Source organism: Platichthys flesus, chromosome 11 (assembly GCF_949316205.1).
Source record: "Platichthys flesus chromosome 11, fPlaFle2.1, whole genome shotgun sequence".
In the NCBI taxonomy this organism is placed as follows: Eukaryota; Metazoa; Chordata; class Actinopteri; order Pleuronectiformes; family Pleuronectidae; genus Platichthys; species Platichthys flesus.
In genome coordinates this window covers 19,184,574-19,461,733 of record NC_084955.1, presented here as the reverse complement: position 1 = coordinate 19,461,733, position 277,160 = coordinate 19,184,574, and the positions used below count along the sequence as shown (strand labels likewise).

General features: G+C 42.0%; 30 protein-coding genes and 1 pseudogene across 41 annotated transcripts; 13 read left to right on the top strand and 18 right to left on the bottom strand.

Annotated features, from left to right (window-relative positions):
- Positions 1-8,417: 8,417 nt before the first annotated feature.
- LOC133964473 (trypsinogen-like protein 3) lies at positions 8,418-11,770 on the bottom strand. The gene is given in 6 exon segments (XM_062398568.1): positions 8,418-8,712; positions 8,923-9,059; positions 10,386-10,568; positions 10,571-10,629; positions 11,459-11,600; positions 11,685-11,770. Coding segments are annotated over 6 exon segments (759 nt in total). The 5' UTR covers positions 11,722-11,770; the 3' UTR covers positions 8,418-8,511.
- A 1,843-nt stretch (positions 11,771-13,613) lies between these two features.
- apoc2 (apolipoprotein C-II) lies at positions 13,614-14,882 on the bottom strand. Of its 2 annotated transcripts, none has more exons than XM_062398566.1 (4): positions 14,786-14,882; positions 14,463-14,522; positions 14,211-14,373; positions 13,614-14,123 (listed from the first exon to the last, which is right to left on the bottom strand). In XM_062398566.1, exons 2-4 carry the CDS (start codon positions 14,506-14,508, stop codon positions 14,033-14,035), a joined length of 300 nt encoding a protein of 99 aa, XP_062254550.1. In that variant the 5' UTR covers positions 14,509-14,522; positions 14,786-14,882; the 3' UTR covers positions 13,614-14,032. The 2 variants fall into 2 exon arrangements, with proteins under 2 accessions (XP_062254550.1, XP_062254549.1); XM_062398565.1 differs by having other exon boundaries at positions 14,782-14,848.
- Positions 14,883-17,025: 2,143 nt separating this feature from the next.
- apoa2 (apolipoprotein A-II) lies at positions 17,026-18,599 on the bottom strand. Of its 2 annotated transcripts, XM_062399737.1 has the most exons (4): positions 18,445-18,599; positions 18,195-18,239; positions 17,688-17,919; positions 17,026-17,469 (listed from the first exon to the last, which is right to left on the bottom strand). In XM_062399737.1, the coding sequence occupies exons 2-4, from the start codon at positions 18,235-18,237 to the stop codon at positions 17,313-17,315; spliced, it is 432 nt and encodes a 143-aa protein (XP_062255721.1). In that variant the 5' UTR covers positions 18,238-18,239; positions 18,445-18,599; the 3' UTR covers positions 17,026-17,312. The 2 variants fall into 2 exon arrangements, with proteins under 2 accessions (XP_062255721.1, XP_062255722.1); XM_062399738.1 differs by lacking the exon at positions 18,445-18,599 and having other exon boundaries at positions 18,195-18,244.
- An 898-nt stretch (positions 18,600-19,497) lies between these two features.
- On the bottom strand, positions 19,498-20,382 carry apoc4 (apolipoprotein C-IV). The gene is made up of 4 exons (XM_062399740.1): positions 20,274-20,382; positions 20,065-20,110; positions 19,895-19,979; positions 19,498-19,733 (listed from the first exon to the last, which is right to left on the bottom strand). The coding sequence occupies exons 2-4, from the start codon at positions 20,108-20,110 to the stop codon at positions 19,532-19,534; spliced, it is 333 nt and encodes a 110-aa protein (XP_062255724.1). The 5' UTR covers positions 20,274-20,382; the 3' UTR covers positions 19,498-19,531.
- A 2,752-nt stretch (positions 20,383-23,134) lies between these two features.
- On the bottom strand, positions 23,135-24,367 carry apoc1 (apolipoprotein C-I). Its single transcript, XM_062399741.1, has 4 exons — positions 24,183-24,367; positions 23,762-23,831; positions 23,538-23,673; positions 23,135-23,435 (listed from the first exon to the last, which is right to left on the bottom strand). The coding sequence occupies exons 2-4, from the start codon at positions 23,814-23,816 to the stop codon at positions 23,387-23,389; spliced, it is 240 nt and encodes a 79-aa protein (XP_062255725.1). The 5' UTR covers positions 23,817-23,831; positions 24,183-24,367; the 3' UTR covers positions 23,135-23,386.
- Positions 24,368-28,304: 3,937 nt separating this feature from the next.
- Positions 28,305-30,414, bottom strand: apoeb (apolipoprotein Eb). Its single transcript, XM_062398938.1, has 5 exons — positions 30,332-30,414; positions 30,153-30,214; positions 29,907-30,060; positions 29,450-29,737; positions 28,305-29,360 (listed from the first exon to the last, which is right to left on the bottom strand). Exons 2-5 carry the CDS (start codon positions 30,193-30,195, stop codon positions 29,015-29,017), a joined length of 831 nt encoding a protein of 276 aa, XP_062254922.1. The 5' UTR covers positions 30,196-30,214; positions 30,332-30,414; the 3' UTR covers positions 28,305-29,014.
- Positions 30,415-37,869: 7,455 nt separating this feature from the next.
- Positions 37,870-39,283, bottom strand: LOC133964928 (apolipoprotein A-I-like). 2 transcript variants are annotated; one of them, XM_062399259.1, is made up of 4 exons: positions 39,180-39,283; positions 39,044-39,097; positions 38,756-38,906; positions 37,870-38,641 (listed from the first exon to the last, which is right to left on the bottom strand). In XM_062399259.1, exons 2-4 carry the CDS (start codon positions 39,081-39,083, stop codon positions 38,065-38,067), a joined length of 768 nt encoding a protein of 255 aa, XP_062255243.1. In that variant the 5' UTR covers positions 39,084-39,097; positions 39,180-39,283; the 3' UTR covers positions 37,870-38,064. The 2 variants fall into 2 exon arrangements, with proteins under 2 accessions (XP_062255243.1, XP_062255244.1); XM_062399260.1 differs by having other exon boundaries at positions 39,044-39,094; positions 39,180-39,273.
- Positions 39,284-42,144: 2,861 nt separating this feature from the next.
- On the top strand, positions 42,145-43,670 carry LOC133964927 (apolipoprotein A-IV-like). Its single transcript, XM_062399257.1, has 4 exons — positions 42,145-42,290; positions 42,393-42,444; positions 42,586-42,736; positions 42,836-43,670. Exons 2-4 carry the CDS (start codon positions 42,405-42,407, stop codon positions 43,410-43,412), a joined length of 768 nt encoding a protein of 255 aa, XP_062255241.1. The 5' UTR covers positions 42,145-42,290; positions 42,393-42,404; the 3' UTR covers positions 43,413-43,670.
- Positions 43,671-47,091: 3,421 nt separating this feature from the next.
- LOC133964369 (meprin A subunit beta-like) lies at positions 47,092-52,415 on the top strand. 2 transcript variants are annotated; one of them, XM_062398401.1, is made up of 17 exons: positions 47,092-47,133; positions 47,417-47,476; positions 47,563-47,590; positions 47,802-47,849; positions 48,147-48,184; positions 48,280-48,358; positions 48,470-48,587; positions 49,121-49,299; positions 49,384-49,602; positions 49,688-49,840; positions 49,962-50,012; positions 50,149-50,361; positions 50,614-51,066; positions 51,171-51,356; positions 51,551-51,665; positions 51,814-51,870; positions 52,202-52,415. In XM_062398401.1, exons 1-17 carry the CDS (start codon positions 47,107-47,109, stop codon positions 52,278-52,280), a joined length of 2,103 nt encoding a protein of 700 aa, XP_062254385.1. In that variant the 5' UTR covers positions 47,092-47,106; the 3' UTR covers positions 52,281-52,415. The 2 variants fall into 2 exon arrangements, with proteins under 2 accessions (XP_062254385.1, XP_062254384.1); XM_062398400.1 differs by having other exon boundaries at positions 47,092-47,139.
- A 3,664-nt stretch (positions 52,416-56,079) lies between these two features.
- LOC133965134 (meprin A subunit beta-like) lies at positions 56,080-62,205 on the top strand. Its single transcript, XM_062399541.1, has 10 exons — positions 56,080-56,204; positions 57,276-57,451; positions 57,711-57,929; positions 59,386-59,553; positions 59,714-59,944; positions 60,027-60,470; positions 60,596-60,769; positions 60,898-61,003; positions 61,114-61,188; positions 61,777-62,205. The coding sequence occupies exons 1-10, from the start codon at positions 56,080-56,082 to the stop codon at positions 61,853-61,855; spliced, it is 1,797 nt and encodes a 598-aa protein (XP_062255525.1). The 3' UTR covers positions 61,856-62,205.
- A 3,259-nt stretch (positions 62,206-65,464) lies between these two features.
- LOC133964770 (meprin A subunit beta-like) lies at positions 65,465-76,329 on the top strand. Its single transcript, XM_062399010.1, has 11 exons — positions 65,465-65,518; positions 66,091-66,175; positions 66,486-66,603; positions 67,461-67,636; positions 67,896-68,114; positions 73,705-73,872; positions 74,017-74,247; positions 74,328-74,771; positions 74,873-75,046; positions 75,175-75,280; positions 75,846-76,329. Exons 1-11 carry the CDS (start codon positions 65,465-65,467, stop codon positions 75,922-75,924), a joined length of 1,854 nt encoding a protein of 617 aa, XP_062254994.1. The 3' UTR covers positions 75,925-76,329.
- Positions 76,330-77,473: 1,144 nt separating this feature from the next.
- On the bottom strand, positions 77,474-81,577 carry tomm40 (translocase of outer mitochondrial membrane 40 homolog (yeast)). 3 transcript variants are annotated; one of them, XM_062399863.1, is made up of 9 exons: positions 81,465-81,577; positions 80,168-80,409; positions 79,826-79,986; positions 79,375-79,476; positions 79,154-79,259; positions 78,828-78,950; positions 78,509-78,585; positions 78,141-78,243; positions 77,474-78,054 (listed from the first exon to the last, which is right to left on the bottom strand). In XM_062399863.1, exons 2-9 carry the CDS (start codon positions 80,388-80,390, stop codon positions 77,915-77,917), a joined length of 1,035 nt encoding a protein of 344 aa, XP_062255847.1. In that variant the 5' UTR covers positions 80,391-80,409; positions 81,465-81,577; the 3' UTR covers positions 77,474-77,914. The 3 variants fall into 3 exon arrangements, with proteins under 3 accessions (XP_062255847.1, XP_062255846.1, XP_062255848.1); XM_062399862.1 differs by lacking the exon at positions 81,465-81,577 and adding an exon at positions 81,193-81,439; XM_062399864.1 differs by lacking the exon at positions 81,465-81,577 and adding an exon at positions 81,009-81,148.
- Positions 81,578-83,157: 1,580 nt separating this feature from the next.
- Positions 83,158-91,146, bottom strand: ddx61 (DEAD (Asp-Glu-Ala-Asp) box helicase 61). Its single transcript, XM_062399345.1, has 13 exons — positions 90,949-91,146; positions 89,280-90,135; positions 88,871-88,934; positions 88,590-88,694; positions 88,107-88,236; positions 87,588-87,734; positions 87,362-87,456; positions 87,134-87,256; positions 86,918-87,046; positions 86,399-86,579; positions 86,040-86,141; positions 85,697-85,912; positions 83,158-85,127 (listed from the first exon to the last, which is right to left on the bottom strand). Exons 2-12 carry the CDS (start codon positions 89,456-89,458, stop codon positions 85,704-85,706), a joined length of 1,464 nt encoding a protein of 487 aa, XP_062255329.1. The 5' UTR covers positions 89,459-90,135; positions 90,949-91,146; the 3' UTR covers positions 83,158-85,127; positions 85,697-85,703.
- Positions 91,147-92,351: 1,205 nt separating this feature from the next.
- Positions 92,352-109,686, bottom strand: bcl3 (BCL3 transcription coactivator). Of its 2 annotated transcripts, none has more exons than XM_062399343.1 (9): positions 108,869-109,686; positions 107,978-108,098; positions 100,744-100,852; positions 96,020-96,221; positions 94,353-94,441; positions 94,180-94,257; positions 93,667-93,834; positions 93,060-93,153; positions 92,352-92,968 (listed from the first exon to the last, which is right to left on the bottom strand). In XM_062399343.1, exons 1-9 carry the CDS (start codon positions 109,356-109,358, stop codon positions 92,850-92,852), a joined length of 1,470 nt encoding a protein of 489 aa, XP_062255327.1. In that variant the 5' UTR covers positions 109,359-109,686; the 3' UTR covers positions 92,352-92,849. The 2 variants fall into 2 exon arrangements, with proteins under 2 accessions (XP_062255327.1, XP_062255328.1); XM_062399344.1 differs by having other exon boundaries at positions 107,978-108,068.
- Positions 109,687-112,710: 3,024 nt separating this feature from the next.
- cblc (Cbl proto-oncogene C, E3 ubiquitin protein ligase) lies at positions 112,711-122,710 on the top strand. Of its 2 annotated transcripts, XM_062399333.1 has the most exons (15): positions 112,712-112,847; positions 113,044-113,258; positions 113,383-113,739; positions 116,680-116,826; positions 116,903-117,059; positions 117,778-117,899; positions 118,192-118,329; positions 118,425-118,512; positions 118,664-118,795; positions 120,425-120,604; positions 120,774-120,935; positions 121,059-121,114; positions 121,523-121,606; positions 121,732-121,787; positions 122,170-122,710. In XM_062399333.1, exons 3-15 carry the CDS (start codon positions 113,387-113,389, stop codon positions 122,301-122,303), a joined length of 1,809 nt encoding a protein of 602 aa, XP_062255317.1. In that variant the 5' UTR covers positions 112,712-112,847; positions 113,044-113,258; positions 113,383-113,386; the 3' UTR covers positions 122,304-122,710. The 2 variants fall into 2 exon arrangements, with proteins under 2 accessions (XP_062255318.1, XP_062255317.1); XM_062399334.1 differs by having other exon boundaries at positions 112,711-112,847; positions 113,044-113,739; positions 120,428-120,604.
- Positions 122,711-122,912: 202 nt separating this feature from the next.
- On the bottom strand, positions 122,913-124,799 carry LOC133964981 (trypsin). Its single transcript, XM_062399337.1, has 6 exons — positions 124,690-124,799; positions 124,302-124,458; positions 123,910-124,008; positions 123,659-123,822; positions 123,321-123,460; positions 122,913-123,237 (listed from the first exon to the last, which is right to left on the bottom strand). The coding sequence occupies exons 1-6, from the start codon at positions 124,787-124,789 to the stop codon at positions 123,085-123,087; spliced, it is 813 nt and encodes a 270-aa protein (XP_062255321.1). The 5' UTR covers positions 124,790-124,799; the 3' UTR covers positions 122,913-123,084.
- A 1,036-nt stretch (positions 124,800-125,835) lies between these two features.
- LOC133964982 (trypsin-2-like) lies at positions 125,836-127,483 on the top strand. Its single transcript, XM_062399338.1, has 5 exons — positions 125,836-125,945; positions 126,032-126,185; positions 126,260-126,519; positions 126,809-126,945; positions 127,155-127,483. Exons 1-5 carry the CDS (start codon positions 125,906-125,908, stop codon positions 127,305-127,307), a joined length of 744 nt encoding a protein of 247 aa, XP_062255322.1. The 5' UTR covers positions 125,836-125,905; the 3' UTR covers positions 127,308-127,483.
- An 8,855-nt stretch (positions 127,484-136,338) lies between these two features.
- Positions 136,339-137,720, bottom strand: LOC133964979 (trypsin-1-like). The gene is made up of 6 exons (XM_062399335.1): positions 137,570-137,720; positions 137,319-137,469; positions 136,978-137,228; positions 136,769-136,905; positions 136,577-136,678; positions 136,339-136,488 (listed from the first exon to the last, which is right to left on the bottom strand). Exons 1-6 carry the CDS (start codon positions 137,703-137,705, stop codon positions 136,441-136,443), a joined length of 825 nt encoding a protein of 274 aa, XP_062255319.1. The 5' UTR covers positions 137,706-137,720; the 3' UTR covers positions 136,339-136,440.
- A 1,490-nt stretch (positions 137,721-139,210) lies between these two features.
- On the bottom strand, positions 139,211-140,563 carry LOC133964980 (trypsin-1). The gene is made up of 6 exons (XM_062399336.1): positions 140,454-140,563; positions 140,204-140,354; positions 139,844-140,094; positions 139,635-139,771; positions 139,443-139,544; positions 139,211-139,360 (listed from the first exon to the last, which is right to left on the bottom strand). Exons 1-6 carry the CDS (start codon positions 140,491-140,493, stop codon positions 139,313-139,315), a joined length of 729 nt encoding a protein of 242 aa, XP_062255320.1. The 5' UTR covers positions 140,494-140,563; the 3' UTR covers positions 139,211-139,312.
- A 2,849-nt stretch (positions 140,564-143,412) lies between these two features.
- On the bottom strand, positions 143,413-144,834 carry LOC133964985 (trypsin-1-like). The gene is made up of 6 exons (XM_062399341.1): positions 144,729-144,834; positions 144,481-144,631; positions 144,119-144,369; positions 143,888-144,021; positions 143,675-143,776; positions 143,413-143,592 (listed from the first exon to the last, which is right to left on the bottom strand). Exons 1-6 carry the CDS (start codon positions 144,766-144,768, stop codon positions 143,545-143,547), a joined length of 726 nt encoding a protein of 241 aa, XP_062255325.1. The 5' UTR covers positions 144,769-144,834; the 3' UTR covers positions 143,413-143,544.
- An 835-nt stretch (positions 144,835-145,669) lies between these two features.
- On the top strand, positions 145,670-151,557 carry LOC133964769 (serine protease 30-like). The gene is made up of 13 exons (XM_062399009.1): positions 145,670-145,764; positions 145,861-146,011; positions 146,119-146,369; positions 146,467-146,600; positions 146,711-146,812; positions 146,895-146,931; positions 148,231-148,237; positions 150,185-150,267; positions 150,365-150,515; positions 150,623-150,873; positions 150,971-151,104; positions 151,215-151,316; positions 151,397-151,557. Exons 1-13 carry the CDS (start codon positions 145,725-145,727, stop codon positions 151,442-151,444), a joined length of 1,491 nt encoding a protein of 496 aa, XP_062254993.1. The 5' UTR covers positions 145,670-145,724; the 3' UTR covers positions 151,445-151,557.
- Positions 151,558-154,474: 2,917 nt separating this feature from the next.
- Positions 154,475-155,841, top strand: LOC133964984 (trypsin-1-like). The gene is made up of 6 exons (XM_062399340.1): positions 154,475-154,578; positions 154,661-154,811; positions 154,920-155,170; positions 155,268-155,401; positions 155,510-155,611; positions 155,694-155,841. The coding sequence occupies exons 1-6, from the start codon at positions 154,539-154,541 to the stop codon at positions 155,739-155,741; spliced, it is 726 nt and encodes a 241-aa protein (XP_062255324.1). The 5' UTR covers positions 154,475-154,538; the 3' UTR covers positions 155,742-155,841.
- Positions 155,842-158,008: 2,167 nt separating this feature from the next.
- LOC133964986 (trypsin-1-like) lies at positions 158,009-159,369 on the top strand. The gene is made up of 6 exons (XM_062399342.1): positions 158,009-158,079; positions 158,177-158,327; positions 158,438-158,688; positions 158,786-158,919; positions 159,029-159,130; positions 159,211-159,369. Exons 1-6 carry the CDS (start codon positions 158,040-158,042, stop codon positions 159,256-159,258), a joined length of 726 nt encoding a protein of 241 aa, XP_062255326.1. The 5' UTR covers positions 158,009-158,039; the 3' UTR covers positions 159,259-159,369.
- A 1,787-nt stretch (positions 159,370-161,156) lies between these two features.
- LOC133964689 (trypsin-1-like) lies at positions 161,157-162,504 on the top strand. Its single transcript, XM_062398914.1, has 6 exons — positions 161,157-161,214; positions 161,312-161,462; positions 161,573-161,823; positions 161,921-162,054; positions 162,164-162,265; positions 162,346-162,504. Exons 1-6 carry the CDS (start codon positions 161,178-161,180, stop codon positions 162,391-162,393), a joined length of 723 nt encoding a protein of 240 aa, XP_062254898.1. The 5' UTR covers positions 161,157-161,177; the 3' UTR covers positions 162,394-162,504.
- Positions 162,505-164,287: 1,783 nt separating this feature from the next.
- LOC133964690 (trypsin-1-like) lies at positions 164,288-165,611 on the top strand. The gene is made up of 6 exons (XM_062398915.1): positions 164,288-164,349; positions 164,447-164,597; positions 164,705-164,955; positions 165,053-165,186; positions 165,297-165,398; positions 165,481-165,611. Exons 1-6 carry the CDS (start codon positions 164,310-164,312, stop codon positions 165,526-165,528), a joined length of 726 nt encoding a protein of 241 aa, XP_062254899.1. The 5' UTR covers positions 164,288-164,309; the 3' UTR covers positions 165,529-165,611.
- Positions 165,612-166,577: 966 nt separating this feature from the next.
- On the top strand, positions 166,578-167,902 carry LOC133965125 (trypsin-1-like; annotated as a pseudogene).
- Positions 167,903-168,466: 564 nt separating this feature from the next.
- mrpl17 (mitochondrial ribosomal protein L17) lies at positions 168,467-170,527 on the top strand. The gene is made up of 3 exons (XM_062399532.1): positions 168,467-168,863; positions 169,886-169,954; positions 170,055-170,527. Exons 1-3 carry the CDS (start codon positions 168,690-168,692, stop codon positions 170,307-170,309), a joined length of 498 nt encoding a protein of 165 aa, XP_062255516.1. The 5' UTR covers positions 168,467-168,689; the 3' UTR covers positions 170,310-170,527.
- Positions 170,528-172,349: 1,822 nt separating this feature from the next.
- On the bottom strand, positions 172,350-208,481 carry tmem145 (transmembrane protein 145). The gene is made up of 15 exons (XM_062399962.1): positions 208,302-208,481; positions 195,975-196,049; positions 195,414-195,491; positions 193,820-193,909; positions 192,712-192,813; positions 186,144-186,228; positions 185,598-185,669; positions 184,499-184,567; positions 183,815-183,895; positions 183,308-183,386; positions 181,309-181,402; positions 179,187-179,359; positions 178,410-178,530; positions 177,858-178,046; positions 172,350-175,422 (listed from the first exon to the last, which is right to left on the bottom strand). The coding sequence occupies exons 1-15, from the start codon at positions 208,407-208,409 to the stop codon at positions 175,195-175,197; spliced, it is 1,644 nt and encodes a 547-aa protein (XP_062255946.1). The 5' UTR covers positions 208,410-208,481; the 3' UTR covers positions 172,350-175,194.
- Positions 208,482-210,314: 1,833 nt separating this feature from the next.
- lipeb (lipase, hormone-sensitive b) lies at positions 210,315-236,703 on the bottom strand. 2 transcript variants are annotated; one of them, XM_062399916.1, is made up of 13 exons: positions 236,566-236,703; positions 227,541-227,782; positions 226,394-226,678; positions 225,626-225,716; positions 224,357-224,502; positions 223,777-223,962; positions 222,758-222,910; positions 219,844-219,988; positions 218,573-218,800; positions 217,465-217,650; positions 215,940-216,121; positions 214,978-215,244; positions 210,315-214,357 (listed from the first exon to the last, which is right to left on the bottom strand). In XM_062399916.1, the coding sequence occupies exons 1-13, from the start codon at positions 236,651-236,653 to the stop codon at positions 213,953-213,955; spliced, it is 2,604 nt and encodes an 867-aa protein (XP_062255900.1). In that variant the 5' UTR covers positions 236,654-236,703; the 3' UTR covers positions 210,315-213,952. The 2 variants fall into 2 exon arrangements, with proteins under 2 accessions (XP_062255900.1, XP_062255901.1); XM_062399917.1 differs by lacking the exon at positions 236,566-236,703 and adding an exon at positions 232,163-235,739.
- Positions 236,704-237,214: 511 nt separating this feature from the next.
- Positions 237,215-240,411, bottom strand: cd79a (CD79a molecule, immunoglobulin-associated alpha). Its single transcript, XM_062400058.1, has 5 exons — positions 240,276-240,411; positions 239,580-239,912; positions 238,643-238,758; positions 238,353-238,415; positions 237,215-238,153 (listed from the first exon to the last, which is right to left on the bottom strand). Exons 1-5 carry the CDS (start codon positions 240,313-240,315, stop codon positions 238,028-238,030), a joined length of 678 nt encoding a protein of 225 aa, XP_062256042.1. The 5' UTR covers positions 240,316-240,411; the 3' UTR covers positions 237,215-238,027.
- Positions 240,412-240,696: 285 nt separating this feature from the next.
- arhgef1b (Rho guanine nucleotide exchange factor (GEF) 1b) lies at positions 240,697-266,883 on the bottom strand. 3 transcript variants are annotated; one of them, XM_062399891.1, is made up of 31 exons: positions 266,779-266,882; positions 262,519-262,602; positions 262,274-262,387; positions 261,285-261,383; positions 260,177-260,219; positions 259,931-260,036; positions 259,094-259,234; positions 256,807-256,836; positions 255,897-256,008; positions 255,638-255,713; positions 255,384-255,413; positions 254,764-254,964; positions 254,097-254,247; positions 252,163-252,321; positions 250,638-250,828; positions 250,403-250,549; positions 249,988-250,070; positions 249,544-249,669; positions 249,287-249,401; positions 248,530-248,630; positions 248,281-248,355; positions 248,120-248,195; positions 247,349-247,516; positions 247,166-247,253; positions 246,966-247,073; positions 246,777-246,829; positions 246,523-246,666; positions 246,278-246,400; positions 245,224-245,408; positions 244,700-244,804; positions 240,697-243,861 (listed from the first exon to the last, which is right to left on the bottom strand). In XM_062399891.1, exons 1-30 carry the CDS (start codon positions 266,803-266,805, stop codon positions 244,733-244,735), a joined length of 3,228 nt encoding a protein of 1,075 aa, XP_062255875.1. In that variant the 5' UTR covers positions 266,806-266,882; the 3' UTR covers positions 240,697-243,861; positions 244,700-244,732. The 3 variants fall into 3 exon arrangements, with proteins under 3 accessions (XP_062255875.1, XP_062255876.1, XP_062255877.1); XM_062399892.1 differs by lacking the exon at positions 255,384-255,413 and having other exon boundaries at positions 266,779-266,883; XM_062399893.1 differs by lacking the exon at positions 252,163-252,321 and having other exon boundaries at positions 266,779-266,875.
- Positions 266,884-277,160: the final 10,277 nt, after the last annotated feature.

Below are 277,160 nucleotides of genomic sequence, written 5' to 3'. Positions count from 1 at the left end.
ACACACACACACACACACACACACACACGCTGTGAACAGTATCTGTTTCCCTTGTGTGTTGTAACAGCACTAGCAGTGACAGTGAGAGCAACTTAGGGCATCCCAAGAGTACACCGGATAATTACTATCATATGCTCCATTGCCTTACTAATGGAGCTTTGCCATTGCATCCCATTCTGTCCTCCTTTTTTCCTTCCCTCGCTTCCCTCCGTCTGTCGGAAATAAACACAATCTCGTGTGTAGCCCTTGTTGGGTTCAAAGAGGGCGCGAGTGTTTATTCCCTCTTTTCCATTTTCAATCTCCCCTTTTCACCTCGGCTTCTATTTGGTTCTACTCATTCACTCCCATGACCTTCCCCACTTCCTTTGCCTTAATGGAAAAAAAAAGCAAAGAGCGACCCGGTGATGAGCGCGCTCGGTTTATTCCAGAGCCAGAGGGGCCTCATCAAGCTGCTCTGGTAATCGAAAGCACGACAAGGTGTTTAGACGCCGACAGCTGCTGTGGCGGCGAGTCTACCTGTGTCAAGGTTTCTCTTCTCAGGTGTGTGTTTGTGTAGATGTGTAGGTGTGTGTATGTGTGTGTGTGTGTGTGTAAGTAAGTAAGTAAGAAGCCCTGGTGTTTCTCTCCGCTGCATCCTTATCTGCTTATCAGACCTGTCCACTTTATTCGATAACAGGACAGAGATCTGCACAGCTTCTCTCACACATACACACACATACACACACACACACATACACACACATACACACACACAAACACACACACAAAGCATTTCTTTTTTCAAAGTTTGTATGTATATATATTTTACCTTCAACAAGGAGGTGATGTTTTCACCCCCCTCCCTTCTTTGGTTGGTTTGTTTGTTTGTTTGTTTGTAAACAAGGTTACCCCAAAACTAACGGACAGATTTCTACGAAACTAGTTTGGACGGTTACATTGAATGTGAAGATTCGGATCAGGGGGCAGATCCATGATTTAGTTTTCGTTTCTTATTAAAATTGTGTGATTGGACATTTTGCCACATTTGTATTGAATTCTCAGAGCGTGATTGATGGATCTTGATGACAGAATAGTCTGGCATGGTGAGGAGACTGATATCTGTGAGTGTGTGCATTTTTGGTGCAGATCCAAATTTAAAAAAAAGGATCTACATGGGGATATGAATGTGGTTTGCTGAGCCTTGGCGGAGGTATGCCCTCTACTCAAACCAAATCAAATGTCATCCTCTGTCCTAAACTCTTGACAAATGTGAAGGAAAACAACCAAAACAAATCGTTTAAACAGAGATCAAAAAAACTTATCGGCCCCCCCCAACACCCCCAGCACAGACTGGGACCTGCTGAGTTCCATTCTGGTGTTTTAGATACTTTACAGATGCTCTTCTACTGTAACTGTGCATGTCACTGTAAATTATTTACTTCTAAACACTCCAGCAGCTCCCCCCCCCCCCCCCCTTCCTGCACCGCCTGGCTGTGTCTGTCTGTCTTTTACCAAACTGCTGTTTCCATTTATCAAGCTTCATATAAAGTATAGATGTGCTGTGTGTTTCTCCTGTGCCCACTGACCACAACTCCCAGATTCCTCCAGTACAGACACTCTACCTGCCTCAACCTGACTGTTCCCAGAGAACTGTCAGTCTGGTGCTCGGGTCACGACCTGTCCTGTAGGTGAAAAAAGCTGTGTGAGCTTCTTTTCTGAGCCACCGGCTGCAGGGTAAGGGGCAGGGCGGGTGGGGCTTACATTCCTTACTAATTGTACGTGCACTCTCCATCGCTCCCTCCCCTCAGTGTGTGTGTGTGAGTGTGTGTGTGTTGTTATGCTTCATGGTGCAGAATAGTTTGGAAAATTGTTGCCAAGACGTTAGTTTGTGAAGTCGACCTTTGCCACTGAGGGGTCAGCCCCGGGGTCAGGTTTTATGTTTCAAAGGTTTGCTGTTGCGCTACAGTAAAGGAGCAGGAGTCAGGGGTTACATGGGCCGATGGTTGCCCAGCTGTGACTCTATTCCAATGGCCTCTCCCTCTATAAACATGCACTGTATCAAAAAATAAGCTATGAAACATATCAGTATTAGTTTTTCTACATTTCCCTTTCGGCGAAAGAGAAGTATGTTGATTGAATCTATGCCCAGCTCATCAAAGATTTCCCACTTTCGGATTCAGCCCTCAGAGGAACTGGTCTCTCTCCAAATAGGCTCAAAAGAAAAGGATTTTCTCCACAGCCTTACCGACAGAAAATAGACACATAAACTTTTCTCACCTATAGAATTAAATGTACAACACAAACACGTGAGGTTCATTTAAAGGCCGTTCAGCCTCAGATGTTGAAAATAGATGTTTTGGAGTTGGATCCATCTGAAATATCAAGAAGAAAATATCACAGTCGCTCAAGTGATTTGCTTTGTGTCTATTTTGTCAGACATGGTTTCTTCTTTTCAGTTTCTTTCCAACAGCAAGGAGCAGCTGCCAAATCCTCATAATGCTGCTCAGGATCTCCATGTTTGTTTATCAGAACTCCAGTGTGGGTTTCCTCCAGTGAGGCAGGGGAGTGGATTTATTTTTGGAAGAACTAAGTATTAACAAAACAGAACATCAATCCAAAAGGGAGCCATCTCATAGGTGAGACCTGCTCCATCGTGTTAGATGTAAGACGTTTTGCAGCTGCTTAAAACTCTACAATTATAAGTTACTGTAAACTATTTACTCCCCAAACACGCAACCATCCTGATGGCTCATTTGCATCATTTCAGAGAAACCATTCTACTCATTTCACAGGCTGGTCCCTGTGCAGAGAAGATGTTTAATTGAACAGCTCTTTTCCTTTTAAAGATAACAATCTTCAAGTGGCTCCTAGATGTGAGAGGAGGATCTCGCAAAACCATTTATTATTTATGTCTCTCAGGCCCGAAGCGGGAAAACTCGGCTGCGACAGGACAAGAGAGATGAAATAAAGTGACCGGCCAGCCGCTCACCTTTTGTTAACTCTCTGAGGAGTATCACTGTCTGAGGCCTTTTCTGTATTCTGTGCAGGACTTTTCTTCCTCTGCAGGCCGGGAGTTTCCAGGTTCCAGGTGATATATGAGTCCACTTCTCTCCCCGGTGTGACAGGCCTATCTGCGAGGCCCGGCTTATGCTCAGGGGAGTTTGTCAGGCTTACCTTGTGTTAGCGGCGGGACATCTCTTTCTGCTCGGGGTCGTGTCTGTGGCACAGTGTGTGTGTGTGTGTGTGTGTGTGTGCGTGCATGAGCGTACATACGTTGTTCCATATTGCATGTTCACTGTAGACATTAACCGCGGTGGTATCTGTGTTTGCAGGATCACTAGAAGTTATTTTTCCTTCTCCCTAAAGAAAAGTGTGCCCCCGAGTAAAGCATTCTTCACACACACACACACACACTCACACACACACACACACAGACACACACACAGACACACACAAACACACACACACACAGGTTTACTTGCAGGAAACAACACGTTCCGGTATGCTGCCGCAGGGATTACAGGTCTTTCAGAAGAAGAACGATACGTCGGGGGGGGGGGGGGGGGGGAAATGACAGCGTAGAGAGGGAGGGTTGAAGCGGTGTGTATCCATGGCGACGGCGGCAGTCCATGGTTTTTAGAGAAGTGTGCGATGATTGCAAGGAACGGCAAATGGATTCCCTGTGGGGTTTACCTCTTTGTAGATGTGCCCCCTTTCTGAGACAACCATTACTGAAAATGTGTGTGTGTGTGTGTGTGCTAGAATGCGTGTATGAATGTTTGTGAGTGTGTGTGTGCTTGTGTGGTTCGGGGGGGTGGGGGGGGTACATTTAGAGAGTGTGTGTTTGATCTACCTCAACACAACACTATCAATACTAATGCATTACCAGAGCACATGTGTGTGATCTCCTCCTTTTACGTTTGATACATCCAAACATTTGAGATTGCTTGATGCGGCTCCATTACTGTATGTGTGTAATTATACACAAACTCAAACACACACACAGCCAAATATACACGCACATCAATATGGCTGCTTATTGCTTTTTGTTTGTTTGTTCTCTTTCTCTCTGCTCTTCACTTCAATGATTCGCTCCCGGATCATAAAAGAGGGCAGAGACCGGAAAGGTAAACAATTTGTAGATTTTTGTATATAGATTTTTGTCAGCCACCCTATATCAGGTTTTCTGAGCAGGATCATTTTGATGATTATAATAAAAGTAAGTTTGCTTGTACTCGGTTCTGTTGCACTGGTTTTATCTTGTAAAAAATCGAGTTATTGACTCTGAAATGAATGTGCAGGTCCTGTTGGCAAGAGACAAGAATTTGGGGCCAGAGGCTGGTTTGAGTCCCTAGATAGACAAATCACATTCGGCGGCCCAAAAGTAAACATACTTTGTAGAGAGCAGGGTGTGGGGGGGTCAGAACACATTGACCGAAATCCATTGGTAACTCTTAATAGAGAATAGCCAAAATTCAGCCTGGCACTAAAAAAGTATAACTAGTTTCATACTTTAGATTTTGTTATACGGTATATACAGTGCACACAATTGGAACACAACTGTGTTCACCCTATGTGTGCATCATGGGTTTCAATACACTTACTAAGCAGCAAGTGCACGTGCTCATTTAAATTCACAGCAATTTAAAAAATGAATGCATAATGTAGTCGTCCCCCCCCCCGCTCGATCTCTGGAGTCTGGAAGGTTTTGTGCGTCAGGTTTGCATTGTGCGTCAGGCAAGAGCGAACTCACTGCTCCACTGTATGAACAACACAGCAGGGTGTGGGAGAGAAGCAGAGTAAAACAAAATGAGGGATGGTGTGTGTGTGTGCGTGTGTGTCTGTATGTGTGTGTGTGTTCTCACATAGCCACCGTATTCATTATCCCATGAGACGCCACATTATCACCATCCACACACACACAAACTAAACACATGTATAAACAAAACAGGATTTTATTCACTAATTCGCTTACTCACCACCACTCAGACACAACTCACACCTTTACACACACCGCATCCCACACATGCATGCACACAGACACACACACACACACAGACACACACTCACATACGGATGCCTCTCACTGTGCTCTTGTAGCTATTAGGTTAGTATCATTAAAGCTCTTCAGGCTAATTATCCCCCCTGATGAGCCACAGGTCTCTATGGGGGAGATCCAGCGTGATTGACTTGGCCTGCACTATTCACAATGAGCCATTCGCCTAAACAACAACACACACACACAAGTATGGTACTGTACAAACACACACACACACACACACACTGGCTTGTGCTAATGTAAGCCATCTCGCCATATTCATTTACATCCTCGTGAAAAGACCTGTCAGCTATTAGGAGGAAAGAGTGTATGATGGAGGCGTGAGTGTGAGCGCGTGCGTGTGTTTGTCACTTTTCCTCTCTCATGAGCCAGGTGCCACAGGGGAATGCTGGGAATGCAAGCCGCTGATGAGTGATGGCGACAGTTTGCCCCGAGAAACGGAGCGATGGAGTGAGATAGAAGGAAGGAGGTAGAGCGGGGGGGGGGGGGGCTGATGCCTTGCGTTTACTCTTCAGATATTGCACCAACCGCTGATAAGCACTGTCACACCCGAGGAGAAGGATTTCCTCCCGTGGATCATCACTCATTTTAATTCCCTCATTAATCAGCTCATGCCGCGGCGTTTGGGCAATTTGAGGGTGATACTTGTTTTTCCGTGCGGGCTGAGCGACGCACGCCTGAGTCATGAATCCCGGGAGAGACAGAAAGAGGAAGGGAGGACGTTTTGGAAATTGAGAAAAAAATAATTTAAACTGTCTTAAAAACAAGGAGCGAAGTTGGAGGGAGAGGAGCAATGGTTAACTATTAACAAATGTTAGCATATCACAGCCGACTGAGAGATATCTGTAAAGGTGCGCGTGTTTATCTGAAGGGGAGAAACAACAGAAACGGAAGCAGGGCGGCTCTGTTAAATGTTTTTGGTGGCAGAATAATCGCTCTCAGCACCAAGGTCGTCTTATCTCTGCAGCTTCTGATTGTGCTGGTCTGTTCAAACCTTAGTGGGAGCTGAGGAGGGTGCGTCTGACCTCCGCTGGCCAAAACACATTGTGCTACCTTGAATACAATCTGTGTTTCCAGAGAAAGAGAGAATATTACATTTCGATAGAAAAACAAAGCTGTAATATACTTTTTACACGTGCACTTTTTTTGAAGGATAGCCGACAGCACGCCGCTAGGGAGGCTCTGGTCTTCATGGCTGTGTTCCTTCAGTCATTTGACCTTTTTGGTCCAGGCCCACATATCACAACAGCTATTGGACGGATTGTGTTGAAACCTTGTCCGAAGCTTTATGGTCCTCAGACACTGATGCCTAGTGAGTTTGAGGATCTCCTGACTTTTCCTCTGGCACGGCTGTGGCGCTGACATTTACATTTGTTTTAGTGAAATGTCCGGACAGTTGTTGGAAGTGCTGCCGTGACATTTGGTCGTTATATCCAAGGAGCCCAGAGGATGAACTTGAATCACTTTACTGATCCTTTCACGAGGGCCACTACGTCCAGGACTTTGGTTGATGAACAAACATCTGCAATGCTGATGACAGATCAACGGTTGGCAAACATTATAACTGTCAACCTGTTAGCACTTGTCATTGTGAACATAGCATTTGTGTGTCTCTGTAAGTTGGGCCCTGTGATACACATGGTGACCTCCTCCGGGTGTGTTGGCTTTGTTTGGCTCTAGTTTCGCCCCACTGCCCTGGATGATGGAGGATGGATGGATGGATGATGGTGGATGACATGTTAGCATGCTGACAGTAGCATTGAGCTCAAAGCCCCTTTGTGCCACAGTACTGCCTCGCAGTACACAGTTGGTAATGAGGCCTTAAACTCTGTTCTCTGGGAACTTCAAAGCACGTTGCTCCATCACCTCTCCACTGTTTATCACTGTTTAACTTCATGGAATGGTGCGCACGTGTTTCAGCTGCAGGGGAAATAAAAAGATGAGCCCCGGCTATAAATTGAAATAAGAAATGAGCTGTGATGTCTGCAGAAGCACGTAAGATAACTCCCAGAGTGCTGGTGGAAATGACCACGGACGCTTCATATGTCTTAAGCAGACTGATAAACCAGGGGAGGCGTCACACCGGGAGGTAGATCACATTCAACTCACCACAACAAACTGCATATAATTTAGGATTAAGTCCACAAAGAGGCAGTACAATACTCCCACAGGATTTCAGGCTTGTTGCGTTTGGTATCTTGCCTCAGGGAACAAGTGAAGTTTCTATTGTATCTGTTACAAAAGCCAACAATTACAGACACAATAGCTGTTAAATAGATATCAGCCAAATCCCCCCCGAATTGTAAACAATGACTCTCCAAATTGAAAAAAAAAACAACAACGACAACACAAACAGCAGCTCCTAAAACCCACAGCAATTAATATCACACTGTGGCATCGCAGTCACCAGAGTCAGCCCCTCGGTTTGTCCTCTGACTCCCGCTGGGGTGGGAGAGGGAGCAGGGGAGAGGGGGTGAGGAATGGGAGAGAAATGCTGAGAACATATGGCAGGGTCGCCCCTATATCTGCAACTGCACGGGTGATTATGGACACAGCTGTCAGTCACTTTGCATGGAAGTGTGTCTGTGTGTGCACATGTGTGTAGGTGATTTGGGGAGTGTGTGTGTGTGTGTGTGTGTGTGTGTGTGTGTGCGACCCACTCCTCTGTTCCACTGTTCCTTTGTGTCTCTGTGTTGTTCCGTTTGATCCACGTGTTTATGGCTAGAACACATTTTTTGCAGACGTATTGATGAGTTCACATTAAACCATGTACAACACTTTAGGATTTACATCACCTGTCCACACAGTCATGAGCAGAGCTGTTCTTTCTCTCTCTCCTCTCACACAAGCACGTCTTGTTTATTTATGATTGGGCTTTACCTCCATCTAGTGGGCATTTACGTTATTGCTGCACGACTGGAATCTGGGCAATTTTTGCATTGTGCCATATTCCAGTGCAGAGTCCACGATCAGGCTCATTCTGTGGATTTCTATGTCACGACTGAAATCCACTGAAATGGCCACCATGCTTTTGAAAACTACCATTAGTACTGAGTTTAAGACCCTTCACGGGTCGTTAATCCAATTTATTATTTAGAAACAGCTGATCGGAGGATGTTGTCCTCCAGGAGGAGACAGCCACAAGATTTAGAGGTGTTGGTGTTCAACATGTGGAACAAACAAATGTCCCCTGTCACGTCTAATTCCCTCCCAGTGTCACCCACACAGCCGCGCATGTGGAGCTATGATGTAGTGGGAAGGAATCAGAGCCAATTAGCAGCAGCTATTAGCCAGCTGTGGAATGGGTTTACTAAGGCAAATGAGGAAAAAGGAGCAATCAGAGTTAAGGGTGCAGAAAAATCATGAATAAAACATGAACAACATTTTATTTTATTTTATTTTTATTGTGTGCGTAGGATATATATGGCATTCCGATTTTTTTTTAGTTTTACTGGAAGGGTGAACTGGAAGAGTTAGTCCCTGCCGCCTTGTGTAGTGGTCGAAACAGTGGTCGGCAGGATCGGTGGGTGGTGGGCCATCACTTGGTGGATCCAGCCATTGTACCGGCAGATCTTGGAGTAGACACTCGGGTCAGCTGGGTCTCTGCAGCCATGGCTGAACCACTGCACCCCCTGCAGCTGGCCTCCGCACACCATCACACTGCCGCCATTATCCTGAAGGGACAAGGGGGGGGGGGGGGGGGGGAATGAGCTACTCTGTTGTGACGGTTTATGGAAAATGGCTTTAAACAAGTGAGTTAAAATGAAAAGAGTGATACACAGGAGGAAGACTGGGGAACGAGAGACAGAGTATTTAAAACTGCAGACAAGTGAACACATGCACGTATATATATTTTTTCTTCTTGGGGTTGTGTATATTCTCACCATGCAGTTATCTGTGTCTGCTTGACCAGCGCAGACCATGCCCAGGCTCCAGTACAGGTACTCAGGGAAAGTGTTCACACACGTGTGATCATCCACCACCGGCACGGTGATACACTTCAGACGCTGCTGAGGCTCGTCTGTTTCGTGGAGAAGGATGAAGGTGAGTCATTTGCCCTGATTCTTTCAAACTAAGTACTTCAAATCGCGCTGGTGAGTCATCTGAATATATAACATCAATACAATTTAGGTGTCGGGATATATCCACCACCATTACTCATCAACCTGCCCCCCCTCGCTCCCTTTGCCTTGCCTTCAGCGGGTCTGCGGATTAGTTTCCATTTTTATGCAGTGCCACCACTGGCACCGGTGCATAAGGTCGAACCCTTAAATAAACACCATTTTCAAGGTCTTCCGCTTTCAATTAGTCTCAATCACTGACTGGGCATTTTGGCAGGCAATTAGAAACTCCTCTGATTACAGAAAGCCTTTTTTAAACTCATTATTAAAAAAGAGTGTTCATGCCTTGTTAGCGCTGCGGTGACCAGAATGTTGATGAGCCGCCGATCAGAATCCAACGTTTCCCGGGAATCGTGATGAAACTATGAGAGTAACAGAGCTTCGATTTGTGTCTTTCCAGTTCATGACGAATGCTCTTAAGAGGTCGATGCTACTTGTTCCAAGGACGTCAATCTGGGTAAGTGTTTGAAGAGGACACGTGGCCCCAATGAGAGCAAGCATTTAAACAGGGAAGGTTTCACGTATCAAGAATTCCGTAGTTATTTTTAATATTTCAGTTGCAAAGACGTTAAGGTTATTCTAAAGGTCATAAGAGGGCATGTGCCAGGCCAAGGAATAGTCCTGTTAACAAACCCCCTGGAAAAACAAACAAAAAATGGGGGGTTTAAACGTAGTATTTTTTTACGGATTACATAATCATGATTCAGTTAGCTTATCCTTAGCAAAGCTAACCGCCTGCAACATGGTTCCAGATTCATAATTTCCTCCTAAAAATAATACTGTTCAGATTTCCATGGATCTTTGTGTGAGCACAGCAGTGACAAGGTACACACTGTATCTCACCCACCTGCAGAGAAATGCCCCTCTGACATCTGCATGTCCAATAAAAACCCTGCATAGCATTAAAACCGCAGGGAACCACAGAACTAATTAATCCAGTAATTAAATGTAATAGAAAGGTATAAAGTGAATGAGTTTATTTTGTCAAAGTATCCAACTATTGATTTAAAGCAGTTCTCAAGGGGGAAGGTTTGTTTGCAGTAGAAACCAGGAGCCTTCAGCTGAGATCTCACAGGGAAGCTGGAGTTCAACTCTTTGTAGGACAGGTAATATTTGAGGACTGGATTAGGGAACACTGGTTTATCTTGTAATTGCACTGGAGTCTAATGTGGAAACAAGCTAATGAGGTGCTAAAGCCACAGTATAGCTCTTGTGAATTCACTTACCGTGATTGGGCCTGGTGGAGCCCCAGCCGCTCACAGAGCAGATCTCCCCGGGCTGCGGGCAGCGGCTGGGCAACGGGACCGGCTGGACGTGCTGGTTGAACTGGGCCGGCCGGGCCAGACGCACCATGGTGAGGCTGTGGAGGGGCGAGCGGTACGGGCTGTGACGGATCACCTCGGCGACGTGGATGTTCCTTCCTCCAGCGTCACATCGTGGTCTCCCAGGGTTGCAATGGACCCGTGGGCTCTGGGATGAGAGGAGGTGATTTATAGAGATCTCTGAGGCCTCAGGCAGAGACTGGCCCAGGACTAAGGAACTGTAAATCTTCATCAGACGAGAACAAAAGGCTAATTGGTGATATTTATTTAGCAAGTTCAATTTTGCAGTTGTTCTGTTAACAGTGTCCAGTCTTATTAACACTAAGAACCACCTCATTTAACATCTCAACACAAAGACTCATCCCACGACTCCCTGACTGACTCCTCTGCTGGCTCCAGGCCGATTATCATGTTATATTTTGCTGTTATTTATTAAAGTGCACTAGGACGTGTGCAGTGCTTCGTGAATCACTCGCGAGAGGGAAACAAAAAACACACAAAAATGTTCTGCTTTTTTAATCTCGTCAGGAGAATTGTGCGAGACACAGCCGGAGCTGGAGGCTGAAGGTCACGAAGGAAACACGCTGCAGCAATTGCATTAAACGTCAAGAAAAAATATGCTTGATTTAAATAATACATGGTTGGAATTTAGCAAAGTGGAATATATCCAGCACTTCAGTCGGGTTTCAAATAAGCCCGCATGGGATTTAACTGCGGATATTGGGAGGAAATTGGATGCACGTTAAACTGAAGCGCGGCTATTAAGGAGGAAACCTTTTTGAACCACTATTTACATTTTGCCTCGTAAAAAATTGCCAAATCAAATTTAGTTATAAAGCACATTTAAAAACAACCGGAGTCGACCGAAGTGCTGTACAATGAAAATAAAATGAATAAGAGAAGATAAAAATAAAATCTCCCTAGAAAGATCAGTTGCATTGAGTTGTTATTTGGCGTTAACAGCCACCAGTACTCACGTGGGTGCACAGGCATGGGAGGTCACTATCCACCACTGGTCGATGAGAGCTCCGCTGCAGGACATTCTCCCATCGTGCAGGTGAACCTGCCAGGGTCTGGAGTGAGGCGGGCACTCCTTGTGTTCCCCCAGGGGAGACGCTCCTGTAACACGATGAGAAGACACTGAAACCAGAAGAACTTTCTAATGTCGATTATTGAATATTCAATGTGGTAAAGAGTATCTACCTGCCAGCCCCAAAGCGAGCACCAGGAGAAGATTCATTCTGTGCCTCTGTTGTTCTGTAACTGATGACTTGTTTGATCGGTCGCGTCTTTATACCTGCAAACTGTTTTCAGGTCAGTGGGAGGAACTTGCTACTTTATTACCTGACAGCTTCATTTCCAGTTTGGCTGTAACCATTGCGATAAACTGAGGGATTTCAACAGGTCCACGATCAGCTCTGGAGACACACCCTGTTTCCTGTGACCTTTTTATTCTTGTCCTGAGATATGATGGTATATGAATTTTACATTTATGAGGCTTATGAGATTTCAGTGTTTGTGCTTTGGGGAAGTTTATGTTGTTTTCATAGAGACCTGCTGTGCACAGCTTCTGTGGGGCTCCATTAAAACCCCTTTTATGGTCAGTCTGTGTGAAACCCTCACTCTACAATAGACAATTATCTCACGGATGAATACACACTGCGGCTTCTGAAGCAATACGAAAACTAGTAATGAAAAAGATAAAGAGTGGAGATATGAATCACGCTGCTGGGAAGTTCTCATTAAGTTAATGTTTTACGACAGTGTTAATACATTTGTTAATATTTCACCATGACGCAGTTTTAAAAAGGGCTGTTTCAAAATGTCACAGATTACACAACTCTGAATGTTCCTGTTTGAAGACGGCTATGATTGGAAAAATGTCTTATCATATATATATGGTTTCTAAATCCATGGTAGAGCAAGTTGTGGCTCTCAGGTTTGAAAACAACTGGTTGAATGTGTCCCTGATGGTTTGATCTCTGGACACTTGGGATTAAAAAGGCATTTTGGTGTCAAATTAATAGTTTTGTTGACTGAAAATAGACAAAAAGCCTTATTGGATTTTGGTGGTCAAGAGTCAAGGGTCAAAGGTCACAGTCAATCTGATGTCATAAAACACATTTTTGGCTATAATTCAAGAATCAGCTATCATGTATCAAGTTGGATGAATAATGAAGTTATGACATTTTACATTCAAAAGGGTCAAAGGTCAATTTCACAGCGACATCAAGATGCACTGTAAAAATATGTGTCGTTTTATTTATCATCTCAATCGACCGTGTTTCCTGAAACTTATAGATATATAGAGTGTAAGTGAAAAGTACCTAAAAAAAATGTACTCTGTTAAATTAAGTTGCTGTGACAAATCTAAAACCATTAGAATATAGAAATCCAGGCAGTGGAGAGTTTAATAATATAAATGTTAGAATCCAGTTAGTTGAATAAAGTCAGATCAGATCTGTCAGATTTCCTCCCTGCTCCCAACAATGTAGAAAATGTGTAAATCTTCAGTTGTGCAGATTAAACTGGTGTCAAACCAGATCGGTACATTGTTATTAGTTGAAAGAAAACTTGAGCAATTAAATCTGCTAGATGAATGCAGTTTGAACAGAGCTGCAGAAACATGGTCCTGCATGTTTCATTTCTCTTCATGAGTACACATAGATAATATTCTTTTAGAAGTATTGGAATATCATGGTGCTTAAAACGCATGCAGATGTTTGTCCTATGGCTCTCAGACACAGTACACATCATTTGTTCAGCTACACGCAGTGATACTTGAAAGCAAATCCTTTGTTTGTGTCGGCTGCAGCTTCTGAAGAGGCCACACGTTGCAGATCTGTGCATTAATTAGAAATCAGAGCTTGTCAGAATCCACAAAACAAACTTCACACAGTCTTTGTGTTTGTGTTGTTCATCTCTGTCGGTGTTCTCTGCAGTTCTCTTTTCATCCATCATTGATTGAGACGTGGGGCCTGTGTCCGGGGCGCTGCCTCAGCCCCGTGGAAGAGTCTGACGCCTCATCGCAGATTCACACAGATGAAAACACGTGAACATTTGACACAAACAGGAGAACAACTGACTCCATCGATCGCATAATGAAAGTATCATTAACCTGCCAGACACCAGTTTGTTTGTATAAATATGTTTATTTCAAGATAAGATACAAATAGTTTTAATTCATTCAGAGGTGGAACTATGAGGACACAAATTCACCAGTAGGTGGCGTTAGATCACAGCGTTTTTTGCATTTTGCTCGTTCTGACACCCCCGTGGAGAAATCCACGAGGAGATGCTGCTTCTTTTTCTTCTGCTTGCAAAGTTGTTCTCCCCATTTTCCTCCGTGCAAGCGTTAAGGTGTTTATTCAATACAGTCTTCATTTTGTGGCCGTTGTCTTTTTCCTGGGTACGTTGATGGTGAAGATGCTGTTTGAGGTTGGGATGTTCGGGTGAAGTGAGATTAGAGGCAGAGGTCAGATTGTCAAACGACGCTGTAGCCTCTCTCCTCGAGCTTTTAAAGTTTCAGTCGCTGGAAATCATTTGTTTTTTTACTGCGGGGCGTAGAAGAAGTGGTAGATCTGGTCATGAGCTATGTTGGCGTAGGTGCTCACAACCGTGGAAGTATCCAAGTAAATATTCCTGCAGGTTGCACACAGAGAAAGACGAGTTTAAAATGTGAATCTACACTTCAATTTTCATGTATTTTGCATTTGGGAAATCTCTTACTTTGCCTTCTCCTCCAGCTTCAGGCCCCTGATGCTCTCCAGGTATCCACTGGCCGTGCTGACGGTGTCCTGGTAGAGGGACTTGACTTTGTCGGTGATCTTGGTCAGAGTCCCCGCCTGCTCCTCCTCTTCGGTCTGCCTCGTCACACGGAAGCCTTCAGCACCTGAGAGAGAGAACAAACCACAATAAATAAGTCAAAGTCAAATGGAAAACCAACATTTCTGTATCGATTTCAAACTGGAAATCACTTACTGAGAGCGAGGAGCGCGACGAGCACGGCAACGAGCAGCAGCTTCATCTTGTCACTTGGATCTGTGAGGACAGAGAACAGTAACATTCAGGGCTCAACTCTTTTCATCCACTAGGGTGGGATGTTGTCCCAGGGTTTGATATATATTTGTGTTGATATTCCCTGTTCTGATCTTTTTCCTCCTCCACGAAAACATCAAAACCTTTTCTGACCTTAAACCTCAAACCCATCAACCCTCTTTGAGCTCTATCTCTCCTCGTGCACCAGATTCACACGTTGTAAGACGTTAAAACCCTGAAAGTGAAGTGGAAGTGTCCGTACTCACTCTATTCCTCTCCAGAAACGAAGCTGAGGCCCTGTTGGCTCGAGCCATTTATATAGGAGAGTAAATGGGTTGACTTGTCGCTCCCGGAGCCAAAGTGCACTGTGTGGGAGATAAACCTGCTCTGTTGTAAGGTTTGTGTTTGCAGGACCATGTGTCACATTGTGTCTTGATAAAGAAACAGCATCAAAGGGGGATTTAGACGTCGTCAGGAGTCAGAAGTTTAATCTGGTTTCATTTGTATGAGGAGAGGGATTGAGCGGGGGGACGGGGGGGGGGGGGTATTTCAAATACACTGTGATCGATGTTGTTTCTCCATTGATTGCGTCAGTAGTTCATTAATGTAGCACACTCATTAACCTTGCCCAGGTCACAAGCCTACAGAAGGAGGTCCTTGCATAACCGAAGGTGGTGCGTTCGTGTCCGAGTCCTGATAAGATGGCTCCAGGTCTAGAGGGTGTTGAACACGTCATCCGGGCTAATCCAGGTTATGACACATTAAGGCCAGTTAGATAAGATTCGTCGTGCCACAGCTGGAAGGAAGCTACTTGTCCTGTTTCTCTTTCAGTCTTCCTGGGATATTGTACATATAACAATTATTAACAATAAGAGTATTGGGGATATCTCTTGCAGATTCAGTACCTTTTTTTAATCACCTTTTGTAAAAAAAAACATTTTTACAGACATGCCTTTACGTGATTACATCTTTTTATTTTGTTATTTTGTTTATTTTTATTTGTAATTATTTGCTTTTATGTAATGTCATCTTCGTTTTTACAGTTTTCCTATTCCTTTACTTGGAAACTGATTTAATGAGATCCTGTCTTCTTTTAATCATTATGAAATAGTTGCTGAAATCGCCTCTGATTATCATATAGAAGTAGTGAGTACTTTGTCAACCCTGGTTTTACGAGCTGTTGTATAAATAGAGCTACTAGTATTAGTGGTGGTAGTAGTTATTGTTGTAATTTTGTGTATTATATCCCTTTCCAAAGAAATACTTTTTATTTACTTTCCTAAAACAGTTTGTTCACTGTTTGTTTGTTCAACCCTGAGGTTTTGTTTGTTTATTGATGATAAATATTTGTCTCTTTAGTTAATAAGTACTAATGTTGTTGTTCTTTCCGGGGAAGAGTGAAGGTAATCACAAAGTCCCAAAATCAAAAGTCCCTTTTATTTAACCCACTGAATCAGAGATCACATTGAAATCACAACATTGTTAGGATGTGTTGGTCTGTGACTGGTTGACATCTTTTCAATGACACTTTTACCGACTCAGCAGAAGTCTATGAACTTCACAGCTCGCTGCGTAGGTGACGGCTCGGTCCGAAGTCTTTTTGATGAGTAATTTTCTGTGGCGAGGCGACATGTCCCCCAGAGTCCTGAGTAAACATCCCCTCAGCCGGTCACGTGATCCTGCCTCACATGGCGTATTGCCTGTGACCCCAGAACTCGGGTCTGCCTTGGGACAGCTGTGGTCCGAGTCCCAGTCCGAGCTCGCGGTTTGGATTCAATCCAGATGATTCAGTGCTGTGACGGGTGTTATTGTAAAGGTGATGATTGAACTAGGTAAAGCCGTCGGTGCTTAAACAGTTTGATACATTATCCCATCAGCCCCGGGCTCTTTGTGTCACGGACCCTGTCACTACACAGACGGGGTATTTGCATCTTTAATCAAACTGAAGCGATGCAATCAGTAGAATGTGGGAAATGAGGCAGACATTAAAAAGAAGTGGTGCTCTTGCAACCTGCCACCGTTTCAAATGATCTGCCCACAGGGAAATAAATCTCTTGCCACTCAACATAGGAAATGCTTCAGTGAGTTTTGTTTCAATGAAATCACTGGAACAGCGCTGAGAAGTTATTAAACTGTCTGCAGCACCCTCCTTCCTAATGAATAACCCTTCTGGAAGAATAGTTGTTCTCTTTGACACATAAGTGATTTTCTAGGATTTAATATAGCAACATTCCAAAAAATATAATTGGTAAACATACGAGTCAGCTTCGTGTGATATCATCTGTAATTAGGTGTCTTTGTCACTGACAGTGTAAAGCACTCATTTTAAGTTTTAATTACATTTTTTATTTGATCTCATAAACAGTTGTTGGAGTTTCTGTTGCTTAACTGAAATGTATGTTTAGAATTATAAACCATTATATGATAGAGCACTACTGGTGGAGCCCTGAACAACTTCAGGTGAGAGTAAACCTTCAGCCTCATGAGGGAAAAAGCACATTTCAAATAGTTTCCAGTTCTTTTTATTGAACACATTCACCCATATACATACACAATCACACACTTTTGGTTAGTGTATCAAACACAAAATACTGTACATGCACAATTTGCAAAGGCGTTGGTTTGCCCTGTTTTAGCCTCTGCACGATTTGGCACTGATACTGATTTTTTTGAAAGAGACCAATGAATGTATTTGCATTGTGCATTGCTCTTCTCAGCCTAAACTGGTGAAGTTTCTATTCGCTATGATCTACTACAGGTCGCTGACTGGCGGCTTTTTCAAGTCGGTCGTCTTTATTCAGCGGGCATGACCAGGTCCAGGTAGGCCTTGATGTGGTCGATGACGTCGCTCAAGTACTGGCCGACCTGGGGACGCATGTACTCCTCGTACACGCCCAGCGCCGATGTGCGGGCCTTGTCTACCAGGGGTCCTGCCTCCTCAACGAGGCCACTGTGCAGAACACGGAGAACACAGGGTTAAAGAAATCTCTTTACAACTCAGTACCCTACTGTGTTATATAATCAGAAGAAATTGTGAATTAATATCAGTAACGATACAGTCAGTAAGTTCATTTGCAGTTGAAATTGACACACTCCTTATAATTGGCGGTTGCAAATAATTCCCTGAAACTAACAGTGTGTGTGTGTGTGGGGGGGGGGGGCACTTACTGGCCAACCTTGACGACGGCCTGGTACGCGGGCTTGGCCTGAATATCATCCACGTAGGTCTTGGCGCTCTGTCCACGCTCGCTTTCACTGATTTTTGCCGCCAGAGGAGCAGCAGCCTCCTGGATCTTGCCGTAGGCGTGCATCAACCTCCTGATGAACATGGTTCTCATCGCATCGTACTTGTCGATAAGCTCCTGCGATGGTGCGGGAACCTCACACAGGCACGTGGAGACTGGAATGAAACAGGATGATACGATTGACACGTCAAAACCAATGAAGATCTGATGAGAATGTGTTCATTTGATAGAGCGAGCTATGTTAATTGCAGCTGGTTTGGGGTTCGGTGTGATTCTGCCTTTGAGGCCAATTTTTTTTTCTATCTTGCAGGTCACCCCCAGAGAAAGTAAGAAGTAAGTTATTGCAACAAATAGGAATAATGAAACATGAGCAACAAAGCTTCTACATTCAGTCAATTGCATCAAAAGTAAAAATCCAACTCTGTCTTACCCTGCAGGGCCAGGATCAGCGCCAAGACGTATTTTGCATTCATGTCTGAAACGAAAGAAAAAAGAAATGTTCAAAATCAAACTCTTCTTCTTTTGAATCCATATCAATTTCCATAATTGAGAATTTTACCCTCAGAGGATAATAAAAAGAAAGTTGATGAGGCTGCAGAAGGCAAAAACTGTGAACTTTAAATGTTTAGCAAAAATAGATATTTCAGTGAACTGTGTTCAGAAGTGGAGAGAGAGGTTACCTGCTGCTGGGTTTGGACGTACAGATCCAGGACGTGACAGTCTTCTCTGAAAGCGAGTTGTCTGTAACTGGGAACTCACATCTGGACAGGATGATATAGGGGGGGACCGCAAACAAACGTCATCTGATGAGCAGACACCCACACACAGACACACACACACACACACACTCACGCACACACATGAGCATGTTCATGCACACACATACACCCACACACACTTTCACCTAAACAAAGTCCAGTGTACATGATATTCACTTTAAATACTGTATGTGGAAATATGACTTGGTGGTTATGCAATGTTTGTAAGTTTATCTGTTTTTCGTGTGGCGGTGCACTTGGAGACCGCCTGATACTGGAGAGGTGTCACAGTGCACGCATGAAATCACCGTCATGTCTCTGAGGGCAAAAGAAAAATAATTAACGTTTTCAAAAACCTGCCGTGCTGCTGAAATTGAAGATAAAGTTGATTAGATTAACTGTCGCTAGTCACTGTATAACGTCGACTCCAATCAGAGTCAAATGGTCAGCAGGTCAATCAACCAGGACCCGTCTAGACTCACAGTGCTGAACCCTAAGCAATGCATGCTGGGATTTCAATTCTAACCTTTCACCCACATACCCTTGAGACCGACTTAGTGACCTACAGTGATATATCATCTGCACCATTATGGTTTTAATTGTCTTTTGTTTCTCTCTCTTTCTTTTACCGTAATATCTCACTCTCCCTTCACTGTAATTCTACATTTCATTTAGCAGAGCTGAACCTTAGCAGCCACAGCCACAAGAGAGGAGATGAATGAATCACCAAAATCAATAAGACCAAAGGTCAGCGAAACGTCACTCTGCAAACTGTGCTGTTTCAATTGGGCTCTGCAAAAAATGCTTGAAAATTATACATTTACATTTGTATTTAAAAATGTATTTTCCTTCAGAAAAGCTGCTTTCATGTAAAGTTTTATTATAAACTGATTCCTCCTGTATTTGACACAACGGGTAGAGCCCAGTGAAAACCTTGAGCCAGGATCTGTTCAGGAACCACAGACAAGACACTCGTGCCAAGAAAAAAACTTTATTGTGAGCTTTTCCTTTACATTAGATCGGTTGCATTAGTGGATCTGAATGGCATGAAGCTGTCTAAGCGTGTCTGGATCTTCTCCCACATGGAGCTTCTGGCATTAGAGGCCCACTCAGCATAGCTGTGGGTCACAGGCTGGATGTGGTCTTCATAGTAAGCGCCAAAGAAGCCCACTGCTGTCGCCCCGTAGGCCTGGACTTCAGCTTTTGCCTCCCTGCGAGAAGCACAAGTACACAGATGAGTAATAAGATACACACACACACACACATTATCAATCGATGTGTCCAAAAACTACATTTCTAGTGGTTCTGATAACCGCCAATCATTGACAGAGAGGTCCAGCGTGCACACAGACGGTGAGCTGTCAGAAAGTACCTGGCCTTCTCCACCAGCCTCTGCAGTATCCCCGGGGAGTCGGGTGGTTCTGGGGCGAGCGTTTGGGCCGACAGTGGCTCGCACGCTGCAGAGGAGGAAGAAAAGATGAAGCTGGGAACAAGCACGACCCTAAAGGAACTGAGACCGAAGACATTTTGTAAAAGCCTCACCTTGCATCAGTAAGACGAGACCGAACACGAGCACCCCTGTACGCATCTACCACGGAGACGAGATGTGGTCATTGCAGAAATCATTTTATGAATTTTCACTCGATCAACAACAACATAATCACAACAAAATCACAGATTGCAAAGTAAAATGTAACCAGGGATTAACAACACAGCAAACACAGGCAGAGGAGGAACAATGCCGATTTTACCTTTTCCTCAGACTCTGGTCAGCAGAGGTTTAAACTAAAACCGTGTTATCAAGACACTTTATTTGTATTAGGTGATCCAGTGCACATTGGTCCTGAGCAGGTGACCACTCCAGTTTGTTCTTGTCTTGGTTTCATCATATTGTTTTATCGACATAAAACTAAGAGGTATCACTGCAACAGCTCTTTGGAAGTTACAAAGCAACGCAAAGTTTCCGACTTACCTATGAGTTTGTCTCCAGCTATTGTGTCTTTTTTAATAAAATTATCCAGGTTTTTTAAGTGCAATTCAATCACCATTCACGTCACATGGGCGCTACAAATTAGGTTTTGAGGTTTAAACCATTGATTATAATTATGATTATGTGTTATGATCTTACAATGTTGGAAAGACACGTTGCTTTTTAAAATCTGCACAAACCTAAAATCTTGAAATCTCTTCAAGATCAACCGAGTTCATTCACTGTCCTGACGCCCATTGGTCCAGATACCTCAGCCCATTTGGCGGATGCTGTTATGTATCCAGGCCAGTCAAAGTCTCTGTTCCTGCAGGAGAGATATCAGTGTTGGTGGAGACTGGAGGGAGGAGGGGGTCACTTAGATAAACAGTTTCAGCCAAGCCAAGCAGTTCTGTGACCAGAGTCCACCACAGGATCAATTTAATCTTGTCACTACTCAGGCTCTGTGCCGGCTGCGCGTTCTGATCAGAGCGATGAAGTGGACGCAGCTGTCTCAACACACGGGATCAACCTTTTTCATTGTTATCAAATGGTGTGCCGGGGTTTGAACATCTGATCAGAGTGCGTGTGCGTGTGTGAGACCCTGACACGAGCCTCCCATCACGCATCAAAACAGCCATATTTGTTATAATACACATTCAGTTTCCCCTTTATTAGGTACATCCAGCCAAAACTAATGTAGCTAAGAGTCCTGCAGTAAATTCTGCCTTCATGATATTCAGGTGGATTCAGCTTTAGGTACTGTCTGTAATTTGAATTGTATTGTATCGTATGGGCCTTCCTGATTAAATTGTATAAGAAACACATGCCGGTATAAAGCACCAATTAGAGTCTGATATTAGCATCTATTTACACGACTTGTAAATTAGACTGCATCTGTGTATATGCATTTAGTTTTTACAAATTTGAATGTGACATGAGGGTTATTTTAGCCAATATTCATAATTATATGTTTTTGCTTGCTATATAATGGATATTTCTACTTCAAATTCATCACAACAAAGAAAAAAAAACTAAATACATGAATAAATCACGTGATGACAGAAAACCGAGATCTTGTAGAACCATCATTAAAGTGTCATTGAAGCCAAAAGTAAACAATATGACTCTCACGTTTTCAGTTTTCATTTGGCCACTCAGTGAGATCTTAAAGAAGGATTCATTGCAGACGTTTCTCTGTGTCACACTGGGTCCGGTTCAGCTTCCTGAGGAGGTGAATCTTCCTCCACCTCCAACAGCTGAAGCACAATCTTTTCATGACAGGTTCAGTGAACATCTGTACTAATGAAACTGCTGAAAGGGCAACGGAGACGTCGAGCTGGACTCTTCTGCGACACCTCATTGGGATCGAAGTGAAAGTGATCTTTAGCTGATTTCAGCCCAGACAGTGAGCGGCCTGTGACCTGTGTGCACCAGCCTCTGACCTCCCTCGCTCTGTTCTCTTAACCGTAGTTGATTTCAGTGAACTGGGACGACCGATGGATTATTAACTCAGCATAAACAGTGACTTTAGCCCGGGAGTTGTGAAATGCCTGAAAAGCAGCCATGTTGGCACTTGCCCTTTGCTACCAGCTATTGAAACAAACTTTTATCACGATATTATCTTTTAGACGCTGCTGGCAATTCTTCAATTAGGTGATCGGCTTCGGAGGTCTTTCATTATTGAGCCTGGGATTAAACTCATTATTTGAAGTACTTTCCATCACAGGTTGATGGGTTGGTGTCTAAATCTAACTTCTTGGATTGACACAGTTTCATCCACATATCTTCAAAGTGCTGTTAAGTTTTAGAACGAGCCACTAAATGTGTTCTCTTACTGTCCTCCTCTAAAATACTAATTTCCATAAAAAATATATAGGGCTGCTTAGGATCATTTCTAATTACTATGGAAATGAACACAACCGGATAATCCAAAGACACAACGTGAGTAGTTTTGTTGCCCCATGAAGCACAATTAGATACTTGTGAGTTTAAATGTAACATTAAAATGATCATACACACAGGATTTCACTGTTCAGGACATTTGTCGTGTGAAATGATACGTGAGAGGACTTCGGAAATTTGTCTGTTATTCATTTTCCATTTGATGATACCAGGCTGAGAAAACAAGCAAAGAAACGAACATTATGAGTGAATCTAAAATCGTGTTTAATCGGTTAATTAATGAAAATAAACCTTCAATAGTGATCCATTACTTTAAGAATAAACATGTTCAAAGTGAGGAAATACAACACAAATACCTCTGCATTTAATTTGCAGTTTATGAAACCTGATACATTAAAAATAAAGAATTGGTAATTGAGCTCGCGTAATGTATCTCTCAACTAAAAAAACGAAGATAATGCTTGACTTGACGGGTAAATAATTGTTATAATAAATAATGTATATATATCACAGCACCTTTATAGACAATCAAGAACACATGATAACATATCATAAGGAAACACAGGAATAACTGTGTGGCCCATTTCTAATTTTCACTGGCTCTGAATACAAAACTACAGAAAACCATGTGTATTTCTGAATTTATTTTAAATTTCAGAGCTCTGCAATATATATTTAAATATGGTCATGCAAGTTGTTAACATGCAGGGGGTTTATAAAAGAAATACAGAGGACATACAGTTTAGAGACCAGAATTGTTCATTTATTCATATCAAACAACATATATGCTTCCAAGCATTAAATTGAGCAATTTCATATTTTCTTTACAGGATAAATATTAATGTTATCACCGAACACCTTTTATTTTAATTGGTGGTACCATTCACGTTGCTTCTGGTCAAGAGGGTGATGTGAGTGATATGTGAGTGTCCATCGTGAAGATGTGTGTTTGTGTTGGGGGGGGGGGGGGGGGACACCATCTCTTCATCTACTTCACTGAAACGAGTCCTTGATCTGCTGCATCCTCTCCTCGAACCAGCCGCTGAGGACATCAAGATAAAAAAACACATAAGTCAAAGTTGAACATGCGGGACATTTGTGCAAATGTGCGGGTTTTTTCCTGCGGGTGCTCACGCGCACATACCGGGTTTTGACTGCCGCCTCGCTGTTGTGAATAGTTTCAAAGGTGGACCTGGCCTTCTCAGCCATGGTCTGGCCCAGCTCGGACATCTTCTCCCCAAATCTGGAGAACTTGTCTTCCATGGTGTCCTCCTGAGCCTCTGCGGGTGACCGACACACGTTAAGGTTATTCACAGGAAACTCGTAGCAGTGACAGGTTTGTATTTACGGCGGACCTGTATATCTCACCTGTGTAGGCGACGAAGGCCATCATCAGCACGGCAACTGCGAGGAAGAGTTTCATCTTGGCTGCGAGGGTCTGAGGAGCAAGGCACAGAGACAGGTTGTGGTTGAAAGGACGTTTTTCACGTGGCAGAGGCAATCACATATAAACACGTTCTCTTTAAAAGTAGCGCCGCGGTACGTCAGCACCACGGAGGGGGGGGACAGCTCCCTTTTTACGCACGATCCTCTCTTCCTAAAAACGCGATCAATTTACCTCCAAAAGCTCGATTCTCATAGAATTCTGGGCTTGACTTTGATAACTTACTTGAAGAGAGGAATCAGTTAATGATAACTGAGCTTATTCGGATGTTCTAATAAAATAAACCAACAGTCCAAACTTCTCCACCTCGGGGAGGAGTTCAGATTTAAAAAATGTGGAACTTACCTGTTTCTTCGGTCTCAGAAGGGGAATCAATCGGGAATGTGTGAGCGGCTATGTGAGTCGCTTTTATAATCCTGCTCGACCCCGGCAGAGTGACGCAAAAACGGTGGATTTTAAGTCAACACGTACACGTGGTTACCTTGACGAGCCACTGCCCCTTTTATTGATCAGCGCCTCCGTTAACTGCATTAAAAGATAGTGATTATGATAAAGAAACTCTGCACAATGAGTCCTGTGTTCTGCACGAGCGTGTCAGAGGCTGCGCAGGGAGGGGTGGGGGTGGGGGGGGTAGGTGTCAGTCACATATTTGAAAACAAGAGGTGGAGAGTTGTTCATTTCAAAATCAGAAATGTGTCCACATAGCTCACATCTAGTAGCAAAAATAAATCTAAGAACACAATCAAGTTATGATCTATCTTTGAGCAGATGCCAGCTGTGTGGTTATGTCAGGGGATGTGGTTCCTTCAGGGGTCAGAGTGTCATAAAGGTGTAGGTAGATAAGGTGAGACGTGCTGCTGGAGGAACATAGGTCAGTATTGATAGTGTCATTATTACCAGTGTAGACCTCAGCTGTCCTTTGAACCTGACGTGTTGGACAAGACTCATGTGTCTAACAGGCATGTGTATAGTGATCGAGGGTTTTAGATTAAGAAGTCGGACTTAAGTCGTGAATCATTCCGCAAAAGGATCATTATTACATATTCAAAAGGCTGACTATAAATAAAAACGTGATTTTTGAGTTTCTTTCTTCTTCATCTCTTGTTTTTACCCCAACGTCCTTTTCATACTGATATTTTATTGTGACTAATTGTATAACTTTCAGTGGATGGAGATGTATTATAATCCCTTGACTGAGTGAAAAATGTTGATGTTATTCTTTAAAAGTTATTGATTTCAAAATGTGGGGTATTTTAAGTAGTAATACAGAAATATTTTTGGAAAAATTAGCAATATTATTGTACATGCATTGAAATTAAAGAAATTGTAGATTTTGGTCAAGGTTGAGCAAATTTGAGGGCTTTGATATCTTTTTATGTTTAATGTTGTCATGCGTATTTTGTGTGAGCCATTTTAAAATAGAAAACTAGAAGTTTCCCTCTAATAACCCCTTATAATATAAAAAAAGTATAATAGATGTCTGAATTGTTTGAATTGTTAAATTAAACATTAAATGGGACTGAAAATCACAAGAACCTCAGATTTTACAGCATTACTACTAATTATTTAATATACGATTCATTTTCACAATCTCTGCTAAATCTTGCATAATGCATTCTGCGTGATGGGGTAGAAGTCGTAGCCTGCAGACTGAAGCAGACTTCTTTAGAATATCGTCCCTTTCTTTTTTTTTATTAAATGCCCGACTTAGAATCCCATTGCCTCATTTATGTCTCTCTTATCCAGACCTTCCCTTTCTTAATAGGGAAGTAAATCAGACAAATCCAAATGTGGCCCATGGTGTAAGTTAGCATGCAAGACAAAACCGTAAAGTGTGTGAACTGAAGTTACCCCCTCATTAAAAACTGTGACCTGAGTAAGAGCCAGGAAGTCTGTCCCTTATAGTTAAAAGGCTTCACCGCCACTTAACACATCTACTTTCACACCAGGCACTCTGCAAAAGACCAATTGCACATTTATTGCCGATCATTTGAGCTATAAGATGCTAATGCTACGTTGAATGGCCTCCGCTTGCGTCAAATCAGCTTTCACATGCCTTCACTCTCACACAATGCCTCAGGAAGACTAAATCTCCATTACTTTTGTGATGAAGTGGCCAGTAGGTTTATGTATGAGCTTGTGCTTGCGTGCATATAATCTCCTCTTGAATAATTGAAGGAGGCACAGGGCGTGAAAGTGCATGTCTTGCGTGCTCCCAATTTGCAATAACAAGCTTACAAAAAAGCTGTTTTTGTGTTTGGCTGAAGGCCCCTGCAGAGCCTGGTGTTGTGTGCCAACTCTGAATGGGAGGGAGAGGAAGGAGAGAGGAGCGGGGGCTGTAATGGGGGGGTAAAATCTCTGCAGGGGTGTTATCAGAGGGGTTACTAGCAGTCACGGGCTTGCTAGCACCTGATAAATTGCTGGGAGTTTGTTTTTTTGTTGTTGCTGGGCAGTGCTCAGGTTTCAGACACCCTATAAGAACAGACGGAGCAGAAGTGCTGAAACGGCAGGATGCTTGTGGTTTTCCTGTTTTTACCGTTCGCGTCTGGTCCTCGCGAAACAGCGGACAGTCGAGCGAAGGAGTTCCACTTGTCTGAGTTTCAAAACAATCTCTGGTTCCTGACAGGAATGATTTCATAGGGCACAAACACCTCTGTCACCATGTTAGTCATTCTTTCACTTTACATGCGATGCCCTTTAACACAGAGAGAAATGGTAAACATGTTTTGTTGTGAGACCGAAAGGTTGTTTTGTACAGATGAGTAATTGCACAACTTCCACAGAAATGCAGGCCATGGTGGATGGTTTGTTTTCACATGGTGCTTTACTGGTTTGCCACTTAAAGCGCATTTAGCCATGAACACATTCATACAGTGCATGGGCAGCACTGTTTTTGGCAGCTGTCGAGCAATTTGAGGTTCAGTATCTTGCCTGAGGATCGAACCGCCTTCCTTTTATGTTACACAATAGCTGCATGTAATTTAAAGCCATAAAATTGTATTTCTTGAGAATGTTCTCCCTATTTCTAAGAGCTCATAATAAAAAGTACAACATCAAATGTAGTGAATAAGGGGGAAAAAATGGATTCACCCTATGGTCAATAGCATTAAGTGGTACATGTCTTCTGCCCCTCGGTGACCCTGACCCCTTTATTTAGAAAATCTTTATTTTCAAAGTGTACTTGTCTCTCTACATTTCTTCAAATCATTAAATGTAACTTTTTGCTGCTCTTTTTCATTCACGGAGGCTGTGCAGCTTTATTTTCTGACACAGTTTGCTCAGTTTCCCATAAATGAAAACACAGCTGCAGCACGGATTCAAGTGGAGGGGTCAGGGAAGAGGAGCGGAGATGAACGAGGGACAAATGGTGTCCTCTGCTGGCCTCGGCTCCGCACTTCAAAGCAAAAAGCCTGCTGAGTTTGATCAGTGGAGCTTTGAATGCAAGAGGGACTTCTCTGAGTTCAGGACAATGGGGACCATATTCATCCCCTGAGGCCAGAGGCATGTCCAGATGTGAGGAAAGCTGAAAATCGTAATCTTCTTTTGCATTTCAAGGCACTGAAACAGGATTGTGATCATGTTGTACTTGGTTCTGGTATGTTTAAAAAAAAACTTCAGTAATATGAAACCTAAATTCAGAAACACATAACTTTAGGGTATGGTTTTTATTTGCCTTCATTTCCTGAGGGGATGACATGCAACAGATTGCCAGAAACAAACAATGCAGTTTCATGAAATGCATCTTTACCAGCAGGCCAATAGCAATATATGTGTGTGATGGCTTGTTATTGACATGCTTGTGCAAATATGTGTATAAAAGGGCACTGATGCATGTTGTGTTACTTTTGCCAAGCTGAGCGAAAGGCATTGAGCAAGGTCACCATTGCGTTGATCCAGTCTGGGGCACACTGTGTTCCAAAATGCCTGCTGTGATCAATTGAAAGGAATCTGTGAGCAGATCTTAACAAGTCTGGACTAGAAAAATAGATGGGCGGGGGGGGGGGGGCTGCCTCGGGGAGACTGTGAGAGCGGGAGATGCTTGGGGTGGATTACAGACACAAGGAGGGGAGAAGAATTCACCTTTTTTAATTATAGTTGAATCATCTGTGAGTAAACAGCAGCAGTAGGCAAAGAGTTTGGCAAAGAAGTGGAATAGGCCTCTGTGTGTCAGGAGGTGGATGAAAAGTGACCAATGGCTTCAGATAAATTCTCTTATATAATGAGCTTAGGTAGCCTTATGCAACAGCTACTAACTATAACGACAAGCGGGGTAAATCTGCAACCTTGTTATTAAGGCAGTTGTAGGTTGCCCGAAATAAAGAAAGATATTTTTTGATGTAAAAGCCTGTGAAACTTTTTCTTCTGAGAGTAAATGTGTCAGTTTTATTCTAACATATATATCTGAATCTCATCTTTTTAAAACACAATTATAAATGTTCATTTTCAAAGAAGAGGAGGAGACAGAGATTGTTTTCCAGGTTCTTTATTCACTCAGCACTGTTCAGCACAGTCCAGCCACAGGCCGTGTGCAGTTAGTGAGCAGCTTTGAGGACACATGTGAAACATTGGGGACACTGAAGACACAGACTGGTAGCATTACACTCAAACTCAGTGTGAGCGACAACAATACAACAGCCCGGTAGAGGGGTTACTTTAGTGGTTCAGTCTCAGCTCCAGAATAATTACACATGACTGCCTGTTCCCAGATTATTTTCACTTTGACATTTCAGTGCATTTATTTTGGTTTGAGTTTCCTGCCCGTGAGGCTCAAACTCAGCAGTTGTTCTTTTGCAACCAAAGGAAATCTACGAAATACATTGTAAAATTTCAGGGGGAGGGGGGGAGTTCATTCAATGTAGAAAAAGCAAAGCATATTACAAATATTTGTCTGTTTGTGCATGAGAGGCTGCTATTTACTGTGGTGCACGTGTTCGGGCGAAAGGGGGTCGATAGGAGAAGAGAGGGTTAGGAGCAAGGAGGTTCATCTGATGCCCTCCTCATCCTCCCTCCTTCCTCTCGTCAACCTCCTAACCCCTGAACAGCAGAGCGCCCAAAATGAAGACATCAACACAATCACCTCTTTCCACTGACCCTTATCTGTGTTTTACTCATTTTCTCCTTCTACTAACATAAACCATCTACAACCCTTCAAAAAAAGAACCCTAAAGAGTCTTTCTTTAAGCAGAGGCGGTCTCCTTGACCTTATCCATGATGGTCTCGATGTGTTCACGGATCTTGGTGGCGTAGGGGGCGATCAGCTCAGACAGCTCTTCGATCTTGCCCTCCAGGGAGGTGCGCAGCTCCTCGGCGGTGGCCTCCAGCTGGGTCTTGAGCTCCCCAGCCTGGGACTCCAGTTGAACGCCCAGACCGTCAGCCTGGCTCTGCAGCAAGGTGGAGATGTCGCTCAGCCTCTTGCTGGCGGAGTCGCTGGCCTGCTGCACGTAGGGCTGGACCTGTTCCTTCACACTGTCGAGGTTCTGGGTGCCGCGGGACTGGAGCTCTCCCAGGTAGGTGGCCACGGTGCTGGTGGTGGAGAAGGAGATCATTTTTAGTTTCACATCAAGGACAAAAGGAAAAAATTAAGAATAAGACAGAGGGACTGCTGCACTTACTTGCGGATCTCCTGGGTGTCCTTGTTCAGGCGCTTCTTCAGCTTGTTGGTGTAGAGGCCGATACGGCCGCGAACATCGTCGGAGTTCTGCTCCACCATGCTCTTGAGCTCACCCAGATACTCTGTGCTGCGGTCCTTGGCGTCGAGCATGTCCTTCTGCAGTTTGGTGGCCAGAAGCTGCATGTCCTGAGACAGCTGACCGGTGGACATGTCAGTGTAGGGGCTCAGCTTAGTCTGGATTTCATCTCTGTAGGTTGAGAGCTCTGCCATGGTGTCAGTGATCAGAGTGCTAGAAAAGAGGAGAACAGGATGGTCACAATTGTGCTTTGCAAGTATCAGGGGGCCAGTTAGGATAAAAATTAATGAACTGGGAAGAGGAAGACAGAGACCTGATAAGAACGGAGCACTTCAAGGTAGAACCACCAGCAGATAATTATAAACAAGTCAAATGAACTTACTCTAGCTCCCTGCTGAGCTGAGAGGCCTTGAGGTTGTCCACGAATCCATCAGCGTTAGTGTTCAGCTCAGAGATGGACGTCCAGAAACGCTCCACAGTGTCCTCCCATGCGTTTGGGGTGGCATCAGCCTGGCGCACAACACGGGCATTGCAGCCTATTGTGGACAAACATAAGAAAACACACATAAATAACCTAGAACAGAAGAAAATGATATGCTGCTGATACATAAACAATCAAAACACTTACCGGTGATAACGGCCAGAGCAAGGATCAGAGCTACAGACGTCATGGTTGCTGGACAGATTCACCTGTGGAAAAGAAAGGTAAAACCAGATGAAGTGGACTGAGAGAAAAGTTGACCATGTAAACAAAGTCACACCTCAATCACATTCAGAAGTTTCAGTTTTCATTCTGCTCTCACTCACCTGAGGGGTTGAGTTCTCCGTACTCCCTGAGCAGAGACTGAGGGCTTTTATACAGTCCCAGGGGATGGGGGGGGAGAAGAGGAAGGGGTGGGTGGAGGGAGGGGTGGGCGGAGGGAGGTAGGGAGGGGTGGGTGGAGTGAATGCTGGCGCTCGCTCACGTGGAGATGATGATTTGTGTGCTGAGTATAATCCTGTTTCCTTTGCACACACGTCGTGCCACCAACACTGCGACCGAAGTTTGAAGGGTTGATTGAGCAACTTGCTGCCACAAGAATAAACGGGGTCAAAGTTTCATGTCCAGTCACAGACTGGTGATGAACGTCATGTTTATTTTGTTGTTCTTCCTTATTGGTTCCACAGATATTGATTTTTTTGCATTAAATTCACATATCACTTGTCAATTCCAGAGGTTTTGTTGAGAAGTTTTCTCAAGACAGCTCAGTTCATCATGTTGTATTTCTTGTATCAGTAGAGGATGAAAGATTAAAAAGATGCCCTAGGATGTTGAAATATAAAATTATCTGTAGAATGTAAGTAGAGTCATTCTGTAAATGGATAGAGATAAATTATATATAAATCATATAAAAGTAACTCAGTGTAATTTATGTCCATGTTATGTTATCATAAAGATGAATTACTGTGTAAAGAGGAATTGTTTATAATGAGTTGGTGGAGCTGAAGCTGTTGTGTAACTTTTAATTGAGTTTGATGTGGTATTGCAGATTGGGCAATTTCAAGAATTTAAATGTAAGTTTTCGTTTTTTTATATTTGCATTTGTTTTCAATAGATTTTCTTGTGTCTTTTACCTTGCTCATGGTGGTAACAGACATTTAAATTCCTCCTCTGCCTTTTGTTTTCACAGGTTTTGTTTATAACGACCGAAGCTCCTTGAGGCTTTTTCTCAGATTGTTATCAGCAGTGATCTAATCTGAATATAAATCCCCCCGGCACCAGGAAGTAATTTAGGTTGCTTCACATGCATTTCAGACCATCACATTTGCATTTCATTGCATTTGCATCTGATCATCCCCGGCAGATAAACAGCCCCCAACGCATTGGGGCACCTTTGCATCTCAATCACATTATCCTATAGTCCAAATGCCTCTTCAGTAGTCCATCGATATGCTGCTCACTTGAGACACATAATGTTGCATGAAAAAGAGCTTTAAATGACTAGTGAGTACATGAAGTACAAATAATGTGTCCGCAGCACAAATGGGGCATGTTGGGGCATGGGGATACACGCCAGTCCAACTTAGTTAAAAGATTTATAGGTAAAAAAAAAGAGAACATGAAAGATTGCATAACCTGTAAAAAAAAAAAACAGAACAAAGTAAGTGAATTATCCAGGAGTTACAAGTCGGTAAAAACAAGATATTTCTGTTTTTATGTTGTAAAAGAAATCTGAGAAATCTCCATGATTTTGAAACTGGCACAGAAGAGGGGAAGTTTGACTGTAAACTGCGGCCAACAAATATTTGCTTAAAGTCAGACCACTGCTGTCATGAGCACTAGTGGATATTTAGATCGGACCCACATCTCCATCACAGACCTGTGATAATGACTGAGGTTTCAATACATTGGTAAGAGACAAAGGTCGATAGGGCAGAAGTTTTCTACTCTGATTCATGAGTGAATACTACTGTGAATAAAACTATTGATTATTGCTACTAATGTAACATATTAATAAGAGCCTTTCATTGATAGGTTTTTACTTCACTTTTTATATCTTTTATCTTTCATATATTTTTATTCAAAAATGTTTATGTCAAAATCAATGCTACTTTGTATAAATATTGGAAAAAAGTGAGTAAATAAGAAGTAAACAGTGAGTAAATATATACTGGTTTTCTATTTTTTATTGCTTTTCCTATGTATGTTGTATTTATTGCGTTTTATGTTTCTATGTTCATTGTAAGCTCAAATAACCAGAGCAAATTCCTTGTAGGTGTAAACCTACTTGGCAATAGAATACTTCTGATTCTGATTCTGATTCTGATTCTTCTGTAATATTTTAATGGAAGGAGCAAAAAGCTTAGTTGGTATTTGGTTGCTCTCGCCTGAATAAACTCCACAATTCAACAAATGACAGACAAAGGTTGAGGATGCTCGCCACAAGCCATGATATAAATTAGTGTGTGGTTTTATTTTCTCATTGGCTATGATTAAAAGTTTTTTTTCTTGCTATCAACTTCAACTCTGAGTCCTTCACTGACCATGTGGAACGACCTTCGTCCTTTAGCACTTAGCCTCTACGTTGTCAGGCCGGCAGTTTTCTATGTCCTGTCATTTTTTGCAACAGAAATGCAACTTTACACGAGAACAAAGTGTGAACGGGCACGACTTGGTAATTAGTGTGAGGACGTGATAACACTAGTGCGTGATAACTCTGAGAGGTCAGCTCACAGATGAGATTAGGACACAGTGCCAGATTGTCCAGCTGGTTTGTAACTGTGAAACAAGCTGGTTCTTTGATGTGTTTTAACAATGAGATGAAACAGTTTTTTAAATGTTGAAGTGTAACTTTTCTGTGGAAAACCTTTGATCTCGGTACACCACAACAATAATGTGTCACTTCGGGAGTTCCAATGATGATGAAACACTCAGTCGAGTGCAAACCCCGAACAGACCCCGTAAACATTTAAACTCACTAGATCTTCCCTGGTGTTCATTAGGATCCATGGACTATTCTCTGAGAAATCTGTGAAAAGGTTGAGAACCACCCGATGTGTGTGTGTGTGTGTGTGTGTGGATCTGCTTCAAATATGTTAATTCCCTGACCCAGGCCACATCATTCAACTTTGGCTGAAAGCTGTCCAGTAGTTTTTGTGTAATCCCATTAACAAACCACTAGCAAAATATCCTCATGTTGACACTTCAGATTTTGTACACATTAATCAATACGCCTTTTGTTTATTAAGTTGATAGAAGCATGTACTTGCAGCACAACCATGTAGATTCATTTTCAGTGACCTCGACCAGAGTGACCGACCAGCAACACATGTGAGGAGAGAGATCTCACACTCGACCTCATAAACCAACACTGTGACCAGGACAGAGAGAGACAGGAGGCAGGAAAGGGAAACAGAGGGACTGGAGTAATGTGAGGTAATACAGTAAAACATCTGACACAGCCATAAACTACAGTCGCTTCTCCTTTTGCACCACAACAACAGAGGCAATGTCCAACGTCTATCAGGACAGATTGTGTGAGAGGGCATCTTTCCATGGTTTGAACCACAGTAACCCAGACGGGACTCTGTTGTTCTCTGGGAGCTGGTGTGAAGAATTTGTTTAAACCTGCAGGATCTCACCCCTCAGACCATTAAAACATCTGTGTGGGTGAGTCGGCCGGGTTACTGCCGTTGACGTCTGTTGGCTCAGAGCTGTTTGAACTGGCTGTTTGAACTGGCTGCTTGACTTTAGAAATGACTGTTTTCCCTGCAGCATATCCTCCATCCTCTGGGCCTGAGTCAGAGTCAGCTGATGGAGATTGGTGCTTACAGAGCCCAGAAATCAGCTGATCGAGCCACTGTTCTCCTGAGCTGGTGGCACCATGTCTCTGTGATAAAGGAGTCCTGAGTCTGACTCACGTAGCAGTGACATGCTCAGGGTGAAGTGACGAGCTGGTGGTGAACTTATCCTTGGAGGCGAAAGGAGATAAGCCTGGTGTCTAAAGGTGTTAAAGCCATGCAGAAACTACTGCAAATGTCCGTCTGTGAGCTGCAAATCTGGAGTTTGCAGCTCACCTGCGCTCTGTAGCAGCAGCAGCAGCAGTGACTTCAGCATGAGCGATTTTATTTCATCACACTGACATGAGAGTGGTGTCAATCATAACATGTAAAGCCTGCAGGCGTTTCCCCAAACGTCTACTTTCTCTAACGGCTCTGAATACCAGAGGAAACAGACGATTATAGCTGTTACGTGTCATATCAAAAACCTCGACATTTTAAAGGCAGACTCTTGATCTTGGCAATCTGCTCCATCAATTACACGCTTTAATAAATCAAAAATGTCACGAGATGGATAGTACATGGCTCTGCCTTTTCCATTTTGCCCATTTGCTATCTGGTAGTATTTAGTTTTAAGGATCTATCAGTGTAGTTTGATTTTAATCGTGGAAGATCCAGTGAGTAGGATTCAGCAGATCGACTCGCAGAGATGTAAAATTATTAATTACCTGAGAATTCTTGAATAAAATATATGTTTTTTTAATGAAAATGACTGCTATCCATGCAAATACACCTGAAAAAACACATGTTAGGCTATTCGCAGATGCATGTTGATGTATCCACGTAGCAGAATGTCCACCCTGCAGTCGGTTGAAGAAAGTGTTATCAACGAGGAACAACTCGACATGCGATATAATAAACTTAGAAGAAAATCATTTTGATTTATGTAAATAAACATGATACACAATAGATACACAAATAATAACAAAAAGGAGGATCCCACTGACCCAAACATTAGTTTCCCTGAAGATATTATTATGGATTTGAATGACAGTGATAAAAAAGTAAACAATAATGCACCCAGAGCGTAATAGCTGTGGATGGATTGAACACATCTACTGTGTAAGAGTAAAAGGAAAAGAGTATAACAAACTGCTTGCTCAGTAATAACTTAGAACTCAGAAGTTGTACAATACAGGAAATTGTTCCAATCTGTACAAGCAGCAGAAAATGAAAAAGCCATTCATGTCATTCTCAGATATAAGAAATTTGTCAGCAAAAGAACTCCCACTTTGAGAACTAGGCACCAACAATGTCTATGCTGCTATTAGGCTGTTACAAGTAAATAAAAATCTAACTTGAGTTACAAGGTCAAAAAAATAAAATCAATGCCCACAGAGCGACTGACAAAAAGAGAGGACAGAGCGTTTTCCAGCAAAGCCACTTGGTGATTTAATAAACTATACCTGTCACTATTTTCTTTAACTAAATGGTCGACGTAACAGTTTCACTTGTGCAGCAGCAGCTATGAAACAAAGGTTCCACTGACATAAGCTGCTGGTGACTAAATAGATCAATGTCCACATGCGTCAATCTGACTTTTCACATCTCTGTTAAGAATAAAACTGAAACAAATCAAATAGGTCAAAAAACGCCTCACACTGTCCAGCTGAAGACAGTGAACCTGAGCAGCCTCATTGTGTCACTGCTTCCTCTCACTGAAGCCTGAAACATGCTTCTGCGACTGCGTCTGCGTCTTTTCACGCCGCTGTGGCGCAAGACTCGTTTTCATTCATGCTTCCCCAACCGTTGCGCGTCTTACAAAGCAATTCCGCGCCAGAACACTAGGCGGAGTAATGCTTTTTGTCGAGACGACCTTAGAGACGCCTTCTTTCTTCTTCGTCGATTATTTATTTACATAGCCACTGCGGCTCCTCGTAGCCTTTTTCTGGCGGACAAATCCGCCAGTCAGTGACAGGTTATACAAGTGATCATACCATCGGATATCTTCTGCCAAGTGCTCTTCTATTTGGTCCATATTCGTTCTTCTAAATCTTCCGTGATTTCTGCCGGTATTATGGGGCATGAAACCGGAAATGCAGCTCCAGAAGGGATGTAGCGCAGACCAATCACAGCCTTGCGGGCTGAGTGAGCTTGCGGAGCTTTGCCGTAAATTTTAGAAAAGGGGGTCGACACCCGTCAGCACGTAAGGAGGGATACATAAGCACGTAAGGGACCCGGAAGGGCTCTTGCGCTTACGGGCCCGTGAAAACGCAGAAGCATGTTTCAGGCTTGAGAATGGGAATGGGTCTTTTTTTTTTTTTTATCCCTGAGGATCTTCTGATGAAAAGATTCCCTCTGTGAATATTTCATAGGATTGTTCCCATGTCCAGTCACGTTTAAATGTAGGTATTTTATAATAGTTGAATATTGTGTATTAACGAAATGTTATAAACGAGGAACAACTAGAGCGAAAAGCACGACAAGGGAGGTTATTTTTTCTTGAACCAAAGACACGGTGGAAGTGTTACTGACAATAAGGATTAGAAACACTTGTTGCGCTCAATGTGGCAGTCGTGTTGTGACTTTAAAAAACCCAAATCAGGAAGTGAAAGTGTGAGTTTGCGTCACTGAAACCAGACGGTCCAGACTAACACAGTCACGGAGGTTTCAAACTAAAACTGGGCCAGACGCTTTTCTCTGTTTTAGAGAAAATTTGGAGTAAACACCAGATGTAAAAGTAGCAAAAGTGATGTATTCAGATGAGTTAGAATGAGCCCTTCATATACATCTCTAATACCAAGTGTAGGGCATGTTGCACCGCCATTGCGTTTCCCTTTTCTCATTTTAACTGGAGGTTACTCTGCAGATCCCCAGTGTTTTCTCCGGAGGATGTGCATGTGTGAATGCAGCTGTTCGACTGAGACCCTCCGGATTATCTTTGGACTTTCTCCACCTCGTCTCTTAGTTTAAAGTCCAAAGGAAGTCGAGTGGAGTTATGTGAGGAGAGTGATCATTTGATCTCCGCGGTAGAATTAATACGTTACTTCCTGTCTCTGTCGGACTTTGCCCGCAGGTCATGTCTGAAAACGGCTCTACAAAATTGGGATGTGAGATTAGGCTTATTCAGTGGGTTGCAATACACATTTCCACCTTTAGAGGCCACTCATTCCAACACAGCATTTTCCAACCACTAGTCAAAAAAGTTTTAGACAAAGCAACACATTAAAACCAGGAAAAAAGAACAGAACCCAGTGTAACTCACCTAGAAATCATTTACAGTATATTAACACATCTGAAAAGGTACTAAGATGTTTTACTATACAACCTGTACAATCTTTAATCTTCTCCTTTTTACATTTTTTTATTTATTTAATCAGACAAAAGGAGAAATGGGAGCTGCGTGTGTGTTTGGAGGGTTAATGGTGTGCGAAGCCTGTGGCAGCTGGGGGCAGAACAGAGGAATGTTGTTTGCCCCTGGATAAGGCAGCGTGGGAGCGATCTGACAGCAGGGATGGAGGCACAAAAGGAAAACTTAAAAACAAGGTGGAAGCCTGATGTGTTTATGAACCTCCAGACCTGCAGAGACAGACCTGGACATGCCCTGGTCGAAACCCACAGCTGAAACCTAACAGGAGCACCGGGGGGATAGGGAGATTTTGCAATCAGATACAGAACAAACAGAAAGATTTATTCCTCAGGTTTTTGTAGAGCTCATATAGAAAGTTTTAAAACCGACTGGACCCTGTTGCAGATATAAGCAGCTTAATCTCTTCAATGGAGTGACTCTACTTGTTCACCAGGGGGCACTCACTCCTATCAGAGAGTATATTTGTCCAGTAAAGTGTGAAGTGAAGTCCAGGACCGTCACGGTTTCTTGTGTTATCATATGTGGAATTTCCTCCGGAATTGCCCATAAGTTGGTAGTGATGTGTTATTGTTTCAGTCAATGTTATCAATTCCTTCATTTAATATTTTGATTTGAAAGATATTTTGACATAAGAAGCAAACAGCACCTGAAATCATATCACCAGTCAATAATAACTTCTTTCTGGATTCATAAATAAAACAGCCGACATGCAATCTTATGTTGGGCTTTCACTTTATTTGCATTATAAAGGGAGATGACACTGTGTGGTCACAGACCAGCACTCAATATTTACAATTTATTTATTTGTAATACTGTAAAAATATCTATAGACCTCTTCAGATTTCAAAACAGGTGAGTTTATACTGTCATATTTCTATACAAGGTGAATGTTCTGGATTCAATTTCTGCTTTAGTTGGCTTTGACAAAGGAGTTGAAGAGGGAGGTGAGACGAGCCTGGAGGTCCTGGGTGTAAGGGTCCAGCTTCTCCCTCAGCCCATCGACGTAGGGGGTGGCCAGCTCTTTCACCTGCTGGGCTCTCTGGGTCAGCTCGCTCTGCACCTGCACGGTCATCGGGGCCACGCGCTCCTTGAAGTCCTGCAGGTGCAGGTCCACCTTCTGCTTCAGGTCTTCAGTGTAGGGCCCCAGCTGAGTCTGCAGGTCCTTCACGCTCTGCTCCAGGTTGGTCTTCAGCTCCTCGCTCTTCTGGGTCAGGGTGGTCCTCAGGGCCTCGGTGTCCACGGAGTCTGCGTAGGGGGCCAGCTCCTGCTTGAGCTGCTCCACTCTCTGCTGGATCTTGGCCTTGACGTCCTCGGTGTAGGGCTCCAGCTTCTCCCTGACAGTGCCCAGCTCGGTGATCACACGCTCTCTCAGCACGTCGGCCTCCTCGGTGACTTTGGTGATCATGTCCAGGGCTGAAGGGGGAAGCTGCTCCTGGAGGCTCAGGGCGTATGTGTTGGCGAGTTCGGAACTTTCCGTCAGACGGGCACTGGACAGAAAAGTGAGATTGAGATTAAGTCAAAATCATAGGAATATTGAATCTCAGTTACCAGCATCCAGTGTATTTCATGTCACATATGGTCACACATTTTGTATGGCGTACCTGACTTCCTGTCCAAACTGAGTCTTCCTGATCATCTGCAGGGTGTCTTCAGCTGTCTCGGTGGCTTTGGCAACATAGTCCCAGAAAGAGTCAACCATCACTTCCATCTGTGGCTTGGGTGCATCAGCGTAGAAGAGGTTGGCATGACAGCCTGTTCAGAGAAGACACGATTAGTTTTAGTGACTCCTCAGCGAGCCTTGCAGTTCTTTATCATGCAGTTGGTATTTTTCACAATCTAAAATTCACTTACTAAAAAAACACAATGCATTATGTTTCCATCATACTCACCGCTGAAGACAGCAAGGACGAGCACTACAAGGACCTTCATGGTTCTTAGACCTTCTGACAAAACAAATAACAGAGAGTTAAGTCACCGCAACAATCAGCAGGCGGCAAGACAGCTCGCGTTATTTCCCCAGCTCACCTGAGTTTTGCGAGTGTATCTGCAAATCCACCAGGCAATGCTTGTGTCCAGCTGGTGAAGTCCAGCAGCTTTTATAGCAAGCCAGGAAGGAATGATCCCAAAGTCCAGGTGCTAGTGCCTTGCTGTCACCCTGACTCACCCTGTCCTCACTGATACCTTTCGCCAGAGAATCCATACACACACACACACACACACCCATATATTGTTATTGCATTGAACACACACAAACACACACACACACACATGCACAAGTTCATAACCCAAAGTCTGCAGCTTCATATGTCAGTGATTGTCCGGCATATGCAATTATTGTTATTTATAGTTATGCCTATCCATGCATCCCTTTATGGCCTTACATGATGCAAAGACCTGAAAGTGTGATTCAGCAGAGTTAGAGTGACAAAATCCAAACGTTTCACCTCAAACAAACCCTGTCCTCACAGGATAGTTCACATCTGGAATCACTGAGCTGTTAACTTTTCTCTGCCACTGATAAATCTCTGCAGAGACGTGCAAAATCTCTTTCTTTCATTTCTTTGATGCCCAGCTTTGATTAGATATGAGGCTGGTGTTTTATTGTCTCTAATATCGGGAGATTTTTGTGGCATTAATTTATGGCTCTGGTGTCTGCGTCACGCCAACGTTTCAGTAATCTCGGTGTATCACAAGGAGCAAAGGTCAGCAGAGTCGACACCGTCATCCTTTGAAGGAAGAAGTGGCCGCGGTTTCACAGGGGACTCAGCCATTCCTTCCTTTGCCTTTTAAGAGATCCTCCAAATTGTCTGAGACTTGAAACTGGAACATTTCAGTGAGAAGTCCTTCATCTTATTCTGAGGTTCCTTCATACAAGTGGGCTCAGCTTTATATCTATCTTTCTCCTGCTCCATTTTATATAGAGAAAGGGTTTGTGAACTTTGCTATGAACTAGGTGCTCCTATTGTTCCTCTCAGTGATCCGTAGTAGTTTGAAGAGCAAAGCTGTTTTCAGAACACCACTATACTAACATGAAACAACTACATCGTTGATGAATGGTGATATAACCAGGACTTTGTATACAGTGAAGGAAACACGCTTCCAGTCAAAGCTGACGACGATTGGCCATAAATGGAACAAACTTTAAAACTGAAATAACAAATTCATCATTATTGTTTACAAATCACAAATGACATGCGATATAATAAACTTAGAATAAAATCATTTTGATTTATGTAAATAAACATGATACACAATAGATACACAAATAATAACAAAAAGGAGGATCCCACTGACCCAAACATTAGTTTCCCTGAAGATATTATTATGGATTTGAATGACAGTGATAAAAAAGTTAACAATAATACACCCAGAGCGTAATAGCTGTGGATGGATTGAACACATCTACTGTGTAAGAGTAAAAGGAAAAGAATATAACAAACTGCTTGCTCAGTAATAAGAACTCAGAAGTTGTACAATACAGGAAATTGTTCCAATCTGTACAAGTAGCAGAAAGTGAAAAAGCCATTCATGTCAGACTCAGATATAAGAAATTTGTCAGCAAAAGAACTCCCACTTTGAGAACTAGGCACCAACAATGTCTTTGCTGCTATTAGGCTGTTACAAGTAAATAAAATCTAACTTGAATTACAAGGTCAAAAAAATAAAATCAATGCCCACAGAGCGACTGTCAAAAAGAGAGGACAGAGCGTTTTCCAGCAAAGCCACTTGGTGATTTAATAAACTATACCTGTCGCTATTTTCTTTAACTAAATGGTCGACGTAACAGTTTCACTTGTGCAGCAGCAGCTATGAAACAAAGGTTCCACTGACTCAAGCTGCTGGTGACTAAATAGATCAATGTCCACATGCGTCAATCTGACTTTTCACATCTCTGTTAAGAATAAAACTGAAACAAATCAAATAGGTCAAAAAATGCCTCACACCGTCCAGCTGAAGACAGTGAACCTGAGCAGCCTCATTGTGTCACTGCTTCCTCTCACTGAGAATGGGAATGGGTCTTTTTTTTTTTTTATCCCTGAGGATCTTTTGATGAAAAGAAAAAAGTAAAAAATTACCTTGCAATCTGCTCAATCCCTGTGGGAATATTTCATAGGATTGTTCCCATGTCCAGTAACGTTTAAATTTAGGTATTTTCTAATAGTTGAATATTTTGTAAAAGAGGAAACCCTTATTACCTCTGACATCACTTTGTGTAGTCAGTCAATGAGAGAGTTTAGTTAGTTAGTTAGTTAGTTAGTAAGTTAAGGACATTGTTTGACTCAAAGAATAATTTATGGACCATAATGAAAACCATCTGACATGTTAGACTTGGAGAATGGTGATGATCAATGAGTGCAATTTGGTGGAGATTCAAATATAAATCTGAATCAAGTTTATCTAAATTTGGTGTCATGAGGTGACTGTTGGTCATTGGCGGAGGTTTACCCATTATTAAATCTTTTCAAGCCTTTTAGAACATCATCATCCTCGAACAGTGAGATGTCTCCATCTCACTGTTCCAATATTTGGGCCTGTGTCAACAGTGTCAGAGAAATACAATGACACTGGAAAAATATTGTAGTTCTGACCCTGACTCCATTACTGTTTGGCACTTGGCACAAATACCTTCTGGTAAAATGTAAAGTTGATAATCTGTGTGATAGTATTTCCTTCTTTCTTTTCAATCCCAAAAGTTTTTGATTCACGTTGCCGGACCCTAAAACAAAGTCCAGCAACGTAAGAATTCCAGGATTATCTGGTCTTATCTCCCGGCTGTTAGCAATGAACTACGTGGATAGTTTATCACAATGCTTTCTGGAAAGGGGGTCAGAGGAGAACATCGGCAACATTCCTTTTGAGTGTAAGTCTTGTTGTTGTGACATATCTACAATGCATATAACTTCTGTGCGGTGTAAAGATTGTGTCTGTGGGTCGTAGGCTCATGAGTCATGTGATTGTAGTCATGCAGGAGAGGCGGCAGATGCAGGAAGAGAGCCGTCGTGACAACATGGCAGGAACTCCTGGACTTTGGGCTCTTGACTACAACTGTCACCTGGCCTCAGTATATATACACGGAAGCTCCCTCGCACACTCGCAAACCCGCTAATCCCCGAGAGATACACAAGCCACACGCAGGTGAGAGTTAGACAACATTTCAAAACAAAACTTCAGGGGGGAAATATGAAAGTTTTGACTTTTGTTAGTGCAGCCTAAAACTACATTGTTGTTGTTTTTCAGGAAGACACAGTCATGAAGGCGTTTGTGGTAATAGCCATTGCTGTGCTGTCTGGTAAGTTGAGCTTTTACCTTTTCAGTTTTTTTTAATAAAGCAAAGTCAAAGATGATGTTGTATTGCTTGTTGAGAAAAACTAAATAAACTGATTTAACTGATAAAATCTTCACTAATCTCCAACTGATCTCCTCTGAACAGGCTGTCATGCCAACCTCTTCTATGCTGATGAGCCCAAGCCCCAGATGGAAGTGCTGATTGATTCTTTCTGGGACTACATTGCGAAGGCCACCCAGACAGCAGATGACACCCTGGACATGATCAGGAAGTCTGAGTTTGGACAGGAAGTCAAGTAAGTCATACGAGTGCTACTGGACCACGATGACTAGGCCGATACGTGTTGGTTATACACAGTTTTTGTGTTGGTCTCACCTTTACTTTTGTCTCCCAGTGCCCGCCTGGCAGATAGCGCCGACCTCGCCAGCACCTATGCAGTCACTCTGCAGGAGCAGCTTCCCCCTGCAGCCCAGAGCCTGATGACCAAGATCTCCACAGAGGCTGATGTGCTGAGAAACGTGTTGACCAAGGAGCTGGGCACTGTCAGGGAGAAGCTGGAGCCCTACACCGAGGACATGAAGGCCCAGATCCAGCAGAGAGTGGAGCAGCTCAAGCAGGAGGTCGTCCCCTACGCAGACTCCCTGGACTCCGAGGCCCTGAGGACCACCCTGACCCAGAAGAGCGAGGAGCTGAAGACCAGCCTGGAGCAGAGCGTGAAGGACCTGCAGGCTCAGCTGGGGCCCTACACCGACGACCTGAAGAAGAAGGTGGACCAGCACCTGCAGGAATTCCAGGATAGCGTGGCCCCGATGACAGAGAAAGTCCAGGTTGAGCTCAGTCAAAGAGCCAACTCCGTGAAGAAAATGGTGGCCCCCTATGCTGAGGACCTGAGAGGAAAGCTTGACCCCTACGCCCAGGACCTCCAAGCCCAGCTCATGTCCTTCTACCAGTCCTTTGTCAATGCCAACTGAGTCATCCTCCATCGTCACCCTGCATCATAGTGAACAAGATGCCGGCCTTGTGTGGTCTACCTCTGTTTGAAGCATGTAATAATTTAAATATCCGAACTGTACTGTAAAACAAATTAAACATAATATTTATTGCTAATTGCAATATTTGCAAAGCAGACATCTGTATATACCTTGTTTTTATTGTGCATTATGTAGTTGGAAACTGTAATTTCTTTGTCTGAAAGATATGAAAGAATAAATAGATTGATCTGAAAGAAACTAATTGTCTGATCATTACTTTATTCATGATCTTTTACAGAGTAGGTCTCTAATCGTTACATCCAATACAAACATTTCTATTTTACTCTCACTTCACAATCAATCGTGGCACACGTGCTGTTATTCTCTCTATTCCCAGAAAGCATCTTGGTATTTCAATGTAATTTGCCAGGTCTCAACATGTCCTGGCTCCTGGTACACTTTTGATTCCCCAAAACTTTTCTGAGAGGTTGGCTACTTCTCTTATTCTCGTACTTGTCATCACTTGCCAGGAAACCTCACCTTCCTGGTGTCAACGTTGAGCCTGCTTTGAGAAATGACCAATGTTATGTGAGAGAGGCAACACACTTCAGGCATGGGTTTATCCCATTTGAGCACACAAAACAAAAGCATGTGTTTCAAGCACCTCAGAATTTTTCTACAATGGAAAACAAGAATTGTGCAACATCTAACTATTGCACAACAGAAAGTCTTATCCTTCCCCTACATTCAGAGTGCCAGCATCCAACGTGGAGGGTCAGAGTCTACTGACAACTCACACGCACACACACTCACACACTCTAACACACTCTCTCACTCTCACTCTCACACACACACACACACACACACACACACACAAGAACACACACAAATATACAGATTTACCCAGCTTTCCATTATTAGGGCCATTAACCAGGACCTCACAAATGTAATTTTAATGATTAATTATCCATGAGGTAAGCTGGTCCTGATAAGTTCGATGTTTCTGCCGGAAAAGGTTTTTAGGAAATCAGTGAAAATGTAAAAAAAACTTTTAAAGAAAGGAATAAAAAACCTTGATCCCCTGGTTATCCAGTTCTATGCCAAATTGTTGGTTCTTGGCCCATTTCCCATTGTCCCACCAGGTTTCAAGGAAATCAGTACAGTGATTTTCAGGTCCTGAAAACATAACCTCCTTGGTGGAAGTAAGAATACATTTGGGTATTTTTTAGATACCCTACAAGTGAAGCGGTAGAATATAAACAATATTTCGGTTTTTTTGACAGAGAACATAACTTTAACAGTATAACAGATTCTCCACAGAACAAAATCATTTCACGAGATTCCAAAGTTACTGAGAATTTGTTGGGCATAAGTTTGTTCTCTTTGTTCTCTTTCTTGAATAGAATTCAGTTTGCCTTTGATTAAACTACAGCCATTTTAAAGTGCTACATCCACTGGGGAGCAAACAGCTGAAAATCGTTGACTTTGCAAATGCAAATCTGATGTGACATTGTCCTGTGTCGGCCTGTTTAGCACTTATGTGGCCACTCGTTGCCTCTCATTATCAGTCAAAAGAACCAGAAGGCATCGTTAAGGCCTCGATCCCAACGGCCACGTCCTAAACTGAAGGCTAGACGGTTGTCTGTCCCTTTCACACTCCACACACTCAGAGGAGGGAGCTGTCGTGTCAGGCATGCAAGCTGCTTTGAACAAGACACATCATGCCATATTCACCATAGTGATAAATAGAGATTTAGTGTTGTTTTGATGTAGATAGGAGGTTGTTACTGCTGTTGCTGCCGGTTAGATTAGCAGATCAGAGCCTGTTGGCAACAGAAGATAACAGTCTCCTTCTGTCAATGGGTCATTGTGATGCTCCCCGGCTGTGAGGTTTGTCCCACCTGGTTGTCCCCTGTGGACTTTGGGACAGTTCACCCAGAACATAGTTGAAATGTCCTTTGATCAACAGCTCGAGTGAATAAAAAACAATGTGATTATAGGGTAATGTCTGTTGGAGACTGATTGCGTGGGACTGCAAAGGGAAAACTTTTCCATGAGAGGATGAGGACCAGAGGTGACGGGGCCTTTTCTTTCAGGGCTCCGACTCTTTGGAACGATCTCCCTGAGACACTCTGTCTGCAAACTCATTATCTGCTAATTCAATCATTTCCTGAGGTTTTATTTGATCTTGTTTTCTCGTAACTTGTTTTTTATTTCATCTTCACTCTATTGCTGTGCGATCCTTCAAATTCTTGCCTATTGTTTTTCCGTAAATTTTTCATATTTCATCATCTTGTAAATGTGTTTTGAAAGATGCTCTACAAATAACGTTTATTTTCAAAGTTTATTATATGGCCAATACTCACACTATTACTGTACTTCTTTGAGGTACTTGAATTGTATTTAAGCACTATGCTACTTTGATGTACTCATCTAGATTTTAAAGGGACGTTTTTTTACTTTTCACTTTCATTTATACAACATTTAATGCACTGCTTTTTTTACACACTGAATACATCAGATTAAAGTAAATCCGAACTTACAGTACATATGCACATGGTAATGCATCAACACTAATACCACTTATAATAATAATTACAACAATGATAGGTAACAATTACAATTTTGCAGCTTTAACGGGCATAAATGGAAAATGTTGTGAGAACAAACGTCATTGTCCCCTGAGACGATAGAAGAGGCAACACTGCCACCCAGTGACAGAGCCATGTAAGTGCTTCAGTGTGAAAGAAAAATCTCAGGGCTCCATTGAGATGTTAAAGGTTCAATGGGATCTATAGGAAGAAATTTAATACAGAATAATCCTTTTGATGTTTTCACTAGTGTAGCTCATCTAAATTGTACGGAATGGGCCCTTTATAGTAAATGCTTTGTATCTATATCTGGAAAAAAGCTGACAAAACCGGATAAGCAGTGGTCCAACCTCCAGGTAAATTCCTGACATGTTAAAGGTAAAAACACAACTGGTTCTGTTTAGGTTACATGTTCACGAAAGATTTCTGTATTTGAGTTTTTATCCATAGTGGTTAGAGCCGGGTTCAAACATAATATATTAACAAATGTTTTATTTTTTTTGCACAAGGTAAACATAGCAAATAAAATAAATTAACATTTATTTGTACCCTCATGGTTGATCGCACAAAGTCGCTTTGGACAAAAGTGTCAGCTAAATGAAATGTAACGTAATGACATGTGGAGTCTGTGCAAACGTGGGAGAGTGTACTCAAGCTGAACGTTGCTGAAAGGAACAGGTCAGAGAGGTCCAGGTTTATAGACTCATTATTCAGGTCGTGGCCGAAACAACGCAACATTAGCGACAGTGGAAAAGTGTCAAAAGGAAGGGATGAGAAACATGTTGGTGAGGCTGAAGGAGGGAGACTGGATATGGGCTGAGGACAGGTTGATTTTTATCTTGAATAATAGTATTACACTGGCCTGCAGCAGAGGCTTCTGTGAGACACCAAACAACGAGGAAGTAAAAAAAGCCAAAGTCAACAACAAATCTTGTCCAATATGACATTTAGTGAAAAATTTGCCCTGTAAGGTCTCTTAAATTGTAACTTCTCTGTTAATCTGTAGTTAACAGTTCAATGTCCACAGATCAGCAGACCTTTAGATTTGTACACTTTAAGAACACACAGCTTTTTGTCTCGGATCCATTTCGGGCCGGAGAGGGATGCGTGCACTTGACGTCTCCACTGATGTAAGTGTAAGTGTGTTCTTGTATTTCCTGTTTTCTGTTTGACAGTTTAACACGAAACTGAGATGACAGGTGTCTCCTGTGAAGCGTTGTAAAGTCTGGTATTTTTTTTTTCTTTTTCTGCCAGACACCAGTGCATAGTACTGATTACTGCTTACCCTCTTTTTGTTCTCTCTATTACACTTATGTAACAAAGCAAGATGTTGAAAAGACGAATAGCAAATTATCTTTAACAACTCTATCTTTGATCAATCTATCATTTTGCTGTTTTCCCTTTTCCAAACAGAAAATGTACGTTTTCACATCTCTACTGGTGGTTTTGTTTTTGCAGCAGTCATCCACCTCGGTAGGTTTTGTACATTTAAAGCATTCATCTGGTTGGACAACACTGCCGCTGCGATCCATCTCACTTTTGTGTGCATGCGTCCACAGCCCATTTCAACTGCAGCAGCGGCTGGAGGTGATGTGATGACGGCAGCCCTCGTCGCTCATAATAACTGATGACCTCAATCACCATTTTATATGAAGTCAATTGATTTTAATGAGCACATAAAGACTCATCCAGCTGAGATCATGTGGAGTGACACAATCATAATCATTTTTGGAATTACTAATTTCATTCGTGCGGAAACGTTTTTCTTTTATCTCATGTTGTTTTGTTTTTTTAACAGATTGGAATGGGAATGAAGAAGAACCAGACATTGTTGAGATAAATAGAGGTGTGTTAATGATAAAAAAAATGGTACAATCCTGGATTATACAAATGTCTAGAATGACTGGATCTATAAAGTATATCGTGTTGACTTGTGCTCTTACATAACCAAAATGTTTCCAACAACAAACCCTGAGAAATCCCAAAATGTAATCTTATTGGTCGCCTTTTAATTAGTCTTAATTGTCTTTTGTCATAGTTTTGATTGAGAGACCCATAGTGGACAAAGTTAGAAATGCCTGAATCAAACTGTGACTTTTGGCCATGTGGATTAAAAAATAACAATAAACCTTCTACCTTTCAGATCTGAATCTACGTGATGGAGACATACAAGTGATGACTGTGAGCATCTCAACTGTCTCACTGTTTGTGAGTGTCAAAAACACGCCCAATACTTTTTGTGTGATCACTCATGTTCTTCCTCTTGCATTTCAAAGGGCCGTGACAGGAACATTGTACTGGGAGAGCAGTGGAGATGGGAGATACCGGTCCCATATGTGCTGGATGAGAGCCTCGGTGCGACTGAGGAATCGTCTTTGTTTTCGTTGAGCCGTTATGAAAACAAACTGATTTACGTGCTGGTATATAACTCTGCACCTCTGTCTGTTTGCTTTCCCTGAAACACAGACCTGAATGCCAGAGGGGTTGTTCTACGGGCGTTTGAGCAAATACGGCTGAAAACATGCATCGACTTCAAACCCTGGGAAGACGAACCAAACTACATCGTGGTCATCAAAGACGAGGGGTGCTTCATTATATCGTGGTTTATTGTGACATAGAAGGCTCAGTCTGAAGTCTTGGTTTTGTCAGTGTTATTTTTTTCTCGACGAGGATATCTGCGTCAACCAAAGATTTATGATGTGATGTCTAATCAAATGTAAAGCCAAAGAATCTCATACGCCCTCTAGTGGCTGGCTGCAGTAGAGGTTATAGACCCTGCCTACTCCATGTTAGTGGATGGGATATGGACCAAACTAAAAGTCCACATTAAGCAAATTTTTCTTTAGAAGATAGTTGCCGTCATATAAGGCACATTCAAGTGTGAATTATTACGCTAAGTTTAGTTTGAATTAGTTTAAGGCCGACTCATGATTGCTGGAGCATATGTGCCAGCACAACACCGATACCATCGCTCTATCCCCCAACAGTGGCACCAAATGAGGATTAAGGAGGCTTTCATTTTCTTTAGACTTTTGGAAATAAAGGGGCTAATTCCCCAACTGTCAAACTATTAACTTAACTTAATTATCTGCCTTTTTGCCAATGTTCTGTCCATAGATGTTGGTCATATGTCGGGAATCAACGTCAAGGCAACCAAAGTCTCTCTATTGGAGAATGGTGTGATAACCTCGCCATTGTGGAGCACGAGTTCCTTCATGCATTGGGCTTCTGGCATGAACAGTCAAGATATGACAGAGATGAGTACATCACCATAGTCTGGGAAAACGTGGAAGAAGGTTTGTTTACCTTTTAGCTGAATGTATCATTCGTATGTTTGTATGCAAAAGGGAAAGAAAACATATTTTCCACGTTTTGCTCAGGAAAGGAACACAATTTCTTGAAACACAGTGCAAATCATACAACCACATTCGGAACGCTGTATGATTACGCCTCTGTGATGCACTATGGGAAAGATGCCTTCTCGAATGGCAATGGGTCCACCATCATCGCTAATCAACCAGAGTACCAAGACGTTATTGGTCAGCGTCTAGAAATGAGCTCCAATGATGTACGGAAACTCCAAAAGCTTTACAACTGCAGTAAGTATGTTACTACACAAAGTTATCTAATTGTGTTATTCGCAATGACGCAGATGATGACAAACTTGTGTTTTTGTGTTCGCAGCATCTTCCGTCACCTTTCTGATGTCGTGCAGCTTTGAGGACGAGAGGGTGTGTGATGTGATTGTTTGTGGCGCTGGAAACACAAGCTGGGAGAGAGTCGACAGCACAATCGCCGGGCCGTTCTCCGACCACACCAGCCTGAGTGCACATGGAGGTATGAACCCACAGGACCTCAGCTCCTTTTCATCCGTTCATCTTTAATCGCTCAGCAGCTGTGCGTTATGGCCTTGGCTGCTACTAAATATACAACACTTGCCTTTTGACTATGTTTACAGACAATCAAACAAAGTCTTCTCATGAAAACAGCACAACAACAAGTGAAAGAGGTGAGTTTCACACGATTCTTCAACAGCCAGGCTGGAGCTATGAGTCAGAATTTTCAACATTATTTTTGCCCACAAATGTTTTACCTACATTGCTGCCAACTGCACGAGGACCACTTCAGTGCTTAATTGTGTGTAGGTGGAGGCTCCTTCATGCACTCCAGCACATCTTATGGAAAAGAGGGGGACGGCGCCAAAATGCAGAGCAGGAGAATGAATCCAAGGAGGCCACTTCAGTGTCTCCAGTTTTTCTATTTTCACAGTGGCAGTGACAGAGACCAGCTCAACATCTGGATCAGAGAGTACGACAGGGATGCTGAGGAAAGCACCTATTTAATGGGACAGATCACAGGTCAAATGACACGTCATGCACTTCGGTATTCATTAAACATGGTCATTTGAAAGCGGGTATTGAAAAGTAGGACCGGATTTTCAAGATATACATGTGCCCAAAGTAAATCCGCTCCTTAACATGACAAAAAAATCCAATGTACCTTAACTAGTGTGGTTTAAAGCCTTTCCAGTGGGAGCAGAACTTTGCATGTGCACTTACTGCATTCCACAGTTATATAAATCATTCTGTATGTCCATCATGCTTCTCCAGGTCCACCAACATCCCACTGGCAGCTCCATCACATCCCTATCAATGCCACCAGGCCCTTCCAGGTGGAGTTCGAGGTTCGTAAAGGAGCAGGGAACTCTTCTGGGGGCTTTTCGGTCGATGACGTCAACCTGTTTGAAGCCGAGTGTCCACATCATGTCTGGCACATTCCCAACTTTGACCACTTTCTGAGTGACAGCAGCATCGGCACAAGCTTACTGAGCCCACGCTTCTTAACCAGACAGGGCTACGGCCTCCAGCTCCTGCTGTATCGCAACTCCGACCACTTCGGCGTTTTCTTTCGGCTGGTGTCCACAGATCACGACGAGCGGCTCCAGTGGCCGTGTGCGGGGAGACAGATGACCGCCTCACTGCTGGACCAGAGTCCCCACGTCCAGCAGCGGATGTCGAAGCAAATAAGCATCACAACCAATTCAGAGAGAACGTTCAGTGGAGGTGACTGGGAGGCACTGATATTAGACAAACAAAAATGCAATGAATAATTGTGCTGTATGTCTGTGTTTATTGAGAGTTCATAATATGTGTTTTTTCACATCAAGATAATGGAGAGACGTTTCAATACTGGGATAACCCCAGGGAGGTGGGGCATCTCATCAACGACACCAACGGAGAGTCGTACTATGCTGGTCCGAACCTCGGCTACAGGTCTTTCCTGTCTTCCAATGCATTTTGGTCAGGGAACTTTATAAAAGGAGGCAGTGTCTTCATTCTCCTCAACTTTGATGGTACGTGGTTTATGCATCTCCATGTTCACTGAACCTTAAGTTCATGGTGCTGATGTTTTTAAGACTGCTCCACTACATTGGATTGATGCATAACTAGGAACCATTTAACTCCAGCAGGAAAGTCCATCAGCAACAGACTGTGCGTTAAAACGTGTTTTATTATGACTTTATATATTAAAAACTTTTATTTACAGATCTATCAAAACTGCGACAGAATGGCTGGGACCTCCCTCAGCCTCAGATATGGTCGAACTTGACCCTCGTGACTCTGATGCAGACAGACGATAAGGGAGGCTGCTTAAACCAACAGTAAGAGATGCAGCCAACAAGGAAAATAACAAATACAGTGTGTTGAAAGATATGATCTCATGTACTGAGTCATTGGAGATGGAATACCAAAGGATGTGAAAATGCCTGTTTAACCAAACCAGTAATAACCCCCTACCTCTTCTGACAGGATGGGAAACAGTGCAACAACTCTCGTTCCTTCTTATACATCATCATCTGCAGTCAGGTACAATGATCTTTGTGTCACTGGCAGCTTCTTCACAGTCTTTACTTAGATCCTTAAATAATAAAATGTAATTTAGATATTATGGAAAACAACATATCACAGGCAAAATCACAAATATATAAAATTTGAAATAATAACCTCATGATTATGGTCAGTTAGTCAACAACTCAATCTTATTGTTTCAGCCATGTTCATATGACAATTTAACTATGTTCTTAATTGTTTCTAAACATTAATAGCAATGCACTTCAGATTTGAACTTAAATCAATGCAATTATAGTTTTACTTTAACTTACAATTCTCTGTTGTAACCACCATGTTGTCTCCCCAGTCTTCCCACAGGAACCATGATTCCCATGGTGACAGCCTCACTGGCCCTGATGGCAGGAACTCTCCGCTTGACACCCTGAAAATGTCAGCTTTTTACTTTTTAGCGAAATAAGTACATAATTGGTATATAACAAGATTTTACTCAACAGTACAGGAAAGTGTGCGTGCATTTTTATTTCATACCATCAATTTGCCAATAAACTACTTTTACAGGAGCAGGCCCTGGCTGTTTTATTTTTTTTTAACCATGTGGAATTCTAGGACATTTTTGGATTGAGGTGTTTCAAAAGAGCTTTTATTATTTGATGATTGAAAGTTTGTAAGTTATACAATTACACGTTTCTCTCTTATAATAATAAAATTGATTTAATTGTAATAGGTTTATCATCCTGCTGGAGGCGGAAGAGCAACTTCATGAAAGATCAAGTTCATCTTGAAACAGCTTTGCTCTCACAGAAGCCAGACTAACAAGTTGCGGGACATTGTGTTCTCAGCTCTCCTAACCCCCAAGGCCAACTACACATTCTTCCAGTGTAAGGTTTTACCAGGGGTATACATTTCAGATTATCATGTGAGCAGGCAAACTTTTAATCATTTGCGCTGAACATTTCAGAACAATGACACATCAAAAATGGTTGGTCCTATGGCAGAAATTACTCCAAGGTGGGGGGGGGGGGGGGACAATGATCATAGCGAAGGGGGAAATTGAGCCCTCCCAGGGTAAATTGTGCCATGAACGTCTGCACCAACATTTATGGAAGTCCATTCATTAGTTAGGCCTATTGAGACACTTCAGCATGAACCCAAAACTGGTAGGACGGCTGACGTTAGTATCCCTCGGGCTGTGCTGCGAAGATTGCTGAGAAGGTCTTCAGACATTTACGAAGATTACATGTTCTTTTGACACGCAGGAGATCTGTTGTGAAGATTCTTTCACGGTCAAACAATACTTTTGAAATGTGGCTGGTTTGGTTTGACAGGGTCTTGAACCTTTCAGTTTGCCCAACAGTCTCAACCACTTATTACCTGTCACACTGACATTTAGCGTCTTATATCACCCATCACACCCTCATTTTCTGGAAAACAAGCAAATTAATCCTGGATCCAACATTTGTTTTGCAACAGAATAATTATCAGCCTGTAGTTGAGCAGAATAAACTGATAGATACAAAACAGGGTCAACTGGTGGAGGAACTTGTGACAAAAGTGCAATGAGTGAAATTTGTTAATCACAGAAGACATTTAAGACTCCGCTAAGAATCGTCAATTGAGGGAGATAGAAAAAATATTTTAAAACTGATCGTTTTGATACATCAAATTTTTTTTCAGTTTGATGTTCACGTGACTTCTGCTCTCTTTATTTGTTATTTCAGGAGCACCCCTTAATAGGTGAGACTGTTTATGTAATGATATGAGTCTAAAATGTTTTTTTTTGTAAGTGACATTAAACACACTTCAGAATAGCGGCTACAGGCTTGAGTAGGTCAGTCACCTGTGAAGACCATCATCATTTACCCCTGAACCAGCGTGGAGAAATGCGCTTCCTGTGGGAACAGTCAGGCGGCTGCTCGCACGAGAATTTGCACCTCCACCTAAGGTGTGTCCCTGACGCACACCCTGCGGTGTTAGACTGCGGGTAGAGGCAAAGATGAATCAAAGAAGGATTATATTACCAGTTGCACAATTAAGAAAGCGCTGCAAAGTAGAGGAGGAGAATAAAGAACAATACAGAGGTATGAATCAACCCGATTGTGGACATCATTAATGTTTATTTTTGTCGACATGACATGATATGCTGTCAGTACAGCTGATTTCAGACTCTTTTTATATTTTTATTATATATTTTTATTATTTTGATATAGCTTACAATTTTGTCTGCCTGTGTGAGCATCTGTATACAGTCCAAAGGTTCTTGGGAATGCATGACAATTTGAGTGTGTATGTTTGGGGGCGCCAACATTGCCAGAGCCGGCCCTGCACCTTTCAGTCAGAGGGAATTCACGATAAATCTGTTTTTACTTCCCAAATATATTCTCACTTTCTACTGAAGCGAATGAGTTTCTCCAAGCGTTGGGCTTCTATCATGAACAATCAAGATATGACATACATCATCTGAGAGAAATTTTCGATCATCCCCTTTGCTCGCACTGCTGCTGCAGCATCCACCTGTAGACTCCAACGGGGGTTTACAAGTATTTGCTCATCACTCCCATCATTCCTGTGTTATCAATTGGGGGAGTGATTAAGTTGGAGCCTAGAAGCCAAACACTAATCCTGTTCTACTGATGCAATAAAGGTTTGAACGTTAGTTGTCTGACTGAAATGTAATCACTCAGCAAGTTTCATCAATTAACAGGCAGCTAATGTCGTGCTGCAATGGAAATTATTAAAAAGAGACGAGAGATCAAACCAAAATATCAAAAACCTTAGATAGTCAGAAGTGGTTTAGTGTTTAGTATAACTTTCAGCGTAATTTGGAAAAACTGAAACAAGATATCCACCTGACCTGCCTGAGAGTTGCATGACCACAAATTTTTCCTTCATAGCCTTCACACCCAAACAGCAACTAGTCAACAGACAATGCATGCATGAAATTCTCTGAAAACCTGATTTGCCAGAAGGTCGTCGTCTGCACTTAAAAGCTGGTAGTTGCAGCCCGGAGCCTCTGTACAGCTGAAGGCAGGGTGGCAGCAGGTAAACATCAGTGCCCTTTTCTATCCTATTTCACTGCAAGTTAAACTAACAATTCACTTACACATATTGTAGCTATATTGCATTACCGTTCAGTATTTTGAAGTTGTTTTCATAGTCCACCATCATCTCTGTGTTACTTAAGTGTGGTCCAAGAAACACTGCAAGGATGAAAGTCTTCATTTTCCTTGTGCTGGGCTTGGTCGTTTCTTCTGCAGACAGAGTAAGACTTTACTCATTGTTCAACTGCTTCACTGTAGAATTGACTTGAAATGCAACTGAAACGTTTCATGTGGACCAGATGCCTGATGTTGTATTTACAAACAAACAGTTGATGAGTTTAAACATTCTCTTTTTTTTCAGGATGAACTAGAAATAATAGACATTGAGGGTAATTTACATTATTTCTACTTAATCTTTTAATTTTTTTTTAAATAATTTAAATTTAATAAGTGACAATTTTCACTTTACAAAGCAGCATCTCACATTTCTCTCTCCCTCTCTCTCTTTGTAGATGTTGGTCAACCAAAGGACATTACGGAAATAAACAGGGGTAAATTTAAACATCTTCTCGTCATTTAATAAACACTGTTGGGATATTTGTCGACTTGACTTCATGGGGGACAGTGTCGGTAACTACTAGAAGTGATTTTTCTATTGAAATATCAATTTTTGTCTCCTGTCTCATCTTAGCATCAAATTTACCTGATGATATTGTGGAGGTGAGTTGAGAATTTTTAATAAAATTATTCTAAGAGTGATAAATGTGTATGTATTCATCTTGTGTGACACTCAAAATATTTCAGGCACCAAACGTCCAAAGGAGCTCCATTAATGATGACGACTATCTTTGGGAATCCCCAGTCCCATATGTTTTGGGAAATGACCTTGGTAAATATAAAATTATCTTGCATGATAACCCTGAATTTTATGTTATATAGGACTTCACCTACGACATGTGTTCTCTAGATTGATGAAGTATATAACATGTTTGTACACCAGGTGGTAGCCAGCAGTTTAGTAAGCATCATTAGCGGGAGGCTGTTGCCACATCGTAACCACATTTCACTAGAAAGAAAACCAGAAAGAGACTGAGTCTTTCAGAGTAATGCATTTCAGCAAGTGTAGCTCAATCCTGATTTATTTCATCATCTTTGGATTTGACTTGTGACACGATTCCCTCGAACGATGGAAGAGATCAATGCTAAAGGAGTGATCCTGAGGGCCCTCGACGAGTACAGGCTCAAGTCATGCATCGACTTCAGACCAAGGAACGGAGAATACTATTACATCTCCGTCAGAAAGTTAAACGGGTATGTATTATGTTTTTTTCCTGACACTTTTGATAGTAAAGGGGAGTTTTATTGTAACCAAAGTTAGTGTTCACTGTTATTTGCCGAGGGCCCTATCTTATACCTGGTGGAAATTAAAGGGAAAGCCCTCACAAGTGTCTTTGCTAGTTTCAGAGTGATGCAGTTGTCATTTTCCAATTCAGCACATACATTGCTTAAATGGCAAATGCACTGATGTCTAAGTACCCATCGCCGTAATTGGTCGCCGTTGACTAACAAAATACCTGATCTGAAGTAAATGACCTGGAGTTTCCCAGTTTTTTGTAAAGGATCAGAAGAAGGATTCAGGAGAAGGGTTCAAGGAAGCGTTGTCTCTACCTACCTGGTAGATTGTCCATTGAAATGGCTATCCACCTTGGCCTTTAAAACATGCACCTGTGGCATCAGCCTATTTACATGCACCGTGGCTATGTCAGCACATATTGCTGATTTTTCACATATTGGTGTTTTTTAAATAAAAGTGAAATACTGCGGCACTGACTTTAGACCACAGTGTCTTTAGTCAACCTGTTCTGTCATACAGTAACAATGCCACTGTCCACATCTAAATTGAAAACCACCACACAGGTGCTGATACTGAAAAGTGTGACATTGTTTCATTGGCCCTTCTAAAGTGGTGGTCAGAAACTCCACAGGGAACCTTTAGTAAGTCACCTTTGGGCTTTTGGAAATCACAATGACCTTTTCCCGCTTGCTGACTTTTAATGAATGAATGATTCACAGGAAATATCAACGAGAAATTGACTGCTTCATTTATCAATTAGTATACTATAACTTCTGTAACTTTTTGACTGTGTCATTTTTATTTGCTCATTTATCTAATACTCTCATTCAAAAGGAAAATTAATTAACTAAGATGAATTATATTTGAATATTTTAACACTTTGTACTCAGATATCAGTCATTCTATCCCCAGTTAAATCAATTTAGTCTTTAAGGCACTACATTGATTGAATTTAAAATCATGACGGTAGTGTAGTAGTCAATGTATTTATTTAATTATACAAACTGATAAGTCTTTCTCTCTTTTAGATGCTTCTCATATGTTGGAAGTATATTTAGTGGACAGGAACTCTCCATCGGGAGATTTTGTGATTCAATGTCCATTGTTCAACATGAGTTTCTCCACGCTCTTGGCTTCTTCCATGAACAAAGCCGCTATGACCGAGATGATCATGTAAAGATTCTGTTTGAGAACGTCGAAAAAGGTTTTCTATTTCTTGCATTCTTGCTCTTTATATTCAGTGATTTATCTTAAATATATTACAGTTGTTAAGCTGCATAAGGGTCCTAGTGTATAACAAATGTACTAATCAATGAATTAACTAATCCATGGATCAAATTGTTTTCTCTAATATTGAATTAGTGAGTTCATCTCAACCACCCATTCTGCTCTTTATGTTTTCAATATGATATATTGTTATTAATGAATTTGAACATTCAATTTGCTTTTTATATGTTATTTAGGTTTTGAGAACAACTTTCAGAGAGTTAATAAGACAGACAGCACGGTTTCGGGACTCCCATATGACTACAACTCAGTGATGCACTATGGCTCTGGAGCATTCTCCAATGGAAACGGGTCTACAATTGTCACCAAAGATCCAAACTTCCAGAATGTGATTGGTCAAAGACTGCAAATGAGTCCAATCGATGTTAAGGAGCTGAACCGCCGCTACAAATGCAGTAAGAGCTTGGTGTTAAAGTAACTACCAGATGTTTTGGGAATGTGTGTTTCATGACTAAACTCTGTGAAATAATAGGCCTAAAATACAAAATCCTCTTTTATCCACAAGAGAACTTGTTGACACTTTTACTTATATCTGAAAATGTAATTATACTATTTCTTATCCTGCTTATGCCTTTTTCTTGAAATAAGTTGCCAAACTAAGTTATCAATTTGACAATTATCACTTCCCTAGTTGAAGTTTGAAGCAGGTTTTGGCAACTTAGATGAAATAAAATGTACTTTTAATTTTATGGTGTTTGCTACCTGCCAAACCACAAGCAATTGTTATTCATTTGTATATTAACTATTTATTGGCTGTGACTAGTAATTATCTCGGTGCTCCACTGGATCAACTGTTTCGACCCAAGATAGACAAGACATTTCTGCCAATATGTATGATAGGATAACAATGCCGATGGAGTGGTGGGTAAAGTGTTTGAGACCACAACACACTCCTGGAGTTTCATGGGCAAACAGTGTTGCAGCCAAATTCAGAACCAGGTTCATGTATGCACAGGTCCCTCAGAACACCGCACACGAGAGCCCAAGGTCACGCGTGGGGTGCACGTTCGTGTGGCTACGTCCACAAACTTAGCCACTTTAAGTGGCTTAAAACTTGCGGACACTAGGATGAAAGCACACCAGCAGTGTTTTTATCTGTTGTTTTATTAGGTCTGAAGAAGCGACCACAATGTACCTCAGTTGTAAAGGATTCCGCTGCAAAACTGGACTCAAAACCGTCTCTCACCCCTCCATCGGCAAAATAGTGAATGGATGAGGAAATTTTCATTTTTCAGTGAACTATTCCTTGGGGTCTGACGTCAGTGTCATGCTGCACGCATAAGCAGTTACGTGTCATATTATAGCCACAGAACACAGTACAGTACATAGCTGTGAATAAGGCAGAGATTGTGAGGCAGAACGAGTTCCAGGTTCCTAAAGGGGACCTGTATAATCTCATGCAGTTGTTGTTCATGCAACAGAAAAGGTGTTTCGAGATAATCAAACAATGAAAATGTATCATAATATAATGCACATCAAAATAAACCATTATCTGCTTTACGCACACTGTTCACTTTTGATATCAACTTATCTTCCATTCAATTTTGTTTGTATAGCAGCAAATAACAATGTACATTATTTCAAGGCACTTTACATAGTCAGGTTGAGAACTTAAAACTTACAGAGAAACCCAACAGTTCCCACAATGAGCCTTTCAATCAGCACTTTGAAGACTGAAACAACTCCCCTTTAACAGGAAGTAACCTCTGACAGAACCAGAGTCATTTTGAATTCAATACAGTTGAAGTAACTGGTGAACGGCTATGTTTGGGATGAGTGGAGAGAAGACACTTATTCCCCCCAAAGTCAGAACATAGTCTTAAATGCTTTGTTCTTGGTTCACCTCAACAGAGTCAACCACTGCATTTCACATGTTCTGCAGCTTCTCTAATGGAAACATGTGTGGAATGAACACCTGCTCAAACAGTGACAATGACAGTGGCTGGGAAATGGTAAAACAAGCACAAGGGGGGCCTGAAACGGACCACTCCACTCTACCCACTGCCAGCAGTAAGAATGGTAAGAGTTCAACATTTTCTAAATCAACATATTTTTTGTATTCTCTTCTTTCAAGTAGGACGAACAGCTTTCATGAAAGTATTGTAACTTAAGCATCATATATATGATATACTTAAATTATACATCATATTTTAATTATGTTTGTACAACAACATTCTAGGTACAGAAGAAGGTTATTTCATGCATGCTAGCACAGCAAGCGGTGAGGAAGGTAAAACCTCACGGCTGGAGACCAAGATGATGGAGCCAACCAGAGAGTGTCATGTCCAGTGTCTCCAGTTCTATTATTACCACAGTGGGGACGAGTCAGACATACTGAACATCTGGATCAGAGAGTTTGACGATCAATACGACTCTGAGGGAACTCGGCGCCTCATGGGACAGATCACTGGTAATGACAGACTGTGTTATTATCAGTCTCATCTAAATGGTATGCAAGACACTGATGGACTGTGACATTTCCTTCCCTCCAGGTCCCCAAACATCTCACTGGCGCATCCATCATGTTTCCCTGGATGCCACCAAGCACTTCCAGGTTGAGTTTGAGGCTCGTACAGGAGCAGGGAACTCTTCAGGCGGTTTCTCAATTGATGACATTAATCTGTCCGAGATCGAGTGTCCACATGGGTCCTTGCAGATAGATAATTATATGGAGAATGACAACAAAACATCCATCATCTACAGCCCACGGCAGTACACCATAGACGGCTATGCCTACAGTATATCAGTGCAGTTTAAGGGATTTTATTTGTCACTGTTTATGCAAATGTTGTCAGGCGAAAATGATGAGAAGCTGCAGTGGCCTTGCTTACAAAGGCAAATTACTCTACGAATGCTGGATCAGACAACAAACTTACAGCTGCACATGTCAGCTGAAAGAAGTTTCACCTCTAGCCCAAATGACGTCAACAACTTTGGTAAACTGAAGAAAACCTGAACAATTCCTTCTAAAAAAACTATGCAATCCCCACCTCTGCACGTGATATGCCAGTGTTTCCTCCCTGGCCATGTATATTTATTCTTCTATCCTTCTTGGAAACAGGTTTAAGTCCATGGGACAATCCTCGTAAGAATGGAACTGAATTCGTTGATGAGAATAATCAGACTGCCTTTGCCGGACCATTGATGGGCTACACAACTTTTGCATATCGTGATCTAATTCAATCCAGAAACTACGTCAAGGGAGACAGTTTGATTATAACCTTCAGCTTCCAAGGCAAGTTGATTTAAATCGTTTTCTCAGCTTGGAATTTTACACCAAACATATTTGAAGCATTTAAATCAATTTAACATCGAGTGGAAGTTTTGTTGCATGCTGTTACTAAAATATTTAATTTTTTCTAGATCTCAATCCCTTGATAAATGAGAGTGCTTTACCATGTCCTGAGCTGGCACCAGTGAAGATTGCACATCCTCCCATCGATCTGGATAGTGGCCCATGTGTACCACGGTAGGACATTGAGTACATTTTCAGCACCGAATTATCTCCTCATTTAATCGATTAAAGAAAGCTGTGAAATTTGTAAGACGCCTTTGAAATCATGCAATGTCTTTTTACAGGATCACCCCCGTCACACCTCCTCCTACAACAAAGCCTCCTAGAACGATGCCTCCTAAAACAACTGATGACAAAAGGTATTTAGATATACTAACAAATGTTATACTTGATGAACAGTGAACTTGTCGGGTTCTGTGAAAGGTTCAATGAGTAGAATTTAGTGACGTCTAGTGGTGACGTGTCACGATGCAGCTGAACACAACTCACTTCAGCTTCCCCTTCAAAACATGAAAGAGAACCTGTGGTAGCCTTTAGTTGTCATAAAACTCAAACAGTGTTTAGTTTGTCCAGTCTGGGCAACTGTACAAAAACTTTGCTGCCTCCGTAGAGAGGGAACCGCTCCCAATTAATTATAAAGTGTTTTAAGATAATGGGCCCATTCTAGGGTCAATTAGGGAATCTAGGGAAATTATTAAATTTAGATGAAACACACCAGTGAAAACATCACCAGGATTATTTGATATTCAATTACTGTCAATAGATCCCTTTTATTGCACAGTATACCTTTAAGCAAGGAAATTAAATAAACTCTTAAAATAAGGGAAGAACCAGAATAAGAGTATAGTTGGAATTTGTCATGTGCTAGCTTCTGCAGCAAATCAATTGTCACTGTTAAATCCAGCACATATTATTTTAATTAATTTAATATTTTCTTTCTGTTAAAGCATCTTTGGCTTCTCTCCTGCAATGGTGGCTTCTCCTGTCCTCACCCTGCTGCTCGCACTGATGCTTTCAATGCCATGATGGACAGGACCAGCAATTTGCCTTGATTTCTTATCCAAGAAAAGGCTGTACTGGGAGACACTGGTCAGGGGATACATAGTTCATTCAGACCAGAGCCTTGCTCTTGTGTCATCAACAATTGAGAATTGAAGAAATGCCTCCAATAAAAAAAAAATTGCATTGTGTGGTGGGATCGTATATACTTTTGTTAGTTTTGCATACCGATGATCATTTATTGATTATTCTTGAAAATATGTTAAGTGGTTTGTGGGATATCATGTAATACTATATTTCTTTAGGGATAAAACACACACCATAAACACACATACTTTAAGATTACTATTGATGTACTGATGTATACATGTTATTGATTAAAAATACAAATTGTGTTGTTTAAGAATCTCTTTACTTAAATAAAGATGTGGGGGTTATGGAGACTTAGTCCTGGCTCTCGATTCTTTGGAGGAATCCACCTCTATTTCTGACTTGAATGAATACAACTATAGTTTACTTTTACTTACAATTCCCTGATGGCAGGAGCCCTGCGCTTGACACCCTGGAAATGTCAGCTTTTCACTTTGTAGCAAAATAAGTACATAATTGGTATATAACAAGATTTTACTCAACAGTACGGGAAGGTATGCGTGCATTTTTTATTTCATACAATAATTTTGCCAATAAACTACTTTTACAGGAGCAGGCCCTGGCTGTTTAGTTTTCAAACAGGTGAAATTCTAGCACATTTTTTGATTGAGGTGTTTCAAAAGAGCTTTTATTATTTTATGATTTGTGTAGCATACTTACAATGTTTATAAACTTGTCATGGGAAGAAAGTTTGTAATTAATACAATTACATGTTTCTCTCTTATAAAAATAACATTGATATCATTGTAATGGGTTCATCGCATCCTGCTGGAGGCGGAAGAGCAACTCATAAAAGATCAAGTTCATCTTGAAACAGCTTTGCTCTCACAGAAGCCTGACTAACAAGTTACGGGACATTGTGTTCTCAGCTCTCCTAACCCCCAAGGGCAACTACACATTCTTCCAGTGTAAGGTTTTACCAGGTATACATTTCAGATCATGATGTGAGCAGGCAAACTTTTAATCATTTGCGCTGAACAAATGTTATAAATCCAGCAGAAAGTTATGGTTCTGAAGGTATTTCTACATTCTGACCAGTATAATGCAAAGCAGAAGTGTATTTTTTTTTTTTGTGTGTGTCATTTCAGAACATTGACACATTGCACGAAGATTGCTGAGAATGTTGCAAGAGATTTACGGGAATTACAATTTCTTTTTACAAGCAGGAGATGTTTTATGAAGATTCTTTCACAGTCTAGCACTATTTTTGAAATGTGGCTGCTTTGGTTTGAAAGGGGCTTAAACCTTTCACTGTTCTCAACAGTCTCAACCACTTATTACCTGTCATACTGACATTTACCGTCTTGTATCACACCCTAGCTTTCTGGCAAACAAGCTAATTAATCCTGGGTCCAACATTTGTTTTGCAACAGAATAATTATCAGCCTGTAGTTGAGCAGAATAAACTGATAGATACAAAACAGGGTCAACTGGTGAAGGAACTTGTGACAAAAGTGCAACTAGTGAAATTTGTAAATCACAGAAGACATTTAAGAATTCACTAAGAATCGTCAATTAAGGGAGATAGAAAAAATATTTTAGAACTGACAGTTTTGACACATCAAATTTATTTCTCACTGTATTTGGGATCATGTATATCCGCATAATTGTCTTGCTGAGCATATTTCATGTTTCCATGGTAAGAACATTCATATTTATTTCATATTTGTCTTTGAATTTACTGCAGTTTGATTTTCACGTGACTTCGACTCTCTTTATTTCTTATTTCAGGAGCACCCAGTAATAGGTGAGACTGTTTATGTAATGAAATGAGTCTAAAATGTTTTATATTGTAATTGATATTTAACAAACTTCAGAACAGCCGCTACAGGCTTGAGTAGGTAAGTCACCTGTGAAGACCATCATCATTTACCTCTGAACCAGCGTGGAGAAATGCGCTTCCTGTGTGAACAGTCAGGCGGCTGCCCGCACGAGAATTTGCACCTCCACCGCAGGGTGTGTCCCTGACGCACACCCTGCGGTGTTAGACTGTAGTTAGAGTCAAAGATGAATCAAAGAAGGATTAAATTATCAGGTGCACAATTCAAAAAGCGCTGCACAGTAGAGGAGGAGCAGAAAGAACTGTAATTTCTCATCTTTGATCAGTGTGTGGGTATTAGGAGGTTAAAGTGAAGCCTCAAGACTCTTTAACTTTAATACATCTAAAAGGAAATCTAAAATCAACTTTGTAACATAGTCTATTCATTTATTGATTCTTGAATTATTTGTAAATAAATGCATTAATGCGTGGGTTTTTTTGCCAATTTTTATTAATTCATAAAATGATTTCTTACCATTTCCTTACCACTTGGGCTCTTCTATGGAACTCAGTGTGTCACTTATAGGGATCATTTCATACTCCCTCCCTTAGCTGTGTTCAGGTTCTGCATGGAATGAATCCAAGGTTTGTCTCAGACAAAATATCTTTCAGTTCATGGACTATTTTTAGAGCAGTTTTTATTGAAAACTAATCTTCAGTTTCCTTGTAAGAAACTTGTGGGACTTGTTTCTCGTAAGAGGTGTCTGCTAATTAAAGCAAATAATTCAGAAAGACACCATGCCACAGCAGCAGGATCACAGCCAGTCTCCCCCCACCACTGAAAGCTTAAGAGCTCCTGCAGTGTCCTGCAGAGTGAATGAACCTGCTGCCTGCGGCGCCTCACTCCCCCTCTGATTCCCAGTGTTTCCCTGCCGGTGCAATCAGCCCGATTGATTAACATGGGTGCGTAAGGAGGCGCACAGCTTTTCGAGGCGCTTTGCGGTGCCTCTGCCTCCGTTGTATCCCCGGGGCTAGAGGACAATGGTGTGACGTTACTGCATTGGTTAAAGTGTGTATTATGTCATGATAAATCAGCCTCATGTGGCGCCCTCTCTGCATTTTGCGCCCTAGGCAACTGCCTATGTCACCTATGCAGTAAATGTTTGATGTAAGTTGTCTGACTGAAATATAATCACTCAGCAAGTTTAATCAATTAAGAGGCAGCTAATGTCGTGCTGCAATGAAAATAATTAAAAAGAGACGAGAGATCAAACCAAAATATCAAAAACTAAGATGTGGTTTAGTGTTAAGTTTAAGTTAAGTTTAACTTTCAGTGTAAGTTGGAAAAACTGACACAAGATATCAACCTGACCTACGTGCAAGTTGCATGACAAACATTTTTGTCTTCATAGCCTTGACACCCAAACAGCAATTAGTGCATGCATGCATTAAATTCCCTGAAAACCTGTTTTGTTTTGCCAGGCGGCCGTCATCTCCTCTTAAAAGCTGGAAGTTGCAGCCCGGAGCCTCTGTACAGCTGAGGGCAGGGTGGCAGCAGGTTAACATCAGTGCCCTTTTCTATCCTATTACAATGCAAATTAAACTAACAATTCACTTACACATATTGTAGCTATATTGCATTACCTTTCAGTATTTTGAAGTTGTTTTCACGGTCTACCATCTTCTCAGTTGTTTGACTTAAGTGTGGTCCAAGAAACACTGCAAGGATGAAAGTCTTCATTTTCCTTGTGCTGGGCTTGGCCGTTTCTTCTGCGGACACAGTAAGACTTTACTCATTGTTCAACTGCTTTACTGTAGAATTGACTTGAAATGCAACTGAAACGTTTCATGTGGACCAGATGCCTGATGTTGTATTTACAAACAAACAGTTGATGAGTTTAAACATTCTCTTTTTTTTCAGGATGAACTAGAAATAATAGACGTTGAGGGTAATTTACATTATTTCTACTATTTTTTTGAAATAATTAAAATTTAATAAGTGACAATTTTCACTTTACAAAGCAGCATCTCACATTTCTCTCTCCCTCTCTCTCTTTGTAGAAGTTGGTCAACCAAAGGACATTACGAAAATAAACAGGGGTAAATTTAAACATCTTCTCGTCATTTAATGAACACTGTTGGGATATTTGTCGACTTGACTTCATGGGGGACAGTGTCGGTAACTACTAGTAGTGATTTTTCTATTGAAATATCAATTATTGTCTCCTGTCTCATCTTAGCATCAAATTTACCTGATGATATTGTGGAGGTGAGTTGAGCATTTTTAACAAAATTATTCTAAGAGTGATAAATGTGTATGTATTCATCTTGTGTGACACTCAAAATATTTCAGGCACCAAACGTCCAAAGGAGCTCCATTAATGATGACGACTATCTTTGGGAATCCCCAGTCCCATATGTTTTGGGAAATGACCTTGGTAAATATAAAATTATCTTGCATGTTAACCCTGAATTTTATGTTATATAGGACTTCACCTACGACATGTGTTCTCTAGATTGATGTTATGAAGTATATAACATGTTTGTACACCAGGTGGTAGCCAGCAGTTTAGTAAGCATCATTAGTGGGAGGCTGTTGCCACATCGTAACCACATATCACTAGAAAGAAAACCAAAAAGAGACTAAGTCTTTCAGAGTAATGCACTTCAGCAAGTGTACCTAAATCTAGATTTATTTCATCATCTCTTGGATTTGACTTGTGACACGATTCCCTTGAACAATGGAAGAGATCAATGCTAAAGGAGTGATCCTGAGGGCCCTCGACGAGTACAGGCTCAAGTCATGCATTGACTTCAGACCAAGGAACGAAGAATACTATTACATCTCCGTCAGAAAGTTAAACGGGTATGTATTATGTTTTTTTCCTGACACTTTTGATAGTCAATAACATAATTTATCATACAAAAATTTTATATAACATTGCTATCTTGAAAACAATATCGCTGTTGACTAACAAAAAACCTGATCTGAAGTAAATGACCTGGAGTTTCCCAGTTTTTGTCAAGGATTCAGAAGAAGGGTTCAGGGGAGCATAGTCCTTAACTACCTGGTAGATTTGCCCTTGTAATGGCTATCCACCTTGGCCTTTAAAACATGCACCTATGGCATCAGCCTATTTACATGCAATGTGGCTATGTCTGCACATATTGTTGATGTGTTCTTGAAATAAAAGTTTGATACTGTGGTACTGACTTTAGACCACTGGTTCTTTAGTCAACCTGTTCTGTCATACGTAAACAACGCCCCTGTCCACATCACCATTCTGACCACCTCATTTAGTGGTGGTCAGAAGCTCCACAGGGAACCTTAAGTAAGCCACCTTACTTAACCTTAAGTAAATCACAAAGACCTTTTCCCGCTTGCTGACAATTAATGAATTAATGATTCATAGGAAATATCACAGAGAGATTAACTGCCTCATATATCAAATTATTATACTAAAACTTCTGTGACTTTGTGACTTGGAAATGGTAATATGTTCATTTATCTAATGCTCTAATCCAAAAGGACAATTCATTATCTAGGATTAATTATATTTGAATATATTAACACTTTGTACTCAGATATCAGTCATTCTATCCCCAGTTAAATCAATTTAGTCTTTAAGGCACTACATTGATTGAATTTAAAATCATGACGGTAGTGTAGTAGTCAATGTATTTGTTTAATTATACAAACTGATAAGTCTTTCTCTCTTTTAGATGCTTCTCATATGTTGGAAGGACATTTAGTGGACAGGAACTCTCCATCGGGAGATTTTGTGATTCAATCGCCACTGTTCAACATGAGTTTCTCCACGCTCTTGGCTTCTTCCATGAACAAAGCCGCTATGACCGAGATGATCATGTAAAGATTCTGTTTGAGAACGTCGAAAAAGGTTTTCTATTTCTTGCATTCTTGCTCTTTATATTCAGTGATTTATCTTAAATATATTACAGTTGTTAAGCTGCATAAGGGTCCTAGTGTATAACAAATGTACTAATCAATGAATTAACTAATCCATGGATCAAATTGTTTTCTCTAATAATGAATTAGTGAGTTCATCTCAACCACCCATGCTGCTCTTTATGTTTTCAATATGATATATTGTTATTAATGAATTTGAAGATTCAATTTGCTTTTTATATGTTATTTAGGTTTTGAGAACAACTTTCAGAAAGTTAATAAGACAGACAGCACGGTTTCGGGACTCCCATATGACTACAACTCAGTGATGCACTATGGCTCTGGAGCATTCTCCAATGGAAACGGGTCTACAATTGTCACCAAAGATCCAAACTTCCAGAATGTGATTGGTCAAAGACTGCAAATGAGTCCAATCGATGTTAAGGAGCTGAACCGCCGCTACAAATGCAGTAAGAGCTTGGTGTTAAAGTTACTACCAGATGTTTTGGGAATGTGTGTTTCAATGACTAAACTCTGTGAAATAATACGCCTAAAATACAAACTCCTCTTTCATCCACAAGAGTACTTGTTGACACTTTTACTTATATCTGAAAATGTAATCATCCTATTTTTATCCTTTTTATCCTTTTTTCTTGAAATATGTTGCAAAACTAAATTATCAATTTGACCATTATCACTTCCCTGGTTGAAGTTTGAAGCAGGTTTTGGCAACTACAATGAAATAAAATGTACTTTTTTCCTTCATTGTGGTTGCTACCTGCCCCACCATAAGCAATTGTTATTCATTTGTATATCAACTATTTCATGGCTGTGACTAGTAATTCTCTTAGTGCTCCACTGGATAAACTGATTGGACCCAAGATAGACAAGACATTTCTGCCAATGTGTATGATAGGATTACGATGCAGATGGAGTGGTGGGGCCACAACACACTCCTGGAGTTTCAGGGGTAAACATTGTTCACTTATAATTCACTTACACATATTGTAGCCAATACGGAAGTGTAAAAAGCTGCAGTTCACTGGGTGGCCACTGGCCGCTACGCCTGGCTTTAAGAGGGCGTCAATGGGAGTCAATCCCCATTGACTCCCATGTTAAAAAAACAGACTTTAGAGCGGATTAAATCTGTTTACAGCATGGTTTTACATTTGGTATTAGTCTCAATCGCAAGGTTCTTCCTTCATGACACCTCTGAGCGGGTTGAATTTTTTTCCTAACTCCCTCGTTTAGGCGATATAGAGGTTTGAAATTATGAGTAATTTCACGTGATGTCACAGTCAGTGCGCCGACTGCAGATCCTAGCCTCTTGCCTGCTCTGGTTCACTTGAGCTAACAGGCGAATCCCCGTCAGTGAACACTACCTGAGACTGTGGAGAGGCTTCAACTTACATATCGAATGAATAAACGGTTTGATGTTACATTACATTACATTTCATTTAGCTGACGCTTTTATCCAAAGCGACTTACAATAAGTGCAATCAAACCCGAGGGTACATACCAAGGATGACAAGAATCAAGAAAGTACAATTTCTACAAAATAAAGCAAAACTACAAAGTGCTATAAGTAAGTGGCATTTAAGTGCTACTAAAGTGTTAGTTTCAAAAGTTTTTTTTTTTTTTTTATTCAAGGTAAAGTCGGAAGAGGTATGTTTTTAGTTTTCGGCGGAAGATGTCTAAACTTTCTGATTACCGGATGTCAATGGGGAGCTCATTCCACCATTTAGGAGCCAGGACGGCAAACAGTCGTGTTTTTGATGAGTGTTTAGCTCGCAGTGAGGTAGCATAGAGCCGATTAGCCGAAGCAGAGCAGAGTGAACGGGGTGGGGTGTAAAGTTTGACCATGTCCTGGATGTAGACTGGACTGGATCCATTCACAGCATGGTATGCAAGTACTAGTGTTTTGAACCGGATGCGAGCAGCCACTGGTTACCAGTGAAGGGAGCGGAGGAGAGTAGTGTGAGTAGTGTGAGTGAATTTAGGTTGGTTAAAAACCAGTCGAGCTGCTGCATTCTGGATGAGTTGCAAAGGTCGGATGTCGGATGTTCCGCATGTTCTCCTGACAGACAAGCTAAAGACGTCTGCGCTCCCGTTTCTCTGGTGAGTAAAGTTTAGTATTTTATTTATTTATGTGTTAGTAGTGATTCGCGGGTACCTGTTCCTGGCTAGCTAGCTTAGCTCCGCTAGCCCGCAGGCAAGATTCCAGCAGTAATGGCGATGCTAAAGGAACCGTACGGGAGTTATTACCGACACACAGTGACATGAACCGACATGAGCTTGTCCACCCAGCAGAGAGAAGTGTTAGAGTTTGATGATGAAGCGAGCCCGGCTCCCCGGCTAGCATTAGCTCACGAGCTAACGCGGCCATAGAGAGACTTCCTATATGGGCATGGTGTGACTATGACGTTTATTTTCGGTCGTAATCCCATTCGACGCACTCAAGGGTATCGTTTCTGACATAGAGGAACCACAACAAATCGCGGGAGTTGTTTTTTTCCAGAGTTTTTGGGACGGTAGACATGGCAGATACCGAAATTAACGTGTAGAAGTACTACAAAAGTGGAATTTTCCTATTCTGTGAGGCGCCGTGGACAATGACCTCCCCCCCCGGAAAAAAAATTTGAGGCGAGCCGCACACACCTAGCCTCCGGCAGCGTGGAGAGGAGGGCGACGGGGCGACTGCTCCCCCAGCCACGGCACATGTCCAGCAGTTTAACCACAAATATCAATGAACATCAGCCAATGATATCGGTGAACGTCAAGTTTAGTAGCGATGTGCAGATGTCGGTAAACGAGGCGAATATCGGCCGATAAATCGGTGCAACACTAGATATTAGATAATTTCCCACTGCACACCTGGCGATCTCTCACGGCACACTGGTTGAAAATTACTGACATAGAGAAACTGAGGCTGATGTCCATCATCTAGCTGAAATGATTATGATCTAATGAACTTTGAAGTAATAAACTTTTATTTTTACCATGTACAAGTCTGTTAAGGAGTTAACCTGGCACATGTATGACTTAACACATCTGTGTATTTGTGTTGAATGTTCCTCTAGGATGTTCAACATGAGACACAACTGGAATCAAACCAGACTGAACACTGAGTTATCACTTCAACACTGACTCCAGGTACAGACCTGTTTTCATTACTTACAAACAATCAAAGCAAAGTATTGCACATAATACATAATGTATTAAATAATATTTGCAATACTTTTTACTGCACATTCATTTTCTTTCTAGTGCACAGTTTAATCCAAAATCCAAAAGCACATTCAAATATAAAAATACATAGTTGAATGTCCACAGAAAATAAGGGTACAAACTATATTTATAAGTAACACTTCCTCTACAATAATGCCATAGTTTTATGTTTCCTATCACTTTATTAGGCACGGACGAGCCTGAAGAACACAGCTGTGCTGACCATGTTCTGTCTCTTATAGCAAAGAAGAAAAATAAAACACTGGATTCTTATCTAAAGTGTATAAAATCAGAAAGTAAAAGATAAACATTGTTCTAATAAGTGTCAATTTTTTAACCAACCATAACGAATATAGAAATTAACTCTATTATCCATGACACTTAGCAATGAGCTAGCTCTAAGTAGTTGCAGGCCGTCTTTAGTTAAGGGAGGAAAACATGAAGTGTTGTGCAGATGAAGCTGGTGAAGGTCGTCCTCGTGTTGACCAGCCTGAAGCTGCCGATCTCCATCATGTTGCTGCTGAGGATATCAGGTACTGCAATGCTTCATCTAATTAAAAGAAGAAACTCACTATCAAATAATGATTTGTGTTGTGTATGTTCTAGCAAAGACTGGTTAATACAGTTTATTATGTGTTCAGCACGTGGAAGCACATCAGATTTCGGACAGAACCGATGTACTTGGCTCTGGGTTTGTACCCTCATGGTGAAATGCACATATTTTAAGTCGCTTTGGATAAAAGTACTGAAAGAAATAAACATTTTACAAATAAATAAATGTCTTTCTACCTCATCTGTAATATTGAAGGTGATAATCTCCCACAGAGCTGTTGATAACAGTCCACGTCGTCTCTCCACTTCCCTCAGTGTGAAAACATAATTATATAATTAATATGTGAACTGATTACAACACTGGTGTGTGGAGATTATAATCATATCTAAACTGTCTAATTCACTCTAAAATTCCATAACAGGCTAAATAAACGAGGTGCGATAGTAATGGTGGATATACCAGCTGTACCAGAATATTTGTGAAACAAGGTTACTTACCTCTAGTTCATGGTAAAGATTGCGACCAGCCTGAGCACCTACAGTGCAGCGATAGCCAGCTAGCACCGGCAGTTAGCATGTCTCAGTTAGCCTAGCGCGGTAGCCTGAGCTAACCAGGAAACGTAGAGCTCTGCTGGCGTCACTCAGCTGTGAGTCTTCACTCACGCTCCTCGTCTTTGCCCATTGATTGGTTAGCCAGGAACTAGTAGGAGTCCGCACCGGCATTATGGCGCCGGGGGAACACCTCCTACTAGCCTCAATCTCACTCTGCAGAAAACAACGGGTGACGTCACGGACCCGCCGTCCATTTATATATTATAGTCTATGGTATGTACGGTAGGGTGACCAGACGTCCTCTTTTTCCCGGACATGTCCTCTTTTCGAGACCTAAAAAATGCGTCCGGCAGGGATTCCAAAAACGTCCGGTATTTTGCCTCATCGCATATTTGTGTTTCTGGGTCTTTCACATAGCCTACTAGTTATTTCGGCCTTCCAAGTTCTGGAAATGGTACCACCCTTACGTTCCACCTTCTTGCGCGAGCTGACTGTAGAGAGAGTATGTCATTGGGCGACCGATCTCAGGGTTGCCAGAGCCACGATAATTATCCTCCAAATATGACTATTTTGAGCCTTTGGAACGTTACTTTGCCATTTCCAATCTGGCAACATTGAGTACCTTGCCGCTTCCACTCCGTGCGCTGTTTACAACGCACCATGGTCATGGTGCGGCATGCTATACACTACACCTCCCCACGCCAACAACCCGCGACGAAGTGTCCTCATTTTTACAAACTCAAATCTGGTCATCCTAATGTACGGGTACCTCAGAACACCGCGCACGAGAGCCAAAGTGCATGCGTGGGGTGCACGTTCCTGTGGCTACGTCCACTAGCTTAGCCACTTCCAGTGGACTTTTAGGCTTAAAACTTGGGGACATTTGAATGACAGCACACCAGCAGTGTTTTCTTCTGTTGTTTTATTAGGTCTGAAGAAGTTGTCACAAAGTTCTTCAGTTGTATTGATTTCGGCTGCAACACTGGACTCAAACCCTTCCCTCACCCTTCCATCAGCTTAATAGTGAATGGAAAAAAAAAAGAGTGAATTTTCATTTTTCAGTGAACCATCCTTTGGGGTCTGACGTTAGTGTCATGCTGTACGAATATGCAGTTACTTGTCAGATTATAACCACAGAACACAGTACATAGCTGTGTATGAGGCAGAGATTGTGAGGCCGAGCGTGTTCCAGGTTCCTAAAGGGGACCTTTATAATCTAATGAAGTGGTTTTCAGATAATCAAACAATGAAAATGAGATCACTTTTGATCTCATCATTTATTACTTGATCTAATCACTTATCTCCCATCAATTTTGTTTGTATAGCAACAAATAACAATGTACATTATCTCAAGGCACTCTACATAGTGAGGTTGAGAAATTAAAACCCAACACTTCCCACAATGAGCCTTTCAATCAACACTTTGGAGGCTAAAAAAACTCCCCTTTAACAGGAAGTAACCTCTGACAGAACCCGAGTCATTGTGAACGGCCATGTTTGGGATGAGTGGAGAAACAAAGGAGAAGAGAGGAGAGTTCGGTGGAAAGGAGGGGAAGCACCAGGAATGGTTGTGAAACCATCATATTTAAGCTCTGCATGTCAGACTGGCTTTAATGATGATGCTGGAGTCAAACATGCAGGATGAGAGGGAGAGAAGACTTGAATACACTTATTCCCCCCAAGTCAGAACATAGTCTTAAATGCTTTGTTCTTCGTTCACCTCAACAGATTCAACCACTGCATTTCACATGTTCTGCAGCTTCTCTAATGGAAACATGTGTGGAATGAACACCTGCTCAAACAGTGACAATGACAGTGGCTGGGAAATGGTAAAACAAGCACAAGGTGGGCCTGAAATGGACCGCTCCACTCTACCCACTGCCAGCAGTAAGAATGGTAAGAGTTCAACATTTTCTAAATCTACATGTTTTTTGTATTCTCTTCTTTCAAGTAGAGCGAACATCTTTCATGAAAGTATTGTAATGTAAACATCATATATATGATTTACTTAAATTATATATTTAATTATTAACATTCTAGGTACAGAAGAAGGTTATTTCATGCATGCTAGCACAGCAAGCGGTGAGGAAGGTAAAACCTCACGGCTGGAGACCAAGATGATGGAGCCAACCAGAGAGTGTCATGTCCAGTGTCTCCAGTTCTATTATTACCACAGTGGGGACGAGTCAGACATATTGAACATCTGGATCAGAGAGTTTGACGATCAATTCGACTCTGAGGGAACCCGCCGCCTCATGGGACAGATCACTGGTAATGACAGTGTGTTATTATCAGTCTCATCTAAATGGTATGCAAGACACTGATGGACTGTGACATTTCCTTCCCTCCAGGTCCTCAAACATCTCACTGGCATATCCATCATATTTCCCTGAATGCCACCAAGCACTTCCAGGTGGAGTTTGAGGCTCGTACAGGAGCAGGGAACTCTTCAGGCGGTTTCTCAATTGATGACATCAATCTGTCCGAGATCGAATGTCCACATGGAACCTTGCAGATAGATAATTATATGGAGAGCAACAACAATAAATCTACAATCTACAGCCCACGGCAGTACACCGTAGACGGCTATGCCTACCGTATAGCAGTGCAGTTTAAGGGATTTTATTTGTCACTGTTTATGCAAATGTTGTCAGGCGAAAATGATGAGAAGCTGCAGTGGCCTTGCTTACAAAGGCAAATTACTCTACGAATGCTGGATCAGACAACAAACTTACAGCTGCACATGTCAGGTGAAATAAGTTTCACCTCTAGCCCAAATGACGTCAACAACTTTGGTAAACTGAAGAAAACGAAGCAGTCACCACCTTAGCATGTGATATGCCAGTGTTTCCTCCCTGGCCATGTATATTTATTCTTCTATCCTTCTTGGAAACAGGTTTAAGTCCATGGGACAATCCTCGTAAGAATGGAACTGAATTTGTTGATGAGAATGATCAGACTGCCTTTGCCGGACCATTGATGGGCTACACAACTTTTGCATATCGTGATCTAATTCAATCCAGAAACTACGTCAAGGGAGACAGTTTGATTATAACCTTCAGCTTCCAAGGCAAGTTGATTTAAATCGTTTTCTCAGCTTGGAATTTTACACCAAACATATTTGAGGCATTTAAATCAATTTAACATTGAGTTGAAGTTTTGTTGCATGCTGTTACTAAAATATTTAATTTTTTCTAGATCTCAATCCCTTGATAAATGAAAGTGCTTTACCATGTCCTGAGCTGGCACCAGTGAAGATTGCACATCCTCCCATGGATCTGGATGGTGGCCCATGTGTACCACGGTAGGACATTGAGTACATTTTCACCACTGAATTATCTCCTCATTTAAACATTTTAAAGAAAGTTTTAAAATATATACTCACAAATGTTACACTTGTTGAACAGTGAACTTGTAAAAGCTTCATTTGATGCTGCTTAGGGACTTACAGAAAGGAGTCTGTCTGGGTCTGTTAAAGGTTCAGTTAGTAGAATTTAGTGACGTCTAGTGGTGACGGGTCACGATGCAGCTGAACACCACTCACTTCAGCTTCCCCTTCCAAACATGAAAGAGAACCTGTGGTAGCCTTCAGTTGTCATAAAAACTCGAACAGTGTTTAGTTTGTCCAGTTTGTACAAAAAAAGGGACAAAAACTTTGTGGCCCCCTCAGAGAGGGACCCGCTCCCAATGTAAATACAAATTACTTTCAATAGATCCCTTTAACCTAAATCGCACAGTGAACCTTTAAGCAAGGAAATTAAATTGTAAAAAAAAACAATTAATATGCTAGCTTCAGCAGCGAATCAATTGTCACTGTTAAATCCAGCACATATTATTTTAATGAATTAATTCTTTTCTTTCTGTTAAAGCATCTTTGGCTTCTCTCCTGCAATGGTGGCTTCTCCTGTCCTCACCCTGCTGCTCGCACTGATGCTTTCAATGCCATGATGGACAGGACCAGCATTTTGCCTTGATTGCTTATTCACAAAAAAGGCTGTACTGGGAGACACTGGTCAGGGATACATAGTTCATTCAGACCAGAGCCTTGCTCTTGTGTCATAAACAAGTGAGAATTGAAGAAATGCCTCCAATAAAACCAAATTACATTGTGTGGTGGGATCGTATACTTAAGTTATTTTTTTATGCAAATTATAATTTATGGATTATTCTTGAAAATATTTTAAGTGGTTTTTGGGATATCATGTAATACTATATTTCTTTAAAGATAAAAATTAGAACATATACACAAATACTATAAGCATACTTTTGAAATACTGATGGATACATGTTATTGATTAAAGATTGTGTCGTTTAAAAATGTCTTTACTTTAATAAAGATGTGGTGGTAATGGAGGCTTGGTCCTGGCTCTTGACTCTTGGGAGGAATTTACCTCTATTTCTGAGCTGGATGTTATTATAATTAAGAAATCCCAACTTAATAAAATACAGATAAGAGAAGTCATCTGCTATGCTATGGGTCATGTTATCAAACTAAATCTATGACAATAATGGCACTCGGGAACACACGTACCTCCGCCAAGGCCGAGCAGTCCCCTTCAATCAAGGCACACCAAATCTCACACAATCATAGATAAACCTTTTTCATCAAGCTCAATAAATTGAGCTTGTTCTTATTTATTTTGCAATATTACCATTTATTTATGATTCAGGATTAATGCAACTGAATAAGCTGTAGATACTGCCTCAAAACTCATTGTTTGCAAAGCTTAATGCATTCACTTACACTTTTGCAATATATATAATATTATAAGCAAACAACCTTTAAATTAGCTGTTGCTCGACTGGTAGACTTTTAGGAAAATTATGAGTTCACCCTTCAATTGACAGAAAAACATAACTCATGGAAATCAGGTCCCCCCCATTTGAATAAGTACTGTTCAGGTCTGATTCACAGAAGCCGCAGCTCCTATCAACGCCACTAATACTACTGTAATTGTTTCAACTGTATTTCACACCTCCTGCACACTTACCTGCTAAGTAATACAAACCTTGTAAATCATCAAAGCTGGCCACAGGTTATCTCACTAACAGAAGTGATTGTTTTCTGCCACAGGGGGGCAGCAGAAACAAGCTGTAAAAATAATCTATTAGTGCTGTAAAGAGCTGATATGGACATGTGAAGATCAGTCGCTTTTTTGTACATTCAGGAGATAAGATTAAAATGAATTTTGAGACATGGTTGAAGCTGTCTGATGAATAGAGGTCCTACTCTATTAACTTTTAGATTTTTGGTCTCTGGCTGTTTGTGCTGAAATGGATGGCAACAGGTGCTATGTCTTCGGTTCACTACTTCCAGAGCACCTCCACACTAAAAGCACAAAAAATATTGATTATAGCAACTTTAAACTTTGGTAATTTGAAGCTTCAGCTTGTGTTATTGGCTGCACTGCCCAATACTGTGTACAAGGAAATTACTTTTTAATCTCTCTTAAAGTCGACAAGTGTGTCACTGCTGCGTAAGTGGACAGTGGACATATTATTTTATACATTTATATTTACATTTATTTAAGTGCGTCCCTGCTTTGCAGCCAGTCCTGGTAATAAATAACATCTTTTTTTTTACAAAAAGTAGTCACATTTATTTCAATCCATCATTATTATCATCATATATTATAGCTAACCACTTACTTTGATTTTCACATCACATGTTCTCATGCATCACCTGATGTCCTCTGATGTACATCTCTCTAGCTTCTGGGTACATCCAATACACCATAAAGGAAAGACATTTGTGCTACAGCATGTAGGCATGGCTTGGTCAGTCCTGGCTCCTTGGTCTTTGTCTCTCTGTCTGCCCAAGAAATCAGTTGTAAGAGAGTCTCTGAATCCAATTTCTAAAACTTAGTGCAGGTTCCTGTGTGTCTCTGTTTCGGTCCAAGCAGTGGCCCGCGGGATGCATCGGAAAGACCCTGCACCTCTAGCCAATGGTGACACCAAAACCACACTGAAACTTGTTCTTGCGATGGTTAAGGAAAGCCCCAAGGGCCAGGGTGAGAGGGAGTGGCAACAGTTTCTTTTCAAGGGTTGCCCCTACCACCCAATTACTGTCAACTGTACCTGTGGAAATAAATGGAAAAGTGTAAAAATCTAAGAGGTTCAGAGTGACTGATATGACTATTGAAAGGCAGATATACTGAATCTACCTTTAAAGAGGAAGTTAGCTTTGGGAACGTCCAGCTGATAGCCGAAGGATGTTGTTGTTTCTTGCATCCTTGTGCTGGCTTCGAATTCAACTCCTATCTGCAGCTGTATTGGGAAGCAGAAGTTAAAAGCTAAGTTCACTATTTTGAAGACTTTACCCTACTCCTGTCGGTATTGAAAGAATCCTTGGTCCATATACTTATTTATCCCGTCCTTGTCTTAAGGAGATGCCAGTTAAGACAAGTGGAATAAAATGCACAGGCTTCGTTCGATGCAAAAAATAAATTCTATTCAAATTTAGCCAATATAATGCTAAGACAGGCCATGACACACAAATACAACCACACACACTTTGCCTGAAAGTAGGTACCTGATCATTGGCTTTGTGATAGTATGTAGCATGAGCACCTGCACCTCCCAGCGTCAAAGTAGCAATGAAGTTGTCACCTGAGGATGGAAAAAAAGAGCTGAACATCTCTCACACAGATAAAAAAACAACCAGATGGAATTAGGCCCCATTTTACTTATCCAACTCCCGATCTTACAGTAAACTTGCAACAGTGAGTTATTTGGAAACAAGAGGGTTAACATTTCATTAAAACACCAAGAAATAAAGACAGCAAAAGATTTAAATGTAGCATCAAGAGGTCCTACAGTGCTTGGTTAACTAATTTAAGGGTAGATTTTACCTGTGTATCTGCCCAATAGGGAAGTGACGGTCCCCTCTTCCCCTGGCCGTCTGTGGTACACGAGCTCACCACCCAGAGCCAGCGCTGGTGTGATAGACTGGAGATAGTGAGCAACCAAAATGCCTGAAGGAAAAAGGAGCTTGCATTATATTTACGAAAATATATTTGTTTTTCCTCTTTTAAACTTTTTCTAAAACATCATTAAGTAGCAATTTTGCATATGAGCTGTATTTAAATGTGTCACTAGAGCCATCTATTAGTTTATATTATGAATAAGTGACATATGACACAAAACCTCCACTACTGTTTTAAAGTAACGATCATACCAGATCCAACAAGTACGTCTGGATTTCCAAGCGTCACAGCAGAAGTGAAGTGTTCACCACGATACTCCAGGTCACATTGCCAATTCACAAACTTCTGCTGCTGAGTCTGCAACAATTGAAAAGGAAAAAACTTCAGAGACCAATATGACAATGTTAGGAAATGTAACATGCTGAAAATAGACCACACTCTGTAATGCCGTTACCTCTACAAGTCTACATACCTGGATGGCTATTTTGGAGCGTACAGCACTTGTGAGCTGGTGGATGACCTGGGCATTAAGACTACCAGTATTGTCCATGTCACCGACCATAACAGGGAACGACTAGAGGGAAGAAAATATACCATTGTGAGCTTTACACTGATGTGGAAGCCATTTGAAACCTTGAAAGAGTTTTGAGCCTTAGTCTGTTAAGTTTTAATGTGTTTTACCCAGATGAAGACATATCAGGTCAAGAAATCATTTTGAATAACTAACTAGCCAAAAGGGCTTAAATGATGAGTATATATTTTTGTATTTATTTATTTGTGGAGCGAACAAGCAACATAAAAATGTAGACAACATTAGACAACATAAGATGAAATACTGAAAACTTGATCAGGTAGATTGAAAAACAAAATTTCCTAATGCCAACATTTATCAAGTGGGGTGTAATGGGGGAACTAATGATTACCTCTGCTGGTCCCATCTGTTTACTGCCTACGTAGGTGGAACCAAATCGATAACCAGAATCACCCTGGGTACTGAGGGTAATAGTGTGGCTGACCTGGAAGTGGTTACTCAGGCCCTTGTTGACCAATAACCGCACCCCTTCCATCTGCATGGGGTATACCTCTAAAACAGAAGAAAAATAAGGACAATCAGATATCGGACCCGCATGACCATGACAATAATGACACTGTTTTAACAACACCATGATCTTTTCTCTTAAAAGCTGAACAAATGTGACGAACAAATACATCGGCCACACACTACCTGATGCATTTGTTACAAAATCATAAGCTGATTTTCTAACCTTTACATTTGCGGTGGCACTCCTCATATGTGCCCGGGTTTGGGAGTGGGGAATCTGCATCCGATGTCTGCTGGCCAGATCCAGATGACGGTGGGACGGAAGACACTGAGGGCATGGAAAACCCTGGGGGGACCGACACCAATCCAGGGACCCCCTGACCAGCTCCAGCTGCAGCTGCAACTGGAGCTGGACTGGGGGAGGCGGCAGCCAACACACTGCCCATACTCTGATGCTATAACAGACTGAACCAGAGAGAGACAGGGGATGAAAGACATATCTAATTAACTGATTATATCTGTCAGTGAATTTGTGATTAATGCGTCTTTTATCATGTCGGACTAAAACATGGTCTTTGACAGCTCATGTAAACTCAGCTGGAATGCTTTAGATTATTTTTATGTTTGGTGTTAGAAGTTGCTTTAAGAACTTTAAGCAAGTGTCTCCGCTCCCAGCAGGATAATGACGAACCTGATGTGAATTGTAGTGACCTGAGCACGTCAGGTGTCCCCTAATACTGAGATACTTATGATATACTTGAACCTTTTGCTATGGCTGCCTCCATGGGAGCTACTGTATGACAATAGTTTTACCCTGTAGACAGATATGTGTTAGAAATAAACGCTCATTCATGTAAGAACAACCTGTAACTGTAAATAGAAGATCAGCCATTCTCATCACACAACCCAGGTCCATGTTTTCTTGATCAAGATCAGTGTAGTGGAACCACAGATCGGGGGGAGCTGATGATTAAAATAATCCCCCTGAGCAAAGGATAATCAACTACACATACACAACTTAAGTACAGTGAGATTGAACAAACAGGAAATTGCAAAGTCCTCACACACTCAATGCCGCTGGACACTCTTGACTCTGCAGCTATCACCAACCTGGCTAAGCTAACGAGAGAGATCTGCCCTCCAGTACATAAGACTGGTAGTAGCTGAGGCCCAAATAACTACAGACTGTCAACACACACAATGATGTTGGATCACAAAACATTGTGGAAGCTACATATACAAATCCACCTGCAGCCTCCAGTTCGCAGCATACACCACTTTTGGGGATAAGCTGTCAGCCAGCAAAACTACCCGGCGGCCACATTTATCCTGAGTAGGCTAATGCAGGTTAGCAGGGTCGGTTGGCTAGCTAGCTAGCTGGCTCGGTAGCCATGCGGTGGCAACCACCGGAGCTGTTCTTCTAAATGTGCAGGACGCCGTGGTGCGGAGAAGAACTGAACCACACGAACGGCCCCGGTCTCATAAAGGTACCGGTGCGTTTCGGTGGTTTGGCTACTCACGCTAACGGTCTGCGGTCCAGCGGGGAGTTCAACGCCGGTAAAGTTCACGGCAACGTCCGTGACGGTAATTGACTAGTTCCCACCCATTTCCGGTGCCTCGCGCATTGATTGGCGAATCCACACACCGCTCCAGCTGCTATTGGCTGAAAAAACGCAGTTAGACACGCCTCACCCCCCCTACGTGACGTATGACGCGTCTCATTCGCTCAGCGTTGGTTTTCACTCAACCTCCAACTGAATGACATTCCAAGGGTAATAACAATAACTTTATTTACAGAGCAAATTGAATCTATATATTGAAAAAACACGAAGTACTTTGCAAGGGTGGCAAAATCAAACAAACAGGTAATTAAACACGAGCACAAAAAATAATTGAGGAATCACAAATATTAAGACAAAATTCATTTTAGGGAACTGTAAAATAGATCAAAGTAAAACAATTCGAATTCATGTCGAATCAGGAAAGGCTCTCCGATAAAGGTACGTTTTAAAAATCCCTCACTGGTGGTCACTAACGTCCGCTTGCTGCATCAACTGGTGGTAGACATTAATTAGTGCGGTAGAACATACAAGGGGTGTTTTCCATCTTGTCCTATGTGCTAAAAAAGGGGTTTTTTAATTTAAATTAACATTGTACATTTCCACCTTACAAGTCAGTAACCAGTCAGATTTACCTTCAGCCTCCACATACCCTCAAGTTCGGCCTGTATCATTAAGTACAAGGCCAGAACACTTGATGACGCTGAGGTGCACAGCTGAAGTTATGTCCCCAACATCCGCTGGTGGCAGATAACACCTGCAAACATCTGGCATTTGTTAACCTAGATTGTGCAAAGGACCTTCAAACATCCAACAGATATTCAAACTCTTGGCCTACATTGTAAATTAAAGGTTCAGTGTGTAGAATTTAGTGAGCTCTAGTTGAGATGTCAAATGTTGCAGCTGAATGCCCCTCACCTCACGATCACCTTACGCCGGAGGATCTCAATGTGTGTGACGGCCCGTGCCAGCTTTCTTCTGGGCTATAAAAGTTAAATTGCTGTCACACCAGACGCCAGGGTTCTTTGCAGCAGGTTAGATCGGATCCAACAACAGACCATGGATCATTTTACAAGTACTGTGCATCGGCATCCTGTGGATTTTTAATTAAAGATTTGTGCTTCACAATGACAACAGCTGTATGATATACAAGTGTTAAGATAATTTAGTTTAAAACAAGACAGTCTCAGACAGCAGTAACATGGAGTTAGCTGGATAAGAATTTTGTTAAATACATTGCCTGACCTCAAACTTTAGATGTGATTGAGGGCAGATAGGAATTTTATACCGACTGGTGCTGTAGTTTAATTGCTTCTTCCAGACCGAGTCCTACAGAAGTTTCAGTCTCTTTAGGTTTGGATTCATTTCTATCTGCAAGGAAGAATTCACTTTGGAGCATCGATGATCCCACCAACAATCCCTTGTGCTTAGGAGTCCTGAGACAGATGGTATGGAGTCAGTCTGGGATTATGTGGAGGGACAGAAGACACTAAATCCACAAACTGGAAAGTTCTGCATAATGCACGGAAAACTACTTTTAAATTTGATATAACACTCTACTCCCCTTTAGGGCCTAAAATTGGCCATATCAGATCCAAAAACAATTAGAGACCAAGCGTAGACAGAACATAATAAAAACAACAGAAACAGGACATGTCAGTCAGTCAGACTTTATTTCTTTTCAGGAGATGGCACTGACATTAAAGTCATGTCGCTGCATAACAAAACATCTGGTCATCAGGTAACGAAAGTATTCATTCTCCACAATGCACTGATCGGACAAAATGGTCATATTCTTGAAAGCACTCCAAAAAAAAATTCTCAATTTTTGTTTTCTGTCACATGAACAGTATTGACTCAAGTGTTGCCTGCACATTGGCTAAATAACTGAGGGAAAATCTATCAAGAGCACTGCCAGACAGAGAAAGTTTAAGCCAATAGCTACTGCAATGCTTTGGAAAAATGAGTCAGTCCCTCCCCTGCTGATGCTTGGTACTACAATGGCCAGCCAAAGATGCAACATGCAAGGGTGCTGGAAAATGAGATGCTATAAATCAAAGGTTGTAATTTTTCAGACAAGAGCAGCTCAAGTTGGTCTTATCTGCTATAAATCCTTTCAAATCCTACTTTTAATAGGTGATAAACTAGCAAGGAACTGTTTTATCAACAATAAAAAGCCGGGGACAAGAAAAGGGGCAGAGTAGAAGTTTGACAAGGCACTTTGTAGGGGAGAATGGACATAAAGAAAGAAGACGGAACATGTTGGTCGTACTCAAAATGTTTGCTTAGGCGCATCATCCGGTCATGTTTATTACTGAGTCCTAAAAACAAGCTTCCGTGCTATGGCTTTGAAAAGAACGGGAGATTATTTACAATTAAGTATTGACTAATTGTCACTATAGGCCTGTGCTTTTACAAAATGCTCTACAATGTCACAGACATTACAAAGTTATCTCTCAATACCATATTTCAGGAGTAAACATCTGAATATAAAAGCAAGAGCACCACAGCTGCCCTCTTTGAAACATCCTTTGCAACAAAGTGTTCAATTTGGCATCTGAAGCTGTTGATATTTAAACTTAAGTAATTGTAATCTCTTCTTCGGTTCCCTTTTAAAAGGATGTTACCCCAGTTAAACCAAGGATGTGTCTTATTTTACAGCTGCATTCCCAAGACTCAAATTAAGTTGGTGAAAACAAATTGGAATGAGCGCCCAAGTTACAAAAATAACCACATTAAATGGCCAGAATATAAGATTTAACTGCTTTTTAATACAAGTGTCCTTTCAGACCTTCACATGACAGAATCTCGATGCATAAAAGCATGTGGACATGTTCAAATATTTAGAGGTTCAGACCAAACATAACAATGGGGGGGAAAAAAAAACTTAATCCAGGTGACTGTGGAATGATGGTTGGTGCTGTTCTCCTGTGATTTGCCAACATGTGCATCCCTTCATGGCCACAGTCTACCCATCTTCTGATTCGCTACTTCCAACAGGACAACATCCTGCTGATGGGTCTTCTCCAATGGCCTCTACAGGCTAAAAAGTTAACTTTCTGTGTAGGAGGACCTTTAATATGAGCTGACCAATCTGCAGCAACTGCGTGATGCCATCATGTCACCATGAGGTAGTCTCTTTTAGGAATGTTTCCAGCACCTGGTCGAAATGACTCAAAAATGGAATTGTTTCTGCTGTGGTACAGTGGATCTGATAAAATGGCTTTAAGTGCAGTCTTTCTTGAAACCATATGCTCAAAAGGCACATCATAGCAAAGTGAAGTTAAACTGTACAGGGGAGATGCCGCCAAAATTCTAGACTGTCAGTTCACCTTTGGTTTCATATTCAGTCTTAAAGAAAAGGACAAAAAAAAATTGTTGATAAGGGTATCTAAGAGTGTCTGTACAGTGACTGTCTTTGGCAGTGTGGCAGAAAGTTAAAGTGGCAGTTTTCGGAGGGGGGGGGAGAGAGAGCAATTCACCTGCATGTGCACTGACAGGACTGGAGTTAGCTTTGAACTCAAATTAGAAACGAAAAGAAATATTGACTTGACCATTTTGATTGCAAAGTGGGAAATAAAAACCTTCACCTAGGTCTTGTGAATGCCAGGTGCCTCGTTTCTCCTGAAAAACAAAAACACAATAGCCAGGTGAGAAATTCTGATGGAAACAACGTGAACAAACTACATCAGCAAACCCGCAGAGCTGACAGCTGGCTGTGTGCGCTGATCAGCTCTGCACAAATCTATGTTGACTGCGGCGCCGGTGGAGGACAACCCTTAAGCCTCCCTCCTTTAAATCCTGTAAAACTTCAGTTAATCTTGTTGGAGGAGGATACTATCCAGTAGCAAGGTGGCTCGAACTTGCTCCAGTCGAATTCAAGTGTTGTACTAAACCTGTGTGATTATTCAACCATTTAAAAACATAGAATACACATTCACCTACACTTTGCTTGACTGTAAGGCCACTAAATCAATACATCAACTGAGAACATCAAGCTGGGCAGTGAAAAACAAGACAGCCTCCACTCATGATTGGCCACACATGAAAACCCAGCACGCACACAGGGCTTTGCATTAACCTTCTACATCTTTTGTGTAGACAGACAAATTAAAATGGAGCTGTAGTGTGACCTGTGTTGAAAAAGTGTGAAGATTAATAAATCTCGTTTCTCTTTGTTTATTAAAACTGACCTTGGATTCAGGCTTCTCCCAGTTCGTTGTGTTTGCCTTTCCCATCACCGTCATCATCTGGGTCAATGGAGTGAAACTCTGCCACATACAGGCTCTTATCAATGCAGCTGGGGATGGGCTTGATGTCGGTGACTAGTTGATCCTCTATTGTTTTCAGGTTGTTGCGGTCGTCTATGGTAATGAGGTTGATGGCCAGACCCAAGTGACCAAAACGCCCTGAGAGAGAAAACGCAGTACATGCATCACATTGTGTTACTAACTGAACCAACGTGTCACATTTTATTAACTATAAACAAAACCTTTTGTTTAGACCATGAGAATCTATCAATAGCTTCATATTCACCTGATCGGCCGATGCGGTGCAGGTAGGTTTCTGCATTTTTGGGGAAGTCAAAGTTGATGACCACGTTTACTGCCTGGATGTCAATTCCCCGAGTGAAAAGGTCTACAAGGAAAGAAGTGTTAAGGTCATCCTGCTACACATTACAATCAGAACCAGGGTTTATTGCCAAGTAGATTTACATGTATGATCAATTCGCTGTGGTGTTTTTGGCAAGCATAACTATAAAAACATTAAATGCTAGAAAAGGATTGTGCAACGTGGTGTAAAGAATAGGGAAGGATTGTACAGTATGAGCAGTAAGGTATTTACAATTAATAATGTAAACGTCCACTTTAAATGTCAAAGCTCTCTTCACTTACCTGTGCAGACCAAGTTTCTGCACAGTCCATTCCTGAAGTCATGGAACACACGGTTCCTGTACTCCTGCATCATCTTTGCATGAATGTAGAAGCATGAATAGCCCAGCTGGGTGATCTTCTTAGCCAGAAGCTCAACCCTTTGGACGGAGTTACAGAAGATGATCGACTGATTGATCTGAAGCTGAAATACAACAAACATATTCAAGTTTTTAAATTAGTGAAGAAATAAACGTGAATGATTTTTTTTATAATCTATACTCCGTCTCAGATATCCGGTGGCCCAACCTTAGCCACGGTTTCTGAAATGGGTGGCACTAACCATGCAGGTCATTGCCTCAGTGTATGTGACTTTTCACATACCTGTTTTTTAAATTAAAATCTGAATAAAAGAAACAATATAATTGCCGTAATCACAAAAAAAAAATACACAATTATAAAACAACCATATACCAGTGCCTCAATAAACTACAATGAAAATTGTATCAGAACCTCTTGGTATGGGATGTACTGAACACTCACCTTAGAGAAAAGCGTGTTGAGACAGTGGACCTTTTGTCTTTCTGTCACATAGGCATAGTACTGGGTGATGCCCTTCAGGGTGAGCTCCTCCATCAGGTTGATCTCGTAAGGCTTCTGCAGGTGTTTGTTCTGGACAAGAAATGTACAGTGTATTGTGAAAAGTAAACAACATATTTGAATTAAACCTTTTAGGAGAGGTGCTGTTTAAGTTCTCACCATGAATGTTTGCACACTGCACGGGAAAGTGGCAGAGTAAAGCAGGATCTGACGGCTCTTTGGCAAGAAGCTGATAATATCTTCAATCAGGACAACAAAGTCCTGGGACAGCAACTTATCAGCCTGGAAGAAGCCACATTTTAAGAAACAGTCAAAAAGTGGTCTGCGGTTCAGGAACTTAGTCAACAGCATTGAGAAGTGAATTCAGGAATAGAGAGCTAGACTCACCTCGTCCATCACCATCATTTGAAGTTTATCCACGACGGCCACACCTTTCTTTATCAAGTCTAGGATCCTGCCTGGTGTAGCGATCACAACGTGCACTAATTTGATCAGAGGAGACAAAGTCATCATGTGAACGTGACAAGATAAAACCAAACCATGAATATAATATACAAAATGTTTCAAAGATTTTTTTTTTTATCGTATTGAATATTAACGGCAGGAAAACTACCTGTCTCCTCAAGACGCATGATGTCATCCCTCAAGTTGGTGCCACCCGTGGTAGCCATGACCTTGACCCCTCCCAGGTGCTTGCTTAGCTGAATGCTGATCTGGCTCATCTGGAGGGCCAACTCTCTTGTTGGCACCATGACCATGGCTGGATTGAGACAAAAATGGCAAGGGCTGATGAAATGCAAGGGTGGATGAGATGCATGGAGAAATTGAAATGAAGTGATGTCATAATAGATAAAAATGTCTTCATATATTTAGACCAATAACCCCAGATAAATCTGTCAATAGTAGAATAGAGCAGTGATCACGGTTTTGCAGACATTTTCTGTGAGCAACCGAATAGGACACTGACTAAAGCTAACGCTTTCCTTGCAATAGTTGATCGTTAAATATTATAGAAAATATTCACTGCCCTTTAATTTTACAAAAAAAAAAAAAACAGCCATCAAAGTCGAGACCTTCATAGGTTTTTATCTGTCACATATGAGCACCATCAGACGGGGTCAGAAGAACTCACCCTGGATGTGACTCTTCCTCAGGTCTATCCTCTCCAGCATTGGGATGAGGTAGGCGCCGCTTTTTCCTGTTCCATTCTTGGCCCGAGCCAAAATATCTCTGCCTGACAAAGCGATGGGAATGCTTTCCTCCTTTTGGCAGACAGACAAAACTCAATCAGTACAATTGGTAAGGTTCACAGGACGTGGTTTTTTTTTTGCACAATTTGTGCAACAGGTAAAGACATCTCTAAATACTCAAAAATATTTCTCGTTGTCAGTTTTTCTGGATTTTAACTAGTACATCCGGTGAAAAAGAAGAAAAAAAAAAAAAAATGTAGTACACAGTCACCTATTCAAGACAAACGTTAACTGGATAATCTAAAGTTTCAAACATTAACTGAACATACAAAGCAATGTTTCATATTTTTTTGTAAGCAGTATCAAAATCAAGCTCAGTTTAGATTAACAACAGGTTCAAAGTTAGTTGAAATTGCTTCATCTACCTGGATAGGGGAGGGTTTCTCCCATCCCATCTCAAAGATTCCCATCAGCAGTTCCCGCTTTAGGCAGTAGTCTTCAAATTCATTTCCCTTAGTTGATGTCACATCCTGGGAGAAACAGAGCAGTTTAACAGGGGGCAGAGGTTGAAGTAGCAGCTTTAGAAGCCAACATTCCGGCACTGAGTCTCAAACATTTGGAATTCAAAAGAAAAGTGCTGCAGAGTTATGAACAGTGAATCTGAACAATAACGTCCATTTGTTATCTATGAGCTGTTACACCTTACCGAAGTTCTCATCCTGGTGTCTTTTGGGGGAAGCTCCAGGCACCTCTTCCAGTCATCCCCAAACCTAAGTGTGAGAAATTGCAGTCAAACGTAAGTGAACAAAATAACAGACGTACTTCAGAGGCCTCGGAAAAAAGCATAACAGAACAATTAGCCATTTATACATTTTTAGGGCAATATATTCCCAAATATAAATGCTAAGTCTTCCTGTCGCTAGAGATGGAATCCAGACATTTTGACAAATTAGCTACTGTTGTGAAACCTGGAATGTTTTCTTTATACGAGCTAATGTATATACTTTAATGAAATGCTTGTTGGCAATACAAGATGGAAAGCTACACAAGAGGATCAGCTTAATTCTTTAAAAAAAAAAATATGGAATCAAGAGTATGTAGAGACAGTATCTTACTTGATGCCCCCACTGCTCTGAGGAATGCCAGTCCTTTTCATCGGGTCACTGGACTGTTGGGCAGCTGCAAGCAGTCCTGATTGTTGTCCTGGTGGCCTTGTCTGTCCTCTGAATTGCCCATTGGCTGCTTTGTTCAATCCCATCATCGTTGCAGGGTTTGCGGTTCTTGCTGTAGCCATGGTTTTGATTTTCCTCAGTGTGTAAAATGTAAATTTGTCTCTATTTCACTGTGTGTTGCTTAATGCACCCGTGTGTAAAAAAAAAGGAGGAAAAAGTAAAAGCTGGAAAAAAATTAAAAGTTTTTCTTGTATCTTCTCAATTCAAAAGAATGTTCTGTGTACACAATCTGACATTCAGACCTCTTGTAAAGAAGTATGCGTAAGAATTATGTCTATTTACAAGACAACTCTCCAAAAAAGGGAGAAATTAACATTCATAAGAATAAATAAATCAAATACGTGACCAAAACATAAACCCTATTTTTCTTTCAAAATGTTTTTTCCCTCAGAGTATTCTTATCCCTGCTGTAATGAAAATGCTTAACTTTATTTGTAATTCGTGTGTCTTGGCATTTTAAGTCCAAGTGCTGTGTTTATACATTCACAAAAGGTCAATATGAAAGTACGACCTTGTTTGTCACGTCTCAAACGTATATGATTGGCTCCTTTGACATCAAGAGGTTTTCACAAGTGTTCACTGGAGCTTAATACTGGCTCAAAAAGTCACTCCAGGCACTCTTTTCTTGAACATCGAGAGGCCGCTGTGGTTTTCTTGTCCTCGTTTCCTTTAATTGTGCAGAAACAGCGGAGGTGGCAATCTGCTGAGAATTGCCGATCGACAGGAAAATCCAGGTTACCTGTCAGGGCAACGAACAATGGTGGGTGGTCAATTTTGTACTTGAAAAGCGAGCAACCACAACTTGCGCTATTCAAAACATATCGGAAGTTCAACAACAAACATTTCAGGAGTGAGCACGTCTGTTTTTACACAGTCAATACACATACAACGTCACGTTTAATAAATCTAGAACATCCCAACACTGCCCTTGAAGAGGGAACTGGTGATAACCCTAGAAAAGTAATGCAAGGTAAGAACAAACCACGTGGTGGATATGAAGCAGCTAGTAGCTTGGTTTTCACGTTAAACCTCTGGTTAACAACTTAGCCACTGCGGCTTTGTTGTGATGCTAACGACGCAAGCTAACCCGAAGCTAACTTAACAAACTAGCGAGCTAATAACCAACCGACTAACCGAGTTTAAAAATCGAAATTAGTTGGCCACTGGGTATGAAACCGATACACCTAAAGCAGACCACTGAGCTGTTGTACCATGCAACTCGTATCCCGCTTCCAATCCACTGATTAGGGCAGATTTGTCTTGTAAGAGGTTAAGTAGCAGCGTTAAAACTTTAAGAGTAGCAACGTGGCTTTAACAGTGCAGCTAACATGCTAACGCTAGGTCTTCCTGTTCCCGTTTAAGAGCGCGGCTGCCATTTAAAATTTCCCAAGAGAACAGGGGACATGCGAGCGAGGGGAACCTGCATCTCCTACGACTTCTCAGCTCCAGCCTGTTGCTTCGAAACTTTTATTCGACCCGACCTAAACTAAGTTACCGTAGCTAAGTTAGCTTAGCCGCCGCTAATCGATACGCTCGAGAAATGCGCCTTTACCCCGTCGGAGAACGATGATAGCTTCACTTTGCCCCAGTCACCCGAGGTCTCCTCGGCGGCGTCGGTGATCAGCGATGTGTCCGCGGTTTGGTTAAGTTTCACAAACAACTCGTAGTTTGGCGAAATCCAGTCTTTTGTCTCTGCTTTCAGGATATCGACAATTCAACATGGCCGCGCTCGATTTGTGGGCGGGTTGTTTGCCACAAATGAAACTGCGGCGGACCAATCACAGGCCTGCTTTCAAACCCGCACAAAACAGTGTCACTGAGAGACAAGATGACAAAAGCAGGCGGGGGACAATCAGTCCCCGAGGGAGAAGGACTCCATTGACCACTAACACGTTTTATTACTGTATCTGCATTTGTCCATTAATGCGCTGTGATCTGAAACTAGCTTTAATTGCTTCTTTTTATTTTCCTTTCTTAATTGTTTCCCAATGTTTGCGTCAATTTTTGACTGGTAAACCACCTTGTAACAGCGGTGTTATACAACTTAAGTCTTTTATTATTGTCATTTCATATTTAGCTTTTAAATGTATATTTCTGTTTGGCTTCTTGTTAAAGTATTTGTATTGTCAGTATCTCCATTGGCACATTGACCGTTTACAGTGACAGCTTTGTAGTAGTTCTGGGGGTGAGACTTTCATCTCAGTGCAGTTAACTTATTCTTGACTCATTTTGACCTTTCATTATTCTTATGTTCTTGTTTTTGACTCTTTTGTATGCCCTCTGAGTCAATAAAGTATCAATCTATTGATCTATCTATCTATCTGACTAATGTACCACCAATAAGAGCATATCAAATATAGCAATATATATCCAACTAATCTATGTCGGATATTGAAAACAAATGTAAAAACAATGAACAAAAGTCTTTGACAAACTTATTTTACAATTCAATACACATGCAATTACTTTTTGGAATCGCTTCAAGGATTGTATATTGTGTAAATCTTGTCTTATCTTAGTGTTCGCTTTAACCGTAGAGAAATTAAAATAAAAAGCACATTTTAAATAGGAGAATAATAACCTTGACTTCATTGTTAACTCAATTCTATAGGGTAAAGTTACATCCACAAACGTAACATACAAGTGTTATGATTTCACAGGAATTATCTCTGAATTTAAATAATATTAAGTTCAATAGTTAAAAAAAGTGTTGAAATGTACAATTAACTTTTTAATAAGCAAAAGGAAACCGTTTCCCTCCTTTTTCTTTCCTTTTCTCTTTCTCTTGTAATACTGTTTAATATAATCTTTAGACATAATCTTTGCATGTACTGTTTTATTTTTACATGTTATAACTTTGTATATAGTTAATATTTATTCCTCCACGTCTGTTCATTTAACAGCACTGTCACTTCAAATATATGAATACATTTGTTAAAAAAGACAAAAAGTGAATGTGATGGACAGATTTTATATAAAAAAATATCTACAACCTTTGTGATAAAACAACATACACACCTAAAGGCACATATGCACGCAGACATAAAAAGTACAGCGGGCAAAATTGCAGAAATAAAGGGTGGACTGTGCAATATTTGTCAAGTAACATCGTTGAGCCGATCAATAGGATTTAAAACTTCAAATAAAAGATCTTCAGCAGTCTAAAGGTGAGCAGTTCTCTCACTGTCAATAGGAGAGTGTTCACTACAGCAGACGGATGAGATGTCCCCCCCCATCAAGGCCGAGGAAGAGACTCGAGTTATGATAGTCTCTTGCCATGAAGTCCAGGAGAAGAGGTCTGGTTTGTGGGGAAGTCACATTTCACGTGCTGATCAGTCTTCGCGTTCGGCTGCACGTTTCCCCGGCTCTGTCCTCTCGGGAACTGAAGTCTGATTGCGTATTTGTTCGGCTACGTAGAGGTAGTTGCAAGTTGCTGTGGGACATAACTTTGAGCTAGCATAATGGAAATAAAGGCAGAGATGGAGTCTTTGGCGAGTGGGATGTTCTACGATGAGGCGTGTGGGGCCTACTCGAAGGCGAACACCCCCGACTCTGGCTTGGAGACGGGGACCCTTGAAGGAGAGGCAGAGGACACATATTAAATTCTTCTGTTTCACTGATTTATGAGGGTCCTGAAGCGAGTAACTGCGTGCGTGCCCTCACCATTTTCCGACAAGTGGCTCCCATGCGGCGACACCGACACAGAGTGCTGATCTCTCATGAGCTTGGAGCCTCTCCCTCGTAACACATCTGCGATCTGGAAAACATTTGAAGTTTGTTACACCCTTGTGTGCATGACCTACGGTGAGGGTCTCAGTGATCTACTAAAATGGCACTTGAGTTAACAGAAGTATAACACTGGTGGGAAGTAAAACAAAAATCTGTGCACTGTTCAAGTCTTGCCTCTAGAGGGAAGAATACACACATTAACTTGGCATATTTGGATGTAATCATCTCTTCCTGTGCCCTCCTGACCAGAGCTGAGTCAAGTAGAGTTTGAAATTGATTACATTTGTGGTTGAGATAACTAAAGTACAAACAAAATGGATGGGATTTTCCCGTCATGAGGTAACAGTGAGAGATTGAAAGTTTCAACATTTTCAAGGAAGTTGTTGACTCCTAATCTGGTAACCTCATTCGGGGATTCACTGCTTTCTGAATTTTCCCGGAGCAGCGACTCGCAATCATAAAAGAGCTGAAAACAGATAACACCGTAAGAATGGATTATCAGAGTGTTATGCATATTCTCCTCTTTCGTGTCCTCACTCACTTTCTTGTTCCTGGCCACCATCACCGCTGTGTCGTTGTGGTAGTTCTTGAGGCTGCTGTCGGCTCCGCTCTTCAGCAGCAGCCGCACCGTGTCCACCTGGCCGCGGCCACAGGCGCCGTGCAGGGCCGTGTTCCCACTGTATGACTGGCCGTTGACATCACAGCCGCTCTGCCACAGAAAAACAGAAGAGGGTTACAGGGATGTGATTCACAAAGGAAACCACCTACATATACGGCTGAGCAAAGAAAGTGAAATAAAAGATAGAGCCATGGAGAAAAGATTATTTTGTCCATATGAGACATCTTTAAACTTTGTGTTCTATTTATCTTTTCTGTCCATGTGCGACGTGTCTTGAAGCCCTGTGAATGAACCTATGAGACATTCTTGAAGGTCTTTTATGACAGCTAGAAAATAAAATAAATGATGAAGTGTGTATGCAGTGGATGAACTGGAACCTGACTGATCAAATACAGCTGAGTCACAACCCTTCGTCTCCCCACACACCCTCATTACCTCAATGAGGAAGTGGACCATGTCTGCGTTATTGTGCTCGACTGCGTGCATGAGAGGACTCTGGCCACTTTTGATGTCCTGATAAGAAAGAAAAACACCACGGGGGAAAAAAGTCAGTGAACACCAAGGCGGTAAATGTGATATTTGTGAAACTAGGTCATAGCTGAACTCACCATTGCATTGATGTCGCTTCCTGCGTCCAGCAGCATTCTGGCTAAATCCTTGTGGCCCCGCAGCACAGCCAGATGAAGGGGGCTCAGACCTGAGAACAAACAGTACCGGAGTTTTACACTGAGCAAACACACAAGTTCATGACATACTGTGTTCATACACATCCTGTATATTCACACACACACATGTTTGCCCAACAAAAAGGGCAAATAAGTAGTTACAAAAACCTTAAAGAATTGAACATGACAAGTGAAGGATAATACATTGAAACACACATTTAATGTATGTAACTTTCCGCCACTGGGGGTCCTCTATATTAAAACAGTAAAATAAGGCCTAGTTTGATGACATTGTGAAGCAGCGTGGGAACACGGGATTTGTTGTTTTCACCACGTCTGCAACTCAGGCGCATGTTACGTTCACAGATAGGTAATGTATTAAAGTTTTATTCACTTTACGCAGCAAAGGACAACAAATAATCGCGATCCATTACGAGCGGCCAATACAAACAGTGGAAGGGAAAAAACACCCGACTTGCTAACTGTGTGTTTTCCCTTCATCATATGTCGTTTGTTGCGGAAGTTGCAGCAGAGTTGGAAAAATCCATGTGTAAAGGGCATATGACTCAATTGAAAGGTACACATTTTGTAATGTAAGTAAACAAGTCAACAACATTAATTATATAGGTCCAGTTGTCTATAGACATTTAAATGAAGAATTGTGACGTATTATATCTTTAAATGATAGTGACATGATGGGAGAAGCCGAGGGTTTTTATCGATAAGCAGAAGACTCAGTTCTTTGTCGTATTAGAAGCCATTTTTCATCATTATTCTTTGGATTCAAACCAGGATTGTCAATGAGGAGAAGTTTTGGAGAGACATGAGAAAATGCTATTAAGAATCTTATTATTATCAATGGACATAATTGCTTAAATCAAGTCTTGCCTGGGCCTGAACTCTCTGACTGTTAATGAAAGAAGGAAGAGTTTGCTGTTCACTTGACGTAGTCTTGTGTTATTATTATTTCTGATCCCTACATACTAACTTAGCACCTGAGTTATTGAAATTACATATAACATTACATTAAGAGTAAGAGGAGCCTGTCTATCTTGGGGGCTTTCCTCCATCATCAAGACGTGGATGTGCAGGTTTCTTTGCCGCTACCTGGCAGACGTTACTGTGGCCAACTGACACGATGAAACTTAACTGACTCCAAACCACAGAGGGAGCAAAAGTCCTCTTTCTTATCTGCTTGCACCCAAAACATCCAACCCTACCCTTCTGAACAAGGGTTCATGTGCGTCATATCCCTGAATGAACTCACATTCACTGACAGAGGAGATGTACTCTATGCAGTAACCACTATTTTATCATGGATGTAAATATCATAGCTACTAGTTTTGTTATAGAACTTTGGTTATTAAAGTGTGAAATTGCCCATTTCCCTGCTTGTCTGCTTAGTGTAAAGTGCTATATTATGGGTGTCTGTATGGTGAAAGGTGAACTGATGATGATGCTTAAAACCTATTTCCATTTATTTGACACCCAATTATTCAATTAGTCATAGGAAAATCAATGAAGAGGAAATTGTTTTGAACAATCTTAAGCCTTAATCAGGTTCAATCGCTTAATGAGAGGAGCTAAGAGCCGATCTTACCACAACTCACCCTCATAATTTCTGATCTCCAAGCACACGGGGGACGAGGCGCGAGAGAGCACCACAGAGAGACAATCACGCTGGTTGTATTCACAGCAGAGGTGGAGTGCTGTTTGGCCGTTACGGTCCAAGGCCGTGGGGTCGGCTCCCGCCTTCAGCAAAACATCCACTATCTCTGCCTGCTGGGTGATCACTGCCAGGTGAAGAGGAGTCTGGAACAAGAGCGGAAAGGACACTTCAGACAAAGCAGAGAACTTCATCTCCATGACCATAAAAAGCAATAAACAGCCTCTCAAAGTCGTTTTCATTTTTCACACTGCGGCGCACACTGGATGGTATTCAGGGAGCGTGAACCCCTGACTGACGCTGAACAATACGCCCTCTCTCTACCGTCTTCATTGAAATCATTCCTCCCTTGCAATCTGATATTAATAGCTTTTGTCTCTGTGTAGATGCCACTGTTTTTTGTAACAGTATTAGTGTCAATGTAAACTATAAACTGTCAGAGTGGAAATCCCAGATCCTCACTGCTACCAAATGCAATAATTTGCTCCACTGCCCTCGGCCTTTTTTTGTTGACAATCTCCAAGTTAAAACTCCATCAAAGGAATGCACTGAGAGTTTTGGAAATAGATTTGTTTGCTCTCTGGTGAGTATAATGCTATAATGAGACAATAAGCTTAGCTAGACTGAAGCAGCAACTGAAAACTACAAAACACACATTGTTTTTTTCTTTAAAATAATCCTGATTTACCAGGTTAAACACATTGGAATAATAGCACTATGTATGATTAAAGCAACTTATGTCAAGAAAAGGCAATAATAGATCCAGCTGGCTTTCAAATAACATCTTCTTTGTGAAGAAGAGAGTGAAAAAAATTATAAACATATTTTCACAACTTATTGCATGTTACTTTTTACTTTTATAATTAGAATTCAATAAACCAGAGACAAACTATTTGTCAACATAGCGCTGTGTCTGCCAGCGCCTCTTAAACTCACAAATTAACACAACGTTTCTTTGATTCGTACATAAACTGAAGTGAAGATTTCATGGGGGAAGTACAAAATACCAGTAAGCATAGATGGAGGAAGAGTGTGATTAATTCGGGTAAAGGCTTCCTTCTGGTAAAGGCTTCCTTTCTTACCTGTTGTACAGGTTAAAGGTCAGAGACTCATTAAAACAATGCCCGAAAGTACAGCCAACGCCTAAAATAAATAAACAAGGAACCAAATCCGTTTAGATTATGAAATGAATTAAGACACAGGTTCACACATGTTATGGGCCTTTTCCCGCATCTATACTCACACGCCTCACTCACACACGCTTATCATAGTTGTCAACAATTTACAGCGCACATAAGATGTGTGTCACAGATGAAACCTTTGCCCTGTGTATCAAAGAACAATAGCTGCAGCACGAGACTGTGGTTCATTTCAAATGAGGACGAACCCGTTCTTGGACACAACGACTATAAGGGGAAATACACATGTTTCCTGGGTGCTTGCCTGGATGAATGATGAAGCACTGATTTAAATCACTTGAGCAATCTAGGATGTTCCTTTGGGTGAGGTCAGCGTGTATCATCCTGTTGATAATTGAATCACCTCTGGTCGGGGGCAGCGCTGCAGCAGGTTGCTTTTCATTTCCGAAATACATTTGTTGGGTCATAAAGGAAGTTTTCTTTAACCTGAAGTTTTTAGCTGCTATTCGCGTTAGACAATAATATCAGGAATCAGGAACAGATTGCTGTTCTAGGTTTCACTTTTACTGTTTCGCGTGTGTGTGTGTGTGTGTATCTGTGTGCGTGTGTGTGTGTGTGTGCATGTGTGTGTGCATGCTGGGGGTTTGTTCCAGTAAAGACTATTTAAAAAAAGTAGTCAGGCAGTGGAATTCCGTCAGTGTTCAGCTCCATTTTCCCTGAATCCTGTGAGTCACATACATGTTTACTGATAGGACAACACACACACAAACACACGCACATGCACACACACACACAAACATACGTGTGCACTCCCCTTTGAAATGTTGCATCCATGAAACTCCCTTCAGTGTTAAAAAAAATAACTAAAAGTAGCTACAACACTATTTTATAGAGCATGAATAAATTCTTGTAGTAGTTTCCTCTTGTATCGCCTCCAGAACTACCTTCCACACTAACGCCTTTTAAGGCCTTTTAAAACAGACCTCTCAAAGTTGGCAAGGTCTAGCCGTGGCTTCCTGTAAAGGATTTCAAAGTGACTAAAACAAAAATCCAGCAAAGATAAGAGGAAGGGCGGGAAGAGAGCAAAGCGGTGGTAGGGTGGAGAAATGGAGGAATGAGGAAGAAGCGGAAGCGTCAGAGGGGAGTATACTGGGGAAAGACAGGATAACAGGGGGAAAATCCCTTCTCTTTCCCTCGCGTCTGTCCTCTCACACACATTCCTGCAAAATGAGCAGAGCGACATGAATGTGGAGAGAAAATGAGAGGAGAAGAAAAGAGAAGAGACGAGAGGAGGCTTCCGGGTATAGCTCCGGGGTTGCAGGCAGGGACAAACACAAAGAAAGGTGGACGGGAATAGATAAATACTTTTTTTTGCAGTGAACCCTTGGGGGTAAAGCCTCTCCTGCTGCACAAGAAAATAGCACACGCTCTTACGTCAGCAATGTTGACGGTTGCACTGATAGCATCAGTCGGTTGATCTGTTACGATTAAGAACCCAGAACTCTCTTAAGATCTATGCACTGACGGATATGAAAAGAGAAAAAAAGCATGGCAGTGACGGATAGAGAGACACAGCGAGCGAGCGAGAGAGAGAGAGAGAGAGAGAGAGAGACAGAGAGACAGAGAGACAGAGAGAGAGAGAGATGTGGAGGAAGGGAAAGTCCCTTGAAACTACCGTCAGAACCTCAGCTCAAGGTATGTTGAGAAACACCCTAGAGCAAGGGGAAGGGGGGGGGGGGGTGGTTGTCATGTGACTTCTCAGAACGAGGATAGTGAAGAGCCAGCACGCGCAGATGTGTCACTCATGAACACACACTCCATCAAAGGCAAACACGCTAAGAAAACAAATACAATTGCATTCCATCAACAAGCACATAAACAACAAGAAAGAATGAATATGAATTTAAATGACTCTGTATGTACAAAGTTTGGCAACTTATAGCAATGTCACAGAAGAAGCTACAGATTATCTAGTGCATTGTAGAAGCGCTTCAGTGGATGTGGTTAATCTCAAGCCCATGATCATCTTTAGTGTGGGTGGCCCCAGGGGGCGGGGGGGGGGGGGTTGTTCAGGTCCCAAACCCCACTGGTTTCACTGCCACACACTCCACCATCAGCTGTGTAGCAATACATCCACGACTAGTGTGTGTTTGTGCAGCTGAACCAATGGCAGATCAAGTGTGGGAGTATCAAACAGCTGAGCTCATATACCGTCATAGTATTTCAAATCGAGTGCTGCACTATTGTTGAGTTACGCTACTGATAGTAACACTCTGTCAAAAAGTTCCATAAGCCGACCACAGAAACTCAGGACCTGTCATCGATATTGGAAAAGAGGTATTTTGATTCCGCTTCATGTTTTGGGAACTTGGCCGCTGCCAGAAAATGTGCTCGGGTCCCTGTGACAAAATAAGAAAAGGTTTTACAAAGTAGAAAGTTCCCTGCATGGCCTCGTTTTAGTAAGTGCATTCTTTATGCATCCTCTTGTTCAGTTCAAAACCACACAATCTGGTAGGCAAATGACTCTGATAGGACCTCTGCCTGAAAATCTCCCTTTTTGGTTCTAACTGCATATAGCTGTTATGTGTGAAAAGAGAGTTTATGTGTGTGCGTGAGTGCGTGCGTGTCTGAGAAACAGGATATCGCAAAACCCATACCGACAGGCCTCATGCTCTGAGGAAAGACAACAACCAACGATACCACCAGCGTTATTTCTGGTAAGCAGGGCCGCGGTGTCCTGTGTGGTGTGAAACCCCAGCCTTGAGAAATAACTTCTGCACGGCTCAGGTGATTTCTCTGCTGCAGGATGAAAGAGAGAAACGCTGGCAGACTGCAGAGGACGAGTGTGAGGACTAGGTGGAGTCAACAGAGGGGAGGAGAATATGGAAGCGTGGGCTTAAGGCCAGCGGCTGGGACAGCCCTGGATTGGGAAACTCTCGGGCCAATCCCTTGTATACACACTTCAGTCAAGTATGCCTCAGCTAATCCCTCACGTTGAGGTTACTGTGTACATAAGGGCACAGTATGTGATGTCATTATCACCTCAGTGAAGGCTCATTAGGTCCATAAATGTCATCTTAAATAGCCAGCAACAAATATAACCTGGAATGCAATCCAGAATGCCATCCACGTCTTTACTTTATCTTCGGATCATATGTTTTCAGTTAAGGTCAAGCCACAGGTGACGGGTGAGGAGTCACACTTTGCACGATGGGATCTGGGCTCTCTTGACAAATAATGGTGCATTCTATATGCACCAACCCTGAAAAATCCCTGTAGAGATAATAAGCACTAGAAAACCATACAAACAATAAAAAGAGAACCCTGGGAATCACTTGCGGTCCTTCCCAGCATGAGCATGCCAATAACAGGTGGAAGGGTGAATTCCACCTAATAACCATAAACCGTCCATGATGAGTATGCAATAACAGCGTGCAAGACGAGGAGGAAATCAAGACACTTCCTCTTTCACTCTTTTCCATAACATGGCTATGGTGTTTGTGTGTGTGTGTGTGCACATATGTTTTACCTGACGGAGATTGTTGTAGATATCGAGGCCTCTGCGAGCCCACAGCAGCAGGTGGATCAGTGTACAGACGATGGCCAGCTCCCCCTGCACCACAGCTATATGGAGAGCTCTAAGAAGAAAAACAAAAAATAACACTTGAAGAACTTTACACTTAGAGCTGGAACAGAAATGACTTTAGACGAGTCACAGTTTTCCTGACATTCTGTGTCAGGAAAACACAACTATGATGATGTGTTTCTTCATCATAGTTATAGCATAGTTCAAGCCAGTCTCTGTGTGTGTCTGTTACACCCAGTGAGCTGCATCATGACAGCAGAGGTGGTCAAATATTCAGTTTGACCTTTTCGGAAATATATTATAGTAGTAACAGTAATAATAATTTTAAATTCTATAGCAAGATGTCAAATCCCAGAAACGCCAGATCCTAGTCTCGTGGGAATCCATTAACCATGAGAGTACAAGTTACATTAGCCTGTATCTCATAGATGATCGCGTCAGGTTGTGGTTATACAGAGGTTAAATGCCAGAGTATTACTACAGCTTTAACCGCTAACATTAAAATATTTCTAATATTATTGCACCTAACATGTATATACATCCGTGTTAACATCACACAACTTAAATGTGTGCATACAAGCCCCATACGGTTTATTTTTAAACCAAAACTCTTATTTTTAACATATTTTGTATTATTATTTATGTATTTATATTTGTTCATATTTGTAACATTCTCTGTTGTTCGTTGCATGATTGCTTCTATTGTTGTGAAATGACAATAAAACTAGTTTAATTAAAATTTTGAGGTGCCGTTGGTAGGTGGTCAGCTTTGGAATGAGCAAGCCAACTTTAAACAGACTTACTATATTTGTTTTCCCTAAAATGGCCTGAAAAACATTTGCTTCAGGGCCTCAAAGGTAAACCTGTCTATGTAATCAGAGCAGCAAATTCCAATTGATCAAAAATGATCAGACGGTTGTAGCGAGGTGCTCCACAGGTGCCAGACTTGACTCACATGTCGTCTTATCACACCCTTATCAAGACTAAAGGGGAAACCAACATCTGTGGTCTCAACATGAAGCGATAGAACAAACTGAGGCCAAAGTTTAGGACAGGGAAGAGCAGGAAACTGCGGTGGGGGGGGGGGGGGAGAAACACTACGGCAGTTCTCACAATTTTTTTTTTTTTGTTCTTTCTCATGCTGTCAGAAGAAGCAGCTTCCAGTAACAGCCAGACTGGTTTTATGTCACTTCCTGTTGCTGGTAACAATGGCAGCACTCTTTCTCCTCTATCTGTGCTGTGAAATCCAGCCATTAAGCCCTATGGGTTTTTGACAGGGGGCTTTCTGTAGGTTTACTGAATCAGCTTCATCCAACAGAGACAGCGTTATCAGAAAAACGGTATAACTGAGCGACAGGATGCAAGGACGCTTCTTGAGAATGAGTTGAAAATACCCCTGCATAGAGTCTGAGTTCTCACAATGACAAAAGCACTTGCACCACTTCCCTTCGGCTTGTGTCCCACTGACACAGAGTCATTAAGAAATAATGATTTCCTGCCAGAAACCATTTCAATTAAAAACCTCTGAGTAAACAACAGCCACCTAAAGAAATATATGATACTAATGTCCATACAAAATGTTAACATCTCATCAAAAATGCTGTGTTCTATGGAACTAGCTTCATACCTTATTGTTGTTTTGCTTCAGGCTGTTACAGTATCACTTTACTCTAATAACCTCTTCCTATACCACATAAAAGCATCTCACATAATGTGTGTATTCCTTACGAATCGTCTTTGACAACTTACAGGGGGAGGCGTGTGTGAACAGAATTATACCTGTGTTATATTAAACTGAGAGATTGAGCAGGTGCCAACACACGCTCAGTGGTGGCAGAAAAAAAGAAAGACACTATCTATGTCTGTGTATATAATTAAACAGTAATACAACGTGCGGAAAAAAAAGAAATGTGATTTGAGAGACGACTGTATGTGCATGTGTATATGCGTGCGTGAATGCAAACACAGTCATGAGGATCAGCTCTACAGCAGAAAGGTTAGATGTGGCAGTGCAAGAGGGTAGGACCTGCAACTGCAATAAAGAATCAGATGATTTGCTCCTGACATCACAGCAAAAAGCAGAACAGTTGGTCCCTGTTCCTGTAACTGAGCTCATCACAGTGAGCAAAAGTGTATCGACAGAAATCCTGCTCCCGTTTACTGTACATACAAGCAGCTGCCCACCAAGAAAAGTGTCTGGAGAGGTGATAATAATATGCTCTGACGAACAGAAGCCAAATGTCAGCTGCAGTTTGACATCGTGAAAAACAACTGAATCCGAGCTCATGAACTCTCGAGGCATTAGACTTTGTTATCAGCATATGACATCATATCGCCATGAAGTGGCTTTGCATCTGCATCTCCTCTACTCTCCTTTTTTTTAATCAGCATCCATCTCTCTCCTTTTCTCTTAAGATGAAACTGTACTGTTTCTAGTTCCTGGAAGTGGGGCAGACCACAGCCCCAGATAACCTCAGGCACAGCGGCACTGACGCAGGCAGGAGTCCACGAGCTCGCCGCATTAACACACTCAGCCCCAGTGCAAGCGCGTGTTTGTGTGTGAGAGAAAACACAGACTGCAAACAGAGAAAAGAGAGAGAAGACAGCGTACTTGTGGTATCCTGTTTGGTATGGGGGGGGGGAAAGGACACTGTACGATGGGACCGAGATCCCTACATGTCCTGTGGTCTGTGGAGCGGCTGTGCGACGGGGCGATGTGTCGATGCGTGTGTGCGAATAGTAAACAAAAGAGAAGCGGACACACACCACAGTCCACTTATCAAGAGAGGACAGCTTAGGTCCCCTTGTGAAGTCTTTACTCGAAGAACGATGCGACTTCCAGACTTTGCTGAGGTGAAGGAATATGGTGCAATTATAACAAAATCGATCACAATGCATTTGGTAGGTATACTCTCAGTGGAAAGAATGTATGTGTAGTCCATATGTAGATAATATATAAAGACGACTGGCGCGTGTTGTGCCAAAATATACCGGATACAGTACTAGCCATTTTGTACAGTTTACATAATTTAGAGTTTGTAAAAAAAAAATCGGACTTACTGGAAAAGTTTATTTAACGTAAAGCAGCGTTCATTACCTATAGGGCAGCCGGCCACAAGGGGGCAACCAAGATTTTTTGGTTTCACTTTTGGGGAGCTGTCATGTCGTCCATCTTTATTAAAGACTAAGGTGTAGTTGAGTTGATATTAATGCTAAGACAAACTCTGAACATACACAGAAAACATCACATCAGCAATGTCCACGACTCAGGCTCATACACCCAGCCAGCAATCTCATAAATAGTTTTAACTTGGATTAATGCCGGTACAATCTGAAATATCACCAGAACTCTATGTATTGCTATGACATTTGCCCCAGATAGGCATGGTTCCCAGAGGATGAATCCTACCGACAGAAGGGATCACCTAACCTTTCATCTAGCAACACCAGCAGGTGGCCTTTTCACTCAACCGGCGAAATATCTGAACATCTACTGGGTGGATGGGCAGAAAACGTTGTGAAGCCATTCATGGTCCCAGATGTGACCTTGTGACCTCCTGACCCTTTTTCTCTAGCGCCACCGTGGAGGTGACATTTGTGGTTTTAAGTTAAATGTCTCCAAAACAATTGAATGCATTGCCATGGAATGTATTAAACACATTAATATCCCACGCAGGATGAATTCAAATCATACTTCCTTGACTTTTTATTATTTTATTGACTTTACCGTCAAACTCTGCAGAACTTGATGCTAAGTAAATGTGTATATACTATAAGATGGTGTACGTGCAAAACACAACCATCTAAAACTCAGCATTATGGAACGATTCTTATCCTGTTGCCACACAAAGGTTAGCATTTACTTCATGTGTTTGCGTGTGTGTGTCTGTGTGTGTGTGTGTGTGTGTGTGTGTGTGGTTGTGCCCTTTAGTGTTATTTTTGGTTTCCTCTCAGAGACAAATGTGTAAATCTGGCTTAGTGCAGAATCCAAATACTGTCTAAGGTTTTGGTACATGCCAGTTCTAACATTATCTTGGTCTGCAAGGTGTTTGTATTAAGTGTTTGCAAACTCTGCATAAAATCCCATGGCCGCATGTAAATCCACTGACTGACGGGAAACCTGTGCAGTTGTTTGAAGGAGCTTAAAGATGAAAAAAACACACACAGGCTGCACATGAGATGCACACATGAAGTAATTATGGAGAAGCAAGTGGCACAACAGAAAAAGCAGAGAGAGATGAAGCAGATAGAAAGAAAGCGGTAAATGAGGAAGTAAGAAGCGGATGTTTGGTTTTTTTGAGCCCATTCATTTAAAAACACAGAGAAGAAAAGAGATGCAGACACCTGAGAAAAACCACAAACACTTTTTTAAAAGTGAGCATTCACTGGTTTTCCCGAAACTAAGGTGCTCAGAGGCGCTGAGAACAGACAATGCACTGACATTGACGTAAGAGACAGCGCCTTTCACCATCACTCATTATACATACATGCACACGCACACACACACACACACACTCACACACACACACACTAACACACTCATATACATACAGTGTGAGAGGGGACAGGGGGCTGAGAGTGTTTCTGTCTGCAGAATTCACACAAAGATTCAAACAACCACAAAGCAATAAGATAACGCACAACCTAGAGAGGTCGCAGCCTCATTACAGAGCAGCAAGATTTTTGAGAAGTCACACCACTGCACCTCTGTTGCATTGTGTGAATGTGAAGATAATAATCATGATAATAAACGTAGTTTCTAAAGCAACTCACAAGGAGTTAAAAGGATCTTCACAGGCAAATCATAGAAATGTAGAGCAAACTCAGCAATGCAACAAATCAGACAATAAAACATTAAAATAAAGATATATTTAAAAAAACTATAAAAATGCCAGTGTAACGTTGAGACAAAACCATAAAAGGAGACCTCCCATTGGATGTTGGGACATGTGACAGTGTTTGATTATCCGAGGGCTCACAACTTCTGAAATATAAAAGGGAGCCGAAACCATGAAGTGATTTTAAAGTGAATCTGCTTCATTAAGGGAAGGTGAAGAATGAACTCCAGTCGTCTTTTTTCTGCCTGAATCTAAAGATAATATTCATTGCAGTTATTGTTCCTGCCATGCAAATGTTTTCTACATATTTGTAAGAGTGGCAGCAATTTATTAAGCAGGTGAACCTGAAAAATGAAATGAAGGTTGGCTAAACATCTATATTCGTGCACATTTGAAACTAATGCTCTTGCCACTTTGTGTCAGCAGCAGACATGTCACAGTGGTACCCTGAAGTAAATATAACACGAGACACTAAGCGGCTGTGCTATGTCACAGGACTTAATGTCTCTGTTTGATGTTGGTCATCACGAGTTTGTTTTCAATGCATGAAAAATGATGCAAATTATCCTTCTACACCGCAACATCAAAGCTCCATCTGATTCTTTGACCTGCTACATTTTCAGTCACATGACTCTGTGTGAGGGACGATCGATGCATGTGTATAGTGTGTGTGTGTGGGTGAGTGTGCGCCCTTGTGTCAGTTTGTCGTTTCAGTTAGTGCGTAGGCGGGTGTTGAACCTTTAGACAAAGTAAAGTAACCATGCGTTAAAGTTTAATATTTGCATTCACGTGGTCTCAACAGCTCCGTCCTGCGTTCAGTATCCTCATCCCCCTCTGAACACCCTGAGAGACAAGTCAACTGAAAATTATAATTCACACGTGCACGCAATAGATAATATCTGATAACTCAACTTTCCAGTTTAATGTGTCAGATCAAAGTCTCCATCGCTGCTTTGTGAATCATTCCTGATCTACACTAAACCAGTTTCCCAAAAGGAAATGAAACCACAGAAAAGGCTTGCATTGAGCAAGAGAAGGGTCAGTGACTATAACTGTTCGATATCATGACAGAGGCGCTGAGATGATATAATCTTTGACGTCTCGTATACCACATCTTGGTTGTGCAAAGCGAGAGCCTTTATGTATTTAAGAGGTCAGGCCGGAGTTGTTTGAGTCCATCCCGGTGAGTCACATGCTTTGACTTGTTATTTTATGTGACCATTCCACTTTCACTTTGGTTTCCACGTAAAACAAACAAGTATCAAGCCTGCAGGGAGCAGAAGTTGAAATGTCTGACACTGGCTGGTAAGCAGCTATAAAACCTCAGAGGTCTCTTTTCGACATCCAGTTTTTAACATTTTACAGGGGGAAGACCTGAGGTGTAATATTAAAATGATCTTTAACTTCCTCAGTTTTAATGTCCTGCTACATGCTGGCTCACTGTAGTTATTTACCAGGACACTTGAATATCGTAATCATGAATCACACTCGATGCTGCAGAAAAAGGCCTAGTTTAGTTTATAGAGAGATACACCTGCAAACCCACATAAACTATGTATGGAAACTTTATGATTGAAGATTTGACAGAACCCTACAAGAAAGAATACTGTGATTCTTACCTTCACCAAAGAGGTTAGGTTATTCCCCCCTGTCCGTCTATTTGTAGGTTAGAATAAACCAAAACTACAGGATGGATTAACATGAAACCTTTTGGAACGATGCGGTATTGAGTCAGGGAGGAACCAAATATATTTTGGATCAGGGAGATATATATATATTTTTTTCACATTCTTGGAGAATAAATCATGGATCGTGATGAAAATAACCAGACATGTTTAGGGGACTGATATTCCGCGACTGCAATTATAGATCCAAACAAAAAAATGAAGGGACTGCTTGGCCTTTGAGGTCTAATTTTATTTCATATTGTCATAATTTGTAACTTTAATTGAGTGTAACGTTTATGCTGGGGTTAAGAAGTGACGAGTCATCAGTTCCTAGAAGTTAGGAATATTTTATATATCAAACTTCAAATCATTATTCTCAGCCTCATCATGTACAGTTAATCACAAGTTTAAGATCTCGGCCTGTACAGGCAGAGATGAGAGGTGAGTCTGCTCTGTCTCAACACAATGTATCACAATGACTCTGCTGGGTCTCACAGAAAGCTCATGAATAACCACAAACTCAGAAAGGTGATGAATGGTAATAATCTGTTAAATTCACTGCATGGGACTTAGATATCTGATGGATGGATGATGCACCTCAATCATGACACATATGTTGGACCGACGACCAAGTTTTCAACCGAAGCCACTTTTGAAAAATTATGAACATACGTGTCTCCATCCTCATCTTGATGTGTAGCCAGAGCGATGCCAGCCAGCAGGTTTTCTGTCTGGTAAGCCAGAGGGTGGCTGGCCTCCAGTACTGTGGGTACATAGAACATTGGGTAAGGACCTGTACATGGAAGGAAAGAGAGAGAGAGAGAGAGAGAGAGAGAGAGAGAGAGATGTAAGGCAGTAGGCACAGAGGAAACAGAAACAGAATAAGCAGCATGCTGATACACAGACCATGAAACGGCTGACGTTGTAACAAGTTATTTTTTTCTAATAAGGAAGGGTTCAGCCCTTTATGTTGGCTTAGGTCTGCAAACGGTTCACTTGGTTAACTGGCTCAGTTACTCTCAGGAGGCCTGAGTGAAGAGGTGGAGCTGGAGAAGATGCTGACTGGACACTTTTTCATTGATTCAGCTATAGCTGCTGGATAGTATCAGTTGAGAGTGTGATGCTTTTTCCATCAGCTTTCAACATCGTGGCCAAAAATAAAAAATGTGCTGGAGAGGAAGGTGTACTGTATGGGCTGCTATCGCACGAGTCAACCCATCAGCAGCAGTCCAGTCAAACCACTAATCCATTCTGTGTCTCTCGGTTTAATGAAACCTAAACTGTGACTCCAATGCCCGTGTATTTACAACACATCCTAATTTTGTTTCTAAAGACAACACGAATGTCAACATCAAATGATCCCAGAAATCACTGCAAATATTAAATGTGCAGCAACAGTTGGTGGTTGATACGAGTACGCATGGAATAAAAACTACTAAATGAATATTTTCAAAATACGAGGTGCTTGCAAAAAAAATGAAACTTTGAAAGCAAACAATAAGAAACAGTTAAAACAGATGTTGTGCTGCTGTGTCCTACACGCATGGATGTAGAAGTACTCACTGTAACGAATCGGATGCAAAAGGCGCATGGGGTATCCCTCTGCGCTCTGCCCCGGTTCTTCACTCGCTGCTGCGACGACTCGGTTTTCATTCAAATGACCGGTCAAACTCTCCCGAAAAACCAAGTCCACGTCCTCCACAGTGGAGACGCGCTCTCCGCTCTCTGCAGGAGCCGGTGACCGGGTCTGGGTCTCCGGCTCCACTTGAATCGGTCGTTTCCTAAAAGGAAGTTTGGAGGGATTGTCCGCTGGTCGTTTGCGAGCAGCTCCGGGTTCTGAGCTTCTGCCGGTCGTGTGGCAGCGCGTTTCCAAACTGCTTGTCCCCGTGCACGCAGGTGGAGCGGGCGAGCGTCCCTGCTGGCACGTCCTCTGCAGTCCGCAGTCCGGAGTCCGGGACCCGGCGCCCCCGCGCTCTCTGTTGGTGGTGCGCAGATCCAGCGGCGCGGCAGCAACCGACCGGTGGTCACCGTTCATGGTCATGATCCTCGGCATCAACCGGTGGTGAAGTGATCAGGGTGCGAAGAAGGAGTCTCAGGTGTGCTCGGCTGGAGAGACGCCCAGTGACAGTTATGGGATCAGTCCATCCAGAGTGGCACAGCGGTGCGCAATTCCCTGCTCCATGAAACCAAATGCTCAAACCATCACTCTGTTTCCTTTCCTGTCACTGGTGTGTTCAAATCCACTGATTCACCATGGGCTTCGGTTTTCTTTCGAAGAAGAGCCAATGGCAGTTTGGTGCAGATTGCGCGTGTCCTGTAACGCACCTATGGTAACATCTGCAGGTAGAGATCTGCAGCTGCGCTCATCACCGCGACGCTGTGACTTTAAACCGAAACGAAGTCACTGCGGCTCTTTAATTAATGCTGAGTGAGGCAGGAAAAGAGAAAGCACCGATTTGAATTCATCATAATCTCTGCGTTTCCGACTTCTCTGACATTTGACTGTTTTTCAAAAACACATGCACTGAATTTCTCAAGAATTTAAGGAGGAGATGTGGATCGATGCCGTTCTCAGCTCGGGTGCTTTGTGCAGAATGGGTCTAAATGTGGGTGACTGTTTTGTTTGGCTGCTAAACATCAACTGCGTTTTATGAACGTTTTACTTCTTGACATCAACATATGAAGTCACAGTGGATTTGTTCAGAGGGTTCTCTTTATTTCAACGTGTGCTTTGCTTTGTACAGCAATGATGTTGATAGGATTTAAAAGTGTTCAATTACATTTGGTGCCATCCTCAGACTTAAAGACAACTAAGATCATACAGCATGAACACAAAGGCAAAAGTTTAGATTCATTTCAAAGTATTAATTGGACAACTTTAATGTCTTTTGCAGGAAAAACATGGCTCCACTAATCAAAGCTGCCCCATTTATGTAAAGTGTGGCCCCATGGCAGTAGCAATTAAGCAAAAGTGACTTTTACAACACGACATCTTCAGAATTGTATTGTTGTGTCATTACAACCGTGCATTTTACGCTGGTTAATATTACATATTACATAATATAAATATTTTAAAAGTGTAAGAAACGTTTTGATGTTTTCTGTTCTTCGTGATGAAGTCAAGGGATCTAAAAGTTATTCTGATTCTGTTTCAAACTCTAAACTCCTTTTAATCATATGTGCTCATGTGTGAACTCACAACATAGTAAGTAAACAAAATGTTTACATGCAGGATGTTTATCAGCCTGTTGTCCTGAGGATGAAGATTTTGCATGTTGCACTACATCAGATGCTCTTGTCTCGATTAGATCACTAATTAGCTGATCTGTTTTCTCGGGTTGATGTGTCACTGCAGAATAAAGGGACAATTCAGAGAGATGCCATGTCACAATCCTGCATGTTGCAATCTTACCTGATCACGATAATACAATAGATGAAGCTGCATGCACAAGCTTGCACGTACACTCACACACACAAATCACACCTCCTCTCCTTGACTTGAATCACATCCTTCTCCACCCTCAGAACAGGCTCTGGTTACCTGGGTCAATTTGGGACTTTCCTCTTTCCACTGAAGTGTGGAGCGGGGCAACGGAAAGTAAAGCCTGGGTGTCTAAAGTCCCCAAAACACCCTGACACGACACAAACATACTGTGCAGCTGTCAGGGCACTCAACCATCATTGTCTCCTCTGGGGTAAAGTATCATTGTGGGTGAATAACACGAGCCAACCCACTTTACAGCCACATCCTGAACATCGGACAGAGCTCGCTGCAGAGTGATGAGAGGCTGAGGTTTAATGATCCATAAGTAGATATAATTATATAAACAGAAAAGATGATCACACTGACCTTTAACATTTTCAGGCAGTGCTGGATGATGAGAGAAGTCATCAGTGGCCCAATTGAGGTCTGTCCAGTGCAACACAATGAACTGAGGCCCCCTTGTGCCAAAAGAGCAAAGGTGCAGGAGAACTCTCAAAGAAATAATCAATTTAAACTCATCACATTTAGACACAAAGTAAAAGTACATCTACTTGTACAACTACTCCTGCTACATCATAAGAAACCCGATCTAACAATAGGTCTTATCAAAGAAGACATGATCTTCAGTGAATTTAAATGCACAGATGATGATCATTAGATTGCAGTGAGGACTCTAAACTGGATCAGCAGAGTCATAGTCAGTGTCTCCCTCTCGTGCTTGGCGTGTTTCTCATTTTAATGGAGCAGATTGTGTGGTTTGCAATAAAAAAAGTCGCTCCAGAACAGTTCTAAAAACTTCCTGGGGAAGTGTGGCGATTATAAACGACAAAACTCGAAATATCGAAGTAGCTCATAAAATATTACATTAGTTATTATGTTTTCATTAATTAGGGTTATATTACCATTATTCTGTATAACAAAGTATTTATTCATAAATGCAACTCATTTATTTAGACTGCAGCAGTTGACAATGCTAAACTGTTGGAAGTGGAAGTGAAGTAAACAGAATGTCAATAGTTCTGCATTAACAGAAATATTAGGGTTGTTCATGTAATGTTTGATTTGGTTGTTTGACCAAAATATCCCAAAGTTGCTGGTTTCATCTTCTAAAATGTTTTTTGTTGTGTTTTGTTTCATCATGAAAGTGTAGCCACTATAATTGAATTTGGTTAGCAGGTTAGTGTTCAAACATGACATGCTAAATAAAACCAAACACAAAGCAAAGTTGAGGCTGGGACAAATATCATCTTATTTGAGGTGTAAATCATTAACCAAGATTTGGGACAAATGTAACTTTTGTCCTGATGACGGCGCTAAAGTGCAGAAATCACCAGTGAGGTTATTTTCATGCTGAGGGGAGGTGAATGTGCGTATTCAACTTCCCAGTAATCCCCCCAACACTTTTGGCTGCAAACCCCAAGCATCATCCGTGTAGGAGCTGTGGAGGGAAAGTCAGGTTATCACCAGAGTAATTACTGGGAACCACCAATACATGAATCTAATTCCAGGCAATGATACTACTTCAGTATGGACAAGTTGACAGGTTGACATTAAACAGTCTTAATGCCGCCGGCTGAAAATAACATGCAACGTCTCATTTCAGCTTCAGATGAAAAGCCAACTCAATCTATTGAATTACCCAGCATACACTGCTCCCTGCTGGCAGATTGCTGAGTCTTTTTATAGAAGCTCTTTCAGTTGATGACCTTTGACCTTTTCCTTTTATTTCCCTGTCTGTCGAAACGCAGTCTACCTGTCTGTTACTCAGGCCTCACAGCTTATTACTTTCATTCTCAGTGGATGTTTAGTTTATAGTCCACACCTCTGTCCCCCCTCCTCCTCCCTCCTTCTCTCTCTCTCTCTCTCTCTCTCTCTCTCTCTTTCTCGCTCTCTCTCTCTCTCTGGGTGCCGGTCTGAGAAATAGAGCAAAGCAGCAAACCTGTTTATCTGCCTGAAACCAGGAAACCAATAAAACGTTGCAAGGGGGTAGAGGAGAGAGAGACGGAGAAGAAACAGCAGCGTTTGAGGCCATGACAGAGAAGGTGTTTCCACTGCTTTGTGAGTACATGAACCTGAGATGGGGTGTTGCTGTGACACATGCATGCATGTTACTGGGAGGGTTAGGGCTGTGTTATTATGGGCAAGAGAGGCTGATTGTGTGGAGTTAGGAGGGTGGAGCGAGTGAGGAGAAAAAGGAGTGGGATGACAAAAGTTGAAACTGTTTCTTTGTTGTCGTCCATTCCTCTGTTGTTAGTTCACTCGTTCTCATAGTCGCAGTGTGACAGAGCTTGAGGAGGGTGAAGGGACAAAGAGTGGACCTTCTCATCTTTGAATGCTGCCTCTGCACACGTCCATCGCTGCCTACTGTGATGTTGTTGGGTTATCATGCTACGGATGAAGGACGGCTGCTGTTTGAGGACGCTAAGATGTGAGCTTCTCAGATGAAGCAGACAACTGACAGAAATCATTGTAAGTTACCTCAGACATTCAGACACTGAGAGCTTCCTCTCCTCTCAGCACAGTAGTCGGCTCACGCACAAGGACATACAGGTATTTAAAGTAGTTCATGGTTCACTTCACTCACACACAACAGCGACATGACGGCAGCAGCAGGTTCAAGCTCCCAGCTCCCAACAAGCGAGGACCGACAGCTGGTGGACAAGGCCCTCAGGAGACTGGACAAGCTCCAAGAGCTGTGCACGAACCCCCGCCTGGGCCTGAGGAAAAGTCCGCCGTACCTGCCCGACCTGGTATCTGAGACGACAGCGCTGCTCACGCGGGTTTGGGGGCCCTACAAAGGGTCCAAGGCCGCAGGCGGACAGACGCCCCGGGGAGACGAGGCCGTCTACCTGAGGCTCCATGTCAGAAACCTGCTGGATAAGACAGACAGGGCCGTGCTGCTGTTCAAAGAAGGACGGGAAAGGATATTTGAGGAGACATCGAGTCACAGGTGAGAGCGCTCCTGGCTCATGGCTACACATTCAGACACATACAAGGAAACCAAATATTAGAGTCGGTTTGGAAATATTTGGTTCCTTATTTCCTTTCTGGAAATTCTTCTTTCCAAAATGCAATCCGCCGATATCTAACATGAAAAAATATCGATACAAATCATTTGCTTCATTCATTCATCCGTTCATTCATAATCGTGGTCCACTCTCATTTTTTTTTAACAACAAATTGGCAGCCATGTCTGCATGGGCAGTCATGTGGCAAATCTACAATGCGTTATGTAAAATGGGGTTTAGATGTCCGGGAAAATTTTGTAAATATTCAATTTGAGTCTAATTTTAAATATCCTGCTGTAAATGTCTTCTTTCTGAGGCTCGGCTGCCGGAGCTCAGCCTGTTGTATAAAAAGTTGACTGTTGTAAATGAAAATGAAAAAATTGGTTAAAGACTGAATAATTGTGTGTCATACAAACTCCAAAGAACCTTTCTACTAACATTATTCTTAATATAGTTCGTTTTCTGCCACATTTTTAAGATATGATCTCGGATTTATCTGCCGCAAGTTTGCCGAGTTTGAAATAAATTTTATAATTGTTGCTCACAGCAAGTAAAATATATATCTATATATATCTATATATATAGATATATATATATATCTATATATATCTATATATATGTAAATCAATAATGTCATAACTGTGTCTCTGTCAGTGGATTTTTGACACCCCACACAGATCTGATATAAACTGTTTGAATCAATTATCCATCACGCTTTTGAAGGTTTTCTTAATCTAGTTTTTTAATCCTTTGTGTATCATAGTTGAAATTTCTCTTTGCACTCAACCTTTGTAAAAGACAGATAAAGAATTTTTCAGTTCTAAAAGAGGACGCCGGCCCGTCAATATTAATGTAGAATGGTTCGACCAGGGCCGTTCAACTAATGTTCTTTAGGAGAATAAGAACCAAAAGTAATCTTCAAATCTTAAAGATAAAAAGTCACGTCTGAAAAACTTGGCCGTTGTTTTACAGTTCTTTACTCCCCAAGACAGTAAACAATAATTATGACCACTTTCTGTAGCTAAAATGGAAGTTTTGGAGAAGCTGTATCGAGTCACTTTTTAGTTTTAGTGTTTGGGCCGTGATCCTGTTGGGACTAATAATGAGTATGGAACTAGAGCCAAACCCATGTCTTTGTGATGCTAATGTGGGGAAAGTACAAACAACAGCAGCAGTATTTCATCTGAAGGGGAGCAGCTCAGGAGAGATTGTCTTGTATATGTCTATCAATCTATCTATCCATCCATCCATCCATCTATATATCGCTTTTGTCACATATTTCCTTCCAGCTGAAACTATCAGAAAAGCAATAACAAAAGATTAATTTATCATCTTGAAGGTTACTCTGCACACGTAAGAGAACAGATGGCCCCCTTCAGTGCAGCCATGTCTGCATGGGCAGTCATGTGGCAAATCTACAATGCGTTATGTAAAATGGGGTTTAGATGTCCGGGAAAATTGTGTAAATATTCAATTTTAGTCTAATTTTAAATATCCTGCTGTAAATGTCTTCTTTCTGAGGCTCGGATGCTGGAGCTCAGCCTGTTGTATAAAACGTTGACTGTTGGAAAGTGGAAAACAAAAATCGCCCCTTAATAAGTGGACTTTCTGCTCGGCTTTGATGTGAGGCTAAAAACAGAAGTGTGATCCGACTGATGGCGGAGGCGTCACATCTGACAGAGGAAGGTTTAGCAGCTGGAAGACTTTTGCAAAGATACTATGTTTCAAAGATACTGGTGAGCTGAACAATGGATGAAACACACATATTTGTCAACGCATCAGTCAATCACATTCTTTATTGTGCAGGAATAAAAGAAGCAAAACCACACGGTAGAAATACTGTAATTATTCAAAGATAGTATGAATTTTTTTTTTTAAATGTCTCACCAGAGTGGGATATTAATAAATACAGAACACAAGTAATTCTGTACATCCTCACTTTAATGTATGACAGAATAACATAATCTCATAGTTTTTTTAAGGAAAATAAGCTTCTATAGTTGGAGAAAAAAGGTGTAAAAGTATAAAATGTTCCCTCTGAAATCCTCAAAATACTTGAGCTACCTCAAGTGTGAGTAAAACACTTGACTGAAGATACTTCATCTGATCGCAGCAATTTTCCAGAACGCAGGCTCAGCTCTGCAGACCCAAAAGTTTTGTCATTGACAAATATTTGATGAGTGAATATCCTAAACCTCTCTATTGCAATTCTACTTTTTTGTTAAATGCACAGTGAGTTCTCTGACGCAGGAGTGATTGGAATGTTGGAACAGAAACATAGTGTTACATGTGCAGATCAGTCACGACTCTAGATAGCTTAAAATTAAGTGTGTAAATGAGCACAGAAATAGAACTGAGCCTAATAGACACTGGTCTGAGCTGACACACTGGCCAGTGGAACATTTTGTGGTGACGAGCGTTCAGCACAGAGCATCCTGTCTGAGAGCGGGTGTGGAAAGTATTGTCTCTGCTTTCTCAACTGAAAGGATATAATATTGAATCTTCCAAGTATTTCCGTCTCCTCTAAAACACACAGACTTATTTAAATTTGTCACAGTAATAGAATGCAAATTTTATTATGATTTCAATCAAAAATTATATTTTACTATAAAATCTTTAAAAAATTATATTTTGAATGCAAATAATGTGAATTCTGGGATAAATAAACCACAGAGACATTGTGCTTCAAGGTATGATCATATTTCACTACACGTTACTTATCCTTTGAATTTAAAAACAATTGTAGAACATATGTAAGATGACGTGGACTTTCCAGCACAGGGTGACAGTGTGTGGGATGTGGGATATTACTTTTATTTCCATGGCCACTGTCTATTTCTATTTGGCAGCGAAACTGAAAGTCTGCTGTGTCTCATTCCCAGGAGAGACTTGACCAAACTGTCTCTGCTGTTCAGTCACATGCTGTGGGAGATGAGGGCCATGTTTCCAGATGGATCATTTCAGGGTGACACCTACAGGTTGACCAAGTCAGAGGCCGAGAAGTTTTGGTGGCACTCGTGTGGCAACAAGTGAGTTTGTAAAATCGTCAGTCATTTATTTCTTGCATTTTCTGTGTGCAAACAACAACTCCATGTATTCTGGCAGGTGTGTGGTTCCGTGGAACATCTTTAAAGAGCAGCTGCGGAGTGTGCATATGTTTGAGGAAGGGATGGAGTCCATGGCACTCAAATCAACCATCGATCTCACCTGTAATGACCACATCTCTGTGTTTGAGTTTGACATCTTCACCAGACTCTTTCAGGTGAGCTCAACAATTCATGTATAAAAAAGGTATGAATTGAATATTTAAATACAAGAAATGTGATACAAGTAATACGAAACTACCAGCAGCAGCAGGTTTGCGTATCTCAGCCTAAAGACTAGAAACAACAGGAAACCACTAGCCATAACAAAATCAATATATACCAGCACTGTGAAAGCTCAGGTCACTCATTATTTGCATGATCCAAAAATGAGTTTGTCATTTCCTCCTGTAATGGGGTTAAATGTCAGACTATTTGTTGGTTGCTTACACTGCAGAGCAGTCTCCACTTCCTCCAAATATCCAGAAATGAAACTGCAATCTTGCAGAAAAAGGGCATTTGAAGTCTGCTGTAGTGACGCCCTGTCAATAGGCCCACGCAACCAATCATGAGCCTTTTGACCGTCATGTCGTCCATCTTTATTTACGGCCTCAGGTTGCTACCCTCATAACAAGCATGAATATGTTAAATTCATTCAACCCGTATTTTAAACTGTGAATACATTGAGGTAAGAAATAATCAACAATATAGCAGAAAATAAAACATTCCAAGTCACCAAGAAAAGCAGCTTGAGATGAAAATAAAGAAGAGATAAAATATGTCTTCTTCCCTAACCAAGCTATCTGTCTGTAGCTTTGTTAAGATTAGTTTAAAAAAAAAACAAATGAGCATATTTCCCAAACTATTCTCTCATCCTGAGTATCTTCTCCCTTACAGCCCTGGAAGTCACTTTTAAGGAACTGGAACCAATTAGCAGTGACTCATCCAGGCTACATGGCTTTCCTCACCTACGACCAGGTTGTAGCTCGTCTGGAGCACTACCTGCACAGGCCCGGAAGGTATGGACCTGTTGATCTACATTATTTACACTGTCGGGGTTTGATGGGTACTTGAGTAACGTCACATCTGGAAACTGATCCCAGTCGTGACAAATTTGGTCCTTAAAGTAAAAGAACCACTGCAGCAAACTTTCAAGCAGATAGATTTTTCACAGTACATACAAAATCAAATGATTACAAAATAGAAGTAAATACTGAGAGTATTTGTAAAGGGATATTCTAGCAACTTATGCGTGAACTGGAGCTTCTTAATGTTTAGGTCTTGCAATTAACAAGGATCTTTCTCTCTCAGCTATATCTTCAGACTAAGCTGCACAAGAATGGGCCAGTGGGCTATTGGTCATGTGACCACTGAGGGCAGCATCGTCCAGACCATCCCAGAGAACACACCTCTCTACCTGGCTCTCATCGAAGGCTTCAATGAGAGCAGGTCAGAAACATGTGCACAATGATCTCTGAATTATTCTCCTTTTGTCTTTGTGTTTTCTCTCAATGCATAGTGTGTGTGTGTGTGTGTACCTGCAGCTACCTGTACCCTGATGGCCGTGATGTGAACCCCGACCTGACTGCCTTGTGTGAACCTTGCCAGAGGAGCAAAGTCATAGTCACAGAAGTAAGCGGATGCACTTTGAACATCTTTATCAGCGTCACCGTGGAGTGCCCGCAGCATCTTGAAGCTGCACCAAGACAAAACAAAGATCATATCCTGAGATATCGTTTCCTCTCATCACTTTCTGCCTCTTGTTTGACTAACCACCCGACAGGAGCAGTACGAGCTTTACTGTGACATCGGCAGCACCTTCCAGTTGTGTAAGATCTGTGCAGAGAAGGATAAGGACACTCGTATTCAGCCCTGTGGGCATCTCCTGTGCCAACCCTGCCTCACAGGCTGGCAGGTATGAAACCCACTGTCACTCTTACACAAGCTGTTCTTCAGCTACTGTTACTGCACAGTTTTTAGTTTAGTGGAGTGAAAGAGTCTGGGATGAAGAAATACTCTAATGTTTGTATGTGAAAACCCTGTAGGCTGATGAAGCTGGTTATTTAAGTATGCTCGGTGTTTAACGAAGCGTGTGAGTGATTCCGTTGCCTTGCAAAAATAATCTTAAATAATCAAAGCTGCTTTTACGAGTTTTAAATGTGACTTAGTTAAAATAGTGAGCCACATTTACATTCCTTTACACAAAGACTAGTCACTGAATGGCCTTAATTTAGTGTGTAAGATTGTGTTATATATAGAATTGCTGAAAACACACTTTTGTCTGGGAAGAATGCTCAGTATAAAAAAAAGAAGTGCAAAAATAGCCACACATTTAAAAATGAATTCATTAGTCATCAGGGGAAAAAACACATTTAAGAAATATCCAATATATGAAACTGGTACCACCCCACTTCCTGCTTCTGCTTTTGACTTTGAAGACATGCACTCAGAAAGCTGCCGGCACATTACAGCCACGTGCTCGACCACCGTTTCCTTCAGTCGACCATCCAGTGGCCTCGGATATATTCAGGAGGTATTTATGTTTCTCCAAAGGTTCAGAGCACTGTGTCCTGACATTTGGCTGAGGACTTCCTGTGTGAGCTGCAGGCTCACATCCTCTTTTAACCGTGTCGGGCACATTCACCCTGCTAAAAAGTGAATGTCAGTGAGTGTGAGAGGCACTAAATGCTTTGCTGACAATCATCCAATGGACAGCCAAGAAAAGTTCACCCACATCAAATTCAATGACCTGCCTTAGTGTTACCTATTTTAAAGGATTTAACAGACCCTTCACAAAACACCCACATTTCGTCATATAAACTCAACAGGGTCACCATTTACACACTAAGTCCAGAGCACATGACACTGCTTGGCTCACCTTGAGGCCACGTGCACAGGAGTGATCATGAAAGAGACTCACCGGTTCTCCATGAACCTTTAAGTGGCTGCGGTGCCCTCACCTTGCCTGAGCAAATTACAATGGGTCCTAATGTCCCCCCCCCCATGAAAGGAGAGATAGCAGAGACTTGGATTATAAAGTAAAGCAAATTTAAAGCTGAGGAACAGAAGCTTTATTCCAGGATTTTTAAAACCAGTGCGGTAGACACAGTTAAAAATGTTTGAATCGGGTCACATACCAGTTGTCCAAACTGCAGCTATATCAAAGTGTAAAATAAAGAGATAATGTAAGAGGCAGGGAGCAATCTGGAAAAACAGCTCAGACAAACTGCATCTGAAGAGAATCACAAACTATCCAATGATTTGAGCAACAAAAAGACAAAGAGTAACAGAGCAATACAAATATATAAATTGTTCAATTCACTTTTATCTGGTTTAGATTTGTACAAAGCCACAATCGACTCTGTCTGTCGAACGTGATATGTTCCACCCTCTTCATCATTCAGTAAACTGTACACCCTTCTTGTTTTAAGACAAGTGTGAATATTCCACTACACACAGTTTACAAGGCCTGAGGCAACACACAATCAAGGGTCTAAAGTGTTTCCATGACCCGGTCTGTCTCCTGTCATAAATTACTATCCAGCAGAAGTCAGTGGGCAACACGTGTCCATACTGTCGCTGCGTCATCAGAGGGACTGAGTCCATTCTCGTCGAGCCCTACGTGGGAGGCAGGGGTCATGTCCAGGAGGAGGAGGAGGAGGAAGAGGAGGAGGACCATGAGGATATTGAACTTGTGGTAAAAGAAATGGCTGCCTTGAGGAAGGTGTGTGAATATGTTTCTGTCAGTTTGGTCAAATTGTATCTTCATCCAACCTCCTAGTTTCCTCCCGTCTCCACTAAGTCATGTCCTACAATGTCCTACAATGAAGAAGAAACAAAACGTAGAGCAGTAACACTCACTGGCCGCCTGCTTCACTTTGTCTCTCTCATAGCAACAGCTCTCAAGTTTGGATTACCAGGTGCCCAGCTCCCTCCTCTGTGCTCCACCTCTGCCCCCTAAAAACAGCAAGACCCCCCTCCACTCCTCCCATCCCACCAACCAGCCCCAACCACCAGAAGCCAACGTGCTGACCAAGTACTCCCACTCCGGTCCAGTAAGTTCCATGATAATTCTTCGAGCGTCTCAGAAATGTTCATTCGTGCTCAGACTTGGCGAGCTGTGGCGTGAATGTGTGTAGTGGTAGCTGGTGCCTGACATGTTTCCTTGTCCCGAGCAGGCTCAGGGAGTCAGTGAGGCATGGAGGAGACGCAAACAACAAGCAAACGTCAACAGGTGACACGCTGTTCCTCTTGTTTCCATGTGCACAAGGAGGAGGTTAAACATTGACCTGATTCTGAGACTTACCAGATGATGATCTCTACATTCTAATTTGATTTATAGTGAACATGTGGAAGTCTATATTGTCTATGTGGTGACTCTGCAGTTGAGTGCTTTTTAAGGGTTATGGGTGCGTTTTATATTGTTTATGTTTTAAAGCATTGTACTTTTATTTTGTGATTTGTGAACATACTAAGGAAATTATAAAATTTGTTTTAAAAAAGTAACTTGGCATCAAATTGTGGACTGTGCCACTAAGTTTCGTACTGTTGTTCAAAAGTACTTCAATTTATTTGAGAAATTCTGAAATATAAGGTCTGATCAGTTATTAAATAAAAACACTGTTGCGTGCTTTCCACTAAGGACTCAGAGGGAGGAGCCAAACAGCAGTGAGGACGATGACTCCGGCGGAGTGAGGTTGCCTAGGCCACACCCACTCTCCCACAGGTTATTGACAGCAGTCTCCATGGCTGCTGTAAACCAGTATTTTCCACCTGAGCCTGTTTTGACTTTTAATGCTCATCAGTAAACCCGATCAAGTTGATTCCATGTCGGCTCATGTTGTTTTTCAGCGTTGAGCTACCTACAGAAGGGAAGACGTCTTCTTCATCCCAGCGAGATGTCCATAGTAAGTTATTAGCTTCATGTGCAGTGGTCCCATCATACACGTGAACTGGAATTATGCTTTTTCAATGTATCTTGCTGACTAGGATCCTAATAGCCTTACCAGTATCCAATAACAGCTCGATTCTTGCAATTATTGCTGTGCAGTGGGACGGGTACTGATATTGTTTGTTACACCTCTAAAGTGCCTACTTGACAACTTATAATGAAATGCAATATGAGAGTAGCTGTAATTGCTTTTTTTTATCTCACTTTAAATTGAAATGTGAGGATGTTACAGCAGAGCCAGAGAGTCTTAAAATTCTGGAATACAACTATATCAATATTTCCTCTGTCTTTGACACCTTGTGTGATTTGGAAAAACATCTGTTTGTGTTTGTGTGTAGGTGATGCCGCATGGCTCGGCCCCTCCCACCCAGTCAAAGAGAGACGAAGACGTAAAGGGAGGGAGGAAAGGAGAATCAATCCAAGAAAGGATCAATTAGGTCTGGGTGAGGTGACGAGAACAATGTCATCCTGACAAAGACTCTGTAAATGAAGAAATGAAGGAATCCTCCTTCAGCCTCAGTTGGAATAGTTTTTTGTGTCATGTTTATCTGTAAATGAGTGTGTGTGTGTGAGTGCGGCGTGTGTGTGAGTGCGTGTGAGTGCGTGTGTGTTTGTGTCTGAGTGTGTGTGTGTGTGTGTGTGTGTGTACCACTGACAGAAACCTTGTCCACTGAGGCCTCCTGCTGTTTAATAATCTCACTGCCATTATCTCCACAGTAGGTTCAGCACCGATTCATAAATATAGTCACACAATCCTCTCGTTTTCATAATTAAAGTATTTTCAGAGCCACAATCCAATAATAAAAACTAATGAAAGGCTTGATATTGGAAAATGTAATTATCTGAACAAAAGAAAGGGAGCAATCAAGAGTCAACATGTGAAACAATAGAAATATGCTACCTCATCTTTTAAACTTTGAATCTATGGTGTTCATCTTCTTCTATTTATGAAAGTAACTAAAGGTCTAAATCAATCTTAAAAATTAAAAACAAATAAACCTGTAACTGACACATACTTGAGCTTCCATGTGGTTTCATTTTTTTAGTTTTTGTTGCTTTGAAATGAAAATATGAACAGAAATGACGGTGAACACATACCCAATGGTTTTATTGTGTTTTTGTATGTTTCGACACATGTGTGCTGAGTCTGGATTTGTGAGGGGGAAACGTCAGAGGAGACAAGTCACGAGAGAAAGAGAAGGAAAGGAAAAGAAAAGAAAATGGAAGAAGCGAGGACAGAACACGTTCTTTCTTCAGGGGTAGGCCGCCAGGGTTCTTTCAATCCAGCCCAGGAACTCGCACAGCTTGACGTAGACGCCGGGGTAGTTAGGTTGGGCACATCCCTGACCCCATGACACCAGGCCGTAGACTTCTCCACGGCACACCAGAGGGCTGCCGGAGTCACCCTGACAAACGGTGGAGATACACAATGAGGGATTCTCCTGCACACACAGAGATTTGAGTCCAGAACAACTTTGGTGAAACTCACGTTGCACGCATCTCTGCTTCCATCCATGAACCCGGCACACACCATCCTGGGTGAGATCATATCAGGATAGGACTTCATACATTGCTCCTCATCAATTATGGGCACGTCCATGCACTGCAGCAGTGTTGGCATGTACACCGCTACATTTGACAGGATATACTCATTAGTCAACAAATCACACACGAAAACCAGTTCACTACTTAAATGTAAATGTTCTTAATTGCTTTCCACTAGGGAATCTGAGCCGGTGACAGAATCAATCTCTTAAAAGCAACACAGACGACATTATTTGTCAGTCAGATTGTATTTTATAATTAAAATCACAATTAGAAACGAACCGTCTCCATCCCGGGCAGTGTTCCCCCAGCCAGACACAGAGCAGGGGGTCCCCGCCACTGGACAGCTTGTTGGCAGTGGGATGGGTGCGACTGCGTCGGTCACCTCCACAGGATGGTAGAGCTTGATCAGCATGATGTCAAAATCCAGAGTCTGGTAGTCATAACTGCACACGGAGAGAAATGCATAAAAAGGATCATTAAGTCATGCAGAAATCAAAAGAAAAGGCCGGGTGGTTAAGTTCCTCACTCACTCAGGATGCCAGATGATGGTGTCGGTCTTCATGAGCTGCTCCGTGCCCTCAAACTTTCGCAGGTCATGTTCTCCCAGCATGACCTGCATGGCGTAGGGACTGGAACGAGAGGTCAAATATGTGGGGGCCGAAAACGCTTCTGTGCATAATGTATCTTATAATTCTACATCAATTTAATTTCCTCTTTTGCTAATAATATTCTGCACACGTGCTCCTGAACTGATAAATCATTAGTGTTCCACCTATGAATGTGTTGGTTGTACCTCAAAGGGGAAAATGCAGAAAGAAAAAATCAAGCAAAACAAGCCGTGAATTTGAAAAAAATAAATGGCAACAAGAGAAAACCATACATGTCGTGATAGGGATAGGATTCTCCAGCGGTGGATGCTTACTTGTACCAACAGTGGGCAACAGACAGCACCCACTGGTTGTTGATGAGCACCCCGCCGCAGAAGTGGTAGCCATAGTTGAGGGAGGCCATGAAAGGACGGGAGTGAGCAGCACACTCGTGTCCACCAATGATTCGTCCATCCTCACGGGGAACTGCCACTGTAACACACAGACGCAGACAGACACACACGGACACACACAGACACACACACAATGGATGAAACCAAGAGCGGCATGACAGAGATTCATGTTTCAAAGTCATTATCCACAATTTACCATCCTACTTTTTAAAATGTTTGACATGAGTAAAGAAATATGCAGGTGTGCATGTGTGTGTGTGTGTGTTTATTTGCGTGCATGCGTCTTAGTGAATGTGTGTATTCGTGTTACCAGCAGCCCCGACCATCAGCAGCAGAGCCAGCAGTCTCATTGTGTCTGTTGAATGATCAGAAGACACTCGGACACACCCTGGCTGACATTTATATCCCATCAGCCCTAATGCACTCAACCTTACCCACTCCCCCCCCCCCACCCCCCACTCCACACACCCGCCACCTCCCTCTTTCCGTCGACCACATCTGTGGCCTGACACTCTCCTGTGCTTATCGCCTGGCACCGGGCATCTACCCAGATCTGCTCTCTTATCACGCTCCTGCATTTTCTTGTTTGCCCATATCCGCCCCCTGACAGCTTCACCCCCCTGCGGTTATGTCATCTGTGCCCCTCATTTACGAGTGTGGCAGAAGGTCTCTCCGATATCACGATACCCGTGTACGCTTCTCTCTGGGTTGTTTGATATAGAACAAGATTCGTACGGGTGCTGTTAGTTGACTCCACTTTTGGCTGCCCTTGAACATGGTCAGGTGATAAGGGAGGTGAGAAAGAGCTCATCTGGTGTCTCAGAGGCAGGAAAACGACAAGCTGTTTTTTGCTTTTCTGCAGTGGCATAGAAGTTACATGACTTTAGAGCTCCCAATACATGAGGTATAATTCATTCTGCTGTACAGAATGAAAAACTGGTTGTAACAGTTAACAAAAAAAATAAAAAGATGGACTTAAATCTGTCAGAAGTAAATAAAAGATATTGATTTAAATATAGGATGCTAAAGAAAAATACGTTGTCAGATAATTTAAATAAGAGGAATAATTGCCTGGTGACATCCCTTACCTGCATTTACATTTACTATATGGGTTATTATCTCTGATCATTAAAGATCCTCTATGTACTTTTATTTCATAGGGCAAGTGTACAATTACCTCTTAAAAGCATATTATATGATTCCAGTGATTTTCTTACAATTAGGAGCCTCTCTCATATATTAAAGTGACAAATGGAAAAAATCTCAAGGCCAAAAACATTTGAGATGTTGCTCAAACATCAGCAGATTAACTTGGCACATAGGAAGACGAGTTTATTTCACGTGGGCAGGAGAGAAAAGAGATTTGCAGGTGGGTGGGAGGAATTGGGTGGAGGGATAAAGGTGAGGGGAGTCTAAAGGAGGGGGGGAGGCACGGAAAGTCACAGATGGGTTAAAGTATAAATGCAGTGAGAAACAGAGACTTCACGTCCAGTCTGGTTCGTAGGAAGGCTCGAGGCAGCCACAAGATGATTGGCCTGATTGTTCTCGCGCTCCTGGGAGCTGCAGGTAAAGCTCAGCTGAAGGTCTTAGAATAAAACATGAAATTGAAATCTGTCACACATGAGGTGTTTTACATTTTCTTCACACCACAGCTGCAGCCCCTATGGACGACAAGATAGTAGGCGGCTACGAGTGCACACACCATTCCCAACCCTGGCAGGTGTCTCTCAACATCGGCTACCATTACTGTGGCGGCTCCCTCATCAACGACCGCTGGATCGCCTCCGCTGCACACTGCTGGCAAAAGTTTGTGTCACACTCATGCGTTCATGCTGTTCTCACGAGAATTTCAAGGTCTCAACATTTGCCGTCTCTTTCAGCCCCTACTCCCAGATCGCAGTCTTGGGCGACCACCACATCTGGCTGAACGAGGGCACGGAGCAGTACATGTCGGTGGACGCCATCTATTGGCACGAGAACTACGACTACACCACCCTGGACTTTGACATCATGCTGATGAGGTTGGCTCACCCCGCCACCATCACCCAATACGTCAGGCCCGTCGCCCTGCCCAAAGCCTGCCCCGCGGCCGGGGACATGTGCACGGTGTCCGGATGGGGTAACATCTACACTGATCAAGGTGACCTGATGTTATTCATCTCTGATTCTTACACACGGCACAGAAATGTAAAAAATTATTACACACAGGCCTTCAATTAAAAGTAATTGTAGAAAAAGACAAAAGATGTCTAGAACCATTTGTTTTAAATTGATACGATTCATGTGTTTTGGGTTCATAGCTCTGACAAGAGCGCAGATGGGAGGGGGTGGATGTATCGTGGCACTGTGGCCTGCTCTTGCTCTTCCGGGATTACCAACCCCAGCTTTAACTCCAACATTTGTCTTTCTTTTTCTGCCCTCACCTGCAGTGTTCAACCCATTCAACCTCCAGTGTGTGAAAGTCCCCATTATGTCCCAGAAGGACTGTGAAGGCTCCTACCCCGGCAAGATCAGCGACCGCATGGTTTGTGCTGGATACCTGGAGGGCGGCAAGGACTCTTGCCAGGTATGAAATTGAATGGTCAGGCAGAACGACTATATGTATACTTGGAATTACATATTAGATTGAATCTTCTTATTCTTCCGCTTGTGTCAGGGTGACTCAATTACACAGCACATTAAATTAGGCTGTGGACGTGGAGAGTAAAAAACAATTGAGCATGCTGATGTGATGATGGGAGAAATAACCTCCATTTCCTCCCTCCCCCTGCTCAGGGGGACTCTGGTGGCCCTCTGGTGTGCAATGGCGAGCTGCATGGTATCGTCTCCTGGGGCCAGGGCTGCGCTCAGCCCAACTTCCCGGGCGTTTACACCAAAGTCTGCTCTCTGTTGCCCTGGATCAACAACATTCTCAGCACATACAGCTAGACTGTGATCTGTCATCACAGAACTACATGAGAGAGGGGAACCAGTGAAGGAGACAGGAGGTGGTGGTGGGTGGTGTCAGAGGGGAGAGCAGCTGAGAGAAGCAACAGAGAGAGAGAGAGAGAGAGAGAGAAATTTGTTCCGTCAGGGCACAGTCAATAAAACCTTCCATTTTATAATGCATCACTGTGTTTATTTCTGTTGACAATACTGTTACTACTTTTAATACACATGCTCCCAGGCAACTATATTACTGTCTAAGACATTTCTGAATACCTCATTTCAAATCATTGGTAAGACTGTAAAAATAGACATACCCCATAGTCAGATAATAAGAGCGTATGTCCATCTGCGCATCCATTATCTAGAATACATGGAGCTGGAGCCAATCCCAACTGACATTGGTCGAGATATGTCAGACAAACACCTAAAACGTTAGTTCTCAAAAGAAAGAGAGTAGAAGAAAAGTATAACTTGAAGAAATGATGCAGGCAAAGCTCAAAGTCTGTCCCTTGTTTGACCGAGCGCCTGACGATGTCATTGAGACCCAAACACAAACACACAGGCTGTCACACGGTGCTGTCACACAGTCACACACACAGTGCCACTCAAACACACAGCAAAAACCTTTATGTCTTTTGATTTGAAATAATGAAATTCTCCGACCTGAGTTAATTTTGAGTCTTTATAATAATAAGCTCTGCAGAGTTAATACAACAAGCACGGGTCCTCAAAATGGAACTGGCGCAAGTTCCCAAAAGCCAGAACTTATACAACGAAGCCTTTCATAAGGCATAATATAAAAAAAGAAGACATGAATGACATGAGATCATCATCTGTGTCTTTTCTGCTTTGTCCGTCCGTCCGCGGTACGAGTTGGAAGAAAAACCTCACCAAATCAGGGTTCCATTCTGTCAGGTAGACAGTATCACAGCAGTGAGACACCTAGTCAGGGGGATTTCCACAACCTCAGAAACTGGTCAGTGGAATTTTCCTCCACAGTCTCAACAAGGAAACAAATGTCACGCTCACCACCACTGCTCTGTTTTCTTGTCAAGCTGAAGCTGTTGGTTGAAAAGCCGCCATCGGTCACACTCAAATCACTGCACATATCTTTCCTGACACTTTCAGGGACCGTCTGAAATCCGCCACTGGACAGAATCATCTCTCTCTTTGCGAAACACCTGTAGCTCTGTCCAGTTAAACGGCCTCTGCCTCTGCATCTGCCTCATCATCATCATCATCATCATCATCATCATCATCATCTTCATCATCATCATCATCATCATCATCACTGAGACTTGGTGACTGAAAGAGATGATGATGAAATGCGAAATGGAAAATTGAAAGTCCCCTTATAAAGGTGATTTTTGCACATGCATTTATCAGGAATTTATTAATAATTCAAATGCAGGAAAATTTAATATAATTATTAATGTCCAGCAACCGCAGCAGATGTCCATCTTGTAACAAGACTTCTGCTGTATTAGACAGAGATAAACCTGCAGAACATCCACAGGAACTTCAAGCTACATGACAAGTTTAACCATTTAATTACCAGTAAAGACGGTTAAACAATAAAAAAGTCTGTGAAATAAGTTGTTTGTTCCGGCTGGAGGAATTAGTCTCTGAATTGTTTTCTCTAGTTAAATCAAGAGCAACAGAGGAGAGACGTGCAATAGTTTGAAAACAAAAATTGATATACAGGAGTATCATGACCAGACAAACTAAAAAATGTTTTTAGGTGCAATTGGAAAAACGCAACAGGAAGCCTGCTTTTTAGCATTTATTTGCCATTTTGGCCATATTCCACATTTTCGCTTTGAGGTACTTGTAGCAGGGCTTTCATCAGATCAACTTGAGATGAGTGTCATCACAAGAAGATCGAGATACAAAGTTATTAAAAGATCAATTTTCCGTCACACTGTGTGACCGTGGCGTGGCATCAAAGTTTGATTACATGCCATTGAGTCTGGGCTCATCTCATCTAATGTCCCTAATAAGTTTCCTTGTAGACTTTTGTAACGGAAGCAGCAACTGGAACGCAAACTCGGATATTATTTAATTATATATTTGTATTAATTGAATTTTTATTTATTGATATTGTGGATTTAACTTAAATGTCTTGTGTTTGAGTTGTATTTCATGAATATTTATTTAAAATAAAGTTAATGTGTGACTGCACACTTTCATCTTCGGAATCTTTGCCTTTTTTGAAACAAATATTATGTATTGGACATATTTTACTCATATTCATCAAAAACAAAATCCATATTATTCAGTTTCTTATGCAGATTTGTGACTATTCTCTCAAACAAAATGTTTATTTTGACAATAAGTTTGTTGATTGATGCTTTAAACCATCGCTTCTCTGACTTCGATACAGCGATATTCTGGGTATTAACCCAGCTTTATCAGATTCTCACCAGTCTTTACCTCAGATTCAGACCTGGATTTGTTGTTTAAAGAGTAAATATCACGTTATCTTCATCAGTAGTGAGAATGCACTTTCATCGTGTCATGACGGAGGTCGAGGGGTCAAAAGCTCATTTAGTTTTATAAGATCTAAAATATAATTATGAAGAGTTTTAAAGCTTTAGAATAAAACATTGAGTCGGTGTGACGTGGCTGAAATGAGTTTTCAGGTGATCTGAAATTAATTCAAGATAAGACACGATTAGATAAAAGTTTATTGATCCACACAATACCTGTTGGGATTGGGGCATAGGAACTGAGATTTTTGTGACCCTAACTTCAGACCTAGGGGTACCCACAATGCCTCGCGATCACCGGCAAGCTGGGAGAGGTACCCACAAATGTAGTATTTGCTCCATTAATATGGTTGAATATAATATCTTAGTTTGATATCATTTCAATGTGTTATGGTAATTTTCCAACAGCCTTAAAACAAAAGGTTGCGATGCGCTAACTTTAGCGATCTTTTTTTTCCCTCACGATTATACCTAGTGTCACATCGCTTGAGCCCTCTTGGAAGCCTCATGATGCACTTGATTGAATAACAGCAAGGAACTGACCCTAAGTGCTCCGCTAATAACAAAGCATGTTGTCTACAGAACTCTGCAGCCTGATGCACTGAGCTGTTAATTCATTTTTTTTAATTGTCACTTTAGTAACTTCAAACCATATCATTGGTTTATATAAGATCTCAAACATTTTTATTACAATAACAAAACTTTTGACTCGTCTGTTTACAACGACCACTACTGACGTGGCAGGTTTCTTGAAGGGCAGTCCCAATTTGTAGAGGAAGATTCCAACCACCACAGGGCGAAGGATTGAATTGGGATTAGGCCGAACCAAGGTGTTGTCGGAAGAGATGTGTTTACAGCCTGCGCAGAAGATGTGTTGACTTTCTGGTGTTCTGATGTTGATTAGGACAATGACATCAACAGACTTCTGGCCGTCCCCGGCTGCGCCTGCTGTTCGGGTGGGTGCGAGATTTTGAAGCATCTCACGGGAAGTAGATTGGAAGTCTCCATGTTTCTTCTGCAGGTTGTCAGAGGTTGTGGAGGGATGGACTAAAATTCTGCCGCTCCTGCAATTTTACTTGATTGATCTTGGCTTCTGTGAGCTCCAAACTGTACTTCTTACTTTTGGCCCTCTCTGTTTTAAGAGCATAGGCCAAATGAACGGTTTTCATCTTTTGTTTTTCAAGAGAGGCAGTGTTACTAATTCTCTCCTCCAAGACAGCCCTCTGTATCTGCTCCTGACGTAGGGTGTCTTTGAGCTGGTCCTGTTTCATCTTGCTCTCTGACTGTTGTGTCCTGAGCTCATCGACTATATATTGGAGCTTGATGGCTTGATTCTTCAAGAGGACATGATCTTTCTGTGCCAGGAGTTCTTCACTCCGCCGAGAGTGAGCTCTGTCTCTCTGAACTAATAGGTCATATTTGGCCTCCATGGCCTCTAACTTACCCGTGATATGCTTGTTCTCCATCCTGCATGTTTCCTTGTCATACATCAGTTCCTCTGTGTCTGCTGGGCCTCTCTTTAGCCTCTGTAATTTCGGATATAATCGCAAGAGCCTTGCTTTCTCCTTCTTCGCTTGTTCCTCCAGTTTACCTTCTAGCCTCTTGTTCTCAGAAGCCAGCTCTTGGTTTTCAACAAGGATGGCTTGATTCTTAATGATTATATCATCTTTCTGCGACATAGTTTCTTTATATTTTGCTTCTATGGCCTCTAATTTACCCTTGATGTCGTTGCTCTGCAGGCTTAGTGTTTCGATTTCATGCATCAGTGACTCTCTATCCGCTGGGCCTCTCTTTAGCCTCGCTAATTTCTTATTTAGTTGCAAGAACCGAGCTTTCTCCTTCTTCACTTGTTCCTCAAGTCTGCTGCAAGCTTTTGTGTCTTCCTGGTGCTGCTGTACAGCATCCTTCTGTTCATCTTGTAGCCTTTTGTTCTCAGAGACAACTTCTTCAATCTCCATCTTCACATTGTCCAGTTTAGCGTTGTAGTCCTGGTCCTTGATTATGGCAGCTTCACGAGCAAGGCGTATATTGTTTTGAGCATCCTCAAGTTCACCTTGTACCCTCTTGCTCTTGGAAGCCAGGTGATGATTTTCCTCAGTAAGATCGTCCAGATCACGCTGCTTGGAGATGTCGGCCACATGTCTCTCACGTAAAGCCTCGGCAAGTTCACTTCGTAGCTTTTCGTTCTCAGAAGCCAACTGTTCGTTTTCATTGGTCAGATTGTCCAGTTTGTCTGCATCCTTCTGCTGCTGGATTAGGGCATCTTCAATTTGGGCTTTTTTTCTTTCACTGTTTGCCAGATGTGCTGTTAACTCATCGACCGAATGTCGGAGCTCAACAATGATAGCTTGATCTTTAAAGATAATATTATCTTTCCGTGACACTGTTTCTTTAAATTTAGCTTCCATGGCCTCTAATTTACCCGTGATATCATTGGTCCGCTGGCTCAGGGTTTCCTTGTCATACATCAGTGCCTCTCTATCCGCTGGGTCTTTCTTTAGCCTATCTGATGTATTATTTACTGGCAAGAACCAGACTTCCTCCTTCTTCACTTGCTCCTCAAGTCTGCTGCAAGCCTCTCTGTCCTCGTGGTGCTGCTTTCGGGCAAGCGCTTTCTCATGAAGGGCATCTTCATATGTGCTTCTTGGCGTCTTGTTCTCAGAAGCCATCTGTTGATCTTCATGATGCTGTTGGTCTTCCCCTGACCTGCTATCAGCCCTTTCTGCCTTCATGTGCTCAATTGTTGCTTCCCGACTGGATGTTTGAGCTTGCTCTTGATTCAAAGAGAGAGTTGTTGGGAGAGCTTCTTTTTCTTTTCGCTCCTTCTTCAGGTAATTTTCCAATTGAGATCGATCTCTCTTTACAATGTTCGCGTTCACTTCAAGAGCAGTTCTGGCTCCTCCTTCTTTCAGGAGGTCTTTTTGGAGATCAATGTTCCTTGACAGCTTAGATGTAATGACCTGTGAAATATAAAACTATTATTAGTGTTTTTTTCATTCATGGTCATTCTTGAAGAAGATTAGTTAAATTAGCATATTTATCAAATCATTAACATGTTGATTTTACTCGTCTGCTTGTATAGCTGAACAAACTCGACAAAATGACAGGGTTGAATGCACTTATGGTAAATTGCTTTGGATAAAAGCGTCAGCTAGAGGAAAGGTAATATAATGTAATGTAAACATTCCAACTCGACAGATTTACAGGTAAATGATACAGACTACACGGAATTACTGAAATTTAGTTAATGATTGAAATTGAGTCAATAATATATTAAACTAACTTAAAAGAGCTATCTTTTTTGTAACTGAAGACACAAACTTACCTCGTCATTGTCCTTCATAATGTCCTGAATACTAGAGTCTGGCGAGCTCATCGGAGACTGAAACGTAAACTAATTGTGAGTTTGTTGTTCATTCTTGAAGAATATTTGTAAGGTTGTATATTTATTAAACCATTAACATGTCTATTTTACTTGTGTGCTTGTGTAGCTGAACAAACTTGACAAAATTACAGGTAAATGATACAGACAACACAGAATTATTGAATTTGAATGAATAATACATTGAATGCAATGAGAAGAGTTACACGTATAAGGAAAACTGATTGTTATTGACAAAAGATGATAATTTTCTCATGAATTACTTGTTAAATGAATTAATAAATAATTCACATTTACATGGTCTTCACCGTTGTGTAGGAATTGTTGAATCTTTTTGTATCTGATGTCAAAGACTTACCTCCTCGAAGTCAGAGGGATAGTCACATTCCTGCATAGTTTCCCCCTCAAGTTCCTCTGGGATCTCCTCATCAAGTTCATCTTGAGTCTCCTCAAGTTCCTCTGGGATCTCCTCATCAAGTTCATCTTGAGTCTCCTCAAGATCCTCTGGGATCTCCTCATCAAGTTCATCTTTATTATCCTCAAGTTCCTCTGGGATCTCCTCCTCAAGTTCATCTTCAGACTCATCAAGTTCCTCTTGAATCTCCTCCTCATGTTCCTCTTCAGTCTCCTGAAGTTCATCTTCAGTCTCAAGAGGACAGTCTGGCGAGCTGAACGGAGACTGAAACGTAAACTAATTGTGAGTTTGTTGTTCATTCTTGAAGAATATTTGTAAAGTTGTTTATTTATTAAATCATTAACATGTCTATTTTACTCGTGTGCTTGTGTAGCTGAACAAACATGACAAAATTAAAGGTTAATGATACAGACAACACAGAATTATTGAATTTGTATAAATAATACTTTGAATGCAATGAGAAGAGTTACACGTATGAGGAAAACTGATTGTTATTGACAAAAGATAATAATTTGCTCATGAATTATTTGATAAATGAATTAATAAATAATTCACATATACATGTTCTTCACTGTTGTGTAGGAATTGTTGAATCTTTTGTATCTGATGTCAAAGACTTACCTCCTCGAAGTCAGAGGGATAGTCACATTCCTGCATAGTTTCCCCCTCAAGTTCCTCTGGGATCTCCTCCTCAAGTTCATCTTTATTCTCCTCAAGTTCCTCTGGGATGTCCTCCTCAAGTTCATCTTCAGAATCATCAAGTTCCTCTTGAATCTCCTCCTCATGTTCCTCTTCAGTCTCCTCAAGTTCATCTTCAGTCTCAAGAGGAGAATCTGGCGAGCTCAATGGAGACTGAAACATAAACTAATTGTGAGTTTGTTGTTCATTCTTGAAGAATATTTGTAAAGTTGTATATTTATCAAATCATTAACATGTCTATTTTACTCCTTTGTGTCTGATGTCACAGACTTACCTCCTTGAAGTCAAAGAGATGGTCACATTCCTGCAAAGTTTCCCCCTCAAGTTCCTCTGGGATCTCCTCGTCAAGTTCATCTTTATTCTCCTCAAGTTTCTCTTCAATCTCCTCCTCATGTTCCTCTTCAGTCTCCTCATGTTCCTCTTCAGTCTCCTCAAGTTCATCTTCAGTCTCAAGAGGAGAGTCTGGCGAGCTCAGCGGAGACTGAAACGTAAACTAATTGTGACTTTGTTGTTCATTCTTGAAGAATATTTGTAAAGTTGTATATTTATTAAATCATTAATATGTCTATTTTACTCGTCTGCTTGTGTAGCTGAACAAATTTGACAAAATTACAGGTAAATGATACAGACAACATAGAATCGTTGAATTTGAATGAATAATACATTGAATGCAATGAGAAGAGTTACACATCTAAGGAAAACTGATTGTTATTGACAAAAGATAATAATTTGCTCATGAATTATTTGATAAATGAATTAATAAATAATTCACATTTACATGTTCTTCACTGTTGGGTAGGAATTGTTGAATCTTTTTGTATCTGATGTCAAAGACTTACCTCCTCGAAGTCAGAGGGATAGTCACATTCCTGCAATGTTTCCCCCTCAAATTCCTCTGGGATCTCCTCCTCAAGTTCATCTTGAGTTTCCCCCTCAAGTTCCTCTGGGATCTCCTCCTCAAGTTCATCTTGAGTCTCCTCCTCATGTTCCTCGTCAGTCTCCTTCTCAATTCCCTTCATGATATCCTGAAGAGGAGAGTCTGGCGGGCTCAGCGAAGACTGAATCGTTTGTTCTTCAGTCATGTTCATTCTTGAAGAATACTTCTTAAGTAGTAAACTGACTGTTATTAAAGAAAGATAATAATTTGCTCATTAATTATTTGTTTTATAAACTATTTCATAATTTAAACATTTTCTGATTGTTGTCATTTCAAGTCTAAAGTCTGTAGGTGTATATTTTAGTATCTGAAGAAACACATTTACCTCTGCAAGGTCCGAGTGATAGTCAGATTTCCGAAAAGGTCTCTTATCAGTTGCCTTCTCAGTGTCCTGAAGAATATAGCTTCTGAATTTATGCAAAGTCACCACTGTAGATTTGCATGTGTCTTCTGAAGATTCCTCAGGTTTTAGTGTGGACAAGACACTGTTTTTATCAACTACTACAGTTTGCAAGGTGCTTTAAACCTCTACAGTGTGTTTTCATCCTTTTATGCTGTTGGCTCTCTGATGTCTATTATATAAAAGAATATGTCTATTATGTGACAGAATGTATAGTCATTTCATTAATGTGTATGTGCCTCTGTATGTGTAAGGAGTTTGCCTTTGATTGTTGATTCATAAAAAGTTTATTTTGGAACCAGTTTTGCAATGTCAGCTGTTCTGAGAGGCCGATGTTTGCTGGAAAAAATTATAAAACAATATTTTATAAATGGAAAGGGTTGACACCCCTTGCATATTTTCTTCCTTAATATAATTTATTCCAGGTTATTGGATAACATATTTAGAAAACTGTTTCTGGGTTTGGTTTTTATTTGTTATATTAACTTTGCTGTTGAGTTATGTGATGTTTGTCAATAATTCTTGAGAATTATAATGGAAAGAGACTTAAAAACCTCATACATTAAACGCCAGGTCATACATTTCCTGTACTTTTCCAATGATAGTAAGTCTTAATTATTTTTTCAAAGGAACCAGACAATCATCTCTAACTTCAGTGTTTTTTAAATAATTTCCTCTGTGAAATTATGGCACAAAACAAGACTCAATATTTTGCTTTGAAAGATTTTATTTGTCAAAGTGTCCAGTGCAAAAGATGGAGCATGAACAGCAAATGATGTTGAGCTGCTCGACTGAACTTTTCTTCAATCACTTAGTAGCTGGCCATGGTGGACTCCAGCCAGTCGTTGAAGAGGCAGACCTGAAGAAGAAGAAGAAGAAGAATCAGAGTTAGATCAGTTCATCAGTGTCTCACTGTGGATCAAATATCTTTCTCTTTGGATAGTTACCTTGGCGTAGACACCAGGATTACCCATCTCAGCGCATCCGTAGCCCCAGGACACAACACCCTGCAGCTCACCGTTGCACACGACGGGGCCACCGGAGTCACCCTGACACAAGCGGAAGATTAAGAGGATTCAGTTTAATATGTAATTCCAAGAAAACATTTAGTCGTTCTGTCTGACCATTATATTTCCCACCTGGCAAGAGTCCTTTCCTCCCTCCAGGTATCCAGCGCAGAACATGGCATCGGTGATCATGCCAGGGTAGGCGTTGTTACAGTCGCTGAAAGACAGGATGGGGATGTCCAGGCACTGCAGCAAGTCCCTGTTATCGGCTGGAGAACAAGACAGATTTAGAAGGAGTTGCGCTGCAGACATTGAGAGAACAATGCAGGAATATTACTCACTGGAGCTCATGGTGTTGCCCCATCCAGAGACTTTGCACATGGTGCCAGCGGGGGCACAGCTGCTGGGCAGAGCCACAGTCTTCACGTACTGGTTGAGGGTGGCGGGCTTGCTCAGCTTGATCAGCATGATGTCGTTGTCGATGTTCCAGGAGTTGTAGTTGGGGTGACGGATGACACGGGAGGAGCTGATGAACTGCTCGGTTCCCTCACTGACCCTGATGTGGTGCTCGCCCATACGCACCTCCACACGGCTGTAAAGGAGAGAGAGGGTTGTTTTTATCTTGACTTTCATGATGCTGTTTAAACACAATGATTCCTGCATGAAAAACTTTGAAACTTACGACTTGTAGCAGTGAGCAGCAGACACAACCCAGTTCTCGTTGACCAGGGAGCCTCCACAGAAGTGGTAGCCAGAATTCAGAGACACCTGATGGGCCTGGGAATAAGGCGTGCACTCATACCCTCCGACGATCTTGTCGTCCTCCAAGGCAACTGAAAACACATGAGGGGCAACATAAACCTGTTAACTTCTGTTCTTACTATAATGAGAAGAATTGGCTTCTATTAGAAAGCAAGTCAATTGGACACTCACAAGCAGCTCCGATGAGCAGAACGAAGACCAGAGACCTCATGGTTGCTGTGTGATCGAGTTGATGACAGGACTTCACCAAGATCCTGGGTTTATATCCACAGGCAGGTGAGCTGCCCCGCTCTCTGGCAATTCTCATTGGTCGGTGATGAGCCAATCCCTGCAGCGGGATTTTTGGGGTCAAGTGAATGATTTCCAGATTTACTTAGAAATAAAACACTGCATTAAAAAAGTAAGAATATCTTTCTTGTCAGCAAATTGATGTCGTTCTAATCCTTAACCATGCAGTGGTTCAATTCTTCATATATGTGTTGCATTATATCAAAAAAGAATCACCGTATGATATATGTCATCTAAACAATGTTTTAGTTTGAGCCTGTTTTTGGTTGCGTTATCACTGATGACTAACAACTATCACAGCGTTGTTAAATATTATCTAATACTATGTGACTTTTTTTTTTAGACCACATGTGATGTGTTTCCTTCACTCGTCAGTCAGAGCTTATTCATTTTCTTAGAGATTAAATTTAGAGATCGACTACATTTTAATCGATTGAATTATTCTTCTGAGATGGCAGAATTCAAGTCTCTGGTACATACGCCCATAATTAAACATCCACTGACTTGTAGATAGAATAATAACAGTATTGACTGAAAGTGTTTTATGGCTTAACCCTGAGACATATCTTAAATGAGAGAAATACGAGTACAAATACTAACACTGAGATAAGCAAATAAAGAAAGGAAAAGACCCATTTACCCTGTCTCTCCATTGTCTTGGGGGGGGCTTCAACCAAGAAACTGTTATAATTCGATTTGCTATTAAGAGCAGAGTTCTAAATGCGGTAATCAAGTCCCTGTCCGTCACAATATCAGGGAGTCTACCTAATGAATATAGTTCAGGATCTAAAGCAAAGTAAATAACCAAAATCTGTTCGATCTCTTTTTGAACATTCGTCCAGAAATCCAGGAGCTTTGGACCGTCCAAGGAAATATACAGTCTCCAACCGACCCACAGCCCCTTATACAGACTGTTCATGATTAACATCCAACGTTCACCTGAAACTTGACGGGAAGTATATGTTTTTAAACAAGTAGCATTTAATGAAGGCATCACATCAGAATATTATATTTGAGATACATTTTTAATTCTTTAAAAATATCTCTTGGATCCAGGTTTGCAACATCAACTGTTCTGAGAGGCACTAAGTTTACAACAGTTATTTCATTGACATCAGGGTTTGTAACGCCTCTTTTATATTTCCCTCTTTTACATCAGTTGTTCAAGATTATTGGCTTATTACAAAACATGTTAACGTGTAAAACTGTTCCTGGGTTGGGTTTTTATTTGTTATATTAACTTTGCTAATGAGTTTTGTAATGCATGTCAATAATTCTACAAACATATAATATAAGGAGACTTAACAACACCAGGTCAAACATTTCCTGTACTTTGCTGATGATAGTAAGTCTTTATTGTAGTTTTTTTAATGAAACAGACATTAATCTCTTACTTCAGTGTGTTTGACTCTTAATTGCAATGACTTACAACACACTTTTCACAAGTATATGTTCAACAACTATTTTCTGAAGAACATTTAAGAATTTCCTCTGTGAAATTATTGCACAAAACAAGTCTCAATATTTTGCTTTGAAAGATTTTATTTGTCAAAGTGTCCAGTGCAAAAGATGGAGCATGAACAGCAAATGATGTTGAGCTGCTCGACTGAACTTTTCTTCAATCACTTAGTAGCTGGCCATGGTGGACTCCAGCCAGTCGTTGAAGAGGCAGACCTGAAGAAGAAGAAGAATCAGAGTTACATCAGTTCATCAGTGTCTCACTGTGGATTAAATATCTTTCTCTTTGGACAGTTACCTTGGCGTAGACACCAGGATTACCCATCTCAGCGCATCCGTAGCCCCAGGACACAACACCCTGCAGCTCACCGTTGCACACGACGGGGCCACCGGAGTCACCCTGACACAAGCGGAAGATTAAGAGGATTCAGTTTAATATGTAATTCCAAGAAAACATTTAGTCGTTCTGTCTGACCATTATATTTCCCACCTGGCAAGAGTCCTTTCCTCCCTCCAGGTATCCAGCGCAGAACATGGCATCAGTGATCATGCCAGGGTAGGCGTTGTTACAGTCGCTGAAAGACAGGATGGGGATGTCCAGGCACTGCAGCTTGTCGCCGTTAGCGCCTGGAGAACAAGACAGATTTAGAAGGAGTTGCGCTGCAGACATTGAGAGAATAATGCAGGAATATTACTCACTGGAGCTCATGGTGTTGCCCCATCCAGAGACTTTGCACATGGTGCCAGCGGGGGCACAGCTGGTGGGCAGAGCCACAGTCTTCACGTACTGGTTGAGGGTGGCGGGCTTGCTCAGCTTGATGAGCATGATGTCGTTGTCGATGTTCCAGGAGTTGTAGTTGGGGTGACGGATGACACGGGAGGAGCTGATGAACTGCTCGGTTCCCTCACTGACCCTGATGTGGTGCTCGCCCATACGCACCTCCACACGGCTGTAAAGGAGAGAGAGGGTTGTTTTTATCTTGACTTTCATGATGCTGTTTAAACACAATGATTCCTGCATGAAAAACGTTGTCTTCATAGCATCAAGGAGAAACTTACGACTTGTAGCAGTGAGCAGCAGACACAACCCAGTTCTCGTTGACCAGGGAGCCTCCACAGAAGTGGTAGCCAGAGTTCAGAGACACCTGATGGGCCTGGGAATAAGGCGTGCACTCATATCCTCCGACGATCTTGTCATCCTCCAAGGCAACTGAAAACACATGTTGGCAAAGTAAACATATTAACTTCTGTTCTTACTATAATGAGAAGAATTGGCTTCTATTAGAAAGCAAGTCAATTGGACACTCACAAGCAGCTCCGATGAGCAGAACGAAGACCAGAGACCTCATGGTTGCTGTGTGATTGAGTTGATGACAGGACTTCACCAAGATCCTGAGTTTATATCCACAGGCAGGTGAGCTGCCCTGCTCTGTGGCAATCCTCATTGGTCGGTGAGGAGCCAATCCCTGCTGCTGGATGTTGGGGTCAAGTGAATGATTTCCAGGATTACTTAAAAATAAAACACTGCATTAAAACAGTAAGAATGGATTTCTTCTAGGGATGCACCGATATGGAAATTCTTGGCCGATACCGATGTTTTAAACAACAATCTAGCCAATAGCCGATATCTCTATTTGTTTATAGTGTTTTTGTTGTTATTCATTCACCCTTTTGTGCCAGGATAATAATTAAATCATTATTTAAAAAACACTTTTTAAAATGATTTCAGTCCTTTATCACTCTTATCATTGAATGAGCACAAATTCAGTCAGATTTATGAAACAATCTGGAGTTTAACTCAACTTTATTGAAAGGAGACATGTTTTGCCCATTTTACCACAAGGTTATATGGTTCCTTAGGGTCTTAATGAAATGTCTGTAACACATTTCGGTCAAAGTACCACAAGGATCATTTAAAACTGCACCCTTTTTACCCTGTATAAAACAGCCCTCCTCAGATTGACCTGTTTTGAGGTGGTTTGAGTGTACAACCACCTAGGGATATAATCTGGATGCCAGATTGGCATCCTGCAGAAAACATACCAATGAGCATCGGCCAATGCTATCGGTGAAAGTCAAGTTTATTACTGATGCGTCGATGGCAGTAAACGAGGCAAACATCAGCCTCTACCGCTGTACGGCAGATACATCGGTGCACCACTAATTTCTTGTCTGGGCAATATATGTCGTTCTAATCCCTAACCATGTAGTAGTTAAATTCTACATGTATATGTTGCATGATACAAAAATTAATCATCACGTGATATGTGTGTTTTACTTTGAGCCTGTTTTGGGTCGTGCTATCACTGATTTTCTTTTATTGTCATAGCGCCATTAAATATTCTGTAATAATTCTTCGGTTGGAGCACGTGATTTGTTTCATTCAGTCACCAGTCAGAGTTTATTCATGCTCTCAGAGATTAGATTTAGATATCGATTACATTTTGACAGGAACGTCGACAGAGGAATTGATCTTTTCAGTACGCTGGACATTAATTTAACTCATAATCATTCTAAAGAAAATGTGCTTCATGCCCATGTGCTGCTCAGGGTCTCAGGCCCTGAGCTGCCACACAGTTGTTCTACTTCTTGACATCTCAAAGAATAATGTTTGTTTCTTAATCTGCTTCGTTTTTCCATAAACTGCTATCACTCTATTTCTCTTGCTTTGGTAAATGTTTTGAATCCAGCACCTGCTGTTAAGAAGTTCCTGTGTTCAGATTGTGCAGGGCACTCGAGGACACTACTAAATTTAGATGTGTATGGACACAGTATTACACAGCTGGATGCTTCTCAGGACCGGTTATCTGGAAACCAAATACAGACACGAAGGCTGAGGCTGCCGTGCGAGAGGAAAAAAATGTCAATGCATCATACAAGGTAGAGAGCAAAGGTGAGGGAACAATAGCAATAACATGGTTTAAAATATATGATGTTACAAGTAAAAATATTCAACTTCACTGTAAAGCTGTGATGGTCTTAATGGTTTTGTTGTGGGACAATATATAACATCATCATTCTTATGCGCTTTGCACAACTCCAACTAATGAGCCAAATAACTGACTGAAAAGAGCTGTGACACACAAATTCACAACTTAGGTTCATAATTGCATTCATATATTGACTGTGGTAATGTTTTTATCATTTATCATTTATCGTACTTGTCATTATTAGTCAATATACTGATCGTATGCACTCTAGTTATGTTTACTTATGTTATATTTAAGAACCTTATTTCAAACTTTTTTCGCCTGTATCTTTATTTTATTATACTGTGGTCGAGTTTTAGACTTACACATTTAAATTGAAGATCTTTGCAACAGGCACAATTCTATTTGAGCATGAGTTTTGTTATTTTATTGTGCTTGCACGATGATAATAAAGGTCTCGGATTTTGAATAGTTAAAGTGAATTTGGGACACATTGTTCACGTCATCATGAAACTGTTTTACAGCTCAAGGACTCCGTGTGGAAGTAGGGTCGACAGACATCAAATCTGTTTTCAGGTCAAACAAAAACAGTTAAAGGTTCAGTGTTTAGAATCTAGTGCCATCTAGTGGTGAAGTTGCGTGTTGCAGCTAAATACCCCTCACCCTCCTCTTCCAAACATGAAAGAGAACCTGAGATAACCTTCAGTTGTGTATCTTGTAGTAGTTTGATTCGTTGCTGTGTTTGAGTTCAGTTCTTTATGTTTTTGTGCAGGCTGTAATCATCCAGGCATCATGACCTTGACTTGGTCCTGCAATGAAAGTCAATGTCAATTCGACACCTTCACTGGTTTTGTGAATGTTCTTGTTGATTTATTTATCTTTGTAACTTCTCTGTTGTGGTGCTGATTGCTCCGTTTCAATGGCTTCACTTGATTTGAGTCTCTCTAGTTAATGGGTAGTTGTCAAAATTCATTATGTTTGACAATGTTTCAGGTCATTTTGATGAAAATCAATAGAAAGTATAAATTTAACCAAACTTTAGTGTTATAAGCATTTTGATCATATACTGTTTGTCTTGAAGGAAAAACCTTGAATCTTATTATTAACTTATTTATTTAGTGTTTCATTCTAAACTGTTGTGTGAGAGAGTTGTGTCATGACAAAGTTTGTTACTTGAACATTTTATTAGTCAACATACAGAAGTTGTGGTGGATCCAACATAAACCTTCTTTTTACTGAATTTCCATGAAGGCGTGAACAGTTAAAGACAATGTTGAAAAATCGCAGCAAATTTTAAAATATTTTGCACCATGATGTGGAAAGAAATGAATTGGAACATTATTTGAAAGTCGATGTTTAGAACTTTATTGATTCAGAAGCTGAAAGGCTGCACATTGTTCACAAATATACATCAATGATGGAGTTAGAACGATGGAAGAAAGGCAGCGGAGTACGATCACAGGATCAGATTTAATAGCTGCTCATGGTGCTCGTCAGCCAGTCGTTGAAGAGGCAGACCTGTGAATGAGGAAGAATCAGAGTTAGATCAGTTCATCAGTGTCTCACTGTAGATTAAATCTTTCTCTCTTTGGAAAGTTACCTTGGCGTAGACACCAGGATTACCCCTCTCAGCACATCCGTAGCCCCAGGACACAACACCCTGCAGCTCACCGTTGCACACGACGGGGCCACCGGAGTCACCCTGGGAGAGAGAAAATTAAAAAACAGTTTTAAAACGATTTCAATGAACAATGCAACTGACATGCAGTGATGTAGCAAAAACATGTCTGCAGGTTTCCTTTTTCTTACACACCTGACAAGAGTCCTTTCCTCCCTCCAGGTATCCAGCGCAGAACATGGCATCAGTGATCATGCCAGGGTAGGAGTTATCACAGTCCCTGAAAGACAGGATGGGGAGATCCAGGCACTGCAGCCTGTTACTGTCGGCTGCAGGAGGGGAAACAAAGTATTAGAGAAAAGGTTTTCCAGAGATATCCCATACAAATCTGGACCTCAGAGCAGTTACTCTGCAGATGCAACTCACTGGAGCTCATGGTGTCTCCCCATCCAGAGACGGTGCACATGGTGCCAGCGGGGGCACAGCTGGTGGGCAGAGCCACAGCCTTCACGTTCTTGTTGAGGGTGGCGGGCTTGCTCAGCTTGATGAGCATGATGTCGTTGTTGATGTTGTAGGAGCTGTAGTTGGGGTGACGGATGACACGGGCGGAGCTGATGAACTGCTCGGTTCCCTCATTGACCCTGAGGTTGTGCTCGCCCATACGCACCTCCACACGGCTGCACAAGTGAGAGAGAGGAGGGTTTTACATGTGAACTTCATGATGCTGTGTAAACACAATGATTCGCAAGCAAAAAAAATTGTTCTCATAACATCAAGAAGAGACGTACGACTTGTAGCAGTGAGCAGCAGACACAACCCAGTTCTCGTTGACCAGGGAGCCTCCACAGAAGTGGTAGCCAGAGTTCAGAGACACCTGATGGGCCTGGGAATGAGGCGTGCACTCATACCCTCCGACGATCTTGTCGTCCTCCAAGGCAACTGAAAACACCAGAGAGACCAAAAGGTCAGAAACCAAGAGAATGTTTCTCTTTAGAATATATAAAACTTTACATGGAAGCAGAAAGACACAACTCACAAGCAGCTCCGATGAGCAGAACGAAGACAAGAGACATCATGGTTGCTGTATGATCCTGTTGATGAGAGAACTTCACCTGGAACCTGGTTTAAATAGAAAGGAAGCTCTGCCCTTTACCTGCTGGACACACCTCTACCATTACTCTCCACCAATCAGGGACCTGGACTGAATTTTCTGCTTATTGGAAAAGCAAATATTGTGTAAAGTGTGGGATGGTCTGTTCTGTCACACTCTGTTCACTAGATTGTATCATCTACAAAACCTTTTCAAAGTCGTCCATGAAAGGAAAACATGTGTTTTATAGTTAAAACAATTCTCTAAGTAATGAAAGTTGTTCAATTCTGTGACTCTTCCTGAACTTCATACTCCAGGTGATGTTGCTTCAGAGCAATCTGTACATCTATGTTTAGCACAGTATGTATTCAGTGACCTTTAACCTCGGCATGTGAAGACATGGCTGCAGCTCTGCAGATGGTCCGGTTCACAACCACAGCTGCTGAATATGGATTTTACAGGAGGACCAAGCCACGTGTTGTTCAAAACTGCTGACTCCAGAGACAAAGACACCAATGAATGAAATTACACCTGTAGTATGCTGGAAATAATTTGTTATAGGACTTCTCAGTTTTGATAACAAGCAAGTCCAAAAATGTCCTGCTGCTTTTGAGATTGATTCCTCTCATGTAATATAAATACCAAAATAAAAACAACGTCCACAGAATTGTTTCACCTTTATAAAACACATGTTTTCCTTTCATGGACGACTCTGAAAAGGTTTTGTAGATGATACAATCTAATGTACGGAGTGTGACAGAACAGACCATCCCACACTTTACACAATATTTGCTTTTCCAACCCGCAGAATTATCAGTCCAGGTCCCTGATTGGTGGAGAGTAATGGTAGAGGTGTGTCCAGCAGGTAAAGGGCAGAACTTCCTTTCTATTTAAACCAGGTTCCAGGTGAAGTTCTCTCATCAACAGGATCACACAGCAACCATGATGTCTCTTGTCTTCGTTCTGCTCATCGGAGCTGCTTGTGAGTTGTGTCTTCTGCTTCCATGTAAAGTTTTAAATATTCTAAAGAGAAATATTCTCTTGGTTTCTGACCTTTTGGTCTCTCTGGTGTTTTCAGTTGCCTTGGAGGAGGACAAGATCGTCGGAGGGTATGAGTGCACGCCTCATTCCCAGGCCCATCAGGTGTCTCTGAACTCTGGCTACCACTTCTGTGGAGGCTCCCTGGTCAACGAGAACTGGGTTGTGTCTGCTGCTCACTGCTATAAGTCGTACGTCTCTTCTTGATGTTATGAAGACAACGTTTTACATGCGAATCATTGTGTTTACACAGCATCATGAAATTCACATGTAAAACCCTCCTCTCTCAACTGTGCAGCCGTGTGGAGGTGCGTATGGGCGAGCACAACCTCAGGGTCAATGAGGGAACCGAGCAGTTCATCAGCTCCGCCCGTGTCATCCGTCACCCCAACTACAGCTCCTACAACATCAACAACGACATCATGCTCATCAAGCTGAGCAAGCCCGCCACCCTCAACAAGAATGTGAAGGCTGTGGCTCTGCCCACCAGCTGTGCCCCCGCTGGCACCATGTGCACCGTCTCTGGATGGGGAGACACCATGAGCTCCAGTGAGTAGCATCTGCAGAGTAACTGCTCTAAGGTCCAGATTTGTATGGGATAACTCTGGAAAACCTTTTCTCTAATACTTTGTTTCCCATCCTGCAGCCGACAGTAACAGGCTGCAGTGCCTGGATCTCCCCATCCTGTCTTTCAGGGACTGTGATAACTCCTACCCTGGCATGATCACCGATGCCATGTTCTGCGCTGGATACCTGGAGGGAGGAAAGGACTCTTGCCAGGTGTGTAAGAAGAAGGAAACCTGCAGACATGTTTTTCCTACACCACTGCATGTCAGTTGCATTGTTCATTGAAATCGTTTTAAAACTCATTTTAATTTTCTCTCTCCCAGGGTGACTCCGGTGGCCCCGTCGTTTGCAACGGTGAGTTGCAGGGTGTTGTGTCCTGGGGCTACGGATGTGCTGAGAGGGGTAATCCTGGTGTCTACGCCAAGGTAACTATCCACAGAGAAACATATTTAATCCACAGTGAGACACTGATGAACTGATCTAACTCTGATTCTTCCTCATTCACAGGTCTGCCTCTTCAACGACTGGCTGACGAGCACCATGAGCAGCTATTAAATCTGATCCTGTGATCGTACTGCGCTGCCTTTCTTCCATCATTCTAACTCCAACATTGATGTATATTTGTGAACAATGTGCCGTATTTGAGCATCTGAATCAATAAAGTCCTGAACATCGACTCACATAATGTTCCTTTTCATTTCTTTCCACATCATGGTGCACAATATTTTAAAATGTGCTGGGATTTTTCAACAAGATCTTTAACTGTTCACAACTTCTCTGAAATGCAGTAAAAACAAGTTTCATCTTGGATCCACCACAACTACTGTATGTAGTACTTTGCCATGACACAACTATTTTTGACAGTTTGATTCATACAGTTTAGAATGAAACACTTTAATAAATAAGTTAATAATAAGACTCAAGGTATTTTCTTCTAGATAAACAGTATGTGACAAACATGCTTATAACACTTTAGTGTGGTTTAAATTATGCTTCTATTGATTTTCATCAAAATGACCTGAAACATTGTCAAACATAATGAAGTTTGCAAACAACCCATTAACTAGAGAGACTCAAATCAAGTGAAGCCAATTGATTCAGAGCAAAAAACACCACAACAGAGAAGTTACAAAGATAAATAGAACAAGCACATCCACAATATATAATAAAAGCACTGTTGTATTAATAATGCTGGGAGAGTAAAAATTGTCAGAAGTCATTTTCACATTATATAAATATCTGAACATATAGACCTACATGCAGAGATAGGCAAAAATACATAAAAATGAATCTTGATACAAAATACAAAATACTGGTGCCAGAAAATGTAAAATACAATACATGTATTTTGTGTTTAAAATATAGGAAATACATTTTACGGATTTTCCGTTTTCTCACAATTTGGTATAGTAGAGCATTGAGGTTTGGGCTATATAATGTACACAATGCTCTGGTGAACCCCACAAAAAGGAAGAACAGTCACAGAATGTCAGTGTAACTAGGCAGAGCTATTAAAAGACAACAACTTGACAGCCCATAAACTTTGGTTTTCTGTCAACAATAAATATTCATCACACATGAATAGCATCACACATTGGGTCTATGTATACTATAAAAGCAAAATATACAATTAAAACCAGTTGTACACAGGGAAATAGCTTAAATAAATTACTGTCTATCAAGTTCTGGACAGAAAAATGAATACAAATAAAAGGTAAATAGTAAATCAATAGAAAAGTGAACAGGTAACTTAACAAGTGAGTAGGTAGCCTACTTACTTTTCTTTTACTATACCTTGTCCAGTGTCATGGTAGCCTACTTATTTCTCTCTTACATTGGCCAGTGGCATGGTAGGCCACATAGTTCTATATTACAGTGTAAAGTGTCTCATACAGGATCACACTGACATCTTTATGACATAATTATTCTCCATTTTGGTTCTTGAGACCCAACCACTGGGTAGCCAGTTTAGTTGCCTTTAAGAACAACTAACTTTGAAAATATTTCTGTTGTTAACCTCCGTCTGTACAGATGGAATATTATTCCTGCAAACGAGAACAGTCTCTCAACCGGAGCTGAAGAGAGGAGGGATGTGTTAAATCAAACAAAAAGGAGCTTGATAAGTGGTTACTGCTAAAGAGAAAGCAGGTCTTTTCTGGTGTCCTCCAAAAAAACGAAGGGTCTCTAACTCAGCTTTCCTGTGGCTTGTGATCTCCTGTCTTTCCTGGACTTGAGTTTCTTCAGCTGAGAAAAAAAAGAAGTTATCTTGCTCATCATCTTGGAGGTTGGAGGAAGTCTTTTCACTCTCTGCCACCAGGCCAAGATCTTCAGCTGAGTGGATAATAAACTGTTGGATTTGCCTCCTTTCCCTGATAATCGAGGTGGTAGCCAGTGCATTTTGAAGAATGGGTGAACTCTTGAATTGTTTTTTGATTAGTTGAGAAAGTATTTTGAGTATTTCAAGTATAAAATGACTCCACTCTAAATTATTTTGTTACAAATTACGTTAGATTTTTTTATCGGCCCTATCAAGTACAAATTACAAAGTACTCAAAGTAATTGAAACACGTATTTATACAAGTAATAGAAGTACTGCCCATCTCTGCCTACATGTATATAGTTTCATTCACAAGACCAGAGCTAGGGAAAGTGTCCAACTGACATTGACTTTCATTGCAAGACAGAGTCGAGGTCATGATGACTGTATGATTACAGCCTGTACAAAAACATATAGAACTGAACTCAAACATAGCAACAAATCAAACTACAACAACATACACAGTTTTAAACTGTATTTTTATTACAGAACTGAGCAGAATCATTCAAAAAGAGATTCTGTAAAACGACAAAATATCCTTTGGTAGACTTTTGAAATTGGTATGAGAACAGTAATGTTTTTTTACCCCCAATGAGCACTATTCAAAAGTTTTGATTGATGAGCAACATCAGGGGTGGGGCTTCATCTGTGGCTTTAGATAAAGCACCCAATAAAAAGCAAGTATGGAGCAATCTTTGGCCTTTTATCCACCATTAGTCAAACATGAGAGCTCTGGTGTCTGTGCTGCTCATAGGAGCTGTGTGTCAGTCTGGACCACTGAACACTTAGAGGTAGTGTCAGAATAAACTTTCTATGGGATAGGTTCTGCCTAGTAACAAGTCAAATCTATCTTAAGTGGCCAATTTTTTTTTGTCTTTTTTGACAAATATGAGTCTCAAAACCATCAGGACATTCGGACTTGCTGGTTATCGAAACTGAGAAGTCCTATAACAAATTATTTCTAGCGTAATACAGGTGTTATTTCATGCATTGGTGTTTTTTGTCTCTGGAGACAGCAGTTTTGAACAACACGTGGCTTGGTCCTCCTGTAAAATCCATAATCAGCAGCTGTGGTTGTGAACCGGACCATCTGCAGAGCTGCAGCCATGTCTTCACATGCCGAGGTTAAAGGTCACTGAATACATACTGTGCTAAACATAGATGTACAGATTGCTCTGAAGCAACATCACCTGGAGTATGAAGTTCAGGAAGAGTCACAGAATTGAACAACTTCTCATTACTTAGAGAATTGTTTCAACTCGTAAAACACGTGTTTTCCTTTCATGGACGACTCTGAAAAGGTTTTGTAGATGATACAATCTAATGTACAGAGTGTGACAGAACAGACCATCCCACACTTTACACAATATTTGCTTTTCCAACACGTAGAAACTTCAGTCCAGGACCCTGATTGGTGGAGAGTAATGGTAGAGGTGTGTCCAGCAGGTAAAGGGCAGAGCTTCCTTTCTATTTAAACCAGGTTCCAGGTGAAGTTCTCTCATCAACAGGATCATACAGCAACCATGATGTCTCTTGTCTTCGTTCTGCTCATCGGAGCTGCTTGTGAGTTGTGTCTTTCTGCTTCCATGTAAAGTTTTAAATATTCAAAAGAGAAATATTCTGTTGGTTTCTGACCTTTTGGTCTCTCTGGTGTTTTCAGTTGCCTTGGAGGACGACAAGATCGTCGGAGGGTATGAGTGCACGCCTCATTCCCAGGCCCATCAGGTGTCTCTGAACTCTGGCTACCACTTCTGTGGAGGCTCCCTGGTCAACGAGAACTGGGTTGTGTCTGCTGCTCACTGCTACAAGTCGTACGTCTCTTCTTGATGTCATGAAGACAACGTTTTACATAAGAATCATTATTTTTACATAGCATCATGAATCTCATATGTAAAACCCTCCTCTCTCTCCTGTGCAGCCGTGTGGAGGTGCGTATGGGCGAGCACAACCTCAGGGTCAATGAGGGAACCGAGCAGTTCATCAGCTCCGCCCGTGTCATCCGTCACCCCAACTACAGCTCCTACAACATCAACAACGACATCATGCTCATCAAGCTGAGCAAGCCCGCCACCCTCAACAAGAACGTGAAGGCTGTGGCTCTGCCCACCAGCTGTGCCCCCGCTGGCACCATGTGCACCGTCTCTGGATGGGGAGACACCATGAGCTCCAGTGAGTTGCATCTGCAGAGTAACTGCTCTGAGGTCCAGATTTGTATGGGATAACTCTGGAAAACCTTTTCTCTAATACTTTGTTTCCCCTCCTGCAGCCGACAGTAACAGGCTGCAGTGCCTGGATCTCCCCATCCTGTCTTTCAGGGACTGTGATAACTCCTACCCTGGCATGATCACCGATGCCATGTTCTGCGCTGGATACCTGGAGGGAGGAAAGGACTCTTGCCAGGTGTGTAAGAAGAAGGAAACCTGCAGACATGTTTTTCCTACACCACTGCATGTCAGTTGCATTGTTCATTGAAATTGTTTTAAAACTCATTTTAATTTTCTCTCTCCCAGGGTGACTCCGGTGGCCCCGTCGTGTGCAACGGTGAGCTGCAGGGTGTTGTGTCCTGGGGCTACGGATGTGCTGAGAGGGGTAATCCTGGTGTCTACGCCAAGGTAACTATCCACAGAGAGATATCTAATCCACAGTGAGACACTGATGAATAGATGTAACTCTGATTCTTCCTCATTCACAGGTCTGCCTCTTCAACGACTGGCTGACGAGCACCATGAGCAGCTATTAAATCTGATCCTGTGATCGTACTCCGCTGCCTTTCTTCCATCGTTCTAACTCCAACATTGATGTATATTTGTGAACAATGTGCCGTATTTGAATCAATAAAGTCCTGAACATCGACTTTTGTATAATGTTCCTTTTAATTTCTTTCCATATCATGGTGCACAATATTTTAAAATGTGCATGGGATTTTTCAACAAGATCTTCAACTGTTCACGCCTTCATGGAAATTCAGTAAAAAGAAGGTTTATTTTGGATCCACCACAACTACTGTATGTTGACAAATAAAATGTTCAAGTCACAAACTTTGTCATGACACAAATATCTTAGACAGTTTGATACATGCAACAGTTCAGAATGAAACACTAAATAAATAAGTTAAACATAAGAACAGAGGTTTTTTCTTCTAAATAAACAGTATATTACAAACAAGCTTATAACATTCTAGTGTGGTTTAAATTATGCTTCAATTGATTTTCATCAAAATGACCTGAAACATTGTCAAACATAATGAAGTTTGCACAAAGCAAACAAAACCACAACAGAGAAGTTACAAAGATTAATAGATCAACAAGAACATACCCTATATATAGTAAAAGCATTGTTGGATTAATAATGATGGGAGAGTAAATATTGTCAGAAATCATTTTCACATTATATAAATATCTCAATATATAAACCTCCATGTATATAGTTTCATTCACAATATCAGTGCCAGTGAAAGTGTCCAACTGACATTGACTTTTATTGCAGGACAGAGTCAATGTCATGATGCCTGGATCATTACAGCCTGTACAAAAACATATAGAACTGAACTCAAACACAGCAACGAATCAAACTACAACAACATACAGTTTTAAACTGTATTTTTATTACAGAACTGAGCAGAATCTTTCAAAGGAAGACTCTGTTTTCCCTAATATGCCCTATTCAAGGGATTTGATTGATGTGCAACAACAGGCGTTGGGTTCAATCAGTTGCTTTAGATAAATCACCCAATAAAAAGCAATATGGAGCAATCTTTGTATTTTTATCCACCATTAGTCAAACATGAGAGTTCTGGTGTTTGTGCTGCTCGTTGTCAGGCCTGGACTGAAATGAGTGCTCGAGGTAAATGAGGTAATAGGATTACACGTACCAGCACACTTTATTGAATTCAGATCCTCTATGAAGAGTGAAAAAAGATTGGGCTATGAAAAACTCACTTAATATATCTAAGACCTGGCAAGAATAACTCGGGGAAAGAAAAACTCTAATATATTCAAAACACACACTAGAAAAAAAAAGAGGTTTAAAACATAAATCGCTCCCGAAGGATGACAAACCAAAGGCTAAATTAGATTTTCTCCAGTTTCATTAGAAATAATATATCACGTAGCCAGGATTTGAAGGAAGGTGGCTGGGAAGATTTCAATAAGAGAAGAATTTTTCTACGTGCAATCAAGGACGCAAAAGCTATAACATTTTCCTGCAGGGATGTGGTTACAAGTTCATCAGGATGCATCCCAAAAATAGCTATCTGTGGTGAAGGACTAACAGGTATACCTAGGATGACAGAGATACATTTAAAAACTGATTGCCAGTAATTTAACAACTTGGAGCATGTCCAGAACATATGTGTCAGATTGCATGGCGTCTGAGAGCATATGTCACAAGTTTCAGATGTCTTGTCTGTGTAAAGTTTGAAGAGTTTGTCTTTGCTATAGTGCAGCCTGAAAAGTACTTTAAATTGGATAACAGGAAGTCTGGCACAGGTAGAAGAGGAGTTAACAGCTTTCAATGCCTTTTTCCATAGAGCATCGTAAATGCTTATCTGGAGTTCAGTTTCCCAGCCGGTCCTGCTTTTATTCACAAATGAATCGTTTATGGTTGATAAGAGATTATAGAGATATGAAACATTGCCCTTAGGCAACGACTTAGCCTGGAGTACCAGATCCATGCCGCTGAGGGGTGGGGCTTGTGGAAACTGAGAAGAGTAGGTTAGAATATACTTTCTATGGGATAGGTTCTGCTTAGTAACAAGTGTGATCTTTATTTGTTAATTATGCCCAAAGTACACTCTGAATTTGGTAAGCACTGTTTTAAGTTCGCTGCACCTGCTGCTTGGAATGCACTGCAAAAAACTCTAAAGTTAAAGGAGCTCATGAACCTTGAAACTTTGAAGACTCGTGTGAGAGAAATTGGAGCGGCTTCATACCGCACTTGTTCTTGTTTTGGTGGGAATCCGGAGCTTTAGATCTGCTGCCTTATCTTAAGGGAACAGGGAACTTATCTTATTTGATCTGTGTTATGTGATTTTTGTGTGTCTTGTGACTGTTGACATGTTTTGTATGCTGCTATGTGGCCAGGCTTCCCTTGGAAAAGAGGTCATTGTATCTCAACGGGACCGACCTGGTTAAATAAAGGAAAATAAATAAAATAAAAAAATCTGTTGTTTTTGTCTTGATATCTATATTACATGACAAAAATGAGTCTCAAAAGCATCAGGACATTCAGACTTGCTGGTTATCAAAACTGAGAAGTCCAGTAACAAATTATTTCCAGCATACTACAGGTGTAATTTCATGCATTGGTGATTTTTGTCTCTGGAGACAGAAGTTTTGAACAACACGTGGCTTGGTCCTCCTGTAAAATCCATATTCAGCAGCTGTGGTTGTGAACCGGACCATCTGCAGAGCTGCAGCCATGTCTTCACATGGTGAGGTTAAAGGTCACTGAAAACATACTGTGCTAAACATAGATGTACAGATTGCTCTGCGGCAACATCACCTGGAGTATGAAGTTCAGGAAGAGTCACAGAATTGAACAACTTCTCATTACTTAGAGAATTGTTTCAACTATAAAACACATGTTTTCCTTTCATGGACGACTCTGAAAAGGTTTTGTAGATGATACAATCTAATGAACAGAGTGTGACAGAACAGACCATCCCACAATTTACACAATATTTGCTTTTCCAATATGCAGAAACTTCAGTCCAGGTCCCTGATTGGTGGAGAGTAATGTTAGAGGTGTGTCCAGCAGGTAAAGGGCAGAGCTTCCTTTCTATTTAAACCAGGTTCCAGGTGAAGTTCTCTCATCAACAGGATCATACAGCAACCATGATGTCTCTTGTCTTCGTTCTGCTCATCGGAGCTGCTTGTGAGTTTTGTCTTTCTGCTTCCATGTAAAGTTTTAAATATTCTCTTGGTTTCTGACCTTTTGGTCTCTCTGGTGTTTTCAGTTGCCTTGGAGGACGACAAGATCGTCGGAGGGTATGAGTGCACGCCTCATTCCCAGGCCCATCAGGTGTCTCTGAACTCTGGCTACCACTTCTGTGGAGGCTCCCTGGTCAACGAGAACTGGGTTGTGTCTGCTGCTCACTGCTACAAGTCGTACGTCTCTTCTTGATGTCATGAAGACAATGTTTTTAAATGCTAATCATTGTGTTTACACAGCATCATGAAATTCACATGTAAAACCCTCCTCTCTCAACTGTGCAGCCGTGTGGAGGTGCGTATGGGCGAGCACAACCTCAGGGTCAATGAGGGAACCGAGCAGTTCATCAGGTCCGCCCGTGTCATCCGTCACCCCAACTACAGCTCCTACAACATCAACAACGACATCATGCTCATCAAGCTGAGCAAGCCCGCCACCCTCAACAAGAACGTGAAGGCTGTGGCTCTGCCCACCAGCTGTGCCCCCGCTGGCACCATGTGCACCGTCTCTGGATGGGGAGACACCATGAGCTCCAGTGAGTAACATCTGCAGAGTAACTGCTCTGAGGTCCAGATTTGTATGGGATAACTCTGGAAAACCTTTTCTCTAATACTTTGTTTCCCCTCCTGCAGCCGACAGTAACAGGCTGCAGTGCCTGGATCTCCCCATCCTGTCTTTCAGGGACTGTGATAACTCCTACCCTGGCATGATCACCGATGCCATGTTCTGCGCTGGATACCTGGAGGGAGGAAAGGACTCTTGCCAGGTGTGTAACAAGAAGGAAACCTGCAGACATGTTTTTCCTACACCACTGCATGTCAGTTGCATTGTTCATTGAAATTGATTAAAACTGTTTTTTAATTCTCTCTCCCAGGGTGACTCCGGTGGCCCCGTCGTGTGCAACGGTGAGCTGCAGGGTGTTGTGTCCTGGGGCTACGGATGTGCTGAGAGGGGTAATCCTGGTGTCTACGCCAAGGTAACTTTCCAAAGAGAGAAAGATTTAATCCACAGTGAGACACTGATGAACTGATGTAACTCTGATTCTTCCTCATTCACAGGTCTGCCTCTTCAACGACTGGCTGACGAGCACCATGAGCAGCTATTAAATCTGATCCTGTGATCGTACTCCGCTGCCTTTCTTCCATCGTTCTAACTCCAACATTGATGTATATTTGTGAACAATGTGCCGCATTGGAGCATCTGAATCAATAAAGTTTTAAACATCGACTTTCAAATAATGTTCCTCTTCTTTTCTTTCAACATCATGGTGCACAATATTTTTAAATATACTGGGATTTTTCAACAAGACCTTAAACTGTTCACGGCTTCAAGGAAATTCAGTAAAAAGAAGGTTTATCTTGGATTCAACACAACTACTTTATGTTGACAAATAAAATGTTCAAGTCACAAACTTTGTTATGACATAAGTATGTTAGAAATCTTTATTCCTACAACAGTTTGGAATGAAACACTAAATAAATAAGTTAATAATAAGACTGAAGAATTTTCCTTCTAGATAAACAGTATATGATCTAAAAGCTTATAACACTATATTGTGGTTTAAATTATGCTTTCTATTGATTTTCATCAAAATGACCTGAAACATTGTCAAACATAACGAAGTTTGCAAACAACCCATTAACTAGAGAGACTCAAATCAAGTGAAGCCAATTGATACAGAGCAAATAACTCCACAACAGAAATGTTACAAAGAATAATAGATTAACAAGAACATACAAAATAAATAATAAAAGCACTGTTGCATTAATAATGCTGGGAAAGTAAAAATTGTCAGAAATCATTTTCATATTATATAAATATCTGAACATATAGACCTACATGTATGTGGTTTCATTCACAATACCAATGCCTGTGAAAGTGTCAAACTGACATTGACTTTCATTGCAGGACAGAGTAGAGGTCATTATGCCTGGCACTGTTGTGCAAGTTCACACCTCTCATGAACTAGTTCAAAGTTCAGTTCATACAAGTAAACATGAATAGTTCACGTTCATAGTTCACCATTTAAATTCTGAACTAGTTCATAGTTCAGTTCATTTCATAGTTTTAAGGTGAAAAGTGAGAATGAAAGACTTAACTTGTTAAAGAAAACCGTATCCATCACTACCCCTTGCCTTTACTGTCGGAATCTTTATCAGACAGAGTGTAAAAATCCCTCAGATAATAATAAGGAGCATCGGATCTAGGGTGTAGTTGCTGAGTCTCTGCTTTCTCTTGCAATCTGTATATGAGACAGAGAGCTGTTGTGTTGCAGGTATGGCCTACCCCTTTAAGGAAAGTTTGTAGTGTGTGACGTAGTGCACCTGGGTATTGTGGGAAAAGATGCTAAAAGTGTATGTATAAATGTCCTCCTCCTTATTCACAGAGCGGTCCGGACGGCTGGTTACTGGCCAGACAGCGAGCCAAGATAACCAGTGACAAGGGCGGCTCCTGGTACAGGCGACACAGAGACTGATTTATCATGACTTGACACATTCAATGTAAAACAATACATTAACCTCACACCATCATCCTCTAACTCCGGGTACGCACCTGATATAGAAGAGCTGCAAAAAGCGGCCAGCCTCCTTTCCTCGCCCATGTTAAATACGTGGGCTGTTTGCACCGGCAGTGTAGTGACGAGAACAACTACAGCTTCTTAGAGGGAATGTTAGAATAAACTTTCTATGGGATAGGTTCTGCCTAGTAACAAGTCTAATCAGTCTTATGTTGTTAATGTCTATGATATTTATATCACAAGACAGAAATGAGTCTCAAAAGCATCAGGACATTTAGGACTTGCTGGTTATCAATACTGAGAAGTCCTATAACAAATCATTATTGGCGTAGTTCATGTGTTTAGTTTCTTTCATTGGTGTTTTTTGTCTCTGGAGTCAGCAGTTTTGAACAACACGTGGCTTGGTCCTCCTGTAAAATCCATAATCAGCAGCTGTGGTTGTGAACCGGACCATCTGCAGAGCTGCAGCCATGTCTTCACATACCGAGGTTAAAGGTCACTGAATACATACTGTGTTAAACATAGATGTACAGATTGCTCTGCAGCAACATCACCTGGAGTATGAAGTTCAGGAAGAGTCACGGAATTTAACAACTTTCATTACTTAGAGAATTGTTTCAACTATAAAACACATATTTTCCTTTCATGGACGACTCTGAAAAGGTTTTGTAGATGATACAATCTAATGTACAGAGTGTGACAGAACAGACCATCCCACACTTTACACAATATTTGCTTTTCCAACACGCAGAAATTTCAGTCAAGGACCCTGATTGGCGGAGAGAAATGGTTGGAGGTGTGTCCAGCAGGTAAAGGGCAGAACTTCCTTTCTATTTAAACCAGGTTCCAGGTGAAGTTCTCTCATCAACAGGATCATACAGCAACCATGATGTCTCTTGTCTTCATTCTGCTCATCGGAGCTGCTTGTGAGTTGTGTCTTTCTGCTTCCATGTAAAGTTTTATATATTCTAAAGAGAAATATTCTCTTGGTTTCTGACCTTTTGGTCTCTCTGGTGTTTTCAGTTGCCTTGGAGGATGACAAGATCGTCGGAGGGTATGAGTGCACGCCTCATTCCCAGGCCCATCAGGTGTCTCTGAACTCTGGCTACCACTTCTGTGGAGGCTCCCTGGTCAACGAGAACTGGGTTGTGTCTGCTGCTCACTGCTACAAGTCGTACGTCTCTTCTTGTTGTTATGAGGACAACATTTTTACATGCAAATCATTGTGTTTACACAGCATCATGAAATTCACATGTAAAACCCTCCTCTCTCTCACTTGTGCAGCCGTGTCGAGGTGCGTATGGGCGAGCACAACCTCAGGGTCAATGAGGGAACCGAGCAGTTCATCAGCTCCGCCCGTGTCATCCGTCACCCCAACTACAGCTCCTACAACATCAACAACGACATCATGCTCATCAAGCTGAGCAAGCCCGCCACCCTCAACAAGAACGTGAAGGCTGTGGCTCTGCCCACCAGCTGTGCCCCCGCTGGCACCATGTGCACCGTCTCTGGATGGGGAGACACCATGAGCTCCAGTGAGTAACATCTGCAGAGTAACTGCTCTGAGGTCCAGATTTGTATGGGATAACTCTGGAAAACCTTTTCTCTAATACTTTGTTTCCCCTCCTGCAGCCGACAGTAACAGGCTGCAGTGCCTGGATCTCCCCATCCTGTCTTTCAGGGACTGTGATAACTCCTACCCTGGCATGATCACCGATGCCATGTTCTGCGCTGGATACCTGGAGGGAGGAAAGGACTCTTGCCAGGTGTGTAACAAGAAGGAAACCTGCAGACATGTTTTTCCTACACCACTGCATGTCAGTTGCATTGTTCATTGAAATTATTTTAAAACTATTTAAATTTTCTTTCTCCCAGGGTGACTCCGGTGGCCCCGTCGTGTGCAACGGTGAGCTGCAGGGTGTTGTGTCCTGGGGCTACGGATGTGCTGAGAGGGGTAATCCTGGTGTCTACGCCAAGGTAACTATCCACAGAGAGATATTTAGTCCACAGTGAGACACTGATGAACTGATCTAACTCTGATTCTTCCTCATTCACAGGTCTGCCTCTTCAACGACTGGCTGACGAGCACCATGAGCAGCTATTAAATCTGATCCTGTGATCGTACTCCACTGTCTTTCTTCCATCGTTCTAACTCCAACATTGATGTTTATTTTTGAACAATGTGCCGTATTTGAATCAATAAAGTCCTGAACATCAACTTTCAAATAATGTTCCTTTTGATTTCTTTCCACATCACGGTGCACACTATTTTAAAATGTGCTGGGATTTTTCAACAAGATCTTTAACTGTTCACGCCTTCATGGAAATTCAGTAAAAACAAGGTTTATCTTGGATCCACCACAACTAATGTATGTTGACAAATAAAATGTTCAAGTCACAAACTTCTCCATGACAGAACTCTCTAAGACAGTTGGATTCACACAACAGTTTAGAATGAAACACTTATTAAATAAGTTTATATTAAGACTGAAGGTTTTTCCTTCTAAATAAACAGTATGTGACAAAAATGCTTATAACACTATAGTGTGGTTTAAATTATGCTTTCTATTGATTTTCATCAAAATAACTTGAAACATCGTCAAACATAATGAAGTTTGCAAACAACCCATTAACTAGAGAGACTCAAATCAAGTGAAACCAATTGATATGGAGCAAACAACACCACAACAGAACTGTTACAAAAATTAATAGATCAACAAGAACATCCACAATATATAATTAAAGCAATGTTGTATAAATAATGCTGGGAGAGGAAACACTTTCAGAAATCGTTCTCACATTTTGTAAATATCTGAACATATAGCCAGTGAAAGTGTCCAGCTGACATTGAATTTCATTGCAAGACAGAGTCAAGGTCATGATGCCTTGGTGATTACAGCCTGTACAAAAACATATAGAACTGAACTCAAACCCAGCAACGAATCAAACTACAACAACATACAGTTTTAAACTGTATTTTTATTACGGAACTGAGCAGAATCCTTCAAAAAGAGACTCTGTAAAATATTCTTCAGTAAAAAAAAATTATTGGTAAGATAAGAGTGAACGATTTGTTTTCATGATGAGCCCTATTAAAAGGTTTTGATTGGTCAGCATCACCAGGGGTGGGGCTTAATTCGATGGCTTTAGCCAAAGCACCCAATAAAAAACAAGTATGTAGCTATCTTTGGCATGTTATCCACCATTAGTCAAACATGAGAGCTCTGGTGTATGTGCTGCTCGTAGGAGCAGTGTGTCAGTCTGGACCACTCAACGTTTAGAGGTAGTGTCAGAATATACTTTCTATGGGATAGGTTCTTTCTAGTAACAAGTGTAATCAGTCTCATGTTGTTAATGTCTATGATACTTATATTACATGACAGAAATGAGTCTCAAAAGCATCAGGACATTTAGGACTTGCTGGTTATTGAAACTGAGGAGTCCTATAAAAATCATTATTGGCGTAGTTCATGTGTTTAGTTTCATCCATTGGTGTTTTTTGTCTCTGGAGTCAGCGGTTTTGAACGACACGTGGCTTGGTCCTCCTGTAAAATCCATAATCAGGAGCTGTGGTTGTGAACCGGACCATCTGCAGAGCTGCAGCCATGTCTTCACATGGTGAGGTTAAAGGTCACTGAAAACATACTGTGTTAAACATAGATGTACAGATTGCTCTGCGGCAACATCACCTGGAGTATGAAGTTCAGGAAGAGTCACGGAATTTAACAACTTTCATTACTTAGAGAATTGTTTCAACTATAAAACACATATTTTCCTTTCATGGACGACTGTGAAAAGGTTTTGTAGATGATACAATCTAATGTACAGAGTGTGACAGAACAGACCATCCCACAATTTACACAATATTTGCTTTTCCAACACGCAGAAATTTCAGTCAAGGACCCTGATTGGCGGAGAGTAATGGTTGGAGGTGTGTCCAACAGGTAAAGGGCAGAGCTTTCTTTCTATTTAAACCAGGTTCCAGGTGAAGTTCTCTCATCAACAGGATCATACAGCAACCATCATGTCTCTTGTCTTCGTTCTGCTCATCGGAGCTGCTTGTGAGTTGTGTCTTTCTGCTTCCATGTAAAGTTTTAAATATTCTAAAGAGAAATATTCTCTTGGTTTCTGACCTTTTGGTCTCTCTGGTGTTTTCAGTTGCCTTGGAGGACGACAAGATCGTCGGAGGGTATGAGTGCACGCCTCATTCCCAGGCCCATCAGGTGTCTCTGAACTCTGGCTACCACTTCTGTGGAGGCTCCCTGGTCAACGAGAACTGGGTTGTGTCTGCTGCTCACTGCTACAAGTCGTACGTCTCTTCTTGTTGTTATGAAGACAACGTTTTTACATGCAAATCATTGTGTTTACACAGCATCATGAAATTCACATGTAAAACCCTCCTCTCTCTCACTTGTGCAGCCGTGTCGAGGTGCGTATGGGCGAGCACAACCTCAGGGTCAATGAGGGAACCGAGCAGTTCATCAGCTCCGCCCGTGTCATCCGTCACCCCAACTACAGCTCCTACAACATCAACAACGACATCATGCTCATCAAGCTGAGCAAGCCCGCCACCCTCAACAAGAACGTGAAGGCTGTGGCTCTGCCCACCAGCTGTGCCCCCGCTGGCACCATGTGCACCGTCTCTGGATGGGGAGACACCATGAGCTCCAGTGAGTAACATCTACAGAGTAACTGCTCTGAGGTCCAGATTTGTATGGGATAACTCTGGAAAACCTTTTCTCTAATACTTTGTTTCCCCTCCTGCAGCCGACAGTAACAGGCTGCAGTGCCTGGATCTCCCCATCCTGTCTTTCAGGGACTGTGATAACTCCTACCCTGGCATGATCACCGATGCCATGTTCTGCGCTGGATACCTGGAGGGAGGAAAGGACTCTTGCCAGGTGTGTAACAAGAAGGAAACCTGCAGACATGTTTTTCCTACACCACTGCATGTCAGTTGCATTGTTCATTGAAATTATTTTAAAACTATTTAAATTTTCTTTCTCCCAGGGTGACTCCGGTGGCCCCGTCGTGTGCAACGGTGAGCTGCAGGGTGTTGTGTCCTGGGGCTACGGATGTGCTGAGAGGGGTAATCCTGGTGTCTACGCCAAGGTAACTATCCACAGAGAGATATTTAGTCCACAGTGAGACACTGATGAATTGATCTAACTCTGATTCTTCCTCATTCACAGGTCTGCCTCTTCAACGACTGGCTGACGAGCACCATGAGCAGCTATTAAATCTGATCCTGTGATCGTACTCCGCTGCCTTTCTTCCATCGTTCTAACTCCAACATTGATGTTTATTTTTGAACAATGTGCCGTATTTGAATCAATAAAGTCCTGAACATCAACTTTCAAATAATGTTCCTTTTGATTTCTTTCCACATCACGGTGCACACTATTTTAAAATGTGCTGGGATTTTTCAACAAGATCTTTAACTGTTCACGCCTTCATGGAAATTCAGTAAAAACAAGGTTTATCTTGGATCCACCACAACTAATGTATGTTGACAAATAAAATGTTCAAGTCACAAACTTCTCCATGACAGAACTCTCTAAGACAGTTGGATTCACACAACAGTTTAGAATGAAACACTTATTAAATAAGTTGATATTAAGACTGAAGGTTTTTCCTTCTAAATAAACAGTATGTGACAAAAATGCTTATAACACTATAGTGTGATTTAAATTATGCTTTCTATTGATTTTCATCAAAATAACTTGAAACATCGTCAAACATAATGAAGTTTGCAAACAACCCATTAACTAGAGAGACTCAAATCAAGTGAAACCAATTGATATGGAGCAAACAACACCACAACAGAACTGTTACAAATATTAATAGATCAACAAGAACATCCACAATATATAATTAAAGCAATGTTGTATAAATAATGCTGGGAGAGGAAACATTTTCAGAAATCGATCTCACATTTTGTAAATATCTGAACATATAGCCAGTGAAAGTGTCCAGCTGACATTGAATTTCATTGCAAGACAGAGTCAAGGTCATGATGCCTTGATGATTACAGCCTGTACAAAAACATATAGAACTGAACTCAAACCCAGCAACGAATCAAACTACAACAACATACAGTTTTAAACTGTATTTTTATTACAGAACTGAGCAGAATCCTTCAAAAAGAGACTCTGTAAAATATTCTTCAGTAAAAAAAAATTATTGGTAAGATAAGAGTGAACGATTTGTTTTCATGATGAGCCCTATTAAAAGGTTTTGATTGGTCAGCATCACCAGGGGTGGGGCTTAATTCGATGGCTTTAGCTAAAGCACCCAATAAAAAACAAGTATGTAGCTATCTTTGGCATGTTATCCACCATTAGTCAAACATGAGAGCTCTGGTGTCTGTGCTGCTCGTAGGAGCTGTGTGTCAGTCTGGACCACTCAACGTTTAGAGGTAGTGTCAGAATATACTTTCTATGGGATAGGTTCTTTCTAGTAACAAGTGTAATCAGTCTCATGTTGTTAATGTCTATGATAATTATATTACATGACAGAAATGAGTCTCAAAAGCATCAGGACATTTAGGACTTGCTGGTTATCGAAACTGAGAAGTCCTATAAAAATCATTATTGGCGTAGTTCATGTGTTTAGTTTCATCCATTGGTGTTTTTTGTCTCTGGAGTCAGCAGTTTTGAACAACACGTGGCTTGGTCCTCCTGTAAAATCCATATTCAGCAGCTGTGGTTGTGAACCGGACCATCTGCAGAGCTGCAGCCATGGCTTCACATGCCGAGGATAAAGGTCACTGAATACATATGGTGCTAAACATAGATGTACAGATTGCTCTGAAGCAACATCACCTGGAGTATGAAGTTCAAGAAGAGTCACGGAATTGAACAACTTCTCATTACTTAGAGAATTGTTTCAACTATAAAACACATATTTTCCTTTCATGGACGACTCTGAAAAGGTTTTGTAGATGATACAATCTAATGTACAGAGTGTGACAGAACAGACCATCCCACAATTTACACAATATTTGCTTTTCCAACAAGCAGATTAATCAGTCCAGGTCCCTGATTGGTGGAGAGTAATGGTAGAGGTGTGTCCAGCAGGAAAAGGGCAGAGCTTCCTTTCTATTTAAACCAGGTTCCAGGTGAAGTTCTCTCATCAACAGGATCATACAGCAACCATGAGGTCTCTTGTCTTCGTTCTGCTCATCGGAGCTGCTTGTGAGTTGTGTCTTTCTGCTTCCATGTAAAGTTTTATATATTCTAAAGAGAAATATTCTCTTGGTTTCTGACCTTTTGGTCTCTCTGGTGTTTTCAGTTGCCTTGGAGGACGACAAGATCGTCGGAGGGTATGAGTGCACGCCTCATTCCCAGGCCCATCAGGTGTCTCTGAACTCTGGCTACCACTTCTGTGGAGGCTCCCTGGTCAACGAGAACTGGGTTGTGTCTGCTGCTCACTGCTACAAGTCGTACGTCTCTTCTTGATGTTATGAGGACAATTTTTTGCTTGCGAATCATTGTGTTTACACAGCATCATGAAATTCACATGTAAAACCCTCCTCTCTCTCTTGTGTAGCCGCGTTGAGGTGCGTATGGGCGAGCACAACCTCAGGGTCAATGAGGGAACCGAGCAGTTCATCAGCTCCGCCCGTGTCATCCGTCACCCCAACTACAGCTCCTACAACATCAACAACGACATCATGCTCATCAAGCTGAGCAAGCCCGCCACCCTCAACAAGAACGTGAAGGCTGTGGCTCTGCCCACCAGCTGTGCCCCCGCTGGCACCATGTGCACCGTCTCTGGATGGGGAGACACCATGAGCTCCAGTGAGTTGCATCTGCAGAGTAACTGCTCTGAGGTCCAGATTTGTATGGGATAACTCTGGAAAACCTTTTCTCTAATACTTTGTTTCCCCTCCTGCAGCCGACAGTAACAGGCTGCAGTGCCTGGATCTCCCCATCCTGTCTTTCAGGGACTGTGATAACTCCTACCCTGGCATGATCACCGATGCCATGTTCTGCGCTGGATACCTGGAGGGAGGAAGGGACTCTTGCCAGGTGTGTAACAAGAAGGAAACCTGCAGACATGTTTTTCCTACACCACTGCATGTCAGTTGCATTGTTCATTGAAATCGTTTTAAAACTCATTTTAATTTTCTCTCTCCCAGGGTGACTCCGGTGGCCCCGTCGTGTGCAACGGTGAGCTGCAGGGTGTTGTGTCCTGGGGCTACGGATGTGCTGAGAGGGGTAATCCTGGTGTCTACGCCAAGGTAATTATCCAAAGAGAGAAATATTTAATCTACAGTGAGACACTGATGAACTGATCTAACTCTGATTCTTCCTCATTCACAGGTCTGCCTCTTCAACGACTGGCTGACGAGCACCATGAGCAGCTATTAAATCTGATCCTGTCATCGTACTGCGCTGCCTTTCTTCCATCGTTCTAACTCCATCATTGATGTATATTTGTGAACAATGTGCAGCCTTTGAGCATCTGAGTCCTAAACATCCACTTTCAAATAATGTTCCTATTCATTTCTTTCGACATCTTTAAAAAAATATGTTTTTAAACTGTTTACGACTTCTCGGAATTACAGTAAAAAGAAGGTTTATCTTGGATCCACCACAACTACTGTATGTTGACAAATAAAATGTTCAAGTCAAAAACTTTGTCATGACACAACTCTCTTAGACAGTTTGATTCATACAACAGTTTAGAAAGAAACACTTAATAAATAAGTTGATGATAAAACTCAAGGTTCTTCCATCTAGACAAACCTTATGTGACACAATTGCTTATAACACTATAGTTTGGTTTAAATGATTCTTTCTATCGATTTTCATCAAAATGACCTGAAACATTGTCAAACATAATGAAATTTGAAAACAACCCATTAACTAGAGAGACTCAAATCAAGTGAAGCCAATTGATATGGAGCAAACAACACCACAACAGAGAAATTGCAAAGATTAATTGATAAACAAGAACATACACAATATATAATAAACTAAAGAACCGTTTATATAGGTCTATAAATGTCTGTTCACTATAATAGAGCCAGTGAGACCGTCTGTGAGAAAGTGTCCATCTGACATTTAATTGCAGGACAGAGTCGAGGTCATGATGCCTTGATGATTACAGCCTGTACAAAAACATATAGAACCGAACTCAAACACAGCAAAGAGTCAAACTACAACAACATACACAGTTTTAAACTTTATTTTTATCACAGAACTGAGCTGAATCCTTCAAAAAGAGAAAATACTTTTTGTAGATTTCTTTAATTGATACAAGAAGATTAAATATTTTTCCCCCCATTAGCACTTTTTGAGGGCTTTGATTGGTCGGCAGCACCAGGGGTCGGGCTGAATCGGTGGCTTTAGATAAAAAACTCTATAAAAAGCAAAAATGGAGCAAACTTTGGCATTTTATCCACCATTTGTCAAACATGAGAGCTCTGGTGTTTGTGCTGCTGGTAGGAGCTGTGTGTCAGTCTGGACCACTCAATGTTTAGAGATAAAGTCAGAATATACTTTCTATGGGATAGGTTCTGCCAAAGAGACAACAAATCTGTTACATGACCCTAGAAACGTTGCTTTAAATGATACCACAGAGGCAAAGAAGAAACTATTTATTTGATATCTTCTACGGATTTCATTAAAGGTCAAGACAATAAACGTATGCGTCTGTTTTTTCAGTTGCCACTGACGATGACAAATATTGTTGGAGGGCTTGAGTGCACGCCTCATTCCCAGCCCCATCAGGTGTCTCTGAACTCCGGCCCCACCTCTATGGAGGCTCCCTGGTCAACGAGAACTGGGTGGTGTCTGCCGCTCACTGCTTCAAACCGTGGGTGCTCTGCAAACATCACAGACGACACTTCTCACACAATCAAAGCCTTTTGTTCCCTCATCCACAGCTTCTGCTTCTCTTCCAGCAAAATGGACACTGCCTCGGTGATCACAACCGCTGGCTCATGGATGGCAATGAGCAGATCATCCCCGCTACGCATGTGATTCCTCATCCTGACTACAACTCGTGGCTTATTGACAATGACATCATGCTGATCAAGCTTAGCAAGCCACCCACCATCAACCAGTATGTGCTGCTTGTGTCTCTGCCCACCAGCTGTGCCCCCGCTGGCACCATGTGCACAGTCTCTGGATGGGGTGTCACCATGAGCTCCTGTGAGTATTAAGCATATTCTCAACAAGCTGCTGTTATGCATTCATGCATTTGATCCAACTTTTTGTATCCCTGTGTTAAATCCCTGCAGCTGTTGACAGTAACAGGCTGCAGTGCCTGGACATCCCCATCCTGTCCGATGAGGACTGTGATAACTCCTACCCTGGGATGCTCACTGAGGCCATGTTCTGTGCTGGATCCCTGGAGGGAGACAAGGACTCCTGCCAAGTGTGCATGTCTCTTTTTGTAAAATGGACAAGAATATCTGCTGTACATTTGAGTAAATGTCCATCTGCTTGACTGCCCCTCCTTCTCTCAGGGTGACTCTAGCGGTCCTTTTATGTGTAATGGGGAGCTGCAGGGGGTTGTGTCCTGGGGCTTTGGATGTGCAGAGAAGAACCACGCCGGTGTATATGCCAGGGTTAAAAAGAAAAAGAGTTTCCTCCAGATATCAGTTATATTTCTATCATTTCAAATATCCTCAAAGCCTGATGTGACATGTAGTTCCAACACATTTATTTCCTCTCTCTACTGCATCAGACCTGTGTTCTCAAAGACTGGCTGCAGAGGACCATCGCTGCCTACTGAGTCTGGGCCAAACTCATCCCTGCTACTGCAAAAACCCTGAGTCCATGAAACCCTCTCCGACATGAAAATAACCACCAGTATTTAAAGTTTGTTTCGTAATTTTGCACTGCTCTGTGATCGGTTTTATAATAATTATGAAGTCATGATCTACTCACCTTTTTAGAGTTGCAGGGTAACAGAGTTGCAGCCAATTAGAATATCACTGAAGTTAATGGTGACTGGTTCTTTAATGTATATAAACAGATGAATCCATAAAAAAAGTTATTTCACATAAACAAAAAATAAAACAGAACACAATATGAACAAATAGCTTTAGAATAAACATGATTAACAATTAATAAAAATGGCTTCATGTTTATCAGCTCTAATGGTAAACAACATGTTTTGTATTAATAACCAAATAACGTCCAAAAAAGTAAAACAGACCCTATTATCATTGATTACTTATTTTCACTACTAATATTAACAATTAAATATTGATTTATTTTTTATTCTCGCTTTTGGTTTTCGTCTCCTCTGCAGTGAGTTAAGCGGAACTGTTGTGTCCAAGTTCCAGTACCAAGTCGGACAGTTATACCGACGCACCTCCAATGTCAGACCAGACACTGCTTTGACACATCTGACCGGAAGAATCTGTTGTTAAACTATCGAGTCCCCTCCAGAGGCTGCATATGAAGGTGTGATTGAGAAGGTCACTCGCCTCCTTTAGAAGCCGGTCTCCGCTGCATGTTGTCGGCTCCTCCGTGTCTGTTTCTCGGACTCCCGCAGGAGACTCTCCCCGGACAAGATGCGCCTCACGCTGCAGACACTGATCTCCCACGGCCGGATGGCCCGGAGGATTGGCCTGGGGCCGGAGTCCCGAATCAACATGCTGCGGAACATCTTGACGGGACTGGTCCGACATGAGAGGATCGAAACCACGCGGGCCCGAGCCGACGAGGTCCGCTTCTACGCCGAGAAGGTACCGAACTGTCCGGAGAAGCTAATGCTAATGCTAACACGCCTGAGCAGGTCAAATAAAAAAAACAACAGGGAAGAAACAAACAACAAACATTTCGTTTTTAAATGTTTTTGTTGTGAAGGCTCAGTGTCATCCACTAGAAGAAGATTCTATATTATTATTATTAGTATTATGTTATAACTGAATTAAAGGCTAAGATATTCAATACCCACTCTTGTCTTCAGGTAATTATAAAGTATATATTTTATAGTCTCATTTAGTTTAATATATATGGATATAACGATACACTATTTAGCTGCTATCTACAAAACGGGTTAAAGTCGATATTTTCAGAAGAATTTATGTTTTTTGGGGATTTTATTGAACAACCACTATTTCATCAAGCAAAAGCTCAAAATATAATGTCCTCTCTTTCAGAGAAATTAATCAAAAGTCTAATTTGTCGAAATTGCAAGCTAGAATGGCCGCCAGTCGAGTGTTATCCTCCACTGAGGCCTAAGAGTCCCCTTAAATACAAGAAAGCTTCACCAAATTGCACAATCTCAGATATCTATCCTTTAAATATTCTTTATATGTTAAAGATATGTCCAGATCTGTGCCAACATTGAATGGGTTCTTTGTCCAATGTCCCATCCTTAGTGAGAGAATGTGCACCTACATTTCTGTCTGATAGAGTTTTTAGTATTGAGTTGATCTGTATGTCCCACAGATAAGGGAATCACAGCCATACGTGATAATCAAGGGCAATAACATTATTTCACTCCCCTGGGATTCAACAAAACTTTGTCTGTCTTTTTTATTTCTTGCTCATCAGAGCACTTTTGAGTGTGTTCTCTCACTCTGTGCTTTCGTAGTAAAGAGAGGATGATCCCTTGAATCAGAGAGACTATCATTGTCTACTTGTTTTTAATCTCAAGAAGATCATTTTTGTACCAACACTCTCCGGCATATTCAGATTCTAATTCCTCTTTCTTCTACATACGAGGATCCTGACTGTGTTTTCCTGTTTCGTTTTTCTCCAGCTGGTGGACTATGCCAAAAAGGGAGACACTGATGACAAGGCAATGAAAATGGCCAGTTTTTGGCTGACGGTACGTGTCTGCAGCTTCTCGACTCTGTGAAGTTTACAAACCTTCGTCTGTCTGAATGTGAAACAGTGGTTTATTCTGAGCGTGTTTCCTTTCTTTTCAGGAGAAAGATCTGGTCCCAAAGCTCTTCAAGGTCCTGGCCCCACGGTTTGAGACTCAGTCGAAAGGTTACACACGGATGGCTCAAATCCCCAACAGACAGAACATGGACAGAGCCAAGATGGCCGTCTTGGAGTTCAAGGGCAACCCCTTCCCTCCTCTCTACCCGGCGAATAAGGAGAATGAACTGACGCTCATCAACCAGCTGCTCAAAGGCTACAGAGAGGAGAGGGCACAGGAGTTGGCTGCAGAATCATAACTCACAGCAGTCTGTGGCCTAAAGAGACTGATGCATTTCATTCAGTGAAAGAACAGATCAAAAGTTACACCTGCAACTGAAGCAAAGGACATTTCTGTGCAGGAACATTTCTGATTGATGATGTATTATAAAATAAACTTCCTATCAAGAGTAAGAGGATTTTACTTTGTCTTTGAGCAATAAACTATTGACTGAGTGAGGTTCGGCTCACGAACAAAGCTGCTCTTGTTCTCATTTAGCTGATTAGTGGCAGTTTTCAACAATATTGGCATATTGAAGGACCTTTGATATGTTTTTATGTATTCTAAACATCAACAGTGGATGAAATTCTCCAAATTTTCAAGACCAAATAAATGATTTAAACATGTAGGAAATAGCATAATTTTGACTGGTCATAGGAAGAGTGTTGCTACTTCAAAATCTGTTGTAACTCATTACACATGCTTTTACTTCTGTGGCACGTCTCAGTTTCCTGTGGAGGAAGCTGCTTGTTCACAACACAGCTCGTCAATCAGCTATTTTGAGTGAATGTGTTCATTCAACTTTCACTGGCCATGTTGAAAAACAATTTCCACCCCCCAAAAGAACTACTTGTGAAGTTTATAGGAATCAATCTAAAGCTCGTGAAAGATTTTTTCTAGACCCTTGTTTATGATTTGGTTTGTGCAACGTATGAAAAAGAAATAAGGACACAACCACCGAGGGGAGCTGGGGCCAATCCCTGCTGACCTTAGACAAGAGGCGGACTACATCCTGGACAGCAGGGGCGGACTGGGGGAAAAAAGTGGCCCGGGAGTTTCTGTCAGACCGGCCCACTCAATACACGGCGGTGCGCATGCGTATAACTGGGTGCCGCGTTGCGTGTATGTATGCAAATCCAAATTCTCTACACTTCGGCTGTGTAAGAACCAATTTAGAGGTGTTTATTAATAAGGTGGAGATCTTTTCTTACTTTGGACTTCCGAAGTCTGTAAAACACATATTAAAAGACACTAAAAAAAAAATCGAAAAATAGTCACCATGAGTGTGAAGACCGATTGCGAGTAGCAGTATAAAAGCAGTCAGTGCGAATAGATAGGTATAGCTCTTGGAGAAAATTACGCTTGTGCCGCTGTTTCAACCATTGTAGGGCTGATGCGATGATGGGCGTGGGCCGATACATCATAGTGATGGGCCGTTGGATTTATATTTTCGGCCATCGGCCCACCGGGGATGTCCCCGGTATTCCCGATGGCCAGTCCGCCCCTGCTGGACAGGTCGCCACGGTTAAAAAGAGCAATTCAGATCTACATGTCTCTGGACTGTGGGAGGAAGTCTGACACATCCCACACAAACATGGGGAGAACACAAAGTCCACATAGATTCGAATCCAAACCTTCTTGCTTTGAGGTGGAACTGATAACCACTGCATCACCATGTCACCCAGGTCTTTCTCACAGAGCTCAGACCCATCGGTGGCGCAGCTTATAACATCAACAGCTGCTCCGCTGCAGCACGTACATAAATATATATCACATGTTACTTACTATCCTTATTACCTTTAACAAATACTGTCTCACTGCAGGACTCTTTGAGAGACAGACTTTAAATCCATTCATTTGTCACCAGGTAATTCATTTGTAAATTTTCCATGTCCTGTCCAGGACATGTTCATAGATTCATTATATCACTATGATTTATTGTTATATAGATTTGAGAAACATGCATGTATCTGATTAATACCTAATGAATTTTATATATTATATAATTGACAGCTCGGCTTGTCGTCCCTTCTGGCTTTGTCTTTCTTTGTCCTTATAACTGTGAAAAAATGTGTTAGATTTGGTTCCTTGTGTTGTTGAAAAGGTCCTAAAAGGTCTTGACATTTAATCTAGTGAAGACGGTGGAAATCCTTTATGACGAGTCAGTGTCAGCAGAGAGGCTCATCCATCAGGCTGCAGCATATTGCACATTGTTTTTCATTATTTGTTTTGTCATGGTGAACAAATAACAGAGCACAGAACAATATAATACATTTTAATACGAACCCACAAGTCAGGTCTCATTTAAACTGAAGTGCAATAGATGAACTGAGGGTGTATTTACAGTAAATATTGTATTGGACTGTCATATTGCATCAAATTTGAGGGGAAAGGACTTTGTGGAGAAAATAACTGAATTGAAAATATCACTTTTTATTTTTTACCCAACAGTGAAGCAAGTTTGATTAGATTGATGCCGGACTCGGCTGAAAGCCATTAGCAGATTTAGACCCTTCCTGGAAAAAAACAGGGACAAACAAGAACAGTTTGTTGCGACCGTGCACTTCCGCAGTCACAGAGCGGGAAACTGGCAGTGACTGAGAAATAATTAGGCTGTAGCCTACATCAGACTGTGACCAGCCTGGAGTCGGTCCCTGTGGTGTTTTACTCTAATGGACTCTTGTAATGAAAACAGATTCTAAATATGATTTACAGATATTAAATTTACCCTTTTGGACACATGCCCTTGTCGTAACTGGAACAAAAAACAGCCTCTGTTATTAACGCAGGAGCCAAACAACACACACACACACATAAATGCAACCAAGCTTTCTAATAAAACCATATATTTTTTTTATTATTTTGGCAAAAGGTGTTTATGTACAGCGTATTTAGAATCGTCATTTGACACCATTAAAATGCATCTGAACAGTGGTTCAGTGATGTGCTCTTAACCAGATCGCTCTGAGTAGCCAATAAGCTGTGCTGTTTTCTGTCATGCATACATAATCTCTTTTCTTCAACGGCTCACCCCTGTGTGTGTCTGTGTGCATGTGCGTGTCAGTCCTGTCATTTAACGTCAATATGTGTAACATCGAAGCAGTGATGTGGTTTCAGGAAACCCAACAGTGAGTCGAGTTGTCCAGTCGAGTCATGGCAACCGTAGCATCAGGCAATAGCAGACAAAATGGCGGACGTGCCAAATATAAACCAGACACGATCAGAAATAACGACTAGTTCTCTAATTCAAGTAAGAAGTTACACCTCTCGACTGCACTCTCACAAGTTACACACCACGGTCCTAACATCCTACAGTACTCCATCACAGCAAGACTGCCACTGATACATCTGCGGACCGGGCAGCAGAGTCCCGCTGATTTGAGGAATCAGATAAGATAACACAACCCCCCCCCAATCGCAGATTTTTCCCAGAAGCTGGTTGTAAACTCAGCTCCGAAGTTCAACGTTGAATCGGGTTGATTTAACGATGCGTTCTCTAAAAGGTCTAGACGTTTTTTCAGACTGTATGTACAGGCGTATGCACGTGGAATTCTACACGATGTGGTGTGGATACAGGTTTCAAAGCAGTCGTATTAAGGTGACATCATCACGAATAATATACAGACTAAGACCAGGAACATTAAAGTGCTCCATGCAGGACAGACAAAAATGTACAGTTGTGTTGCTGCTTTCACAGTTCATCTACAAGGCTTTTTTTTTATGTCATCGTTCTATGTCAGGAGATATAAAACTAGAATTATTTGCTCAGCTTTTCGCACGGTTTGAACATTCAAGGCCGAAAAGCTGACAAATAGTTATATATTTATATATATATATATTCATGTTTCAGGTACGAGACAGGGGTGAGGATCAAGTTACTTGTATTTTTTAAAAAAAGAAGAAGCCTTCTGCTCTTTAATCTGGGACTTGGTGTCGCATTTGTGAGCCGAGGAGACAGTTGGACAAAGGTGAACTCTATTCTTCCAGTAACTTGAAAATCATCCCCGTCCTTGTGCCGTGTTGCATCAGTACATTCACCAACGTCTACATACGCAGAGATGACACTTTTGATCAGGCATGTTCTGCGCTACCTACGAAAAACCAAAGCAGCATCTTAATAATCCGTTTCTCTTTCGACAGCACGTGAAGGTTTCGTCCGGAATAACAACAGAGTTTCACCTGTCAAAAATATACTAAAGCCTATTGTATGTATTTACAAAAGTTTAGATTTCAATACACACAATAAGCAAATATTGTATGATCACGGGGGGGGGGGGGGGAATACATATATCAGCTTTCTGGACAGGAAATACAATACAAACATGCTTGTTTTTACGAGTACCTAGAAGTGCCCACAGTAAACGTGACGTTTTACATTTACACATCAGCATATCAAACCAGAATAACCAGCTGCAATATTGAAGGCATATTAGAATATAAATGAACCCGACAAACTCCGTTTAGAGTAATTTTGATAAATCTATGCTTTATCAAAATATGCCAAACTTAAACAAAAGGCTCGTTTTTTTTACATGATCATTTGAGTGGAATGAGAGTTTTCAATGGTCACAGCACCGACTGGAATTTAATGATGTGGAAAAAACCCATGAAAACAAATTTCCTATTTTCTTTCTTTATTTTTTTTTTGAATAAACTCTATATAGTGGTAGCTCTCTCCGGTTTTTAGCTATTTACAAACCCTTCCAGGCACACACCATCTCCGCCTCATGAATCTTTAAATAAAAGTATTTCGAGAATTTTGTTCCTTGCACAGCTATCATTCTATTGCCCTGGCTACATCCACTTTGTCATCTTTCTCCCCGTGTGCCTTTTACTGGTCTGCATCAAATATTTATTGCTTCTTTATTCTTTAACAAGCGCAGCACTCCTCTTTCTCACAGCCTTTACTCCTCCAGCAGCGGATTCCCATTCACAGGTGAGAAGGTACCGTTTAGGGATTCACGGCTCCCAGGATCTCGCTTCTCCATCCCTCCATCCTTCCAATCTCCAAACTTTTTCTGGGACGATCCCTTCTGTCATCATTACAGTGAAACCTTGATTTCCACTTTTCCTTTGTATTGTCATTCTGTCCGCTCCCTCCATGCCTGCCCTCTTCCCCACTCTCTCCTGACCTTCTCTCCATCTCACGCCTTGGTTCCGAACCCTCCTCCGCCCTGCATGCTGAAATACTCGGTGAACGAGGGGAGCCGGGGAGGGAGTGGGGGGGAGCGTGCGGCCAGGCGGGGGGGTATCGGAGGCGGGGGCAATATGGACGTCAGGTCAGCGGCTGTGGTGATGATCTTCTGCTCGCTGTTCCTCGGCACCTCGGGTCCTTTACAGGCCATCGTCTCTTCCACCGTCTTCACTGGATCCTGGAGGGAGGAACAGGACAGTTTTGCTCTTTTGACCCGATCTTCAGAATATATGTAACTGGACAGAAACTGGGACCTTTGAGAAACTGGGTCAGTAACAACACACAATACATCACAAGCTGTCACGGTTATATAGGTCAGGGGGAATTGCACAGGACCTGGGTTTGCTGACCTCCTGCCCTCAAACACAACAGCTCATCAAACCAGAACTTACTGTCCACCTTCACTTCAGCCTGGAGGACATGGTTGAAAGATACAAGACAGTTTCTACATCAATATTCATGTAATGAAATAAAGGCCCATCTTCAATATTTTCCTTATTCATCTGGCATTTATTTTATTCTATTATATTTATCAATGGTTTGGTCTAGAAAACATTAAAAAATAGTAAAAATTTACAAGAGCAAATTACCATATTATGAGATCCATTGTATATTTCTATGTATGTATGTATCTACCCATCAATCTATCTATCTCCATCCCACCGCCATTAGTGTCTCTAATGCATGACAAGGAAAATCAGTGGATTCTCACATGACAAAGCATTAATCATTACGAGTTTAGCATTTTGTCTTTCAGATTAATTGAAAATTACCTAACCACTGAAAATTTAAAAAAAGTAATATATGTTACACTGTTACGAATTACTGTGAATCATTAGGGTTATTCCTTTTTTATTGCATCTTGCTTTGAATCATTGAATTGACAAACTGTATTTGCTAGAAAATGATCAAAGCACCTGATGGCAGAATAATTAAGCTGAAATTTGATGATTGAATTGGCCTCTAGCCTCAAAGGATTAGAAAAACATTCAAATCCTAATGATAAGAACTGCAAAATCTGTATTAGTTAAAAGGAATGGTTAAAGTTGTATTCTTTTAAAATCCTGCCCATCTTAGAAAACCAATGATACATTTGTTTTATTTGGCATTTTTTCAATTTGGCACAATCCTGCTGTGATAACCTCAGAATTTGCCTTTCTGGCCAATTTCTGCAAAACAATAGGGCTGCAGATTTACTGTGTTACTTCACCAGATAACCCCGGTGTAATAGACTCACTGCTACAATGCAAGTAATCGACTGTAACTACATTTCCTTCACTTGAAGAAAGACGAGATGCAGAGAACTCTGTTCGACAACAACGAGAGAGTCTGTTATCTCCCACTTTGATTTCAAGGGCAATAAAGACTAAAGGCCACGTTCACAATGATGGTGTTTTATTAGACTTTCTTAAGCAGCTGCACTCAAGCCTGGTCCTGCCAGTGTCTTCCAATTAGATGTCCGCAGCAAATGCATCAATTAAACTGCCAGATTTCTAGCAAGAACCAAGAGAGGAGGGCCCATAACTTCTGTTTACACTGGCACTCATTTAGAAAATCGATTTTAAGCGCCAGGCTATAAAACACATAATGGCTTAGGGACAGCAGAGGAAACTGCTTTTATTCTGAGCCACTTCCAAATATAAATTAAAAACTTGTTTTCTCCACAGCACTTTTACTTTACTATATTTTTGTCTATTGACTGCTGCCCTGTAACTTCATGAAGGTCTTAATGCCTTTTTATCTTATAAATGCTTTTAGTTGCATTGCTTTTTGATAGATGATGCACGTGGAAACTTGCTGCCTTTTGTCAACTTTGTGCAAAGTATGTGGGTCGATGCAGTGACAATAAGATAATCACAACAACAGTGAGCGACAACTAATGTAAACAATGAAATGAGATAAGCTAACAGCCAGCCTAAGACGAGTTGCTTGTCTTTTTGTCTCATTTCACTGTCAACATCCTTTGTCGCTCACTTCTGTTGCGGTTGTGTTTCCGTTGTGTGGCTTTTGCCATTCGGCCGCTGCAGCTTGTCCCTTCATGTTCTGTTGCTGCTGCTCTCTACATGTTCTACCAGTGTATCTGCAAATTCAGAGATCCTCTTCTGTAACTCATCCCTGTTCAGAGTGGAAAAAGCTATTTGCACAAATTTGAAAGTTCCCCAAGCTCGACGATTCTTCACTGTGAACACAACACGTCTTAATTTGTTCTTGTCAGAATTTCTGTTTAATCATTATTTCCTTGTGCCCAAGTGTTTTTCCGAACAGAGCGTGTGCTATGTCAGGCTGTGCTCACTGTCATTCACCTGACGCCCACAGGAGGAGAAAGTCGGCGCCAAGAAATAATCCCAACACACAAACTGTTGTTGTTACACTGATTCCTTCAAATACAAGGCTTTGTTCGATGAGACAGTTAATTTCAAGCTGTGTTAAACACAGGGACTTTTGCATTTTAATAACCCAAAACATGCCCAACTCAGATTCCTAGAGAGATAATTGAAAAACGATTAGGAGAAAGCATAAAAGGAATATAAACTCATACAGCACATGAGCTATAACTCCTAGTTAAATCCAGGATGTCCAACATGCACCCAAACACGCTGTGATTCAACTCACCGATTGGATGGAGAAGAGCTCGGTGAAGTTCGGTTGAGAATCTCCCACGAAGGAGCCGTTTCCGTAAGCATGGTGGGGGAAACTCTCTCCCCCCTCGCCCCCCTTCGGACTGGACAGCAGGATCCCAATCTGGGACGTCCGAACATGATAGGGGAAGTTCTTATTGGCAGCAGAGGGGCGTGTGATGACCTGAAGGGCAAAAGGATAAACAGAAAAAATGTACATGAGGTCCAAGTGAGAGGGGGGAATTGACATGCATGCACTTAGCAGGAATATAAAAAGGAAATTTGCGTGAGCAGCACGGCCCATTAATAAAGCCCAATGTGTCGTAGGTGAGGAAGAGCTAGATAATGATGTGCGGAGGAGACAATCAGCATGAGGCGTTTATGACTCAGAGATGGTGAATAATGTATGAATGACAGCGGCAATAATGACTTGAGTGATGTGAACTATGTGGGAGAGCAAGGGTGCGCACGAGTGGGTGTGCGCTTGTGTGTGTTTGTCTGTGTGCGTGTGTGTGCGTGTGAAAGAGAGAGAGAGAGTGATACGAACAAGGAAGACGATGTGAGCGTAGAGGTGGATGCCGAGCTGAATCCCGTTGACGATCTTCTCCCGGGCCCAGCGAGGAATCCCGTAGTTGGCGATCAGAGCCATCACAGGCACCGCGAAAAACCTGAGGGAGGCAAGCGAGTAGATTTATAATAAACATGTGGAGAAAACATATTAAAAAAGGGGTAAAAAAAAAAAAAGATGCCAGGGGGGGTTTAATGATGAAAAGAAGAAGGAGAAGAGGCTGCATCGCACACAGGGAGAGATAAAGACGGGAGGATGTGAGAGGCGTCGATAATGAGGCGGGAGATAGTTGCGGCAATGAGAGAAATACAGAGATAATATTAGCCTTTGTAATCTACCCTTCATTTACCCTCATGGTATTATACACAAAGAGCGAAAGGCAGGCAGGCTGAGCAGTGTACGTACTTTCTAGCACAAAGCTTTTAACTATTCTGCACACACATATATGGCAGCATAAATTATTCTAATAGAGGAGATGTCATCAGCCGAGTAGAAATAGATGTTTTTCTCTCGCAATCACTCATTGACGTATAATCATCTATAGTGCGACTGGAGCACAGAGGTTGGACGCTCAATGTTGCAGAATGGAGGTGTACTGGTAAACAACTTTTCACTGCGGAGACGTGTTCTCGTGCACATCAAATATTCAAATTGAAGGAACCTCAGACAGAGAAATGTGTTTTTTTCCCCGCTCCACCTGCAGTTTCTGATTCGGACGGTATTAGAGAGAACAGGGGGAAGCTGTGCAGGTCTCACCATAGTGTGTACGTGGTGAAGAAGGGGACGTAGAAGGGCTGCTTCTCCGGGTAGCGTTTCAGGGAGACCAGCACGGCGTAGCAGAACCACACGTAGGCCAGCAGCTGCAGGCCCATCAGCCCGTAGCCCGCGGGGCTGTCGTAGGCGTACAGCACTTCACCTGGGTCGAAGAACTGGCAAGGGAGCACGAGAAGTTACACCAGAACGAACACGCACATTTAGAAATGAGCCAAACTTTTACACAAAGCAGGAGAGTCGGTGCCTGCTTCACATTCTGCCTGTGCCCAAATTACCAAAATGGATTGCTCACAGTTCAGCCGATGCACTGCGATGTCCGAGCCAAAACTCAGCTTGTAGCGTTCTGTGAGAGTCCTTGACATTGACACTTCTTCTCCACAAGTAGGTCATTGGTCAGTATGAGTGTGTGTGTGTGTGTGTGTGTGTGTGTGTGTGTGTGTGTGTGTGTGTGTGTTGGGGGGTCACGTGCACTTTCTGCTGCAGATTCTAGATTGTCTTTCACAGTCGAGTGACGTGATAGCGTTAGCCATACAGGGTTACGCCTAGCTACATAATGCATAGGTGTGACTGCGCAGCGTGAAGCTTCTTTGGCTCCGACCAGGCAACCAGAGCCGGGCCCCAGGAACACGCTTCAGGTCTACATTTCAGCTCCAATTGTAACCTAGTTTGTCGTATTTTTAGCCGGAGCTCCCCGGTGTTTTGAGCTCTTTAATGGCAGGGAACATGCAAGAGGGCAGGCGGCAGATAAATTGCCCTGCTTCAGATCCACATACTGCCGTGTGAGAGATGGCTATAGGCTCCGGCATTAAATATAGCACAACTACTTCCCACTGCACTATTCCCACTGGACCATTACCAGGCTGAATTCAAAGACTGTAATCCACTGTCCCTAAATGTACCATCATTACATCTGACTGATGCTGCAGGAGCCTCTGCAGGAGTGAGCGGAGTAACTGTGACTCCCTGGGTGTGTTATTAATTCATGGGCCCATACGCACTAACACGGAGAATTCAGCTTCACATACAGAACATGAAGACACAGTATAATTAACGAGCGAGTACGGCTATGGAACTTTAAAGAAACATTCACTGATCTATGACTTGTTATCTCACTCAGGTACAGTCGTTAAATAATGCAGTGGGGTTGTGTGTGTGTGTGTGTGTGTGTGTGTGTGTGTGTGTGTGTGTGTGTGTGTGTGTGGTTGGGAGCTGCCTGGTTGTTTTTTTAAGGATCCATAATTCATAAATGAATATCAATGTCTTTGGTTTTTACTATAGATTTATTCATAATATTCATTCATAATAGGTTATGTTTATGGACGACTTGTCAGAGAAAAGCTATCCCAGCCCACGTTGATCTGTGGTTCCAACTCTTCCATGAATATTTATGTGATTATTGAAAGCAGCAGAAGACGGTAATCATTTCAGATGGATGGCAGAGACCAGTGTCCAACAGCGTCAGTCAGAAACCGGCCGATCACACTCGTCGCCTGCAGCATGAAGTCAGACGCTGGTCTCAGTCACATGGGAGGAGGCGGAACTTCAAAGTGTTCCCATGTTCGACACGATGGGATATGAATTAAAACTGACAGGTGACGGAACTGTGCAGTTAGATGATTTTTTAATAATCTAAACTATAGTGTGGCCACTTGGATATTTTTACTGCTGAAAATTCTGTCAATCATTGACCCCGATTAACAAATGAATGTTCATGTCTATAGAGTCAAGTTGAGGTGTTCAGATTGTTTTGTCTGGTCGATGTTTCAAAATCTAAATATTTCGTCTTAATATACAGTAATGCATAGAAACGCAGCTAATCCAAGGGGAGGCTGGGGTTCAGGGGTGAAAATGGGTTGTCCACTAACAAGAAGGTCAGTGGTTCAATCTCCTGCTCCTCCAGATAGCATGCCAAAAAGTGCCCTTGGTCAACTGAAGCCCAAATTGCAGTAGAGTCTAATAGAAGCGCAGTAGAGGCACTGTGAGAATATGTGTGTATATCATAGGATCAATATTGGTATATAAATAGGATCATTGCTGTTTATTGTTTCTTCTCAGATAACTCACTACCCCCCCCGTGTGTGTGTGTAGTGTTTGTAGTGTGTACCTCTGCCTCGTAGATGAAGAGAATCACGTAGGTGATTGTGTAGACCGTCATGTAAATGCTCAACTTCACCGACCCACTGTGACTGATCCTCGCCCTGACACACACGGATAAAACCAAAAGGGTCAGAGGTTACACACGAGTTAGAGGAAGATAGGAAACAAAGAAACACACATGGGAGGGAGAGAGGGAACAAAGACACAAAAACCTCCAGTTGCTCCTTTATACTCAATCAGAGAACAACACAGCATAAAGCAGAGAGCTTTATAATTATAGGATAAATCTGTGTGGGGTACGATTCATAGACACCACAGGCTGTGAAAAAGTCTGCGTTGTTATGAATCACAAAAGCAACTTAATAATGCTTCATTATTTGCAGTCAACAAAAAGAAGCATTTCAAAGAAACGCCTTCATCAGCATTTGGAACGCACGTAAGCTCGGTAAATTATCAGCGCACACACACCAGGGAAACGTATTATCAAAGTCCACTGATAATTATCGCCAAACTGTCGACTTCATCAGTCGCTACAGATAAACAGCCGTGTTTGAAACTCAATGGGAAATTTAAGATGATTCACTGGACTCTTGAGAAACTTGAGGGAAGTCGAGGAGATCCCAGCATCTTCTGAACCCAGGAGGACGAACAAGTCCTGGAGCGGAAAACGCCAGCTTCAATATTGCAAGCTCAGTTTTCACTTTATAAAGTTCAGTGTGGGAAAAAACCTCCGTGGAGATCAATTGAACCCGAAGCAGGGCCGACCTTCAAACTACGAGCAGCGGTTCAGATGATGACTCATCGCCACTCGAGCTCAAAAACCGGGTGAAATGCGATTTAACTAGCTCTTGATTGTGCACTGCACGGTTCTTTCCTCACATAAAACCTACCAAGAGAGCAACTTCTGGGGATATATATCGGCAGAAATGGAACAACATTTCAAGAGCTGCCGGCATGATTGGTTTCTTTCAGACGAGACTTCGAAACTGGAAAATGAGAAAGAGCAACGACAGCCGAGTGAGTGTGGGGCGTTCATCCAGTCGGGTGTGGACCGGATGCATGATGAGGTTTCAGCGAAAGAGAGCATTCGTAACATCAGGAAGTATTCAAACATTGTACTGCAGTATAAAAGTACAAATAGATGAACAAAAATTTAAAATAAAAGTACATTAATGTTATTACTTGACTAAAAAAGGGAAAGTACTTTCTTTTAAATATATACAGTATTAAGGTAACTTAGAATGATTCCATTTCCCTAATGAAACAGTTAAATACACCATTAATACATTATGTAATAAATTCTGTCTATATTCTTTATTTATGGTTATTGTTTATAAAGAATGTTGCAGATGATGTTACTGAAAACATTTGCATTATGTTTTAGCTGCTTGTACATCGGTGATGCCGCTGCTGCAGGAGGCGGGGTCTAATGTAACCGGCCTGCTCTGATTGGATTAATGGATCATCATTATCGATTACACAGTGCTTTGTAAAAAATATAACGGAGTAGAAAGTACAGATATTTGCTGATATTCGTTGTGGAGTAACAGTGACAAATATACCAAACTGGAAAAATTAGAAAGTATAGTTTATTATCTCTGAAAACCAGTCTATCTGAAGTGATGCCTGTCCAGAGCAAATTTCAGCAGAGAAAATAGCAAACCACAAAATGTGTCAGCCCGGTTGTTGGAGCAGAGGTCGTCCTCCGACCGACACAAACACAAAGGTTCACAGCGGAGCAGCATCAGGTGTTCACACGCACCGCCAGCTCCCGCGCACTCACTGACTTCTTGAGTGACACCTAGCACTGGCACGTCAGGAGATAGTGTTATGACTGTGACAGCGCGGCCTGACAGTGAGAGACAGACGAAGCATAAACACAGCTGCAGACCTCCGACAGGGCTCAAGTAAACACGGATACATCAAGGATCTAACAAAATACACACACACACACAATCACACTCACACACACAGAAGGTACGAAGAAACGACATCAAACCACCTACCTGGTGACAGTGAAACCTTTGCCCAACAATATGAGCATCAGCAGGAACACCAGGAAACTGACGGAGAACAGTAATTTCCCTGGAGACGGGCGGAGATGAAGAGAGAGAGAGAGAGAGAGAGAGAGAGAGAGAGAGAAAGAGAGAGAAAGAGAGAAAGGGAGAAGAAGACAGAGGGGTAATTAGGTCGTGGTTTCCCAAACCGTGATATCAGATGGGAAAGATAAAATAACGTCACCACACAAACACACACACACACACACACACACACACAAAATCAGACATGCCTGTCAAACCAGCTATTACAGCTCCTCACATCCGTCATCGTCCAGTCTGTCATTCTGCTCAGGCTGCGTGTGATTTTCAAGTTCGGAGGCAGCGTCAGTCAGTCAGACAGATAGGCAGTCAGACAGTCAGTCAGTCAGTCAGTCAGACAGACAGACAGACAGACAGACAGACAGACAGACAGACCATCAGACAGACAGTGGCCAATGCAGGAGAAGAACTCACCGAGTAGTTTCAGGCTGCCGTTGCCAACTCCGTCTCTCGCGTACAGGCCCCAGTAGACACAATGAAACAACAGGCTGAGCACTGCCAAATGGAATAGATACAGGGAGGACCGAAATGTGAAAACAAGGGAAGGGAGGGGAAAGACATGGAGGAAGAAGACGAGAAGACGATAAAAGAGAGTGGATGTAAAGAAAAAGATAAAGATCAGAAGGAGAGATGAAGCAGAAAGTGATGGTGGGGTGGAGAGAGATGGAGAGTGAGACAGAAAAGCAGAGGGGTTGATAAAGGAGATGAAAAAGGGAGCAGAGGGGTTGAGAGAAGTGGAAGGAAGGGAATTTGGGGGGGGGCAGGAGAATCGAGAGCAGATGTGCAGGGGGGGAACAAGATAGTGAGGAGGAAGAGGGAGTGAGATAAGGGGGGAGGAGAGAAAAAAAGAAGAGGATGGGGTGAGAAGACAAAAAAGAGGGGTGTTAGTCAGCGACAGCACGCTCCACTGAGCACTGTGGCACAGCACGGCTGTTTGCAATGGTTTCTATTCAGAGGCTAATAGCAGTGATATTATCACAGCTCTTGAAGTGGGGATTAAGGTGTGAGATACTGCAGCCACGCAAGAGGCTCATTGTCATCTTAAGTGTGTGTGATAGTGTGTGTGTGTGTGGGTCTGTGCAGGACAGAAGCTCTCACCCTCCACACCTGCCGCCGTCATAAACATTTTGTAGGTTGTGTGAAGAAGCTGTCTTCCCTTCAGATTGTCTGCGGGGGGGGGGGGGGGGGGGAACAGAAGGAGATAGAGGTGATGAATGTGTGTTTGAGCGTGTGTGTGTTGTTGGGGATGGAGATAAAAAGGATGGAGATAAAAAGGATGGAGATATGCTAACAGATGGCGGCGGAGAGCGAGAGAGGTACAGAGAGTGAGAGTAGAAAGAACAAGGGCCAGATAAACGAGACGGGGAGGGACCATTAATATGCATCCATCTCCTGATCTGGAACACTGACATGAAGAGTTAATGGAAACTGTGATCCCGGGACAACGCAGTCTGCAGAGGAAGACGCTGCGATTCAGAGAACAGATCTAGAACAGCTTCTAAACTTTTTTCGAGATACGAGTGAGACGAAACAAAAGCAGATAGTTTAGTTCCGACGAGCTCAGATTGGGAGATATCAAAAATCTGAGTTACAAAAACAAATCAAGTTGAAGTTTTTTTATTAACATTAAAATGAATTCAAAAACATCATCAACAGCTCCAGGCCCCGATCGCTACTTCCAAAACTCTTACTCCAAATGCAGAAGACTGATCCGGGATATGCTTGTTTAATTTCTGGATAGTGGGAGGAACCGATGGCTACGTGGTAAAACTTGATATTAAGCCTGTTTGGAATACGTTTAGCTCTTCCTTTGGGCTCTTCTTCTCAGTAGGTTATATGCGCTGTGACCTTCATGTGACAACTTCGCTTCCCTGATGGTAACGCCAACACCACCTTCTCCACTCAACCGTTCTCCTTTACACGGAAAAACCAGCCCCGCTCTCCCCATCCTCTCACTCCTGCATCTGTGTAGCTCACGCTCTGCTCTGACAGACTCCTGGCTCCGGGGAGAGAACGGGCACATGCTCCACCTTTACTTATCTGAGGAAACATGAGAACTTACTCCTATCCCATCAAGAGAACATGTCGAATTTTATAGAGAGATCTCAAGAATAGGGCACTTAACGGCTGCTGCAGGGCCTTGAAAGTCAGAAAACAGAAAGAGAGATACAGTATAAGTGGACAAGACGGTACTTACAGGCAAAGTAGCACGAGAGGATGAACACCAAGGAGAATATGATCAGGAATGTGATGTCCGTCTCCAGGATTCCTGAGCAGGAAGGAGAAAAAAAGAATATTTAATGAGAGAGAAAAGCCCTGAAACAAAGAGGAAGGTGAAAAACAAAAGGCACAAGAAAGATGGAGAAATCAAAACCAGAAAGTAAAGGAATCAATATCAAGGTGAAGAAGAAGAGAGGGGGGAATTAAGGAAGAAGGAAAAAAGGGATGGAAACCACAGAGCGGCAGGAACGTGATGAGGATATTGGATCAGATAAGCAGCAGAGAGAGGTACACGAGAAGAGAGAGAAACGAAGGTTGTAGGAATAATTCATTTAGAAGCTACTTGGGTCTCCTCTTCTTCTCCTTCCTTCTTCTCAGTTCATCTATCATCATTAATTCATTCAGCCGTCCCGTCATTATTGTAATTTGTTCAGTTCAGGGTGCCTTATTGGCCGTGCTAAGTGGCGTTGGCTTGTGCCATCAGCGATTCGTTCCATAATCTTTTCTGACTAATCACTCTCACCAAACTCATCTGCGGAGAAATGCTGCGTCCAGAAAGACTGTCCGTTGGTCAGTTTCATCTCGTACTCCAGCCGCAGGCCCTCGCCCTGCGGGAGAGGAGGGAGGGGAGAGAGGGAGAGAGGGAGCGAGAGGAAGAGAGGGAGGTCAGATGTGATTAATAATCCACGGTTAAAAAAATATGACAGGCTTTGTGATCTGTACAAAAATACGCATTAATGCTTAAAAGCTGCACTCGACAATTCTGCAGGTTGATGGCCCTGAACAGAAAAGAACAGTAAGAACGCTTTAAAGCTTTTATGATATTCTTATCATTCCAGTGTGAAGCGGAGAAAAAGAAGGCGATAAGTGGATTTAACTTTGTTAGTTAAAAGTATATGATCCTCAAAGTGCTGCATCACAAATTATTTAGAACTCAAAGGAATTCAACTGGAGCACGGTGATACGGATGAACTGGTATTCATAGATAAATATTCAAATATTGTGATAGTACTTTGAGTATGAACATAGGGCTGTGCAACAAAACAATATCTATAACTATTCCAAAATACTTTTCATCAATAGCAATATAACAAAGGCTCAATAAATATTGATATATTTCTAAAACACTGTGCAGCGACTAAGTTTGTGTTTTTTTTTTTGACGTCACAGTGACCTTGACCTTTGACCACAGATTGCTAATCAGGTCACTTAAGATTTCACATTCAAGAAATACTTAAATTTTGTTTGGCTACCAAATAGAAACGTGAAGTCTTTGAATGTTTGTGCCAAATATGAAAGAATTCCTTCACTACGTTCCAGAGATATCACATTCACAGGCAAATAATGTGCTTTGTGAGGACCCATGACCTTTGATCTTTGACTAGCAAAATCCATTCAGTTCATCTTTAAGTTCACGTTAATGTTTTTCAATTTAAATTCCCAACGGGTGCATAGAAATTAAATAAGAGCCAAACAAGAACCATAAAAAAAACAAAAAGTTTATTTTCTATATGGATTTATTCAAAAGAATAGAAAAACTCAAATCTAGGCTGAACCATTAAACTGGGAAAATAAACCGTCTTATTATCAATATATCAATACCAGTAAACCAGAAGGCATCTCTGTGTTGACAGACGTTTTACGTGGCCCAGTTGGTCACATTTTTTCTTTTTCTCAAATGACTCGTCACTTTCCACTGGTGTCCGTTCTTCACACATGTGAGTGAACGGGGTTGATTGCTTTTCATTGTGAAAGAAATTGTGTTATGACAAAAAATAAACTAGAACTGTCCTCAGAGCGCGCACACCTCCACACAACAGTCTTCTTATGAAACCACATTTAAATTCACTACATGCAGATTTTTGTTTGGATCGGCACCAATTTGTACAAACTCATAAATATCACCTTAACCTACGACCATGAATTATTCAGAGAAATCAACAAAAATGTTTAAAAAGCTCCTTAAATATTAAAGTTAGAAAAGTTGCCTGGTGCAAGTTGGTAGAGTCTAAATCCATCACAGCACAGCTTTAAGTTTGAATAGCTTTGTCCAGATCTCTTTCACAACTTCCTGCACCAGGAGGAGACGAAATCAAAATCGGACACTCTGTTAATTCAACTTCTCAGTGTAATTGTGCTATAGAGCCACTCTGTTTGCAAGCAGGCCTGAAGGGGGGGGGGGGGGGGCTCAGTGGCTCCTGAGTGTGTGGAGGAAGTTAGTGGAGTAAGAAGAAGTGAATGAAGCTCTGCCTCCTGTGCTACCAATGTGAAGATGACCCAGATAAACAGGAGAGATAAATCCATGATAACGGTTTTCTCTGATTTAATGAAGAGTTCTCTCCTTTTCCATTATTGATACTCACTGCCACACACAAGCTTACACATATATATCAATTATTTGTGTAGTGTTCCACATTTTGTTTCGAAGAGAGCGCAAAGAAAGAATATTTGGGTATGTAGACACGCAGGAATTGAGGAATGCCGTGTGGTAAACCACTGTAGGAATCATGTTCATTTTTAGCTGTCACACTAATAAAGAGGCAGAGAGACTTCGGGAGGTGAGGGGGGGCGACAGGTATAGGGAGCAGAGAGCCGGGGGGGGGGGGGGCAGAAATGGGCTGACAATTGGAGCACAGAGAGCTTATTTCACACACACAAGTTCAAAGCCGATGGAGTTCGCGCTTGTTGCCGCGGAGCGAGGGAAAAGAGAGGCGGGGGGGAAAGGACTTTGATTTCATTTGGCAGCCTGAGACTCCGTCTCACTCTCTCCATCAAGGAGGGCGAGAAGCATGGATCGTTCACTGCTGCAAAAATCAATACAGACACAAAGAGCACGGAGACGGAGATAAAGAGAGTGATAGATGTAGAAAGGGAGAAAGTTGAAGAAGAAGAAAAAAGCAGGTGGAGAGTGAGGGGAAAAGGAGCAAGATGCAAAGAGGGAGAGAGAGAGAGAGAGAGAGAGAGCGAGAGAGAGAGAGAGAGAGAGACAAACACGAGGGAGACATGGTGATTCACAGCAGGCCGTCTCTCTGTCTGACAGCCAGTGACTGGATGGATGTTTGTTGCACATGTAAAGAGCCTCCACACTGAAGGGGTTCTCACACAGTCTTGTAAATCATGAGTTCCCCTGCGCTTCTGATAACAGCGTTTAGAAAGAGTCTCTGGGAAATAAGCACTCAGAGTTGTCTTGTTGAGTAATCCTGTACCCACCAGGCCAACATTTTATTTTTATCAAGTCTTCAGATGTCATTCTATTGAACAATGTGCTGCATTTTTTACCTCCACCAAGGAGGTTATGTTTTATCTGCATTTGTTTGTTAGTTAGTTAGGATTACACAAATCCTGTTGGACGGATGAGCATGAAACTTAGTGGAAGATCAGGGAAGAATCCCTTCAATTTTGGTGCAGATCCAGGATGTTTGGTCCCACTCTCCTCAACACTTGAGTTTAAATTCCTGGATCTTGAAAAAAGGCGGCATATTTGTGTTTGGTGCAGACTTTGGGGCTGATCCAGATATAAATCCAGATGTAGTTAATGTAAATGTGGTTTAAGAAGAGAAATGTTGAGCCTTGATGGAGGAATGGACTCATTCTAGCTCTGGCTGCGTCCACTGTGTCTCACAGCCGAAGATGATGGAAGCTTCTTTCCTCACAATATCATGAAACATCAAACTTCTTGCTTGTTCTTTGTTGTGTCTTGGTTTAGTTTTTGCATATGATCATTGGCCTGCATGTGATCTTTTTGCCCTCGTCTGTTGATGTTGTTGCCAAATGTTGCCGCACATCTCTCTGGGTAAACAGACAACCCATACACCTCCACCCTTTTTTAAAGCATTGTTTATATGCCTGTGCAGTAATTCTATTCTGCAATTGTACAATAAAAAGATGAAAGTATGTGCTACAGGTACATACATCTGGATATCCTGCCCATGTGTGGTTGTTGGACTTGCCATTCCACAAACCATGAACATCAGAGGTAACTCCTTCAATTAAGTTGAGGGACAAGAAACAGATTTTTTGAAGAATTCACAGCGGAGGTCAAAATGTTCCTGACTTTTTTCACTTCAAAGCCACAAAAGACTTGATACTAATGTTTTTTCAGAGGCTTTTCTAGTGTCTCTTTAACACGCTGCCTTACGAGCGCCTACTCCTCTGGGAGCATAACAGGGATCTGAACCAAGCCACAGAAGTTTACTGTGTGTTGGTGGGTTCGAGCCCTGATGTTGGGCGACAGGCTCACAGCTGGCAGCCCGGTTTATTCTGAAGGTCAGAGCTCTGTGCTGCCACGTCTTTAACGCTCAGAAAACGATTGAGTCGGCCCGGATGTAAAAACACGATGAGGATGTTTTTCATGTATGTGTCTGAAGTCTTTACCAAAGATACAGATTACCATTTACTGACAGAGTACAGCAGATGTGTTGTGCATCTTGAAGCCGTTTGTTGGATCCAGATGAATCCCCTGGCCGAGCCGCTCCAATTAACAACCAGTCTTATTTTCAGCTCTTTCCTCGGCTCCCTACCGCGCCGGCTTTGTTTCATTAGCCGGCTTTGTTTCATTAGCGGCTAATTCTGTTCGGCATAATAGAGCAGTTGTTGATTACAGCCATTCAAAGCTCTCCATTTCTCCACTTCTGTTTGTAAGACCACGAGGATAAACGGCTCATAAACTGAAGCTCCGACAACAGTTGCTGCGCCCGATTGCAACGAGGCCACATTATTGAGTTGCTCTGTTTTCTGTTTATTTTCAATTAATGGCACCTAATTAGTTCCAGACCTCCAACCACCAAAGCTATTTTATGAAAGACAATAACAGAGGAGTATGAGTTAGTCATCCGTCCAAAAACGTGTAGCCAAATGGACATAGAGACATAATTAAAGCCGGGCTGTACATATGGTATAAGTACACTATATAAATATATATAAAGTGAAATACAAGCATGGAGATTCATGCGAACTTCAGTGACCTTCGTTAAATGTCAATTAACCTTCATCCTGATTGGCAGAGGTCCTCAATTTAATTTCTAATGATGAATTTTATTTTTGCAGCCTGATGTTTTTCCTGCAAATAACAAAATCTAGTTGCCTGGACATGTTAAATAAATAAAATCAGCCTCATATTTTATCATTACACACAGGCGAGTCTGCATCTGGTATCGAGAGGAAAACACTGGCTGGTGTTAAGAGCTCATGAGCTGATACAGACTTTGAAATCCCCTTTCAGCTCAGGTAAAGACTGAGATGCCAAGAACATGAAAGCGCCGGATGAGAGGGAAACAGGAACAAAGAGAGGGAAGTATGTGAGTGCAGATGCCAGGAAAAACTGCACCAAATGAGGAGAAGCCGAAGAATATGAGACCAGCGAGATGGCGAGGAAAAACACAATTAGAGACGGGCCGACCGAGCGGAGCAGAAGGCACAGAAGTAAATAAATGTGAGCCGGTGTGGAGCTCGTCACAGCCTGGTGACAGGGAGCTGAAAGAGAGGGTCGCAACAGATTGTGAGCGATGGAGGTAGGAGAGACGGACAGGTGTGAAAGCAAAAGGGATGCGAGGAGGCGAGCGACGAGAGGTGGAAATTGGCTTCAGGGCGCAGCATGCATAAGTCCCCGGGAGAGGAGACAAGCTTTTATACTCGAGTCCAACGGCATTAGGCAGCGTGTCCATCAGCCGACGCTGGAGTGACACCAAGCAACACTCCGCAGGAAACATCCGCTCTAATCATGTCTCCCCTCAGCCGGCTCTCCCATGATGCGACAGCACAAAAACAAACCTGGCAAAGAAAAAGAGAACCGTACAAGGGCACCAGTTCTAACACAACCACACACACATAAACACACACACACACACACACATATACATAAACAAATCTGAATCATGTCCAGAGGCGTAACACTGATAGGCAGGCAGAGGAGCAGTGATTCAAATTCAGAAGATACTTGTTCACCCTTTTCCTCACCTGCTTTCGACAACATAAAAACACCCCCCCCCCATGCAGAGCAATCCAGACGCACATCACCAAACAACACAACGCAGACCGCCACACTGCTCGTTTTGTGCCGGAGCATAATTAAAACTGAATCCCATTATCAAACAACAGAATTCTTAAAAGTCCCTGAAGCTGGATAATCAATAGGCTTCAGCTGAGCCCGTACAAAAGCGCAGTTAGCACCGTTTAAAGCAGAGTCTCTGTGCTTTGGTGCAGAAACACTCTGGGAGAGATAAAAACGCTTCGGTGTCCAGAGGCAAATCACAGACAGAAGTGCAAATACAAGATCAGCTGTAACATCTAACGAGTTTGAGCACTGGTGGCTCAATGGTATTTAAGTTATTTGGAATCATTTCATAATCATAAGTGGAATATATATTGCAATGTGTCAAGATCAGGGGTTTTTCTTCAATGGCCCTAATACCCAGTTGTACCATCTACCTGCTTTTAAATCCCGGGCTGAGATTTACTTGCCGTTTTCTTGTGTTAAGCCTTTTCAGATCACTTCTGGAATGCTAAATGCTGCCTGGTGTAAAACGCTCAAATGAGAAAGCGCATGCTGAGACAAAAATGATGCTCAGGTCGATTTAAAATGTATTAGGAGCCAGCACAAATAGTAGCCTTAAAACATCCAGCATTCCACTGAGCCTTCTTCAGGGGGAGGGGGGGTGTCTGGATATATTTTTGCTCGAGTTTTCCAATTTTAATATCTGATGCCAGAAACAGTTTTGCTTGACTTCAAAATTGTCAATGAATAATTTAAAGTGTGAAAATAGCAGTTTTTGGACATTTTGACGTAACTCCATTGCGTGTTTAGACGTAGACGACGGGCACGTAACTCTTTCTCATCGCTAATCCCTCAGGGGAGATAATCTTTCCTCACTTTTGATGGACAGTTGACGTGGATGTTAACTACAGTGTTGACGTTCTGGAGTGAAGCAGAACGCAGACGCAGCGACTCCACGGGCGAGTTTGAATCCTGTGAGTCGGCCTGTGCGAGAAAAGTGGTGCATCTCCATGGTAACCCCCCTGGTAGTGCACCTGCCCCTGCAGCGAGGAGAGGGGGGGGGGGCAGGTTGGATCGGGGGGGGGGTTTCAGTTCTTACCCCACACTTGCTGAGAGCGATGTACCACCATCTCTCCCTCACCGAGCGGAAGCTGCGTCCGCCCACGCAGCTCAGAACCTCCTCGTCCCCGTCTCCCTCCACCTGAGAGAGAGGACACAAAGGGGGAGTGATGCACAGGGGAGGTCGCATTCCAAAAAGAGGTGACATTTGTTTTCCTCAGAGACTGAATAATCACAGTAGAGTGGGAGCCTGATATATCGAGATGTGAACATATTTCACCTCCGAATAGAGTCGGAAATCGTGGCAACAGGATCCTCAAACTGCCGCGACAACAGAGCGACAATCACACTTTCTGATGTGACAAACAAACACGTTGTGCTGCTTATTGAAAGGGAGATAAGAGGAATATTTAAAAAATAATAAATAAAGAAATGTGAGACAGGAGAGGGAAGCTCTTTCAACGCCTTTCTGTTTGGCTGGGAGGCATCATCAGCCGTGGAAACGTGTGCGTCAGTGCAACGTCACGAAAACACATTACAGGCCATTATCTCCCGCTCTCTGTCTGCCTCTCTTTATTTTCCTCTGTAACATCACTCTTGTACTGAGCCCCTGAAGTCCGAAGAAAATATTTATTTATACCATAGCCTGGAGAAAACTCTGATAATCATATTTGTGCTCTTGCACAGGGACACAGCATGGTCAGGAATCATTTGCTTGGCATACTGAAGGAAAACAGGCTCAGGCGACGCAAGGACGATGTTTCCATCTTAATACTTTTATGAAATTAGTGTTGTCTTCAAAGAAATTAGTGTTGTCTTCAAAGCATCGGCCAGTCGTGTCTTTACTAAGAAGATATTGCCTCTGTGTGCACAACTTAATTATCTTATGCAAACAAGATAAAAATATAATCCTTTGGGAAAAATCTGGTGAAAATATGTTGAGAGGAATAATGGGATTCTCAGCAGCGGACAGTCAGTTTACCACAGCACAGAGAGGTCATGATTGGTTACTGATACACTCAGTGTTTAATAACAGATTACAGTGGGTGTGTTGCTCAGGGGCACTCTGGCAGGACGGATGCCTGCTGACAAGAGGGAAGCTGCTCTGTTCAGGTGGGTGCGTGTGCATTATGCATGTGCTCTCTTACCACACAGCCGGACCAGGTGTAGCTGGTGGTGAGGTTGATGACCTGGTTGTTCTCGGGCCTCAGCACCCCCTCCTTCTGGTAACAGTTTTGCTGCGAGTAAACAGACGAAAGTCAAAACGGGAACAAGAGTAATTCATCGCAATGGAACTGAAAGGGTTGCGTGTGTGATGGAGCTCTCGGCGCGTGACAGGCAGATCAATATTTGTTCAGCTTGGCGAGTGTTGAGTGAAGGCTACTTGCTTCTGGATTCTAGGAAACTGACACCAGAAGCTGAGAAGCTGAGAAACACTGGGCTTTTTGTGGCTGTGCTGGAAATAACTCAGTGTGATGTCACATTTGTGTGTCAGACATGTCAGCCAAATGAGTGAGTGTGACACAAAATGTCTACATGAGCCAAGAAACTCAAGGTATTGGTCAATGGTGTATTCTTGAGTGTACGATATCTGTTTGGTTTCTAATCTCTTCATCTCCGTCTGTCTGGTTGTGGGACACACAGCTCCAGAGTCAGATCTTTGGCTTCACACTTGTGGGTTGTCAACACGTCAAAGTGCGTTCACAACAATGCTAAAAGCTAAACCCAGAGAGGCTGTGGTGCTCAAAAATGATTGATTGATTGGTGTCATGAAAATATTCCTCACACACAGATCCATCACCACCACCTGTCTGATTTGTCAACACTATGTTGGTTCCACAGATTAATGGTGTTGATGTGAAACTCTGACCCCATCACCCGCATGACCCAATCAGAAGATTCACCAGACCAGGCTACGCTTTTATCGGTTCTCGTTGCTCCAGTTCTGGTGAATCTGTGTCGGCTGCAGCCTCAGATTTGAGTTCTTGGCCGACATCTGATTCAAAGATTGATGCATTGTGCAGCTTTAACAAGTCTGGCCATTTTCCTCTGCCCTCTCTCAACAACAAGACTTTTCTTTTGCAGAGCTGCTGCTCACCAGCACATTTTTCGGACTCAAATCTAGAAACCATTTTGATGAAAATCCCAGCAGTGGAACCAGTTAAACCAGCCCATTAGAAAGAAAAAAACACACATTCAATCCCTATTCTGATGTTTGATGTGAATGCGAAGTGAAGCTCCTGACCTGGATCTGCAGGATTGGATGCATTGCACTACCGTTGACTGAATGGCTGACAGAATAAATAAGCGTTTCCAATAAATAGCTTTTAGAGGGAACAAGCAAACACAAGACGGATTAAGTTTATTCATGCATACGGCTCTAATAGCTCAGGGATTGGTCAATATTACATGAATCCACTCTTTTAAAATTCAAAGATCTGAGACCTGATATGCATCGAACCATCCCCGTTCACTGCATGGATAATCAATAATACATCATTCTAGTGAGTGAAAATACCATAAGAAAAAATGTTATATTTTCCCCGGGTGTTAAGAAAATCGGTTTGTTTTATTCCGAGCAGCATGAGCCCCGAGCTATCTTTCAAAATGTGAAAAATTTACAAATTGGAGTCACAGGGCTTTTTGATTACCATGGTGACATGCAAATTAGAAAATGGGGCCGTATTTCTCTTTAATAATAGCTTGTTAGAAGACGTGATGCAGAGCGTGTCAGTATCTCACCTTTTCAGGCCTCTTGTACACAGCTGGCCACTGAGAACTGTCATCAAAGTAAAGCAATATATTCTGACAGCAGCGAGACTGCACAGGCAGAGAGAGGGGGGGGGGGAGATTAGGAGAAAAGCCTGGGTGGGATGTGCACAGATCAGTGAGGAGGCAGCGAGACGGTTTTAGGTTTGAGATTTAGACGACAAATACTGTTTCCAAAGTCTGCAGGCTAAAACAAGGCACGGGTAAACAAAGACGAAAAAAACAGCAAAATATAGAAAGATAAAGTGGAGAAGAGGAAAAAGGAGGAGGAGGAGGAGGAGGAAATAAGAAAAGAGGACGAGGCGGGTGCAGCAGGAACAGCCAGAGGAAGAGAGAACAAGCGATGGCATTGGTTTAGATGAGGTAAGAGGAAGGAAAGAAGAGAGACAACTTAGTTGAAAGGAAGACAGTCGAGGGAGCTGATGAAAACAAAATATGAAAGACTTGAGAGAAGAAAGTGTCGGCATGCGGCAGCAACTTGCAAAGCATAACACAAACACACACATACACAAACACACTTAATAAAGGTCCTACCTTTGGATAGCGGAACCGGAAATCTAGACGTCCAAAGTCGGTGAGAAAGCAGAAGCGAGTGAGGAAAACCCAGTCCTGACGTCAAGAAAGAGAAGAATGGGAAACACAGATTAAAATGCATGAAGCAAAATAGAAACTAGGTTAAAGGCTCCATCTCTAACTCTATACACATCCGAAGTTCTGTGGAGAATTATCACCAGTGCAAACCATTGTAGTACATCCACATTTTTCCTCAGACTTGTATGAGTTCACTGTGTCCTATGACTATTGAAATGTAATCAGTTCAACGACCGATGGCCACATTTTTTAGTTAGACTTGCAATATCATGTTTAATGAGGCCAAAAATATGTTTTGTGACTCCACAATTACCTTGACCTTCGACCCTTGTCCCCCCAAATCGATCCAGTTAGTCTGTGAGTCTGATTGAACGTTTGCACCAAGTTCAAATAAAGTCGCTCGAGATGTTACTGAGATGCTGGGTTCACAAGATCAAAATAAATGTTTGTAAGGTCACAGTGACCTTGAACTCTGAAACTCTACCCCCACGCTCTGATCAGTTCATCCTTAAGTCCAACGGTGCGTTTGTACCAAATATGAAGAAATGATTTCAAGGCGTTCTTGAGATATCGTGTTCACATGAATGGATCAGACAGATGGACGGACAACCCGAAAACATCCCCTCCCCTGCGACTGGCTATCAGCTGCACGCAGGGATGAAAGTATCTCCTTTCAGGACATCAGGGGCTTCACAGCTGTCAGTCAGACTGATGAGGAGTTGCAGGATGACAGATGTTTCACCGTGACCGAAAAACACTGACTGCCTGGATCATATTTCACAGCAATTAATCCAATAACCGTTGAGGCGTCTCACTCAAAGCCACAAATGTCAGCGTCTGTAGGAAAAGTCGGGGATCACCAAAGTCAATGGCATCTATATTCTGAGAAGCGTGAATGTCAGCGAAAAACCTCAGTGCCAATCCATCAGCGAGATATCACCCTGCATAAATTAATACTTAATCACTTGTTATTATGATGGTTCTCTTGGCACCACGGATATATCTCTACTGAGATTTAAAGACCGGCACAACAACAGACAGACACAGACATCTCTCCAGAGCCAGGATCCGATCGCATGGCGGTTTCAGAAAAGTGAAAGAGGAGGTGGAGAAGCAGTAAGAAAACAGGAGGTGGATGAGAGATGAGAGGAGAAGTAAGAAACTATTTATTCTTAAGTAACATTATTCAGCCATAAGCTTGGCAGCATGAGACTAGATAATAGTGCTGATGGTGTACTTCACTGAGCTTATATAAGTCACTGCAGCAGCATCAGGCTGACAGTGTGTAGTGTGCGTTTGTGTGTGTGTGTGTGTGTGTGTGTGTGTGTGTGATTTATATGGATCATACTGGGTCATATTAGTGAACACAGCACTAACACAACATCAGTTTCACACCAAGAATGAGACATCAACTGAAAGAACTAGTAGGTTCAACAGGCCGCTACTCTCCCATGTAGTAACATTTATTTGTTATTTATCTGATATAAATATATTATTTTTACTATATTATAGACAAGCTTCACAGCGATAGTAACGTGCAGTTTAACTTTAATTTTCCTCCCACATTCTTTACCATTTTGAGATGGTGTGTTTGTCTTTTTTTGCCAATTGTTAGGCAATAATTCATGGATCTCCATGAAAATGATAAATCTGGCATATTTAGAGGTCCGATTTCTTTGGGTGTGCGTAGTTTAGTGCAGCTTAATTGAATTTAAAGGGACGGTTGGGCCTTGGCAGAGAGTGCCGTTCTAGTATTTTACTTTGACAGTAATTCCATTTTAGAGATGGACAATGGTGGGAATATCACATTATTTATGACTCACTAACAGGATGGTTATTATTTCAAAATAGTTCTACGCAGATGCTAATACATGTTTGGGTGCCAGTCCCAAAACTGTTATTACTCTTATTCATTGCATAAATTTAAGATCCATTTATTCGTCCCAAACACATGCACAGACATGCAAAGGCAGGTAGGGAAATTTAATCTCTGCTTTTTACCTATCTGGTGCAGGACACACAGAGCAGTTAGCGACCATGTACGGCGCTCGGGAGCAGATGTTGGGGGAGTAAGGTGCCTTGCTCAGGGGCACTAGACAGGGTAGGGACACTCTTGGTTTTTTTGGACAGATCAATCCAGGTTCGTCTTTTGTTGTCTCTCCATGGAGTCGCCCCATATTCATTAGGAAATGTCATAAACCAAAATATTATTCAATGTCAACTTTCTTGTCTTTTTTAAGTATATTTTTCAATACAGGGGCCAGTATAAAACTGTTTGAAAATACTTTTTTACAGGATCTTAATTTAAAGCGCAACTATTAGTTTGCGCACAATCCTTCATTTAACAAGATATCCTAAACCTGTTGTCAAAACACAAACACATATGCAAAATAGTTCATAATAATTTGCTTAGATTTCCTGGTAAATTTATAATACTTTCTTGATTACAGTAAACATAACCAAGAATCTCATCAAGTATAACATTAGAGCTGTAACAGTTTAAACCATTTACAGTTTCCAGACGAAGAAATTCATCTGCGGCTCTTCTGAAAACAGATTCATCATTTCAGCCCAACACATAACTTTGGTGAGAATTTTAACAATAACCAATCCTAACTGGATATGTGCTGTCACACGACAGGTTTTCATTTATCATTTCTCACAGCTGTCAGATGAATTACGCTGCTGCAATGTCCGCTTTAAAAAACAGAAAAACAATCCCAGAACCCCAGATGGTTAAATCTCTCGCAGCAGGATATATTATGCTGATGTATTGAACAAGCTATACCTCAGGTAATAAAAATCAATTGTACTCTTCAAGCAGATCTGAAGCAGAAGCAGATGAATCCAGGCTGTTTGGACTCGTCCAGCCACCACACACACATTTCTTCCTCCTGGAGAACTGGAGCGCGGTTCTTATTAAAACCGGCCTTCAGGTTGGTTGTTATGAACTCCTGATCGCCATCCAACCAGCAAAACTCCCCATGCCCCATTATATTGTAATTACCTCTGCCCTGCATTCTCTCTCCATAAACAAGCACAGTAATTTCTGTGCTGAGGAATAAAGTGCAACCGGAGCAGCACAGTGTGGCCAGCGCCGCCGCCACCGCCACCTTCATACATCACAGCTAACAAAACCGCAGCCATAATTCAGCCGCTGCCAGCCGGCTTCAGCCCCTAGAGACTCTGGGCTATAATTCATGGCAAACTCAGAAAGTCACCGAAGCCTGAGACTCGATCCCACCGCCATGCGTCGTCCAGGGTGCAACCATGACAACTAGGGCAACACAGGGAAGCACTGACCCAGAGACGAAACCCTGGAGAGAGAAGAGAGAGAGGTGGTTGGGATTGGGGGGGGGGGGGGGGGGGGGTGACACACACACACACACACATACAAACTCACAGACTTGCCAAAGAGCATATGTGTCACGCTGTTACAGCTGAAACACACTTGCACACATATCGAATCAAATGTTCCGCACCACTGGTGTCAGAGAATCCACAGCAGCAGCTAATGAACATTTAAACACACAAACACTGACTGTGTCTTTTGTCACTTATGTTATCAAACGATCTTCTCAATAATCAAGCAGCCGTGTGCAGCTCTGATAGTGCCCCCTTGCTGGATGAGCAAACTCCTCACACACAAATGCAGCAGAAACCAATGACATCTAATCAGAAGTTCAAGCCATGAGCCCACAGATGTCAAAAGGTCAAACTGGGCTGTGATTAGACGTGAAACTGGACGAACGTGTCAGGATGAAGTATGATGACCGGGCTGTGGCTGTTTGCCTTCACCATCCGCAGCAGCTTCAGGCAACATCCAAATTTATTCCAGATCCGTATGAGGTCAGTGTGACCTTCGACCAGCAAATTCTTATCAATTCTTCTGTGACTGTTTGCACCAAATTTGAGGAAATTTCCTTAATGTGCGGCTGAGATGAGGTCAAAAGAACAAAAACATGTTTTGTAAGGTCACAGTGACCTTGACCTTTGAAGCATTGGTACTAAATTTGAAGAAATCTCTTGAGGCATACTTGAGATATCTGGATCACAATAATGGGATGGACAATCCAAAAATACACATACAAAGTACATGTACACACATTTCTTATTTAGAAAAATGCAATTCCTGTTCAGAATGTATTGATACTGTGTGCTGCTTTAACAGCCTCCACTCTTCTTTGAAGGCTTTCCATCAGACTTCAGAGCCGGGTTCTAAGGATTTCCTCCCAGTCAGTAGCAGGAGCATTACTGAGGTCAGGAACTGATGTTGGGTGATAAACCCTGGCTCCCAGTCGGTGGCTCAGTTTGTCCAAAAAGGTGTTTGATGGGATTGAGTTCAAGGCTTTGTCAAGAAAATCCTCAAAAAGAAATTGGGCATTTTCCTCTGGAAATTGAACACAACCGCGGACACAAAGTTGGAGGTATGAGTCATTGTAAGATATCAGTTTGTGCTGGAGCAATTTCCTTTGAGTAGATCTGCCCTAGAACACACTAGAACCTTCACCATGAAAGATTGAGATTGGTATGTGAAATAATGTATGACATTAGAAAGTTATGATGTGAGTTAAAGAACTCTCTGATTTATTGATTAAATTAAATAATCCTTACTTGCAGCTGTGCCCTGATTCCAACCTGAGAGGAAGGAGAAGTAGAAGCCCCTCCCTCCCAAAGAAATCCCTCCACTCTTTCCTTAACCTCAGCTACTTCAGCTCACGCTCATGTTCTTGACCTCTCGTGGCTCATCCTCCTGCCATACTCCTGCCACCACTTCCTCTTACTGGGCAGCCTTACAGTTACACAGAGAGATTTCAAGGTTAACCTGTGTGAAAAAGATGACTGTGTTTTTGAATGAATGCAGGTTTGGCAGCATGTGAACAATGTCCCTATGTTTGAGTCAGGGTTGAAACTGGGGTTTGCGTTTCCATCGAGCCCAGCACAGTAACCAACACACAGGCAGAACGCTCCCATGCACGTCCCGCATGAAAAGTGAAAGGGAAGTAAGACACTGGAATGGTTGTTAAAGACAGCCCACTGAGATCTGTCTGGCTATTGGCCTAAAGAGTGCACTTCCTACAATAGGTGTAGACACACCAAGATTTTATACAATTGCCATATAAAGGAAGACCAGTGACTCAAACAAGACCTTCATCTTATCAGCCCTCCAGTATGAAGTTTACCAGCTCTTAGGACAACTCACAACTGGGGCCCTGATACCAACAACAACCACTCAACCATGCAGTCAAAAGTTAAGGCCAATGCCTCTGCATTGACTCAATGCTGTCAGGTGGGGTGTAGTCATGTACCCACACTGTGAACTTGTGCCATGTGCACCTCCTTGGAAATCTAACTACATGTTTCAAAGAACCCAACAACCAGTTGTTCTGCTTGACAGGTTGTATCGTCATCGTCTCTTGGCGGTCAGAATCAAAAAGCTCCATGACCATCATTTTTCTACACTGCTGCGATTTCTGTCCAAGTATCTGCTCTACAACATTCATTAGCCTAAACTTTGAAACAATCCTCTCAGTTTGAAATGTTTGAAGTTCAGTGACATAGAAACTCCTCCGCCAAACTGTGTTTAGGCGGTGCACAAGTATGAATGCTCAAAACGGCTGAATCTATCCCACGCGGAAGTATAATCCAGGCTTTAGGCCAGTGTGTGTTTGTGCGTTTGGGCGCCTCAGTATGGAAAAGAAAACTAAGCCCTGGAGAACAGCAACAGTGGATAAGGTGTCTACCTTAATTCCCTCTTAGTCTTCTTATTTCCCTGTGGCAACTGCATTGTGATGCAGAGTCACTCCACCACCTCCCCCAGGGTGTGTGCATGCTTGCACGAGTGTGTGTAATAATACACACCATTAATCAAGTGCTATGCCTTCATGCAGTAGTTGATCAATTTAGCATCTCTTTCTGTCTCCCTCCCTCTCGGTTTCTGTCCTTTCTTCTCCGAAGCTTTCTGTCTTTTTTCTACAGATCCCTGTTTGCTTGCTAAGCCTCATTAACAATTAATTACCAATCAGCTAGTCAAGTCACCCCTGGACCGCTGGGCTTCTCAATGATTCATTAGTCAGGGTTACACAACGCTGCAAAGCATAAACACACTCACGCACCAGCACGCACACAAACACACTCAAGCTCGGTGCCACTGTGTGTCCCTCTGGGTGATCCACATGAGCAGACACACTCTGCAGACAATGCACACACACACACACGTATACATAGATACATTAACGCAAGCATATGGATGCATGAAAACACTCCTCACGTGCAAATACCTGCACACGCACACGGTGCCGTTATCTAATCACAAAGTCCTCATTAAAAAGAGATGTAGGGAAACTGATTGAGTTTGAAATTTCCACGCATAGAAGCCTCCCGACAGTTCCTGCAATGTCAACTTGAAGTTTAAATGACTTTGAAAGTCTTGTTTTGTGAAATCCATCATTTCAGATCTGGTATATTTTTCATGGCATTAATTAACATAAGACATCACATGCTTGGCCTCTTCACTTCAATCCTGGTGAAATCCTTCATTTCAAAGCTGGGGTTCTATCAACCCAGACATTCATCAGTGTGTTTTCATCTGGTTGTGTTGATATAAGGCCCAGAGAGCTCAAGCATGATGATGAATATGGGTGCTGGACTTTTAAATTAGAAAGGAGGACATTCAAGGGCATCTGTTCATATTCATTAATTTTGAAAGACATAAAAAAAGTTTCCAAAGAAGTTGAAAGACCTTTCAGGGCTTATCCACAAATTTTCATTAACTCAAAGTCAAATTAACTTTTAACCTGTCTAGAAGAAAATGGAAAACTAGAGCTTGATGACTCAATCGCTCATATTAAAATCATGAATGTGGGTATTTTTAAACCTGCAAGAGCTGCAATTGACAGTAAATAAAAACAAACTAGGGGCCACTAGGGGTCTCTCAAATCAATAACAAAAGACCTGGGAAGTTGTCACTATAATGTTCTTGTGCCGCTTGGTTCCCCTGTTGTTTGTGCTTTACAGGGAGAACTTTGGCAACTGAACAGGCAGAAAACTGCAAATCATGATCCATTAGGAGGGACCAGTACAACCAGTGGGAGGGAAAACAACAGATGCTTAACACCGCGCTTTTCCTTCATCATACGTCAGTTTCCCTGGTCGTTATGGCAAACAGGCAAAGCCACAGGTAAAGTGGGTTTTATTCAAGATAACGTCCCGTTACCTTAAATACAATAAGAGATTTCTCTATCCTGTCCCTTAAAGTTCAATTACAAATTGAAGCAAATAAGTTGAAGCCAATAACGGCTGAACTTATTGATTCAGCTACAAAGACAACTGTTGGACTGTCAGACGGATGCACATCACCACAAAGGAAACCTGGTCAATACATTCTCTGGTGTCATTTACACTAAATGTGACCTGCTATCTGATGTAAGGTTCTCTATAGACCAGAGTTTACTTTTAACTGACTAAATTAAATTGCAATACCAAGATTAGCAAAATCCTAAAAATCCTTCAGCCCTTTTGGAAACTGATGTTTGGTCGCTGAATCCACCAGTGTGTGTGTGTGTGTGTGTGTGTGTATGTGTGTGTGTGTGTGTGTGTGTGTGTGTGTGTGTGTGTGTGTGTGTGTGTGTGTGTGTGTGTGTGTGTGTGTGCGCGCGCTGTGTAAATGTAGCTAAACAGCCCATCCCGAGGTCAAACGAGGACTTTGCAGTAATAAATGTCCAACATCCGTCTGCCACAAACTCATTGACACAGGAGACACAGAAAGTGGATTTACTGCCATTCTCAGAGGTCCTGTTCTATTGGCTGTCAAAGGATTGGTCACTTTTTTTTATTTTATCTCTTTCCCTGCTCACGTTTTCCCAGCTGGATTCGAACCGATGACCTTCTCCTGACCCTTAAGGCTTCGACAATACTGCCCCTAACAGGGACGCTTTTATCAGCACCTCCACACACCATGAGCCACTTAGGCTTATGTACACAACTCCCTGCCCAAGAGGACCCACTGACCAGTTTGGCGGACCATTGTCTTTGTTGGATTTTGTCTTTCACTGTGGTAAAGTTGATTGGTGGATTTACAGCCCCGCACAAACTCAGCCTTGAGACATCAACAGCCTCATGGGAGTGTTTTTGTGTCAGTGGGGATGGGGAACTAAATATTAGCATTTTAAAAGTGACTTTATCGCTTGTATTTAACAATAATTTTCTTCTAATTTTCCAATTACACTTCTCTAATTCTAGTTTGAGTCTAATTTTCTGTTAAGTTAACAGAAATGGTTGCTAATAGAGTTCATCAAAAGGAAATTAGGCATGATGCTTACATAGCTGTGTGTGTTTGTTTGAAAATTGTCAAGTGAATTAAACCAGTCAATTTTGATTTATAGCAGGTGGAACCCAACAAAAAAGTCATTACCCTCGGCCATCCTGACGCTCAAGGCCATTTCATGGGGTTTACCTTTTTCTGTGCGGTGGTTTGAGCTACGGAGCAGATCAGAGACCAGTCAGTCCGACAGCACAGATGGCTGAGCGACAGGACGGAGGATGGGAAGGTGTGGACAGGAGCAGGTCAGAGATGTGACCAACATGTTTAATAACTGAATGCAAATTGCTCTGATCTTCTGCTTAGATGAGATTTCAAAAATCAAATACAAGATTAATTTGCAGAAGGTTGCATCTGATCTTTGGTTGGTTAGCTGTGATTCCTTCCGGATTAATGATGATTCAAGTTGTTCATGTTAGAAGAAGTGAAGTAGTCGACAGCCTGCAATTAACATTAGCATTTTGATTGGCCAAGAGACTAAAGGAATGTAAATAATTGCTGAATTGACGAATGATCAAAAGGTCCATTTGCGATAAATCTGAACGAATTTTATTTCATCTCCACAAGGGGGCCAACTTTCTATCCCCGGTTCTCCGTTTCTTTATTTGTTGGTTATTTAGTTTGTTTGTCAGCAGGATTACGCAGAAACTATTGAACAAATTTCTCCAAAGCTTGGAAGGATGGGATATCGGCCAAGAAAGAACCCATTCAACTTTGAGGATACTAACAAAGGGGCTGATCCAAGGATTATATGTTTAATCACTAATTTACGGGACTGATGTGTCTATGAGTGTGTGAACTTTGGTGCAGATCAAAATCAAAATCTGGATCTAGTGGATTTAAATGTGGTTTTATAGGAGGGTAGGCATAGTTTGGTTTGTCTTTATCTTGCCATCATTCTTCCTCAGTGGAGATTATGATTTCATGATCTGTTTTGTTGGCTTGGCCATAAAACTTGATTCAATATAAGGGGACTGTTGGGCTTTGGCAGAGGTCTGAGCTCGACTGGGTGCCAGTCGAGTTGCACGCATGGTTTCAGAAAAATAAACTGAACAGTATCATTGTGGATCCAGGCTAATCTGTACGTTTAGCATATCAATATTGAAATAAATTAAAGGTTTTATATATTCACCCTTTTTGCTCTGCTGCTTTGTAAAAGCTTTGAACTGATCAACTGCGTCCAGTGTGTTTTAAGGGGGCTTAACTGCCGCGTGGTATTTTGGCCCCTTTTGTTTAAGCTTTATATAGAAAACAGCAAAAGCAACAAAGATTTAGTTTGAGGCTGCATGTGAGTGGTCACAGGGTTCTGACCAGTCACTAATACTCATGGTTCACCACTGGTTGGTGTGTGGGAATGTGGAGAAGATGGGGGGGGGGGTGACACTAGAGGAAGGAATACACAAGACTGCTGATGTGTTAAACTGTACAAATACACGCACTATCAATCTGTCAAGCCTGGTGTCTCGATGTCATTCAAAGTGTCCCGGTGTTTTGCCTAAACTGTCAAATGACAGCAGGAGAAGAAGGAGAGGAAATCAACATAGCTGGAGAAAGAAGAGTATTTTTAGAGAGAGAAGGTGTAAGTTTCTATTAATTCATTCCTCCTTTATTGAAAAAGCATTAAAATTCATCTTCTAGACAATGTAATGGATATTTTGTAGTAGCTGATAAATTACATTTTGGGGGATGATATAAATATTATAGAGTAAAAAAAAATTTAATGACTTCAAAAGATATCGTTTTTTGAACCCTCATGACAAAGAAATTAACTAAATTTCATTTTCATAATTCAACTACAATTGGAATTTTGCCTTAGAATGTAAACATAAACACATATTTTATACACCGTTTATTCTGTTATTCTGTTTTAAATGCAGATACCGATATAAGTTTCAATAGCAGAGGATTTCTATTGGAAAACCGATAAATCATTCCTGACATTTTATAGAAATTACTTGTGGATTGTCTTAAGAAAATAATAAATAGACTAAGTGATGATTAAAAAAAATCTGTTCACGCACCGTGACGATATGAAATGTACTTATTAATGTGAAGCCTCTTTTTTATTTTTAGCCGCAATATAGATAAGCTGGTCATAACAAGAGAGTTTGACAGTTATTGGTGACAGTTGCAACCCTTTTCTTATTTACAGCAGAGGAATAGAACAGTGGATGCTTTTATAGTCAGGGACATGAGCCTCAAACCAACACTCACACTCGGAGGACGCCCAGTGAATCCCATCGGCCACTGAGCAGCTCCACCGGAGCAGGTGCACATTCAGTGCTGCGTTCAAGGGCATCTCAGCAGCCGTGATGGATGGATGATTGCCTCGCTGCCGATTTATCTATTCTGATCCCCCATCGTCATCACAGGGATTCAAACTGGTGACTTCAATCTCTCAGTTCAGGACACATTTTGAAATTGACTATATAGCTGGGGAATGTGAGCACAAGAGGTCAGTGGGCTACAGAGTGGGAATTAAAGCTTGTTGCCTCAGTGTCTGGTTCTGCTCTTCGTTTCTTGGAGGAACCAGAGGAGTTGATATACAAGCTGCTACCTGGGGCTCCATTACAAACCGTGGTTTTGCTGCCAAATCACATTTAAACAGGACGTGGAAATATGTGATACACGAAACACCTGGATGCACACGGCAGAATGCAAATACTGATTAATTGGAGGGACATTTCTGTACGTGCATGTGTTTTTAACTACGACGCCACCGGTCCCCCTGTGACCTGAGCTGCACGGTGCAACAAAACAGTCCCTGGCTGCGGGGTCCAGCGAGACAACTGGACATTTCAACTGTCTGGGGTTTGGGCTAAAATAGTTAATGGACTTATTTAAATTGATCAACTTCAGAAAGCATCTGTCAAGCAGAGACGGTGTGAGTCTGCTGATTCCAACTTCTCCCATTTGAGATTTTACTGTCAGGAACAAAACAACAAATCTGCGCCTGATATGCTCTGGGGAGTTGTGTTATTATTATATTCCTCCTTTATTAAGTGGAATAAGAATCTAATACATCTGGTTAGAAGACTCCACCTGACCCCACAGACTGAAGGGTCAAATGTTTCTCTTGCTGTTCCCCCTCCAGAGCTCAGTTTCTGCAGGAATCCCAACAGAACCACTAACATTTTCTAAAAGACCATAAACACTTGGATCGATGCTCATTTGACCAGAGGGGCTGCACTTTGTCTGCAGAGTGGCCAGAACAAAATGGTAGCCACCCCTCCTGTGCAACTAGTCCGTCAAACTCCGGGAACTCGTGAGACCACAGAGCAGAGGTGTTGAACAGCAGGGGGCCGCAGCTTCTCCGGAATTACAACAAGACCAGCACACATTCTGAACTCAGATCTGAACTCAGCGTGATGATCTGTCTGAAAAACAATGAAACCATAAAGGAAGGAGGGAAGGAGGGAAGGAGGGAAAGAGGGAATGAGGGAATGAGGTGAGGAGGTGAGGAGATGGACTGAGCCTCTCCAGGACCGATCTACCGCCGCGCGCCACCTGTAACGACTCCTCTGTTAATGAACAGAAACGGAGCATTTCATCAACAGGAGCGTGCACGTCACAGATGAGTGATCGATACCCGGACGCTGGATCGATAATAACCGGGGACTCGTGGGATGAAGATGACGATGAAGATGATGATGAAGATGACCCATGAGGAGGAAATATGCGCCACAGTTGACATGAACGCAGATGGAGCGCGACTGCGAAGCAAGAGCAGAGAGGTGCATGTGAGTGTGTGCATATGCATGTGCGTGCGTGTGTCATGCACATCCGATGGAACTTGAAGGTGCAGTGGTCGCAGCTTTCTCATCCGCCGCGGAGGCAACTGTGCGCGGCTCCGCAGTCCGGTCCCCCCCCCCCCCCTCAGTGGTGCCATTGTCGCGAGTGGCAAAGAAAACGCACACGCACACAAACAAACACACGCACGCTGCGCTCACCTCTTTCGTGTTGACGATTCCCTTCACGTATTTCCCGAGGACCGAGTCCACGCACAGGAGGCTGCACAGCAGCAGCCACGCGAGTCTCTCCCCTGCCCGCACCTCCATCTTTCTCTCTCCCCCGCCGTCGCTCGTCTGCGATCCCGGGCTCCCCGAAGCCCGTGTCTGAGGCGGGGGCGCGCACGGAGACACGGCTCCAGCCAAAAGGAGCGCGCCCGCAAGAGAAAGAGAGAGAGTGAGGGGTAAGTGAGTGAGTGAGAGAGGAGGTGAGAGAGAAGGGGGGGTGAGGGGTAAGTGAGTGAGTAAGGGGAGGAGAGAGAGAGAGAGAGAGAGAGAGAGAGAGAGAGAGAGAGATGGGTGACTGAGTAAGAGCGAGAGAGAGGGGGTGAGAGAGGGGAAGAGTTAGAGGGGTGAGTGAGTGAGAGAAAGGGGGAGTGAGAGAGGAGAGAGAGATTGAGATGGGGGTAAGAGTGGAGTAGATGAGAGTGGAGTAGATAGAGAGAGAGATGGGAGGTGAGTGAGAGAGTGGAGGAAATAGAGGGGTGAGTGAGTGAGTGAACGAGGAGGTGTGAGAGAGAGGGGGGAGTGAGAGTGGAGAGGAGAGAGAGTTAAATGAGGTGAGAGAGAGGGCGTTAGAGAGAGATTGGGGGGTTAGTGAGAGAGTGGAGGAGAGGTGTGGGGGGGTGAGTGAGAGAAGTGAGGGGAGAGATGGGGAAAGAGAGAGAGAGAGAGAGACCGCGTGCACGTTGGTCGATGTGCATGTGCCCCCCTCCAGGAGCAGAAGCTGATGCTGGTGTGCGTTTCGGGGGGTGCGTCCGGTTCCGCTCGTACTTTGAGATTGCGACACACGCACACGCATTAAAATGCCACCGCTGATTGCAATCATGTTTTCATTAGAGGTCACGCACACATGCGCGCACACGCACTCACGCACACACAGGCACACGCCTCTCCCTCACTTTATTATATGACCAGCACTGCTGCTGTTTAAGTGAAATTAAAGTATATTATTCGCAAAAGGTCAAATTGAAGTAATCCCTGCATTCCAAACGTTGTACACTACAAGTATCAGTACAATGTACTTCATGTATAATAAAAATGGATTAGTTAGATGTTAAAATAAGATAAGACTAAACACACACAGGCGGAGGTATTGGTGTAATGTACTTACTTTAAGAAGATTAACAAGTGGATAACATTTATGTTGATGACAAAACCAAACTAAACACACAAACACACAATCACACACACACACACTCCAAACCTCAGGGATTGCACCATTTATCACTATTTGTAAATTCAGTCATTCTATTTTATTTGCTGATGCTACTACTATTTCTATTACTATATTCCATGTATATATAGAGAGAGCGAGAGAGAGGCGAGAGAGAGATATGAGAGAAATAAGCCTTTACAATTTCCTTGTTCCTGAGTGTGATGACAGATCTCTGAATCTTTGATCAGATTAATACTGTTACAGCAGCGTCGAGGGAACAGTGAAATACACATGTAGAAAAAGGAAAGAAATGAAAACACAATTACAATTATATGAAATTGAATGGATAATATATGATTTACCCAGGAGTAATTTAGGGTAGTTTTTCTCCATCACATTGTATAAACTCATGTTTAGTTATTTTTTTCTATTTGTAGCCTTCAGGCGATGAGCACAGTACTTGACAGTGACGTTAAGAATGACATCAAATAGTGATACTCAAAACGTAAAACACAAGTACCTCAAAGTTGTACTTCCAGTACCTCACGCATCCCTTGTGAGTAGACAAAACACATTTGTTCACGATTGCTCTCTGAATTGTGCATGTCAGCATTTGATCTGATATTTTTTTATGTTTAACAAAAGCTTGCCTTATTTATTTACCTTTACGAATCTCAGTATATCAAGAGAAATTCAGAAGTTTGTATAAATAACAATGACGAATATCTGCTCATATAGATCCAGTTATTGCTGTAAAGAAAAGTCAAATTCATGAGTTGTGACACAACAGCTTGTTCATGGGAGAATATATTTATTTAGATAAAAATCAACAGAGGGAGAATCAAGCCTACTAATGGCTCAGACAAACACTGGTATGAAATCTGCAAAGAAAATGCAGTCCAAAAAAAAAAAAAAACAATAAATCTGCAATCAACCTGATCAACAAATCTGAAAGTAAAAAGATCTACATTGATCATATAATATACATTCTTTTTTTTTCACAGGTTTGCACTTGTGTTTTCAATAAATGAAAATAAAAAAAGTACAAAATAAACTCTATAACAACTTAGGTTCCAGTCTATGGCTTGTTTTTTTGAAAGCATAATCTTGTTATAAGTAAGCATTGCATTTTACAGTGCAGAGCAATTTGCATATGGGCAGCAGTTAGATGATGGCATCGACTAGCACCTGCATTTAAATACCAGTGAACAGCAAGGACAGAACATAACACGAGTTACAAGATCTTTGGTTCTGCCCGAAACGAACCCGAAATGAAACTTATCTTATTGAATTGAGGGTTTGTCATTAGGAAACATTTCTGAGAAGTGGTCGAGGTCATCTGTAAAAATAATCAAGCTTCGAGGAATCTTGTTAAATCTACAACAGGACATGATATGTAAGTTGCTAAATATGACGTTTAAACTTGAGGTGATTCAAACACATTGTATAACAAGAAACAACCAATCAACATGAAAAGTAGAGTGGTGCTGGTGTGCAGCTGTGAATGTTGACCTACAGGTTGAACCAACCAGTTCAAGGTTGCAGCAGCGTTGCCTTTTTCATTGCACTTCATTGAAAATCAACTCTGGGCAAAGAAAATCTCTGGTCAGAGCAGCTTTCCAAGAGTAAAAAACAACAACAGTAGAGGTATACAGTACAAATCGAAACACTGAAACTAGCTGGGTACTAACAGGGAGGATTTGGGATTGTAAAGATGCCCTGTGCATTATTCTCACACAGACTGTGAAGCAGCAACACTGATTGAAACAGGACTGAATCAGACATTTCAGCTCGTAGTGGCTGGCAGCACGTGAGCACCAGCGGAGCCACAATCATGTCTGGGATGGGAGAACTAAATGAATCGCTGACGAACTCTTCAGTCCATAAACTGCCACAAGGGCTCTGGTCCGTCAGCGACACGCAGCTTAGCCCAACGCATTTTAAGGAGTCACATGAAGGTCAAAACACAGACAGTGAATTCATTTGACACAAATTTCGTTTCTTCGTATATAAAAAGTGCTGATGATCGATCAAACCTGCTCGTCCCTCCATATGTGCTGGATCTTTCAGTTCAGTCTATTTACTTAAATCACAAACTGAACCTGCTGTGCCAGAGGTCCGACTCCTCCAAACAACCCTAGATGATTTATTCAGGTAACAGTCTCGTCTGTGAGGGGCCATTTCCAAACGACACAAACAAAGAGGACGTGCCCGAGTGTGAGCTCACGTTTCTACAGAGACTAATTCGCTTGTGCCGACTTCACTCGAGCCGCCCTCACAGGAACCAAGCAAAGGAGGGAAAAACAGAATAATGAAAACGACGTGTTTACAAGTTTAAGCTTAAATACACTTTGTGGATTGCCAGAGCAAACTACTGCGAAAGTGCAGAGCGAGCATGAACCGCAGCTCGCGAAGCAAACTTCAGCCCAGCTCATCTGAGAGAATGAGTGTATTGCTTTCTTCCTCTTCACGGCCCTGGTTCTCTGCATCAATCTGACTAAAAATATTGCGGTAAGTACTCGGAGCTGACAGAACTGAGCAGGGCCTAATCCTGTAGCATGACTTTGCTGCTGAAAACCCTGCTCTTCTACAGGAGGGAGGATTTTGTACCCGAGAGCTCTGGCTAAATCCTATTCATCACACAGCATCTCTCTCCACAGACCTGGCAACCCCAGCCCCGTCACCACGCAAGGGCAGGACAGTGCCAGCATTGTTGGCATCTATATTTAGTTGGACCCGATAGAGGGATTGACCCTGCGAAGGACATTTTAGTGCACTTCAAAGGGCTTGAGTGGCATCTCGCTCTGAGGAGAGTCCTTGGGTTATTGAAAACAAAGTCAATCCCAAATGCGATGGTGGAAAGCAGAGAAGAGAGTCTGGACCTCCACTGGCAGCACCTTCAGCTGACCAGACACAACGTATGTGGCATTTACACAGCACGCTAACAATCTCTTTCCCTCGGTCAGTGTCCGGGAGCGTTCCCTAGAAGCATCTGATCTGTGGAAAGCGGTTGTCAGGCAGGAAATCCTGGAGAGAAGTGCTACTTCGCCACAGTGCATACGGTGCAGAAAAGTATTGAGTAATAACATCTGGAGAGGAACAGGAACAACCTGGGAGAAAAGTCAGTGCAGTGAGGTTTACAATATGTATTGGTGGCTGAGGGCTGAGCTTTTTTCACTGCCCACCTCCCTCCCTCACTTCAGTTCTGCAGAGAGCAGATCGAGCAGCCGCCTTCAAAAATAAAAATAAAAACATTTAGCCTCTTTCAGGCAGCTCACAGCAGTGATTGCGGATGAGGGTCTTTAAAGATTCCCATAGATGTGACCCAAGTTTTTAAGCCTGACTTGTGTTCTTAAAAAGATGCATCGCCACAAGTCCCACCATGGCAATCAAAAAAATGCAGTATTTGCATGAATAATATCAGCACGACAAAAAGCACCAGGCAGCATCTAGATTGGGGACTGATGTGGAATATTCTACATGTGCTCTATACCATCAGTATGCATTAATGATAACAAGGTACGAGTTGAACTGGACAGTCCCGGGATGTCGGAGCAGCAGTGGCTAAAGAGGCAGAGGTAAATATCAAACACATTAAACGATGTGGAATAAACAGCATAAGATTATATCAAACAAACAATATAACGCACAATTCAACATGTGAACCCGTCAGGATTCTGATTATACTGCAATACAAAAAAAGATATAAATAACAAAAGTAAAACTACTGCATTAGGGTTAATAATATGATTTAAAACTGCACCAGAATCTAAAGATGCAGGTAGATCAATTCCTCCAGTTTGGGGCTTTTCTTGTTACATTTTACCTTTTTAATTCTATTTGAGAGAGAGTGTGCAGAGTTGTTATCCCAATCGGCTGCCAAACCGACGTAATGAGGAACACAGCAGAGACTTATTAAGTGTGAGTTAGAGTGGCCGCCTAAAGGACAGGTGGCCATTTTTTACAGCGATGACTCTATACAGGAGCACATCGTGCGCCCACCACCGTCTGATTAGGGCCTGAAATGACTGCGTCGGCCTGGATGATTCACCCGTTCAGGCTTCGTCTCAAGAATCTTCCGCGCTTCTTTAAGCCCGAGCTGCCTGACAGCAGCTCGTAATTATGTGTGCTACATGTGTGGGTGAGCGCTGCTCTTTGATCTAAGTGGCTTTTAAATCACCATTAGGGATTCTTTAACAGGAGTGTCTTTAGTGGGCGTGTTCATTGTTTTTGTCTGCCAGATTTGCGTTGATGCACAGACAAGTGGCAGAGGAGGATTTCTGTGTTGAAAACCGGACAGTCTCCTTCACTACCCACTTCCCTCTTTTCTTGTTCGTAGAATAATTTCTCTCTCGTCCTTTTAGGCACTGCACTGCCTACATTGGTCTGACTTTCATTTATTCTTTCTTCCTGTTTTTTTTGTATCTATCCTTATTTAAGCCCCAATACCGCCAGCATCAGTGCCATTCTGAGCTGCCACTGTAACTAAGCCCTCCCCATCAGCAATTTTGACCCCACGCCCGACATCCTGCTCCTCCTCCTTGATGGGGCCAGCAAAGAGAGAGGCGCCTTCCCCAGAAGAGGCCGACACATCCCTATCGGTCCGCTCCAGCTTTCGGTGCTTGCGAGGCTCGGGGGGGGTGTCCTTCTGGGTGAAGACGGCGCGGATACGCTCCACACAGACGTTGGCTGCCTCTCTTGTCTCCTTGGAGAGCTGCGATAGGCTGAGGAAGCCGTGGGGGAGGTCGTCCACCACACACAGAGTGACGGGCCGGTCCAGGTTCCTCAAACGCTTGGCAAACATCACAGAGTCATCCAGCATGGGGTCTAATGCACAAGCCTGAGAGGGGCAGAGGGAGAGTAAGAGGAGTTGAGGGGGAGGGAAGGGGCACAAATGGTTAAAATCAAATTAGGATTCACTTGAGACGTGTCAAGAATCTTAATGAGGGGATGAAGAAAAGGAAGCCAAGCGTCCTACTCTCTTTTGTCCCCACTGTTTTGACACTCTTGCTGACTCACTCTAGCCACTTTACAATCAGAACCTCATTTTCATATTAACTCAACCTAATCCATCTCCCCCATCACACTCCATCTCACTGACAATGTTTGCAGTGAGTAGTCCTGAGTGCTCCGTCTGTATCTCTAAACATCTTGAAGTGGCTTCGTTTTGCCTCTCAAACACCTTCTCCTCCTCATCGTGATTAACACTCCTGATCCTGCTCTACTCATGTATCGTATCTGCAAAGTTTGAAACCTGTTTCAGTGACCAAATAAAACAAACAATCAGCCTGCTCACAGAAGAAAAAAACGAGTTGCAGGGACCAAAAAGCTTGTTGCTGCACTGACTGACAGCTTATGTAACATTCAAGCTCAGTGATGTACCCTAAGCTAGTGTATTGTCATATTTAACGGGATGAATAACCTGTTTCTCTACATTATTCCAATGGAATTTCTTCTTACCACGATATGTACAGGTGGCAGGCCTGTCAACATGCTATCAGGGGCCAGAAGAGGCGAGCAGTAAGGATCCTTGACCACCGGAGAACTATTCAACTTCATCTCAGCCAGCTGCTCTGAACGCAGAGGTTCGAACCCCAGGGGGAACTCCCTGGGGTACCCCGGCTCTGATCCCTCCTCTCCAGCAGGTGGTGGTATGGCCACTGAAGACAGGTCAGTTGACATTGAGGGATCCAGATCCTTGCAGAGGAAGAAATTCACCTCTTCTGGCTACATGTCAGAGGGAATGAGGAATTAATCAAGTGGAGTTGGACAGCACTGAATGGTCAAGGTAGAATGTAAAGTATCGGAAATAAGAAATTATAGGAAATATGGCATAAAATATTTGACAGGCAAACTTGGTTATATATATATATATATACACACACACACACTTGCAACACTTTGTCCTTGTGAAAATCGAATAACCTTGGCTCAGCGCCTGAGAGTCTTGGCTGAACAATCCCCATTTCAAGGAGGAAAAGCATATTTAAAATCTTACGTCACCCCTGCTTGCTATTTATCCCAAGCCAGCCACTAATCTAGTCTGCCTGTATAAAAATACATGCAAGGATAATCTGCAATGCCCTGCCAGTACCTGCACAAGCTAAACCTGCAGGGTAAAAAGCATTGTTCGATACAGGGCCAAAAATATGTCTCTGCTGACAAAATATCTGACTCTTTAATAGCGTTTGTTAAATCATTTTAAGGCAAGATGTATGAAAGCAGAGAAACTGATTATAGTTAAGAGGCTGGTTTTCATGAGCATCATCATCAAATTCCAGATCAAGATCAATTTAATCACAGGTTAAACTCCGACTAACAACTCAAGTCTCCCTTTAAGTTAGCAAATTAACTTCCTCTGGATAAGAGCATCAAGTGAGAGCAAGCTAATCTCACTGTAAACATGCTTAACCCAAACGTACCGTGCGCTCAGACAGCAGTGGTGCGCTGTGCAAAGTGGAGCTGCTGTGAGATCCCAAGTCCTGGCATGTCTGGCTCTTCACAGATAATTTCCTGGTGAGGATCTCTGAGGGTCCTGAGGCCACAGGGGGGTCGGCGTGAGGGGAAGAGATGGACGCCTCTGAAATGCTCTTCCTCACTGCATCTGTGACACAGTGAGAGGGAAGAGAGAGGGAGGGTTAAGTTTCCGAGAGAAAAAGACAACGAGAATGTTTATAAGAAAAAAGAACAACAGCCTTCTAAATTATAAAATGTATGAAGGATTGAGAGGTCACTCTAATTTACTCAGGGCCAAGAGCAGCTGGAGGACACAGCAAATGAAATACACAATCACTTTTACTTATTCTAGTGTTTCCACTTATAGTATGTCCTCTGGTTGACAGCCAACAGTTAAAAGCCTAAAATGCAAATTGTAATACATCAGGAAGAAGAGCAGAGAAGTGGGTGGAGGAACTTCAAATAATGCTGTCATGGTGATATCATCCGCCCGCCCTGAGCCTTCAAACCACAGCTGTAGGAGTCGTCATGGCTGGTGTCCTCACAAAGGGCTTCCAATCTCCCATCCCTTTAATAATGAACCATCTCAGCACCCTGATGGCCGTTTAATAATGTACACCCACCAATGACATTCTCATTAGTTTGGGACTCGCAGCTGTGGGGGTGTCACCTGGCAAAGCGGACACCAGGGAAATTACAATCTGCAACCAGATTTAAGGTGCCGACAGTTAACAATTACTGTCAAAGCCCTGCTGCTCCAAACAGGTGAATTGATATGAATGGAACAGCCGGAGCGTTATGCAACTCGCTGGGATAAAGTGATACATGTTGAGCTGAACACGGAACAAAGGGGATCCATTTCAATGGCCTCCTCCATATGGGGTTTATATGAAGTTGGAGGGAGTTGAAGTTGTTGAAGTGATATTTAAATAAATGAACACAATGAAAACTGGAGCCCAACAGATGCATCATCAGGGCGATGAAAATCTGCTGATATGAGGCTTTAACAGACATAACAGATGCAGAAAAGATGAGTATTATATTCGCGCTTCCTGTTAAAAATATGTTTTTACTTGATTCAAGTTCTATATATTTTGTTGTATTTATTTATAATCATTTATTACAAAGTGTATGTACTGTTAAATATCAACCATTAGTTACAGTTACTTGTCATAATAGTAATTAGGAATAATTGCCTATTTTTATATGCATCTAGAGATTGTAATCTTTTACCCCCTTATATTTGAATCGCCCCCTTAAATTCATATTGGTAGAGCTCTATTGAAAACATTGGCGGGCCCACACTCCCCCTCACTGAGATCTGATCTGTGTCTAGATATGATCAATGACATAAGCAGATAGCCTCTATAGACAACTTGAACACAATTGCTATCTGGCAAAACACACAAATACCACCCACACCTCATTCAAAAGGTCCTGGCTGACTGCATATGAAAGCACAAAAACATCCATGCACAGCGGGTGGTTTACCAGTGGCTCCTGGTGGCGCCTCTGCAGCTGTGCTGGGAGGAGCTGGGGCTCTGTTGTGATCCAGCAGAGAGTGGATCCAGTTGGAGGCCCCCTGTCGGAAATCTCGCAGCATCAGCGCCGTGTCCCTCCTCACCAGGCTCAGTGTGCTCACTTTCTCTACCTGCTTCTCAGTCTCTGGCTTGTCGCCTGGAAGAGGAGAGAGAGAGAGATGTGCAACAGAGATGTGAAATCAATAATCAGAAAAGTATAATAGCAGTGTAAAGATAACGGTGTGTGTGTGTGTGTGTTTGTAATGAAAGTGAGGAGAACATATTAAGTATTTTAGTTTGTGTGTTAAAAGGAGACTCAGGAAAGACGATATCTGTGTCAGAATTTTGAAGAGTTGCCATATTCCTGTCGTCCTCTTAAGTTCTCCTTTATGAGACAAGGTTAGTCAAGTGACTCGCAACAGTTGTATCTGCCTATTACACGCATCAACGGCAGCAACAAGAAAAACAAACAATAGAGCAATAAAGTGCTGAATTGTTATTGTTGGGGAAGGTTTGTCAGACAAAAGATACTTTCTTCTGAAGGAATTTTATGGTCCTGAAAGCTTGATATGTCTTATATACAACTTTTTGATTAAATATGTATTATACTATATAAATTATCGATTACAAAATGAGTGAAACAGTATGATTAAATAGTTCAGAGTAGCTTTATGTTTAATACTGCTTTAGCGCTGCACTCTTATTAACTCAATTAATGGGCAATGGAGAACTGATCTTCTTACTCCATCTTAATTATTCCAATAGCTTTACTGATTTGGTCATTTATTGAGTAAACGTATTGAGATAATGTCTTTTACATCAGTACAAATTGAATACGTATATTTTAGCAAAGATATTACTTACTATTAATGCTACACAAATATTTAGCATAGTTATTAACAAGCCAACAATTAGTCTGAATCATCATGCTCAGAGCATATTTGATGCAGCAGAGACAAGTGCTGCGAAGTAAGAAAACAGAGGAAAATCTAAAACTGAATTCCCAACTTCATTAGACAAAAAAGAAACCTGGCTTGTTTTTGTTTTTTTTAAAAACACACACAAACACACATTCCTACCTGCGTAGGCACTGAGACACCTGGAGAGCACACTGAGTGGAAGCAGGGGATCCATCAGTGAAAGCAGACGGGAGGGAGATGCGTAGGCAGTCAGCAGGGTAGCTGGGTAGGCTGCCATGATGCCATCTGGCATTCGAACACCAAAGGCAGCCGCTCGCATCGACATAGTCAGACACAAATTGCCTCCTGCACTATCCCCAGCCAGACACACTTTCTCTCCAGTCCATCCTGCAGAGATAAAAATGGGAAGCTGAGCAAAGAGCTGAAGAGCAAAACGGAAGGAAACAAAAGGGAATTCAGGCGGAAAAAAATTGATATTGAGCATGAAATGTATGTGAAATCTATTAAGGTGCAAAACAACTGACAGGTATCAAAAAGCAGGATCTCTTTTCTGCACCATAACACAGATGAATATGTGGCTGTTGCTGAGGGGGTGTTGTCTCACTGACTGCCTCATGACTACGATATTGTTGTACTACAACATTAACATATTGCACTACAGTCACTGTTAATTTGACACAGTGTGCTTCAGCGATCAGATTTCGCCAAAACCGACCAGATGTCTTTAGTTTCCTGCCTGAATATTGAGCATCGCAGTCTGGTACAAATTGTACCAAAATCTTGTACCAAAATCTGCAGTCTGGTACAAATTGTACCAGACTGCAGAGCAACGGGCACATTCAGAGCAAGACTTCGCACTGAAGCCCGATTACTTTCAAAGTGATGAATGATTAAGGGAATTGGACACTGGAATAGGTTTGTTTTTTTACTCCTCTGTTGTGCCTAATAAACAACTTGACTTTCTTTCATGTGCCCAACGCAGCGGTATTTAATTAAAATTCAAAGTCCACTCAGGGAGGTTTACAAATATCCCTGTACTCTAATAGTAAATGAATGTAATGTTAAAGTATTACATTTCAATTTAAGATTATCTTTTATTAACTACAGCACATTTCACATGGGAGGATTTATGAAAAATGCATATGGTCTGTGTGTGCCAGGACCCTAAACAAGGCAAGAAATAGAAACTGATAAAATAGAAATACTTCATTCTCAATTATTCATCTGCTATAGGTCTAAGTTTGTTTATGAATGTGTCTGAGTCGAGATCTGAAACGCAATCTGTACATTAGTGCCCTTAGACCTTTTGTACAGTATTTCCTATGCATATACATTTCCTATGACTATAACAAGTAAACAGTGAGTGTTATGGGGAGATAAAAGCCAGCATAGGAACAATGTATAAACAAGGCTGTGAGATGTGTACGTACCCAGTAGGTGGTGATTTTTCAGAGCCCAGCAGTATGAATAGAAGCACTCCTCCAAGGCCCTCGGGAAGGGGGCCTCAGGGGCCAGGGAGTAGTCAATTGACAAGATGGGTACACCAAGGTCCTGGGACCAACTCTTCAGATAGGGCTGCACAAGACAAGAGGAGGGTGCATTTATCACATTGTGTTGTTAAGTTTATGAGAAACAAAAAGCAGCCACAATAAACCACAGAGACAGGGAGACCAAGAGAAAGTTTGGTGGTACGGATAAGAAGAATAAAAAGATATGAAGATTATATGTCCCTCTGATGTCATCTGTTTGCTTTCTAGTTTATCGTCTAGACAAAAGGGAAAATCAGGATTGAGCTCACGGTCACCTCTGTTTCACCTCTCCTCCTTTGGTGGTTAACAAAAGGTGTAAGAGTAAAAAAGTAAAAGACAGACAAGGGGATAGTGTGGATTAACAGTGATATTCAACAGTTGAACAAAAGTGTTCACTGTCAGAATACTGAGTGTGTGTCTTTTTCTCTGTGTTGCTACAGTCAGGTTAGGTTTGTACTATTCTTACACCAAACTGAGGCAAGTTCTTTGCCCCACAACTGCATCGCTGTGACCTTGAAATCTGAGAAAGGCATCAAAACTTATATCAAAATATTCCTCCGGCAAAAATTCCATCTCTCCTCCTCTGTCTCTCCCATTACCTCTTTTTGACAGGTTATGACAAGGCTGACAGTGGAAGCGACAGCTCTCCATTCACAATGCGGGGAAAAGCACAGTGCAAGTTTGTGCATGACGCATCACCGACCAGTGATTCATTATGAAAAAATAAAAAACAACAGCTTCAGCAGTCAGCTGTGCTGTCTTAAAGCACCACCTGTCACAATAAATCTTATAGTGAGACTTGCTGACAAGCCAGTGTATGCATACAGTTCAAGCACTGTTAAGGTCAGGAAGTGTGTGTTTGTGCAAATCAGTAAAGGTTCTACTTAGGTGTGTGTGTGTGTGTGTGTGTGTGTGTGTGTGTGTGTTGTGTGGGTGTGAACAACAGCCATTGTTGCAGAGTGTCAATATGCGAGTACATGGGCAGGCCAGACAGTTTATTGTCAGTCTACATAAAAATAGCAAAGCATTTGTAACAAATGGCCCAGCCGGCAGACAAGAGGTACATGTGTGTGTGTGTGTGTGTGTTTGTTGGGCTTTGACCAAGGCTGCTTAATTTTGTATGACTTAGGAAACTCTTCTTATACACACTTGCATCATATTCACCAGGTACATACACACAATTTAAAAGGGTTGTGGATCTGTTCTCGAAGCAAGAATTAATGGGAGCTGCAGTCATACTCATTCTAAGGTAGTCGGGAAGAGCAGTTAATCAGTAAGCTTTTACCTCCTCTGTCCAAACACTTTGTGTGTGTATGTGAGTGTGTGTGGTCCGTGCACACACCGCTAAATTCAGAGATGCCAGGACATTAATTCCTGAGATCTTAGTATTATTCGGCAGCCAGAATACAAAAGACTCCTGGAGCTGAAGTCAAACCCTCCATCTTGCCCAGAGGACAGGAGAGATAGGATCAGGGAAGGGATAAGGGATATGAGAAGTACAGGAGACAACATTGGCCTCTGCCCTCCGAGAAACTTTCTCTTTGTCTGTCCTCTCTTCCTTGGCCTTGCCTGAGGGATTAAGCGAGCAGAAGGCACCCAGTAAACCAGGAGGCAGGAAAGTACTTGTCGCCCAAATAAGACAGGAAGAGGATGTGGAAAAGAACACTGAGAGAACAAAGGGGATTATGTGAGAGTTAGAAAGTGTGAGACTGAGGATGTACAAAAAAAGGAGAGCCTAGAAGAAGAAGGGACTGGGATAGTCTGACAAGTTTTGCATTAGTGTACAGGGTAATCTTTCTCTGTAGGGTTGTACAGGTCTCCGTTAATTCAACATGACAGCCCCGCTCGCCCCCTTCTCTGATTGCTCCCTCACATCCTCTGGTTGCTATGCAGCCACAGATCAAGGATGCCCATGTCCTTGATGATTTCACAGAGGCCTGTCTTGAAGTGCCTATAGGTAGCCTGGAGCCACATAAAGATTGCACATAGCCACATCACTGTGAGTAAATCAAAATAGACATGTTGATCACTTCCAGAGGCCACTACTTTATAGTCATTGATGTAAACTATTGATTAAAGTGGTTTACAAGACAGCTTTGTTTTACAAAGTAATTACAGGAAAGTGTTCAATCACAGTGATCTAGAAATTAGACCATGGACATGGGTTTAGCTGTTTAGAAAGTAAAAAGAGGAGTGAGGATAAAGTGAGTGACAGGAAGCAACAATTCATGGGAAAGAGACGAGCCAACTTTTTGTGCAATTCACCGGCGAAGAGGGCGAGGAAGGAGGTCAAAGTGTGTGTATTCATTTTTCAGGGATTAATTACATATAATTGGCTTAAGGGCTCATTACGTATCACACTATTGACAGAGGAGGAGACTCTAAATGGAACCCCCCTGCTCCTCCGCTGTCAACTAACGTCTGTCTCCTCATCACTTTAATGAGCTGAGGCTCAATTACAATTTGCATGAGACAGTCAGAATGTGAAGTATGGAAGGGATGAGGTGGGGAAATGGATGGCGGCTGAGGAGATCCTGACTTAAAGTTACACAGTTGTGTGATGTAAAGGTTGCAGTGATGTGGCTATGAGGTTTCCAATGATACATTAAACCTCTGTGTTCAGCATTTTACCAAATATTCCATCATAAATATCACAAATTAGTTAAATACTGTCAGATACAGCAGTGACTCACAACACTACATATACAAACATGTGAATAGTGTTTTTGGAGTTACAATTTCCTGGATTTGGAGTCAGAGCTTAAGAAACTCCAAAAGAAGCTGAGCTAGATCAAGTTGGAGAGCTCCAATTTACCTCATGGGACTTGGATGTCTGGGCCACAAAGCCTCCCCCATGGAAGTGGATTAGCAAGCAAGGAGAAGGGGGGAGTCGCTTGGCCTTCAACCCCAGCGACAGAGAGATGGAGCCTCCCTCAGAGCGTGAGAGAGCTAGCAGGGCTTCACTGTCCTGGAAAAAGTGAGACAGAAAGGAATTATTTCAAAAGATGAACTTACAGACAAACAATCATGGCCTATCGTTTGGATCAATATTTAAAGAAACATCAAATGATGACATATCGTGACATTTGCCTCGTTCTGAGGTACCGTCTGCAAACAAAAGCTTTTTTCATTCATAGTATATTTTATTGACAGGGGTCCTGTGGGAGAGTGATTAAAAGGCTGTTCTGCAGCAGCTTGCTGTCAGCCCTTCCTGCACCTGCATGAATGCAAGCTAATTCCCATTCATTAACAGAAACAAGGAGGGAGGGAGGCTTTGGCTAAGAGGAAGGGATTCTGCTGATGCAAACATTAAAAAGGACACTGTTGTTTTGCTCGAGCAAGATCAATGGCTGAAAGCATTTGCTGATAACACGTCTGGTTACGCACCAGTCTACAAGGGAAGGAGAATGAGCTCAGATGGAGAAACGGAGTCTCTCAAGAGAATTAGGGTGAGAGTAGGAAACCTGACACTGATACCTATGAAGGAGGAATTGGGAGAGCGATAATGAAGAGGATTAAATCCATGGGGACACTTTAAAGCTGTCGTTTACTTGAGCAGCTCAGAGAAATACGGGACATGTTAAAATACTTTTAAATAATTTTAAGAATTTGTATCACTGGAATAGGCAAGGTCGTTAAGGCCCAGTGGAGTAAATTTGACACAAACTAGGTCACGCAACAAATACTTCACACTGGCAACAAGGATGTAGTGAGACACATATGCAGCAAAGAGAAAAACTAGAACAGTTTTGCATTAAGTTTGACAGTGTGAAACTTTATTTATTGTATTTTCTTCTACAACTCCGGAGAGTAAACTGAATAATGATGAAGTACCTGTCCTTCACGCAGGTCATAAGAGATGAGCCTCATCTGAACCGGAGCAGTGCCAATGTGCGCAGACGGTGGAGAAATAGTTACAGATGCACTGGGGTTGGCCGCCAAGGGAAGGTCAAAGGGCAGAGGGGGCACAGAAAGCGGCCGGTTCACCTTAACTTGAGTGGATGTCATACTGGCCAAACTCTGTAGGGAGAACGGTGATGAGGAAAAAGAGAGAGCAAGACAAAGAGATGAAGACAGAGAGAGAAAGACACAGAGGCAGAGAGAGTACAAGTTACAGAGCGAGTCAGGTCACTGGAGAGAAAGAGAAACCAGATGAATAAATCATGAACCCCATTGAATAAATTGAATTTCACTCTATTATAACTAACAGCCTGTAGGCCAAAATGCATAATGATGGAAAGGTATTTCCTACTAGAGGGAAGTCAAATATCCCTGATACCATTTTAAATTAGAAACTGGTCAATGGACTTATCTGTGCACATGGGTTAGCAATTCCAACATGGCTATAGTACAGATGTTTTAGGAGTGCATTTGTCTGTATGCGTGTTGAAAGACACATTAACAGTCCACTCACCGACGGGAGTTCAGTCTCAGTAATGTTCCAGAAGCTCTTCCAAAAGTGGACGTCCAGGTTCTGGGTGATGCGTTCAAATTCCGCCCCTCTCAACTCAGGGTCAATGGCGTACTTCCCTGAGGTAAAGAGCGAGCTGGCTGCCACCCCTGGTGGATGGAGGAGGGATGACAAAATGAGGAGGGTGTAAAATGTGTACGAGTCACCAGAGACCGGGTGAGACAAGAAAAGAAATGAGAGTAGAGTTCAGAGAAAAGAGCAAGTGTATGATTGAGGAGGTGGTGAAAACGCCAAAGTGGTCTGCAAAGACAAAGACTGCAGCTCAAGACAATGGGTATGAGAACAGAGAGAAACAGTAGGAGGGAGGGCAGGAATGATGGAAAATTAGAATTGCTAGTACATTTAAAAGGAAGGGAAGCTGAAAGGCTGGAGGAAAGGAAGAAAAGCTGGACAAAAGAAGAGCTTAACAATGCTAAAACACAGCAAACGTCAAAGGTCGACAGGGTGAATTCGCTATTATGTCGTCACAGCTCTTACGTTTTCGCCACGGGATATTTCCAATCTACTGTGCAACAGTCATCAATTGACCAAAGGCACTTTGTGGCATTAAAACCAATTCAACCCTACTTTTAATTCAAGGGGTCAGGGATGGGCACTAAGGAAAATTAAAGGATGTTAACTTTTATGTAACTCAAGCTTCAATCTTTTAGCTGAAATACAGCTAATGAAGCTAACAGATCAATGTGCAAGACTAATAGGGGTAACAGGAGCTGTGGAATAAAAGCTGCTTGCTCATATCATCACGTAGCCTCTAAGTTCACTACAGAGGACTATGAAGAAAGGACAGCGGGTTCCAGTACACTCACCATAAGGTGCAATACCTCCTGCCTCCACTGTGATGCAGCAGAGAGCACAACAAATCCATAAGAGATGAACGATTCATTTTTCAATGTTAAATATTTACGTGTGTGTGTCTGTGCATGTGGTGCAAATGTGTATATGATTGCGAATGTTCTTCTTTCTCAGCCTCTGCGCATAACTGCGCCGATGTTCAAAGCATTTTGAAATATAGACGAAACACACCAGCTAGCCTTCAAGATTCCAAAGGATAAAAGAGACTCTACAATCCAAACACACAACATCAAAAAGGTACACAGTCAGGGGCCAAGGAGCAATGTAAGAGAGGCGTGGGGATGGATGAGTACGATGACTGAATGACAACGAAGTGGCTGGATGATGAGAGAGTGCAGCTGCAGACATGATTATGCTGACCTATTCCTGACTGATGGCGCTTGTAGTTCTCTCCAAAGGCCACAAGGCCGATAGCAATGGTCTGGAGGCAGGGTCGGATGGATGGAGTAAACTGGTGAAATGGACAGAAAAAAAACAATGAAATACTTTGAATTCTAATCTATCAACCAAATTCACTCAATACGAATAAGACATATATTGCCTGTAATTGAAACAGCAATCATTCAACCAGAAACAGGTTGAAGATCAATAATAAGAATATCAGATGAATCTTAGACATTATGAATTGATGCAGACAGGTTTCATCATTTATTCACCTCTGTCCACTGAGGGTTGAGCCTCTGTAGTTAAGATGAATGAAGAACAGAGGCCATGGCTCTAAAGAGGAGCATGTCCTCCAAACTCCTTTTACTTACTCCATTTAACTTGCAGGTTTAAGTAGCAGGGGTCTTTTTGAAGCCCTCAATTCTTTTCCTGGCTTTTACAAATGTATACATCTGCCAGCACTGCTTACTGCTCATGGTGAATCACTATTATTCTAAGAAGTCAGCCGACCAATGTGAGTACTACCTCTAATGTCAACAGGTCACATCACACCCTTTATGGTAGGAAATAAACCTTCTTCTGACTCTTTATCTACAGTGGCTTCTTTTATTTCCATAGGCCTACATTTGCATCACATGAAGCCACTAAGCATGCAATGCTAAAACTTCTAACCTCCCCATTCCTCTTCCTTTCTTTATTTCCTCTATGCGACTACCTGTTGCTATGCCAAACCGCTCATCTCACCTGAAAGCCCAGACATCGGCCATAGAAGCAGCCCTTATGCATAGAGGCGTACTCGCGAACAAAGCTCTCGCTGAGGCCACTTTCGTCCTGGAAAAACAGGTTGCCAAAGCTGTTGTCATGTAGCATGCGCTGAGCCAAGTAGAGCAGGGCACGCAGCTGACATAGGGCGCTGCAGTACGCCTCCATCTCTCCTGCATTGTGCGCTACTCGGAAAAAGATGCTGCGGCGATTGGCTGAGATGTAGCGCCCCTTGTGGATGATGTGGAGGATGCAGCAACGCACCACCTACAATAGTAAAGAGAACGTGACTTAAAGAGAGTTTTGATGTGTTAAGATGCAACATTTTAAATCAACAATTTCAAAACAAGCTACCATCTCCTTCATTTAAAATACTGACAAATAAGGCAAAGCCAGTTCAAATAAATAGGCAAATTGAGATAAACAAGCCATATAATATTTACAAAATACTATGTGTACCGATATGCATCTTTGACAAATGCATTGTGCACTTTATAAAAAAATTATTTATATCATTTGCAACTATAATAATGAAAATCTTAATTAGCTAATTGTGCAATCATTAAAGAGGCATGTCCTGTGGGTCTACTTGTATTATAAATAAGATTAGGGTGGTAAGCTTGAGGGGGGGGAAACACCACATGCAACAGCAGGCCGGAGAGCGAGCATGTGAAAAGTTGGCTGCTCCACTCGGGTGTTACGGATTACACAGAGTAGCACTATGAGGGTGAGAAGGATTAAGAATGTGGAAATCGAGAGGCTAAAAAACAGAGCAGGATTCATTTGCTGCTCTGTGAGACTCGTCCAGTGGTGGTGGGCTCCAGCCACTGAAGGTCATGATGTTTTATCAATAGGAGTAGAAGATAAGTACAGTAGGTACAGTAGTGATAGATATTCTGTTGCTGGAGGAATTTATCTAACCTGATTTCCAACATAAAATCAAACTGTGAAATTAATGGACTGACCTTGAACAAAGCGATTTCAAGGCAAAGAGATGCTAGTGGGTAGTTTCTCAGTGTGGGGAGTATATTGCTAAGAATGTATTGCGCAATCTGGGCTCATAATTCTCAGGGCTAGACACATCATGACTCATGCACACACAGAGAGCTCAAAACACCCCACAGCCTACCTTGACCAGTGAACGATAGCCGTTAGCAGGTATGTGTGGGTCAAAATCAAAATGATGGTAAACTAAAGCGAAGCCAGAGATGACCGGCTCCAGACTGCGAGCGTGCTCCTGGATCAGGTTCATCGTATCCACTAGTCGCCGCGCCGCATCGCCCTGCGCTCCCTTGGCTCCTCCCGAGAAGAAAGTGGCATTTTCTTCGCACACGCTGTACAGGGCCACGAACACTGCCTTGGTGTCCATGACTAGGAGCCGTGAGGGAACAAATAGGGTGAAACAGAAAAACACATTAGCTTCATGTCAGTGGGATGCATTTACATAATAAGTTCATTAATACGATTATTAAGTATTCCATTAGAGAAACACTTTTCACCAGGGCGAATGATAGCTGACAGAGGGGCTCGATCCAAACACCCCGCTGCTTATCATGCTCCTAATTACACCACCCATCTCGCCCCCATAGTAAGCATTCATCAAATCAAAGAAACTGTATCATGCTGCACTTCATAGAACTGGATTGTCAAAATGGTATCCGGTTCTGCAGACAAAGAAAGAAGCGGCCTGATTTCTATTCAGCATCCCTCCCGTAACTGTAATGAGCATGTAGACACTGTAGAGAAAGGGATATCAATGGATACGGCCAACACAATGTTCTCCTATTAACTAATCCCCCATAGCCTGGCATATGAAAGCTCACTTGCTGAAACGTGTTAAGCAAGCCTTGAAATTAAATGATGTAAATCCAAGCTAAGCAGCAAGACTCCACAGAGATCTAGGCAGACATGCATGGAACACGAGGAGAAAGGCAGGGCCCTTTGCTAACGTCATGCTGCTGGGAACAAACGCAGATTAGTCATGCACTGACAAAAACACATATTCACACTCACATAAGAGTCCCGAAGGGAGGTATACAACTGACAACACACAGCTGAGTGTGTTTATCGAGTGTGCTCATATCTCTGCCCTAACATAGCATAACAATGATCCAGCACCATGTCCCTGCTGGATTCCCCCCGGTGGATCAAGCTCATCTGTCGAGTCACCTGAGACCTCATTTTCCACAACACCTCCCTCTGGGGAATTGGCTGGTGCTATATGTACAGGCTTACTGGCACAGTGAGACACAGAGGGCAGAGGCGAAGGAACAACAGACACACAGAGACTAAAACAAAGTGGCAGAGGACTACAGTGTCTCCCAACTAGACTTTAACCTAGTGAAAGAAACCAGACATTTAACTGTTGGTTCTTTTCTGACCGAAAACAACATCTTTCCACCAAGCTTCATGGTAATCTGTCCAGGTGTTTGTGTAATCCTGTGTCTGTAATTAACAAACAGGCCGAAAAACAACATAATCTCTTGAATGGAATAATTAAACCTCTCATAAGAATCATATTTCTTAAAGTTTTGCTATAATTGTTATTATTGTTTCGTGGAACGACCAATCGACAATGAAACTCAAAGAAACACTCTGCTGTTATGTGATGAAAAGCTAAATAACATAAGCCCTCCTTGGAATTTGCTAACATCCGTCCTCAAACTTTTGTTCGTAAAACTTCATCTCAGGCTACAGCAACAAGGGAATATGGGGGCAAAAAAAGCAAGGCAATTATTTTATACATCCCTAAGGCAACATCTCAAAATGTGGTGCTGACGTTGCCAATGCATACTGCAAAGACAATAGATTCTTCCCAAGTGAAATATTGTTCTGAGAGTTATAGAAATAATGGAGCCCTAATCGCACAATTATTCTGCTATAGCCTGCCATTCAGGAAGAGTAATAGGAGAAGCAATTTCAGTTTGCTGGGAGGATCACAAGCCTGATATCTGAGAGGAGACATTTATCAGCCAGATGACTTCACTCACACACACACAAAAAATGTCCTCACATATATCCTCACTAATATATATGCCTTAAACCGGTCCTCACGGAGATAGAAGTATAGACACAACACAGAAAGAAAAGTGAGGGAGAGAATAAAAAAAAATCTCAGTAGTCATTGCTCATTTTCGAATTTTTCAGTTTCGTATTCTCTCTCACTCCTTCGCTTTCAGGCACAATTTTTCATTAAGGAAGCAAATTTGTCTCAATCTAAAAACTTAGCTGAATCTGTCACTGACGTTTCCAGGAAAATAAACTCCACACTGTCCCTTTGGCACTACTCCTGCCTTTGATTATGCAAACAAATAATTTTGAACACAACAAGAGCAGTTCTGATAAAAGCATCTGTAAAGCATCCGATATGGTTGAAAATGCCGAGACGGGCATCAGCTTTAAAAAGTCTTTAAAATCATATTAGTTTCACATATAGCTTATTTTATATATGCACTTATTTAGGTTTCTGTGTTTATTTCTTTCACATGCGAAATTGTTATCTCCACACACTGAAACTTTTGTGTGTATGTTACGTGTGTGTGAGATGTTGTCAATGTCCTATTGAATTTAGGGGGAATTCCTTGGCCCTATGGAGACAGACTGAATCTGTGGAGCTAATCGAGCACACTACATAAAGCAGCAGTACACAGTGTGGCGAGCAGCCACAGTCTAATTTGTCCTGTCACAGTTACATTATGAGCCAAAATGTTTTTACACTTGGAGACAGTTACAGTATCAGTGTCTATCCAAATGCCATTAAGTTCATTCAGCAGCTTGGGGCAAAGTGTTCCATCAGTTCAACTATGTGAAAGGAATATCAGATATAAGAATGTCTTGTGACTTCAAGGAAAAGTCAGCAGTAAAACATACTTTACATTCAGCCTCTTCAAATCATATTAGGGTTGTAATCTACAAATAGCCTCTCTCTCTTACATACGTCATCTATCTTAGAGAAACTTCCATCAGACAAATTAGGCTGTGCAGGATTGTGAAAAATAATGTTTATCTGTTTGATTGGATGGATGTTAGCAAGGTGTCTACAGCTATAAATTAAATCTATAGGCACACCAGCCAATTCGTCATTTAAAAAAAGTTAATTAAATACAACTACAGCAGTTGTACACTACATACACAGCATGTATAATATGCATAGAAGATTTAAATTAAAAAAATCCACAGTAAAATATGACTTAAACTCAACCATAGTGGGTAGCTCTGACAATGTAAGATCCTTGGAAGATTACTCCAGGAATAAGGGGCATCATATTTAAAAGCTTTTCTTGCCTGGTTAGATCTCACTCTGGGGACCAACATTTGTAGAATATCAGGTTTAACAGAGTCTTAAGGAAGGCTGAGGTGCAGCAGGGGTGAAGGAACAGGGAGAAAAATATCATACAGATCAATGACGAAAACATAAAGCAAAGAAAACAAAGCTGGGATAGTTGCTGCATCTCAGACTAGTCATAGAACCAGGGGATTTCACACATAATGTAATTGTTCTGTGCTGGACAACACATGAAGCAGATATTTAATGTGACTCATCACATTTGCATAAAACTGGAATCACCTCAAGAAACATACAAGTAAAATCTAATATTCATCTGTTTGCATTAGAAAAAAAAAAAATCACACCGGTGTGGCCTCGGGGGCCACAGTGGTCGAGCAGTTACAGGAACGCCCTGCTAAAGGACCAGCTATAGCAGTCAAATCAGATTGGGCGAGGAGCCAGAATTAAAATTACATTGCTTAATTAGAGCAGGGGGAACAACTCTCTGAGCCCAGCAAGCCAATAGAAGTTATGTTGACAGAGTAGGCAAGGTGGGAACTTTATGAACTCACAGATCAGCGCAAGCTGGTCTAAAACTTGTGACAATGAAGCATACACTCACACATTACACTCATTTCCATCTGCGGGGAGCGAATCATATGCAAATATAATGCAAATGAAACACCGTTGTGTGAACCAGTACATCCTCAGAGCTTAAACATGTAAGAGTTCCCCTTTGTCTAACATGAGAAAACAGATCAGCCTCAAACAGAGAAACATTAACGCTGCCACTGCATCTAAAGCAGAACATGCTAATAAACCACTATGGGGGTCACTGAAAGCAAAATGCAAGTCACGTACTTATTTCTCACCCGCACCTTTTCTGCATCAGCTAATGTTGTTCATATCCAAAGACAAATGTCATACATATACTAAAGGTGCATTAAGATTCAATGTTTTAACAGGGAAGGGTAATTTTAAATATAATTTTCAATGGGGAAAAAAGTGTGTGACGCATTTCATTTTTACAAATCAATTGCAGCTCCTCCAATTTGGATATTGCATTTAAATAATATTTTGATCTATGTTTGCCTGTTTGTGTCACAAATTCTTATATAAAAGATAAAGAAATATGTTTTTTGCCTCATTGTACATTTGTCTACAACTGTAACAAGTTTCTGCATCATCCCTTCCTGCTTTTGAGGAAAAAAGTGGTCACTGTGAGCCCACTGCAACCATTAAGCTGCACCTGGTCTCTCCACATTAAAGATGGATGAGAAGGGGTATTAATAAGTCATGTACAACAACCAACACCAGCGACAGCACAGACATGACGGCTCCTGCGGGGCCCACAAACTGGGTGAATTAAGCGTTTGAATCAAACTTCCTTCAGGCTGCTTCTGGCATTTAGCATGCAAGTGATGGTATATATACTTTCTACTAAAAAGCTAGCAGAGAAAAAGCAAAAAGGAAAAGTGTTTTACCAGCTTCTGAGTTCAAGTCTCTGTCCGTGTCTGTCTCCTCTCTTCCACGTAAACAATGAGAGCATGGAGAAAAAGAGACAAAATGAGAGAAAGGGCGGGACGGATGACAGAGATGATCTTTTTCCAATTGGTTTTGTTCTCCCCCTCGCTGTCCGTCAGTGTAGCTCTTCCCCTCTGTCTGTCAGCCTCTGTGTGTCAACCTTGCCATAACCGATTCTACTAAGAGTTAATGTGTCTTTCCTCTCCCTCTCATCCCTCCCATGCGTCTTTTAAGAGCACTGCAAGGCCAACGACAACCCGAGCCGGGTTGACTTCTCCCTGTGACCATGTGCTATTTCGCTATTGGCTGTTCAGCCAGCAACTCCCTGTGACTTTCGCCCTTATGGGCAGACTACAGCAGACATTGACAGAAACATAAACATGAGATTATGAGATGATAACAGGGTCATCACTGTAGGGGTTTCCCTTCCAATGCTCAAATGTACATTTGCTTTTCACACATAATAGCAGTCAGGTCATCATCATTCATTATCATTGTAATTATCAATCAATTTATTGATTAAAAGTTGAAAAAACAAAAGGAAAATATCTGCGTAAAACACATAGAAGACAAAGAGGAACATGTCAAGAGAGTTTGTGGTGATAAGAGATTAGGACGGTGTCAGGGTACTGTAAACATGATCACCTGATCTCCGTAGCAGAGTTAATATGTCTCTTCCTGCCTCTGTCTGCTGGACCCGGCTGCTCCACCTCTCACCTAAATAATATGGAGGATTTGTTGCTGTCATTACGTGTCTGTGCAGATAACCTCCCGCTGCGTTGTGCATGCGTTAGAGGCAAACTCCAGGTAAACTCTGTAGCCAATTCTCCGCACTTTAACCGTAGATCTGAAAACGGCTTAATAAGTGCCTTAGTTGGACTTTTTTGTGTTTAACTGAATTGATGTAAAACCTCCTTTTGTTCGTTAATGCAGCAGAAATGTATTTTGTATGCCAACTATTGAGAAATACAAATTTTTGGCAATGACTGCAGAACATGGACAACATGTTCTCACCCAAAATAGAGCAAAATATGCCCTTGGTTCAGACTTGGCTGATATCACAGCCCCATTACTGGAGGAACAACAGCATTCACAAAAATAGTAGGTAACCAAGACAGACCTAGGAGACACAATGAGTCACACCCCTATGGCCCTGATTAAACATTGGGTTGTTTCTGTGGTGTAGTTTTGTTGTTATTAACAAACCAATGTTGCCATTTTTAAGAAAGTTTGGTTTTTGGTTTGGATGCCACTTCAAGTCCTGATGTCTCAAACACATCTCACAAAGATGGTTGTATTTTTAACAACATAAAAACAATATGAGAAGCTTTTTTCTGTGACCTACATCAAGAAAGATATCTCCAGTTAAAGTCAAAGTCCCACTTAAAAATTCAAACTTTGTCAGCCCATATCTTCCTTACTAGGATCCAAACCACATACAACTTGGGCTGCATAGGTTTCTCAAATGACCAAACTCACACACCCAGGCCTATAATTGTCGTAATGAGTGAAGTGTAGCTTTTATTCCACAAAAGAGATCTTGTCAAGTCACGACAGGAAAGGCACAGGCTCTCTGTCTCACTGCCACGGCTATTGATCGGAACTCCAATCAATGGTTATCATTATCAGTAACACCTCTGCTTTTCCTGCAATGACAGAAAAGGTCAGCTGTGACAGCGTTTTCTCGTCTCTATCCATAGCAGTGCAGACTTTATGCTCCTGAAAGGTTAAAATAGTTCATCCAAACCCTACAGACCTGTTCTGTCATTCCTAACTCTTTCCACTGCATAGTGAAGTAGGCCCGAAATGTGAGAACTGTTATCACTCCTGGTGTATCTGCATCACTTTATGTGAAAATTGATGCAAACAAACTATAGTTATTTTTCTGGAAAAACAGGCATATAGTTCTAGACAAACTTACTAGATCTACGTTTAATATACTTTTTAACATTGGTTTGGCTAACTGTTTTTACTTTGCCAGATATCTGATACTCTACAAATGCCATGTCTATAGGATACAGGCTTTATTAGCAAATAGTGAGCAGTGGGCAGCGCACGAGAGAGAGGAAGTGGCAGCAGCAGGGGCTCTGTCATGTTTTGGTTTGGAGGCTTTGACCCTTCTCCCAGTCCGAGCACAACAAGGCCAACCTGAACAACAGGAAACCAGCAACAATGGGCCTCTGCTCTCTCATCGCCAGGACACATTAGGCTTCCCTTCAGTTTTTAAATGCCACATGTTTAATGGAAAATACATTTGAAGTCTTGGTTCTGACTCTAACCGAGCATGTAAGGAACCTCACACAACCACTGGGATTATATATATATGCCAATCTCATTATAGCCTAAGGCTATTATAAACACACCATTCAAAAATAGGAAGCTAAAAATACTTTAATTAGTGCAGTAAACACACAATGTATGCTATGTTGTAAGTGTTCGTACAAAAAGGAAGCCTTTTAGAAGAAGTGATCCTTTGGGACTGGATGGATTGTTCCAGATTAAAGTGTGACAGCGGCCTAGTTTACAGGAGAATGGAGCAACAGAGGGAGTTCTTTAAGTCCTGACCGCAGATCCACACAGTGCCTGCAGGCAGCGTCCTGTCAGGTCCGATACCTTCTTTCACAAAGTGCCGATTTGTCATAACATAGTCCAGCCTTAAGGGGTTGTACATATTTGCATTGGCAACAGGATTTGGTTGTTTCTTGAAGACATCTCTCCTCCAAACGGCTTCTTTCGTTCTAACCTATACTAGATACACTAGAACCTCAAATGATTGTTATCTATCTTAAAAGTTGTTCTGTTTAAAATGCAGGATGTCAACTATTGGGTCTTTGGGTTTCCTAGAGTCATGGTGTGGCTGGCTGTTGATGCAATAGACTGTATATAAATAGATGGAGGACATGACGGCTCCTCAAAAGTGAAGCCAAAGCATTTTGATGACTGACAGCTGGGACTGAATCGCAATTTGTCATGGTCTTGATACCACGACTCCAATACAACTGCACAGACTCTAAACCCTCAATTGGCCGACGATGGTAAAGTATTGTTTCTGATATATTTTTGGCTTCATTTCTGGGTAGTGGGAGGAAGGGAAGATGCATCTTCCATCTTTATGATCAGTCTATGGTTACGGGGGTAGGCGGGTGATGGTTATTGCAGTTGACCACATCCCTGGTTGCTCTAGTTGCGTAGGGTTTGATATCCCTTCCTGCTCAGTGTCAAACAATGACACTGACCTCCAGACAGAATATCTCTCTTCAGCAACAGCAGTCACATGTTTTAAACACATTTAGATATGTTCATACCATCACCACTCTCACCTCTCACATGTTCACTAATTCAGCTCAAAGTGTCTCTTGTCTTTGCCCTATCTGTTCTTGGTTATTATACTTTGCACTGTAATTTGTACAGTTTATACCTTATACTGATTGTTGTCTGTTACGTGTGAGTGCACCTGTGGAATAGTGTTGAACTCTGTAATCTCCATACTGAGAATGTAAGTGATCTATCTATCTACTGGAAGATAAAGGCAAAATAGCAATCCATCTACCTACCTATCTATCTATATGAAGATATACACAAAATAAGAAGCTATGAATTGACCTATATAATGGCGCCAATGACCCCCCCATCCCAGACAAAAAATAAACTACAAAACACAAACACACAATCTCTGTAGTTTTGAGAACCCTCATTGGCACAATAACCTGAATCTAACCCGTTAAAGAGCCCATTGACTTTATGAGGATCAGTCACAATGTCCTCTGCGTCATGGTTCATCAAAAATTGTCCCCCATGACTATAGAAGTTATACAAAGACATGTACACACAAACACACACACACACACCGGTTGATCTAGCTGCACCCCCCCCCCCCCCCCCGGTTTCCGTTTCGTACCTGTTCAGGTGGCTCCTGTCACTGTCCGCAGCTGAGAGCAGAGACACGGAGCGGGAAGAGTCAACACAGAAAACAACATGTGTGTGTGTGTGTGTGACTGTAGTTTACATCTTCTACATCACTTCTACATCAGAGCTACACGCGCACACAAACACGTCAGGTCGCGCGCACAAACATATATACACAGTGACTGGCGGATGCTCGTCACTGCCGGTGGGGAAAGTGGGGGGGGGAGGGGGTGGTGGACTTCTTTCGGGTCTTTTTCTCGGTTCATCCTCGCTTTGAACAACCATGACAACCATGTGACCCAACGGCGGACGCACAGCCAGCGGCTCGACTCCCGCCGCTTGTCTTCTGCTACAGATGCTAACGAAGCTGCTAACGGTTCGAGTTCGGGGGGGGGGGTAGGCAGTTTCAAAATGGAGACGTCCAAAGCGACGGAGGCAGAACACGAACCCAACTCACCCACTGGACCCTCCCTGTGTTTGGACGAGCGTCTTCCATTCACCCCCTTCTCCAGCCGACCCCCGCCGCCCTTCTTGCTCGACGCCATGTTCGCCCACTGCACAGACGGACGAGCACGCGCCGCCTCTCAAGTGTCCGCTGAACATACCTGCCTGCTGGGGTTCGCTCGGGCCCCGCCCCGCTCCGGACACAGTAGCCAACGGGCGGCTGCGTAGTGAACCGGCAGCCAATCGCGACGCAGGATACATCAGCGAGCGCCCGCCCTGTTGCCTGTGGTTAAGTCTTAGCTGATCACAGGACTCTCATGTGTTTTTATGGTTTTTATGCAGTTTTAAGGAGAGTTATTTATTTTTCTGACAATAAAACATGTGGGAATGACGATGATGTGATGTTTGTCTGTGTCTGAGCCAAACGGGTGAGTTATCTCAGGTGTGAAGAGTCTGGTTTGTACTCAGAGCTCCTCTGTGGCGCCATTCATTCATTTGTAATCTTATGACGCTTTAAAAAAAGAAACTGTTGCTCCTATTTCTATTAATTGCGAATGACTCACTGGAATGTGTGCCAAACCTTTACAGGTGCATGTTCTAGGGGGGGGGGGGGGGGGGGGGGGGTTATGAAATAAAAAGTTTAAAATAAGAACACATATATATTGTTTTTCACACAATTTTATTCTTTGAGCACTCTCAAATAGCAACAAGCAAATAAACAGTGGAAATGCATGGAGTAAAATGCATGGAATAAGCTGAACACAAAACAATATCAATAATTATCACAATATGATTTTCATCTATAGCTATAAAACAAGTCCAAGAGGGAAGGATTTGTTGTTTCTGCATTTCTGCAACACATGTGGTCTGACACAATCATTGATTTACTTCAGGTTTGTAAAAATGTTTTGCAGTTGTCATGTTATTTTCTGTCCATAAAGAAGAAATCAGACTTTAAACTGACAAGAAATAACAAATGTGACATATATCGTGATAATTATCCATATCAACTGATATGACAAGTTTTACCTGGATCCTTTTTGGCCATATCGTTCAACCAATTAAGGCATTGAGTTGAATGTATATAGACTTTACATACGGTCTATTATTTTTGTTATAAACATTAAAGAAGAAGCTGATAAAAAAAACCTCATCATAAGCTTCCTTCAGAATCCATTCTGCAGCCTTCACTCTCATCACACCAGCAGATGTGATGAAATCGTAGATCCTAAAACTCTGTTAAAGTTGAGTAAAGGTTAATTCCCTGAGGCAGATCATGTGCCACATGAAAAGCTCTGATTAGCGACTTTTATATCTGAGGTCAAAAGCTGATTAAATCATATGTTGTTAATAATAATACTTGTTTGATGTTATAAGTTTAACTGCAGGCTATATCTTTAAAAAAAAAGCTCTGAAAATAGATTCCACACTTTCTCTTTCTTCCTTCCCCTCCTCTTTCTCTCCCCTTTCTACCCTCAGGGTTTCTCCAGCTGGATCTCCTCCTCTTCCTCCATTATGTTGCCCACGTCCTGGTAGGGGCCACGGTCCTGGGACCGCTCGATCTGATCGTATTGGTCGCAACATTCGTCCAGATTGAGCCCCTGGTGTGTGAGACAAGTAGGATGGAAATCAAATAAATGCAGAAAAACAAAACAATCAAATCTATTCATATTGAGAAGATCAGATCAGATGTTTCTTCAAATCTTTGGTTCTGTTTTTAGCTAAATTACTTGCACTGGTATTTCTCACACAGCGGCCAGAACACGACTCAGAGAGGATGTGATTCATTTCAAACTTCACCTGATATATGTTTTCCTCTTCCCTCTGCGCTTTCTTCTTCTGTAGTTCATGTAGTTTCTTTGACTGTGGAGAGGGGGAGGAAACAGAAGTTGGTAAATCTGTGTAATGGTGCAGTAAAAGTCTGGTGGTGGGACTGGTCCAAGGAAAACTGTGTCACTGATGGTCATCACTTCCGGTGCCCTGAGTGATAATGGAACACCACGATAGGGAAAACTTTTATGACCTCATATGTTCCGAGGGTCGAGGTGGAGCTGACACATGGCAGTCATTTTGAAATGTGATCTTCTGACCTTGGAGAAAAGGGCGGCTGATGGCAACAGCACACACAGGAAGAGCAGGACTCCCTCAAACATCAGGATCGTGTTTTTGGTGCTTTCGCTGAGGTTCAGTGTCTTCTCCATTGGTTCTGGGAATAAAGGCAGGGTTCAGAGGTCAAACAACCCGAGCAACAGTCTTTAAGTTTTCTAATATAAGCACGGGCAAGTGCACATTTAAAATAGGAAGTATATAGTATATAGTATATAGTATAGAGTTAGTTAAGTTAAAGTTTATAATATAATATAATATAAAACTGGAATGGCACTCAGTTTGATTTTAATCTGGATCGACACCACTTTGCACAAACTCATGAAAAGTCAGTCTCCTAAACACGTCTGATCTCATTCATCAAGAGCCACAAATTATTCTACGAGAAATCAATAAAAAGTTAAAAAAATGTTCCGTCTCACAATGTTAAAGAAAGTGAAAAATTAGAATTTTATGGAAATCTGGTGTGCAGTTTTTTCGGAATCCTGCTAAATGACAGACAAAGATGAAAACATAACCCTTCTTGGTGGAGGAGCTAAAATAAGAATATTAAAAAACAAACTGATTCTTTACACACTTGGAGTTCTATTACACGACTCAGTGTTGTTCTTATATGATTGTGCTATTTAGTAAAAAGTGCACAGGCTCACATCTAAACCAGATTAATAAACAGCTGATCGTATTGTTGGGCTAATGGGGGTGTTGTGAACTAATGCAGGTTGTTTCACACATGATCCTCAGTGGAGCTAAGCTGCTGTTTCACATTTGCGTCTGCACATTAGCCTGATTGCAACTTGGTCTAATCTTGGATGGATGCCGCCACTCACATGACCCATTCAGAGTTGTGGTTTATTAGGTGCTAGCAGTGATTAGGGCTCACTTGACTCCATCTTTCCTGTTTGTGTAGAACAAATCACTCACTGTAGACATGCAGGTAGGTGCCATGAGAGTAGAGTTTACTGCCGTTCAGCTGACACTGGTACAGGCCGGAGTCAATCAGCTGGACCGATGTCATGCTCAGGGTGTCACAATGTATCCCAGGTTTAGTCCCTTCCCTCGTCACATGGCCTGAACGATTCACAGCGAAGGGGCCGATGGTTTTATCATTGACATTGAGAAAACTTTTGACCCAAACGAATTTCGGTGAGCTCTTCCCGGCCGTGTAGCAGCATTTCAGGTCAGCCTTCTCAGAGAGGGGCTTCTTCAGGAAGGGCATGTCCGCCTCGAAGGTGACCCCACTCGGAGTTACACCCACTGTGGAGGAAAGTGCATGTGACCCAATATTAGTCCGTTTTTTAACATTACAGCACAACCTGTATTTTTTTTTTACAATGGACATATAAAGTCTCATACAACAGCATGAAAAAGGAAAACAGAACATGATAGAAGCCATCTGCTCTTACAGGAGATGAGGTTCACTGGAGCAGAACTCAAATAAGTAAAATGTAAACAATTTAAAGTTTTAAAGAACAAATATATTTAAAGAAAAATATGACAGTTTAGAAATTGCACTATTTATCCAGAAAGTAATTGCATCTATTAGAATATGAAGACTTTCACACTAATAAGAGAACGTTTAAGATATATTTGTGTCATAATAAAATGTATCAAACTTACCTGCAAAGCTGCAGAGAACAAGTATTGTTGCTATCCACATTTTAATTAACAAATATTTAATCTAAGAATACTAACTTAATCAAGGTTAAAAAAAAGGTTCAGACACTGTTCACGTCGTCACTGTGGCTGTTGTGAGTCTCTGCTGTTTGCGACTCAGGATTTACACTTGAACGAATTTGTACCGTCCGACATTTACATAAAAGTTATATGTGTCTTAAAAATACAGGAAGTACATACATCTTTGAGGGGCACATCTCCATATAAGAATATATCTAAGACCTACATATGTCATGTGTATGATTTTGTTTATTGGATATGGGAGATATAGCATATGGTTAAAAATTTAACAACTCTTTATCATCCAATTAGCTCATGAGAATATATTTTATAACATGAAAACTGACTCATAACTACACAAAAGAACGAAACAGGTTTTTATTTCCCCAATTTATTTAAAAACATTACGAATTAAAAAAAAGCAAACGTACCACAATTTTCCTTAAGTTTACATCATTAAAGAGCCTCTTGCACAATAAAAATCAAAAACCCAAATACACAGTATAGTTCTTGCATATTCATTGTATATATATATATATATATATAGGTGAGCGGGCAGTTGCCTACATGACAGGAAGCAGTGTCTTTTTCTGTACAAGGCAACACTGGAGGGCTCAGATCTCATTGCTGTAACTGAGATGGACACAAACACAGCATGATGTAAAGGCTGGGCTCCAAACCCTGCAGCCAACCAATCAGAATCCTGGGATGATCCCTCAACGCTAATTGGTCTTTCATCGTCCAGACAGTTGACCGGAGCGACAGTGAGTGTGTTTGTGGACTCGAGAGCCCTTTGAGAACCAAGTGGTGCCTTGTCAGAACAAGGCACCACTCTATAAATACATTTTCTATACATCTAGGTATTTGTATGTCGAATACATGAGGAAAATCATCAGGAAAAGAGACAGAGAGAGAGATCGAGAAGTGCCTGTAGTAGTCGTTCGGCCGGTGAAGAGCGAAGACGTTCCACCTGCAGTTTAACGGTTAAAGAAACCTCCCTGGTTGAGATCATCTCTTTATAAGCAGGGTCCCACTCATAAGCAGAGCGGAAACGCATTTGCATCGTAGTTCAATTTGCTCAAGTAGAGACGCGTTACAGACAGGTCCTGTCTCTCTCACCGTTACAGCTAAATGCATAGTGTATATATATATATATATATACACACACACTTACAAAAGCTGCTTTCAAAAACAATGAAAACAAAAAAAAAAAAACAGTAACAAAAACCTCCCCGACCCGTTTAAGTACATCGAATGAAATACACATCGTATGGAAGATCTGTGTGGTAGGAATAGGTGACCATGCTATCAAGAGAGGTGAGCGTGTTATAAAGAGGTGTATGTCACTAATAAGCTTAATGAACAAAATGAGGGGGGGGGGGGGGGGGTCATCTAATTTATACTTTCTCTACATTTTTCTCCTTCAAAATATCAGTTATATACAATTTCTATGAGGAAGACACAGGGAGAGCTGGCGCTTATGTTCTAACAGTTTGTGATGCTCAAGTGACTAATGGACCCATCATCACACACAGCACAATTTCATACTCAGGTCACACAGGAGGATTTTTTGCAGTGGCAACAACGATGAGGCTGCGAATCAGGAAGTTATCGTAGCACAGAAAAGAAGAATACGACGGCGCTGGAATAAAAATTGTCGTCGTCCTCCTTTCCAATAGACTCTCAGCGTTTCCTCTTCATCTGGCTTCACCGTCTCGTCTTTCTGCTGCTGGATCAAGTCCCATGTGTTCAATTTAGCACCAGAAGTGTCGACAGGGTTTCGTATCGAGGACAGAAAGACAACAACTGGTGACAGTTACACACTGACTGACACACGCACACACACACACAGACGCTGAGGTGAAGACATTCACTCGAGCAAGACCTCTGGGATTTACAGATTCAGTTTGGTCGTGAGGCGCAAAGCATCTTTTCTCATTATTTTCATACACATACATTAAAGAATGGATAACCAACGACCAATCCTTTGTTCCCCTTTGTGCTTCTGAAATCCCTTCACCTTCTGAGGTCGGGGGAGAGGAGAAGCAGCGGAGTGACGGGCTAACACACAGATCCAACAGATGTCATTAAGAAGATTACAGCTTGTGTGAGTCTTTGGTCCTGTGTTCTGCCCCCGCTTCGAAATGATATCATCATGATCATAATAACAATCATCTGCTTGATAAAACACAAAGACTGAGCTCAATTTTGATACAAATATTGCTACCAGGGAAGAATGTTGTGTTTTTGTAAATTTACGTAATGTAATAAAATGTATAATCTGAAGTCACAAATGTGTGTGTGTGTGTGTGTGTGAACGTGAGTCAAGATTTCTCTTCAGTACAGTAAGTGCAAATCCTAATCTCCTGTTTTCTATTCGTCTTCTCCTGACCGTCTAAGCTGGTTTCAGATGAACCAAAGCAACAAACAACCTCTGAACTCTCTCTCCCTCTTCTCATCTTCTCATCTTCTCTCCATCTTTTAGTGACACATTCTCAGTTTGCCTTCCTATGTTTCCTCTCGTCCCTGACACATTGCTTTGTCTTTTGGGCCCGGTTGCTGTAACAGCTCTACCCGGGCGAGGCGACTCACTGACCTGACAGGACTCAGAAGAAAGAATAAATTAAAAAAAAAGAAAAAAAAGCCGATACATACATACAAACAAGTCTCCATTATTAACAGCATGATTACCAATAGTGACTCTATTCATAAATGGTTGCATTTGTGACCTAATTACAGTAAGAACCCTCCAGAAAAAGCACCTCCTGAATTAAAAAGCTCTAACACACACACACACACAGAGACACACACGTCCTGGCATGCATGAGGGCGTCCTACTCGAAGCCCACCAGCAGAAAACAATGTGTCAAATTGATTTGATCAGAGGAGAAAGTGCATCTTTGTGTAACTTTGGCATAGAGTAGAAATAACACTATATATCAGCAGTAGTATTTCAATACATCTTCAAACGTCGCATTGGCCCTGCAAGGCTTCCGAACTGGTGCAGCTAAATTGGCAAGGAAACATATTGTTTACTGTGCATCTGCGTTTGGCATCAGTGTGAATTGTTTTTGGAGCCTGCGTGTCTTTGTGTGCGTATGTGTGTTACAGCAAAACGTGATCTGTACAATTTGTCAGGGAGCGTCCCTCTCTCACGGCAAAGTATTGCTTCTGTTTTGGCACCCCTCTCTGCAAATGCAGCTTCCCACTCAAAAGTAGGATGTCTTTTTTGTTTTTTTTGTTTTCTCTTTGTATACCTCTCTACCAAGCATGCACGCAAATACACAGACACACATGCACACACCTCCCATGTTCTGCCATTGAACCACTGCACACAGCACAGAGCACAGAGCCCCCCCCCCCCCCCCTCCCCCTCTCGTCAGGCAGAAAACTTCCCGCTCGGCCGTAAACAGCTGGGACACAAACAAATAAGGCAGCGTGGGTCCAGGCATGACTTCTGGAAGTTTTGGAATTTCCAGGGAAGCCTTTGAAAGTCACTCTTGCACTCCAAACCAGCACCAGTGAAAATCTAGAGAGAACAAAAGACAGTGGGAAAAGATGAGCTGTGCAATTACATGTAAAGTCTAAAAAGAGTGACGATGACAAGGCTTTAATTTCCACTGGGACTGTGGAGGCGTGTCCCCTTCACATCTCATAATCAGATTTTCCTGTTCCTTTCTTTCACTTTATGATTTGGATTTGATTTATTCCCTAAGATCTCTTCCAAGCGGTCTCTTCAGACGACGCTGGGAGGAGGAAAGAGTTGATAAAAAGGTTGATCTGCTCATGTAGGCGACCCGCAATCGTTACCATGAGCTCAGACCAATTAAGCTTTATCAGTAGCAAGTGAGTTGGAAGACTTTTCTGGCTGAGCTTTGCCTCCCAGGCTGCACTCAAGCTGCCGTATCTTATTTATGGAAGTTGTTTGGGCCAAATGCAGCCTGATAGGAAGTCTGAAGATAATACTTAGTGCTAAAAAATAAATAAATACTCCTTCCAACTCTAACAAATTTTTTAAGATGGTTAATTAGATGTTCAGTTAAAATAAATGATATTTGTAATGTTGCATATTTCATCCCTTTATCTTATTCTATTGTTATTTATTTCTCTGCTTTGTATGAGGTCAGATTTCAGTTTACTTTATGCGCTGCTTTGTGATAATAAGGATAATTAAATGGAGATTTTATTGACCAACACCATCGTCATTTGTAATGGCTACGCTGCTCAAAGAAAATAGCTCCAAATTAAATGATTATTATCTTTTATCGTCTGACTTCAAAAAACAATCCTACGCACTTGAGGATGAATGACGATACTTAACGAAATAATCACAAGCATCAAAGTAAAACACATCTCAGTGGTCTCACCTAGTGGCCAGCAGGTGGCGTGATGGTGTCTCGCTAGAAGTTACCACCCTCCAGCGAGAACCTGGAAAGAGCCTCCTGCAAGCGGTCGTGTCGCTCCTCAACAGTCTGCAACACACAAAATCAATATCATCAAGGACTCGCACACACGCGCACACACACACAATCCTCTTAACATCCTCTCTTTGTCGACCCTGCTGTCTCTGTGACACATCCCATTGCAGGCGCTGGACATAATAGCCATTCCAGAGAAGTCCAATTTCACAATGCAATTTTCGCCCGAGCAATAACAGCAGTGGTTAAATGGTTTTCTACTCCCTAGTTTCTCTTTGCTGCCATTTTGGCCCCATTTGTCTCGAGTACATCATGGCTTGCTCCTTACTCGAGTTATCTTCAGTGAAATCCTCCATCACCAACTCAGTCTTTTTTGCAGCTTCCATCTTTTGTTATGTGCCTCCTCTTTATCTGCCCCTGTCGCACTACCTGCTCACACTTCTCCTCTATGTTCTCTCTCTGTCTGTTCTCACCTGTAATCTCTTTAGATGTTCCTCCACACTGTGGAGCCTCCTGCACACTTCCTCCATCCTCTCCTGGGACAACACCAGCGGCGCGCTTATGCTCCTCTCGTCCTCTCCTTTCGTCTCCGCATTTTCTCTTTCAGAATTCTCACCGTTCTCCTCTTCCGCCCCTCTCTCTGTCGTCTGGTTTTTTTCTATGGACAGAGACACTTGATTAAAATGCATCTGTAGTCTGTCTCAGTTTCAGTAGATTCTGACCAATACGAGTAATATTCAACACAAATTCTTGACTTGTAAAGGTTTCTCGTCACAATTTACCTCGATCAATTTAAATCAAGATCGATGAACTTGTCTAAACAGCCATTTTAGAAATGGGTCTAAAAATCCTACATGAAGAATAAACAAGATGAAAATGGATTTTGTTGTTACACTAATTAATGACCTGGGGTTTTCCAATCACGAGGCACTGGAGCAATTATAAAGACGATCAAAAATATTTGGACTTCAAGGCCGAGAAGTTACACAGCCGAAGGTGCTGCCAAAGTAAAACATGACATTTAAAGGGACATTTTCAACAATAAGACAAGAAGATAGGTATAGTTTTTTTTTTTATATATATGAAGCTAAAGCTAAGAGAGACTGGAAGCAGCAACAGTTTTACAGTTTAAAGCAGTTATACCATGTTTGCTGTCTCCTTTATTTAAACATACAATATGTAATTTAGGCCGCTGGAGGTTCTCCCAGTCATAACAATAACAAAAAAACAAGTTTGATGAGATCGTGAAGCAGCGCAGGATCATGAGATATCACGACTGGAATGCAAATCATGTTCACAGATGAAGTGAAGTCTCAAGCTTTATTCATTTGAAGCTGGAAAATTTTGTATAAAGTAGGTTTCAAGTCCACAAAATGTATCACCGGTCTAGTTGTGTTTCGACATTTACATTTTTAAGAATTCTAACATACATGTTTAAGAGGACGAGCAGAAGTGATGTCGATCTTCTCGGCTGCAAAGCAAACAACACAGTGTCAAACTGTTCCTTCTAAAAACCCAGCGACCCACCTGTTGATTGACAGCTCTCCACTTCTGGACTGGGCGAAGGCTCCTCTCCGCTTTCCTCCTCAGGCTGCGAGTCCTCCTCCGACAGACTGATGCTGCCGACCAGAAGCCTTTTCAGCGACATGACTAACAGATGAGACAGATGCAGTGGTGTCATTAGAACAGATAAGCTAAAAGGAACGCAAGGAAAGATAAGAGTCATAAAAAAATAATAAACTCGTTAAAGGGTGAGGCAGACTCTCATTCACCTTCATCCAAAGCACTGTTGGCAACCTTCTCCTGATCACTGTTGGAGTGGCCTATCAAGTCAAAGCCTTCGTCTGACAGGAAATCAATCAGCCTGTGCCTGGGGTCTGAGGACTTGTCATCCGTCAGGCTGTCCTTATCTCGATCTGCAGACAGACACCAGGCTTAACTTTGCCGACAGCTATCAGAAATGTGTAAGAATAACAAATTTGTGCTGTTTATTAAGTGTTTGGCTGATAAAGCTCTGCGGTCTCACCACTGCTGCTTTTCAAGCCTCCATTCTCCGTCGGGCTCAGAGGGGCAGTCAGCCTGACCGAGAGAAAATGAGAAAAGAAATGAGATATTCTGAGATGGGCGAACTTTGGTGGCCGATGAAAATATCTTGCTCTCAACAGACGTGTAAACACACACACACACACACACTCACACACACACAGATACATACGTGGAGGGACTGAAGGGAGCTCCTCCACTTCCAAGAGGCAGATTCAACCTCATGGGTGCTCCGCCCTTCTTCAGATCATCCACTGCTGTCTTTATCACATCGGTCCAGCTAAAAAAAAAAACACACAAATAAATTCATTCTGTGATTTCCCTGCAGAAACAACAGTGATTAGTGTGCGTATTTCTCTCTTTGACACTCACGTCCTCATCTCTCCGACAGACTGAGCCACCAGTTCATAGATCTGAGCACCGCTTTCCCAGGTAAATATCACGTAGAAGGCCTTTCGATCTGTCAGAACAGGAAAAAAACAAACACGAGGCTGACTGACACTGATCCCGCAAAGGAAGTGACCCGTGTGATATTTACTGCTGCGTGCCGCTTACCTGTGGCCACCTCACGGAGAAAGACAGAGTCGAGCTTGATGATGGGGCTCAGCATCTGCTTGCCCTCCTGCACGGCGATGTTGCTCTTGCTCTGGCACTTGAGGACCATCTTGTCGTCCTGCCTCTGGAGGAGCACCAGCAGGTCGCCGAGCAGCACACACTGCACCTCTGAGACGCAGATGAGAAGGAGACGCAAAGAGAGAGACGCCAGACGAAGAGATGTGAACAGCGTGAGATAGGCGGGTTCTCTGGTATTTGATTTTTTTAATTCCTCATATCTTTTATCCTAATGCTTCATTACAGTTCATTATATGTATTTATTACAATTTTAAAATGCAGTTATATATATATAGTTTATGATTTAATTTTTTAGTTTGACAGTGGTTTTACATTCTTCCTCGATCTATTGTAGTGCATTTGTTTATCTGAGCTTCGAGTTGATGCATTTAATTGTCCTTACAAAGACAAAAAGGGTTGAATTGTATTGAATTGCAAATTATTCTCTTTTCCAGAACTTTTTATCATAATTTTCTGAAAATCCCAAAGATAAACCCTTGATCAGAGTCATATTTGCCTGTTGGAAAAAGATCAAGCGTATCTTATTATATATAAATAACTGCAATAAATTTTAGAGTGGGCTTGACATAATAAATTGATCAAAGAGGTTCTGCAATTTTTATAGGGTGTGAAATGTTTGTTGTCTCTGTTACTGCAAAGTATGGCAGGAATAATGGCAGGCTATCACACACACACGCACGTAAATGTATTTACCAATTCCCTTCTCTTTTGTGACTTTCCAGGTCAGAGGACCCTCATAAAGCATCTTCTTCTGAGTCAGGTCGATGTTCTACAGATGACAGAGGGAGCACAATGAAAGAAATGCAACAAAACTGAAGGATGGAAACAAAACTTTTGCTGAAATAGACCCACACCTTATATTCTGTGTAAAGCTCGTTACTTGGTTTGAGCCCTGACGTGTCCAATCTACGCTGATAGTCCTTTAAAGCCTGAGAACAGAGACAAAGACGAGGGGTCAGAAAGAGGACGGACAGCACAGCTCTGAAGGAGAAGTTGTCTTAACAGCCAGAGACCTTCAGGCCTCAAAATGAATTTACTGGACTCCAATTGGTGCTCAATCACTGCCTAAACGCGTGTTGAGTGATGGATTGTGTGTTTCTCACAAATAGGTTCTCCATCACTTTGACCTCCTCATTGACATGGTTGAGGATCTTTCTGCAGCACTCTGCGCTCTGCTGGATCCTGTCCTTCTCCTTCAGGTCCTCTGTGGAGAGACAGAAAACAGAGTTGAGGAAAACAGGAGCGCTCACAGCAGAGCCAAAACAAAAGCCATAAATCACGAACGTACATGAGGATCTGGGACAGGCAGGAATCGATTGTTCAAATGTTCTGCTTGTGAGTTGACGTAAGCGCTGCAAATACTGTTCACATTTATCCTGTGTTCTGATTCAGACTGCCATCTAGGATTTAGAAGAATGATCATCCAAATATTTTGTATTTTGACCTACGAATATGTCATTTGCTCTTCAGAAGGACCCTGGCCAGTCACAGAAGAAATATGACATTTTCACATTCATGGTTTGGCAATAAGATTAAACAAACATAAAATAATGGTAATGTTTGCGTAGTTCAAGATTGTTTATAATTGAATATAATATTGCTTCAAATAGTTAAAAATTGTTGAAAAAGAGTGATATGTCATTTTAATTGCTGAAATAACAAATACAATTTAACTATCAGCTTTCTTTAAATCTATGTTTAATATCATGAATCCTGATATAAAAAAAATGTGTGATGAGGGGATTTTGTCCATTTAGCCTGCCTCTACCCACATTTGAATGATTAGCATAATTATGTCACCGGACACTGAAAACAATACATGGTAACCGATCTAAATCACACACAAAAACAAACACACACCTGTGTTCTTGGCAATATTCTCCAGAAGTAATGGATACTTGGTCAGTCTCTGCATCTCTATAGGAATGATGTCCTTGAGTTGAAGCCTGCGGCACTGAGGCTTACTCTCTGCCTCCTGGGATCAAAACACACACACGCACACAGACGGTCAGAATGAGAACATGCGTCACTCGTGAAACTCCCTCTGTGTTCCTGCATCTGTGTGTACATCCATGTGTTTTAAGCTTTTATGACATAACAGTCTGGGTCTGGGTTACCTGTATGAAGGAGTTGAAGCGCGTCTCTTTTTTCTGCCTGCTCTTGATCTGGTCCAAGGCCCACGACTGGTGACTGCAGAACCGAGATGTCAACTTCTGGAACCAATCCCCCTCTGGGCCACCAAACTGGCACATTCACAAACACATACACACAAAACACGACAGTCAGTCACCGTGCCAGGAGTAAAAGATGAGCAGAATAGAGATGGGCAGAGGAAGGGAGGTGGAAAAGAAACCGAGTAAACGCTGTCAACTACATAATTGTATCGCTGTTACAGCCAATATTTTACTTCCATGGAGAAAATAGCTTGTAGTATTTGGCACAATTACTGTCAAATCAAGTTGTGAATTACACCGTCAGCATAGAGTCTTCCTAGAAAGCTAACACAAACACAGAGACAGAAGAGTAAAGACTATATAAACAAACAGATTATGATGACTCACCCTGTTGAGCACTGTGGTGCTGATGGATTTGATTATGAAGTTGTCGTCCAAACGCAGTTTTTTCAAGCTCTCATAGAAGTTATCTGGATTCACAGCCAAATACGGGACAAACAAATACACAATTCAATTTTAAACTAAAGCAACAACAACTCTTGTATAACCGGTCAACAAAAAGGACTGAATCACTGAACTCTCTCTGTGGCCTGTGACTTAAACAAAATGTCATTGATGTAATTAATACATATATAACTTTCTATCAGATTCTTCACTGTGTGTTCAAATGAGACTGGTTTGTGCATTTAACATTATCACAGCAACTTGTACAAATTTCAAGGGTATAAATGTTGTGTGCAGGACGAGTGCAACCTTCATGTGTCTGACTGGGAGGATATATAACACTTGCAGCAGCACTCACAGTGCATTTCAATGATCTCGTCCAAGTTGGGGAAGATGGTGGCCAGCTCAGTGGAGCTCAGGAGCTCCTCTCTCTCCAGAGGCTTTGAGAAAACCATCTGAAGAACGCTTAACATCCTCACATGGGCGTGCTCCGTCGCAAACAACTCTGAGTGGGAGGAGATACGGAATGAGCAATGTTATAAAGATCCTCAATTTCTCTGCACATCTGTTTGCTTCATCTTTCCTCTCCTCACCGTTGATGACCTCCTGCCTCTTGGTCTCCTTCTTGCTAAGGCGGGACAGACCCTCAGGGGAGGCCAGCTCCCTCCAGTTGGTAGGGTCGTGCTCAAATTCCAGGAGGCGCGGCTCCACCTCCTCCAGCTGCGGGGTGGGGCTGGTTGGGGAGTGGCCAGGCCCTTCAGGAAATAAAAGTGGTCCTTCGAAACTGAAGAAAGAAGGAAGCGGAAGAGTTATTATTTTAGATTGGTAATTAGAGGTTTAACCAGTATTGATCCAGGTGGAGAACACTGGCTGTACTTCTAAATATACCCCAGAGATGTATTAAAGCAACGCTATGTACTTTTTTACTGATCAACAGCGCCCTCTGCAGTCACATTTGGTGATTAAGTGGTTTTCAACAGAGAATAGATGAATATTCAAGCTCTGACTGTACGACCACTCACTAAACTGAAACTAAACTGTGAATAATACCAATAATTCCCAGATTCCTTTTAAACGTCTTCTAAATCTAACTTTGAACTGATCTAAAATTCAGTAGAACTCAAACTTAAACTTAAACCTTCTGGGCCTGATTCTGGTGGTTTAAGCTGTGACTTTTCTTGCAGGAGATCATACCCACATACCTAGAGCCAGAACAGATATTCAGGGTGAAGATTGAGAATAAAAGAGGCTCCCTGTTTTTCAAGTCAGTGTAACGTCAAACTAATTTAGAAGAGGCCATTTTCAGGTAAAAAAGTTGCATAGTGTTGCTTTAACATTGGATATTCTTCCAGATATCTAGTAGTTGAGCTTTATACTAATATCATGGACTTATTTCTGCAGCTTAGAACCTTACTGGTTGCTTTTAATCTTCTAGCTACTGAGAGCTTACACTGACAATTAACAAGCAATGGTTTAGGGTCAATCGAAGTGAAACTTGAGCTAAGGCAATTAACATTAAACCACACGATTAAAAATACAGAGCAGAAAAAATAAAGAGATAAAAGTAGTTAAATATCTGAAATATACTGTTGACTCAGGATCCTTTACTGTTTAAATGATGTTTCCCTGCGAGTCTTGACATTTACAGTCAAACAAACAGTCAGTAAAACTTTAATAAACAGCTGCACTTTGTGTTTACCAAATGGTCAATAAACATTCCACCAGAGAGGCAAGTGTCTGACCCCCGCACTGAGAATGAGCGTGTGACTATTACTCACACCCTGTCAGCCACAGCAGCCGAGTCAGTGAATCTGTCGGCCACATTAATTCATTTCACAGGAGTCAACAGACGCCTGCCCTTGAGAAATACCTAATCCACATTAACTGCCACCTATTCAAATGTGCCTCAAACTGATTGTTCTGAATGAGCCAGGTACATTATATCCATCATATATATATATAATATTCTCATCCAGTCATTTTGTATGAAAAGCTTTCATGTTATTTCAGGATTGCTGCACTGATTCTGAGACGGATTTCAGGTTTTGGCATCCTGTCTGTCCCTTTGGTGCACCTCCACAGCCACAGGCTTTAAGAGGGGCGGTTTGTCCATCTTACGGATGGTGGTGGGGAGTGAGCGGAGCAGGTGATGTTGCGGAGGAAGGCGGCTGGAGGTCCACATCACTACGGGAGCGGGACTGTTTGGCCCGGGAAGAGCCACGGCGACGGGATGAGTGCCGGTCCACGCGAGCACTCTCGCTACGAGTCACTTTCCTACTGTGGGGAGGGAAGGTGGGAGAGGATGGTGGGGGGAGGGGGGGGGTGGATGAGAAATAGATAGGGACAGATTGGAGGGAAGTGGGATAGAAAACGTCCAAAAACGGACAGACGGATACGAAAATAAGAAAAAGGGGGACAAAGGGAAAAAGGAACACAAGTGTAGAAGGAGGAAAGAAAAGAAGAAATTCCCGAAGAGAAGGAAAGTAGAAGAGAGAGAATCCGAGCCATATGCAGTCAATGAAGACAGAGATTTATATTAATCATGATGGTGAAGAGGAAGAAAAATAAGTTGAGGTACATTAGTAGAGGATTTACCATAAAAAGGTAGAAAGTAAAATCACATAAACAAAAGATAAAAAAAGAGACAAAATGAGTGGCAGGCAAATATGCATGATATCTGACATGCATATATTAGTTAGACAGTGAAACATATGTTAAGAAAGTAGTCCTGTATTGCTTCTACGCTGCATTCTATGTGGAACCAAAAGGAACTTGAATAAAAATCTAATAAATCTCCAACTTCACACAACATGCTTCCACATCCACTAGAAAATATAGTACAACTGATCTCAACCCATAAAGCTACTTCCAATTCCTTCACAAGCGTGTTAAAATACTTAGCCATGCAGTGTGTTTGTGTAATGTGTATGCACCCATGTATAGTCTGTAACCAGGTGACTGTAATGTGATGTGTGTGTGCATGTGTGTGTGTTTATGTCTGGATCAGTCTAAGAAGTCCATGACTCTGTCAAGGCGCTGACACCCACCTTGTCATCCGTCTGCAAAAACATGGGGACACCACATTGTTACACACCCACCTTTATGCAGCTATTGTAAAGCCAGAGAAACAACCACAACAATGTAAACGCACAACCCCCAAATATGATTCTCGAACACCTGAGTAGATATGATGCCAAAGCCCCTGACACAACATGTAACCGCACACACACCGTGGAGACAAGCGGGACAAAGGACGGGCCCTGGCCAAAACAGATGCAGACACCTTGAAAAGCACATGGGACGAACGACAAAAACTATCTATATGGAATGGAATTAAACTATTAATGAACTAAATAACATAAAATAGATACAAAATGTTAGTTTTCCTTAAATTTTAAAAGCACTATACAAAATGTTTGTCATCTGTCATCAGTGCTGCATAACCGCAACATCTATAAATGTCTCGGCATCCAAGAAATCACCAGTGTGTTCCCACGATACCATAAAAAAAAAAAAACACACAAGAATTGCACAGATAACATCTAACTGCAACAGAAACTGAAATGAAGCTCTGTAGTCAACATAAGGAGATGCACAACAGGACACATGGAAGAAGACAAGTGAGACAGAACGGTATTAGGAGGAGAGTGCGTGTGCCTCTGTGAGGGAGAAAGAAAGGAAAGGGCATGAGGGAGAGGGAAGGCAAAGGGCTGGAGGGGGAGACCGGGTCTGGGTTCACCTGGTGGGAGTCCTCCTCAAAACTGCAGGCTCTGTTAGGTAGCGAGCAACGGGCAGCGAGACAAAAGCTTGCACAAGGCAGGGACAGACTGCTGGGGAAGCTTTACCATGCTCCCTCAGCCTGAGCACTCCACACACGTTTAGCTCCCCCCTCGCTTGTTGGCTCTATAGACTGAACACCTCCCATACAATCTAATTATGATATGATTACAATCTCTAATCCTGTAATTGCTTATAATCTCTTACTGAGTCACTGCACTGCGGTTATAATGAGACACCCTTGATGCTGCGCTCTTTATTACCATCCTGCTCACCTGTCTTTCTCCAGATTCTCCTCTGTGGGAGTGTCGCTGGGGGAGACAGGCTCCCCAATGGTCAACCCACCCCCGAGTCCGACGGGGGACAGATCCGATCCCGTAAGGGTACACAACAGAGTCGGAGGCTCTAAGCGATTGCTTGAGAGGCCTGAAGGATTAGAAAAGGATGGAAGAGAACAAATGAGGGGGTTATGTACTCTAATTATATGAGTCTTTCATCCAGTAAATTAGCAATTATACAGTATATCTCTTCAACAATAACATACTGATGAAGTTAATCTATTTTTTTTACAAGATATTCATACGAGGGTGGAATAATTTATATAATTTTCCACAAGAAAATAATGATGCTTCTCACTGAAAATGCTGATACCACATTTTTAGTGTGCAAGTTATAAACAAATAAATGTTTTAAAAGCAACCATTATTCACGTCTCCTGCTTTTACATTTACACTTTGTTCATTATTCATTGAATACTTTATACTTAAATTGAAAGACTATTCTCCCTCATTATGATATTGACACTTTAAACTGAAAATAAAACAAAGTTCAGCTCACAGCGAGGTAGCAGAAACTTAAATGTTACAGTTGGCCAGTGAGTTTATCAACAAAAGTGTAATATAATTCGACCCTGATGATAATTAAATGCTGAAGAACTCTTGCCATCAGTGTTAGACAAATCTGGGCTGTTGGCGGTGCTGATGCTGCCGCCTGAGCCGTCACCGACTTCGAGCCCAGGTACAGACGCAGTGCTTCCACTGGAACCCGACTTCCTGCTGGGGAGGGAAAGGATTGGGGCTTCGGTCACGGAGCCTCTGCCGGGAGCTGGACCCTTACGCTCCTGATTCACTTTATCCTTTTCAGCTGAAGAATGGAAAGAATACGATAAACATAAGGAGAGCTACAGACAACACAGATGCAGAAAAAAACACTTCAGTGAGTGAGAGAGACGAGAGATTGTGTGAGACGGACAAACAGACGAGATGAGTATGATGATGCAATCAGGGCCTGTGTAGTAAACATGAGGGTTAGTTTGGTACCAGGGAACAATCACCACCTGTGCATGAATTAAATGTGCAGTGAATGAGGTTTTTCTGCTGATTCTAAACTGCAATTAATTCTTCATATAACCACCATGAAACTTAGAATCAACTTAACAGGGGCCCCACCCACACCCCCTCCCAGTTTGACTTGGAACATGCAGACATGCTTATGGGTTGATTAGTAAGGATGTGACCATTCTACAGGTGAAAGAGAGGATGGGAGCTCTGGGCGATTTGTACCTTCAGCCTCCATTTTAGGTTTGACCTCAGCTGTAACAGGAAAAGAGTGCAGGACACAATGTTCTCATATCCAGACTGTTTATAGACATCAACATGTAAAGATACTTCACGACTTATATTGAAATATTACAATAATGCATTATTACAAATATTTAGTTAATAGCCTACATACATTTTGAGATCGCAATTAATTAAAAAAAATCAGAATCAGTCAGAATTTGGAAAATGGGGCTAATGAGTGAACAAATACATACTGTTGCCTGCAATCCAGCTGGGGATGCCAGGAAACACCCCCCTCGGCTTGCCTTTTGTGGACTCATCCTTCTTATTCTGCAAAAAACAACAGGAGCGGGTGAGACAGAAGGTCAAATTAAAAGACGTGTATGGGTTGCGGAAATAAAACGACTACTCCACCAAGATTTAATGAGGGCATAGTGCAGTGCAGTTATTGACCTGCCTGATCACTGTTTTATTAATTCATTTGCTTAAACAAACAGGAAAGGGGGTGTTTACCTTCACCAGCTGCCTCCTGAAGAAGCCTCCTCTGGACTTCTTACTGTCGGCGGCTCTGTTTTTAACCCCCAGGTGCTTCATGTAGTAGGCGACCGCTGAGAAGATGGATTGGCTGCAATACAAGTTAGAGTAATGTGTTCATTAATGATATCTGATAGGGTTTGTTGTGTTAGTACCCTTTTGTTTCAAATTATTTTGCAGGAACACTTCAAAGCGTATACATTCCTAGTGATGCTTGAGCTAAATGAATCTATAAGGAAAAATCTTATATGTTCAGTAGAGTGTTTATTTTCTCTGATGTCACAGATGGTGATGCTGAGACAAAGTGAATATGTGTGAATGTGAGGATAATGGGAGAATGGACAGATGCAGGGAAGGAGGGGAAAAGGGAGGAGGATCATTGAAGATGTCCAGAAAGGAGGGAGGAGTTTGTAAATTGGAGGTGGGTGAACTAGAGGAGTTGAGGAGAAATGTGAGGAGTTAGGAGGAGCCTCTGGGGATGTGTACTTTCAACAAAAGTCTCTTATCGCTAGTCACTGCACAGTTACACAGAGCGCACTTTCTGAACACAGGGACAATTCAACTTGAAGAAGTTGAAAAAAAGGACTCAAAGGAGAAAAGCGTAAAAACCCAAGACATGCACGACAGCTTTTAATAGAAGTTCTAAATCAAGAAATAGAGAAGTTCAGCTCAGTCACTTTACGAGAAACTGTTTTTTTTCTATACATTTATATATACAAATGACAGACGTGTTATAGTGAATCATTGATGCACTGAAGACTATGCAAAAACGTTGTGGTCTGACCACACCCAAGCTTAGAAAAAAAGCATGCAGAGACCAAATGACATCATGCGCACAAACATCCATTTAGAAAGAACACTAATGCAAATGTTGCAAAGGTTGACTCACCATTTTTCTTCGTCCGAGACGATCGTTGGTCTGAAAGAGAAGAGACAGATGTGAGTGATGTTGCTCCTGCAGACATGTTTAAAAAGCAGCGTTATCGTGCAGTATCAGGCTCACCTCTTCCTCTTAAGTAACATTATTCCTTTCTCTTGCCCGACTGATTATAAGCTGTGTTTTGGGCCGGTGGAATCGGTAGCGGCTAAGCTTTTTCTGATCCAACTCAAGGCTGACTATAATGGTGTTGTGTTCAGAGCAGATGCTATTGAACATATTCTTAAAAAAAATGAATAAAAAAAAAAGCAACAAAAAAAAGATCAAAAAAGTGAGAGATGCATCAAAAGCTGCACCTCTGTTCGCGCTAAAATAAAAAGATTTGCGAATAAGTCAAACTATTGTCTCCAGACTGTCTAAAGGGGCGATCTGCTCTGGCTGCTCTGACTCACTGTCTGCAAAGGGAATTCCAAAAAACGCTCCAACTCAGCGGAAGTGTCTATTTAACCATGTTTTTGTCTGATGCAACATGCAGGCAAGACTGTAGAAATTGGATACTCATGTTTTGTTATGAACATAAAGGGTGGGAGGGGTTTTCCCAAGGATTCCCCCGGCATTGTCCAATCAAATGGTGCGATGGCCTTGTTCTCGTCTGCGCAGAGACCAATGAGGGACAGACAGGGGCGAGGTCACTGTGTTGTGGTCTCGTGAGGAAGGGGGGTGCTTCGGGGGTGACCGAGTGCATGAGTGTGGGAGTATGTCAGAGCGAGGGGGAATAGAGAGATGATTGTCGGGGGTTGAATGAATGGAGCGAACTGAATGAAACGTTTGTGCGACGGCTATAAAGATCTGACTGTGTGATGGTCAAATAGAAAAAAAGAGCCAAAAGCTGAATTGTAGTGTCTTTAATAAAGTCGGCAATGTGTACTTTCTCTGTCTTCACAACAGACAGCGGGATTAAATCCAGAGGACGAGTGTTTCTTGATCGAGACGCACCTCCTTTTCGTTTGTGTTCACTTCCCCCTCTTCTGACAAGATGAAGTCAGACAGTGTTGTGCCCTCTCCCTGGCCTCCTCTCCCTCTCTGTCTGACTCGCTTCTCGTTGCGAGTCTGACTCGCTTCCCGTGGCCAACTGCGATGTGATAACACATCGCAGTTGGCCACGGGGTCAAGGATAGATTATTTTTCCCCTAGACCTCTTGCTTTCTTTCTTAAACTGTGTCCAGGGCAGGAACTACCCAGCCTCGATAACCCTCTGGCCCTTTCTCTCCCCTTCTCTCTTCCGATGTGTCTCCCCCTCCACCCTTCCCTCCTCCCTCCGGTTGGCAGAGTGTCAGGGGAGAGCTTTCCTGCCAGCGTGGCACTGCTGACTCCATCTTTTCCTCTTGGCCTTTTCACTTCCTTCGTGCTCAATTGTGCCCTCTTCTAATCATTCGGGCTCTGTCGTCCAGTAGGCTTGATTTTCTTCATCGCCTGCTGTATTTGTCTCTGTGTGTTGTATTACATTGGTTATGTGCATGGCCGATATTGACTGTGCCTACTGTGGAGCCTTGTAGGAAGCAAGTGCCAACTTCAGAGGGAAGACATCTGATTTTAAACGGTTTTGATGGACCAGTCGTTGTCCAATTTAAAAGATAGAGCAGCAGGTTTGGGGAAAATACTATTTTACGCTGTGCAATCACTGTTTCAAAGTATTCTTTTAATAATGTTGTCATGACAGCTGTGTTGTTGTTTTCTCATGTGTGGAAATTGCATTTTATTACATTTTTTCTGTCATCTGTCAAATTTGGCTAGTATTCATAGATTTTATGAGATCAGAATGCAAACAGGAATACAGAGTTCTAGCTCCGAGTTTAGCTCCTCTGGTTCCAAAGCTCCTAAAACCTTCTGGTAGAAAAGGGCTCTGTTGCTCAATTTTGAGGGAGTCTTGGATTATTTCACGATGTAAAACAAGTTTGAATTCTATTAACTTCTTGTCTGAGAATTGTATTTTTGTTGGTAAGCTTGTGCTTCAAATGATTTCCCAGTAAACGTCAGTTGCTTTGGTTTCAGCTCCAGGCACAAAAAACATTAAGCATACGTCATCCAACCCAAAACCCAAATTTAACAGATTTATACTGTTGTTTTGATTATTGTGTTTCCCCAAATATAAAATGTCTCATCTATGAGCAATACAGGTGACAGGATTGTAACCTGTGTCTGTTACATTTGAATTTGAATAACACATCAACATATTTATGGTAGTTTTTTTTGTACAGATTATTTAACACTGTCGTGAAAATTAGGCAGGAGCACTCACTGTGTCTCAGACATCTTGTCCAGCAGGTTCTCGGCCACAGACTTCTCCTTCATCTCCATCGGAACGCGGTCGGTGGGATAGTGGTTATCCACATCGAGCAGCTCGGCCTCGTTGGGGGTCATACCCATCATCCTCTTCTGCCTGTGCAGCGCAAAGCGGAAAGAGGCAAAAGTTGGACGCATTAATGAAAATAATATCTATCCAGCATAGAATCAAACAAGCAAACACGTAATGTAGATGGAGAGGGCTGCTCATAACAGATCCAGGTCACCTTAGAGTGCAACTGACTAGAAACATTAATTCAAGAAGAAACACCTACATGTGTTTCACATTAGCTTATTTTTTGTTTTGAGGTTTCATTTTCCTAAACAGGCTGAATTAATTGACAGGGTGCGAGAAGAAGTCTTGAGTCATAGATATTTGCAGCAGCTTAGCATATGAGCAGGTTCTTGGAGCAGTTTGGATAAAAATGTAAATTCTGACAAAGTTAAAGAACGCAATGCCTTTGATAATGTTAGGATTATGATAAAATTATTGTTATTTGTCAAATATGAAAATTCAAAGGTAGGTTTACTTGGGATAAATTCCTCTAATTTAAATTTGAACTATTTTTTCACAATTCTCTCTCTCTCTCTGTCACTCTCTCCTCTTTGCCTTGAAATTAAGAATCTTATGTTCTTGTGTCCTGGGTTTCCGATTTCCTGTAAACCACAATTAAGAAGTGCTTTTGCCACTGTGGTATTAAGGTAAAGTGAGCCTGCTTGCTAGCTGACTGACTTGCCCATTTTAACATTCATTAACACTCAAAAAGCCAAGCAGAGTTCAGGAGCTTCTCACCTGAAGTCTTCGAGCTGTTTGGCCACCTCAGACGCCTGCGCGCTTTGAACATCCTGAGCGAAGCGTTTTTGGGTTTCCTCGGAGAGCAGATCTGGACGAGTTCGGTCTGAGATGAAGCAGAGAGGGAGTGAGTGGGACGACTGATACCGACAGGGAGACACCCAGTTGAGTTGTGCACATATGGCAAAGAATATATAACAAAGTTTCAACAACGTTAAATAAATATACAAAAGGACAGTGACTTACCCAATTCACTGGATACATTAGCTGGTACTGACACTCTAAGAACCTGTAGTGTAGAGTAGATACAGAAATAGAAGCATTATATATTTAAAGCAGATATTAGGCATGAAAGTTTTTATAACTTGTTTTTGCTTTGTGGGTATTTTTTCTTTGTTTTGTGTGGAATGAAGAAATGATATTGAGTCGTGGAAATGAATGCAGTAGCTAAATATCACCACAAGGGGTCATTTGAACACTAGAAATAAAATTTAAGAAAAAGAAAACAGAAAAAACAGCTATTCCAAATGTGAGATGCAGAGTTCTGTCACTGACATGAAAACCACCAGATAGGCCGACTTTAAGTCAATGGGTTTACAAAAGAGAAAGACTTTAAAAAAAGGAGAGAGCGGCCAAGAGAGGATGGTTCCTCCTGAAGGGCTTTCCCACGATCCTGACAGGAAGCTGTGGGGTCGGACGAGACAGACAGGGAGATAGAGCCGCACAAGCCGGCAGACAGACGTGCACCGTGCACGAGCTCTGACGAGGACATATGACAAAGATTGCCAGGTATGCAACAGGCAGGAATGAAAAACACAGACAGAGCAAACAGAGCTGACACACACAGCCGGGGACTCACAAACAAACCATGTGCACACAGTGTACTCGTCTCTTCCGAGTCCTAATTATTATAATAATTACATCTGAACTGATACAACACTGTAATATTGACATGGCCAAGGCTGCTCTTTTTAGATTTGTATATGTTGCATGTCACCAAATGCTAAATAGTAACAGGAATTCTCTCCAAAGCTGCAACACAACATAATATATTAATAACTATAAACTCAGAAAGTGCTCCTTAGAAAAATGGTTATCCCAAATCACTTCCTCTTCGAGTGCATGAAGAAAGCAACAAAACCATTGACAAACTTAATGGTCGGCAGCAGAATAATAGTTTGCAAGTAAGTCTCTGTACGTCCCCGCCTCTCTGCCCTCACGATATTTTTTCACACACTCCTGACTAACATAACTACCACTATTATATCTAAAGTTAACGTTCACCTTTTTTTGTCCCCAACTTTAGGTCAGTTCTGGACTTTCTTACAGATAGTCAGTGCAGTGTGCTACTTACTGCACCCTTGTCCAAGAAGGTGTTGTAGAACTCCACAAATTGCTTCTTGGTCTCTTTGGCACTGAGGGTCTTGAAGATTTCGGCATGGAGGTAACAGAGCTGGGAGAAGAGAAACAGACAGGATCCAGTGAGTGCTGGTGAATGAGGGAAGTGGGACTGTAGTTCAGTTTATAAAAAAAGAAAAAACAATTCACCAGATGCACTTAAAAGTCAACATGCTGACACACATCAACTTATCAATCAGACAAAATGAGGATTTATATCATACTGACAATATCTGATTAAATAATTGAATGTCATTGTCATCAGCCAAAATATTGCACAGAACTCAAGTCTCTGTATGTTATTGAAACGCTATAATAACTTTTCTATGTGGGATCCCAAAACTGAAAGCAGCAGACAGAACAAGCAGCCACTGCAGTGACTTTAGTGTAACACTTTCAGAAAACACTGATGTTGTGATGGAAAAGGAGGAAAAAGGAAAAGAGAGATCATAGGGATGGAGGGAGGGCGTCGACTCGTGGCTATAAGACGTGTAACAGTACCTGGGGTAGGTCCCCGAGTCTGCATGCGGAACAAAGGGGAAAGGACAGGCACGCTTTATATCAGCACTGAAACATGTAGTCCCTCAGTCACACACTGTTGTGACATGACATTGTCACAACATTTTCCATTTCATATTCCCAGAACCTGAAGTCTTATATTGTTGTATTCACCCTCTCTGACTGACAAAACAAACATTCCAATTCAACTGTTGATTTATTTTCTTTTAAAATCAACTTTTTTATCATTGTTTGACACCTACACATTAGAGTGCGGCTCGTGGGGCAACCAGGAGAAACACACAACCCAAACCCGACAATCACTTTTACAGGCAAATGCAGCGTAAAACATCGTATTGATAGTCCACATCGAAACCACATCGACTCTCTTCTACCTACTCACACACAGATAAAAACACACTGGGTCACAGGAGGTGTAATTCTCACCATGGGAGCAGGGTCAAACTGTAGAAACACATGTTGCATGAAGACCAGCAGGTGTGTCGGCCGATCCTTCAACTGCTCTATGCTGTTAAAGCGTAAATCCTGGTCCTCCGGCGTCTGTGAGAGGCAGAGAGACAGAGGAGGAGAGAGAGAGAGAGATAGAGAACGTGAGGGCAAGACAATGATAATGAGAGATGATAATAAAATGACATTCAGCTGCCAAGAGTCGCCGTATTTGATTCACTCACATCATTCAGATCATTCTCGAAATCCTCATCTTCAGCCCCGATGATGCTCATGGCTGGGTTAGAGCACTGAGCCCCAAACACACCCTGCCATGGAGGAGGAAAAGGAGAGAGAGAGAAAGAAAGAAAGAGAAATGGAGGGAGGGAGAAAGAACAGGGCAATTAGCAAACATTATGTGCTATACTTTGTACTGGCAGCATATCTCTCATCGACATCCTGAGCCCCTGCTGATAAAAGTTTGGACAAAGTGAACTTTCCAAGTGAAAAATAACATCCAAGCAGGGAAAGAGGGAAAATGTCCCAGCATTCAGTGTGGCCTCATGGAGAGAGAGAGATGTGTCATATTGTTTATAAGAAGGATCCCATTCATGTGAGCTAACTGAGGCAAATGGAATATAAAGGTTTGACTAAAAGTTGAAACTGGTCTTTTTTCATTGACAACTGAATTTTGTTATGCTTTAATAAATAATGTATTTAAACTGTGATTAGAGAATCCACTGGCAAAATAAACCTGATTCTCTGTATGAATAAATGATGAGGCTACTGGGATACTGATATTAAAGCAATTAGAAAAGATGGTACATAATTCTGGGAATTTCATTAGGTGTCCTCTTCCCTGAGGCTGGACTAAAACATTCAGTTCAGGTATTAAGCTCGGGGTGAAATGAGTAACATGCTGGGGAATTTCTCTCTGAAGTTTGTCCAAACTTTCGCTCTTCAAAATTATTTGTCAGACGAGGAAAACTCTCCTCAAGCTGCCATGACAGGACGTAACCCCCCCACCCCTGGGTCTAACGGATCTGAAATGGAAAAGGTTTATGCCTTTGAAATCCACAAATGGGAAGAAAGAACATCGGAACGGGTGACCAACTTATCCCCACCCTTCACACCCCTCGCACCACTTCCCCTGCACACACATACACACCCAAAAAACACAAACAACACGTTGCCACTGCATGGAGTCCCCTATACGCCGCAGACCTAGAGCCGCCACCAGGGAACACCCAAACACACATCAAGAAACCAAACAGCTACACCGTACAACATTTACCATTGTCCACTGCTGTGTGTGTATGTGTGTGTGTGCGTGTGCAGAGGGCAAAGAGCCAAAGAGGTGTGAGGTGACTCAAAGTACTGCGAGGAAAAACTGTCACTGTGGAAAATAAAGTTCTGACAAACAGTTATTGAGGAGACCAAGACCTGAGTAGTGGTAAAGACTCCTTCAGCAGTGTCCTCTTACTGTAGTTATAGAGTCAAGGCAAAACACTGAAGGGATTTCTGTTCAGGCCCTGAAAAACAGGAACAACCTGCCTGAGAATATCTGCTCAGCTGAGAATACTCTCTCTGGTCCGGATTTCTGTTCATTCTGGTCCCTCTTATTCTGTCCAGGCATTTTCAGGCACCATATTTGGATCCTGTCTCGATTTATTTTTTGTATTGGACTGTTATCGTTTCATGGGACTTTGTTTTTGTAAAGCACCTTTTACATATAGGCTGTAAAGCAACTTAGAACACTGATTTAGAAATAGAATTGTGTAATAATTGATAACTTATATGGCATGAAGATAATAATGTATCAGTCATCGAATATTATTCTATACCAGTTATACTGAGGTAGCTGAACAGTAGTAAATATTAAGACACAAGGTGACTTTAAATGTACACCATCTATATATTTTTTGGGGACAATTAATACTATACAAGAGTTCTGATTGGATATGTAGACTTACTAATCGTTTAAAAATGTTTTTGTTCATTTTAACATTGTTACACCAATACACCAATTATGGTAAATATGTGATGTGTGTGCAGGCCACATTGTCACATTCACAAATAACTTGGTGGTTAGAGTTTATGAGAAAATGCGACTAAAGTGACTGTGTCCACAACCACAATAGTTTCACACACTGGGTGAGTGCAGTATGTGGGTGTCAGTGTGTATGTGTGTGTACAGTGGTAAGCAGGAATGCTTTGAGGTCAAGGTAAGTTTTTGTACAGAGACCAGAGAGGAACAGAGCTGTTAGTCAGAGAGAGGGAGAGAGACAGACAGAGAGAGGAAGGAGAAAGAGAGACAGAGAGAATGTGTTCATTCATGGATTCATGGTCATATCCAGTGGGCTGCAGGGTTGAGAAAGGCCTGTGAGAGAGCGACATGCGTAGGAGGGGTTAGCTAAACAGAGCGACGCAGCACTGTCAGGGCTGTGAACGCACATCTGTATGTACACACACACATACACACAAACACACACCGAACACACACACCGAACACACACACCGAACACACACACACACACACACACCGAACACTTAACCAAAGTGTCCAACGCCACCAACAATTATGTCACCAAGACAACCACAGCTACGACTGGCTGCCGCTGCCAAAGCAGATACGGCTAAGTCCTGGTGGAAAGATAAAATGCTTTCACTGTTCGACTCTGGTTCTAATGATGTGAACCAGCCTTAGGTCTGTAGAAACTCATAGACTGTGTGCAACAATGGATGATGTGACAGCTCCCCAAAAGTGTTCTGATCGTACCCTGGTGGCTGGCTGCTGTATAGGTCATAAACTCCACTTCCTGCTGGGTTAGAGGATGGGACACGGTCAAAACAAAAATAAAATGTCCTTATTATTGTAGTTGTTCTTGTTATTTAAGGTGATTTTTCTCACACTGATGTTTATTCCAGAGCATTTTTTCTTCGCGAAGGTTATTTGGTGCAATTAAAACGGGGTTAACTGTTATGAGTGGCGGTCAAGACGAACTCGTGATCGACTGAGTGCATGCATCAGTGGAACCTCGCTGCCATGGCTACTATTTCTGGATTGGCCTTTCAGATTATCCTGGAGCACAAGCTCAGAGTCTGGTTTTGTCCGAGCTACAGAACAAAGTCCAAATTGTTCAATTTACCATGACGTAACACCAAGGAAATCAGTGAAGAGACACATTTTAAAAACCTGGAAGAAATTAATAATTGGCATTTTAGATCTAAAATTAATCAATTGTTGCTTAGCTGTGAAATGGGTGGTTTTCTGATTAACTAATCGTGTCAGCTCTAAAAGTGAGTGTGCCAACAGTGAATGATTTCTGTTTCTCTTGAGTGAGCTGCCTTCAGTTATGATGTGAAGCAGAACATGCTTCTGAGACCTTGAGGAGAGCAGACTCCTTTTCAAAACACTGCTGCTCCTCCTGCACCGCGATCGCAGCCTCCTCGTTACAGGAGATGCTGAAGCCAATCCCCTGTTATTGTTATGACTCGGTTGATAGCTGAGAAACTGCAATGCGCGTTCATACACTGAGATATAAATTGAAGCAGGCAGGGGGAAGCTAATTGCGGTGCGGAGGCAGGGAAGGTCAGCGCCACTCTGAAATTTAAAGAGCAAGGGATTGTGGAGGGCTGCAGCAGCAGCAGTGGGAGCCTCCTCTGCCCAGGAAGAGCCGAGCGGTGCATTCCAGCATATGGCACGGTGCAGACAACAGATGGAGACAGTCTGTGAGTTTCAGGAGTAACCAGACTCTCTTCCCTTCACCTTAATTAGCACATGATCGCTGGCTTAAGCTCCGAACTATCAGGGTCCATCCGGGCTGATTTAGAGGTGGTTGGGGGGGGGGGGAGAAAACACTACAAGTATATAGTGTTTGAGCAGAAAGTCACATAAGTGCCGAGATCAGCTCCTGAGAGTAGGCAGCTGCCCCCCACCCACAACCCACAAACGCCCATCCCACCGACACCGCCCCCTCCCATCACATTCCAGGACTAACTAAGTGTCAGGTGGCATCAATCTGATGATAGCCATCAAGCGTACGTGCCTTTGTGTGTGTGTGTGGGTTAAGACTGTGCACGTAAGTGGGAGGGAGCCATTCCTATGTGATTGTGGGGAGCTGCCGGTGAACGTATGTGTGTAATGTGTGTGTGTGTGTGTGTGTGTGTGTGTGTGTGTGTGTGTGTGTGTGTGTTCTATGACAACTGGTCTTTACAACAGCATTCCTCTTCATCCCTGACCAGGCCTGAGGTCTAATACTACGCCACTGAAAATATCCAGACACCTGTTTCCTCATTCAAACGCAGTAGCAGCACAGTTTAGCATTTCATATTTCCACCAGGTTACACACGGCAGCCTGATAACAACCAAGTCACTGTTTACATCAGCTCGTGCAAAAAGCCAACGTCCTTTGTAAAACCGTTAAGTCGTTGTTTATTGCGTAGCTGTTTCAGTGAAAACCCATCTGGCCAAGAAGAGACGAGGAGTCAAGCTGTGACCTCACCCCCCAGTGGGCATCTTCAGGGTCCATGCCGCAATCTGAGGAGACCACACGTGTCGCTCCTGTGATGATGATATGATGGTGACTGTCAGAGGAGAATGTGGTAAGTTTGCTGCAGCTGGATCAGGTCAGGTGAAGGTCAGGCGTGTTCATCAGGTGCTTCTCAGTGATAGTCGACCTACAATATGTATGAGTTAATCATCAACAGTGAGGATTCCTTCAGTTTAATGGCTCAGGTTTAGGGTTATAGATATTGATGCACTTCTAGTTTTAGACATGTGAATCCCAGGAGACTACACAGTGACAAACAATATAAGATTTGACCCAGCAGTTTTCCAGACAACAAACCCCATCGTCACATGATCACATGGTCTGAGCCGCACTCACCCCTACTGCCAGGAGACCAGCTCAGAGTTAATACCAGTGTTACACAATCCTGCTTATTTACATATAACACAGTTTCAATTCCAAGGGAAATAACCAAGTGAATGAAGACCTTAAGACTTCCTGAACACCTTGTTAGTTATGAGTGTTCTCATGTACATGATGACATCATTGTTGGGTGTGGTTACAGGTGCATCCAGCACAGTTCAGACGTCAACAGTCAGCAATTCTTGGTGTTGAAATGATTCACTCTTTCGATGTAAATGTTTTATTAAATTCAATCATTTTTTTAAGTTAATAAAAAAAACATAACTTGCAATCTAAAAGGTGCAATAATCTACAATTAGAAAAACATTAAATATTCCTTTATTTGTCCCACTATGGTAACATTTGCATGTTAAGATAATCATATTACAGAATTTAAATAATTTTAACACTGATGTGCAGCATTGAGCAAAATCCAAACACTGTGCCAAACAAGATTCACTGTCAGTGGTCTCTCCAAAGGAAAACAAGACCTCGTCCTTTAGGAAATCAAATGCAGCTCACCCCCCAAAAAAGAAAAATAATGATGACGGCAAAGGCTATATTCACTCAGTTGTCACTGTACTAACAGTCCAATACAACAATACTGCAGTAGGTCTATTACGGTTGTTAATAAGGAGTTATAGAAACTGTTTTTGGGAAGTGTTTTTATTGATGTGGTTTGTGGTTCTGTTGAACAGTACCATATTATACAGGGAGGAGCTCCCATTGTTTAAGCAATACTCTTTGCGAGAGCAGAAAGACGTTTCTAAATTATCCAATACAAATCAGCAAAATGACCCAAAAGTTGAATCAAGACCGCTCTCATACAGTTTTAAACTAGACCTACACTCAGTACAGAGCATGCACCTCCTCCAAGGCCCATCAGTCCCCTCAAATTCAATCAAGCTGCACCAAATTGCAAACCCTCAGGGATATCAGTTCCCTGATATGTGCTGGATTTTTCAAGAGCAACTAAATATTCAATGTCATGAGCTAAAGAATTGTTTTGGTACACCTCCTGATCTGGATCTGCACCAATGGGTTCTCTCCTGACTCAATCTGCCATGTCCATACAGTAGAATTTGTATAATCTTGCTTACAAACAAAAAAACATAAGTTCCCTGGTAATGGTAACAACAAGTGAACTTTATAAGCTCCATAAAGGCAGAATGTATCATAAGACTGCCTGCCACAGTAGAATGCACCAGTTTATGTGTGTGCCTAATAAACTGCCAACTGACTGACCTGTACATCCTCCTACACAAGAACACACACAAATTACAGCTTCATTCTTTCACGATTACTAGATGCACCTGGCCACAGAAACTATTGTGTGAGCGCTCTTCGTACACTCAGTTACAATAAGCCGTGTCCTGTCCTCTATATTCTATGAGGGCAGCAACCAAAAATAGCACAGCAGCCAATGGCTGTTGCTTGCTGTGTTTGCACTGCTGTTTATCTGGTTCGCTCATCAGGCCTCAGCCTCATTAGCAGTGACTGGGGGGATTCCTACCAGCACCGCTGCTCCCCCAGCTGCTGCTCCATGAGGCGCCTGAGCAAAGAAGAAGAAGGAAAAAAAAAAAATGGGGGAGCGGAAGGTGGTAAATGGGGAGGCACACAGACAGGAAGTGGGTGTAATTTCCTCAGGAAGCTATCAGAGCCATTTCCTGTATATTACCTATCAGATAAAAAGAGGGAGGGGGAAAGAGGAGTGAAAAAAGGTGAAAGAGTAAGAGCACGCAAGTGTTTCTGTAAGACACGTTCTTTTTAGATCAATCACACTTCCTGTGCCACTTATCTACGGGTTTGCATGGGAGCCAGAAAAGGAAGTCACTGCACAGCTGGAACGAAACCCGGTGACGAACAAATGAGGAACATGAGTTCACGACAGAGAGGATGGGTTTGCAGATATCTGCATTTTGATGATTTTGATTCCCTTATAGATCTTGAACAATATATTAAAAACTGTCCTTGAAATACATAAATTGCCAAGATATAAATGTAACTTAGGAAAAAGTTTTTCCCCCAATGTTATCGCAAAATTTCAAAATGTTTCATCATCCTGATTATTTTCTTTTTTATCTGACTTTTCCATGAGCTACACTGCGATCATAAACCTGGCCTTGTAAACATGACCGAGGCTGCAAGCACTGGCCTATATGAACCCTATAGACTAAACAGAGGGGGGGGAAAACCAAGACGCTTAGTGAAGGAGGAGGAGGGGAAAATTAAAAGAGCGGGCTCACTGCAGCAGGAAATGAAGAACAAGGCAGCAACAGTGGAAAAAAAAAAAAAAAACAGGCGATGGAAAAAAGAGTGGGAGACTCTGCAAAGTCTAACAAGCACATAAGCATCCAGAGTGTGTCCGAGCACTGAGCTTCACCCGAGAGCTTACGTCTGCTACGTCTAATACAACACACACAAACAGGCTGATGCAGAATCGATGCTTTCAACCTTGACCAAATGGTTTGGGCTGCAGCAGGATGGTTTACCAGTGAGCGAGCACCTCAGTGAAAACACACGCATGAGGAATCGACTGAGGAGTGCGTACGTGAGGACATGCTGTTATCGGGCTCATGTTGGATTCAGCTCGAGACTACAACATTTTGAGAAACAGCCTGGATTTCAAACTGGGATTGAAGAGTTAATGGTATACCACATGGGTATGTAACTGAGGGTCTAATGAAAGATGCCATTGAGTTGCATTTTGGGAAGTGATGTAATCCAGTGTTTTGGCACGTGACCCATACCAGTGACTATAAGCCAGGACACGTCAACCACTGCTGCTTCACTTTTGGCCATGTTTTAAAATCCGTCTCTTCCTGGTGCACAAGTTTATTAAAAGTACAACACCAAGGCTACTTCCAGACTACAAGGTTTTAGTTGCTACGTTTAAGTCTGACATCCACACTAGACTGTGGCCAGGGCTGCAATTTTCTGTCTGAACCTGACCGAGCCACAGAGAAAACTAACTCATTCTGACCGGAGCTTCAAAAATGTTCAGTTTTTTTGTATATGAATCAAACCCGGAGCACATTTCCTTCAATCACAGGCACTGGCAATGTAAGAAAAAAATGAGGCAGCCCAACCAATGTGACCGAAAACAACACAAACCCGATTATCATTTACATATTCAACACGACTTCCTAGTTTTCAATTGCCCAAAACAGGGAACTTTGTAAACACTGCTTACCTAGTTTTTATTTTTTAAACCCTGCTGCATTGAAGTATCAACGGCCAAAAGCTGAAATGCTTGGTAACGATGACACAGCCGCCCACATCGCTTCCTGATTCGGTTTCATCAGCCACAACTTGACGACCAGTGTTTGAATCCAAAACATTGCGAACACTTCACGAATGACCCTTTGAAAAGTATCTGCTCAAAACAGAAAAGAACCAGCATCTTGTCAAAAGACACCAGCTGGATTGTAAATACAACTTTTATCAACTCAATAGAGATAAGGGGACTTTGCGTAACAATGTGACTGATTGCCTGCTTGATAATTCAATAAGAACCAAAACAACTGTAAGTGCTTTTTTTTTTTACAGAGGACAAATACTGTGAATACCAGGAATCTAGTCCCTTTACCGACTGTCAGAAAACAGAACAGGACAGGGTACACTTTGAGATAATGATGATAGCGTACCACAGCAAAGTACACAAAGGAAGTGACATCAGTGCGATTGGCTGATCTGAAGTGAAGGTATACAACTATGCTCTCCTTCTCTTTTTATCCTCTACATCTCCCTTTCTTTCTGTATATTTCATCCCTATACAGCCAGTATTTATTTCTCTCCTTGTGTCTCTTAACCTCCCTCCTTCTTCTCCTCCACCTTCAGCCTTAAATAAAGCACTCCTGTTGTACAATCGCTCCGAGACAGCCGGTGCATTCATGGCCGGCAGACAAGGGCCAATTATGTTATTTAACGACCATTACGTAGCGGCTAAAATAAGATTAGGGCCAACACAGCCGGGAAAACAGAGGCCGGCCTTTTCATTGCTACACAGGATCCTAACCCTCTACAAGTCTAAAGAGGAACCACACTGTTAAATCCTGCTGGATCCCTCGACTTCACAAAGGTTTGACTTGCACCATTGTCGCATCTCCTGAGAGCTCCACTGTAATAACCTTTTCTTGATATGTTTTTATTTGAAAACAAGAATCGTTGACCTTCTCTTGATGGGATTTAGGTTGAGCAGACTTTGCTCCCAGATGTCTTTTTATGATGCTGAAGAGCCCCATCCGCCCCCCTTAAAAATCCAAGTGTAAGCCTCCCCAAGCGTAGTGACGGAGGTGTAACACACCTTCTCTTCATTTTCCCACTTTCCCTTAGAGCCAAAGTAAACTTCACTCTCCTCCTCTGACAAGCTGCAAACCCCCAACTCAAACCCACCCCCCACCACCCTCTCACTCTCCTCATGTCCCCATATAGAGGTCACTGGCTTCATGGAAACATTTCATAGGCTTGGGCCAATCGACTGGCATGGATTGGCAGTTCAGCGTAAACCTCTAGCTTGGCCTAACTGCTTCCATGTGTGTGTGAGTGTGTGAAGTGCAGTATTTGCACAGGCCAAACACAGAAACCTCTGACCAGCATTTGTGACAAAAACTGCTCCTCATTCATTCCTAATTACGTTTGCGTGTCCCGAGTTAATTTGCATCTTAAATTCAAAGCAATACAAAACAAGAGCTGAAATACCCAGGCATATGCTGGAATAGTTCTGGAGGGAATCGAGACGGGCCAGAATCAAAGCTGGGGCAGACATTGCCAAAAATGCCTTTGTACTTGCACACAAGCACACCTTGGTTCATGATGCTAACTTCATGCCAACGCTGTGCGATCAAGATATGCAACATTCTCTCAATTTTTTTCTCAGGAAAGATGAATAAAGGCCTAAAGGGATAAGTCAATATTTATTCAAGACTGTTCTCTTTAAGGACCATAATGAGCCCAATGTTTGAACCCCAATTTAAATGCATGTGGACAATGAAATCACTGATGAGTATGAAAGATAAGGCATAAAACCGAGCTGATAGCTCTTGAAGAGTCTGTAGCTACAAGATTAGAGGTTAAAGGAGAACTCACTTTGACCTAACACTTCTGGAACTAACAATAGACAGGTTTTTTAACAAAGCAGAACCAGAGGTGTTGTGTTGTGTCATTCAAAGCTGGTGCTGGACAGTCAGACCAACATTACATTTCAACATGCAGCTGATTCATAACTTTGATCATGATCTCAAGACTAAAACATGTTTGAAAATATATATTTTTTCCACCTTAATGTGTATTACAATTGAGCAAGAATTATATAAGGAGCCGAGCCGAAAGCCGACATCATTATAGATTGAGAACTACAATAGAACAGCAAAATCGCAGACACTCACTCCTCAAATAAATATTCCTGATTGTTTTCATCAATAATGCATGAATTACTCCCTGAAGAGTTCTTGAGAACAATAAAAACTCCTCTCTTTAACGATGTGTGAAAAACATTCCTGCATTCACCGCACAATTTAATGGTTTCAGTCTTGGGTCATGTCCCAACCCGTTCAGATTCACTTGGAATCGGTTGGGTAGTTTTTGAATAATCCTATTAAAACAACAACCCCATACAGGTTATCAGCAACATTTAGCTAAATGGAGAGATCAAATGTAATTGTCTATTGAATTCACAACATAGTATAGTCAGAGGTGGCTGACTACCTGCAGTCTGGGAGGGAAGACAATATGGAGACAAAAAACCTGTCCAGAATCCTAGCAGCTAATAGCCAGATATCATCTATTCTGACAAAAAGTATATAATGGGTTAACGCTACCAGTGGACACTAGACAAGTTGTGTAGCATTTAAAGAAATTCACATTGGTATCAGTCCAAATGACAATGGAAATAGCAAGTTATGTGCAAATGCTAATGTGCCATTATAATGTATCTGTACAGTTACTACACTCCGCACAATATCACCACAGCAAGAATCCTCTGTTGTCAATAAAGGCCTGAGTGCTCACATTAACTGTTCTCGGACATGACCTGCAGGTAAAATCCAAAGAATTGGTTATGGAGTTTACCAGTAGTCTACCTTTCACGCATGCACAACAAAGCGGGAGGTTTCTGCATAGACCAATCACAACAGCAACAAATCTGCATCCTTCAGGCGAGAGATGGAGCAGCCGGGTGCAGCAGACAGAGGCAGGAAGTGACGTATCAACTACGCTGCAGAGATCACCACAAAATCTGTGTTGGTTTCTTCTACATGTGTGTCTCCACTTTTTCACCGGGTGATATTCATTTTTATTTGTTTGTTTTTTCCCATTTTTGTGTTATCACCCCCAACTCGCTCGCTGTGTATCCTGCGTGGGATCCCCTGCTATGATCTCACATCGGATCTGCTGAATCTCTACAGTCTTCATACTAGGGAGGCAGGTGGAGAAAGTCCACAGAAACTGCAGAGTCTCTCACTCTGACATTTGCGTTCACAACATGCTCCTCCTCTGGAGAAAATACAGAGTATCCGCAGAGTTCAGTGCATGTCTGAAAGCAGCTACACAGTCAGCACACTGTCTGCACACACTGTCAGACTGGAGGACCTTTCACCCCACAACACCCACAATCTTTCACTCCTCAAAAGTAAACATCTATGAAGTCGTGTCTCGCTTTTTCCACTCTGACCCTCAAATGAAAGAGCTCATTCTCTGTTTTCTGCCTCACTCACACACATCAGCTTGCCAGTCGTCCCTCTGACTCACACTTGGACAGATGGATGTAACTCTTTCCACTTTCAAGCTTTTTTTTTCAGAGAGCGCTGCAGCACACGTATATACAGCACTCGAACAGAATCCTCTTATCACGGCCCGGTCTAGACCTGGTATTAACATTCATATTGGATGAACTGATCTCAAGTAGACTAAAGCTGTGAAGACAAACTACAGGTGTGAAAGTACAACTGAGGACTCATTTGAGATGCGACCCCTCAGACGTCTTTCAAAGGTGGTCTGGGGACACGTGGACCCATTTGTTGACTAACGGGAACATGTATGAATCCTACACCACAATGAAGACCCGCCTACTAACAACTGATGTCCTCTGGCTCCCTACAAGTTCATAATGAACTAACAACTCACGACTGAAATACATTGGAACATCCTCTACCAATGTATTTGGATATCAATTTGGGGAAATGAGATCTCATTACTGAAGTGCATTGAAATCTGTACACTCAGATGAAATTCCAATGCCGAGTGGGAACTGTCACACAGACTTGTGATCATGAGCCTTGATAATTCAAGGTTTGCACAGAGCCAAAGTGAGAGGGAGAGTGAATAAACAAATTGACAACAAGCATTTTAGTCCTAAAGGGATCACTATGTTCCGGGGTAATGTCCCCACTGCACACACATGAATCATATCACTCACATCTTTCTGTGAGAAGGAAGCTTGGTCTAGTTTGAGTCGAGTACCACACAGATATGACTGACAGCAGAGAGATGACAGATTGGCAGGTTAAAATCAAGCTCTTTGTGTTAAGACAAAATACCTGTGAGCTAGTGCTTGGTGGTATACCAGCTCATCCAGTATACCGGTATAAAACTCTTGCACGATATAAATGTTTTACATACCGCCAGAATGTAGCATAGCTGGGTCAACCTCTGTAATGTTTCAATAGGCAGCGCATTATGTCATTGATATATCTCCTTGTCCCATTCCCAGCCCACAGGTGTGCCCCTAGGCTTCCACGGCTAGGGCCCTAGGCTTGGGCTTGGCCCCTTCCCTGAGTTATATAAACCATTTTCTTGAGTCCAATTACCCTCTGTCATTGCTCGTCATATCACTGCTATGCTGATGACACCCAACTATACCTGTTATTCCTGCAATTTTATCCCACGGTGTTAGTGTGAATATGTGCTCATCTCTCTGACAAGTGCATGGATGAGGAAACACCACCTTCAGCTAATCCCCCCTACAACTAAACACTTGTCATTCCGACCAACCAGTCTCTCCAGCATGACATCAATTACAACAGTCAATCTTCATCCCTTGCAAATGTGGCCCTGTTTTCCACCTAGCTTAGTACAGAGCAAAGTTATCTCTGGCCTCAACTACTGTACTGCTCTTTGACAGGTGTCACTTCAGACACTGTTCAACACAAACAGATGGTCCAGGATGTTTAGGAGCATCTGGTCTAAAATCAACCAAAAAGGGGCAAATGCTCCTCCACTGCTCAGCAACATGCAAATAGGCTGCAGAATCAAACTCAAGTCAGTTATGCTTTCCTCTGGATCTTCACCCATCTACATGACTGGATAAGTCGCACACTAGAGCCACACCTGAGGATAACGGAGCTTGCACCAATCGCCCTTGTCTCTTACAGGTGCAAATGAATAATTAAAAGACGATTTCAGCATTTAACTTAACTTATGTTAACATTTTATTGGCAAAATGCAGCACTGCTCACTTTGTTTACATATCTATTTCTTTAGAAGTTCCGGTTTATATATGTTGCAGTTTGCAACATTAAAATTGTAAATTCTGCAAGTGGAGCATACAGAAGTCTATAGGACTTAAAGCCTCCTTTGTTTGCTGTGCATGGGAAATTATAATGTCGTACTCCTGACGGACGAACAAGCCACTACAATTCCATCAAAAAAAGGCAGAGCATGTGATATACAGTGAAATTGCCAAAAGCAAAATAAAAAAATTCTGTGCTCATACCGTCCAGAACGTCTGAGCTGCAAAATAACTTTAAAAACATTCATCAGTCATGTGAACGGGCTGAGGCCAAATGACAGCAAAAGAGTAAATGGTTTGCATGTAGAACGAATGGACTGAAATTAACTGATGAAAACATTCATCAATGTTTTGTCTTACACGGTCGGTTCATTCAAGGGCAGAATAAGTCTCTGCAAATCTGTGCTGTTGGAGTCTGTTACATTCTTAAAGGGGTATTCCACCAATTAAACACATATGGGTCAGTCTACTCCGGGTGGAAAACAGTTTTATAAAGTGTCTTCTGTGGCTGTGGAGGAAACATCTCCAGGGCCTGAGAAAACACTGATGGTGTCCTGGTGATGTCATCAGAGTTAACTCTCGTCTTGGACTCAGAGACACATTTATTACAGGAAACCTGCTGTGAGTGTGTGTGTGTGGGGGGGGGGTTAAAGTGTGGGCCTTCACAGGGACAGGAGAGGACACTATTCATCTGCAGTAAAGGGAAATGTAGGATCAGCTGTTGTTGGAGCTTTACCCATATCACATGTGTCTGGATATCTCAGCTGCTTTGATTTTGACTGTTCTTTTTAAAAACTCTCTCTTGCAGGGTGACTAACTTTATTGGACTTTACTATTACACTATAATTATGGTGCAATAAACTTAATATTGTAAATGTTATGTGTCTTAAATCCCTCTGTATTTCCCATATAGTGCATACTATGTACTGTACTCACAAGTGCAACAATTACTGTCATGAGACAGCACGTCTGAGACACATAATGCAAAATGACAATAATCCCTTTCTGTGTTCCACGTCTAAACTTAGAGCTTGCTGCAGAGTAAACTGATAAAGACTGAGTGAGAGCATGAGGGAGTTATTACAGTCTCAGCATTTGTAAGTGTCATGTCAAACTGTTTGACTGTCTGAAAATGGCTGACTTCAGTGTGTTTTGGTATTGTAATGTCGAATGTTTATTCAGTTGACTGTTGTGCAAAGTGGGTTTCTGACCTCAGTGGGATTTACATAAACTACAGAGCAAAAGCGTTCTAGAGATAAAATAACCAGAAGGAAATGTCTGTTTGAGGTGAAAGCGGTTGACGATCCAGCAAACACAGAACAATTCAAGGTTCTTCATCACACTGATGAAAAAACCCTGCTCACTGATTTACAACAGAAGCAGCAAGTTACCAACAACAACCACAGAAACTAATGGAATAAAATAGTGTACAGCAAAATATAAAGGTGAATATCCTTTATACGTTTGA

Coding starts and splice junctions, on each gene's coding strand:
- LOC133964985 (XM_062399341.1), bottom strand. CDS start 144,768: ATGATGTCTCTTGTCTTCGTTCTGCTCATCGGAGCTGCTT. Junction 144,632..144,728: donor TCTGCTCATCGGAGCTGCTT/GTGAGTTGTGTC, acceptor TGGTGTTTTCAG/TTGCCTTGGAGGACGACAAG. Junction 144,370..144,480: donor GCTGCTCACTGCTACAAGTC/GTACGTCTCTTC, acceptor TCACTTGTGCAG/CCGTGTGGAGGTGCGTATGG.
- LOC133964979 (XM_062399335.1), bottom strand. CDS start 137,705: ATGAGAATTGCCAGAGAGCGGGGCAGCTCACCTGCCTGTGGATATAAA. Junction 137,470..137,569: donor TCTGCTCATCGGAGCTGCTT/GTGAGTGTCCAA, acceptor ATGTGTTTTCAG/TTGCCTTGGAGGACGACAAG. Junction 136,906..136,977: donor GGGCAACACCATGAGCTCCA/GTGAGTAATATT, acceptor CTTGTTCTCCAG/CCGATAACAGGGACTTGCTG.
- ddx61 (XM_062399345.1), bottom strand. CDS start 89,458: ATGGCTACAGCAAGAACCGCAAACCCTGCAACGATGATGGGATTGAAC. Junction 88,935..89,279: donor CAGAGCAGTGGGGGCATCAA/GTAAGATACTGT, acceptor TCTCACACTTAG/GTTTGGGGATGACTGGAAGA. Junction 88,695..88,870: donor ACACCAGGATGAGAACTTCG/GTAAGGTGTAAC, acceptor TGTTTCTCCCAG/GATGTGACATCAACTAAGGG.
- LOC133964690 (XM_062398915.1), top strand. CDS start 164,310: ATGAGGTCTCTTGTCTTCGTTCTGCTCATCGGAGCTGCTT. Junction 164,350..164,446: donor TCTGCTCATCGGAGCTGCTT/GTGAGTTGTGTC, acceptor TGGTGTTTTCAG/TTGCCTTGGAGGACGACAAG. Junction 165,187..165,296: donor GAGGAAGGGACTCTTGCCAG/GTGTGTAACAAG, acceptor TCTCTCTCCCAG/GGTGACTCCGGTGGCCCCGT.
- LOC133964369 (XM_062398400.1), top strand. CDS start 47,107: ATGCGTGCACTTGACGTCTCCACTGATGTAAGT. Junction 49,841..49,961: donor CAGCCTGAGTGCACATGGAG/GTATGAACCCAC, acceptor CTATGTTTACAG/ACAATCAAACAAAGTCTTCT. Junction 51,067..51,170: donor AGAGAGAACGTTCAGTGGAG/GTGACTGGGAGG, acceptor TTTCACATCAAG/ATAATGGAGAGACGTTTCAA.
- LOC133964689 (XM_062398914.1), top strand. CDS start 161,178: ATGTCTCTTGTCTTCGTTCTGCTCATCGGAGCTGCTT. Junction 161,215..161,311: donor TCTGCTCATCGGAGCTGCTT/GTGAGTTGTGTC, acceptor TGGTGTTTTCAG/TTGCCTTGGAGGACGACAAG. Junction 161,824..161,920: donor GGGAGACACCATGAGCTCCA/GTGAGTAACATC, acceptor CCCCTCCTGCAG/CCGACAGTAACAGGCTGCAG.
- arhgef1b (XM_062399891.1), bottom strand. CDS start 266,805: ATGGACCCTGAAGATGCCCACTGGGGG. Junction 262,388..262,518: donor TCGAGAATGATCTGAATGAT/GTGAGTGAATCA, acceptor TGCCTCTCACAG/ACGCCGGAGGACCAGGATTT. Junction 248,196..248,280: donor AGCTTTACACAGAATATAAG/GTGTGGGTCTAT, acceptor TGTCATCTGTAG/AACATCGACCTGACTCAGAA.
- LOC133964928 (XM_062399259.1), bottom strand. CDS start 39,083: ATGAAGGTCCTTGTAGTGCTCGTCCTTGCTGTCTTCAGCG. Junction 38,907..39,043: donor CGTCCTTGCTGTCTTCAGCG/GTGAGTATGATG, acceptor TTCTCTGAACAG/GCTGTCATGCCAACCTCTTC. Junction 38,642..38,755: donor CAGTTTGGACAGGAAGTCAG/GTACGCCATACA, acceptor TTTTCTGTCCAG/TGCCCGTCTGACGGAAAGTT.
- apoc1 (XM_062399741.1), bottom strand. CDS start 23,816: ATGAAACTCTTCCTCGCAGTTGCCGTGCTGATGATGGCCTTCGTCGCC. Junction 23,674..23,761: donor GGCCTTCGTCGCCTACACAG/GTGAGATATACA, acceptor GGTCACCCGCAG/AGGCTCAGGAGGACACCATG. Junction 23,436..23,537: donor GAGGCGGCAGTCAAAACCCG/GTATGTGCGCGT, acceptor TGATGTCCTCAG/CGGCTGGTTCGAGGAGAGGA.
- LOC133964770 (XM_062399010.1), top strand. CDS start 65,465: ATGAAAGTCTTCATTTTCCTTGTGCTGGGCTTGGCCGTTTCTTCTGCG. Junction 68,115..73,704: donor GAACCGCCGCTACAAATGCA/GTAAGAGCTTGG, acceptor TCACCTCAACAG/ATTCAACCACTGCATTTCAC. Junction 75,281..75,845: donor GGTGGCCCATGTGTACCACG/GTAGGACATTGA, acceptor TTTCTGTTAAAG/CATCTTTGGCTTCTCTCCTG.
- tomm40 (XM_062399863.1), bottom strand. CDS start 80,390: ATGGGCAGTGTGTTGGCTGCCGCCTCCCCCAGTCCAGCTCCAGTTGCA. Junction 79,987..80,167: donor GTGCCACCGCAAATGTAAAG/GTTAGAAAATCA, acceptor CTTCTGTTTTAG/AGGTATACCCCATGCAGATG. Junction 78,951..79,153: donor AGACGTACTTGTTGGATCTG/GTATGATCGTTA, acceptor TTTTTCCTTCAG/GCATTTTGGTTGCTCACTAT.
- LOC133964980 (XM_062399336.1), bottom strand. CDS start 140,493: ATGAGGTCTCTGGTCTTCGTTCTGCTCATCGGAGCTGCTT. Junction 140,355..140,453: donor TCTGCTCATCGGAGCTGCTT/GTGAGTGTCCAA, acceptor ATGTGTTTTCAG/TTGCCTTGGAGGATGACAAG. Junction 140,095..140,203: donor GCTGCTCACTGCTACAAGTC/GTAAGTTTCTCC, acceptor TCTCCTTTACAG/CCGTGTGGAGGTGCGTATGG.
- tmem145 (XM_062399962.1), bottom strand. CDS start 208,409: ATGGAGGTGCGGGCAGGGGAGAGACTCGCGTGGCTGCTGCTGTGCAGC. Junction 179,360..181,308: donor TCTTCATCTACGAGGCAGAG/GTACACACTACA, acceptor CTCCCTTGCCAG/TTCTTCGACCCAGGTGAAGT. Junction 178,531..179,186: donor TTCACCACGTACACACTATG/GTGAGACCTGCA, acceptor TGCCTCCCTCAG/GTTTTTCGCGGTGCCTGTGA.
- bcl3 (XM_062399343.1), bottom strand. CDS start 109,358: ATGCCGAGGATCATGACCATGAACGGTGACCACCGGTCGGTTGCTGCC. Junction 100,853..107,977: donor CAAGATGAGGATGGAGACAC/GTATGTTCATAA, acceptor TTTTCTTCTTAG/AGCTCTCCATATAGCTGTGG. Junction 94,442..96,019: donor GGAGATCAGAAATTATGAGG/GTGAGTTGTGGT, acceptor GTTTGTTCTCAG/GTCTGAGCCCCCTTCATCTG.
- LOC133965134 (XM_062399541.1), top strand. CDS start 56,080: ATGGAAGAGATCAATGCTAAAGGAGTGATCCTGAGGGCCCTCGACGAG. Junction 57,452..57,710: donor GTTTGAGAACGTCGAAAAAG/GTTTTCTATTTC, acceptor TATGTTATTTAG/GTTTTGAGAACAACTTTCAG. Junction 60,770..60,897: donor TATAACCTTCAGCTTCCAAG/GCAAGTTGATTT, acceptor AATTTTTTCTAG/ATCTCAATCCCTTGATAAAT.
- LOC133964769 (XM_062399009.1), top strand. CDS start 145,725: ATGATGTCTCTTGTCTTCGTTCTGCTCATCGGAGCTGCTT. Junction 146,601..146,710: donor GAGGAAAGGACTCTTGCCAG/GTGTGTAAGAAG, acceptor TCTCTCTCCCAG/GGTGACTCCGGTGGCCCCGT. Junction 150,516..150,622: donor GCTGCTCACTGCTACAAGTC/GTACGTCTCTTC, acceptor TCTCCTGTGCAG/CCGTGTGGAGGTGCGTATGG.
- LOC133964982 (XM_062399338.1), top strand. CDS start 125,906: ATGATTGGCCTGATTGTTCTCGCGCTCCTGGGAGCTGCAG. Junction 126,186..126,259: donor GCTGCACACTGCTGGCAAAA/GTTTGTGTCACA, acceptor CGTCTCTTTCAG/CCCCTACTCCCAGATCGCAG. Junction 126,946..127,154: donor GCGGCAAGGACTCTTGCCAG/GTATGAAATTGA, acceptor CCCCCTGCTCAG/GGGGACTCTGGTGGCCCTCT.
- cd79a (XM_062400058.1), bottom strand. CDS start 240,315: ATGTGGATAGCAACAATACTTGTTCTCTGCAGCTTTGCAG. Junction 239,913..240,275: donor TGTTCTCTGCAGCTTTGCAG/GTAAGTTTGATA, acceptor TTTCCTCCACAG/TGGGTGTAACTCCGAGTGGG. Junction 238,416..238,642: donor CAGCCGCCCTTTTCTCCAAG/GTCAGAAGATCA, acceptor CCCTCTCCACAG/TCAAAGAAACTACATGAACT.
- lipeb (XM_062399916.1), bottom strand. CDS start 236,653: ATGGCGTCGAGCAAGAAGGGCGGCGGGGGTCGGCTGGAGAAGGGGGTG. Junction 227,783..236,565: donor ACACAGGGAGGGTCCAGTGG/GTGAGTTGGGTT, acceptor CACGGCTCCTAG/TCATGGACACCAAGGCAGTG. Junction 222,911..223,776: donor ATGACCTGCGTGAAGGACAG/GTACTTCATCAT, acceptor CACTTTTTCCAG/GACAGTGAAGCCCTGCTAGC.
- apoc4 (XM_062399740.1), bottom strand. CDS start 20,110: ATGCGTACAGGGGTGCTCGTGTTCGGTCTCGTCTTACTGATGCAAG. Junction 19,980..20,064: donor TCTCGTCTTACTGATGCAAG/GTGAGGCTTTTA, acceptor CCTCCTCTGCAG/CGTGCGAGCCACTGTCGGCC. Junction 19,734..19,894: donor AGGCTGGTGGAGAAGGCCAG/GTACTTTCTGAC, acceptor TGCTTCTCGCAG/GGAGGCAAAAGCTGAAGTCC.
- cblc (XM_062399333.1), top strand. CDS start 113,387: ATGACGGCAGCAGCAGGTTCAAGCTCCCAGCTCCCAACAAGCGAGGAC. Junction 118,513..118,663: donor GCAAAGTCATAGTCACAGAA/GTAAGCGGATGC, acceptor ACCACCCGACAG/GAGCAGTACGAGCTTTACTG. Junction 121,788..122,169: donor ATCCCAGCGAGATGTCCATA/GTAAGTTATTAG, acceptor GTTTGTGTGTAG/GTGATGCCGCATGGCTCGGC.
- mrpl17 (XM_062399532.1), top strand. CDS start 168,690: ATGCGCCTCACGCTGCAGACACTGATCTCCCACGGCCGGATGGCCCGG. Junction 168,864..169,885: donor TCCGCTTCTACGCCGAGAAG/GTACCGAACTGT, acceptor GTTTTTCTCCAG/CTGGTGGACTATGCCAAAAA. Junction 169,955..170,054: donor TGGCCAGTTTTTGGCTGACG/GTACGTGTCTGC, acceptor CTTTCTTTTCAG/GAGAAAGATCTGGTCCCAAA.
- LOC133964984 (XM_062399340.1), top strand. CDS start 154,539: ATGATGTCTCTTGTCTTCGTTCTGCTCATCGGAGCTGCTT. Junction 154,812..154,919: donor GCTGCTCACTGCTACAAGTC/GTACGTCTCTTC, acceptor TCAACTGTGCAG/CCGTGTGGAGGTGCGTATGG. Junction 155,612..155,693: donor ATCCTGGTGTCTACGCCAAG/GTAACTTTCCAA, acceptor CCTCATTCACAG/GTCTGCCTCTTCAACGACTG.
- apoeb (XM_062398938.1), bottom strand. CDS start 30,195: ATGACGTCTGTAGCTCTGATCCTTGCTCTGGCCGTTATCACCG. Junction 30,061..30,152: donor TGCTCTGGCCGTTATCACCG/GTAAGTGTTTTG, acceptor TGTCCACAATAG/GCTGCAATGCCCGTGTTGTG. Junction 29,738..29,906: donor CAGCTCAGCAGGGAGCTAGA/GTAAGTTCATTT, acceptor CCTCTTTTCTAG/CACTCTGATCACTGACACCA.
- LOC133964981 (XM_062399337.1), bottom strand. CDS start 124,789: ATGGGATATAAATGTCAGCCAGGGTGTGTCCGAGTGTCTTCTGATCAT. Junction 124,009..124,301: donor GTTGCCCACTGTTGGTACAA/GTAAGCATCCAC, acceptor CTCTCGTTCCAG/TCCCTACGCCATGCAGGTCA. Junction 123,823..123,909: donor ACCATCATCTGGCATCCTGA/GTGAGTGAGGAA, acceptor CTCCGTGTGCAG/TTATGACTACCAGACTCTGG.
- LOC133964927 (XM_062399257.1), top strand. CDS start 42,405: ATGAAGGCGTTTGTGGTAATAGCCATTGCTGTGCTGTCTG. Junction 42,445..42,585: donor AGCCATTGCTGTGCTGTCTG/GTAAGTTGAGCT, acceptor TCCTCTGAACAG/GCTGTCATGCCAACCTCTTC. Junction 42,737..42,835: donor GAGTTTGGACAGGAAGTCAA/GTAAGTCATACG, acceptor TTTGTCTCCCAG/TGCCCGCCTGGCAGATAGCG.
- apoa2 (XM_062399737.1), bottom strand. CDS start 18,237: ATGAATGCAAAATACGTCTTGGCGCTGATCCTGGCCCTGCAGG. Junction 17,920..18,194: donor GCTGATCCTGGCCCTGCAGG/GTAAGACAGAGT, acceptor GTTTCATTCCAG/TCTCCACGTGCCTGTGTGAG. Junction 17,470..17,687: donor GCCGTCGTCAAGGTTGGCCA/GTAAGTGCCCCC, acceptor TGTTCTGCACAG/TGGCCTCGTTGAGGAGGCAG.
- LOC133964986 (XM_062399342.1), top strand. CDS start 158,040: ATGATGTCTCTTGTCTTCATTCTGCTCATCGGAGCTGCTT. Junction 158,328..158,437: donor GCTGCTCACTGCTACAAGTC/GTACGTCTCTTC, acceptor TCACTTGTGCAG/CCGTGTCGAGGTGCGTATGG. Junction 159,131..159,210: donor ATCCTGGTGTCTACGCCAAG/GTAACTATCCAC, acceptor CCTCATTCACAG/GTCTGCCTCTTCAACGACTG.
- apoc2 (XM_062398565.1), bottom strand. CDS start 14,833: ATGGCTCGAGCCAACAGGGCCTCAGCTTCGTTTCTGGAGAGGAATAGA. Junction 14,523..14,781: donor TCTGGAGAGGAATAGAGTGA/GTACGGACACTT, acceptor CTGTCCTCACAG/ATCCAAGTGACAAGATGAAG. Junction 14,124..14,210: donor AAGCTGGAGGAGAAGGCAAA/GTAAGAGATTTC, acceptor TGCAACCTGCAG/GAATATTTACTTGGATACTT.